General features: G+C 61.8%; 5 protein-coding genes and 1 non-coding gene across 9 annotated transcripts; 3 read left to right on the plus strand and 3 right to left on the minus strand.

The window, feature by feature from the left end:
• Positions 1-30,725: 30,725 nt before the first annotated feature.
• Positions 30,726-88,269, plus strand: PTCH2 (patched 2). The gene is made up of 24 exons (XM_048861571.2): positions 30,726-31,163; positions 32,171-32,363; positions 56,405-56,594; positions 56,870-56,939; positions 57,343-57,434; positions 62,951-63,146; positions 64,757-64,878; positions 65,235-65,382; positions 66,486-66,617; positions 66,700-66,855; positions 67,855-67,947; positions 68,202-68,327; positions 69,069-69,187; positions 71,103-71,499; positions 71,947-72,259; positions 74,436-74,578; positions 77,153-77,333; positions 77,744-78,027; positions 81,473-81,610; positions 82,046-82,188; positions 83,210-83,309; positions 83,779-84,045; positions 84,344-84,781; positions 86,211-88,269. Exons 1-23 carry the CDS (start codon positions 31,059-31,061, stop codon positions 84,779-84,781), a joined length of 4,146 nt encoding a protein of 1,381 aa, XP_048717528.2. The 5' UTR covers positions 30,726-31,058; the 3' UTR covers positions 86,211-88,269.
• A 4,225-nt stretch (positions 88,270-92,494) lies between these two features.
• LOC125642003 (U1 spliceosomal RNA) lies at positions 92,495-92,660 on the minus strand. Its single transcript, XR_007358216.2, has one exon. It is a non-coding gene; the product is annotated as a U1 spliceosomal RNA (small nuclear RNA).
• Positions 92,661-97,472: 4,812 nt separating this feature from the next.
• BTBD19 (BTB domain containing 19) lies at positions 97,473-173,301 on the minus strand. 3 transcript variants are annotated; one of them, XM_048861450.2, is made up of 8 exons: positions 172,633-173,297; positions 161,245-161,473; positions 152,314-152,367; positions 124,878-124,937; positions 100,606-100,674; positions 99,794-99,925; positions 98,907-99,032; positions 97,473-98,327 (listed from the first exon to the last, which is right to left on the minus strand). In XM_048861450.2, the coding sequence occupies exons 1-8, from the start codon at positions 172,719-172,721 to the stop codon at positions 98,205-98,207; spliced, it is 882 nt and encodes a 293-aa protein (XP_048717407.1). In that variant the 5' UTR covers positions 172,722-173,297; the 3' UTR covers positions 97,473-98,204. The 3 variants fall into 3 exon arrangements, with proteins under 3 accessions (XP_048717407.1, XP_074987988.1, XP_048717409.1); XM_075131887.1 differs by lacking the exon at positions 98,907-99,032 and having other exon boundaries at positions 172,633-173,301; XM_048861452.2 differs by lacking the exon at positions 124,878-124,937 and having other exon boundaries at positions 172,633-173,298.
• Positions 173,302-176,331: 3,030 nt separating this feature from the next.
• DYNLT4 (dynein light chain Tctex-type 4) lies at positions 176,332-182,233 on the plus strand. The gene is made up of 2 exons (XM_048861453.2): positions 176,332-176,425; positions 181,365-182,233. Exons 1-2 carry the CDS (start codon positions 176,343-176,345, stop codon positions 182,107-182,109), a joined length of 828 nt encoding a protein of 275 aa, XP_048717410.2. The 5' UTR covers positions 176,332-176,342; the 3' UTR covers positions 182,110-182,233.
• Positions 182,234-185,501: 3,268 nt separating this feature from the next.
• PLK3 (polo like kinase 3) lies at positions 185,502-197,080 on the minus strand. Of its 2 annotated transcripts, none has more exons than XM_048861664.2 (15): positions 196,795-197,080; positions 195,236-195,343; positions 194,991-195,107; positions 193,894-194,023; positions 193,700-193,787; positions 193,057-193,152; positions 191,908-192,106; positions 191,243-191,369; positions 190,616-190,725; positions 190,337-190,454; positions 189,615-189,698; positions 188,963-189,125; positions 188,183-188,312; positions 187,759-187,869; positions 185,502-187,125 (listed from the first exon to the last, which is right to left on the minus strand). In XM_048861664.2, the coding sequence occupies exons 1-15, from the start codon at positions 196,987-196,989 to the stop codon at positions 186,931-186,933; spliced, it is 1,971 nt and encodes a 656-aa protein (XP_048717621.1). In that variant the 5' UTR covers positions 196,990-197,080; the 3' UTR covers positions 185,502-186,930. The 2 variants fall into 2 exon arrangements, with proteins under 2 accessions (XP_048717621.1, XP_048717620.1); XM_048861663.2 differs by having other exon boundaries at positions 188,963-189,128.
• A 14,494-nt stretch (positions 197,081-211,574) lies between these two features.
• Positions 211,575-221,206, plus strand: LOC125641811 (uncharacterized). Its single transcript, XM_048862272.2, has 2 exons — positions 211,575-211,724; positions 219,670-221,206. Exons 1-2 carry the CDS (start codon positions 211,706-211,708, stop codon positions 220,926-220,928), a joined length of 1,278 nt encoding a protein of 425 aa, XP_048718229.2. The 5' UTR covers positions 211,575-211,705; the 3' UTR covers positions 220,929-221,206.
• The last annotated feature ends 5,997 nt before the right edge of the window (positions 221,207-227,203 follow it).

Genomic DNA, 227,203 nt, shown 5'->3' on the forward strand with positions numbered 1-227,203 from the left:
GTCTAGTCCCCTGCTTCCATTCACTTCTGTGATTGCCCCACGTTGTTCAAAACAGGCAGCCCAAGGGCATGTGATCTCCATAACTCCAGTGGCCAGGCCGTCCGGGAGACATGATGAGCTGGTAGGAAGAGAGAAGCAGCTGGTTGTCGATTGTGCCCAATGTCATTGACCTGGGGCTTCCCCTATCGGTCGGGGTAGATGGGCACGGGGATAATCGGAGCTTTCAAATCCTCTGACCTTTGGCGACTAATCGTTTGGACTTAGGAGCGTAGCCTGAGGGGCACAAAGGAAGGTAAACGGACCTCCTGCTACAGACACTCAGTGCATCCACTGAGCATCCTGGCTTCCTTCCCTCATCCATATGCCTAGCAACAGTGTGTCCTGCAGGGGTTAGAGGACAGAGAGAGCAGCTAGTATTTACTTGGGGAGATGTCGCTGCTTTGTTCACCGTGCTAACCCCAATGTGATCTAGCTCACAAAAACAGACCTGAAGCCGAAATCCTGGGTCTGAACCTTACGTTACGTTTCATGTAAGTCAGAAAACATTGCTGAGCTAGAAGCCACATGCCCTCCAATGTTCTTCACCCAAAGCCGCATCATTCCTGCCAGCTTGCTTGCTTTCGCCCCTCGTCTGCCTTTCATGCTTGGTTGCTTTGTTTTCGCTGGGCTGGCTTGGGCTCCGAGAGGAGTATTTGTCAAGATGCCCTGCTGGTCCCACCAGCTGTGCCTTCACTATCAGGCCAACTGCTGTGTGGCCCAGGGACAGAAATGTTCTAACATCTCACTTTCTGCACTGCCAGGCTGCACTGGCCAAAAGCTCCAAGGAGCAAAGGCGGGTTCGCCTGGTTCTAAAGGGGCAGCTTGGTTGTCTCCACAGGCCGGGCCCAAATGCGACACTTTTCCCAATCCCCTTGTCAGCGAGTCAAGATCCGCCAGTGCTGAGACCTGCATTCGAAATGGGGACAGCGACTCCCTCAATCCGCAGCTTCCCCAAGCACCTGGAACGCAGCCCATGCCTTTGGCAGCGGCATGCTGGATCACGAGCTTTGATTGTCCTTTGATTATGCTGAGCGCACCCACGAGTGGCTTCCCAATAGACAGACAGGGTCCCTCTCCCGCAGAGCCTCAAATCTGGACTTCGACACGACCCCCCAAGGAATGGTAACACACCGGAGGGAGCGGAGCAGGAGTCTTGCAAGGGTTGAACAGTGATGTGCTAATTGATCCCCCGTCTCGGTGTCCGTTCTGTCCAGCCCTTGTCCGTCAGGGAGAACGGAGCCTGTGCCAAGGCACAGGCCTGAGAGTGACACAGACCTGACGCAGCTCTCCGGTGCCGGCTCCAGCCAGCCGCCTCCCCTCGATCTCCTTTCTCCATCAGTAATGGGGGGGATACCACCGTGCCAGGGCTGCGGGGAGTCACTGTTCTAAGCTTGGAGATCCTCGCGCACAGGCTGCGAGGGGAAGACCAAGTCTTGTTCTCTCGCCTGCCAGGGCACAGCACTGGGCGAGGAAAGCAGGCAGGCCAGGGGTGAGATTCAACACGAACAGCGCTGAGGATAAAATCTGCCCTGGGATCTGACAGTGGGAATCCCAGCGAGTGGATCCTGGGGGATTGAGGGGTCACTGATTAGCTTTCAAGAGGGACCCCGAGCTCCCCAACTCTAGCAGGCTGAGCATCCATTGATGGCTGCAGGAGCTTGGCCTGGGTGAATGCTGCAGGATTAGGCCCATGTACGGTTTCTTTCTTGTCTCTCTCTCTGGATCCTGCAGGTTTTTGGTTTATCTCCTGGGTGCCAGGAGCCAAGATGTGCAGCCTTGCCCCTACCTCCCAGACCAGTCAGCATAGAGTAATTCCTGAAAGGCCTTCTAGTCAGCAATCTCAGATCTGTTCGGATATAAATAAGTAAGGTAAGAGATCAGCAACCGATATAAACTTGTGTGTTTACAGCTTTTAAAAGGCCAATACTGAATTATTATCTTTGTACAGGAAGCAGTAGGGTTGTTGGAGTGAATCCAAGGACAGCTGATGAGCCTGGATCGGTGCCTTTACAATTCAAGGCAAATGGTGGGCTGGTTTGGAGAGGAAAAAGGGATTTTCTTATTTTTGTTTTTCAGAGAAAATAAAAGGGCAGCTTGCCGCTTCCCCCTCCGTCCCCCGCCCGCAAAGCAGCGAGCTGCTGGTGTTGTATGCATAAGCTACTCCTTTGTGCACCGTCTAAATGGTTAATTGTGTTTGAGGAAGATGTGCGGGCGGCCTGGGAGACCACCCAGCTCGACACAGACAAGAAAGAGCAATCTCTGCGCGCTTTCACCAGAGAGAGAGCAAAGTTGTTTAAAAATATTTAATTTACTGCATTCCATTCTGCTGATTATAAATTGGCCATCCAGGGAAACGCGGCTGCGTGCGGGGAGGGATCCAGGAAGCAAGAAACAAATTCTTGGGATTGGTTTGGGGTTTGTTTTTTAAATCTTCCTCTGCTGGTTTATTGTGAGTTTTAACCCTGGGTTGCCAGCAGCATGTAGATCCAGTCAATGCCCGCCTTTTCCACGAGCTGAAATCTGATCAGTTTGCTTGCGGCCGGCTCTATGGTTGCATATTGGTCATCAAAGCCTCCTTGCAATCCAAGGGTCTGTTAGAGCCCTGTTATGTTTCACAGGCTGCTTCTCTGCTCCTCACTTACACATGGGGGGTGTTGGGCTTTTGCCCAGGGTTGGCACCACAAAAGCCTGGTGGCCTTGGCGTGCAAAGCACTGTGGTGTGCCCACCTCGGGAGGGCATTGTGGACATTTCAAACCCATTTCTCTCTGGCGCCCTCGGGCAGGAAGAGGGTTTAGGGCTTAGCTGGGGGCAGGGGAGGGTCGAATCCAATTTTGACCCTTTTTTTGGCTTCGAAGAACCCTCTTTCAAAGGACTAAAATGCTCCTTGGACTCCCCCCGCCCTGCGTGCCACTGAGGGGAAAGCCGCAGGTGCTGATCGCGAGGTGGCAAGCGCTGACGAGACGTTATCGAGCGATGCCGACTTCAGACTGTTGTCGTCTGTGCTTGGATGCGAGCCCAGCGGGAGGGGGCACGTACCAGCGAGCTGTAAGCAATCACCCGGCTGGGGGTGCCGTGATCGGGCCTGGTTCGGTGATGCGGGCACTGTGAAAACGCCACCACCTGTTTTGTGTCGAGATCCGCAATCTACAAACGTGACATCTGTTCCTCCCCACCCCTGCGCCAGCCCCAGAGCCCAGCGATCCTCCCAAAACGTTCTGGGGCACGAAGGGTGTAAGGGAGGTACAGAGAAGAACCACCTGGTGTGGGGTGCTCTCGCGCGCGCACCGCCCCCCAACCACCTCTGCAGAGGCTCGCCCTGAGCTGGTGCATCCTTCGATAGCGTTGAGGCATCTCGTGTGCCCTCGGGCTGGTCAGCCTGTCTCGGGGAAGGCCCCGAGATTACCCAGGGGTGGCACAGGCTGAAAGCCTGGATGGATGCTAGAGCGCTGTTTGTTAGGATGATTTATTCTCTGTGTTACCGTAGCGCCCAGGAGCCCAGTGTGCCAGACGCTGCATAAACCCAGACCACAGCCCCTGCCCCAAAGAGCTGGTAATCCAGGGATCTGCCAAGAGGCAGATAGATGCTGACAGACAGGCGGGAGTACAAGGAAACCAGGAGAGGGTGCTGGTTGGCAGGGCAGGCTGGGGTCTCTGCACACCCGCAGCCTCACCTCTGCCAGGCTTTTCCCAGGCATCATGGCAAAAGCGAGCGCTGAGGATAATGAGGCCGCTCCATGGGTGTTCCCATGGGCTCCTCCCAAGTGTGAGAGTCAGCACGCCGGGCCTAATGCGAGGACTGTGGTGTGATTTGGGTTGGTGACTGTTATGGGCCATTCCACTCGATCTCACATCCCTCAGAGATGCAAAGTATGAAACCGAACCACGAGCACCGCTGCGTGAAGATGATTTCTGAGTCACTTGGTAGCTTGATCCATGGCCTGGTCTGTTGATGTTGTTGTTATGGCAGATGTCAGCAGGACGCACCAATACGCACAGTCTGCTAAGCCCTATTCATAGTGTGCGAGCAAGTGTTCAGTTTTGGGAAGACGTGCTGCTCAGGGCAGAGGCAAGGGCTCCATGGAGGAGGAGCTGTGCGAGCAGCTGCAGAGGTTGCTCTCTGCTGGCGGCTCTGAACAGAGTCAATGCTTGAAGCAGTTGCTGCTTAGGAAGTGGGCACTGGTGGTGGGCAGAGAGCCCTGAAAGAAAGGATTTGCCTGTGTTCTGTCTGTGACCGCCTCTGTTCCATGCCGGGGTAAATAGCCAGGTACACTTAGAATGTCCCCTGACTCCGTATCCTGGATTTCTCCTCCACGGGGAAGCTACCAAGGCCTGGACAAAAGGCTACTGGGGGGGCAGAGGGGCAATGCTGGACCTGGGCAAAGAGGGCAGCTTTGCCCAGCATTGGTGGAGCGCTGCAATAGCTCTGTTGTTGTTCCAGATGCCGAGCTCCCATTTCCGCTGTATTTGTGGGCAGTGAACACTTCACTGTGGTCCTGCTCCTCGGGAAGCAGCGGGCTTTATCAGTGAGTCGGGGGAGCAGGACTCCTGGGTTCTTTTTCTACTCTGCCGCTCACTTGCAGTGTGACCCTGTGCAAGAGAAAGGTGCCTCTCACGTCTGCTTCACTGGGCAGAGCCTGGCCAGTCCCTTTGCCATCTCCTCCCAGCTCCCATGCTCCACATTGTCTCTCATTTCTGTGGTCCTCTTAGGGACGCTTGCCAGTTTCAGGCTGTGTTTAAAAACAACGTGGTGCCGGACTCTGCCTGCCGCGTATCCTCCGCTGAGCCCTGGCAAGAGCTGACTGGGGTCCAGCAGGCGCAATTCGAATGTTCCCAGACCCCTCCCTGCGGAGCTGAGACTCACCCCGCTCTCTCCCCTGGCCGAGGCTGTGACCGGGGTACCCGACACCACCCAGCGTGCCGGCTGGCCCACGGTCCAAGCCGTAGAGCCAGGACTGGAACCCAGGAGCCCCCCTAGCTAGCAAGCCAGCGAGAGGAGCGGCTCTGCCTTGCCGCTGGAGTGGAAGGTGGCTCTGCTCTCCAGCCCCTTTCGTGCCCAGCACTTCAGGACAGGAAGTGGAGAAAACCGTCTTCACTTCAAAGCGTAGGAGGCCCGTGGCTCAGGCCTGAATGCCGGTGGCTGCCGGTGGCTACCTGAGGCTCCAGCTTGGCCTGTACACTGGGAGGAAGGGTCCAGCTCCAGGAGCAGGGCTGAAGGGGGGGCGGGTTAGTGAGCAGGTCAGGACTCGGCCTCGCCTCCGAGCCTGGCCACGTTGTTGGTCTCAACAATAACAGTCTGAACAGTTGTAAAACGGAGCCGGTGTCAGCCCCCTGTACATGTCTGTGGGCGCTGGGCCCCGGGAAGGGTCTGTGGGTGTGCCCCCCACCCCGGGAAGGTGTGTGGGTCTCAGCCCCCCCCACCAGCAAAGCCGGTGGGTCTCAGGCCCCTGTGATGTCCGCCTGCCTTCCCGTGCGAGCGTGGGGCGGGAGCAGCTGCTTTCCGCGGTTACTCTCCTGCTGCGCCCTGCGAAGGGCCAGCTTGTGCGGCAGGCTTTGCACGGGGGGATCCTCGAGCTGCTGCCTGCACGTGGATCTCGAAGCCCGGAGCCCCTCACCGCCGGACTTGGCTCCTCACTGCACTTACCCGCTGGAGGCAGGATGCCCCAAAGCGGCACCTCCCCTCGGCCAGGGAGTGAGAGCCGCCTCTCCGTGGGGCCGTGCCACGGGCGGGCGTGGTGAGCTTCGCGGCTGGGCTGGTCCAGCCAAGGCCTGACCCTGGGAGCGTACAGCCCAAGCCGGAAGGAGGGGATCTGTACTGGGGGCGAAGGGGCCTGGTGCCCCCAGACAGAGACCTCCCTCCATACCGGCTGCTGGAGCAGCAGGGTGTTAACACCCAGCAGCAGGGCCCCCGCGGTGCAGCGCACGGCTGGAGTGAGGACTGAGCGATGGTGAAGGCCGCGGAAGAGGTCGGCTCAGCCTCCCCCTGCCCCATTTGCTGTTTCCTTCCCTTTCCCCTTCGGCATCGTGGGGTTTCCTCTCTCCTGTGCGGGTTGTGCCCACAGAGCCCTGGGGTGTGGCGGGGCCGGGCACCAGGGCGCCGTTGCTGGGTGCCAGGGGGCTCTGCCAGGTGCTCCCCACCCCTTCCCATGCAGCTCCCCTTCCCTCAGCACCTGAACCGGGGGGCTGGGCCAGCCTGGGGCAGGGCCGGCTGCCTCGGAGCGCCAGGTGCTGGGAGCTCCCCGCGGGGCGACGCCCGCCCGCATCCTTGTTCTGCACCTTCGGCCTGGAGCGGGATGGGGGGGTTGCTCTTCAAGACCCAGGCAAACCATACTTCTCCCAGGTAGCTTCTGCTTTTCCCCTGCAGGCAGGTGGGCAGCCCGGGCAGCGCCATGGGGCCTGTGAGGAGCCGAGGGCAGAACCCCGCTGGCAGGGAGGGAGCCTGGGCTGCCTTGGACCTGCGACGTCTCCAAAGGTGCCGCCGTGGCCTGGGCCATGGGGGCGCCCTCCTGAGCTGGGCTGGGGGCGAGCTCGGCCACAGGGGAGCGTAGAACAGAGCAGGGCCCAGCCCGCTCCGGTGGGCCAAGAGCGAGAGCGGAGACAAAAGGGCTTGTGTTAGTCTGCCAGTGTCACAGGCCCTGGGCGGAGTCCAGGCTGCCCGGGGCCCTGGGGCTGGGCCAGGCTCCCCAGCCCCACCCCAGAGCCAGCCCTGGGGAGGGGGGAGGCCCATGTGGATCGGAGATGATGGGCCCAGAGACACCCCACTGGGCCGTCCAGTCCGACGCCCGCCCTCCCTAACACGTCTCGGCGACCGCTCACGCCTCCACCATCGGCCAGGGGTCTGTTCCTGGGCCCAGCTGCTCTGACGGGGAAGGAGTTCTCCCTCGGCTCCAGCCTAACTCCCTCCACCCCAGCGTCAGGCTTTTGATCCTTGCCCTGGCACCACCTGCAGTAGAACCAGTCCCCTTCAAGGTGCTTCCCGACCCGGACCCTGACCCCTCGGAGCCCCCACGCTGGGGCAAGCTTCGCTCCATCAGGGCGGATGGCCAAGCAAGCTCCTGTGGGCTCAGTCCCTTCTCGGGCGTTTCCTCCGATCCTTGGCTGTGTCCTCATTTGTGCCTTCTCTAGGGCTCCCATGGCCTCTGGAAGGTGCAGGGCTCAGACCTGCCCGCAGCGATATCCCCTGGGGAACTCCCTGCCACAAGATATTCCTGAGGCCAAGAGCTTAGCAGGATTCAAACAAGCTCTGGACATTGGTGCAAGCAGGAAAAGCCACAAGCTTGGACAGGAGCCAGAGGAGATGAGGAATGCCCCAGGGCACCACCTAGCCACTGACTGATGCAGGAACAGAGCAGATTTCCCCCAAAGCCAGCTTATCCCATGACTGCCTCTGGAGTAGCTGGCCACGGCCGAGGAGGTAAGACATTGCCTTGATGTCTGTGGGCCTGATTCGGAGCAGCAGTTACGCTTGTGCTAAGCCCCCTGGAAATCAGTGCGAGTTACGTGCAGACGTAAAGTTGCACCTGTTTTAAGCGGTGTCTCGAGTAAGGCTGGGTTTAAGCCCGGGCTTCGGTGCTTTTCTCAATGGGGTCCCTGCCCTGGATCCAGGCCCTGATCCTGGCTGGTGCTGAGTGCCCTCCTGTTTGGCTTCACAGGGAGCGGAAGGGATCGGGCCCTCAACAAGGCGCAGAACCTGCCCATCTCGTCGTCCGCCCCTGCCTCCCTTGTGCGTCTAATCCCCCTGCATGGCCCTGCCTCGCCCCCAATCCAAACGCTTGCACTGATGTCACATCCACTTAGTGCCGTCAGAAAACATCTCGCCCTGACTCCTAGTTAACTCCTCGCCCGGGGTCACGGGCTCTGGTTTTCTCCTTCCTGCCGCTCCTCAAGCCCGCTGAGCTAGCCCTCCGGCAGGCGCTCCCCTGCGCTATTAAATATCTGTCGGGGAACAAGAGAGCCAGATCGCTTACAAATTAATCTGGAGTTAAACCCACAGAAAATGAGAAACGCTGCTTGGCTGGGGCTCAAGAAAAATCCATCAAACCCGCCCTGTTTGGGGAGCGCGGGGGCGCTGCTGTTTTCTTTGGGGCGGGGGAGTTGTCAGCAGCACTTGCAGTGGGCCACGGCCTGTCCTGCCAATTCAACATCCACCAAACACACCACCCGGGCAACCTGCTCCCCTGTGCCGGGGCAGCGGGCCGCAGAGCACAGCAGGACTGGGCTGCGGGCGAAGGGGGATGTGAGCTCTGGGCCGAACCAACACCTCTCCGGCCCCAGTGAGATCGTGGCCAGGGGCTGCGGGCGTGCAGTGGGCAGGGCTGGGTAGATCGGGCGATGGGATGAGAACGCACCTTGGAGAGGGTGGTCGCTGCCGGGGCATGGCCCCGGTTTAAACCAGTTGGGGGATAGTCAGCAGCGTCTCTGCCATGGCATGTCCAGGGAGCCTGTCACCCCACGCAGAGGGTGAGCTCAAAGCCTGTTCCCGTGGGGCCGGGGCTCCCTGAATTTCACCCCCCAGGAGCTACTGACCAGGCTGCGTGTTGGATGTCGGAGGGCTTTGCAGCCGGCCCCTCTGACTGGCTTTGTGGCGGTGGCCCTGAAAGGGGACTTCTCCCTGGAGCTAGGGAGGGTGCCCCAGGCGCGAAGCCGCCTCTGGGGAGGAGCATGGCTGTGGACCAGCCCGTGGCAACGCTTCGTGACATGGCAGGGCGGGAGGAGAAAACGAGGCTCCAGTCCAGTGATAAACACATGGGAGCCCCGGCTCCAGGTGAGGGCTGAGATTCCTGGGGCTGGGGACTTCCTGCCGCGGCCAGGCTGTGACCTCCACAGCCCATCTCACCAGCCCCCGGCATGTGCTGCTTTCCCAGGCTAGGGTTGCCAGGTGTCCAGTTTTCCAGTCAAAAAGGGAGCCTGGCAGTGTCCGGTCAGCTGCGCTGACTGGACACTAAAAGTCCAGTTGGTTGCAGTAACTGGACGCTGCCCCTGGGGGGCGGGAACAGCAGCAGCTGTGGCTAGAGCCACTTGCAGGAGCTGCTGACCCCTGGCAGAGAGCAGTGGCTGGCTTCCAGGTGGGCTCCTGAAGGCAGGTGCCACCGCCCCGCGGGGGAGGGCGGGATCCTGTCCACCCCCCTTCTGCCTGGCCATGCCCCAATTGCCCCTGCCCTGGCCCCTTGCTCCGGGGACAGCTCCCCCTCCGCCCCGATTGGGCACGCTCCCTGTCTGCTCCTCCCAGCCCGGCTCTGCAGGCCGCAGGTGAGTCTGGGGGGAGTAAGCGAGGGGAGGCGAAGGAGTGATGGGGGCGGGGCCTCAGGGGAAGAGGCAGGGCAGGGGCGGGGCCTCAGGGGAAGAGGCGGGGCAAGGGTATTCGGTTTTCAGCCATTAGAAAGTTGGCAACCCTACCCCAGGCACGGGGGCCCAGCTGCTGCCCAAAGGCATCTGGGCTCCAAACGCCCCACACGCCAGGGAAGCCAGGAGCCTGAATACCTTTGGGGATCTGGGGTGGCTTCCTTGGGTCGCTAACGGAGCCCCGGCAGGAATCTGCGTCCACAGCAGCATCTGAGCTGGATCTCTTCCCCCGGGCCACCGGAGCTGGCTTGTGGGACCCCCGCTGCTGGCCCGGGCACATCCCGCAGTATCAGGCTGCCTGTGGGAGCAGCCAGGGCCTTGGCTCATGGCTGTGCCCTGCTCTGCCAGGTGGCGTGGCAGGGACGCTCCTGGCGAGCCGGGGATTCCCCTGCCGTGACCGCACTGCCCACGCTGCGCCCCAGCCCGGGAGAGACAGCTGCTTCCAGGCCTTGCTCTCGCCCCTGGGCCCAGCCGTGTGCCAAGGCGGGGCAGGGCAGCGGGGTTCCCCTTGCTAAACGTCTGCCTGGCCTCTGCCGGCGACCCTGGGCCCAGGCTCCATGCCAGGCTGAGCTGTAACTCGGCTTCCGCAGGCCGGAGGGAGCAGCCAGCCCCTGCGGTGCTACCTGATCCCGGGACGGGGGAACCACGGCACGAGGCTGCTGGACTACAGCCGGGTTTCCCAGGCCTGGTTAAACCTGGCCTCGGGCAAGAGCTCGCGCTGGCCTGCGGCGAGCTGACGCCAGGCTGGGCCGTGCGGGGCTGACGGCGCGGCTGCCAGCAACCTGCCTGATTGGAAGCCAAGCTCTGATGCTCCTTTCCCAGGCCCAGCACCTCAATCCAACCCCCCGCCCCCGTGCTGCCTTCTCTGGATCCTTCTAGCCCCCAGGACCCCCATCCTGCGCAGCTCAGCTCGTCCCGTGGGCCTGGGGCAGCCACACCAGCCCCAGCCCCAGCCCTGCCCCAAGGCCCTTGCAAGCGGCCCAGCTGGCTGCTCGGGGTGACTCATTCCCGGTGGGCTGGGGGTGGGTGAGTGGGGGGTGGATCTCAGGTGCCCATGGGTCAGCCCTGGCCGTGTTCGGGTCAGGCTGCCCTGCAGTGCTGCGCCTTTCCTCTCCTTCTCCCAGCTTGGGCCTCGCTGCTCTCGGGTGGCCTCTGGTAACACCAAGGAGTCACACCCTCGGGACGCCCCGTCCCTCAGCCTCTCCTCCCGTCGAGGGGCGTGTGGACCAGCTGGTCAGTGGGATCTGTGTGCGCCCACCTGACTGGCCCCTGCTTGGCAGCCTGGGCTTCGCAGCTCCTGCTTTTAGCCCGGATCCAGGCTGGAAGTGCCAGCCCAGAGGGCAGCCGTCCTGCTTGCCCCGGCGTTCCCTTCCCAGCGTGCCTAGAGCTTTCTGCCTCCCCTCTGCCACGTCTGCTTTGCAACGCCTGGGTCTGGCCAGAGTCTGCCTTCGTGTGCCACCTTCCACTGCCGCGGGGCAGCTGCCCGCCATCGCGCTGGGCCTGGACCTGCACCCGGGTCCCTGCGCCACCCCGTGAGGCTGGGGCTCCGGGACAAGACCAGTGACTGGTGAGAGGGCGCAGGGTGGGGCGGCGAGATAAGCCAGGAAGCAAAGCGAGGATGAGACGTGAGAACAGAGGCCAGGCTGGCGCCGCTGGTCCTTTGGCTGGCGCAAGTCAGCCACCGAGGAGCCAGCCGCCATCCAGCGGTGGGACCAGCTGCCGAGAATGTGTGCGGAGCTCTGCTGGGGGGGGGGTCTCTGTCCGGCTTTCTCGAAGGGGGGGTAGCTTAGAACTTAGCCCTGTGCCAAAGCGAAGTCAAAAGCCAGGCAAACAGGCTCCTGCCTTGTTTCCTCCAGGCCAAATGGCTGGGAGCGGAGGAGGGGATCTGTGCCGGGGGGCAGAGAGCCAGAAGATAAAGGCTTGGCATTCCCAGGCGGCAGGGGAGGGGCCAGGAGTCGGCTGGCCGGTCACCCCAGCTTTCAGGGGGCTCTGCCGCTGCTCCTGACCCCGGCCCCTTCACAGGGCACTTCCGAAATTTGTCTCCTGCGCTGCTGAATCACGAGCCAGTTCCTCCCCCTAAAACCGCCACGGCCCGAACGGAGCCGCCGGGAGCCCCAGGACCGAGTTTAGCCCGGCGCTGCTGAGCTGGCCGGTGGCTGCGTCCAGCCGCAGTCTGTGCTCCCGGGCCGGCGCCTGGCACGACGAGCCACGGCCCGGTTGGAGCCCGGACACACGGGCTCTCCCTGCCACCGGCTCCTCGCTCCTGCAGGGGCCGGTGCGGCTCCGGGGGCGCTGGGGGCGTGTCGGTTGATGTCCCGTGTCGGTTGATGGCTGGAGGCTGAGCTGGGCTGCACCAGAGAGCCCTGTGGCCTCCCGGGGGCTGCGTGTCCCTGCTGCTGTCGTCTGCCTGGGGCAGGGCTGGAAGGGGGCACCCGGCTTTGGTTTTCGAGGAGCCGCAGGTGCCCCAGTGCGGGGGCGGGAGGATGAGGCCTGAAGGTGCTGGGCTGACCAGATGCCCCGAAAGCGGGGCATGGGAGCCTGGTGGCTTGGCAGGCTCTGGGGCTGGCTGGGGGGCTGGGCAGAGCCCTTGGGCCGAGCACTGTCCATGTCCTAGCAGTAGCTTTACTCAGCCGGTAGGAGATCTTTCTGGCTGCCTCTGCTGTGTTGTGGGGGGGGCTGCTCCCTGGGTGTGCCCTGAAGGGGGGATGCAGGCCTCAGAGCAGGGCATGCAGCTGGCATCCCCCTGTGCCCACTAAGGCCAATGGATGGTACCAGCTTCCAACTCCCTGCGGCCAGACTGGATGGGCTCTGGGCAGATGCAGCTCGGGCTCCACCCTGGTTCAGCTCACGGGCACGGCAGCAGTGGGAAGCCACAGGTGGCAGGGGGCTGGATATGCCTCCGGCCCCATCCTGGGATCAACAGGGGCAAGGACCAGGTGCCCGCTCACGCCAGGGCCCCCTTGTCTCAGCAGAACACTGACCAGTGCATGGCTGAACCAGCCCAGCTCAGACATTGACATGCTAAGGACGTGTTTGGCGTTTCGAGGTCACTGAATGCTTGGGAGCAGCTGCAGCATTGATCTCAGGGATACACTCCGGGATACGGCTGCTAAGGCGATGTCCGAGCCTCTGTCAGCGTGTACATCACCCGACAGGAGAGAGCCATCAACTGGCGAGAAGTGCTGGTCTCCACCAGAAGGTGTCACGTCCTGCCCGACACCAGACGGACCAATGGGGAACGCTAAAGAGGACAAAAGATGTTGTTTTTAACTCTTCGTGCCCACAGTGAAGGTGTTTTGCAAGTGGATTCCTCCCACTGGCAGAGCTCACGGCTCAGAACACCTGCGGGGAAGGGAATAAAACCCCCAATAGAAGGAACTGGATCTCTGTGCTGCTCAGACTCTGGGGGGCAAGGGTTACTAGGCATAATCAGAAACTCCCCAGTGCTTAGCCTGGCTTCGCCCTGAAGGGCAGACAGAGCTTGCTTATTACAGAAACTTCTGTTACATTTGAGACTTCAGCTTGGAACTCGTGTGTGTATCCGTGTTTATCTGCTTTATCCCTGTAAATAACTCTCCGGTTTCCTTTCCCTAGAATAACCCTGTAGATGGTTTATTACGAGCTGCTGTCTGTGGTGTGAGATCTGAGGTGCAATTGACCAGGGTAAGTGACTGGTCCTTCGGGACAGGGAGTAACCTGAATATTGCTGTGATCCTTGGTGTAAAGGGCCCTCTATCACAGAGGCCGGCTCGCCGGGGGGTGAGACAGGTCAGAGCACCCAGGGGGCTGTCAGTGACTCCATGGTCTGGCAGTTACAGCGCCTGGGTGGTGAAATCTAAGGACAGAACTCGAGCCAATGTGAGGTGCGTGCCCGGCGAGGCTGGTACCCACGCTCGTGTCACGGGACAGAGTGACCCGGGGTCACTCCCAGGCCGGGGCGGGTGTCCCTGTGCTCCTGCCTGCAGCGAGAGCAGAGGAATAGGAGGGGGGAAGTTCCCAGGGACCCAGCCCCACCTGGAGTAGCTCCGCTGGGCTCTGGGTGCATGTGACCCCCCAGCAAAGGATTAATGAACTCTCCTTTGCTGCTGCTGGCCGAGTGTCCCTCCCTTGGACCCCACTCGCCCTGTGGCCAACCGGCCCGGGTCTGGTCTGGGTTTCCCTGGGTGACTCTGCTGCCACGTGCTCTCCTGGGGCCAAGCCACGGAGCCGGTTCTTCCTCCTCATCGCTCCTGTCGTTGAATTGAGCTTCTCTGGGCTTGTGAAATTTGCTGACCCCCAGGAGCCGGGGAAGAGGGATGGCCCAGCTCTGCCCCCCCCAGTTCAGCCACTGCCCCTCACTCCCAACCCCCAGCCCCCTGCTAGCCCAGCCCTGCCCCACCCCCCAGCTCAGCCGCTGCCCCTCACTCCTGACCCGCAGCCCCCTGCTAGCCCAGCCCTGCCCCACTCCTCCTCCCAGCCGGTGCCCCTCACTCCCAACCTGCAGCCCCCTGCTAGCCCAGCCCTGCCCCACTCCTCAGCGCAGCCGCTGCCCCTCACTCCTGACCCGCAGCCCCCTGCTAGCCCAGCCCTGCCCCACTCCCGAGCTCAGCTGCTGCCCCTCACTCCCGACCCGCAGCCCCCTGCTAGCCCAGCCCTGCCCCACTCCCGAGCTCAGCTGCTGCCCCTCACTCCCAACCCGCAGCCCCCTGCTAGCCCAGCCCTGCCCCCCCCCCAGCTCAGCCGGTGCCCCTCACTCCCGACCCGCAGTTCCTCAGTCTCTGGGCTCCCCCAGCTCTGCTGATGCACTCCACCATTAACCCCCCACTATCCTAGCTCTGGGCTCTACAGCCTCCCGCCACACCCACACGGGCCTCTCCTGAGCACAAGCTGTGCCCGTCCCACGGGCCTGTGCCACCCTGCGGTGCCCTTCTGAGCTATGGGAGGCCACATGCCCTGGGGCGGGGAGGGTGGTTTCGAGCACCCGCTGCCCCCTCCAGCAGGCCCAGGCCTTCCTGCTTCACACCACGGGGGGAACCTCAGCCATGACTATCCCTGATCCTGGGCTGCATTGGGGGGAGCAGGTCTCCAGCTGGGCCCTGCTCTCGTCACCTGGGGATGCGGGGGCCTGGCTCTGCTCCGAAGCCGGCAGGGTGGCCTCGGGGCCCCTCTGGGGCCTGAGACCCACATGGGCAGGACGGGCCCTGCCCTTGGCAGCCAGCGCCCGGAGCCACCCTCATCCAAACGACTGCCAGGGCGCGAATGTCTCCGCCATGCCCCCGCCCCGCTCGGGCTGGGGAGAGCCGGCTCCGAACCCACCGCCATGGGCAGCCGAGGGGGAAGAGCCCAATCCTGGCACCAGGCGTAAATCCCCAATGCGGGCTTTGCGGGGCCCCACCCAGCCATGGAGGGCTCATGGGGGGCTCTCGGTAGGGCTCATGGGGGCTCTCGGTGGGGACAGCGTGACCAGCACTGGGGCTGTTTGCAGCACCAGGGTCAGACAGTGCTGTGAAGCCCCTGAAGGATTTTCCCGGCCTGCCCCCCCTTTGCATCCCAAACCAGCCCCCCCCCCCCCCAGCCTCCAAGGACGACAAAAGGGCCTGTTTGGGGGCCCTGCCACCTGCTCGCCCCCACCCGCCACTAGCCCTTAAAAAGGGGCCAGACAAAGGGCCTCGCCATCTTAAAGGGGCCCATTCATTAGGGTGACAAAGGAAGAAAGAAATCTATTAGCATAATTAATCCGGGGGCTGGCGGTGGGTGGCAGGGCCCGCTGGCTCCCAAGGGGGCGTGGGGACGCCCGGCCCCACCTCCACACGCTAGGGTAGCTGCTAAGGATATGTTTAGCTTTGTAAACAAAACAAGCCCCCTCCCCGGCCCGGTGCCCCCCATCTCACCCCCTTGCTTATTTGGGGTGGCCCCAATGTATCCCCCTCCTGCCCTTGCCTAGGGAGACACCCCCGCGAGCCAGGGCTGCCAGGGGAGCCCTGCTGGGAGCAGGGCGCTGAGCTGGACCCGGCTGGGCACACACGCACGGTGGTGCCCATTGCCAGCCAGCTGCCATTGGGTAATACCTGGGGCTGTGCCTGTGTGTGCCTGCCCCACGGCCTCGACCCACCAGCTGCCTGTGTGTGACAGGGTGCCCCGGGCATGGGGCTCGGCTAGGCGTGCAGGGGGGTGGATGTGACGGGTGCCCCGGCACAGGTCTCGGCGGGATCCCTGGGCGCTGTGAGGGTGGGGCTCAGCCGGGGTAGATATTCCTTTGGGGGCTATTTTACATATGAGCTCTGCCCTAGTCTGGCTGCCGGAGGTGGGATGAGGTGACTGGGAGGGTTTAGGGGGGGCTAGTCTGGGCCTCTTGCTGGGTGAGTGGGCAGTGCCGGGAGGCATCCAGATGGGCACCTTTGGTGTTTCTGCTGCAGGGCAGGATCTGGGGGTGCTGGGGGTGCCCATGTGTGCCCCAGAGCTGTGCCACGTGGCGGGCAAGTGCTGGATCCGCTGGCTACGGCACATCACCACGCCAGCTCAGTGGGACGCTCCCTTCCCCCGGAAAGACACCCCAGTACTCAGCCTGCGAGCGTGGGCTTGCCTGCCTCCTCTTCCTCACTAGACTGCTGCCCGCCCTGGGGAGGGAAGCCTGATTCATGCCACCCTCCTGGCTACTGTGCCCAGCAGCTCAGGGGTTGCAGATCTAGCTTCTCTCCCGCCCCTCCCCACCCAATGGAGTCATCAGTAGGAAGCCTCTGCTGTACTCTGTCAAGGGAGAAGCTCCTCTAGCGGGCAGCTGTAGTAGGCTCTTATCCTCTGATGTGGAGCAGCCACCAGTGGGGGGAGGAAGCCCTGCGGCATGTGCAGTGAGGGACACGGGGACGTGTCTGGCCATGCAGTGGGGGAAAGGGGGCAGCACTGACTGGCCCTCCAGCACCGTTCTTGCCCCTTGTCTCCGTGTGCTGCTCACCGTCTGGCTTGGCTCACCCCACGGCCGCCGCTCGGTCCTGTCCCTGGCTCCTCAGCACAGGCCCGGGGCACCCAGCACGAACGGGCTCCGTTCTCCCCCAGGGGAGCCTGCGGGGTGGTTGAAGGGCCTGGGCGGAGAAGGCCGGTCGGAGCCCTGGGCGGCACTCAGCCGTAGGCCCTGGGGGTGTATGTTCCCCAGGCGGGGGCCAGGGCAGAAAGTTCCCTGTGTCCCCAGTTCTCACATTTTGGCTCCTTCAGACAGGCTGGGCCCAGGCCCCTGAGACCCTGAACGTGGCTCATGCCCAGTTCTTTTGCCATCCGGCCAAGAGGGACGAAGGGAGAGTGACCCAGCCCGGGCTGGGGGCGCTGGCTGGGAGCAACCCCACGGATCTGCTGGGGCGGGGGGAGTGCGGCCTCAGCGTTTGCTCCATGGTCTGCGGGGGCCAAATGTGCTCAGCTCCCCAGCCTGCAAGAGATGGGCTTGGTCCAGCGGCCTCCTCTCAGGATCGGGACCAGAGACCTTGGCTCTGCCATGGCCGCCCCGGCTCGGCCATGGCCCGGGCCTGCCGCACCAGAGGGGCCGGGCAGTTTCACCGGCGATGCTGGCAAAGTGCTTCGCTGGGAAAGCGCTGGGTATTAGCTGCGTTTTCTCCTGCTTTCTCCTGGATTGGTAGAGTTTAAAACCAGCAGGGCCCGGCAGCTCCCCCTCCCCGGCACCTGTGTCTGGGCGCTGCCCATGGGCTCAGAGGCAAGGCTGGGCACCCGGGGAGCTGCGCAGGCCTTGGTAGGGGGCGGGGGGCGGGTGGCTGTAGAGGGCAGCAGGCGAAGGGGCTGTGATTTTGGGGGGTGGCATGAGGGGTGCCCCCAGCCCTTCCTCAGCCCCCCGGGGCAGCAGCAAATCCCAGGGAGAGCCGGGCCATGGCACGCGCCAGGGAGCCGTCTCCTCTGCAGCATCCGTGCAAAGCCGCCAGCGTGCGACTGGGTCAGGGCTGTCTGGCTCACCCCCAGCCTCAGGCAACTGGGCTGTGCCTTTGTGTTTGGGTGGCACCCCTAGGCAGGTCCCCTGTTTGCACCTTGGGCAACGGGCTTGTCTGCGGAGGGCCGAGCCAGGGAGCCGCGGGGCACCACTTCCTTCAGCAAGCACTGATAACTTTCCTCCTTCCCTGGCACTACCGGGGTGCTCCTGCCTGGCCAGGCCCCCAGTGTGCCCATATTAGCACTGGGCTGCCGAGTGTGGCTACAACACCGCTGCCCTTTGCTGGATGGAGTCAGAACTGCTCCACTGTGTGTCATATGCCCTATATGGCTCACAGCGATTCTCCCAGGGCTGAAGTGGCAAGGGCTTTGGAAGCAGGTGGATCCAAGTGCTGTCCTTGGTGCCATGCTGAAGCATATGAGCAGCGTGGCATTAGGCATGGGCTGCTCTTCCAGCACCCTGGCCTCCTCCAGGACTGGCCCCCGAGGCTGGCGCCTCGCTCGGCAGCCATTAAGGAGTCCGGTGTGGCCGAGCAGCCAGGCCTGGTTCACAGGGTGGGGTGGCTCCAGGAGTGGGACTGGGCCATGAAGGGCTGTGTCTCCTAAGGGGCAGCTACCCCATTAGAACTGGCATTAATTGGCCTTTGTGGGCAGGCCCGGGGTTGGGCTCTGCCCATTTTGCATAGACCCATCACCAGGGTGTCTGAGCACCCCACAGACGTGCAGGAGAACACTGGGTTCCTTCTAGACAGCCCTGGCCTCCTGAGACGCCCACTGGGAGCTCAGAGCCGGCCACCCGGGAGGGCTGAAATTCAGGCCAGCCACGTTCACTGGTGGCAGAAGCCCTCTGCCCAGAATGCTTCGCTCCCATCCTCCACTCTCCATGGCGCAGGGCTGAACGGGCGGTGCCCAGCCTGTGCCCTCCAATCCCTGCAGGGCTGGAAGGACCTGCTGTTGTACGGGCAGCCAAGGCAGGGCAGAGCCCGCGGAGCTGGGTGCTCACCGCTGAAGGCCGGGAGTGGACGTGGGCTAGTCTAGCCCAGCATGTGGGTCTGGGACTGGGGGGCAGAGGCCCTGGCCAACAGGACAGGGACCAGGCCCCTGGGAGAGAGAAGGCGGCGTTTCTGTGGCTGGAGTCATTTGCCTGTCTTATGGCCCTGAAGACCTGACAATCTAAGCAGGCTGAGAGTGGGAGGGGAAACTGAGGCAGGGAGCAGGGATGTGACTTGCCCGAGGTCACCCAAGGGCAGAGAATAGAATAGAGCCCAGGTCTCCTGAGTCCTGGCCCAGTGCTCTACCCTTTAGGGCACCTGGCTGCCAGGCACCGTTTGGCAGTCGGCGTGTCCAGCAGCACTGAAGTCAGGCTCCCGCCCCACCTTGGTGCACCCAGTGGAGCGTGGGTGACAGCTCCCGCCCCACCCATCCGCACCACCTCTGTCTCCCTGGGCAGCTGCCTTCCCTCCAGCCCAGGCCAGTGGGGCAGGGTCCAGCCCGGGGGCGTTAGGAGCGTGCGGCTGAGTCGGGGCTTGGTGGGGAGCTGCCCACACTGACAAGAAGCTCATTAGGGCGGCGTTTCACTTGCCCTGTCTGAGGCTGTGGGCCTGCGCGTGGCAGGTTGGCAGGACTCAGGCCCCCGCTGGGAACGGCGGTGTCCCAAAGACATGGGGGACTGGGCACTGGGAAGCCTGGCTGTAAGTCTGTGCCGACCTCCCCAACCGTCCGGCCAGCCCACCCTGCCGGAGGCTCCTGCCCGCTCCCTGCCCCGTTTTCACCCCCAGGGACCACAGGCCCCGAAGGCTGGGCCAGGCCAGCAGGGGTGGGGGGGGAGCATCAGACATGGCAGGGGATTGGATGATCTCCCACAAGATCCCCCACTCTCCAGGGGCCTCTGCAGCTGGTGAGAGGCAAACTGGCAATACCCTGAGTGAAGCTGGCATTGCCCCTACCCGCCCTCCACCCATCCCCCCGCTCTTAAATTCTCAGCAGCTCTGTGCCCTGGAACGCCCCCGCGGGCACAGTGAATGTGAACGGGCTACAACAGACAGAATGCCCAGTCCCTCCCGGCGCCCCCCAGAGGCCGTGGGAATTCTTGTCTCTCTCTTTCACAGATGGGGAAACTGAGGCCCAGGGAGGAAGGGACTTGCCCGGGGTCCCCAAGAGGGCAGCAGCCGTGCCAGGAGACGGTAGACAGAGCAGCGGGGGCAGCTTCCAGCCAGTGAGGTCCAGGGGGCAGGGGAATCATCTCCCAAAAGAAAAGAGGAGAAACCCCAGTGCCTGGCCAGAGCCTTGGAGAACGCACTGTGGGAGCAGGCCGCGCTGGACATGGAGCAGAGAGCAACTCTCTGTCTGTCCGTCCATCCCCGGAGCACCCAGCCACTCGCTCTCCTCTTGCTGCGTCTCCCTGTGTCTTCCAGGGGGACCAGCAGCTGCCTGGTGCCTCTGCCAGGCCTGACGCTGCCCCAGTCCCGGCTGAGGGCAGAGGTTCTCGCGGGGCAGGATTCGCGGCTCTTGCGGAGGCATCTGGGGCACTTTGCGGGTCTCTTTCTGTGTGGCCCTGGCCCCCGGTGCAGGAGGAGACTGTCTGCACGTGCCGCTGGCCCTGGCTCCCAGGGACGCTGGCATCGGCCCTCTCTGCGCTTTGGTTCCAGCAAAGGCTCCTTCGATTGTTCTGGTCTCTTGCCCTGTTTTGTGGCGCGAGGGACGTGCTCTGCGCAGGCCAGAAGTGCCAATCCCAGCACTGAGCCCAGCCCGGGACAAGTCACTGCCCCTACCTCAGTTTCCCCACCTGTGTCGTGCGGAGAATGGGCCTGGCATCCCGGACGGGGCAGATTCCTTAGCTGGCGGGGGGGGGGGAGGCTGGTGCTCCGGAGGGGCGTTGGCGAATCCCACCGAGGAACGCATTAAGGTCGATGGGTTACATTGAGAAACGCCAAAGATACAGGTCATGTGCAGCCCCCCTCGGCCCCTCATGCCAGGCCTAGTCTGCGGCTCAGGGCTGGGAGAACGCTTGTGCCCCATGCGACGCCGTTCGGGTGCCCAATCCCCGCTGGCGCTCGATGGAGGGATTCGGCCGCTGGCCTCGCGCCCACCTGTCAGAGAGGCGGCCCAGCTCCGCCGCGGGGCCACCCCGGCCGGAAGCACCCGCCCGCCGGTGCAACGGTGCTGTCCCTGCACCGCTCTCATGCCGAAGCCCCCGGCACCGTCTCCGATGACACGATCCCCTCGGCTTCCCTTGACGCCACAATGCAGGAGAGGGTGAATTTTCCACCTCGGCTATGGCCATTGTTCTACGGCCTGAGCCAGCGCGACCGGCGTCAGCCCAGGCGCTGCCGAGTTCTTCCGTCTCCCGTTCGCAGCAGCCACCGGCTCGGCCGGCTCTTCTCGGCAAGCACCGGACCCTTCCAGCAATTCATGGGCCGAGCTAACGCCCGCCCGTTGGCACTGCAAAGCCACCCCGGGCAGAGAGCCCAGCGGCTTTCCTCCTAAATCGCTAGCCCCTCCCACTGGAGCTGAAGGCGAATCTCTGTGAGCACCTCGCAGTGTGGGGTCTATGACCCGCAATGGCAGTTCTCACGCCATCCAGCAGAGGGCGGTGGTGCACATGCACACTACCAGTTAACCCTGGCTCTGCATGTTCACTCACTTCCTAGTCAGGGGCTAAGATATTTGCTAATTATATTGCTAGGTGCTAGTTACCTGTCTGCAGCCTTGGGACCTGCGTGTGCCGCCTTCCCTGCAGCTGTGGGGAAATCCCAAATAAACCCCTGTCCGGCCCCCGCAGTCCTCTTCCAGGCCTGGTCAGCTCCGCAGAACCTGCCTGCAGGAGGCGCAGTGCTCAGCAGCTGCCATTCTGGGCAGGGTCCACTCAGCCCCACTGAGAGCAGCCCGGCCCCGCGGGAGTCCTGCTGGTCCCACTCCGGGGACCAGAGAACTCTCAGGCCAGCCACGCGGATTTCATGACACTTTTATTGGTCTTATTAGAAGATGATTAAATCTTGGAATCAAATGGATCAAATGTTGGGAATCAGGAAGGAAGGGATAGATAATATGACAGAAAATATCATAGCGCCTCTGTAGAAATCCACGGTATGCCCACACCTTGAATACTGTGTGCTGATGTGGTCGCCCAATTGCAAAAAAGATATGTTGGCATTGGAAAGGTTCAGAAAAAGGCAACAAAAACGATGAGGGGTATGGAACGGCTGCTGTATGAGGAGAGATTAATACTGTGACGGGATCCCCCCGGGGGATGCAGCCTGGGACCGTGGGACCGCTGGGCCCCCTGAACTCTCTCCAGCCTGGGCTCTCTCTCATATTGCCTTGCTAGTGACCAGCAGCAAACCCCTCCAGGTGCTGTGATCACTCAGCATAACCATATGTGGAGCCCCACACCCACCTGGATTGCTTGAATGCTCCCAGAGCCATTCACAAATCACCCAGAGAAAGGCATCAGCCAAATCCCCCCAGCTCCCAGCACTGTACCCCAGGAATATACCGTCTTGCACTGCTCAGGGTGGGCAGTGCAAATTTATTAATTGGTTCACCACTTCATCAGTGGAAAGTGTATATAGACCAGCCTTTGCAAACCTGAGCAGATTTGCCCCGCACTTCATACAAACTCACTGGTAAAGGTAAACAATTAAACAAATGTATTGACTATAAAAGGTAGATTTTAAGTGATAGGCAAAAAGTCAGTTAGTTATCAAAAGAAATAAAATATACGCACAAAGTCTAAACGCTCAACCCTATTTGACTGGGTAACACCTAGATGAAGCAGTTTTTCTCACCCCACTGGATATTGCAGTCCTTCATACACAGGTTTGTTCCTTAAACCTGGGCCAGTTCCCTTTGTTGGAGTCTTGTCTTCGTCTCAGTGTCTTGGTTGCTTGCAGAGAAGATGGTGGCCCAGGAGAAGGGCCCGGTATGTGCCCTGTGTCTGTTTTGTACCCTCAGTCTAGGTGCTTGGGGAGCACAAGTCCAGGCATATCTGGGGGGGCATTGCTGAGTCTCTCCAAGCAAGGTTGAGCAATTCCCCTGGTGTGGCCTCATGCGGGTGAGTCATTGCATGGTAGCTCTCTTGGTGGACAATGGCTGTTGATGAGCTATTTGACACCCGCCTGGGCTTTGGTTACTTTCCTTGCTGCTGCCTCGGGGGAGCTAATATCTGGCTCATTCCCCAATTTACAGCATGTTTTAGTGACCACCATACAACACAATTCTCATAACTTCATATGCATTAATGATACACACATATGGACAGAGAAATGACTTTCAGCAGATTATGACCTTTCCCCCGATACTTTACAAGGCCTGCTTTAGATGTAAGATCACAATTATATACAGATGAGGAATATGGAGGGTTACAAGGTGCTCACCCCAAGGTACAGAATGTCACAAATACGACTGGGACTTTTCAGCTTGGAAAAGAGACGATTAAAGGAGGATATGATTGTGGTCTATAAAATCATGAGTGGTATGGAGAAAGTGAATAGGGAAGTGTTATTTACTCCTTCTCATAACACAAGAACTAGGAGTCACCCAATGAAATTAATAGGCAGCAGGTTTAAAACAAACAAAAGGAAGTATTTCTTCACACAATGCACAGACAACCTGTGGAACTCCTTGTTAGAGGATGTAGTGAAGGCCAAGACTGTAACAGGGTTTTAAAAAGAACTAAAGTTCATGGAGGATAGGTCCATCAATGGCTCCTGGCCAGGATGGGTAGGGATGGTGGCCCTAGCCTCTGTTTGCCAGAAGCTGGGAATGGGCGACGAGGGATGGATCACTTGGTGATTCCCTGTTCTGTTCATTCCCTCTGGGGCACCTGGCATGGGCCACTGTTGGAAGACAGGAGACTGGGCTAGATGGACCTTTGGTCTGACCCACTATGGCCGTTCTTATGTTCCTAAGCCCAGAAAGGAGGTTGGCGTAGCAGCCAGGCAGAGGGGGGTTCGGTGCTCGTCTTATTCTCTGCCCTGATTTCAGTGCTTTGATCTCACAGGGATGGGTGTCTGGAGACGCCGCCACGGGGTAGAATAGAGTCGCTCTTATTTAATGTAATTGTTACAACCAATGGGTCTCTCCTGGGCTCTTGCTGCCTCGCTCTGCCTTTCAAACACCAGCCATAGCAGCAAATTCCCCCGCCCCCTGCGGAACACCCCCTTCCCCTCACCGAGGCCTGGCTGCAAGCTGGGCTTGGCGCTGGGGCAGGGAGTGAATTCCAAACCAGAGGGGCCCTCACAGAGAGTGTCTGCTGGCGACAGGGATGCTCGGCGTTACAGTCATGTCACAAGGTGCCAGCCCAGATGGGAGCCCCACGGTGCTGGGCACCACCGCAAAGACTCACAGTCTAAAGAGCCAAGACAGACAAAGGGTGGGAGGGGACACTGAGGCACGGAGCAGTGAAGTGACATGCCCAAGGACCCCCAGCAGCTCAGTGGCAGAGCAGGGAACAGACCCAGCTCACCTGAGTCCCAGCCTCTGTTCCAGACTCACATGCTGCATTGGCCAGATGGGGTTTCTAGAGAGTCAGTGACTCTGCAGTCCTCTCCTGCCAGCTGGGCACGAAGGGCCATGGCTGGGATCCGAACCCGCTCCCTGCCACGGTACCACCAGGCCGACCCACACTCCAAAGTGGCTCCCCCTCCAGACCAAGAGGGGGTGCATGCATTCCCGCCCCCCCCAGCCCCCCATGTGCTGCCCAGAGCCCTAGGTTAGCACTGACTGCTGGCACTGCAGACCAGTGCCCGGTGCGGATGCCTTTAGCTGGGAGCCCCAGGACCGTGTCCGGAGTCTGTGCAGAACAACGCCGCTGGCTTTGCTGGAGCTGCTCCTGGCTGACGAGCGTGGGCTCGGGCTCAGGCCTGGGGCTGGGGAGGAGCAGGGGCCTGAGGGACAGACCGGGGCAAAGCTTCGTGCGCTCGCCAGGGCTGAGTGTGGATCCTGCTCTGCCGTTTACCTGCCGTGGGACTGAGGGGAAGCCATTCCCTCTTTTGGTTTAGTTGCCTCACTTTATTCATCACCCATGGCCTCCTGCCTGTCTCCAGCCGGCTTACCATAGCCACCCAAGCCTTGGGCTCCAAAACCACATGCCGCTCCCCCAGCAGCTAGAGGAGAATCTCTGCTGGCAGTTGTCACGGAGTGTGGGGGAGTCCAGGCCCTGCACCCCTCTTCCTGGGATTCACTGAGACTCTCAGCCAGCCAGTAAAACAGAAGGTTTATTGGACAACAGGACCACAGTCCCCAACAGAGCTTGTGGGTACAACCAGGACCCCTCAATCACGTCCTTCTGGGGGAGCAGGGAGCTTAGACCCCAGCCCTGGGGTTCCCTGTGTTCCTCCACCCAGCCCCAAACTGAAAACTAAACCCACCCAGCAGGTTCCCTGCTGCAGTCTCCGTCCACATTCCTGGGCAGAGGTGTTACCTCCCCCGCCCCCTCCTGGCTCAGGTGACAGGCTCTTAGGTCTCCCATCCCCAGGGCACATTCCCAGGTCAACACTCCCCCCTCCCTGCTGAGTCACATCGTCACAGCAGTGTAGGGCCTATGACACGCCGTTGGGCAGTTCTGATTCCGTGCAGCAGAGGGCAGCGGTGATGCACAGCAGCTAGCTCATTGCAACGGAGCTAATCCCGCTGCCTCCCAGGGGTGCCGTGGGGACAAATCCATATGTCCAGACCCGCCAGTGATGGAGCGGGCAGCGGGGCGGGGTCTAGCCAGGCTCTGGAAGGAAGACGGGCCAGGCTGTTGGCTCTCGTTGGAGCCGGGAGCACGACTGGCCTTGCAGAGAGGGGACATTTCACGTGGCACTGGCTCTATGCACAAGGGGCGCCGGGTGAACGGGCTGGCACTGGGAACCAGAGGCTGGGCCCAGCACAGCCAGCTTTCCCCAGCACCTCCGGGCTGATCCTCGCCAGGGGCAGCCGCTCGCTGGGCCCTGGGAGCCTTGGGGGCCTCCTGGGAACCCCAGTGCTCCCACCGGAGACAAAGTTACGGGGAGGGGCAGAGTCAGCCAGGAGAAGTTGCCCTGTGACCGTCCCTTCCGCTTGTCTGGCTGCCCTATGGGCCTTGCCCTGGGCGATCAGGTGCTGATTCCCCTCCCCAGACTTTACAGAGACTTTTCCCGGGACAGCCAGCCGGGCGGGACCGGAGCCGCGAGGGGCCCTCTCAGACGAAGGCTTCGTCTTTGAGAACCCCGACCGGCGGCAGGGCCGGGTTCAGGCCCAGCGGAGCTGCAGTGGGCCGTGATGGCAGCCTGTTATGTACGGCGCCAGGTATTACATGGGTGGGGGAGGAACGCTGCCCCCTGCTGGATGGACCGTCCTGCCCGCTCGAGGGCTCCCGCTCGTGGCTGTGGCCTGCAGGGGCCGTGAGCAGGAATATGCGAATGGAGAGCAAGAGTCAGCGGGTCGGGCGGCCCAGTCCCCAGGCCCCGTGTGTGCGGATTGCTGCCCCCGCAGCACTGCGAATCCGGGAGATCTCGGCCCAGGAGTTGAGCGCATGGAGCAGGGGCGGTGCGCCGGGGAGGTGACGGCCAGTGCCCTGAGCGAGCTGAGTTGCCAGGAAGGCACGTCTGGCAAACACGGCTCTGCTTTGGTGCTGCCTGGCGTTGCTGGGTCTCTTGGTGCACACGGCGCCTGCTGCCGCCGTTTAAGGTGGACGCTGATTCACTTCCTGTCCTAAACAGGTGGGCTATGTTGCAGCGTACCATTCAACAGCCTGTGGTGGGGGCCATGAGTCCTGGGTCTTGCTGGCCGGTACTTAGTGTCTTGAGTGTGCCCATTGCCATGTCGGGGTGAGCTAACCTGCCTGGGAGAGGATCGGCGTTAACCCACCGTTGCTTCCAGGAGGTGTGAGTTTAGCAAGGCTCGTGTAGATCCCCGCCGTGGCCTGGGGCACCTGTGTCCTGGTGGACGTGCTGGCAAGGCTCGCGAGTGCAGCTGCTGGTGACCCTGCGGATGCTCAGACCTCCCAGTTCTAGCTTGCCCTAGACGTCTTTACCACCCCACTGTGCAACCCCCTTTCCCGCACAGAAGAGCTGGCCTCCCTGAGTCTGCACTGGCCAGCCCAAGTCGGGGTTACCACAGCTCTGCTGGGCCCAGGGCCACTCCCAGAGGGATGGCACAAGCTTTGTCTCCCCCTTGCCCTTTTGGGTGACTTCGTTCCGCCTCTTCCCCCCCCCCCCCCCCCCCGAAGTTCCAGGAGGGAGGACAAAGGGGGAGGAATTTGCTGGTTGAATCTCTCTCCACATCCTGCAGCTTCTCTGCACATCCCCAGATCTTCTGGAGTTCTCCTTCGAGAAACCAGCTTTTCACGGCTCTCCTGGGCTTCCAGATCCTGCTCCTCCCCCTTATCAGTGCTCAGGGTTAATAACCAAGGCACCATGGAGCTCAGCAAAAAGCTGGCGAGGGACCTCGGATGGTGGAGCCCGGGAAGCGTGGAGACAGAGAGAGAGCTCTGTTTGACTAGACAGAAGTGGAGGGCTTTAAATCAGAGAGTGGCTGCTTGCCTGGGGCAGAAACCAAGGAGGAAGGATGTGTCTCTTCTTTCTCTGGATGAGACAATCCTGGAGTGGGATTGTCTCTCTGCAAAGCAGGCCCCTGACAAAGGATGGGCTGCGATTATTTTTTCTTTCCAAGATGGTTTAATAATAAAGCTCCTTAACAGATTGCTGGGGGAGAGATGGGGTGGGGGGCAGCTCTGGCCCAGACCCCATGTGCCAGGGCTATACATCCTCTTCACCTCTTAATGTCTGTATGCATCGAAGTCTCCACCCCATCCCACTTCCTGGGTCTTCTCCTCGGTCCTGGGGCTGCAGATGGAGACACAGAGGACTTTCCCCTCAGACTCCGCAGCACCGAAGAGTCAAGGTCTCTAATGTGCCCCTCCGCCGGCCCTTTCCAGCCAGGCGTTGCTGACGAGATCCCATGCAAAGTCCCAGCATCTCTGGAAGTCTGTGAGGCCACATGCTGCTGTGTAGAATTGGGGGACGCTCCTCTTCCATCCAGATCAATCATTTCGACGGGGGAGGGGGACTTCATGGAGCCCAAGGCCAGAAGGGACCATTGAGCTGATCCAGTCTGACCCTTGGATACCACAGGCCAGAGACTGTCCCCCCAGCGTGATCCCTAGCACAGATCTGTTAGAAAAACAGCCCATCTTGATTGAAAAATGGCCAGTGATGGAGAATCCGCTACACCCCCCCGGGGGGGAATGGTTCCTGAGGTTAATTGCTCTCACCATGACAAATATATGCCTTATTTCCAGTCTGAATTTGTCTAGTTTCAACTTCCAGCCACTGGCCCACCTCATACCTCCCTCTGCTAGCCTGAAGAGCCCATTATTAGATATTGGTTCCTCATGTAGGGCTGTAGGTTACAATCAGATCACACCTTAACCATCTCTTTGTGGAGCTGAATAGACTGAGCTCTCAATCTGCAGCTGTCGGGCATGTTTGCTAATCCTTTAATCCTTCTCCTGGCTCTTCTCTGAACCCTCTCCAATTTATCACCATCCTTCTTGAATTGTGGGCACCCGAACTATACACACAACCCCAGCAGCGGTCACACCAATGCCCAGTCCAGAGGTGAAACAACCTCTGCTCCTACAGGGGATCCCCACTTATACCCCCCAGGGGGGCATTAATCCTTTTGGCCAGAGTGTCCCACTGGGGGCTCATGCTCAGCGGAGTAGCCACCAGGCCCTCCAACATCTTTTTCAGGGTCGCTGCTTCCCAGGGTAGAGTCTCCCGTCCTGTATATGTGGCCGGCAGTCTTTGTTCCTGGATGGATACATTTGCATTTAGCTGTATTCAAAGCCATATTGTTTGCTTGTGCCCCTTTTGCCAAGCGAGCCTTTGGCCATGTCCCGTCGCAGTGACATCGGGGAAGCAGCCTTGAGCTGGTTCTGTCCCTTTTCTTTTTTAACAGAATAAATCATATTTCTGGATCTGAGAGCCATCTGTTCCGCTGGCCCCGGAAGGGTTCCCGGCAGAGCCGCTTCTGTGGCCGGGGTGCAGCCGCGCTTCCCATCAGGCTTCGGGCATTGCTAGCTTCGGGGGGTTAGGAAGCAACTTCTTGGGGGCAGGTTATGCCAGATTTGTCCACAAGGGGGTTCCTTGCAGCTGGTGTTTGCCACCGTCTGGTGGAGGTGCACCGTGGGTCTGAGGCTGTGGGGCCCAGCCCAGCGCTCTCGCAGGGAAGGAGGGAATTGCAGGCATTATCTACTGGTGCCCATCATTGTGGCATTGGGTTGCATTTTGCTTGGCTTGAGTTGGGTCATTGACATTCCCAGTAAGAGAAGCAAACCAGCCCCAATCCCTTGCAGGCCACCAGGGGAGCTGGGCTTTCGGCCATGGGACGCCATGGAGAGCAGGAGCAGCTCCCCAGGAATCTGTCGGGGAGCACGGGGTGATCTACACGCTGCCATGCATGCGTCCCACAGGAGATGGCTGAGGGCCAGCTTCTGCGCAGCTACCATGTCAGTCCTGGGTGGAGCCAAGGTCAAGGGGACAACTAGGTGCTGCAGACCAGCTAAACCCCACCATGCCCTGCCCCCCAGACCCTGGCTGCTTCCTGGCTGGCTGATGGACAGAGGAGGCCAAATGGCCTGGAGCAAGCCAGGTGGAGGGGGCTGCCAGCCACGAGGGATCTGACACCAGCGCTCAGGGCCCAGGTGTGGAATGGGGGGTGAGGGGGCAGAGCAGCTACCCCCACCACTGGGGGGGATTGTGTCCATCTGGCAACCTCCCCTAGCAGAATGTGGGGGGGTGATGAAATGCTCCAGTCACTGCAGGGTGGGGTGGGGTGGGGTGGCGCAGGGCGGTGAGCTGCCCCCAGGGGAGGGGCAGGGCTTGGCTTTAACTGGTTCACACTCTGGGAACAGCTGGGCCCCACGGGTGGGTTCTAACAACCCCCCTCCCTGGCATGTGGCGCTGTCCGCTGTCCAAGAGGCGATGCTGGATTCAGTGGGCCTGGGGCCTGACCCCATCCAAGTCCTGGGCCCAGCCAATGGCGCAGGACTTGCCTGCAGCCTGTGGCAGCCGCTGCCCCTCGGGTCCAAGGGCTGGGTCGCTGGGGCTCACGTCGAAAGTTCCTGGGCCCCGGCAGCTGGCTGGGAGCCCTCTGCACCGCCTGGAAGAAGTGCAACCAAGTGATCGAGCAGTAGATGGCAGGTTGGCCTCAAAACTGCTCCTTCCCGGGGGGCGGCTCTTCGGGTCGGCGAGCAGCGAGGGGGAAAGGGGCATTTCCAAGGGGGGTCCAGTGCCTTGCCTGTCCTCAGCGGGTTGGCCCTTAGTCAGATGCGGCTCCGATCACGGTGTCTCTTCTCACGCAGCCTGGCAGCTGGGCCGGGAGGGGTCTAAGCCGTCATTTGTTCGCAGTAATTAAGCTCCTTTGGGGCTCCCCCCACCCCCACACTCTTTTCTTCCTTCCTTTCTGTCTCCCTGCCTCAAGCCTTGCAGAGGGCGCTGACCACAACATCTGGCACTGGGGGGGCTCTGCTTTGTATGGTGCAGCCCCCTGCCTTTCCCACCCTAATGGCGGGGGGGGGGGGCAGGGGACTGATGTTACTCAAGTGGGCTGAGGACAAGGACTCGCTCTCCTCTTGGGTGCTGGAGGCTCCAGCTGTGTTTTGCAAAGGGTCTGTCCCTAGAAGGGGCAGCCCCCCACTTTCCCTGCACTGGGCGTGAGAGGGAGGGGGCACAGGAATCCCATAGTCCATTTTCCCACCAGAGCCACTTGCAAGAGGGGTGCTGTGTTTCCTTGAGCCAGGGGGTCTGTGCCCCTAAATTGGCTGCAAAACTCCCAAAAGAACCAGCCAGCTTTCCCTCTGGGCCTGCGGCCGCGGCTTCTCCTGTGCCACCCCCTCGCCCAGGCCTTTGGGAGGGGGAGAGTTGCTGGCTTTCTGTTTGCGCTGGTTTGTTGTAACTTTCCTAGCGTTTCTTTTTGAAATCAATTATACTCCAGTGCCAAGCCCAGGGGCTCTTTCAAACCAACCCCCCCCCCGAAATTCTCCCTGTTCCAGTTTCAGGGGGGGGAATGTTTGGTTTTTTCCCCCTTCCCCTCCTTGCAAGGGACAGTTTGCAGCTGTCTCAATGGGGCCATGTCCGCTTGCAATAATAAATAGAAGAGGCAGGCCAGGAGCTGGGGAAGGCTGGAGCATTTGAAAGGCTCTGGAGCAGAATTCCTGTGTTTAGTGAAGTTTTTTCTTCTCCAGTCTCTGCCCTCATTGATTTGCGGGAGGGAGGGAGCGAGGGGGGCTGCCTGGGTGGTCTTCCCTCGTCTCCACTTTGGTGAGCTGTTGCTTAGCAGCTAATAATAGGAGATGTTTGCAAAGTAATTTGCCTCTTCCTTAGCCAATGGGAACCAGAGCGCATTCCCATCACCCCCCCCCCCCCTTCATGATCTGGAAGGGAGCCTGCGGCGCGCTCCAAATGTTGGTGGGACAGGATCTGAGGCGCACGGGGGAGAGTTGACGATCGGCTGCTGCCGCCGCGCTTGTGGGGGGCTTTTCCCCGCGCTTGTGGGGAGCTGCGTGTGGCTCCGCTCTGGGTCTCCCCGCACCCCGGGGCGCTTCAAGACGCCGCGGTAGCGCGCAGCCCAGCCAGAGGGCGCACGGGGCCCGCTCGCATGGCCCCGGGGCTGGCCACATAATGTTGGCAGGGGCCCCCCGGAGCAGAGCGGAGCCCTCGGATGCTGCCCGCTGCCCCCTGGATTACCGCCCTCGCCGTTCCGCCGTCCCCGCCCGTCCTCGCTCGACCCCCGCTGGAGCCGGACCATGGCCTCGGAGCCCCGCTTTGGAGAGCGCGCCCCGAGCTCAGCTCCGCCGGTCCGGGGAGCCGGCTGCGCCCACGCCGCCGCGGCGCTGAAGGGGATCTCCAAGGTGAGGGGGCTGCAGAGACTGTCCCACGGAGCCCCCGGGGACACGGCAACGGGGCGGCCGCGGCCAAGGGTGGGGACCTAAAATCTCTCCCGCCCTGGTCCCGGGCAGCTTGGGGAGGGAGCAGCTTGGAGAGGTGCGTGCGCCCTGGCGGTGCCGCGGCCGGTTCCGGGAGCTCGGTTTCCCGGCCCCCCTTTCCTTGCCGGGTTGGCGCGGCGCCCGGCCGGTGCCCCCGGGATCCGGGGGTGAGTTTGCTGGAGGGGGGCCGGGGAGTTGCGCCAGGCCCATCTGGGGCGAAGTTCGCCCCTTGGTCGCATCCCCCTGGGGCCTCTTGGCGCCCCCTCCGAACGTGTGACACACTGCGGCCAGCAGGTCTCCCCCCAGCCCTTGCTGCGCGGAGCCGGAGGGGGGCGCTTCTGGGGGAGCCCGCGGAGTCTCGCACCCCCGTCACTGACCCGAGCCAGTGGCCGGGGGAGGAAGGGTCAGGCTGGATGGAGCTGACCTGGGGGGAAGCAGGGAGGGGAGCGGTGCGTGGGGACACGGGGAGCCGGCTGGGTGGGGGACGCGGGGAGCCTGGGGGGTGCAGGAGGCGGGGACTCAAGGAGCCGGCCCGGCAGGATGGGGAACGCGGGGAGCCTAGGGAGCAGTGGGGGGGGGGGCGCAGGGAGCCGGCCCGGCAAGGTGCGGGACGCGGGGAGCCTGGGGGGCCGTGGGGGGGAGGGCGCAAGGAGCCGGCTGGGGGAAGCTTGTCCCGCAGGGCAGAGGCAGCGGTGGGGGATGCTGAGCGCAGGGGGCGCCCTGCCCCCCAGGACACCCCCGGGGAGAGGGGAGCCAGGCCTCTGCGGCTGCGAGGAAAGGGGATCCTCGGGGTCCCTCCGCGGCGCTGCCCCTTGGCCCAGGCAGAGCTGGGGTGGGACGTGATGCGAGCACCTGTCAGGCCCCCCCGGGCGGCCCCACGGGGCGGGGGCCAGCCGGGCCGGGCCGCGGGTAACGCTGCCCCTCTCCCGCAGGGCGAGGCCGGGGGCCCCAGGGCCCCGCTGTGGCTGCGGGCCCGGCTCCAGGCGCTGCTCTTCGCGCTGGGCTGCCGCATCCAGCGGCACTGCGGCAAGGTGCTGCTCGCCGGGCTGCTGCTCTTCGGCGCGCTGGCCCTGGGGCTCCGGGCCGCCGCCATCGAGACCGACCTGGAGCAGCTGTGGGTGGAAGGTAAGAGCCGGGGGCCGCTCACACCGGGGGGCAGCAGCCTGCGACTGGGGCTGTCTGGGCGCTGTGGGGCGGGGGGGGCAGGGCTTTCTGAGCGCAGTGGGGCGGGAGGACGCTGGAGGGGCGGGGCAGTCTGGGCGCTGGGGGGCGGGCTGTCTGGGTACAGTAGGGCGGGATGGCGCTGGGGGGGGCAGGCTCTCTGGGCGCTGGGGGGCAGAGGGGCAGGGCAGTCTGGGCGCTGTAGCTCAGTGGTTTGAGCACTGGCCTGCTGAACCCAAGGTTGTGAGTTCAATCCTTGAGGGGGCCATTTAGGGAGCTGGGGCAAAAATTGGGGATTGGTCCTGCTTTGAGTAGGGGGTTGGACTAGATGACCTCCTGAGGTCCCTTCCAACCCTGATAGTCTATGAGTCTATGAGGGCGGGACTGTCTGGGTGCTGTGGGGGGGTGCAGTGGGGCGGGAGGGCGCTGGGGGGGGCTGGGCTGTCTGGGCGCAGTGGGGCGGGAGGGCGCTATAGGGGGGATCTCCATGCCCTGTGGGTGTAGGAGGAAATCCTGGCTGGTGTAGGCAGGGAATGTATGATCCTGGGCTGCAGAACCGGAATCCAGCCGGGCTCGGCTCTGAGCCGCTCCGGGAGCGTTACTGACGGGATCCTACACGCGCCCTCCCAAGGTGTGGGTGGGCACCTGGCACATACCAACACGTATGTGAACATGCATGTGACCCACCCTCTGCTCCGCTTCCATCTCAGCTTTGACACCTTGGCTGTGGCATAAGAGAAATGCATAAAGGGAGAGCCCAACGCTGCACGTGCGTCAGCCTGTGAACCCGTGCAAACATATATGTCCGGACACGATCGTACACGCGTACCCCGGTGTGAACACTGTTAGAGCAATGCACGGCCCCTGATGGAAATGTTTGCTGCCTTGAATCCTCTGGCATTCCCAGAGCAGCTCCCGGCGCTCGGATGACAGTTGGGTGACCGATGAAGTTATGCATCCCCCAAGGTTTCGGTAGCTTTGGGGCACCCTTGGGTGCGCGTATAAATGGGAGTGCTTTCCTGGGGCGGTGGGTGCATGGGCGTGCATGCCAGGGTGGGTGCGCTGGGTTCTGTGTGGGGTCCGGATCGCGGTCGATGCATGTCCGTGGAGGCGCGTGTAATTAAATTCGTTCCCTCTGCGAACGAGCCGCCCTCTTCCGAGATTGCATTATTGATCTGAAAATCGGGAAGATGCTGCCGGAGGAGAGAATGAAACCTCTGACAGTGCTGTCAGTTAGGGGCTGGCTTGGGGCCCGTGCGCCTGCCCCCCGAGGGAAGAGGGAGCAGGGAATCCAGTGAGAACACAAACAGCCGAGAGCAAGGGGCAGAGGAGAGCAAAGCCTCATTTCCTAGTGGAAACATCTGATAAAAACGATTCCTTTGTTATGAATAAGTCCAGCCTGGATTTCGGCACTCTTCCCGCGGCTGCCTGGCGCTCCGAGTTTCCCTTCTCCTGCTCTGGGAGGACTTTCCCTTTTTCGGGGTCTCTGGCCTCTCTTCTCGCAGCCCCTCTCCGAGGCCGCATCGGGTGGGACCTTCACACCCTCGGGTGGTGTCAGCCATCTTTGAGCTCCAGCACTCCCCGCCCCCCGGCTGCATGTGTGGTCCTCAGCTACTCCTGGATTTTGTTCAACAATAGAAGCAACTTTACTTTAAAAGAGCCGGCCCCCGCCCCCCCCCCCCCCGTGAGTGCCAGTAAAGTTTACACACCTGTTTCACACAGCGAAGAGGGGTGTCTGTGCGGCTGTTAAGACAAGGAGGCTAGGTCGTATCTCCTCCCCCCACCCTTCCTCTGCATTACACAGATCTGTGGCAAAAACAACAGATCCATCCCAAACTGCAGCTGTTCAGCATTTAAAGATGGGAAAGACCCCCCGCCTTTATCCGCCTGCAAAGCGAGGCCGTACCCTGTGGGGTTTCCTTCGCTTGGGTTCGGCAGCTTTCGGGACTGGTGTCTGTTGAACGGGGCAAGGACCCAGGAGCTCAGATGGGTTCCTGGGGGAGATGAGAGCTGGCCTGCGAGTCTCCAAGGGGGGTGGGTGGGAGGGAAGAGTGCGGCATGGGGGTAGAGATGCGTGGGGAGGGGTGCTTTGAATCAAGGTGTGCTGACATGGTTAGCTGTCCTGCTGGAAGCTCATGCTGCTCCATGTGAGATCTCAGCGCACGGGGGGAGTTTTAGGTGACATAGAAGCCCAGGATTGTGGTTGTTCTGAGATTCTCTGTGTGCCGTAGGATGTCCCAGGGGCTGGCCTGGGTGCCGTACTGTCTGGCTCAGGCCTGGCTCCTGCTCGCCCAAGAGGCCGCTTTGTGCTGCCTGGACGTTGTTTCGCGTGCTGAGCAACGGCAGTGGCTTTGTGGGCGCTTCGGGCATGCGATGGGCAGCGTGGGTGAGAGGAACGGTCGTGGATTGAGGAGGCAGGGTCCAATTCTGACTCACCTGCTGGGCTTTGGGCAGCTCCAGCGGCCCCTCTGTGCCTCAGTTTCCCCACCTGTGAAATGCAGATGATAACCTTCACCGGCTTGGTAGCGCACTGCAAGGAGGTGTCAAGTGGCATCTGCCCAGTGCTTTGAATGGGCAGATGGCAGTGCCAAGCACTGCCAGTAACTGAGTGATATTTGCCGACGCTGTGTGAACCTTCTGGCCGTGAGATGATCACCCGGCGGAGACGAGCTTGTGCGGTCAGATCTGTGCTCCCGAGATTTTGAACTCCTCTGGGCAGTGGCTCAGCATGATCTTCTGGCCAGTGCTGAGCATGCAGGTGCTCAGTGATGGGTAGATGGGGGGCCTCTGTGCAAAGGGGGGCCCAGTGTTGTGTCCTGCCCGTGGGCCGTGCAGGATGTCAGCGCTGCTGGAGAATCCGGAGCAGGCCGAGCGGTGCAGTGTCCCCTGGCTCAGGGCTGGGCCGTGTGTCGGACCCGAGGGAAGGTTCTGGTGGCAGAGGCCCTGGAGGGCCCCTTGACGTTGCCGGGCGGGGTGTTTGCATGGGCATGGCAGGTGCTTGGGCATGGATCTGGCTCTGTTCTGGTTCGGCAGGATCAAACTGGCCCGCTCACCGACATCGCCCATCAGAACCTGCCTGCCACCCCACCGACTTCACTGGGGTGCAGATGAAGGCCGCAGTAACTTTTCCAGTGCTAACGTGGGATGTGGGTCAGACTCTTGCTAGCCCCCACGGCCTGCACGTAGCCCTGCGCTTGAGAGAGCTGCTCCTCTCTGCCTCCTGCCCTGTACAGCAGCTCCTTGGCCGTCCGTGCCTGGCTCGCCCCCAGCGGTGGCTGGAGAATTGAGCCCTTGGCTAGCGGGTTTGAGAGGCTGGAATTCACATCCTACTGGAAGCCCCCAGTGCAGGGAAATCTGCTCTGCAGGGTTTTCTGGCTTTGGTGCCCTTTCTGCTTCCCAGGAGCCAGGCAGGGGCGTGTGGGATGGAGACCCAGGAGCCAGGGCATTCCAGAAGAGGAGTTTGCCAGACTCTGCTGCTGTCCCTCCTCTCTAGGGGTCATGGAGGGGCCCCCAGAGGAGGAGGCCAGGGCGAGATGTGTGCGTAGGACTGTGCCCAGGTCAGGAGCCAGGGCAGAGAAGGGGTGACTGGGCTCAGCCCCGCCATTTACGTCCTATGACTATGCTTAACAGCTGCCTCCGGGATCCTTTTGCCATCACACCTCCAAGCAGCCAAGCTCTGTGCGCTGGTCAGTGCCTGGGCAGGTCACTCTGCCCACGGGCATTGCCGTGTGCCACTCCCTAAGGGCAGCATGTGCCGATGGCTTTAGCTCCTGGTTCCCAGCAGGGCAATGACACAGCCCTTCCCACAGGGACTCGGGCCACGTCTAGCTCTTCCGTCAGCCGGCCCTACCCCCGTGCCCTAGGGTTTCCCATCAGTCTGCTGAGCCAGGGCTGACCTCTTCATCAAGTGGTCATGGGGGCTAGATCTGTGGCAGGGGCTTGGCCCAGCTCCTGCCTCTCGGGCTACATGTGCTGTTGAGCAGGGCGGAGAGGGTCACACCGAGGAGTGGGGCCGGCGTGGGTGGCAGCGAGGGGTCTCACTGTCCTGGGAAGGGCTGGGTTTGATTTTCCGGTACAAGACAGCTCAGGACAGCTGCTGCTTGTATCTCTGTGGGGCAAATGATAAATCATCTGCAGAGGAAAGGCCGGAGCAGATTAGTCCGGGTCCAAGACAGGGGTGGAGCTGGGTCAGCTGAAGTCCCTGATCCTTTCTGTCGCTGGTCAGAACCGGGGGCCTTTGCGCTCAGCCTATGAGTAGAGCTGCAGTTCCCTGTGGATCCGGGTCACTGGTGACAGAGGGGCTGGGGTCGGATGTTGGCCAGGGCATGGGGATGCCAAGGGCCCATCTCCAAAGCAGCCTCCACCACAGTGGGTACTGAGCAGACCTACAGCAGTTTCGGTAGAGAGACTGAGGACAGAATAGGCCAGGGTGGCTCAAGTCCCCTCTCTCCCCACAGCAGGGCCGAGTCCCGCGGGCCAGGGGCACTATATGGGAAGCTTACACTGGCCTGTGGAGAAGCCAAGGGCTCGCGGGTCCTGTCAGTGGGTACCTTGCACCAGCACTTGGCTCCCTGACAATGCAGCTAGCTACCTGCTGCCCTGCACGCAGGAGAGCATTGCCCAGAGCACGCCTATGGGGGGCAGAGGGGAGAGGCAGAGGGGAGCCACGGACCACAGCAGCAACTGATCAAGCCCCCAGCCTGGAAAGGGGCTCTACGCCCCAGGACGTGTTGCTGGCTGCTGTGGCCTTGGGCTTCTCCAGAAGGTGATGTCAGGGATGGGCCCATGGGGGAAGGAAGCAGGTAGGCCCCAGCATACAGCACAGACCCTGCTGCACATCCAGCTGCTGTGTGGAGCCTGCCCCAGGCTGGGACTGGTGCGAGAAGAGCTGTGAGGATGATCAGGGAACTGAGAGCCTGGCCGCTGAGCGGAGCCTAGGGAAGCTGAGAGGGGACTTGAGCTTTGCTCTCTTGCAATATGCCTGGGGTAAACGCCAGCTAGGGAGGGGACGAGCTCGTTAAGCTGAAGGGCAGTGCTGGCCCAGGAACAAATGGGTACAAACCAGCCCGGGGCCAATTCTGGCTGGGAATTAGAAGAAAGTTTCTCCCTGTCAGAGGGCCCAGATTCTGGAACAGCCTCCGGACAGGAGTTGTGGGGGGCAAACCAACATAATGAGTTTGAAGAGAGGGCAGGATACATATGAGCGTGACTCTCTGGTGGGACCGCTTGTGATGGTGGGGGCCCGGCTCAGCAGCCCTGGGGCTCACTTCCAGTTTGTGGCTTATGTTCCCAACACTCATGCTTCAGATCCCCACTGGCAAGGGTCAGGAAGGGATTTCCCCTCCCCCAGTGCATTCTGGGATTTTTGTCTGCTTCCTCAGAGCTGTCCCTGGCTGGAGATGGGACATGGGGCTGGGTGGGTCAGGGCTCTGAGGTGGCAGCGAGCTCTCTCTCCCACAGGTTCATGCCATATGTGAGGTCAGGAAGAAATTTCCCCCTGGTCAGATTGGCAGGGACCTTGGGATTTTTTTGCCTTCCTCTGCAGCGTGTGGGTGCGGGTCACTTGCCAGGTTATCTGGGTGTCTCTCACCTAATCAGCCTCGGGTACTGGGGCGCTCCCTCTCCCCCCCGCTCGCCCATTCTCTGCCTGTGGCAAGTGACCATCTAGTCTCCTGAGGGCTGTAATCCTTTGGTTGCTGCGGTGACGGTGGCCTGAGATGTCGAGGAGGTCACACGCGATGGCCTGGGGTCCCTTCTGCCCATAAGCTCTCTGCCCTCGTTCTGCTGCCCCTGCCCGATGCCTGAGCTACCGTCGGACTTGCAAGGGTGCCCGCCGTCAGCCACTTCCTCCCCAGGGCGGGCCGGCCTGTGAGGGGCCCGCTCCGTTCCCAGGGCGGAGCCTGTCCTGAGAGCTCGCCTCCTGTGCCAGGCCAGCGGGATCGGGACCGTTGCGGAGGGAGGGACTGGGGCAGGGTGTCGGATGCTGCTGGAAGCAGGAGGGGTGGCCCATGGAGAGGGGCTGAGAGATGGAAACCAGCCCAGGCCCGGGCCATACCGGCTGCGCCCATGCTGGAGAAGGGGTTATTGACCGGCCTGATCCAACGGGGGCGATGGGAAAAGAGACGGTGGCGCCCGTAAATTGGGATCGCCTGTGGAAATGTTCAATTAGGTGCCTCTAAAGCGATTAGCTTCTTGAAGGCTTTGAACCCCCCCCCACCCCACCCCCCGGCTGAGTGTTGAGTTACCTCCGGCCACCTGGCAGCTGTTCCTGGCCGTCTGAGTGTGTTTGCAGGGCCAGGAGGCTGGGCTGGGGCTGATTTATGGGGCCGAGGCTGGGTCAGGGGAAAGCTGCATTAGCCTCTAACTGGAGCAGCCACCTGGCGTGCGGGAATCTCCCCTGCTCCCTGTCCCTGGTGGAAGGACTGTGGAAAGCGAGGGGCTCGCTGCCCCCCAAACCTCCTAGTATGTGGGACCGGGGGGCAGGCGAATCAGCCTGGGGAGGGCAGGGCGGGACTTAGGGAAAGGAAGAGAGAGCAGGCGGGGGAGGGAGGCAGCCGTGGGGGGAGGGCAGAGGGAAGTTGGGGAGTAGCCGTGGGTAGCAGATGCTGGAGGGAAGCTGTCTGGCAGGTGCTCAGCGGCCCTCACCGAGATCCCACCTGCAGGTCCCCGCCCCTGCCCCCCGAGCTCCTGGGCAGCAGCGCCCCCTGGAGGCTGATGTGCGTGCTGGCCCCATTGCACCGAGGACCGGTACCATCTGCCCCGCTCAGCGGCTAGGCTGTTGGACCCTGAGTGCCAGGCCTGGCCCTGGCTGGCGCTGGTGGCCTGTTGACCAGCCTGGTGTGGCAGGAGTCGCTGGCCTCTCTGTAGCGCTTTGTTTTGGGCAGAGCCAGCCTGGCCCACGGGGCTGTCTGCTCGGGGAGACGTCCGCACCCCGCCGGCATGCAGTGGGCTGGCAGGAGGGGGGATGAGCCCCTAGGCACGTTCAGCTTGCTGGGGGGGCGGGGCTGGGCGACGGGGCCTGGGGGATCCGGCTGGAGCTGACCTGCCATCTCCACACAGTGCCACTTGAAAGAGGAAAACCAACGGACAGACGAAGCCACCTGTCAAAGGGCCAGCGTGGGGGGACTGGGGAGGCGTTTTGGGGGCCTGCGCGCATTCCGGGAGCTGCACCCTGGCCTCTGCTCCCAGCGGGGCCAGGGGCGAGGAAATCCAGTGGGAGAGGAGCGGTGGCGTCTGCAGAGCGGAGGCTGGGGGTGAAAGGTTCCTGGGTGGGCACTGGGAGTGCTGGGTGGTCTCCTGGCGAATGGCAGGCTCCAGAGAGGCGCTGGGGGTGCTAGCAGCCGAGCCAGGAGCCGGCCTGCGGGAGGAGGGGTGTAGGTGCTGCGCGAAATCAGCCGGGCTGCTGGAATCCAGGCCCGCCGGAGCCAGCTGGCAAGCAGTATGTGCATGGGGGGGAGGGGAGCGTCTGTGGATGCTGCGGCTCGCTAGCCTGGGGAGGGGGAGCAGCGCTGAGGGTGGGGGGGCTACAGACCATCAGGGCCATCGCTGGACGGTGCGGGGAGCGGAGGTCACGGGAAACCAAGCCGGGGCAGTCGCATCGGATCCCCTGGCATCCGCTTCCTGGCTGCGGCCGGAGGAGTCGGGTGGGGGTGGCAGAGCTAGCGGGGAGCCCAAGCTGGGGCACGGTGCGGCCGCGGGTCCGCTCTGTCGGGAAGTGCTGTGCAGCTGCCCTGTGAACCTCTCGCCCGCGGAGATGGCTCAAGTTGGGCGTACCCCAAAATCCTGCGGCCATTTAGAGCTGGCGAGGGGATGTCTGACTGACTGGAGCCTGTGCTTAGTAGTGTCCCACTGACTGGGCGCGTCTGCTCCCCCTGCCGTGGGCTGCCCCATGCAGAGGGGACTGGCAGGGGCGCCCACCTCTGCCTGGCATCCCAAGATCACTTTTACTCCGGACTTTTTTGTGGATGCCACTTTGCTGCTGCCCTCGGCCAGGGCATTGCCCTGGTTCCTTTGCATCGCGGTGCCGTTGCTCAGCTGACTCGGCCTCCTTCCCCCCGCCCTGCTCTTTTTTGGGGGGGAGGGGGGGAACCATAGGCTAGCCCAGACCCTTGGGGACAGACCTCGTTCTCCGCACCAGCAAAAGAGGGAGCCGGGTTTGTATTCAGGCAGCGAGCAGAAGACCCTCGCCTCGCCCGCCCCCCAGCACACCCGCAGCCTGCTCCACTCGCTGATATATCGGCTTTGTTTGCTCCCTCCGCGGTGCCGTTTGCTCCGAAGCATCTTCTCCCTGCAGCCGGGGCTGGCTGTGAAAGGCGCTTTCTTGTCTGAAGCCAGCTCAAAGTCGGAGCCCGGCTCAGTGTGCCAAAGCTGCGTTGGGGGCAGAAATCGCTTCTTTTTCTCATGGTGGGGGGAAGTCTCTTCCTGGCTCTCTTCCCTGCAACCCCTCCCGAGTGACCGGTTGATCGCTTGTGATGGACGGAAAATTTGCTGATTTGTTGTTTAAAGGCCCAGCAAGAGTTTTGTGGACAGCAGCGTTTTAGTGTCTGGGGTTTTCTATTGGGGGGGGGGGGGCAGCAGGGAGCGGGGCCGAGAAGAGTTTTATTCTCTGCTTCCTCCTCGGGCCTGGAAAAGTGGTCTGAGTTCAAACCCTTCATTTCGTGCCTGAATGAAGGCAGCAAAGTGGAAAAATTCCCCCATTCAGCGGGGGATGAATGTATGTGTCAGCCCCGCATTAGGGGACATTCGCAAGCAGTGGAGTGCCTAATGCAGCCATTTCTCACAGCGCCCGACAGAGGAGATGATTAGCATAATTAGTCCAGGCAGCCCTATACATATGGAAATAGCCAGGGCCTAAATGCCAACACCAGTGGAAATTTATGTCAGTGCTGACAGGAGTCTTAGCAGTGAATGGTTCCCAACCGACTCTTCCCCCCCCCCCATATTTTGGGGGGTCGTGCTGCCCCTCATCCCTGGCCGTGGCTCTGGGAGCTCCTTCAGGAGAGGCCTTTTCCCTCCCCCGCCACCACCCCCAGAAGCCAGCCCTTGGGATTTCGAGTGATAAAGACATTTGTTTGGCTCTGATCGACACAGGCCGGGCCTGGGGCCCGGCTTCTCCGCTGGCTTGGGAAGCTGGTCGCCCTTTGCCTTGGCTGGTTGGAAAGGCGGCTGGAGAACCTGCTTTTGCGGGGCCGGGGTTGTTAGAGAAGGGTCTGTGGGGTCACAAACCGCAGAATTTATCCCCCAGCCTGGGGTCTTCTCCGCCTGTCGGGGGGACCCCCAACTGCTGGTGGCAAGACTCCCTGTTGGGGCAGTCTGAGGGGAGGCACTGGAAGCCACCCACCCTCCCGTGCCCACCCGGGCACCCAACTGGCTGTATTTCCTCCCCCCCCCCGGGCACGGGGGCTGTGGGGCAGAGCGGGGCCCCCGCAGCCGTGTTGTGACAGGCGAGGCTGGTGGCCACAGGCGGGCCAGGTGAAAATGGCTCTTTTAGCCTGCCCTCGGCGCGACTTCCTCCGAAGCAGCACGGCTCCTTTCACCCGCTCCCTAATCCCGCTAATCCGCCCCACAACACTTTGAAGGTGGCCCCCGGCCTGCGTGCATCGCAGCCCTTGGGGCCGTGGCTAGCGAGCTGAGTCAGAGCATGCAGGCGCGTGTGTGTGTGTGTGAGTGCCATGGCTGGGGGGAGGCCACGTCTCTCGTTCGCCCCCCTGCCCTTGCGTCAGCTTTCATAGCTGAGTCCCAAAGGGAACTGGGGCCTGTCCCGGGGCAGGGAACGGCTGGGCTGCTCCATCGCTGCCGTGGGGCTGCTCCTGGCTGCAGGAGTGGGGCACGATATGCTGGGAGTTCCCTGGGGTTGGCAGTGCCATGCCAGAGACCCTGGCAGGGGCAGGGTTGCGTGCACTCAGGAGGAAATGGTCATATTTAACTCGGCCAAGCTGTTAAACCTTGTGCATGGCACCACGTGGCCTCCTGCCCACCAACGGGCATGGGAAATACCCCAGAGACCGGTGCATGCACACACGAGGGCCGTTTCTCAGTGGGGGCCTTACCAGGTGTATTAGAGTAGCACCTACCGGTCCCCGCTGAGATCAGGGCCCTGTTGTGCTAGGGTCAGACAGCCCCTGCCGGCAAGGAGCTCCCAGGCTACACAGAGAAAGGCAGGATTATTAGCCCCATTGCACGGATGGGAAACTGAGGCACAGTGCGCGTGCTCCCGCATCCTGGGACTTGCCCAGAGTTGCAGAGTGGGGAATTGAACTCAGGTTGCTGGAGCCCCAGCCCAGCATGTTGCCCCCCACCCTTTCTTGGGGGTCATGATGTCACGGTGTGTCATGGTGAGGGGCTGGACATGGGCGGTGGGTATTGTAGGCGGGGGGAGGCTGTGCCGCCCCAAACAGCCAGGTGTGGCCCCACCCATGCTCCGCCCCCAGAGCCCCCTTCCTGCTTCCCGCTCTGTGGCTCCCCCTGTGTGCTGGCCCCATCTTGGGCCGTTCCCCCGTCCTCCCGGTGCTCCGGGGCTGAGGGCACTAGCCTCGGGCAGGGGCCGGCGGCCATGGTAGTGGGGCTCTGGTGGGGGGGCGGGGTGTGTGGAAGGGGCAGGGTGGGGGGCTTTACTTGCCACCCATGGTGCTGGAGGCCCAAAGGCGTGATATCATGTGTGACACAGTGTGATGTCGCGGTTCTTATAGAATAGAAGGATGGGAGGGGATCTCGAGAGATCATCCCCTGCACTCATGGCAGGATAAGGATTATCAAAGCCAGTGGTAATCAATTATTTCTTGGCCCAGGTACAGTCAAGGTCCAGACTCCAGAGATGATAATACAGAAATGACGACAATAATGATGACAGTAAATAAAAGATTGTGTGTTCTGTTCAAAAGCGTCTGGCAGACTGGATTTGGTCCACAATCCACCTGTTGCCTACCCCTGATCTAGACCGTCCCTGGCAGGTGTTTGTCTAATCTGCTCTTACAAATCTCACTTACAATGATGGAGATTCTACAGCCTCCCTGGGCAATTTATTTCAGTGCTTCCCCACCCTGACAGGAAGTTTTTCCTGATGTCCAACCTACACCGCCCTGGCTGCTGTTTAAGCCCATGGCTTCTTGTCCTGTCCTCAGAGGTTAAGAAGAACAATTTACCTCCCTCCTCCTTGTAACAACCTTTTATGTACTTGAAAACTGGTATCATGTCCCCTCTCAGTCTTCTCTTCTCTTCTCTTCTCTTCTCTTCTCTTCTCTTCTCTTCTCTACATTAAACAAACCCAGTGTTTCCAATCTTCCCTCAGAGGTCATGTTTTCTAGACCTTTAATCATTTTTGTTGCTCTTCTCTGGACTTTCTCCAATTTGTCCACATCTTTCCTGAAATGTGGCGGCCAGAACCGAACACAATACTCCAGCTGAGGCCTAATCAGCGTGGAGTAGAGCGGAAGAATTACTTACTTACAACACTCCTGCCAATACAGCCCAGAATGATGTTTGCTTTTTTGCAACAGTGTCACACCGTTGATTCATATTTAGCTTGTGGTCCACGATGACCCACTGATCTCTTTCCACAGTACAGTCCTTCCTAGGCAGTCAGTTCCCAGTTCGTATGTGTGCAGCTGATTGTTCCTTCCCAAGTGGAGAACTTTGCATTTGTCCTTATTGAATTTCGTCCTGTTCACTTCAGACCATTTCTCCAGTTTGTCCAGATCATTTTGAATGTTAATCCTGTCCTCCAGAGCACTTGCAGCCCCCCAGCTTGGTATCGTCCGCAAACAGTATACGTGTACTCTCTGTGCCATTGCTCAGCATGCTACATCGTTATCTGAATCGTTCAGCAGGTGAGCCGGCGAGTGAGCGGAGAAAGCCTCCGGTCCCACTTGGTGTGATGCTGTGTGACGGTGTCTGACGTCGGGGGGCCTGGCCTGTGTGTGACGCCGTCGTGTGTTACGCAGGGCGTGGGGGGAGGGGAGGGCTGTATGTGACACCATTGTGGTTACGCGGGGGGCCTGGGCTATGAACGACACTGTTGTGTGTTACGCGGGGGGCCCAGCCTTCGTGTGATGCTGTTGTGTGTTATGATGGGGGGAGGGTGGTCTGTGTGTGATGCCGTTGTGTGTTACGCAGGGAGAGAGGAGGGCGGGCTGTGTGTGACACTGTTGTGTGTTATGCGGGGGTCTGGGCTATGTGTGATGCTGTTGTGTGTTACCTGGGGAGCCCCGCAGCACTTTGTACCCACGCTATGCCCCCACATTGGTGCCGCTTGGCTCCCCGTGGGTACGAGAGCAGGGCAGCCCCATTGGAACAGGCCTGACCCTAATGTTTGAGGCCCCAATGGGGGGAGCCGTGAAATCAGTGGGTGCCAGTAACTGCTACCAGAGGGCTCGTCACAGGGAGAGGAGAGGAGATTCCAGGAGCCCAGATACCAGGGCGATGGGCTCAGCTTAAGATCTCCTGCGATCGCGAGGCTGAGCAGTACAGTGGGCGGGACTGATCATGCCTCCGAGCCCATGGCAGGTTGTAGGGTGGTATTAGAGAGTGTGCCCCATAGCTGGAGGCACCCAGGTGCCAGCATGGCCCCCACGCTTCATAGTGGTGTCCAGCCCAGTGGGCCAGCTCCATGACCGGGGGCTGGGGAAGCCCCAGTGTCCAGAGGCCCCAGGTTGCTGTCTGTCTGTGTTCCTGGCCCTGGCTTTCTTCATCTGCCTGGCAGCCCCCTGGCTGTGTGGAGAGAGCTGGCTTCACACGGCGCCTCTCGTCTGGGTGAGCGAGCCATTTCCCCCTGTGTGTGTCTGGAACAGCCCTGGGATTTCTGCCCTTTGTCCCAGGATCTCCAAGCACTTTGCAGACAGTATGGCACACAGTCTCCCACCCCGCAGGATCCTTAGTCCCATTGCTGCCAGTGGGGAAACCGAGGCACAGGGGCTAGAACCCAGGTGTCCTGAGACTCTGTCCCGCCTGCTCCAGGTGCTCCTCCTCACTGTCTTGCCAGGCCCGGGGGTGGAATTGCAGTCGTCATTCCTGGGCAGCTCAGCCTCTAGGTTTCTAAGCAGGGTGACCAGATTTTATAGGGACAGTCTCAATATTCTGGGCTTTTTGTGTAGGGAGCAGTTTGGGCGCCCCTGCCCTGGAAGCCCCACTGGGTGCTCTGCGCCTCTGGGAGGTGAGGTGTGGGGCAGCCCACTGGGAGACCGGGGTTCACAGGCCCATCAGCTCGTGATGCCCCTGGATTGGCCAGGCGGGTCAATGCTGGGGTTGGGGGCGAAGGGGGTTTGTGACGGGTAGGCGGGTTTCCTGGGAGCTCTGCTCGTGTGGCAGCCGTTAGCGCGGGAGCATCTCGGGGAGAGGGGCAGGCGCCAGGGTCCAGCCTTCGCCAGCCCTGCCTCCTGGCCAAGGCTCTTGGGTGGCTCGTGTGATGAGTTGGGGGGGCTCAGCTGGGCTCCCAATAGGCCCAGAAGCCGCCGTTGCCCGTGGTTCTTGCTGCCCCCTTGTTAGCAGCCTCAGCAGGGAAGCCCAGGGCTCGGTGGGCCCCAGGTTGAGCTCCTGGCTCTGCCCCAGAGCTGGTTCCTATGGGGCACGTGGGAGGGGGCGCTGCCTGCCCGCAGCGAGATAGGCCGCTGGCCGGGGTGTGTGTGTGTGAGAGACTTCAGGACCCGCGGGGCGGGACACTGCTGGGCTGTAGGTGTGAGTGCCGAGGAGGGGGCAGGCAGCACGAAGCGGTGGGCAAGGAGCTGAGGGGTATTAGTGGTGACAGGCCCCACTGGCGGGAGCGGCTCTCCCTGCCCGGTTAGGTTGCATCTGGCTGTGCCGTGTCCCTGATGGCGTACAGAGCGGTGCTCCTGGGCTCCGAATGCAATTCCACACTGCCCGGCTCCAGCCCCGTCCTCCAGCCGACCCCTTGCCCTCTCAGCGGGGCTGTGAACGCCCTCTCGGGCGGGCTGGCTGGCTGCCCACACGGTGCGCTCTGCTCCGCAGCTTTGGGGCATGGCTCAGGGCATCCTGGGCGGCTCAGCAGCAGGTCGGGGCTGAGTCGTGGCCTGAATTCAGCTCCTGGAGGCTGAGTGTAGGGGCGCTGGCTGGTTGCGGTGACCCCCCCCTCCTGTTGCAGCGGCTGCAGAAACTGGGGTGGCCTCGGGTCCCCTTTCCTGTCCCATCCCGGGCGGCAGAGGCCTGGGTCTGATCCCAGACATGGCAGATGCAGACAGTGGAGCCGTGTGTAGGGCCCCGGCAGCCTTGGGGACGTGGGGGGCTGGGGAGATCTCTGAGGGCAGGTTGCAGCCCAGTCTGCTCAGGGAAAAGGGGGAGGCCCCCTGGCTCCTTGGTGCGGGGGTGGGAGGGGACTTTGGGGCAGGGGGCCTGAGGGACGGGATGTGGCCCATAGGCCTCTCCTTGGTGCCCGTACACCCGTCCGCTTAGCTTCATGCTGGTGCATCCCCTGGACCGTGGGAGCCCCAGGCTGAGAGGTGCAGGGGGAGCCTGCGGCGACACCCCAGCCCCCAGGAAATCCCCGCCCGCTGGGCCGCATTGCTGGGCTGCGTGCCAAGGGAGGGCGACGCCTCAGCCAGCAGGGCGCCAAGGAAGCGACTGGGCCCTGCTGTTTCAGAGATGGGCAGCGCCCACGGCAGGGCCTGCTGCAGGGGGCCTGGTCCATCCTCTGCGCAAGGCGGGGCAGGAGCTGTCCCTTTGGGCGTCAGACAGGCCCCGCGGGGGACGCTGCCGGGGGCGGCGCTGTGCACCCCAGCTCCGAGCAGGCCTGGATGATGGCCGGTGGGCGCCATGCTGTTGCTGTAGCAACCAAAGGAGCGCGACCCTCAAGAGTCTCTCGTGGGCCAGGCTGGCGCAGCATCAGCCCCGCCTCTCTGCCCATCGGTGGGCACCTGGCTCGGAGCCCCAGCACTGTCGGAGTGGCCCTACCTCCGGCAGCTGGCCTGGGCCCTCTGTTGCCGTCTCTCCCGCTCCCTGCAGGGGGAAGCTGGGGGGGGCAGCGTGGTCCAGTGGGTACAGCATGGCACTGGATGCCTGGGTTCCCTGGCTCTGCCTGCTGGAGGAGCTCGGCCCAGCACCTTCCCCATCCACCCTGGGCCTGGCATTGAGGCTGTGGTGGGGCAGGGCCTGTCTCTCGGGGGGGTGCAGCCTCTGACACGACGGGCCCCCGAGCTCGGCTGGACCCTCCAGCCCCTGCTGGCGTGCGAGTTGTAATGAGAATCCCATTGGTTTTGCGGCAGAGAAAATGCCCTGAAGAGATTTTGCTCGGGGGAGGGGCACGGGGCGGGTAGTGCCAGGCCGAGCCATGGGCAGAGGGGCAATAACTCCCCAGGCCTGGCATGCTCAGTGGGGCTCCCTGGGCAGCCTCCCAGCCGAGGGTGGCCTGGCTTGGTGGGAGGAGATGCCTGGCGCTGTCGTTGAGCTGAGGACTCTGTAATTACGAGGATCATTCGGCTGCATGGGTGGCTACTGGGGAGATGCTGCCCTGCTCCTTCTGGGGCCTGGCCAGGAGCGGGCAGCGGTGCTGTCCCAGGTGGTGCTGCTGGGAACCAGGGGAAGAGCCGCCCGGGAAGCAGGGCACCCTTAGCTTGAATGTCTCTGAAAGCACCCACTCCTGGCTGCTTTCCCCAGTGCATGTGGCTCCGTGGTGGGCACCAGAGCAGGGTGCAGCCTGTCTGCTCCTGCCCCCGTGCTGGGGATGCTCCGCCCTCGCCTGGCAGCTGCCCATGGAGTGCGCGGCCGCGAGGGCTCCCGGGTCTCTTCCCGCCGCTCTGGGTGCGGCTGCCCCGGCCCAGGAAGGATGGTCGTACTGCCCAGAGCAGCCCGGGAGCGTGAGCTGCACCCGGGCTGGGCTGGCCCGGCTCTGAACTCGCCCCGACTGGCATTGCCCCTGCTGGCAGGCCCAGATGCCAGCTCCCACCGAGCTGCCCTGGGAGGGAATAGGGCCCCCCCCCGTGCGCTGTGTTTGGAGGCCAATTGGCACCAGAACTGGCACGGCCCTGTTGGTCCTGGGGGGTCCGTCCCCTGCTGGCAGGGCCAGGCCAGGCGGTGCTCTGCCAGTGACATGAGGGGTCTCTGGTTTTAACCCAGCCCCGGGCCTGGTGCATGGTGAGGCCCAGCTTAGAGTGCAGGGCTGTGGGGAGCCGGGCTTGTTCGGGGGCATGCCGGGGGGCTCAAGCACTGCCCGAGGCTCCCCAGCCCAGGGGCCCTGGCACTCTGTGTGCAGATCCCCTCAGTGCCTGGATGCTGAAGCACAAGAGGGAGAGGGAGGGTCCGGCACCCCAAGCCCTCAGGGCTCAGGGGAGATTGGGACCCGGCTGCTCCCCCTGCAGAGCTGTGGGGGGGCTCCAAAGCCCCACTCAGAGGCAAAGGCATTAATAAGCCCAAGGGGGGCCGGGGGCTGGAACCAGAGGGGCCCTGTGCATGAGAAAGTCAAGTGCTCCATTTGTTAGTTGGAGGAAAGGAAAATTTTCATAGTGCTCCTCATTAACATGCTCGTTGTTGCTATCTTGCTGGTTCGCAGAGCCCCCTCCTCCCTCCCCCCCACGCAGCCCCCTTGCCCCTGGGACGACAGCGGCCAGCCACGGCTGACATGGTGGCACTCCCTCAGCTCAGATCTGGGGGGCCGGGGTGGGCGCGTGCCCCCCTGTGCCAGCACTGGGGCCTGGCCCGGCCAGCCAGCAACCCTCCCGTTGGAAGTGCGCTTGGCAGGCCTGGGCTTCGGCCTTGCCTTTTCATCTCGCTCCCTGGTTAATTAGGGGGTTGGAATTTGAGGCTTCCTCAGTCGCCTTTGAAGCTCTCCCGTGGCTCGGAGCGCCCTGTTCCAAATTAACACTAATTACTAGGGACGCCCTCCCCCCAGCACTTGCAGATGTGCAGTTATTCCTGCAGTGGCAATTGTCGGTAACGACATACACACCATGGAAATCCCCAGCAGCTCGGGACCTTGGGGGGCAGGCTCGCTGTGGGGTCCGTGGGGCATGCACGGCAGGAGGGGCTAGACAATAGGCCTGCGAGCTCGCTAGCTTATGCCATCCATCCTCCTAAACCCCCCGCTCACTAGTTTATGCTGTCCATCCTCCTAAACCCCCCGCCCCCCCCAAGCATCCTATCTCTCTCTTCATGCTGGGTTTCTCCTGGGTGGCTCAGCTGAGGCCAGAGCAGCTCAGTGCACCTCCCGCCTGACCTCCCAAACAGCTGGCAATGGTTTGGATGCCTCCTCCGACACCCACGCAGCACCCCCTGCATCTCACTGTCCCATTTCACAGGCACAATGGCTCTCCCCCGCCCCAGGCCACCTTCCCTGGCAAGGCATCCTTCACAACTGGCATCCAACTGTCCCCAGCTGTTCCCCCGGCCCTTCAGAGAGGGTGGGATGGAAAATAAAAGCATGAAAGAAATAATAAGTCATTAAAGGCAAAGATTCTGTTGCTTATTTGTGGTCTCGCTCTCACTGCGCCTGGCCTCCCATGCGCTGGCCGGCAGCCAGAGCTGGCAGCGTGCCGCAGTGAGCCGGCAGCGGGAGGGACAGAGAGTGGTCCCAATCCTGCTCCCTTGGCCGGGCGCTGGGGCCCACGGAGTTCCTTCCCTCCCAGCCCCATGGCCGCTGTAACCCAGGCTGCTCCCTGCTGGGATCTGTGCTTTAGGACTGGTACATCCAGCGTCTCCAGGCGCTGAGCGGCTGCAGCCTGAAGAAAGACTGACTGTAAACGGGGGTCCAGCAGCCAGCCATGTGGGGGTCTGGTGCCAGCTGGGTCACTGCCTGGCTGAGCGACAGTGGCAAGTCACCCCCTCCCTGGCGCTGCTTCCCCTCAGTGTGTCCTGTCGGGTTAGATTGTGAGCTTTTCTGGGCAGGGGCATGGGCAGCACCTGGCACAGCGGGGCACCAGGCTGCAGAGGGGCTGTAGGTGCCACTGTAATAAACAGAATGAGAGAAGGAAACCTGAGCAGGCCCAGCCCTCCGTGTGGTGCCCTGTCCTGGGCCGTTCCGTGGGGTGTCCAGGGCCTGTTCCCTGCTGGGCCTTTTCCACGGGTGCCCCGTGCTGCACAGGGTCCCATCCCCGGCCCGTTCCACGGGGTGACCCGTGCTGCACGGCGTCCCGTCCCCAGCCCGTTCCACGGGGTGCCCCGTGCTGCACGGCGTCCCGTCCCCGGCCCGTTCCACGGGGTGCCCCGTGCTGCACGGCGTCCCGTTCCCCCGCCCGTTCCACGGGGTGCCCCGTGCTGCACGGCGTCCCGTTCCCCCGCCCGTTCCACGGGGTGCCCCGTGCTGCACGGCGTCCCGTTCCCCCGCCCGTTCCACGGGATGCCCCTTGCTGCACGGCGTCCCGTCCCCGGCCCGTTCCACGGGGTGCCCCGTGCTGCACGGCGTCCCGTCCCCGGCCCGTTCCACGGGGTGCCCCGTGCTGCACGGCGTCCCGTCCCTGGCCCGTTCCACGGGGTGCCCCGTGCTGCACGGCGTCCCATTCCCCCACCCGTTCCACGGGGTGCCCCGTGCTGCACGGCGTCCCGTTCCCCCGCCCGTTCCACGGGGTGCCCCGTGCTGCACGGCATCCCATCCCCGGCCCGTTCCACGGGGTGCCCCGTGTTGCACGGCGTCCCGTCCCCGGCCTGTTCCACGGGGTGCCCCGTGCTGCACGGCGTCCCGTTCCCCCGCCCGTTCCACGGGGTGCCCCGTGTTGCACGGCATCCCGTCCCCGGCCTGTTCCACGGGGTGCCCCGTGCTGCACGGCGTCCCGTCCCCGGCCTGTTCCACGGGGTGCCCCGTGCTGCATGGTGTTCTGTCCCAGTCCCGTTCCATGGGGTGCCCTGGGCCTGTTCTGTGGGGTGCCCCATCCCATCTTGGGCCTGTTTCATGGGGTGTCCTTGTGACGAAGTGGGACTGTTTTTAATGTTTCCTCTGAATAGTGTGGGGGTGCCTCAGTTTCCCCTATGCAGTTCTTAAGTGTCTAGGGGGTGGGGTAAGGGTCTATGACCGTTCCAGAGTCCTAGAGGGCAGATGTGTGCAGGGATCTGGACACAGAGAATGGCCGACACCCTGTTTCCTGGCCACTGATGGCCTGGGCCCTTCCCCCCTGCAAAGTGAGAGCTAAAGGGTTGGAGAACAAAGGAATCCGGTGCCCTCCTGGCCCGGGAAAGGGACAAAGCCCAGAGGAGGAGGGGCTGGAGGAAGTTTCAGTTTGGGGCTGGCTGGGGACCTGGAGTGAAGGGCAGACGTGGTTGTCTGGCTCACTGCCCCCCAAAATGGACCCAGCTGAGGGGTCCTGTTCTCTGCACCTACAAGCTCTGTTTTAGACCATGTTCCTGTCGTTTAATAAACCTTCTGTGTTACTGGCTGGCTGAGAGTCTCGTCTGACTGCAGAGTTAGGGTGCAGGACCCTTTGGCTTCCCCAGGACCCCGCCTGGGCGGACTCGCTGTGGGAAGCGCACGGAGGGGCAGAGGATGCTGAATGCTCCGAGGTCAGACCCAGGAAGGTGGAGCCGGGGGAGCTGTGTGTCCTGCAGACAGGCTGCTCCCAGAGAGGAGACTTCCCCAGAGTCCTGCCTGGCTTCATAGGGAGCAGTCCCAGAGCATCGCCCAGGGACTCCATGACAGTCCTGTTCTGCAGGGTGTCCCGTCCCCTCCCAGGCCCATTCTGAGGGGCGTCCCCTCCCGTCCCAGTCCTGTTCCATGGGGTGTCCCGTTCGGCATGGCGTCCCCTCTCGTCCTGTGCCCTGAGGCGTCTTGGGCCTGTTCCATGGGGTGCCCTGCTCTTCAGGGTCTCCTGTCCCATCCCAGGCCCGTTCTGAGGGGCGTCCCCTCCCGTCCTGGGCCTGCCCTTGCTCTGGTCCGTCTCAGGTGGACGGGAATGGGAGGGCCCATGGCTGATTGGGGGGAAGAGCGATAGCACCCACTTCTTTCTCCGTTCCTCACAGCACCCCCACAACCTGCCGCCACCCCGGGGAGGGGGAGAGTTGGTGCTGGACAGAGCGGGAGCCCTGCCCAAGGTCCCGTGGCAGAGCTGGGAATGCAGCCTAGGGCTCCTGTCACCTTGTGCTCCTGCCTTGGGGAAGGGCTGCAGGATCGGGTGCTTCGGTCCTGCAGAGTCACACCCGGACGGCACCCCTAACGCCACGTTGACACGCACCTGCAGCATCGTCCTCCCCCCCACACCCCCAGGTGCCCCGTTCTGCATGGTGTCCCATCCTGGGCCTGTTCTGTGGGGTGCCCCATCCCATCCTGGGCCTGTTCCATGGGGTGTCCTGCCCCCGCCTGGTGCTGGTGCAGCTGCTTTAGAGGAAGGGGCAAGTGTCAGGTTTGCCAACCCTGCATTTTATTTCCAGAAAACAACCCCCTGCCCCCGCCGTTGCCCTTTCTCTGGAAATGATTGGCCTGGCCCTGGCTGAGACGGGAAAGGCAGCTAGAGCCTAGAGACGTCGAGCTGCGGGGCCAGCCGGGGAACGGAAATCTCAGGGCTTCTCAAGTGAAAACGGAGGCACCAGACCCCCCCAGGCTACGGGGAGGCCTGTCAGGAAAGACCCGGGATGGTCTAGAAGCGCAGCTGGGTGGAGAAACGGGTCCGGTCACTGGCAGCTGGCGAGACGGGGGTGCTTAGCGGGAGCGATCGGCCACCTTTGGATGGTGACGGGCGGGGGGCCGAGGGGCTGGGGCTGCCTGAATGTAGGAGCCGCTGGACAGTGGGCCCAGCCGGCACCTGCTGAGGTACTGCTGGACACATCTGCTTTCCCGCTTTCCGCTGTGTTGAATTCACAGGGTTGTTCTCAGGGCGGGGCTGGTCAGGACGGCAGACGGGCGAGTGAGGAGCCTGCCACACGGCGGGGTGCCTGGCGTGCCAGGGGCTGCAGGGCGTCAAGGGACAGCGCACTGCTCCTCTGACGGGAGATGGGAACGGGATGGCGACTGGCCGCTCAGCAGCGCGGTGGACTGGCCGGGGGCTCCCGTGGGAAAGGGCAGGAAATGGGTCCCTCGCGGTCAGACGCGCCAGAGAGCAAGGGTGGAAGGGGGGCGGCAAAGACGAGCTTGACAAGAAAGGTGCAGCCGCCTTGTGTGTGCGATCAAAGGAGCGGGCTGCAGAAATGAGTCCCCTGGAGAGAGGCTCTCGGCCCCGCTGCTGGGTGGGGCGGGAGCAGAGGCAAACCAAAAGGAAGGACCAAAACCTCTCCAGTGTCTGTCAGACGGGGGCCACGCGAGGAGCGCTCTGGGATGGCTACAGGGGTGCAGGCAGGAGCGCTTGGGGAGCCTGCGTCTGGGGAGGAACCAGCGCAGGCTGTGTGGGAGGGGCTGAAGACGTGTCCGTCCCCGGCTGCGGCCGCAGGGCTGATGTTGACGTGGGCCCGGACCAGTGTTTCCTCTAACTTTTTACGTCCATGTGCGGAATGAATTTTGTTCTGTGCCCCAATCTGGAGGCGATGTGTGACACGACCCTGTGACACATCACGTTCATACTGGTGCACGTAACAAAATTCATGGGGTGGGGCAGAGGGGTTCGGAGTGCGGGAGGGGGCTCATTTCTGGGGGCAGAGGGTTGGGGTGCAGGGGTGGTGAGGGCTCTGGCTGGGGGTGCAGACTCTGGGGTGGGGCCAGGGATGCAGGGCTCGGGGAGCTGGAGGGGGCTCAGGGCTGGGCCAGAGGGTTGAGGTGCAGGGGGATGCAGGCTCCGGAGTGGGGCCAGGGATGAGGGGTTTGGGGTGCAGGCTGCCCTGGGGCTGCGGTGGGGAGAGAGGACTCCCCTCAGCCCTCTCTCACCGCAGCAGCTCTGGGACGGAGGAGAGGTCTGGCGCGGCTGAGCCAGGGGGAGGGACTCCTCTCCCTCAGCCACCGCCAGTCCGGGGAAGGTCCGCGCTGGGGCCGGCGGGGAGGGACGGCTCTCCCCGCTGGGGCAGGTCCGTGCTGCGGGAGGGGCGGCTCTCCCCGCTGGGGCAGGTCCGTGCTGCGGGAGGGGCGGCTCTCCCCGCCACAGCCTTGAGCCCCTGCGCGGGGCTGAGTCGGCAGCTGGGCGGCCACGCAGCTGAGAGGGAACTTAGGGGACAGCGAATGGGAAATGAAGGCAAGGCCTGAGCAGTCCTGGGCTGCCACCCAAGCCTCTGTCTGCCTCGCTGCGGAGCAAGGGCTGCCTGATGCCATCCTGAAACACAGGCTGGAAGCTCAGAAACTCTTCCCCAGGCGCCCCGAGGCTCAGAGCTGGCAAAGGAGGTGAGGGTGCCAGGGTCCCAGCCACCCACTGGGGTGGTTGCTCTGTTTTGCATCCAGCTGCCGACAATGGATTGAAATTTGTAACGAGCCGAGGGAGATTCGGGACAAACCCACGGCGTGCCCCTTCCCCGCACCAAGGGACTGGCCCAGCCGAGGCAGATTCCTGACGTCGTGATCTCCGGGCCAGTCTGATTTATCTAATGAGCAGCAAAGCACAAGGAATTGTTGTTTGTTTCAGTGTGCAGAGGCCAGCCAGGTCCAGGCCTCACCCTAGAGAGGACAATTCCCTGCCCCAGAGAGCGTGCAGTGCGTTTTACGGACCCCACACCTGGTCCCAACGGGGCAGGAAGACGAGCCGGATGGGATGGCCCATCGCTCTGATCCTGTCCCTCTCATTTCGCTTTGAATGGCGGGTCCAACGGCTCCCCCACATCCGTGTTAGTGAAGGAAGGGTGGGTGGGGCTCGGCTTGGGGCATCCGATGAGCGGGAGGAGCGGGACGGCACAGCTGAATTGAGAATCGACTCAGTTCCCAGACGTCCTGCCCAGCCAGGGTAGTATCTGTCAAGGGGGTTTTTCAGGTGTCGGGTGGGTTTGGCCAAACCGCTGGCATGCGCTAGGTGCTGAGAAAGCAAACGAGAGTGTCCGTATTTACAGGCAGGGGCGCCTTGCTCGCAGAGCCGCAAGGGTGCGGGCAGCAAAACTGTGCTTACGAGGCAGCTCGGGCTGGACAGGCTGGGGGGGGGCGGGGGGGTTTGCTTCCTCTTCTGTTTCTCTTCTGGTGTATCCGGGCGGTACCCCATAACGTAATGCAGTCATTGTCCAGAGTTAAACAAACCCCGGGGCTTGGTGGACAGAGACTCAGCCCACTTCCTGCCCCGGCAAATGCACCCTTAAAACCCTTCTAACCTTTCATTAAAGATACAGAAAAGAAGGGAAAACGGCTAAAGCCTTTGAAACGTCAAAGATAAACTATGGCTTTTATTGGAACCCAGGCCCCATTCCCGCTCCCGTCAGCTGGAGCCCGTCCTTAGAAGGAAAGGCCCCCTTGTCTGATCGCTTTAAATGGTATCAAAGATGGTCAGAATGGTCCACCCAGCCGGCGTTTGGGATGCGGCTGGAGCCGATGGAGTGGCGACGTCGCTTGGGTCCGTCTCTCTCTGTTCTGATCAGGAAAGGTCTCCAGATCAGCGTGACGAAGGCCCAGGGCCCCCGGAGGCAGTGCGGGTGGCAGCTAGGGTGGCGGGGCTCACTGCAATAGCCTCTGTCTGGTCTTGATGTCTTTCCCCACAAAACCTCTTTCTTTCATGATTTTGTCCACCAGTGAGGCCTAATATCAGACATATCAACTTTGCACATTAACTTCCGGCTGCACCTCACCTGCTAATTTCAGCACAGTCCTTGAGTGATGTCAGCTTGGATTACGTCAGTTTTTCTGTTGCCCTTTTGGACCTTTGCTCACCAGTGTTGGTTATTGTAACATCTGATGAACTTTTTACAACTGAGCTCACAACTGGGGTAAATTTGTAGGCCCAGCCTGTCTCAAGATCCATAGAAACGTCTGATCCCCTGCTGAGCTCTGTGATATCCTGTGGCAAGGAGTTCCACGGGTTAATTTTGCATTGCGTAAAAACATGTTCTCTAATTTCTTGCCTCCTTGTTTCGTTAGATGTCCCCTTGTTCTAGTGCTCTGGGCAGAGCCGAGCTCCAGCCAGTCTCATGTACAGGTGGTGTCCGCCTTCTCCGGCGCTCTCAGCACAGTGCAGGAGGGAGCTGGCTCCAGGAGGGTCCCCAGCCACCTCGGGGGCAGTGCGTTAATTGGAGTTCTCTCATTCTCTCCCCAGCTGGCAGCCGTGTCAGCCAGGAGCTCAGGTACACGAAAGAGAAGCTGGGGGAAGAATCCATCTACACGTCCCAAATGCTGATCCAGACCCCAAAACGGGAAGGGGAGAACGTCCTCACCCAGGAGGCGCTGGAGCTGCACCTCGAGGCGGCGCTGGCAGCCAGCAAGGTGCAAGTCTCGCTGTATGGAAAGTGAGTGTGACGCAAAAGGGCCACGGATCGTGGGGGTCCCAGGTCTGGATTCCACCCTGCCCGCCCCTCCTAATGCCCCTGGCCCCCCCGCCCCGCCTGACGCCCCAAGGCCCTGCCCCTCCTAAGTCTTCCTAATGACCCTGTCTCTCTTGATGCCCTGCCCCCTCCTGATGCCCCACACCCCGTGTCCTTGCCCCGCCCCGCCCAACGCCCAGCACCGTACAGCTCCCTCTGCCAGTCTCACCTTCCTTTAATTTCTCTGCTTATTTCCCCAGATCCTGGGATTTGAACAAAATCTGCTATAAGTCCGGTGTCCCCATCATTGAGAATGGCATGATCGAGCGGGTGAGGCCCTGGGACCAGACCGGGAAATCCCCGACGTCCTGCTGCCTGGGCCCCATGCTGGCGTCGCCTGCAGAGGCAGAGAGCATGGGGCACGAGGGGCGCTCGCTCTGCATGGCCCCTTGGCTGCCAGGGCCGGTGGCGATGACAAAAGACTGGGTTGGATCCAGAGCTTGTCTGGCCCCAGCGCAGAGAGGCGGGGGGGGGTGTCTGGCTCCGCATAGCGGGGAGTCCTGCCACTTGGGTCGGTCTCAGGGAGGCTGCTGGAGTTGCAGAGGAGAAGCCAGGGGTGGGGGCTGTGGCCGGCAGGGGAAGAAGCAAGTGGAGGGTGGGATAGTGCCCCGGGGGATCCAGCGTCTCTGCCATGGTTCTGATCCCTCCCCTTGTGTCGCCCCCGCCCCCCCAGATGATCGAGAAGCTTTTCCCCTGCGTGATCCTGACCCCGCTGGACTGCTTCTGGGACGGTGCCAAGCTGCAAGGAGGCTCCGCCTACCTCCCGTGAGTGCCCTCCCCCTATCGCCCTGCGGGAGGAGCTGGGTCCCCCTTTCCCAGTGGGGTCTCCTCCGGGGTTTCGGTGGGGCGGCGCACGCAGCCAGCTCTGCCCAGTTGCCTCTTGCCAATTAGCTGCTGCGCCAGTCCCCAGCGCCCCTGGCGTGCGCGGTACCCCACTTCCGGCACCCTGCAGGAGCTAGCAATGGAAACAGCCAGGGATTCCCAGGCTGGTCAGTGCAGGACTCGTCTCTCTGCCCACGTGGCCCTGACCGCTGCTCAGCCAGGGACTCTGCAGGCTGACCTTCTCCGGCCCCCCGACTGTTTTCATGGCTCTCCTCTTGTGATGAGGCTCCTGGGCACTGGCCATTGTCACGGAGTGTGGGGGAGTCCAGGCCCTGCACCCCTCTTCCTGGGATCCACTGAGACTCTCAGCCAGCCAGTAAAACAGAAGGTTTATTGGACAACAGGAACACAGTCCACAACAGAGCTTGTGGGTACAACCAGGACCCCTCAATCACGTCCTTCTGGGGGAGCAGGGAGCTTAGACCCCAGCCCTGGGGTTCCCTGTGTTCCTCCCCCCAGCCTCCAAACTGCCCACTAAACTCACCCCGCAGGTTCCCTGCTGCAGCCTCTGTTCACATTCCTGGGCAGAGGTGTCACCTCCCCCTCCCCCTCCTGGCTCAGGTGACAGGCTCTCAGGTCTCCCATCCCCAGGGCACATTCCCAGGTCAACACTCCCCCCTCCCTGCTGAGTCACATCGTCACAGCCATGAAGTCCAGGGGGCTCACGTCCTAGCCAGCCGGCCTCTCCCATCTTGGGGGCTCCCCGGATCCAGGCTGTGGGAAGCCGTAGTGCTTGCCAGTAGCTGGGCACCCCCTGGCGATAGTCCCTCGGCGACCCCACGGGGCAGGGTTGCTGCCCACCGGGCTGTGCGGAGTCTCCGTCTGCTCCTGGACTGGACTGTGGCTCATCAGAGGGCAGCAGGCACAGCGGGGGGTCGCAGCCTGTGGGGCCAGAGCTCAGACGTGACCTCACCCCAGGGCGGGGCACGGTAGTGACCCTGTGCGCGTGTCGGGCTGGCGGGTGGCGCGGGGCCAAGTGCCTCCCGCTTACAGTGCAGGCTGCAGCCCTGGGCCAGGGGCACCACGCTGTGGAGCTGAGTTGATGCCCCTCTGTGCCCAGCCCATGTGTCAGCCTGTTGGCGCTGCCCCTGGAGGGATGGGAGGAGCAGAGGGTGTGAGACCCTCGAGTGTTTTGCTGGCACTATTCGCAAATTTGAATTAAGTCTCCCGGTGAGTGAGCAGCAGAATGCAGGACTCCTGGGTTCGTGGCTCCACAACTGACTCCCTGCATGACCCTGGGCAAGTTGCAGTGCTGCCCTGTGCCTCAGTTTCCCCACCTGTATATGGGGACACCGATACCCACCCACCTCGGAGAGGGGGCAGAATGTCAGCCGTCCGTGTCACTGTCCCTGTTATACAGACACGGAAACTGCGGTGGGGAGAGTTGGCCAAGGTCGCCTGGCGGGTCAGTACCAGAGCCAGCAGGAGAACCCAGCTTTCCCAGCTCCCAGCTGGGTGCGTTATCGGCAGGCCTCTCTCCTGGCTGGTCCTCCGGTTTCTCTGAGGGTGGGTGGGTCTGGAGGGGGAACCCTGGGCCCGGGGCGGGGAGGAGGGGGTGGGGAACAATCCATAGCGTTCTTTCTGTTTACACGGCTGTTTGTCTGCGAGGCCCTTTGTCAGCAAACGGCAGTGCCTGCATTCTCATGCTAATGCTGCCCTGAAAGCCCGAGTTGCCCAACAAATGAAAGAGTGGCGTTATTCAGCCTGCTGCCCCACGAGAGCGGGAGGGAGAGAGGGGGGTTTTCAAACCCCAGCAGATAAAGGGAGGGAAGGCTTGTAAAACACCCCCCCCCCCGCAAAATCCTGGACGACTCCCCCCACCCCCTTGACTTTGGGATGGGTGGCAAAAGGAGGGGGTGCTGGAGGCAGGGGAAAACGTGGCCAGGGGGCTGATCTGCCATGCCGGGGGTCAGAGTCAGCCGGGAGGCTGCAGCACCCCGGCTGGTAAAAGGGGATCTTGTGGCCGCACGCCGAAGCGGTGTCAGCAGAGCGGGGAGCAGGTACAGCCGGGGCGGGATGACCCCCCTTCCAGGCCCGGCTCCTCACTTCTTCCTTCCTCTCTGCCCCTGCGCCCAGCCCCTGGGCCGGAGGGAAAGGGGCTCTCTCTCTGTTTCCCAATTCTGAATGTGAACCGGTCTCAGTGCGGAGGGGCTGAAATCTCCGGCTCTTTTCCCCCGGCCCCGGCTTCCACTTCACTCCAGCGGAGGGGTTCTCCGCGAGGGGGAGGGGGTCAAAGCGCAGCGATGGCTGGAAAAACAAAAGGGGCTGACTTGGCTCAGTGAAGCACGAAGCCGCAGATAAAGGAGCTCTCTCTGGCAGTGGCCGTTCGGTATGTGGGAATCTCAAAGCGCTCGCCCAGTTCCGAGCCAGCCGCCGTGAATTATTGGAGTGAGTTTCTGCCTCATGCCCAGCTCCTCTCCGCCTCGTCTCGCTCCCTCTCTCGCTCTTCCTTTCTCCTCCTGGAGCTCGTTATTCTCTCCTTCGTTTCTTTATGAGAAAGGAGGAGAAGTCGCTCGCCGGCCTGGACCCTGCCATCCCTGCTCCCTGCTCTTGTGTGGGATCCAGAAGGCAATACAGCGGAGGGCTGCGGCATCGGGACTCAGCAGAGGGGCTGGAACTCACGGCACCGGCTCAGCAGAGCTCATGGAGCGGGAGGTGGGGCCAGGGCTGCCGACAGCATCCGAAGAGGGCGCTCTGCTTTGCTGTGCCCGGCTGGTCCCATGGGCACTGGGAAGGGGCGTTGGTGTGTCCAAGGAAAGGCCGGCTCCAGATCCTCCCTGAGGCACTGGAATCCCTTGGGCCCTGGAAGCTGGAGCAAGCAGATGCTGAGGCTGGGACCCATGGTGTGCTCCTCCTGCCAGCTGGCGTGGCTGGGCCGAGCTGCATGACCAAAGCAGCAGGAGAGTCCTTGGCACAGGAGACTCTAGCTTCTGCCAGCCTCCGAAATTAGGGCCATATGGGGCCCGCTGGGCCATACGGTGGCTGGTGCCCATTGGCCAGGGCTAGTCCCTATCTCCAGTGCTCGCCGCGATCGGCCAGTGGCTGAGCCCACCTCTAGCCACAGGGCTGTAGAAGAGGAAGCTGGTCTGGCCCCACCACGCCCATCCCCGGCTGCCAGTGCAGGGTTGTTCCCTACGGGCCGATCTCTGGGGTTGGGCCAGCGTCTCTGGTGACGGGGCTCCTGCCCTGCCCTCGGAAGCCGGCCCCGCAGTCGCAGTCGCCCCCGGCTAGATCCTTCTGGGGCTCAGCTGACGCGTTCGTTGGCTCGCTCCTCCCCAAGCTTGTAGAGACGCCCGTTGGAGTCGCCCGGGTCGCCCTTCCCTGCGCCCCTGCAGGTTCCGCACACATCAAACTCTCCGAGACGTTTCCCGTCTAGCCCCCCATGGGCGTGTTGCTTAGCCAAGCTATCCAGAGATCTCGCTTGCCATCTGCCCTGTGCCTCAGCCCCATGGCCACTGAAGGCTGGCCAAGTCCGTCGGGCGCTGACGTGTGGCTGGCGCCCCCTCTGCGGAGTGCCCCTGGCCTCCTGGGCCGTGCCCTTAGCCTGGCCCGTCTCTCTCGGGGCCTGCGGGTCAAAGCTTCGGTTCGCAGCCCCCGGTGCGGTGCTGGAGGAGGCGGCAGAAGGTGGCTGTGCTCGGGGGGGGCGTTGGGCCGGGCTCCCTCATGCCCATCCCGTGGGACCCACGTGAGCGGCAGATCCCGGGGCTGGCATGGTGTTAGTGTACGGCATGGATGGCAGCTGGCCCAGGCCTGATCCAGGGCAGAGGATGGGGTAAGCGGCCAGGTTGACAGGAGAGGGAGGGGACGGCTGTTACTCCCACCCTGGGCATTGCTCCCCCTCCTCCACTCAGACGTGCCCCACTTCCTGCCTGGACACCAGGGGGCGCAGGATTCCTGGGGTATGACCCCCTGTGGGTCTGCCTGCCTACAGCCCCTGCGCCAGCGGGTCCCCGCTGGTCCCTCTCCACCCCAGGCCCAGTCCAGAAGGACGGGGCTCTCACCCGGTCTGTGGGGGCTGCAGGGAGCAGGCTGGGACCATGCCCGGCTGCTGCCCCCCTTGTTTACGTGGTGTGCACTAGGGGTCCGGGCAGCTTCAGTGAATGGAGATTTGCTGGATCCCTGCATCTGGGGACAGTGAGGAGATGGCTCAGGAGCCAGGCTGTCCCAGCACCCACCCCCTACTCTCAGGGTGTGGCCAGCTGGGCCCCCCCCAAGGGGGCAGGGTGGGAGGCAGGGCAGTGCTGCCATGCGTTACAAGCCTGGCTGGATTGTAAAGCCTTCCCCCCCTTTGTGATTTCCCAGGGGTCTCTGGGGTCTGGCTGTGCAGCAGCCCTCGTGCCCATGGGTTGGAGCCCTGTGTGCGGGTGGTGGGGGGTTGGCATGCACTCTGGGCTGCCCTTGGCAGGGCGGGGCTGGGGGGAGATCACACACGTGGCAGCAAGCAGCCCCTGCCTCAAGCAGCCTAGGTGGAAGGGGGAACTGAGGCACGGTGGTGGGACTCGCCCAGGGTTGCCCAGCTGGTCAGCAGCAGAGCCAAGAAGCCCCTTCCCCACAGGACCCGCTGCCCCGCTTGTGAAGCAAATGCCAGCAGCAGGTGCTTGTGCCGGCTGCATCCTGCTCTGCACCATCAACAGCTGCGGGGCGAAGCACGGGGCCGGGGGAGGGGAACTCAGTACTGCGGGGGGGAGCAAGGTGTGGGGAGGAGAGGGGAAGAGATGGAGGGGGGAATGGAAGGGGGCTAGAGGGGACTGGGGGCAGTTTGCTGTCCGTTCTTGCTTTCCCCCACCTGCCCCGGGGTGCTGCCCCGTCCCCTGCTGCCTGGCCCTGTCCCGGCCGCCTGCTCCCCTCTATCAAGACGTCAGGGCGCGGGCGCTAATTGCCCTGACTGGCGGCACAAAGGAGGGGCCGGGAGCCACGCTGGGCCGGGGGCGTGTAACAGGATCAGCCATGCTATTTGACTTGGCATCTGGCGCCGGCTCTGGGGGCAGCCGCCTTGCAAAGGGGGGGGGGGGCATGGAGCCTGTCACAGCCCCACGGCGGGGAGGGGGTTGGCAAATCCTCACAGCCCCATTGCTACAGCTCCCATCCCACCCTTGCCCTAGTCCCTCCTGCATTGGGTAGGGGTGGTGTCTGGCCGGTCCCGCGGGGGAGTCCTGGGCGCAGGGAGAGGGGCGTTTGCCAGGGACCCAGGGGCTTGGGACAGAGGTTGCTGGGTGGCTGGGGAAGTGGGAGGGCACCCTCCTGCGTTACTAGCCTGGGCGTGGCCAGAGGGCAGGTGCCACTGGGAAGGGGGCCCCGATCCTGCCCGGCCACATCACCACACATCAGTCCAGGGGCAGGTGTCTGGAGGGGAGTGGCCGGGTCCCTGATTCTCTGGGCGCTTGCTCCCGTTTTGGCAGGGGGCGGCCGGACATCCAGTGGACGAACCTGGACCCCGTGCAGCTGCTGGAGGAGCTGGGCCAGTTCACCTCGCTGGACGGCTTCCGGGAGCTGCTGGACAAGGCGCAGGTGGGGCAGGCCTACGTGGAGCGGCCCTGCCTCAACCCCCGCGAGCCCGCGTGCCCCGCCAGCGCCCCCAACAGGCTGAGCCAGCAGGTGGGTGCCACCGGACGCAGGGGTGGAGGGGTCCCTGCCTGTGTGTGTCATGTGTGTGTCCCTGCTGCGTGTTTCCCTCCCTGTCTCGCTCAGTTCAGCTTGCAGGCTCTGGGAGCGGGACGCCGCATGGGGACACTGTCTGGGTGGACATGCGGGGCCAGCCGCTCCCTGGTGTCCTCCATGGCCAGCCGTGGAGGAGCTGTCCGTGTATTTTAGACAGGCCATCCCTGTGGCCCCGGCCCCGGCTCCGACCCTGCCAGGGAATTGGGGACGTCTCGAAGCTGCTCCCCGCTCCGTCTCCATCCCTGTCTCGGCACCGTGTCCACCAGCCCTTTCAGGGGCTGCCGGGGCTGCGTTGACCCCTTTGCAATGGGCCCAGTGACCCCTGAGACTGCCAGGACGCAGGAACCGGAGAGCAAAGGGAACCACCCCCCCTCACACACACACACACTGCAGGGGGGCCCCTCTGCTGACAGCTAGTGCTTTGGCAGGGTTTAGTTCTCTGCCGCCCGCCCGGCAGACAGCGCTGGGCCCCTCCATCCCCGGATCCAGAACCGATCCAGAACCAGCGGCTTTGCTCCCCTGGCAGAGTAAAGTGCAGAATCTGCAAGGTTGGTTCCTCATTTTAGCAGCGCTTGATGGCTCGAGGCAGCTGGAGAGCTGTGCCAGCAGGGCAGAGGCTCCCCCAAGCCCCAGGGCTGCCAGCGGGCCGACCAAACACAGCCTGGTGGGCAGTTCTCATTGGAAGGCCTCCCGGAGCAGGGGACAGTTTGGGAGCTGGGGCCAGGGGTAAGCGTGGGGTGGACAGCGGGCGGGAGGGTCACTTGTAACACCGCGCCCCCTGGCTTGCAGGGCCGTGTAGCCACCCCAAACAATTCCCCCCACCTGGCTGCAGCAGCCAGAGGAAGACGCTATGGGATTTTGGGGGGGGGGGGCGCCCGGGCAGGGCAGCACACAGCCTGCGGAGGGCAGGTGCTGGTGGGTATCTCACCCGTTGGCACTGCAGGGGCTCCACAGAGCCCCTCCGGGAGCGAGAGCCGTGCCTGGGGGGCTGGGGGCAGAAAGGGCTGCTTGGCAGATGGTGAGTTTCTGCTTTACCCGCTGGGCTGGTCCAAGCCCACTGGATCGTCCCTTTCCAGTCAGAGACAGAGAATAAGCCCCAGCGGGACCGCAAGCCAGGGGCCAGGGCGGTCTGACTGCACTGCCGGCTGCCCAAGGGTGACCGCCTGCCATGCTGGAGAGCATTGGGAGTTACCAGCCAAAGCCTTGCCCAGGCAGAGCGGAGGTTGGAGGTGGAGGCCCCCGTGGGCAGAGCGCCGGGGTTCAGGCAAGTGACAGCCTGGATGGTCTCGGGTCTTGTAAACAGCCTGGACCCTTCCCCAGCTCCTGCCAGCAGGGCGCGGCTCCCGGCGGCTGGAGCCGGCAGCAGGGAGGCCTTGGGCCGTGTCCCGCCAGGGTGACTCTGCTCCAGATTGGCGCCCGCGCGGCTGAGGGCACAGCTGGGCCCCTGGCACCGGCCCTCACAACATTTTGGGCCTGGGAGGTGCACGGCCTGGCTTCCCCGGCTCCTGTGCCTGTCCTCACCCACCCCACCCTCCTGCTCCCCCCAGGACCCCGACATCCCCGCCGAGCTGACGGGGGGCTGCCACGGCTTCTCCCGGAAATTCATGCACTGGCAAGAGGAGCTGATCCTGGGTGGCACCACAAAGGACCCGCAGGGCAGGCTGCTGAGGTAAGCGGGAGCACGGGGGGTGAGGCCTGGGCCTCAGGGTCCCCCGTGTGGGGCTGGTCACTTTCCCACGGACGAGCCCACGCGGCGGGGTGGGGAACAGGCATGGTTGGGAGGGCGAAGGCGCTGTGAGTTCTCTCCTGCCCAGGCTATGTCAGGGACAAACCCACGAGCCCCCTGTTTCCACCTAGGCCAGCCCAGGGCTCTGCTGCCTCGTGCCTCCAGGGTTTGGGGGCTGGCCGCCCAGCTACAGTGCTCTGGAGGGGGCACCGGGGGCAGGGCTGGCCGCCCAGCTGGGGCGCTTCGTTTGGCACTGGGGGTCCCATGGCTGGGCCCATAGGTGTGTCCTGTCCTGGCAGCGCTGAGGCCCTGCAAACCATGTTCCTGCTCATGAGCCCCCGGCAGCTCTTCGAGCACTTCAAGGACGACTACGAGATCCAAGAGATCGGCTGGAATGAGGAGAAGGCGGCTGCCATCCTGGAGGCCTGGCAGAGGGAGTTCGTGGAGGTAGGAGGGGCTGGGAGCAGGGGGCTGATCCCCACCCTATGGGGGGATACAGGGGATGGCCGCTCATCAGCAGTGCAACATGGGGGGACTTGCGGGGTCTCTACGTGCACACATCTGTGCTCGCGGCTGAGCGTGCCGAGGTGGGAGTGAGTGTGCTGAGGTGTGTGTGAGCATGCTGGGGGGTGTGAGTGTGCCAGGGTGTGTGTGAGCGTGCCAGGGTGTGTGTGAGCGTGCTGGGTTGTGTGAGAGCATGCTGGGGGGTGTGAACATGCTGGGGGGTGTGAGCGTGCTGGGGTGTGTGTGAGTGAGCTGGGGGGGTGAGCATGCCGGGGGGTGAGTGTGCCGGGGTGTGTGAGCATGCTGGGGGGTGTGAGAGCATGCTGGGGGGTGTGAACATGCTGGGGGGTGTGAACATGCTGGGGGGTGTGAGCGTGCCGGGGTGTGTGTGAGTGAGCTGGGGGGGTGAGCATGCTGGGGGGTGACGTGCTTGGTGAAGGGCAGCATGATGCTACGTTGGCCGTGGCCGTGCTCTGGGGGTTTCACCGGGGCTCTGGTGAAATGAGGGCTGGGGGGGTGGACCCCCAGTGCCCTCTCAGCGTCTGCCCTCAGCCCCCCTGTGGGAGTCGGAGCCCCACATTGGGCACAGCACGCCTGGCATCGAGGGCTGGCTGGGGCTGTGCCGGGGGCAGCTCTGGGCGGCTTGGCATGGGTTCAGGACTCCCCCTTCCCCCAGCTCTCAGTGCCAGGTTCCCACAGGGGCCCTTGGCTGCAGGGCCCAACAGGGTCTCAGCCAGATACAGCCCAGGGCCTGGGGGTTGGCTGCGGCCTCCTCCTGCTGTGCCCCATGGGGAGGTCGCAGGCTGCCCACCGGGAGGGGCGTAGCAGGGGGTCGGGTGCTGCTGGGAGGGGTGTGGGGTAGCCCGGGTGGGGTGCCCACTGCAAGGGGCGGAGGGTGGTGGGAGGGCTGCCCCCTGGGAGCAGTGTAGTGTGGCGTGGCCTGGGGCGGGGGGCCCACTGAGAGGGTGCCGGGGGGGGGCTGCCCACGGTGCTGCCCTGGGCGTGGTGCCCACCGGCTGGGTCTCTGAGGCCCCGTCTCTCCCCAGCTGGCGCAGGAGTCCCTCCCGCAGAACAGCTCCCAGGGTGTCCACGCCTTCTCCACCACCACGCTCAGCGACATCATGAAGTCCTTCTCGGACGTGAGCGCCATCCGCGTGGCCGGGGGCTACCTCCTGATGGTAGGTACCCACCCCCTCCGCCAGCCCGCCCCCCGCCCACGCTAAGCCCGCCTGCGCTCACCCGCCCCCGCTCTGCTTCCAGCTGGCGTACGCCTGCGTGACCATGCTGCGTTGGGACTGCTCCAAATCCCAGGGGGCCGTGGGCCTGGCCGGCGTCCTGCTGGTGGCCCTGTCCGTGGCGTCAGGACTCGGGCTCTGCTCGCTGCTGGGGATCTCCTTCAATGCAGCCACCACCCAGGTACCGCACGCCAGGGCCGGCAGGGCCATGGGGAGCCCCTGCCTGCCCGCCGTGCCTCGCTGCCCTCCTGCGCGGGGGCTGCTGGGGCCACAGCTGGCACCTCTGGGGCCGGGACCCCAACTTCTCACCCGCTCCGCAGCGGTGTGGGAGACCTGCGGGGAATAACGTTGGCACTCTGCCCTCACTGTCAGGGCTGGCCCCAATACCGCAGTGCGGCACTGGGGGGCGCTGTGCTGAGGAGCAGGGTGGGGGCTCCGTGGGGGTACTCTGACCTTGGTCCCAATACCGCAGTGCGGCACTGGGGGGCGCTGTGCTGAGGAGCAGGGTGGGGGCTCCGTGGGGGTACTCTGCCCTTGGTCCCAATACCGCAGTGCGGCACTGGGGGGCGCTGTGCTGAGGAGCAGGGTGGGGGCTCCGTGGGGGTACTCTGACCTTGGTCCCAATACCGCAGTGTGGCACTGGGGGGCGCTGTGCTGAGGAGCAGGGTGGGGGCTCCGTGGGGGTACTCTGCCCTTGGCCCCAATACCGCAGTGCGGCACTGGGGGGCGCTGTGCTGAGGAGCAGGGTGGGGGCTCCGTGGGGGTACTCTGCCCTTGGCCCCAATACCGCAGTGCGGCACTGGGGGGCGCTGTGCTGAGGAGCAGGGTGGGGGCTCTGTGGGAGTACTCTGCCCTTGGCCCCAATACCGCAGTGCGGCACTGGGGGGCGCTGTGCTGCAGGGCGTGGGGTGGGGGCTCAGTAGGGAGCGCTCTCCCCAGCATCTCAGCCTGATGCAGAGCACTATCTGGTCTTGCGGGGGGGAGACCGGGGGGGGCTGTGCCCCAGCCTGTGCCGGTTGCCCCTGGGGATCCCTTGCCCTGTGGCCATGGGATCCTGGGTTCTCCGGGTGGAGCTGTGGCCGGTGCTTCTCCCCCAGAGGTGGGCGCATTCTGGCGTGGGGTGGTGGCAGCTGGACCGGCTGCAGACGCTCAGTATCGAGGCGGGTTCCTGTCCCCACAGGTGCTGCCGTTCCTGGCCCTGGGCATCGGCGTGGACGATATGTTCCTCCTCGCTCACGCCTTCACCGAGACCAGCCAGCACGTCCCCTTCAAGGTGAGGCCGCCCTGGCCTGGGTGACCTGCCTGGGGGGGCAGGGGCGGGCGCGGGGCGCTGGGTGACCTGCCTGGGGGGGCAGGGGCGGGCGCGGGGCGCTGGGTGACCTCCTCGGGGGGGCAGGGGCAGGCGCGGGGCGCTGGGTGACCTGCCTGGGGGGGCAGGGGCGGGCGCGGGGCGCTGGGTGACCTGCCTGGGGGGGCAGGGGCGGGCGCGGGGCGCTGGGTGACCTGTCCTGTTTGTTTCCCGCACAGGAGCGGACAGGTGAGTGCCTGAGACGTACGGGCACCAGCGTGGCCCTCACCTCGATCAGCAACATGATCGCCTTCTTCATGGCAGCCCTGGTGCCCATCCCCGCCCTGCGCGCCTTCTCCCTGCAGGTACGGCCCCCCTGATACCCCCTCACCCCGCCCCCGCCCCGCCCGCCTTCTCCCTGCAGGTACGGCCCCCCTGATACCCCCTCACCCCATCCCCGCCCTGCGCGCCTTCTCCCTGCAGGTACGGCCCCCCCCGCCCCCCCTCACCCCGCCCCCGCCCCGCCCGCCTTCTCCCTGCAGGTACGGCCCCCCCGCCACCCCTCACCCCGCCCCCGCCCCGCCCGCCTTCTCCCTGCAGGTACTGCCCCCCTGATACCCCCTCACCCCAACCGCGCCCTGCCCCGCCTTCTCCCTGCAGGTACAGCCCCCCCTACACCCCTCACCCCACCCCCGCCCCGCCCGCCTTCCCCCTGCAGGTACGGCCCCCCCGACACCCCTCACTCCACCCCCACCCCGTCCACCTTCCCCCTGCAGGTACGGCCCCCCCGACACCCCTCACCCCACCCCCGCCCCGCGGCCCTTCTCCCTGCGGGTTCGGCCCCCCAACACCCCCTCACCCCACCCCCATGCTGCGCCCCTTCTCCCTGCAGGTTCGGCCCCCCAACACCCCCTCACCCCACCCCCATGCTGCGCCCCTTCTCCCTGCAGGTATCCCCCCCCCGCTCTTCCCCTGTAACTGACCGAGGTGTGACATGGCCCCACACGCGTGTTGGACACGCAGACCCGGGCTCCCGGGCAGGGTGGTGAGCCGGGTTTAACCCCTCGAGCCCCGTGGTCTGAGCTCTGCGCCCTGTGTCCCCGCAGGCTGCCGTGGTCGTGGTGTTTAACTTCGCCATGGTGCTGCTCATCTTCCCGGCCATCCTGAGCCTGGACCTGCACCGGCGCCAGGACCAGCGGCTCGACGTCCTCTGCTGCTTCTACAGGTGCCGGCCCCCGGGGCAGAGCCAGGCCCGTGCCGTGCTCCGGGAGAGGGTCCGGGGGGCGCCCAGGGCAGAGCCAGGCCCGTGCCGTGCTCCGGGAGAGGGTCGGGGGGGGGGGTAGGGCAGAACCAGGCCCGTGCCGTGCTCCGGGAGGAGGTCAGAGGGGGGCCCAGAGCAGAGCCGGGCCCGTGCCGTGCTCCGGGAGAGGGTCCGGGGGGCGCCCAGGGCAGAGCCAGGCCCATGCCGTGCTCCGGGAGAGGGTCCGGGGGCCGCCCAGGGCAGAGCCAGGCCCGTGCCATACTCCGGGAGAGGGTCGGAGGGGGGGGGCAGGGCAGAACCAGGCCCGTGCCGTGCTCCGGGAGAGGGTCCGGGGGGCGCCCAGGGCAGAGCCAGGCCCGTGCCGTGTTCCAGGAGAGGGTCCGGGGGGCGCCCAGGGCAGAGCCAGGCCAGTGCCATACTCCGGGAGAGGGTCGGGGGGTGGGCAGGGCAGAACCAGGCCCGTGCCGTGCTCCGGGAGGAGCTCAGAGGGGGCCCAGAGCAGAGCCGGGCCCGTGCCGTGCTCCAGGAGGGGGCCCAGGGGGCGCCTAGGGCAGAGCCGGGCCCGTGCCGTGCTCCGGGAGAGGGTCCAGAGGGGGGCCCAGGGTAGAGCCGGGCCCGTACCGTGCTCTGGGAGAGGGTCTGGGGGGCGCCCAGGGCAGAGCCAGGCCCGTGCCGTGTTCCGGGAGAGGGTCGGGGCGGGGGGGCAGGGCAGAACCAGGCCCGTGCCGTGCTCCGGGAGGAGGTCAGAGGGGGGCCCAGGGCAGAGCTGGGCCCGTGCCATGTTCCGGGAGAGGGTCTGGGGGGGGCCCAGGGCAAAGCCGGGTCCGTGCCGTGCTCTGGGAGAGGGTCCGCGGGGGGCCCAGGGCAGAGCCGGGCCCTTGCCGTGCTCCGGGAGAGGGTCCAGAGGGGGGCCCAGGGCAGAGCCGGGCCCGTACCGTGCTCTGGGAGAGGGTCCGCGGGGGGCCCAGGGCAGAGCCAGGCCCATGCCGTGCTCCGGGAGAGGGTCTGGGGGGCGCCCAGGGCAGAGCCAGGCCCGTGCCGTGCTCCGGGAGGAGGTCCGGGGGGCGCCCAGGGCAGAGCCAGGCCCGTGCCATGCTCCGGGAGAGGGTCGGGGGGGGGGCAGGGCAGAACCAGGCCCGTGCCGTGCTCTGGGAGAGGGTCCGTGGGGGGCCCAGGGCAGAGCCAGGCCCGTGCCGTGCTCCGGGAGAGGGTCTGGGGGGGGCCCAGGGCAGAACCAGGCCCGTGCCGTGCTCCGGGAGGTCAGAGGGGGGCCCAGGGCAGAGCCAGGCCCGTGCCATGTTCCGGGAGAGGGTCTGGGGGGGGCCCAGGGCAAAGCCGGGCCCGTGCCGTGCTCCGGGAGGAGGTCAGAGGGGGGCCCAGAGCAGAGCCGGGCCCTTGCCGTGCTCCGGGAGAGGGTCTGGGGGGGGCCCAGGGCAGAGCTGGGCCCATGCCGTGCTCTGGGAGGGGGGCTAGGGACACCCAGGGCAGAGCCGGGCCCACGCCGTGCTCCGGGAGGGGGGCGATAGGCAGCAGAGCCCACGTGCCCGGCACAGCTGGGCCCAAGCCTGAGCCCGCAGGCAGCCCCTGTGCGGATCGTCCTGCCGCGCCAGGATCGGGGCCCAGCTGGCAGGGCTACGCAGTGGCTCGGAGGTGCTTGGGGCCTCGCCCCCCGGCTTGAGCACAGCTGGGTGCCTTTCCTGGGGCGGCCAGGAGGGGTCGCTCCAGGGAGAATCCCACTCCCTGCTAAGCAGGGGCGGTGCTGCACCCCAGCAGCGGGCGCATGCCAGCGTGGGTGCGGTAACCACCAGGGCAGCCGTGCGTGGTCAGAGGGGCGCCTATCACAGCTCTCTGAACGCCCCCCCGGCTCCTCCTCCCCCAGCCCGTGCTCCTCCCGCGTCATCCAGATCCAGCCGCAGGAGTTCGCCGACGCCAACGAGAACCATGCCTCCCACCCCTCACCCTACGGGCACCCGCCCGTGGCCACCAGCACCCAGATCACCACCACGGTGCAGGCCTTCACCTGCTGCGACCCCTCGGGCCGGCACATTGTCACCATCCTGCCGCCCACCGCCCAGGTCTGCACCGCGCCCGCCGTGCCGCTGTCCCCCGCCGACCCGCTGGGCTCCCAGCTCTTCGCCCCGGCCAGCTCCACCCGCGACCTGCTGGACGGGGCCAAGGGGGGCCGGGAGTGCGGGCCACTGCCCCTGTGCCGCTGGAATCTGGCCGACTTCGCCAGGGAGAAGTACGCCCCCCTCCTGCTGCAAACCCAGACCAAGGTAGGGGGGCTGGGCCTGCCGCCCCCGGCTCACGTCGGCCCCTCGTCCCCCTGGGGAGCGGTGCAAGGTGGGGGGGCTGGGGGCGGACGCTGGCGGTGCTGGGGAGCTTGGGGACTGGGGCTAACTCCCAGGCTCGGCAGGGGAATGCTGGGGGGCTCCCTGCCGCTGGCGGTTTGGGGGCCCCCGGGCATGGGGGAGGTGCTGGGGTGACTCCCTGGCACTGTGGCACACTGGGAGGGCGCCCGGAGAGCTGGGATGAGACCCTGGCACTGAGGGGTTGGGAGGCTTGCTGGCACTCTGGGGGGAGCTGGGTGCCCACTGCTTGCTGTGGGCCTGTGCGGCAGGGCAGGGCCTGGTGCCCGGGCGGGGGCGGGGGGTCTGTGCCGGGGTGGCTCCGGCCTGCCCACGGGGCTGCCCGGCACAGACTGACAGGCTCCCCGTCCCCAGGGCATCGTGGTGCTGCTGTTCCTGGCGCTGCTGGGCCTCACCCTGTATGGCACCACGCTGGTGCACGACGGGCTGTACCTGACGGACATTGTGCCGCGGGGCACCAAGGAGCATGCCTTCATCGCCACCCAGGCCAAGTACTTCTCCTTCTACCACGTCTTCATCGCCACCCAGGGCGGCTTCCACTACCCCAGCTCGCAGGAGGCGTTGTACGGCCTGCACCGGGCCCTGGGCGGCCTCCCGCACGTGGTGCGCGACCGCGCCCGCCAGCCGCCCAAGATGTGGCTGCACTACTTCCAGGACTGGCTGCGAGGTGAGGGCCCGCCTGCCCGGCTGGCCCCCGCCTGCTCTGCCTGCCCCAGTGCCAGCCTCCGCCTGCCCTGCCTGCCCCTGTGCCAGCCTCCGCCTGCCCTGCCTGCCCTGCCTGACCCTGTGCCAGCCTCCGCCTGCCCTGCCTGCCCTGCCTGACCCTGTGCCAGCCTCCGTCTGCCCTGCCTGTCCCTGTGCCAGCCTCCGCCTGCCCTGCCTGCCCCCGCCTGCCCTGCTTGCCCCCGCCTGCTGCCTGCCTGCCTGCCCCCGCCTGCCCGACTGATCCCCGCCTGCCCTGCCTGCCCCTGTGCCAGCCTCCGCCTGCTCGCCTGCCCCCGCCTGCCCCTGTGCCAGCATCCGCCTGCCTGCCTGCCCCCGCCTGCCCTGCCTGCCCCTGTGCCAGCCTCCGCCTGCCCTGCCTGCCCCTGTGCCAGCCTCCACCTGCCCTGCCTGCCCTGCCTGCCCCTGTGCCAGCCTCCGCCTGCCCTGCCTGTCCCTGTGCCAGCCTCCGCCTGCCCTGCCTGTCCCCGCCTGCCCTGCTTGCCCCCGCCTGCTGCCTGCCTGCCTGCCTGCCCCCGCCTGCCCGGCTGATCCCCGCCTGCCCTGCCTGCCCCTGTGCCAGCCTCCGCCTGCCCTGCCTGCCCCTGTGCCAGCCTCCACCTGCCCTGCCTGCCCTGCCTGCCCCTGTGCCAGCCTCCGCCTGCCCTGCCTGTCCCTGTGCCAGCCTCCGCCTGCCCTGCCTGTCCCCGCCTGCCCTGCTTGCCCCCGCCTGCTGCCTGCCTGCCTGCCTGCCCCCGCCTGCCCGGCTGATCCCCGCCTGCCCTGCCTGCCCCTGTGCCAGCCTCCGCCTGCTCGCCTGCCCCCGCCTGCCCCTGTGCCAGCCTCCGCCTGCCTGCCTGCCCCCGCCTGCCCTGCCTGTCCCTGTGCCAGCCTCCGCCTGCCCTGCCTGCCCCTGTGCCAGCTTCTGCCTGCCCACCTGCCCTGCCTGCCCCTGTGCCAGCGTCCGCATGCCCACCTGCCCTGTGTGCCCCCTGCCTGCCCCTGTGCCAGCCTCTGCCTGCCCACCTGCCCTGCCTGACCCTGTGCCAGCCTCGGCCTGCCCACCTGCCCTGTGTGCCCCCTGCCTGCCCCTGTGCCAGCGTCCGCCTGCCCTGCCTGCCCCCGCCTGCCCGGCTGGCCCCCGCCTGCCCTGCCTGCCCCTGTGCCAGCCTCCGCCTGCCCACCTGCCCTGTGTGCCCCCTGCCTGCCCCTGTGCCAGCCTCTGCCTGCCCCTGCCTGCCCCGTGCCAGCCTCTGCCTGCCCGGCTGGCCCCCGCCTACCCTGCCTGCCCCTGTGCCAGCCTCCGCCTGCCTGCCTGCCCCCGCCTGCCCTGAGTGCCCGCTGCCGGCCTCCGCCTGCCCCCACCTGCCCTGTGTGCCCCCTGCTGGCCTCCGCCTGCACCCGCCTGGCCCTCTGGCTCCCGCCTACCCTGCTAGCCCCCGCCTGCCTTGTGTGCCCCTGCTGGCCTCCACTGGCCCCCGCCTGCCCTGCATGCCTCTGCCGGCCTCCATGTGCCCTCACTGGCCTCCACCTGCGCCCGTCTGCCCTGCGTGTCCCTGCCAACCTCCATCTGTCCCTGTCCGCCCCGCCATCCCCTCTCTGCATCGCTGGCCCCACCTGCAGATGAGCTGGAGACGGGAAACGAGAGCATCAGGAGGGGGCACCCAGAGCAGGGCCAGCCCCTGGGCTTGGTGCGGTCCTGCTGCCGACCTATGGGTTTGGCTGGCGTGGTTTGGATAACCTGTCCCCGCGCGTCTCTAAATCTGGGGTAGCAGCCATGGTACCTGCAGGTGGGCTGCCATGCACCCACGCCTGGGCTCTCACACCAGAGTTCTGTGCCCCGTGGCCGCAGCCTGGGGCCCGCATGTGGACAGCGCTTCTCTTGCACACCGGCCCACCCATCCCATGCCCGCTCTGCCCTGCTGCGGCCATAGCTCTGGGCAGCACTCGCTCAGGTTCCGGAGCAGTAGCAGGGGGTGGGCATGGAGGTGCCCAGGGGCCAGCTCAGCCAGACAGGACGGGCAGTCCCGCCCCGAGGGCACAGCACTGCCCTTCCGGCTTCGCTGGCCCGTGGCTGGGAAGGGCCGTGCAGCATGGGGAGGTCTCCCTCCATCCCTGTAAGCCCTGCACTCTGTCCCCAGGCCTGCAGGCCGCCTTCGACAAGGAGTGGCAGGCCGGGCGCATCACCCGTGACAGCTACCGGAATGGCTCCGAGGACGGTGCACTGGCCTACAAGCTGCTCATCCAGACGGGCAACAAAAAGGAGCCGTTCAACTACAATCAGGTGAGCCGGCCCGTGCCCGGCCCCGCCGAGAGCCTGGCGTGGCCCTGAACTCGCCTCTGAGCCGGCCTGGCCGCAGCGCACCCCGTGCCCGGCCCCGCCGAGAGTCTGGCGTGGCCCTGAACTTGCCTCTGAGCCGGCCTGGCCGCAGCTCACCCCGTGCCCGGCCCCCCCCCCCGAGCCTGGCGTGGCCCTGAACTCGCCTCTGAGCCGGCCTGGCCGCAGCTCACCCCGTGCCCGGCCCCGCCGAGAGTCTGGCGTGGCCCTGAACTCGCCTCTGAGCCGGCCTGGCCGCAGCGCACCCCGTGCCCGGCCCCGCCGAGAGCCTGGCGTGGCCCTGAACTCGCCTCTGAGCCGGCCTGGCCGCAGCGCACCCCGTGCCCGGCCCCGCCGAGAGCCTGGCGTGGCCCTGAACTCGCCTCTGAGCCGGCCTGGCCGCAGCGCACCCCGTGCCCGGCCCCCCCCAGAGCCTGGCGTGGCCCTGAACTCGTCTCTGAGCCGGCCTGGCCGCAGCTCACCCCGTGCCCGGCCCCGCCGAGAGCCTGGCGTGGCCCTGAACTCGCCTCTGAGCCGGCCTGGCCGCAGCGCACCCCGTGCCCGGCCCCGCCGAGAGCCTGGCGTGGCCCTGAACTCGCCTCTGAGCCGGCCTGGCCGCAGCGCACCCCGTGCCCGGCCCCCCCCAGAGCCTGGCGTGGCCCTGAACTCGTCTCTGAGCCGGCCTGGCCGCAGCTCACCCCGTGCCCGGCCCCGCCGAGAGCCTGGCGTGGCCCTGAACTCGCCTCTGAGCTGGCCTGGCCGCAGCTCACCCCGTGCCCGGCCCCGCCGAGAGCCTGGCGTGGCCCTGAACTCGCCTCTGAGCCGGCCTGGCCGCAGCTCACCCCGTGCCCGGCCCCCCCCAGAGCCTGGCGTGGCCCTGAACTCGCCTCTGAGCCGGCCTGGCCGCAGCGCACCCCGTGCCCGGCCCCGCCGAGAGCCTGGCGTGGCCCTGAACTCGCCTCTGAGCCGGCCTGGCCGCAGCTCACCCCGTGCCCGGCCCCCCCCAGAGCCTGGCGTGGCCCTGAACTCGTCTCTGAGCCGGCCTGGCCGCAGCTCACCCCGTGCCCGGCCCCGCCGAGAGCCTGGCGTGGCCCTGAACTCGCCTCTGAGCCGGCCTGGCCGCAGCTCACCCCGTGCCCGGCCCCGCCGAGAGCCTGGCGTGGCCCTGAACTCGCCTCTGAGCCGGCCTGGCCGCAGCTCACCCCGTGCCCGGCCCCGCCGAGAGCCTGGCGTGGCCCTGAACTCGCCTCTGAGCCGGCCTGGTCGCAGCTCACCCCGTGCCCGGCCCCACCGAGAGCCTGGCGTGGCCCTGAACTCGCCTCTGAGCCGGCCTGGCCGCAGCGCACCCCGTGCCCGGCCCCCCCCAGAGCCTGGCTTGGCCCTGAACTCGTCTCTGAGCCGGCCTGGCCGCAGCTCACCCCGTGCCCGGCCCCGCCGAGAGCCTGGCGTGGCCCTGAACTCGCCTCTGAGCCGGCCTGGCCGCAGCTCACCCCGTGCCCGGCCCCGCCGAGAGCCTGGCGTGGCCCTGAACTCGCCTCTGAGCCGGCCTGGTCGCAGCTCACCCCGTGCCCGGCCCCACCGAGAGCCTGGCGTGGCCCTGAACTCGCCTCTGAGCCGGCCTGGCCGCAGCGCACCCCATGCCCGGCCCCGCCGAGAGCCTGGCGTGGCCCTGAACTCGCCTCTGAGCCGGCCTGGCCGCAGCTCACCCCGTGCCCGGCCCCCCCCAGAGCCTGGCGTGGCCCTGAACTCGTCTCTGAGCCGGCCTGGCCGCAGCTCACCCCGTGCCTGGCCCCGCCCGAAAGCCTGGCGTGGCCCTGAACTCGCCTCTGAGCCGGCCTGGCCGCAGCTCACCCCGTGCCCGGCCCCCCCCAGAGCCTGGCGTGGCCCTGAACTCGTCTCTGAGCCGGCCTGGCCGCAGCTCACCCCGTGCCCGGCCCCGCCCGAAAGCCTGGCGTGGCCCTGAACTCGCCTCTGAGCCGGCCTGGCCGCAGCTCACCCCGTGCCCGGCCCCGCCCCAGAGCCTGGCGTGGCCCTGAACTCGCCTCTGAGCCGGCCTGGCCGCAGCGCACCCCGTGCCCGGCCCCCCCCAGAGCCTGGCGTGGCCCTGAACTCGCCTCTGAGCCGGCCTGGCCGCAGCTCACCCCGTGCCCGGCCCCCCCCAGAGCCTGGCGTGGCCCTGAACTCGCCTCTGAGCCGGCCTGGCCGCAGCTCACCCCGTGCCCGGCCCCGCCGAGAGCCTGGCGTGGCCCTGAACTCGCCTCTGAGCCGGCCTGGCCGCAGCTCACCCCGTGCCCAGCCCCGCCGAGAGCCTGGCGTGGCCCTGAACTCGCCTCTGAGCCGGCCTGGCCGCAGCTCACCCCGTGCCCGCCCCCCCCCCCCCGAGAGCCTGGCGTGGCCCTGAACTCACCTCTGAGCCGGCATGGCCGCAGCTCACCCCGTGCCCGGCGCCCCCCCCCCCTCCCCGAGAGCCTGGCGTGGCCCTGAACTCGCCTCTGAGCCGGCCTGGCCACAGCTCACCCCGTGCCCGTCTGCTCCCCGCAGCTCACTACGCGCCGGCTGGTGGACGAGAACGGCATCATCCCCCCGGAGACCTTCTACATCTGCCTGACCGTGTGGGTGAGCAACGACCCGCTGGGCGTCGCCGCCTCCCATGCCAACTTCTACCCCCCGCCGCCCGAGTGGATGCACGACAAGTACGACGCCACCGGCGAGAACCTGCGAAGTGAGTGCGGCCGCGGGCACGCCTGGGCACCCATGGGCACATGGAGGCTGGGCACGCTCCAGTGCACCACGCAAGGTCCTGCCAGGCACCCCCCCTCCGCCAGCGCCCCACACGGGGTCCTGCCGGATACCCCCCACATGCCACACAGGGTCCAGGCAGACACCCCCCACACGCCATGCAGGATCCGGCCAGGCACACCCCGCCATGCCAGCGCCCCACACGGGGTCCTGCCGGGCACGCCCTCAAGCCTCACACAGGGTGCAGCCAGGCACCTCCCCCATGCCAGCTGTGCTGAGCGACCTGTTCCAGAGTTGCCCATCTGGGCTGGCGTGGGAGGAGGAAGGAGGCAGTGTCGGGGGTCAGGGGCCGTGGCATCCCCCTGCCTGACCCGCACTGCCCCCTCCCCCCAGTCCCCGCAGCCCAGCCCCTGGAGTTCGCCCAGTTCCCCTTCTACCTGAGCGGCCTGCGCCAGACCGCGGACTTCGTGGAGGCCATCGAGAGCGTGCGGGCCGTGTGCGAGGAGGCGGCCCGGGAGCGCGGCGTGGCCAGCTACCCCAGCGGCTACCCCTTCCTCTTCTGGGAGCAGTACATCGGCCTGCGCCACTGGTTCCTGCTGGCCGTCAGCATCGTGCTGGCCTGCACCTTCCTGGTGTGTGCCCTGCTGCTGCTCAACCCCTGGACCGCCGGCATCATCGTGAGTACGCCCAGACGCCACGGGGATGGGCACGGGGTGGGGAGCACCACGGGGTGGGATCCAGACGCCGCCCAGCCCCCCGGGATCTCCAGGACCCCACAGCCAGCACGTCCCCTGCCCTCTGGCCCATCAGCCTTTCCCACTGGCCCTGCAGCTGTCACTCGAGACCTCACCTGGGGCACCTTGTTCGCGGGTGGACCCCCAGCCCCCAGGTGCCCCCGAGCGCCCACAGGGGCTGGAGCACAGTCCAGTGCCTCCCGAGTGTCTCCAGGGGGTGACCGGGAGCTCCTGACGCCAGGGTGGAGAACGGACCAGGACGGGCTGGCCTGGCCTGGCTTCCGCCCCCTGGCACCAGCGCTCTCCCAGCCTGGGGGCCCCTGGCATCGCCCCCTCCCTCCCGCCAGGGCTGGTGCTCTCAGGCCCTGACCCTGCAGTCGGTTCTGCTGCCCCGAGTGCTGACCCCTGGGCTTCAGGTGAGCGGATCCAATTGGCGGTTGGGGGGGGGGGGTTCGTTCCAAATACCCCCCGCCCAACCTGGCGCCCCAGTCCAGCCCCCCTGGTTGAGGTAGGCCCTCCCCATCGGCATGTCCCTTCACACGCCCATGGTGCCCCTTCCCAGAGCGGCTGGGCAAAGCGTCTGTAATTGGTATCATTCACGGCAATAGGGCACCCATCGCCCTGGCATCTGGGCTCTTGTGTGGGGCAGAGTGGGTGGCTGCCATGGGGCAGTGCAGTGGGGCAGACAGGAGGGTGCAGAGTGCTGCAGCAGGTGCAGTGAGGCAGGTCAGTGGATTGGATGCAGGGGGGCAGCGCCGTGGGGTGGATGCAGTGGGGCAGGGCAGTTGGGCAGCGCTGTGGGGCAGATGCAGTGGGGCAGTGCAATGGAGCGGATGCAGTGGGGCAGTGCCGTGGGGCAGCGCTGTGGGACAGGTTAGTGGAGCGGATGCAGTGGGGCAGCGCCGTGGGGCAGATGCAGTGGGGAAGTGCAATGGAACAGATGCAGTGGGGCAGGGCCGTGGGGCACTGGAGGGGATGCAGTGGGACAGTGCAATGGAGCAGTTGCAGTGGGGCAGGGCCGTGGGGCAGTGCAGTGGAGCGGATGCAGTGGGGCAGGGCCGTGGGGCAGTGGAGGGGATGCAGTGGGGCAGTGCAATGGAGCAGATGTAGTGGGGCAGGGCCATGGTGCAGCGCCATGGGGTGGATGCAGTGGGGCAGGGCCATGGGGCAGCGCCATGGGGCGGATGCAGTCTGTCCGGCAATGGAGCAGATGCAGTGGGGCAGGGCTGTGGGGCAGCGCCGTGGGCGGATGCAGTGGGGCAGTGCAATGGAGCAGATGCAGTGGGGCAGGGCAGTGGGGCAGCGCTGTGGGGAGGATGCAGTGGGGCAGGGCCGTGGGGCGGATGCAGTGGGGCAGTGCAATGGAGCGGATGCAGTGGGGCAGGGTCGTGGGGCAGTGCAGTGGGGCGGATACAGTGGGGCAGTGCAATGGAGCGGATGCAGTGGGGCAGGGCAGTGGGGCAGCGCTGTGGGGTGGATGCAGTGGGGCAGGGCAGTGGAGCGGATGCAGTGGGGCAGGGCTGTGGGGCAGCGCCGTGGGGCAGATGCAGTGGGGCAGTGCAATGGAGCGGATGCAGTGGGGCAGGGCAGTGGGGCAGCGCTGTGGGGTGGATGCAGTGGGGCAGGGCAGTGGAGCGGATGCAGTGGGGCAGGGCTGTGGGGCAGCGCCGTGGGCGGATGCAGTGGGGCAGTGCAATGGAGCGGATGCAGTGGGGCAGCGCCGTGGAGCGGATGCAGTGGGGCAGGGCCGTGGGGCGGATGCAGTGGGGCAGGGCCGTGGGGCAGCGCCGTGGGCGGATGCAGTGGGGCAGTGCAATGGAGCGGATGCAGTGGGGCAGGGCAGTGGGGCAGCGCTGTGGGGTGGATGCAGTGGGGCAGCGCCGTGGGCGGATGCAGTGGGGCAGATGCAGTGGGGCAGGGCCGTGGGGCAGCGCTCTGGGGCGGATGCAGTGGGGCAGCGCTGTGGGGTGGATGCAGTGGGGCAGGGCCGTGGAGCGGATGCAGTGGGGCAGGGCCGTGGGGCAGCGCCGTGGGGCGGATGCAGTGGGGCAGTGCAATGGAGTGGATGCAGTGGGGCAGGGTAGTGGGGCAGCGCTGTGGGGTGGATGCAGTGGGGCAGGGCAGTGTAGGGGATGCAGTGGGGCAGCGCCGTGGGGCGGATGCAGTGGGGCAGGGCAGTGGGGCAGCGCTGTGGGGTGGATGCAGTGGGGCAGGGCAGTGTAGCGGATGCAGTGGGGCAGCGCCGTGGAGCGGATGCAGTGGGGCAGGGCCGTGGGGCAGCGCCGTGGGTGGATGCAGTGGGGGAGTGCAATGGAGCGGATGCAGTGGGGCAGGGCAGTGGGGCAGCGCTGTGGGGTGGATGCAGTGGGGCAGGGCCGTGGGGCAGCGCTGTGGGGTGGATGCAGTGGGGCAGGGCAGTGTAGCGGATGCAGTGGGGCAGCGCCGTGGGGCGGATGCAGTGGGGCAGCGCCGTGGGGCAGCGCCGTGGAGCGGATGCAGTGGGGCAGGGCCGTGGGGCAGGGCAGTGTAGCGGATGCAGTGGGGCAGCGCCGTGGGGCGGATGCAGTGGGGCAGGGCCGTGGGGCAGCGCTGTGGGGTGGATGCAGTGGGGCAGCGCTGTGGGGTGGATGCAGTGGGGCAGGGCCGTGGAGCGGATGCAGTGGGGCAGGGCCGTGGGGCAGCGCCGTGGGGCGGATGCAGTGGGGCAGCGCCGTGGAGCGGATGCAGTGGGGCAGGGCCGTGGGGCAGCGCCGTGGGGCGGATGCAGTGGGGCAGGGCCGTGGGGCAGCGCTGTGGGGTGGATGCAGTGGGGCAGGGCTGTGTAGCGGATGCAGTGGGGCAGTGCCGTGGAGTGGATGCAGTGGGGCAGGGCAGTGGGGCAGCGCCGTGGAGCGGATGCAGTGGGGCAGGGCCGTGGGGCAGGGCAGTGTAGCGGATGCAGTGGGGCAGCGCCGTGGGGCGGATGCAGTGGAGCAGGGCCGTGGGGCAGCGCTGTGGGGTGGATGCAGTGGGGCAGGGCAGTGGGGCAGCGCTGTGGGGTGGATGCAGTGGGGCAGGGCAGTGGGGCAGCGCTGTGGGGTGGATGCAGTGGGGCAGGGCAGTGTAGCGGATGCAGTGGGGCAGCGCCGTGGGGCGGATGCAGTGGGGCAGGGCCGTGGGGCAGGGCAGTGTAGCGGATGCAGTGGGGCAGCGCCGTGGGGCGGATGCAGTGGGGCAGGGCCGTGGGGCAGCGCCGTGGGGCGGATGCAGTGGGGCAGGGCCGTGGGGCGGCGCCGTGGGGCGGATGCAGTGGGGCAGGGCCGTGGGGCAGCGCCGTGGGGCGGATGCAGTGGGGCAGGGCCGTGGGGCGGGCCCTGCTCTCTGACTGACTCTCCCCCGTGCCCGGCAGGTGGCCGTGCTGGCCATGATGACGGTGGAACTCTTCGGGATCATGGGGCTGATGGGCATCAAGCTGAGCGCCATCCCGGCCGTGATCCTCATCGCCTCGGTGGGCATCGGCGTCGAGTTCACCGTCCACGTGGCCCTGGTGAGTCGGTGCCGCTCGCCCACGGGTGGGCAGAGCCTGGGCCAGCAGGGCTAGGCCCCCTGGGGGGAGCTGAGCCACCACCCCCAGCTCAGCCCCACAAGGTGGGGGGAAGCCCATTTGGGCCAGGGCAGCCCCTGTTCTGGCAGCGCCCCCCCACTGAGCACCGTCCCCCTGAGCCCCCCAACCTGGGGGTGTCCAGCCAGCCCAGGCCCCAGGGGGAGGGGCAGGGGCAGTCTGTCCGTCCGGCCCCAGGGGGGAGGGGCAGGGTAAGTCTGTCCGTCCGGCCCCAGGGGGGAGGGGCAGGGTCAGTCTGTCCGTCCGGCCCCGGCGGGAGGGGCAGGGTCAGTCAGTCCGTCCGGCCCCGGCGGGAGGGGCAGGGTCAGCCCATCTCCCTGCCCGCTCCGGCCCAGAGCTGAGCCGTTTGTCCTCCCGCAGGGGTTCCTGACGGCCATGGGCAGCCGGACGCTGCGCTCGGCCCTGGCCCTGGAGCACACGCTGGCGCCCGTGCTGGACGGGGCGCTCTCCACGCTGCTGGGCCTGCTTATGCTGGCCGGCTCCGAGTTCGACTTCATCCTGAGGTGCCGGAGCGGCTCTTTACTCAGCCCTGGGTGTAGATACAGGGGGCCCGGGGGGGCCCAGGAGTGGGTGTGGGCATGGGCACGTGTGGAGGGGTGCCCAGGGATGGGTGTGCATGTGGGTGAGTGTGCAGGGGTGCGTGTGTATAGGCGAATGTGCCTCGGTGTGTTTGTGGGGGGGAGTGTGCAGGGGTGTGGGGTGTGTGCACACGGGTGAGCGTGCAGGGTGCCCGGGGGTGTGCGCGCACACGCGTGTAGGTGAGCATGCAGGAATGTGTGTGTGGGCAAGCATGCAGGCGTGGGGGCGGATGAGCATGGGGGGTGTGTGGGCCGGGTGTTGGTGAGTGTTCGGGGGGTGGGCATGGATGAGCATGTGGGGGTGGGTGGGAATGGGCAAGTGTGCAACAGTGTGTGGGGGTGTGTGAAAGCATTATGGGGTTCCTGGGGGTGTAGGTGCATGCGGGCGTGTCCGGGGGGATGTATGGGTGTGCGTGAGCGTGTAGGGGTGTGGGGGGCATGTGCAAGCGTGCAGGGGTTCCTGGGGGTGTAGGTGCATGCGGGCGTGTCCGGGGGGGATGTATGGGTGTGCGTGAGCATGCAGGGGTGTGGGGGGCATGTGCAAGCGTGCAGGGGTTCCTGGGGGTGTAGGTGCATGCGGGCGTGTCCGGGGGGGATGTATGGGTGTGCGTGAGCGTGCAGGGGTTCCTGGGGGTGTAGGTGCATGCGGGCGTGTCCGGGGGGGATGTATGGGTGTGCGTGAGCGTGCAGGGATGCATGGGGGCAGCGGTGTTAGGAGGCCAGGCAGAGAGTCCGTGCTAGGGCAGCAGGGCAGGGTGGGGTCATGGGGTGGGGGGCGCAAAGCCCCACTGTGCTGGGTGCTCTACGCCCCCCAGGCCCATTTGCCTCTGCGATGCTCCTACCCTGCCTGTCAGGGCTGAGGGGGTGGGCCCTGTTTGCAGAGCATGCTGGGATGCCCTGTGCCCATGGCGCGGCTGGGTTCCTCTCACCACGTCTCCTCTGCCAGGTATTTCTTTGCCGTGCTCACCGTCCTGACCGTCTTGGGCCTCCTGAATGGCCTGGTGCTGCTGCCCGTCCTGCTGTCGGTCATCGGGCCCCCGGCCGAGGTGAGAGCCCCCCACCCCACACTGAGCCACAGCCCCCCGGCAATGGGGCCTGGCAGGGAGTGGAGCCTAGTGCTTGAAGAGGGGCGTGGCCACCAGGATGCCTGGGTTCATTCCCAAGTCTGCCTCTGCCTTGCTGGGTGCCAGCATCAGATGGGGGGAGGGGGAAACAGTGGTCTGTGCCTCACACTGGCTCCACCCACACCCACAGGCTCCACCCACAAGCCCATGGGAACTAGAAGTTTCTTGGAGAATGATCAGTGCTGAGGTTAAAGTGACCACCATTAGGTTTCAGAGTTAATGCTTCATTGAGCTGGACCGGGGACACCTCTCCCAAAGCTGCCTCTGTGTAGGCCTGGAGCCCATTCAGAAGGGCCAATCCTGGCTCTGATGGTGCCCCCAGCCCCGTTCCCTGTACCCCCTGGGCATCCCATTGCCTTCCCGTCTCACCCTGCGCCCTCCTCTCGCCCAGGTCATCCCGGTGGATAATGGCAGCCGCCTGCCTTCACCAGAGCCCATCCCCCCGCCCATCAGCCATCACGGCTTCTACATGCGGCCGCCCCCAGCCTGGCCTGGCACCTTTGCGGACTCCTCGAACTCGGAGTACTACTCGGAGAGCACCGCGGGCTCGGGGCTGGCCCACGCCCAGCCCTACGACCCCAGCGCCTACATCCTGCCGCCCGCCCCAGCCCGGGTCCTGGTGCAGGCCGGCAAGAATCCCAGCTTCCCCACCATCACGGTGAGTGCAGGCGTGGTGCCCATCCGGCTCAGTCCCTGCCAGACAGCGCCAGCCCCACCCGCCCACGGAGCTCTGTCAGGCCGTGCCCCCGCCGGGCTCTGGAAGGGAGCGTGTGGTAGGGGTTAGAGCGGGGCGGGGGGTGGCACCCAGGGCTTGGCTGGACGGTCTGTGAGTGCCGGGGAGCGGAGGTAGCGCTTGTCCTGAGGCCCCCCCCGGGTGTGGACTCTGGCTGCCCCGTTAGCAGCCCCCCCGCCCCCTTCTTTGCCCACTGGCTCACGGGAGTCTCTGCCCTGCACAGGTGGTGAAAACCTACCCGGAGAACCAGGAGCCGCCGGGGAAGAAGGAGCCACCGAGCACCAACCAACCCCTGCCTGCCGGCAACCCCCTCCCATTGGCCGGCCCGGATCTCAGGGACTTGCCCCAGCACAGACTGCCCCGGCCCGGCCCCCCCGGAGCCAGGACAGCCCCACCCCGAGCCCCCCGGCCCCTGCGGACTGCCCTCCCCGCCTACAGCGGCAGCTACGCCACGGTGATGGCCACGGCCTCCGTGACGCTGGCCCTGCACCCTCCCCTGCCAGGCTCCTTGCAGGGTTACACCCACGAGAGCTACGAGGACAGCGAGTCGGACTGCCCGGAGGAGCCCGGCCTGCCCGCCTGCAACGCCCACGGCTGGGCCACACCCGAGAGCCGCGCACTACACCCCCCGGGACGGGCAGAGGGCTCCACGAGGCCCTAGGTGAGCCCGGGGACTGAGCCCTGTGCGAGGGGCTCCTTCGCCCCCCACCGTGCCAGGCAGGGCCAGCGCCCGGCCGCCCCGGGGGTTACTGCCCCTTGGGGTAAACTCCCTGCGCGTTAGCGCCCCCGGGCGCCGCGAGGCAATTTGATGCCAAAGCAGCGGCTGTTAAGCCCCCCCCCCACATACACAGACGGTGCCTGTCCGCACGCTCCCAGGGGGCTCGCACACTTGTGCCCGCAGACAGGGACATGGTGCACGCCCGCTCGCACACACCGACAGTGCATGTCCGCACGCTCCCAAGGGCTCGCACACTTGTGCCCGCAGACAGGGACACGGTGCACGCCCGCTCGCACACACAGACAGTGCATGTCCGCACGCTCCCAAGGGCTCGCACACTTGTGCCCGCAGACAGGGACACGGTGCACGCCCGCTCGCACACACAGTGCATGTCCGCACGCTCCCAAGGGCTCGCACACTTGTGCCCGCAGACAGGGACACGGTGCACGCCCGCTCGCACACACAGACAGTGCATGTCCGCACGCTCCCAAGGGCTCGCACACTTGTGCCCGCAGACAGGGACACGGTGCACGCCCACTCGCACACACAGACAGTGCATGTCCGCACGCTCCCAGGGGGCTCGCACACTTGTGCCCGCAGACAGGGACACGGTGCACGCCCGCTCGCACACACCGACAGTGCATGTTCGCACGTTCCCAGGGGGCTCGCACACTTGTGCCCGCAGACAGGGACACGGTGCACGCCCGCTCGCACACACCGACAGTGCATGTCCGCACGCTCCCAGGGGGCTCGCACACTTGTGCCCGCAGACAGGGACACGGTGCACGCCCGCTCGCACACACCGACAGTGCATGTTCGCACGTTCCCAGGGGGCTCGCACACTTGTGCCTGCAGACAGGGACACGGTGCACGCCCGCTCGCACACACCGACAGTGCATGTTCGCACGTTCCCAGGGGGCTCGCACACTTGTGCCCGCAGACAGGGACACGGTGCACGCCCGCTCGCACACACAGACAGTGCATGTCCGCACGCTCCCAGGGGGCTCGCACACTTGTGCCCGCAGACAGGGACACGGTGCACGCCCGCTCGCACACACAGTGCATGTCCGCACGCTCCCAGGGGGCTCGCACACTTGTGCCCGCAGACAGGGACACGGTGCATGCCCGCTCGCACACACCGGGTGGATGCACACACAGGCAGTGCACGTCCGCACCTACCTAGCGGGCTTGCACACTCGTGCCCGCAGACAGGGACGTGCGCAGGGTGCACACCTGCCCACGCACACGTGTCGACTCCACGGGTGCTCGTGGCGTGTGGGAGGCCCCTGCGGACAGGTGCCTTGGAGAAGCCAGCGGAGCTGTAGCCCTGTTGGGGATCCGGCTCACCCGGCTGTCTTGTGTCTCCGCACAGGTTGCCCCGGGAAGCGCCGTGGTTCCTAGCCGAGGCCTGCCGTGCGGCCGGATCCAGCTCCCATGCCCAGGGAGCGGGCAGAGCGGAGAGACGTGGCGAGCGCTGGTACCCGTGCGTGGATGCCAGCTGAACACTGCGCTGGAGCGAGCTGTTGGACTGGTGACCTGCGCCTGGCGCTGCCAGCAGGGGCAGTGCCCACAGACGGGGGCAGGAGCGGGGCTGCCGCCATCCCTGCATTTGCTGCTATTCCCCAGTGATTAATTATTCTTATTTTATTATTATTGCTCCGCGCTGGGACGGAGATCTGCCCTGACCTCACCTGGCAGCGCCCCAAGCCCCGCAGCAGGCGATGGCTGGGCTGGCGGGGGCTGCTGCCCCAGGCTGGGGGGCACAGCTGAGCCTTTGGGGGAATCGCTGCATCAAGGTTTCTATGCAAGGTGTGTGTGAACGGGCTGGCCCCTCAGCCATTCCCTTTCCCCACTCCCCCCAGCTGTCCCCCACTCCGGTGTTCCCAGGTCAGGTCCCTGCCCAAGTGGGTTGTCCCGGGCCTCTGCACCCCGCACTGGCAGGGGCAGGAAGCCGCCCATTTTGCGTATGCCCTGGGGCTGGGGGCGCTTAGCGGATCCCTTGGACAGGAGCCGGGGCCGTGCCCTGCTGCCCTGCCCCCAGCACTGAGTCATGGGGCTCCCCAGGAGACCGGGGCAGGGAGCAACTGTGTCTGGGGAGAGGGCCAGCAATGCCCCCAACAGGGGAATGAGATGCCAGCCCCAGTGGGGAGACCTGACCCCACCCTGGCCTGGGATGGGAGCGTCGGGGGGAGCGTCCCTTCCCCTGCTGCGGGGGGCTGAGCTCTGGCCCAGGGGGTGCCCTGGACTCAGGCGAGGGGCTGGAACAGGGGCCGTGTCCCCCCCCACCCTGGGAGATGGGAATGGCCCTGACCCTAGTTACTGAAAAGGGAAACTCTCGCTCACAGAGTAGGACATTTTCTCACTTTAATACCTAAATCCTGACACCAGCAGGGCCCAGATCCAGTGGGGCCTAATGAATAGAGAGCTGGCCTGGGCCTCAGGACACCTGGGTTCTCCTCCCCGTTCCTTGGGAAAAGTACTCCCTTCCTCCCTGCCTCAGTTTCCCCATGGGGACAACGCTACCCATCCTCCTTTGTAAATGGCTGTGAGACCGAACTGTGAGGGCTCCTCCTGTGTGTTGGATGGGCGGGGGGGCTGTCCTGGCAGGAAGCGGATCTGGGGCAAATTGGAGCGGGATGTGCTGCCCCATACAAGCCCATCCAAGGCCTAGGTACCCCATATGTCTCGCCGACGCCCTTTATGGGGTCCCTTGATGCTGCCCGATGGAAGTTGACTGGTGGGGGAGGGGTGTATTCCAAACACCCTTGTGCAATTGCACAACTCCCCTGCATGACCCCCTCCCCGCCCCCCCCCCACACCCCCCACACCTGCCTGGGCACTTGCAGCCAGATCAGGGAGCCTTTGAAAAACAGAAACCTGCCCTGCCCCCTAGGATGGGCTTTTCCCCCCTGCCTGCCGGGCCCCGATCCTGTGGCTGGGGCCACTCGCTGGAGGCAGGCAGAGATCAGCTGGGCTCCCAGGGGGTTGGCGTGGAGTTGCTGGCCCTTGCGTCTCCGTTCCCCGGCACTTTAAAGCCCCCTCCGGCCCCAGGGTCCCCATCAGCCCCGCCTGGGGCTTGCCTTTGGGTTCCTTGCCCAGGGCGGCGACCGGGGCCTGGTCCAACCGGCAGCTTCTCAGCGATTGTCCCCGCCTGGGCCAGTGGGTGTGGCTGGTGGAAGTAACTCAGCCGTCAGTACGGCGTGGAGCTGGGGTACCCACAGCCCTGAGCCGCCAAGCGGTGCGTCTGCCCCCGGCGCCCCCTGAGACCCGGGGGCAGGCGGGGCGCGCGGTGCCCCGGCCCCAGTCGGGCCATGCCATATAAATTATTTATATTACAAAGAAGAAAGGTTTATTTTTGTAGTTTGTACAGACCCTTAGCCCTGGGCTGGAAGGTTTATTTTTAAAGAGTAAAATATATATTGTCTATCCCAGATCTGCTGGTGTCCCGGCCTCGTTCTTTGTCTGGCCCGTGAGAGAGAGTGAGTGTGTGTGTGTACACATGTGCCTGGAGCCCGGGGGGGGGATGGGGGGTGAGTGTGGGGATCTCTGCAGGTTGCGGGGGGGGAGGCTGGGGGGGCAGCCTTAGTGAGTGCCCGCGTGTGTGGGGACACATTTGTGGCAGGGCAGTGTGTGCGCCCGATGTATGTTTGGGGGGGGTGTTTTGGGCAGTGTGTACATGGCTGCGTGGAGGTAGGGGAGCATTCACAAAGCTGGGGGGCTACTGTGGGGGGGGCTGTAGAGGACAGTGGGGGCAGTGTGTGTAGGGGGGGGTCTAGAGGGCACAGGCTGGGGGGCAGTGTGTGTCCGGGGGCTCTGGGGGGGGTGCGCTGCCCACTTGGCTCGCAGCTGGCCCCAGGCTCGCAGGCTGACTGGGGGCGTGGGGGCCGGATCTCCCCCCAGTGACTGATGGGGGGGTCAGGCTCCCCAGCCAGGCACGGACGGTGCTGGGGGACCTGGGCGGGCTCCTGCCAGGCGGGTGGCCGTGGCCCTGTGCCCCGATTCCACGGGCAAACACTGCCCCCTGCAGGCCCTGTGCTCACCTGCATGTGGGCCCAGGGGCCCGGCAATGCCAGGTGCGGGGGGGGGGGGTTACAGGGGCTGTTTTAAGATGTGTGATGCACCCCTGATGTGACCCACATGAGCAGGGTTTACAGCACCAGGGCCCCTGACGGGGGTGGGGGAGGTTTAACCACACCCCACCCCCACCCCCCAGCTGGGGAGGACTCGCAACCCAGGTGGCCAGGCCGAAGGGCTGCACGTGGCTCTAGGCTGGCATGTGCCCATTGATGAGCCAGCTGGAGCTGAAGGTGCTGGCAAGCTGGGCAGACACCCGGCCCGAGCGCTGGCCCGTGTGGCCCCTGAGCGCGGCGTAGGCCCTGCCGTGCCACAGGGGCACCCCGCACCGCGAGCGGCACGAGGGGACACTGGCCGGCTGCCGCGGGGCCAGCGAACGGTCGGCGCCCAGCGAGCCAATGCAGTGCCTGAAGCCGGGCCGGGCGGTGCAGCAAGGGGCCCCAGGGACCCGGCCGGCGCTGCATTGACACGGCTCCCATTCGCGAGCCCCAAAGCCGCCGGCAGCTCTGCAAAGTGCTGGGGGCACCGGGATCTGGCCAAATGAACTGGTGGGGGGGGCATGAGACCCTTTAGTCCCACTGTTGCCCTGTGCTTAGAGCCAGAGGTTCTAGCCCAGCGCTGGGAGGGGAGTGGGGCCCTGTGGTTAGAGCGGAGCAGCTGGGCGCCAGGACGCCTGGGTTCTAGCCCTCTGCCTAGTTCCAGAATCTTGTGTGGGGCAAAAGCAAGGGGCGGGGCTGAACCGCTCACCGTGTGTGTGTGTGTGGGGGGTGGCATCAGACACAGGCCACATTGTGAACAGGAATGGGGGGGGGGAGCTGGACATCAACTGTGCGAGGAAGCAGCTGTGCAAGTGCATGAAAATACCAGTAATGACTGGCTGAGCCCCCCCAAACTCATCACACGCAGGGCCCCGCCCAGCGATAGCCCGCAGGACAGAGCTGGGAGCCCCAGAAATGCGGGTCAGGCCCATAGTGTGATCAGTGAGGGGCTGGGGGTGCCAGACCCCTGTGCAGAGCTGGGCGGACCGGGGTGGGGGGAGATGTCAGGGCTCCTGTCCAGCCACTCTTTGGTGGCAGGGTCATTTCCTGCTGGTTAAAGGCACCAGCTGGCTCAACCTGGGACTGATGCCGCCTGCCTGGCTCCAGGCCCTGGCCATGCAATGAGTTTGGGGCGCTCAGCCCTGACAGTGGGGGGGGCGAGGTGGTCCCGGCACACCCAGCCCGGTCCCACGGCTGGAGGGAATGAATGGCCCCACCAGGCCCGGGAAGGGAGGCAGGTGCTGCCCTCCCCGGGCTGCATGTGCCACCAGGGAGTGCGCCCCCAGTTCGCAGAGGGGGCAGGTGTCAGCACCAGGCAGGGCAAGCGCTGGACAAGACCCCTCCAGCCCAGGGACTCTGCCCTGCCCAGCAGAGGCCAGCCCAATGCGCACCCTTGCCATGGGGCTGCTGGGCTGCGCATGGGCCCGAAGGGTAACAGATCCCCTCCCCACAGGGCCGGGGGGGGGGGCACGAGCCTTCACTGGGCAGGGGCTCCCAGCACTTGCACCTTCTCCCCACAAGGGGGCAGCAGATGCTCACTCACTGGGCTTGGGGGCCCCCACAGCCAGTGCCCCACTTGCATCCCCAGCTGCCCATGGCCCCATTCTGCCCCCCTGCCCCCCCCCCACGGGCCGGTGCTGAGTGACGGGGGCCTCCTCTGACCTTCGTGCTCCCTGCAGCTAGCACTGGGTTGCATGCACGGCTCCTAGGCTGGCTCCTGTGGCTGGGCTGGATGCCTACCATGCTGCCCCATTGCCCTGACAAGGGCGGGGCCCTCCCAGTGCTGCCATGGGGTGGCTGTACGGCCCTGCAACCAGGGGGCCCCTTGCCCAGGGGAGGACAGCAGCAGTCAGCACGCTTCCCTCCCCACCACTTCCGAGGCTGCCAGGCCTACACCGCCCGGTCCCGGCAGCCCTCCCCACCCCCGAGCAGGCAGCTCCTTGGTGCCAAACCAAGTGCGCTGAGCCCAGAAAACTCACCGCATGTGTGACTCCAGGAACTCTGGTGCAGGCAAGCAGCTGCCATGGGTGGCGCCGTCAGGGAACGGACTTTGAGAGGCCTCCGTGTGGGTTCGGGCCACCATTGTCCCCAGCCCGCTGAGCCGGCCCCACTCCTGAACTGGACTCAGCGGGGCCTCAGCAGACAGAGCAGAGATGGGGCAAAAAGGCCATGGGGGGAGCAGGAGCCACTCACAAGCCAGCCAGAAGGTGGGGTGTGGGGGGAGGAGCAGGAACCCGAAGAGAAAGCCTCGGGCTCCTGCCCCCTGCTCTCCCACCCTCACCTCGTCACTCAGGTGCTCTGGGCCTCAGTTTTCCCATCCGGAAAATGGGGCTGATGGCGCTTCCCTGCTGGCACGAGCCTTGGGAGGAGAACGACAGTGAAGATTAGGAAGACGCTTGGACAGTGGGGTAATGGCGGAGGGGGGGCATGTTAGCACCGCCGTTTGGGATGGAGTCTGTTTGGAAAGAAAACAGGTCCCTAAAGGCATCACAAACCAGCCCTGTTCAGGGAGAACGGTCTGAAATATTTCAGGGAGCCGAGTTTTTTCCTCCCTATGCAGCCAGCCCCCCGCCCCTGCGCCGGCCCCATCTCTGCCCTTGCTCCGGCCCTTCTTCCTCCCCGCCCCACAATGAAACTGCTCCTACCCGCCCCGCTCCTCTCTCAAGCACAGCCAGAGGGACGTCCAGTTTCCGCTCCAGCAGGAGGCCGCGCAGGGCCGTCCGGGCTCCGCCCTCTCCCTCGCCGGCCGACGCGGCGCGTCCCCACAGCCGCCCGGGGACACAGGTGCTCCCCGCGGACTTGACAAGCCAGCAGGGTTGTGAGCGTCCCATCCTAACTCACCGCCCTCGGTGTGCCGGGCTGGCCGTGCCCACCCCTTGGGTAGCGCCGGGAGGCGCGCTGGGCCAGGGGCCGCGGCCCCCTTCGGAGGTCGGGCTCCGGGCCCCGAAACACTCCCATCGCCCTGTGCTTCCGCCCCAGTCAGGCGTCTCCCGCCGGTGTCGGACGCCCACCGCCGCAATGCGGCCTGAACTCACCAGTCGCCCTTGCTCCGTCCGTGGGGGGGTGACAAGGAAACCCGCTCCCGAGCCCACCTAACCCCCTTCAGGGCATTGGGGGGGGGGGGCTAAAGCAATGGAAAAAACCTGCTCCCCCCCAGGGCTGTGCCAGGCTGGTTTGAAGAAAGACACTGGCCGGTGGCCGAGTAGCCGCCCTGTTAGGCTGCGTCCGCAGAGAGAACAGGGGGACTTGTGGCACCTTAGAGACACATCCGACGGGGCGAGCTGCCGCCCACGGAAGCTGAGGCTCCAGTAAAGGGGTCGGTCCCTAGGGTGCCCCAAGGGAAGGTCTCCCGGCGGCCGAGCGAAAACCAGGCTTCGTGCTGCGGGGGCGGAGGAGCCCGAGAGGGACCGGGGCGGGAGGCGGACAAGCGGCTCCGCTCGGGCGGACAGAGGGGACCGCAGCGAAGCCCCGTCGGGCAGACGCGGCGGCGGCAGGACACCCCAGGGGGCCGCTGAGAGGCGGCCCGGGACCCCCAGCGCTGCTCGCGGGGCGGCTCGTTCCGGTCTCAGACCCACCGCCCCACATTACGCAGTCGAGTTTCCCGCATTTGGGGAAATCGCAGGGGTCAGCACACCCGCAGTGCAATGGATGAGCCTCGCCCTGGGAAAACCACCTTCGTGATCATGGTGTCTCCCCTGCCAGGTAAGTATGACTTGGGCCGCCCCGGCCGCCGCCCGCCCTCGCTCGCCCCGCACTCTCAACCCACGGTGGGGCCCGCCAAGACACGCCCGCCGGCCCCGCCCGCGCCGGCCCCCGCTGCCGCCACCTGCCCCGCGTGTCCCCGGGCCCCAGCCTTCTCCCCGCCGAGCCCCGCCTGCCGAACTCGGGCCCGGCTCGGCAGCCGGCTCCCGCTCCCACAAGGCTCTGCTCGCACACACATCTGCATACGGGCTGCCGCGGCCCCGCCCCTCCGATCGGGCCCCTCCCCCTGCCGGCCCGGGCCCGGCTCTTCAGCGCTATGGGGGATTAATCCGGGGGGGCTGTGCCCACTGAGCCAGGGCGGCGGGGAGATCTCAGCGAGGCCGGGGCTCCCTGCCCCACTCCTGGCACGGTCATGGGGGGCAGCTTCTCACCCCCCAACAGCATCTGGGGGTCAGCTGGGGGCATGACCCAGACCCCAGCGCCTGTCCCCATGCCCCCCTACAGGAGCACGCCCTGCAGCTGGGGCGGGGGGCACAGGTTTGAATCCCCCCCACCCCAGGCTGCAGGGGCAGCAACCACAGAAGATCAGGGTTGGAAGGGACCTCAGGAGGTCATCTCGTCCAACCCCCTGCTCAAAGCAGGACCAATCCCCAATTTTTGGCCCAGATCCCTAAATGGCCCCCTCAAGGATTGAACTCACAACCCTGGGTTTAGCAGGCCAATGCTCAAACCACTGAGCTATCTTCCTCCCCAATTCACTATCTCCCCTCCCCTCGGACTAGGGAGAGGGTCACTCCCCAACTCAGCTCCCCCCAGCTCCCTGCACCCCAAGCCTGCCCTGCTGCCCCCCCACCCCGCCGAGGGCTGTGTGTGGACAGCCCTCCCCCCCCCCCCCCCGGCCCCCGCAGGCCTGAGCTGGTTCCTTGAGGCAGGGGCTCCAGCACGGTGAATCCCCGGCAGGCTAGCGGCTGGCTCCTCGCGGCACCCAAGGGATCCCGGCTGGTGGGGGGTGGGGGCGGGGTGGGGGCAGCTCCTCCTTTGTCCCAGGCATCACCTCCACTGGGAGCAGAACCCGGGCAGGGGGTTTGGGGGCAGGTGCCGGAGGCAGCAGGTTTCCCCCACCCCGCCCAGCTCTGTGTCAGGCTAGCCCCAGCCCCAGCCCGGTTTCCATGGTGCCGTAAAGGGACTGGCGCGTGTTTCACCCCCCACCCCTGCCAGAGATAAGGAGGCAGCTGCTGGAGTGACCTCTGTCCCCACCCTGGCCAGGCTGGGCAGTGGCGTGAACGGGGGCCCTGCACCCCACTCCTCATGGCCTTTGGACTCCGGAGTCACTGGGAGCAAAGGGCTCAGCCGGGGGGAGGGAGGGCGCTGAGGATGGGCAATACCCAGTGCCAACCCCAGAAAAAGATCAGAAAAACAGGGCCAGGGTAGCAGGGGCTGCGGGTCGGGAGTGAGGGGCACCGGCAGAGCTATGGGGGTGCCCAGGGCTGGGAAAGCGGGGGGCTGCGGGTCGGGAGTGAGGGGCACCGGCAGAGCTATGGGGGTGCCCAGGGCTGGGAAAGCGGGGGGCTGCGGGTCGGGAGTGAGGGGCACCGGCAGAGCTATGGGGGTGCCCAGGGCTGGGAAAGCGGGGGGCTGCGGGTCAGGAGTGAGGGGCACCGGTAATGCCAGCCAAAGTCAGGCCGGCAGAACAGCAGGGGTGCTGGAGGCTGGGAGTGGGGGGCGCGGGCAGAGCTGGGGGGTGCACACAGGGCCCCAGCTCTCACTCAGCAGCTGGAATAACTCGCTCATTAAAGCCAAGGAGTCCCCCCGCCCCGGCCCCACACCTGGCTCCAGAGGTCCTGCACCAGGGCAGCAAGCAGGCGCCTGGGGTGGGGCGCAGAGCCATGTGCTTGTGTCAGGGCTCCTCACAGCGTCTCAGCTCTGGGTCTACCTGGCCGGGTGAGGGGGCAGGTCCCGCAGGGGCAGGGCCAGGGAGCCCTGTGGCCTCCTGTGGGGCAGGGTGCAGGGCTGCGTCATTCAGGTGCTGATCGCTCAGCTCCAGGGGGACCTGGTCAGGGGAAAATCAAGGGCCCAATCCTGCCCTGGCCCTGCCCATTGGGCCTAATCCTGCCCCAGTCCTGCTGACCAGTTACCCCTGTGCACAGTGAGCGTAAATGACTCTCTGCGGGGCAATGTGCTGGAGGAGCAGCCCCTTCGACCCAGCATCTGGGGCTGCCACCTCTGAGGTCCCAAAACACCAAGCCCCGCGGGTGCTGCTGAGCCCACAGGCAGGGCTGCTGGCCGCGGGCACTGAACACCCTGACAGTTCCCAGGCCAGCTCCCTGACTAGCACGACACTCCTGTGACCACGTGGGCAGGTGGCAGCCCTGCTGGCATGCCAGGCTCTGGAGCCTCTGATCCCGGCGCTGCCTGGAGCCCCTTCCCCTGAGCCGTGTCCGCACTGGTTCCGCCGGCCGCCCAGCACAGCCACAACTGACACCAGTGCAGGGCGGCTGGAGCGTGAGTCATCCCAGTGCGGCTGCCTCAGGGGCTGGATCGCCTCGCTGCCAAGGCCCAGGGCTGCTCCGACCTCTCCCCGCCTCAGCCGATGAGTCAGTGCATGCCAGAGGGCTCCGGCAGGGCTTCCCTGCGGGCACCCAGCCAGGCCTCAGCTCCACGGCCACTTAGCAACCCACACCCCAAACACGCATGGCCTGCAGCCGGCCCCTCCTCGCCACAGGGCCTGCACTCAGCTGCTGTGCCCCCCCCCCGAGCCATGGCCACAGCAGGGCACGGTGCCCCCCGGTGCCATGGCCGCAGCAGGGCACGGTGCCCCCCAGTGCCGTGGCCACAGCAGGGCGTGGTGCCCCCCGGTGCCGTGGCCACAGCAGGGCGTGGTGCCCCCCGGTGCCGTGGCCACAGCAGGGCGTGGTGCCCCCGGAGCCACGGCCACAGCAGGGCATGGAATCCCCCCAGCAGATCATACTGCCCCCCCCCCCAGCTAACCCCCATACTGGGGCACTAGGGTCAAGGAAGGCTCCCCTCTACCACAGCGCCTCCTAGCTCTGCACGGCCACGGAAGGGCATCACCCCCCACTGAATCGCCATCACCACGTCATCCTGCTGTGTCCCAGCCAGGTCCTGCCCCAGCCTCACCCTTCTGAGCCTGGGCACTCGCGGCAGGCCCAGCCCCCCGGCTGCAGCCTTGGCTGAGACCCCCACCCACATCTCACCCGTGGTCTTTGCCGGCTCCCTCTCGGCTGCCAAGACCCTGGGTGTGAGCAGGAGCAAAGTCCCTGAGCTGGGCCTGCCCTGGCTGGACGCTCCAGAGGTCCCTGGCAAAGAAGCCAGAAATCCAGCAGCGGCCCTGGGCTGAGCTAAAAATCCCCTGGGCCAACCCAGGGGCTCAGCTGCCAGTTCCTAGGGCGCCAAGAATAGACTGTCATGTCCCTGGCGTGGGGCCTGGGAACGAGGAGCGGGACTGGGGCCCCCGCCCTGCCTGCAGGAGACAAGCTGGACCCCCTGGGTGGAGGCCTGCCAGGCAGCCAAGCTCCAGCAGATCCCAAGGCCTGAGCCCAGCACGTCCCGCTGGCCCCCATGGGCTGGCCTGGTCCCTTCCCCATGGAGGCCACTGAGCCCTCGTCCCCCGTCGATGCCTGGCCCAGAGCCCTTGGGCTCAGCGTGTTGGCAGTCGGGTTGTGTAGCACCCTTCTGTCGGGTCACAGGGCCGTGTCCCTGCTGCCCCGTGCCCCCTGGACAGGGTGGGCATGCAGGGTAGCACATCCCGGCATTGGCTCCCATGGGCCCCGGAGGAACTGACTGTCCTAGGCAATCCCGGCCTCAGTGTCCCCACCTGGCTGAAGAAGGGAACGCTGTACTGGCTCCCCGGGCTGGGCAGGCCCCTCACCTCTGCCTCTGGTGTCCCTGGGCAGCAGGGCAGAGCGCTGCAGGGAGTGGAAGCAGCCTGCTGCCCTGACTCTGCCCACCCCGAGGGGTAGCTGCAGGCCAGGTGGAGGTGACCGCACCGAGTGCAGACCCAGAGCCAGCGAGGCAGGGCGTGGGGCGGAAGAGGTGCCAAGGGCTCGTCGAGCTGCACCAGGCCCAGGCTAGGCTGGGCCACGAGCTGGCTGGGGTCCCTGGAGGTCAAGACCCATCAGTGCCACAGGAATGGCTCAGCGCCGGCCTCGGGATCCAGCGCCTTGCACTGACCCTGAGCGGCTGCTGCTACGTGTGATGGGCAGAGAGTGCAGGGAGCTGGGCAGCCTAGACCGACAGATGGGGGGGCCGGTCTGGCCGTGCTGCACTGTGCCCGCTGCTGTTACCCACCCAGCTGGCAGGCGCCCTTGCTACCAGCGTTGGGGGACCCCATCTCCGGTGCCACCCCTCTGTGGGCTCTGGCTGGTCTCAGCCTGGCAGCCCTGCCATAGATAGGGAAACTGAGGCACAGAGCAAGAGCACAACTTCCCTGAGGTCCCACAGGGGGCCGGTGGCCGGGCAATGAACCCAGGAGTCTGGACCCCCAGCAGGGGCTACAGTCACAAAGGGGAGCCCACTGTCCTAGGGGCTTTCCCAGGCAGAGCTAGCCCTTGCCCCCACCCTGACTCACCCAGGGATGTGGGGTGCAGGGACATGGGGTCCTGGCCATAGGCCGTCAATGGGCAACTCCCCCCCAGACCCCCTTAGTCTATCTCTGCAGCCCCCTGCTAGCTCAGCCCTGGGCTTTACCCACTGCCAGCTCTGTGGTGCCCCTCACTCCCGACCCGCAGCTCCCTGCTAGCCGAGCCCAAGGCTCCCCCCAGCTCTGAGGCGTTACTGAAATCAAGACGCTGACTCAGCAATGAGCTCCATGGAGATGTATTGATCCTGCCTGCAGTGCAGGGCAGTCCCAGGGCCCCAAGTGACCCCCTGAGGCCTTGCCCAGCATGTGCCAGGGCTGGCCCCCTCCTTCGGTGGCCCTGTGACTTGGTGAGAGGCATGGCCCTGGGGCTTGTGGGCATCTAACCCCCGCCCGGGATCATACACACGCTGGAGAGGCAGGGCCTGTGCACAAAGGGGCTGGAAAGCAGCTAGCAACCCAAGCTGGGGCTCCCTCCGGCTCAGGGGGATCCCTGGGCAGCACGCACCCCAGGGTAGACAGGAGGGGGCTTGCCCACCAGGCTGGGCCCTCTGGCTAGTCTGGGCTGCCAGCTAGCCCTTGTTACAGCCCAGGTGTACATTAGAGCAGCCCCTGGGCTGCTGTAGCTGGCCCCGGGCTGCAGGAGGTACTAACCTGACCTTCCCCAGCTCCACCCGAGATCAGGCTCAGACGTGAGGCGTTGTGGGCAGGCTGAGCTTAGCACAATGCCCCGGCGGCTGTGGGGCGCAGCACGGCTGGGACAGCCCCCGTCTCAGCCGTGCCCCCCCCCCACGCACGCAGGACAATGGCCTGCCCCCAGCTCTGGCATGTCGGGGGCACAAGACCAGCGGTGTCCTGGGAAGTTCGCTTTGCCCGTCACTCGTCCCAGAGACGCAGGAACAACCTCTCCCTGCCCCCGGGCAACGCCCGGCGCCCGCCGCTGACTGCCGCCCCCTCACTGGAGGTAGCTGTGGTGCTCCCGGGGCTGGGTGCCCCTGCGGCACTGGTACAGACGGGATGGCGCCCCTCTCCCCTTCCTCAGCGCGTGGCACTTCCAGGCCTCAGCGATGCACTCCACCTGCGGGGGTGACACCAGGTTGCTGCAATGCCGGCCGGTCCCAGCCATGCCAGGGCTGTCCCTGGGCACGCAGCTCGCAGCCGGGCCCAGCCGGACACGGGGACTGGCACCAGGGGGCTTGGGGCCGTGGGGCAGGACAGGGCTGCAAGAGGCACCAAGAAGTGACAGGGACGGAGAGGGCGATAGGGCTGGTGCCTGGCACAGGGGGATGTGGGGCAGGCGTCTGGGTCAGTGCCGCAAACGTCCCTGCTTCTCCCCAGCAGCAGCTTCCTGACCCCAGTCCCTTGGAATCTCTCACCAGCCTCTCCCCATCCTGGGGACACTGTCCAGACCGACCCCAGGGGCTGGCCCAAGGGCCTGGAGCAGGTCCCATGGGGCTCAGCCCCCGCCCCCAAATGCCTTAGGCTGGCCAGGCCTTCCCAAGGGCCTGATCTCAGCCAGGGGTGACTGAACAGACGGACACAGACACAGATGGGGTGCATGGACAGATGGACACAGACAGACAGACACCGAGATAGATGGGGCCAAAGGACAGCCGGACGGACGCAGCCGGACGGACGCAGCCAGCTGGCCCCTCACCGGGATGAGCGGGTCCCTCTGGTTGCGGCTCTCCAGGGCTGCCAGCTCGCGGGGCGAGAGCAGGGGTAGGCGGAGCTCGCTCACCGGCCCTGCTGCCACCTCGGCCACCGGCCGCTCCAGGACGGCCTGGAACAGGAGTGCAGAGTCAGGGGCCGGATCCGTGACCCAGAGAGCCGGGGCGGGGAGGAAATGGGGAGCCGGAGGGGGGGGATGCGATCTGGGGCCTTTGACCCCGGGGTGGCAGGGCCCCCCAGCTCTTTGGCAGCCGGCAGGAGATGGGCTGGGGGTCTCGGCCAGGTTCCCAGGTGATGGGGGCCCATGTCACCAGCCACCACCATCCGCCCTCCTGTGTGCCCGGCCCTGCAGCGGCCAGTCCCCCTCAGGCATCCCAAGGGACAGAGCCCTGGCATCTCGCCCCCAGGGCAGACAGGGGAGCACTGAGGGCTGGGCAGGGACTGGCATCACCTGTGCTTGTGCCCCAGAGATTGGGTCCTGGGTGGGGGACACCCCTGGGGCCCTGTGCTCTGCTTCTCCTGGGTGGGCTGGGGTGGGTGGGGGCTGGCAGCCAGGATGCCTGGGTTCTATCCCCAGCTCTGGGAGGCGAGGCGAGGGGAGGGGAGGGCAGTGGGATCTATAGGGCTGGGGCGGAGGGATCTGGCAGCCAGGACGCCTGGTTCTCCCCCGGCTCTGGGCGGGGAGTGGGGTCTATGGGTTAGAGTCGGGGGAGTTCATTCCCAGCTCTGCCATGCACTCAGTGGGTGACCGGGGACACATCCCACCCCCCGCACGCCAGGGAACAACCCCTGCCAGCCTCCCCGTGGTGGGGGCTCAGAAAGCCCCTAGCTGGGTGAGCCCCAGCTCCTGGCCCTGGGGCTGCCGGCACTCACCGAGCTGACGTGGGCCCATTCCCGCACAGCCCGGATCAGGTCCGGCTCGTCGATGGCCAGCCGGTCGCTCTGCAGGACGACCCCCAGCGCTGCGCCCGACAGCTCGTGGAAGCCCCGTGTCTGCACAACCTCCTGCGGTGCCACAAACGGGCCCGGTCACCCCTGGCAGCCTGGCAGCGGGGCTGGCCCCACCTGGCATGGGGCGGGCCCAGAACCCCGCCCCACAACTGCCGGGCATGTACCTGCTGCCCACCCCTCCCGTCGTCCCTGTCCTACTGCCCCCCTGACCCGCCCCCTCTGCCCTGCCCCTGTCCTGCCACCCCTCTGCTCCGCCCCGCCCCATCCTGCCACCCCTCTGACCCGCCCCACCCCCAGTCCCCCTCTGCCCTGTCCCATCCCGCCACCCCTCTGCTGCACCCCACCCGAGGGGAGCAGCAGCTCAGACTCATCGACCTTGAGGGCAGAAGGGGCCCTGGAACCCCCACGTGACCCAGCTCCCTTCGCCCAGCGCCCCTGCGTGACCCAGACCCATTCGCCCAGCGCCCCCGCGTGACCCAGCACCCGCTGCCCATGGCTATCTGGGGCATCCTACCCCCCCGGGGCCCTGGACTGACAGGGCCAGCCTGGCCTGTGCCCCCCTGCCTGGGGCGACGCCCCTTCTCTTGGCTGCTCAGGGCTGGTTCCACGTGGGGCCCTGGCCGCATGCCTGAGTCTGCCGGCGGGGCGTGGGGCTATTGCCAGAGCTCGGGGGGGGCCGGCCGATGCACAGCGCTGAGGCCCTGGGCCCCCCCTCGCTCCCTGAGTGCTCATACCCGCGTGTGGTCCTCCACGAACACCAGGCAGTGCTGCTGCAGGTCCATCTGTCCGTAGGTCACAGCCGCCTGCAGGGAGAGCACAGACAGACGGCTGGAGTCAGCTGGAGAAGGGGGCATGGCACACCAGGGGGCTGCGGGTCAGGAGTGAGGGGCACCGGCGGAGCCGGGGGGGAGCCCAGGGCTGGGCTAGCGGGGGGCTGCGGGTCGGGAGTGAGGGGCACCGGCGGAGCGGGGGGGGAAGCCCAGGGCTGGGCTAGCGGGGGGCTGCGGGTCGGGAGTGAGGGGCACCAGTGGAGCCGTGGGGGAGCCCAGGGCTGGGCTAGCGGGGGGCTGCGGGTCGGGAGTGAGGGGCACCGGCGGAGCGGGGGGGGAAGCCCAGGGCTGGGCTAGCGGGGGGCTGCGGGTCGGGAGTGAGGGGCACCAGTGGAGCCGTGGGGGAGCCCAGGGCTGGGCTAGCGGGGGGCTGCGGGTCGGGAGTGAGGGGCACCGGCGGAGCGGGGGGGGAAGCCCAGGGCTGGGCTAGCGGGGGGCTGCGGGTAGGGAGTGAGGGGCACCGGCGGAGCCGTGGGGGAGCCCAGGGCTGGGCTAGCGGGGGGCTGCGGGTCGGGAGTGAGGGGCACCGGCAGAGCTGGGCGGGGAGCCCAGAGCTGGGCTAGCAGGGGGCTGCAGGTCGGGAGTGAGGGGCACCGGCGGAGCCGTGGGGGAGCCCAGGGCTGGGCTAGCGGGGGGCTGCGGGTCGGGAGTGAGGGGCACCGGCGGAGCCGTGGGGGAGCCCAGGGCTGGGCTAGCGGGGGGCTGCGGGTCGGGAGTGAGGGGCACCGGCGGAGCGGGGGGGGAAGCCCAGGGCTGGGCTAGCGGGGGGCTGCGGGTAGGGAGTGAGGGGCACCGGCGGAGCCGTGGGGGAGCCCAGGGCTGGGCTAGCGGGGGGCTGCGGGTTGGGAGTGAGGGGCACCGGCAGAGCTGGGCGGGGAGCCCAGAGCTGGGCTAGCAGGGGGCTGCGGGTCGGGAGTGAGGGGCACCGGCGGAGCCGTGGGGGAGCCCAGGGCTGGGCTAGCGGGGGGCTGCGGGTCGGGAGTGAGGGGCACCGGCGGAGCCGTGGGGGAGCCCAGGGCTGGGCTAGGAGGGGGCTGCGGGTCAGGAGTGAGGGGCACCGGCAGAGCTGGGCGGGGAGCCCAGGGCTGGGCTAGCGGGGGGCTGCGGGTCGGGAGTGAGGGGCACCGGCGGAGCCGTGGGGGAGCCCAGGGCTGGGCTAGCGGGGGGCTGCGGGTCGGGAGTGAGGGGCACCGGCGGAGCCGTGGGGGAGCCCAGGGCTGGGCTAGCGGGGGGCTGCGGGTCGGGAGTGAGGGGCACCGGCGGAGCCGTGGGGGAGCCCAGGGCTGGGCTAGGAGGGGGCTGTGGGTCGGGAGTGAGGGGCACCGGCAGAGCTGGGCGGGGAGCCCAGGGCTGGGCTAGCGGGGGGCTGCGGGTCGGGAGTGAGGGGCACCGGCGGAGCCGTGGGGGAGCCCAGGGCTGGGCTAGCGGGGGGCTGCGGGTCGGGAGTGAGGGGCACCGGCGGAGCCGTGGGGGAGCCCAGGGCTGGGCTAGGAGGGGGCTGCGGGTCGGGAGTGAGGGGCACCGGCAGAGCTGGGCGGGGAGCCCAGGGCTGGGCTAGCGGGGGGCTGCGGGTCGGGAGTGAGGGGCACCGGCGGAGCCGTGGGGGAGCCCAGGGCTGGGCTAGCGGGGGGCTGCGGGTCGGGAGTGAGGGGCACCGGCGGAGCCGTGGGGGAGCCCAGGGCTGGGCTAGGAGGGGGCTGCGGGTCGGGAGTGAGGGGCACCGGCAGAGCTGGGCGGGGAGCCCAGGGCTGGGCTAGCGGGGGGCTGCAGGTCGGGACTGAGGGGCACCGGCGGAGCTGGGGGTCGGGGGTGTCTGACTAGCACCTGCTTACAATCGCTCAGTCTCACGAGCTCTAGGATTCGCCACGTCCCCCCACGCAGCCGGTGGAGCCCAGTGCTCGGTGCCCACTGGGGCATTGTCACCCTGGCGGCCTTCGCTGGGAGGGAAACGGGGCCATGAGCCTCTCGTTGGGAGCGTCACCCTGGGAGCCCCAGGCTCAGCTCGGCTCTGCTGGGGGGCCGCAGGGACATGGGCTCGGGGGTGGCGGGCAGCACCCCCTTGCGCTTCCCAGCAGGGAGGCTGCCCCGCCCCAGGGAGCCTGCGGGTCAGGGCCGCACAAGGGCCGGGCGGTTTTGCAGGGATCCCCACCCCAAAGAGCTCCCAGGATCGCTGCACCCTCAAGGCACTGGGCAAGGGTTGGGGGGGCCCAGCGAGGCTGCTGCTCCGTTGGGGGGCAGAGGGGGGCGTTGCCAGGGCCGGGACCCCCTGGCCCTGCCACTGGTGTCTCTCCGGGCACCTGCGACGCAGAGAGTGAGCTGTGGGGCGGGGGCTCCGTGACTGGGGCTGGAGCCGTCACCTGTGGGGCACTGCCAACACACACAGGTACAACATACGCCTGCCTCGCACACAGACACACACACACAGCCATGCCGTGGACACAGGGCACCCAGGCCCCGACTCACACACGGCACAGATACACAACACACAGCACCACAATTCACACGTGGCACCGAGACACCCCCCCCCAGAGCACAGACACCCAGCTCTACAAATCACACACACACACACAGCCGTGCCGTGCACACGTGGCACACACTCACACTCACACACACGCACATGCCCTGCCTCGGACGGGATCTCAGCCTGTCCTGTTCTCCAGCCTCAGCAGGGCTTTGGGCCGCCAGCCGCTCCGAGGGACGGGGCATGAGCCATGCCACCACGGCAGTCGTGCCCGCCTGGCATTCAGTGGGGCCAGATCCTTGGTTCCTGTGAAGGTCGGTCCCGAGGGATTTACACGGTTTGTAGGGGCGCCAGCAGGGGGCGCCCCACGGCCGGGCTGGAGCATGGAGCTGCTCCCCCAGCCAGCACAGTCGGGAGCAGCCCCAGCGCTCGGTTTCACAGCGCGCTTGGCCACCGCTGTGACTGCACCCTCAGCACGACCGGCTTGCTCCGGCCCACGGCCCGGGCCAGCTCTGCCCCCCCCAGCCAGGGGGGTCTCGCGGATCCCCGTCCCCAGCCAGCTCGGCTCGGCCGTGGCACCGGCTCCTCGGGGAGCGGCTCCCTTCCCAGCCCATTGTGCCCTGAGCAGTGTGTGGCGGGGCCGGGGTGACAAGATGGCTGGGCCGACGAGGGCACGTGGCCGATCGGAGCCAGCTCGCAGCGAATACCCCAACGGGCAGAGGCGGGGCAGGCAGATGGGGGGCAGGATGCGGTCCCCACGCTCGGGCTGGGGTGTAGAATCATAGACCCACAGGGTTAGACGGGACCGCCAGGATCATCTAGTCTCCTCTCGGAAACCTCCCGCGAAGGACCTGCCATCATGCCATGACCTCCCAAAGGCCTCTGCTCCATGGGCCGACTGGCCTTCTGGTTAGGACGTTTGGCCTGAGATTTAACCTGCATCTGCTCTGCTGTTGTTTGAACCCATCGCCTCTTGTCCTGCCCTCTGGGGCAAGGGAGAAGAACTTTTCTCCATCTCTTTTATGGCAGCCTTTCACGTGTTTGAAGACCGCTATCCTGTCCCCCCTTAATCTCCCCTTTTCCACACTAAACGCACCCTGTTCCCTCAGCCTCTGCTCCCACGGCTGCCTTCCACCCCGTGAGCGTCTCTGTCGCTCGCCTCTGGATCCTTTCAGTTTCTCTCCATCCCTGCTGGACACTGTCCTCCAGCGGGGGCCTGGCCAGCGCTCCCCTTCCCTCCCGGGACCTGCACACACTGCCTCTGCTAATGCAGCCCACCCGTGCACTGGCGTTTTCTGCAACAGCGTCGCGTGGCTCGCTCATGCTGAGGGCGCGATTTGCTACCACCTGGGCTGGAAGGGAAGCAACAACCGGGCTGGGGCCGAGCGCACCCTGACGCTGCCCCTGTGCGCGTGGGCGCACCCAGCCAGGTGTGTATGTACGTGTGTATCTGTGTGTGTACCCAGCCACGTGTGCCTGTAGGTCGGCGTGTGACTGGTCTGTGTGTGTACCTGGCTCTGTGTGTACGTCTGTATCTCACCCCGCGTGTGTGGGCACAAACCACATGGGTGCCTGACTGTGTGTGTACCTCGCGGTGTGCGTCTGTTGTGACACACTGTTCGCCCAGTTGTTTTGAGGACAAACAGTCCCACCCCGGGGCCCGCTTTTCCTGTCCCTGCTCCGGGGCTGGGTGACCACAGCCCGAGCAAGTATTTCAGTTCTAACACCGCCAGGCAAAGGCCTCCCGGCCGCAGGGTAAACAGGAAACGCCTGACTTGCCACAGCAGCGATGTCAGCACGGCCGCGAACACACCGGGGGAGCAGAGCGCCAGGGGCCTGGCACGGCCGCGAACACACCGGGGGAGCAGAGCGCCAGGGGCCCAGCCGCGAACACACCGGGGGAGCAGAGCGCCAGGGGCCCGGCACGGCCGCGAACACACCGGGGGAGCAGAGCGCCAGGGGCCCAGCCGCGAACACACCGGGGGAGCAGAGAGCCAGGGGCCTGGCACGGCCGCGAACACACCGGGGGAGCAGAGCGCCAGGGGCCTGGCACGGCCGCGAACACACCGGGGGAGCAGAGCGCCAGGGGCCCGGCCGCGAACACACCGGGGGGAGCAGAGCGCCAGGGGCCCGGCACGGCCGCGAACACACCGGGGGGAGCAGAGCGCCAGGGGCCCGGCACGGCCGCGAACACGCCGGGGGGAGCAGAGCGCCAGGGGCCCGGCACGGCCGCGAACACGCCGGGGGAGGAGAGCGCCAGGGGCCCGGCACGGCCGCGAACACGCCGGGGGGAGCAGAGCGCCAGGGGCCCGGCACGGCCGCGAACACACCGGGGGGAGCAGAGCGCCAGGGGCCCGGCACGGCCGCGAACACGCCGGGGGGAGCAGAGCGCCAGGGGCCCGGCACGGCCGCGAACACGCCGGGGGAGGAGAGCGCCAGGGGCCCGGCACGGCCGCGAACACGCCGGGGGGAGCAGAGCGCCAGGGGCCCGGCACGGCCGCGAACACGCCGGGGGGAGCAGAGCGCCAGGGGCCCGGCCGCGAACACGCCGGGGGGAGCAGAGCGCCAGGGGCCCGGCACGGCCGCGAACACGCCGGGGGGAGCAGAGCGCCAGGGGCCCGGCCGCGAACACGCCGGGGGGAGCAGAGCGCCAGGGGCCTGGCACGGCCGCGAACACACCAGGGGGAGCAGAGCGCCAGGGGCCCGGCCGCGAACACACCGGGGGGAGCAGAGCGCCAGGGGCCCGGCCGCGAACACACCAGGGGGAGCAGAGCGCCAGGGGCCCGGCCGCGAACACACCGGGGGGAGCAGAGCGCCAGGGGCCCGGCCGCGAACACACCGGGGGGAGCAGAGCGCCAGGGGCCTGGCCGCGAACACACCGGGGGGAGCAGAGCGCCAGGGGCCCGGCTGCGAACACACCGGGGGGAGCAGAGCGCCAGGGGCCCGGCACGGCCGCGAACACACCGGGGGAGCAGAGCGCCAGGGGCCCGGCCCGGCCGCGAACACACCGGGGGAGCAGAGCGCCAGGGGCCCGGCTGCGAACACACTGGGGGGAGCAGAGCGCCAGGGGCCCGGCACGGCCGCGAACACACCGGGGGAGCAGAGCGCCAGGGGCCCGGCTGCGAACACACTGGGGGGAGCAGAGCGCCAGGGGCCCGGCACGGCCGCGAACACACCGGGGGAGCAGAGCGCCAGGGGCCCGGCACGGCCGCGAACACACCGGGGGAGCAGAGCGCCAGGGGCCCGGCACGGCCGCGAACACACCGGGGGAGCAGAGCGCCAGGGGCCTGGCACGGCCGCGAACACACCGGGGGAGCAGAGCGCCAGGGGCCTGGCCGTGAACACACCGGGGGGAGCAGAGCGCCAGGGGCCCGGCCATGAAGACACCTGCCACAGTCCCCCAACAATGGCATGACCGTTAACCCCCTCCGTCTGGGCCCAGAACCCCCTGCCCCTCCCACCCTGGCACTCCCTGACCCACGGTGCAGCCCTAACCTCACCCCACCCGCAGCTGCCAAACCCCTCCCCTGCCCCCACCAGCCTCTCGGCGATGCCCAGTGCCCCTCAGCAAACAGCTCTGCAGCCCAGACACCCTGATGCCAAAGCCGAGGGCAGGCGCCCAGCAAGAACCATCGTGCCCAGCAGACCCCACCCGCCTCTGCCTAGCTGACAGGCTGGGGTGCCCGGCTGCCCTGTAACGGAGGGTGGGTGCTGACTGTATGGGTGGTGATGCTCCTACCCTGCCAGCCCTGCCCGGGGCAGGGAGGGGGCTCCGTGCCACTGAGGTGTGGTCAGGTGCCCTGGCACCAAGCCTGGGGTTATTTGTGTGCCGCGCCATCACAGGTAATGCCGCAGTGCCAGGGAACGTCTGCAGCCAAACCCGGGGAAATGGGCACCCGTGCCATCCATCGGGGAGGCACTGGAGTCTGGGTGAGTACCGCCAAACCCGGCCTGACACGCATGGCTGGTGAGGGCCAGCTGGCCGGGCTCTCACCTGGGTGCCCATCACCACAGCATCTGGGTGTCATGAGGTGGGCACTAGCTGAACAGTAAGGACAGCAGGTAAAGGTACCTGGGCCCACACGTTCGAGGGAGACCAGGCCCTGGGCGCTCCGGGCAGGGGCACTGTCCAGACGGATCCAGCTTCACTGAGTGAAATCCCTTCCAGCTGCAAAATCGGTCCTAGCAGCCAGCGATGCCCCAAGAGTGACTCCAGGGAGCCAGGCCTGGCTGGGGGGTGTCACGGAGTCCCCGGGCGATGCTCTGGGACTGCTCCCTACGAAGCCAGGCAGGACTCTGGGGAGGTCTCCCCGCTGGGAGCAGCCTGTCTGCAGGACACAAAGCTCACCCGGCTCCACCTTCCTGGGTCTGACCCAGGAGCATTCAGCATCCTCTGCCCCTCCGTGCGCTTCCCCCAGCGAGTCCGCCCAGGCAGGGTCCTGGGGAAGCCAGAGGGTCCTGCCCCACAACTCCGCAGTCAGACGTGACTCTCAGCCAGCCAGTAAAACAGAAAGTTTATTAGACAACAGGGACATGGTCTAAACCAGAGTTTGTAGGTGCAGAGAACAGGACCCCTCAGCTGGGTCCATTTTGGGGGGCAGTGAGCCAGACAACCACGTCTGCCCTTCACTCCACGTCCCCAGCCAGCCTCAAACTGCAATTCTCCCCAGCCCCTCCTCCTCTGGGCTTTCCCCTTTCCCGGGCCAGGAGGGCACCTGATTGCTTTGTTCTCCAACCCTTTAGCTCCCACCTTGCAGGGGGAAGGGTGCAGGCCATCAGTTGCCAGGAAACAGGGTGTCGGCCATTTATGTACCCTGGCCCTGTGCTCTGCAACAATTGCACCCCCTTATCCCACTACCTAGAGACTTAAGAACTGCCTAGGGGAAACTGAGGCACCCCTACAGTATTCAAAGGAAACATTAAGAACAGTCCCACTTCGTCACAGGGGGCACCCCACAGCAGCTGCATTAGCTGCAGTCTCAGAGAGGGTGGCTCTTCCGAGCACCCCACAGCGAAATGCCCCCCATCTGGGTGCAGACCCGATCTGGGCTCCACGGCTTGACAGGGAGACACAGCAGCCCCTGCCACAGATCACCCCACAGCTGCTGGCACTGCTGGAAAGAGGGAATTCCTGGGCGGCTGGCTCTGTCCCAGGCCAGACGATCCCTCACCCTGCTCTGTGGGGGGTATTGGGGGCCGTGCCCAGGGCAGAGGTGGCCCATAGACCTGTCTGGTCCCAGCCCCATCTCTACCCTGGGACCTTCGGGGCTGTTCTCCCCCCACGTAGCTGAGACCTTTGCAGTCCGCACACCCTCTCCCGCCAGGAGCCACCCACCCATGGGGCAGCACGGAGCTGGGGGGAGGGGCTGCTCCACAACTGAGTGACAGAGTCGAGGTCAGGGACCTCAGTGGGGTCACTAAGCCAGGCTAAGCCCTGCACCCCCAGGGACGGGAATGGGTGCCGTACAGGCTCCGTCCCCCACCCCCAGCCAGCTGCAGAGGGCGAGAGCAGCTCTCCCCTGCATTGGTGGCAAGGTCTGGCGGGAGGGGTCTGTGCACATCGCAGCTGAACCTGCCCTGGAAGGGGAGCCAGGGGAACCCCCCTGCGGGCGGCTCCTCCCCCCGCCAGACGGATTGTTCCACGCGCCAGGGCCCAACCGTCACTTTCCAGGGCACCTGATGCCGGTTTCCCCTCCTGCTTCTTTCCGCCGAGCAGCGCTTCACGTGGTGCCAGCCGCCCGCCCGCGCCAGGGAAACCCTGCTGAGACAGACCTGCCCCAGCCGCATGACAGCAACCACAGAGCCGGGTGCCGGGGGAAAGCTGCCAGCGGAGAGAACGAGTGCAAAGGCTTCCGCTAGGGCCTGTTCAGGGAGGGCTCCTATCCGGGTCTGAGAGCACCGGGACTCTGTTGGCTACCAGGCACCCAGCCCGGCTCAGACCCACTGAGGCATGCGGCACAGAAACGCCAGCTCCTCCACCGAGTGGTAACAGGCGCCCGGGGCCTGGTGGCTTCCCAGTGCAGGAGAAATCTGTGACGCAGAGTCAGGGTCTATTCGAAGTGCAATTGGCTTGTTTACCCACCTGCACCCGGCCTGGACCAGAGCAGGTCTCAACCGCACGTGGGGAAATCCCAACTCCCAGGGAGCAGCCGCCTCAAGCCTTGACTCTAATCAGAGCCCAAGGCAGAGAGCAACGCTGCCGTGGCTTGCTCAGCTGCCTCTGCACAGAACCAGGGCCTCATCCCGCAGCTTGTCTGCCCAACACTGAGCACTTGCTCGTGCGCTTGGCAGACTGTGTATCAGCGCCCCCCGGTAACGCCTGCCATGACCATACACACAACAAGAGCCCACGTGGAATGTGCTGGCCTCAGAAACTTCAGAAGGCAACGTCCTAAGGACAGGGGGCAGCTGTAGCTGAAGAGATCGATCATTGGTCCAGCCAGCCCAGGGGCAACTCCCCAACAGCGGCCAATTCTGGCCGCACAAATGCGCCTCGTTCCTAGGTGACGCTCGAGCAGGGGAGTGTTTCTCTTGGCTCAGTTCATGCCCTGAGCACCAGCAGCTCTTGGCAGGCTGAACTCTGAGCCATGCTTCAGGCAACAATCCCTTCAATTTTAATTGGCCTGAGTGAGGGGCACCCACAGAGCTGGGCTGGGGAGCCCAGGCTGGAAGAGCAGGGGGCTGCGGGTCGGGAGTGAGGGGCACCGGCAGAGCTGGGGGAGGGGAGCCCAGGCTGGAAGAGCAGGGGGGCTGAGGGTCGGGAGTGAGGGGCACCGGCAGAGCTGGGGGAGGGGAGCCCAGGCTGGAAGAGCAGGGGGGCTGAGGGTCGGGAGTGAGGGGCACCGGCAGAGCTGGGGGTGGGGAGCCCAGGCTGGAAGAGCAGGGGGCTGAGGGTCGGGAGTGAGGGGCACCGGCAGAGCTGGGGGAGGGGAGCCCAGGCTGGAAGAGCAGGGGGCTGAGGGTCGGGAGTGAGGGGCACCGGCAGAGCTGGGGGAGGGGAGCCCAGGCTGGAAGAGCAGGGGGCTGCGGGTCGGGAGTGAGGGGCACCGGCAGAGCTGGGGGTGGGGAGCCCAGGCTGGAAGAGCAGGGGGCTGAGGGTCGGGAGTGAGGGGCACCGGCAGAGCTGGGGGAGGGGAGCCCAGGCTGGAAGAGCAGGGGGCTGCGGGTCGGGAGTGAGGGGCACCGGCAGAGCTGGGGGTGGGGAGCCCAGGCTGGAAGAGCAGGGGGCTGAGGGTCGGGAGTGAGGGGCACCGGCAGAGCTGGGGGAGGGGAGCCCAGGCTGGAAGAGCAGGGGGCTGAGGGTCGGGAGTGAGGGGCACCGGCAGAGCTGGGGGAGGGGAGCCCAGGCTGGAAGAGCAGGGGGCTGCGGGTTGGGAGTGAGGGGCACCGGCAGAGCTGGGGGTGGGGAGCCCAGGCTGGAAGAGCAGGGGGCTGCGGGTCGGGAGTGAGGGGCACCGGCAGAGCTGGGGGTGGGGAGCCCAGGCTGGAAGAGCAGGGGGGCTGAGGGTCGGGAGTGAGGGGCACCGGCAGAGCTGGGGTGGGGAGCCCAGGGCTGGGATAGCGGGGGGCTGAGGGTCGGGAGTGAGGGGCACCGGCAGAGCTGGGGGTGGGGAGCCCAGGCTGGAAGAGCAGGGGGCTGCGGGTCGGGAGTGAGGGGCACCGGCAGAGCTGGGGGAGGGGAGCCCAGGGCTGGAAGAGCAGGGGGCTGCGGGTCGGGAGTGAGGGGCACCGGCAGAGCTGGGGGTGGGGAGCCCAGGCTGGAAGAGCAGGGGGGCTGAGGGTCGGGAGTGAGGGGCACCAGCAGAGCTGGGGAGACCCACGAGCCGGGTGCGGTGCGGCTCTGTGCATGGCTCTGCCGCAGCCCCGGCGCAATGGATTGAATTCAGCTCCCAGCGTCAGACAAGCGGCAAGCCAGGCTCTGTGGCCGGCGAACAGTGGGGCCTAAGGGGTGGTCCCTCGAGGCAGGCAGAGGGCTGCGCTATCAGCCTGATGCCATGCTCTGGCTACCAGCCTGAGGCCCGGGCAGGGGGCAGGCTGACGCAGACCCACAGCAGGGCGGCTCAGCTGCCGGCCTTTGCTCCAATCTGCCACGGTGCCCCCTGTGCCCAGCCAGGCGCCCGCTGCCACCATGGGGGGTGCAGCAGGGCAGCTGGTCCAGCAGGGCCAGGGCAGGACTCGGGGAAAGGAAGAAAGGAGCTGGGCAAAGCCAGTTTCCAAGGGCTCCCTAAGGAGCCGTCGGGGGAGCAGAGCCTTCTTCATGGGAGTGCAGCTCAGCCACTGGCCCTCTGGCCTGCCTGTGGTGCCCGGTGCCCAGGCCAGAGCAGGCCAGCGGGCTGCTCTGTGAGCCGACAGGGTCATTTGGGCAACACAGGGGGTCCGATCTCCAGGCCCAGAGCCAGGCCCTGGCCTATGGTACTGCCAGGCAGCTCTGGAGCACAGAGTCCTGCGTGTCTGTGTCTCGCGGGCACGCTGGTCATGTCCAGCCCTCCTCAGTCAGCGGGATGGGCGGGGGGGAATGATGCCCGCGAGGGGTAGTTCTCACCCAGGTAGAGCCGGGCAACAGAGCCCCTTCTGGGGTGGTGCAGCTCGGCTGGGAACCAATGGCTACATTATCAGGGATCCACCAGTCTGCCAGCGTCAGCGAGGGGAGAATCAGGCCCTTTGAGCGACTCCTGATTGCACCCGCACAGGCCCCGTGGCTATTGGGAGCAGCGTTTCGGTGGAACAGAAACCCCGGCGTCAGCATGTTGCCCGGGGCCTCCTCCTCGCCGCCAACCCTGCTCTGAGCCACTCTCTGAATCAATCAGCGACCGAGAGCAGCTTGCAGAGCAAGGGGGAAAATCTCCCTGCACCATGGAAAGCTGCCACCCTCCCCTCCCCAGCTCTGCCCTCACAGACCTGGTGCCCTCGCTGACTCTCCTCCGGCAAAGCCAGGGCTTCCTGCCAGCTCCCAGCTGAGAGCAGGGCCCCCTGCACCGGGTACTGTACAGAGGGACAGACAGCCCCTGCCCCAAAGAGCTCCTCAACCCAGAGTGGGAAGGGAAACTGAGACATGGGGAGGGGGAACGACGTGACCAAGTTCCCCCAGCAGGCCAGTGGGAGATCCAGGAATAGGAGGAGCGAGATAGCTCAGTGGTTTGAGCATTGGCCTGCTAAACCCAGGGTTGTGAGTTCAATCCTTAAGGGGGCCATTTAGGGATCTGGGGCAAAAAATTGAGGATTGGTCCTGCTTTGAGCAGGGGGTTAGACAAGATGATCTCTTGAGGTCCCTTCCAACCCTGATATTCTGTGATGAGATGTGACAAAGTGGGACTGTTCTTAATGTTTCCTCTGAATAGTGTGGGGGTGCCTCAGTTTCCCCTAGGCAGTTCTTAAGTATCTAGGGGGTGGAGTAAGGGTGTATGATCATTGCAGAGCCCTAGAGGGCAGGTGTGTGCAGGAGTCTGGACACAGAGAATGGCCGACACCCTGTTTCCTGGCAACTGATGGCCTGGGCCCTTCCCCCCTGCAAGGTGAGAGCTAAAGTGTTGGAGAACAAAGGAATCAGGTGACCACCTGGCCCGGGAAAGGAACAAAGCCCAGAGGAGGAGGGGCTGGAGGGGGTTTTCAGTTTGGGGCTGGCTGGGACATGGAGTGAAGTGCAGACGTGGTTGTCTGGCTCACTACCCCCCAAAATGGACCCAGCTGAGGGGTCCCGTTCTCTGCACCTGCAAGCTCTGTTTTAGACCATGTTCCTGTCGTCTAATAAACCTTCTGTTTTACTGGCTGGCTGAGAGTCACGTCTGACTGCGAAGTTGGGGTGCAGGACCCTCTGGCTTCCCCAGGACCTCGCCTGGGCGGAGTCAATGGGGAGAAGCGCACGGAGGGGCAGAGGATGCTGAATGCTCCGAGGTCAGACCCAGGAAGGTGGAAGCTGTGTGAGCTGTGTGTCCTGAAGACAGGCTGCTCACAGAAAGGCGACTGCCCCAGAGTCCTGACTGGCTTCATGGGGAGCAGTTCCAGAGCATCGCCCAGGGACTCCGTGACAGTGGGGGAGCCGGAAGCAGCCCAGGTGGAGGGGTGCATCTCCCAGGAGGCCATGGCATCGCCAGCCTGCTCCGAAGCAGGTCTCTGGAGATCGGCTGCAAGGAGCGGCTTTGTGCCTCAGTTTCCCCTCCTCGCTCAGCTGGCTCCTGTGGCCAGACAGAGCAGGGAATGCCCAGCCAAGCAGGGTGGGGAACACCCCACTGCCACCAGAGGGCTTTATTCAGGGCCTGATCCTGCCAGGTCTTGAACAGCTCCCCCCTGGTGCTCAGTGGCTCAGAGGACCTGGCCGGACATGTTGAGGTTTCTTCGGCCAAAGGGTGACACTGGTGGGTTGCTCCTGGCTCAGCCTGGATGTGATCAACCTGCCATGGGGCCTGCCAGCCCTCGGTGTCAAACATGGGGGTTGACGTGCCCCCGTTTTGACCTTGGGAAAATTCCACATCACCTGCCCGGGACTCACAGCCCCCCTGCACAGGGGTCCAGGGATGAGAGGCTCAGCTCCCTCCCCTGGGGGGCAATGACCCCCCCAAAAGGTGGGATCCCCGGCCCTGAGTCCCAGCAGCAATACAGAGGCTGGAGCAGCTCCTCCCGTCCCCCCTTGCCCAGCAGCAAGAGCCCTCTCCTCCCACACCTGCCAGCGTCTGGCACTGCTCCCTGGGACTCCCCTGGCCCTTGGCGCCACCTCTCGTGTCCCATCTGCTGCTGAGCCCCCAGGCCCTGCTGGGACACTCGCCGAGAGCGGCGCTCACCTCCCAGGACAGCCCCAGCGTCCCCAGCCAGGACACTCGCCGAGAGCGGCGCTCACCTCCCAGGACAGCCCCAGCGTCCCCAGCCAGACACTCGCCGAGAACGGCGCTCACCTCCCAGGGCAGCCCCAGCGTCCCCACCCAGACACTCGCCGAGAGCGGCGCTCACCTCCCAGGGCAGCCCCAGCGTCCCCAGCCAGGACACTCGCCGAGAACGGCGCTCACCTCCCAGGGCAGCCCCAGCGTCCCCAGCCAGGACACTCACCGAGAACGGCGCTCACTTCCCAGGGCAGCCCCAGCGTCCCCAGCCAGGACACTCGCCGAGAACGGCGCTCACCTCCCAGGGCAGCCCCAGCGGGGCCCAGCCAGGACACTCGCCGAGAACGGCGCTCACCTCCCAGGGCAGCCCCAGCGTCCCCAGCCAGACACTCGCCGAGAGCAGCTCTCACCTCCCAGGGCAGCCCCAGCGTCCCCAGCCAGACACTCACCGAGAGCAGCTCTCACCTCCCAGGGCAGCCCCAGCGTCCCCAGCCAGACACTCGCCGAGAGCGGCGCTCACCTCCCAGGGCAGGCCCAGCGTCCCCAGCCAGCCAAGGCAGGATTGTTCCCTGTCTCGTGGCGTCTAATGCTCCAGCCAGTGTCCCCTCTGACGTGAACTGGCAGCGCCCAAAAGGCCGAGGCCCAGGAGGGACTGGCTGGGGAGCTCACCCCGCTGCTAGCCACGCCGGCCCCAGGCTGGGCCATGCCCGCCGCCCGTCAGTCTCTGGCTGCCATGCCAGCCCCTTCCCGGCCACGGATGCTGCAGCTCGGCCCAGGCCCTGCTGAGCAGCCAGCGGGCATTTCCCTCAGTGGGGCCAGGCGCCACCAGAGGGGAAAGCGACTGTGAGTTTGGGGCTGAGCTGTCTGGGTGCGGCTCTGGCTGTGCTGCACGGCAGACCCGCGTCCAGGTTGTCTGGCCCGTTTGTTCTTAATGTTTCCTCTGAATATTGTGGGGATGCCTCAGTTTCCCCTATGCAGTTCTTAAGTATCTAGGGGGTGGGGTAAGGGTGTATGATCATTGCAGAGCCCTAGAGGGCAGGTGTGTGCAGGGGCCTGGACACAGAGAATGGCCGACACCCTGTTTCCTGGCAACTGATGGCCTGGGCCCTTCCCCCTTGCAAGGTGAGAGCTAAAGGGTTGGAGAACAAAGGAATCAGGTGCCCTCCTGGCCCGGGAAAGGAACAAAGCCTGGGGGGGGGGGGCCTGGAGGGAGTTTCAGTTTGTGGCTGGCTGGGACATAGAGTGAAGGGCAGATGTGGTTGTCTGGCTCACTGCCCCCCAGAATGGACCCGGCTGAGGGGTCCTGTTCTCTGCACTGACAAGCTCTGTTTTAGACCATGTTCCTGTCGTCTAATAAACCTTCTGTGTTACTGGCTGGCTGAGAATCCGGTCTGACTGTGGAGTTGGGGTGCAGGACCCTCTGGCTTCCCCAGGACCCCGCCTGAGCGGACTCGCTGTGGGAAGCGCAAGTAGGGGCAGAGGATGCTGAATGCTCCGGGGTCAGACCCAGGAAGGTGGAGCCGGGTGAGCTGTGTGTCCTGCAGACAGGCTGCTCCCAGAGAGGAGACTTCCCCAGAGTCCTGCCTGGCTTCGTAGGGAGCAGTCCCAGAGCATCGCCCAGGGACTCCGTGACATAGGTCCTCCCTGGCTCCTGCTGCCCGTGATGTGCCCGGCTCAGCCTCCCGGCAGCACATTCTGCCCTCTCAGCATCCTCACCATCGCCCCAGGGGGCTGGCGCTTGCTGCCCCCAGGGGATCCCCAAGCCAGAGCCATGGCACGATGCAGAGCCTGGTCCCGCCTCCAGCCCTCGGCACCACCGACGTGTGGGCGCAGTGGACAGACAAACGCCAGCACAGATCCCGCCGTTAGCCAGGGACCTGGAGGATTTGCCAGCCATGCCCTGCCTCACAGGGAGCAGGCCAGGTGCCCCCGGACCGGACCTACCCTGCCCCAAGCCACCTCTTGCTCTTCCACATTCCCTGTCTCCTGCTCCTGACTCTGCCATTCCTCTCCTCCACCCCCCAGCCAGCCCCCTGGCCCGCTGAAGGGTTAGGAGCCCAGCTGAGCTGGCAGCGTGGGGGAGGCCCCTATGCCCAGGGGAGCTGCTTGCCTGGAGGGTTACGTCAGCCTGGCTGGGGCTGGGGGAGGGCAGTGCACACTGCTTTGATGTGAGCCCGGGGCAGGGAGCCAGGGGGGCGTCCCAAGTGCGTCACCGGCGCACCAAGCACAAGATGTGAACTCCCCAGCAAAGGTTACCGCGCCGCCCTAGACGCACTCACCCCACCCCCACCTGCAGCCAGGGCCCCTTGCAGCAAAACAGGAAGTGCTGGGGAACGGCGCTGACCTCACCGCGCTATTATTAGCTGCCCGGCTCGCTGAGTGGGGCACACGCGGCTGTTCACACGTGTCTGCCCCACGCCGAGGCCTGCAGGGAGCTCCCACAGTTCCCAGGAGGGAGCCCAATGGTCTGCTTGTGGGGGGCGCCCAGACGCGGTGGTGAGGGGCGCAGCGGCAGGGAGCAGCTCTGTGGAAGGCGGCGTGGGGCCCGAGGGACAGGCACAGATGTGTGCCTAGCAGGAGGTGCCCTGATATGCCCAGTGGGGGCAGCTGAAGGGCATCCCATGGTCACCTGGAGTCTCCGGGCGATGCTCCCCACGGAGCCAGGCAGGACTCTGGGGAAGTCTCCTTTCTGTGAGCAGCCTGTCTGCAGGACACACAGCTCCCACCTTCCTGGGTCTGACCTCAGAGCATTCAGCATCCTCTGCCCCTCCGTGCGCTTCCCGCAGCGAGTCCGCTCAGGCGGGCTCCTGGGGAAGCCAGAGGGTCCTGCCCCACAACTCCACAGTGAGACGTGACTCTCAGCCAGCCAGTAATAGACGACAGGAACATGGTCCAAAACAGAGCTTGCAGGTGCAGAGAACAGGACCCCTCAGCTGGGTCCATTTTGGGGGCCAGTGAGCCAAACAACCACGTCTGCACTTCACTCCATGTCCCCAGCCAGCCCCCAACTGAAACTCCCCCTCCAGCCTCCCCTGCACTGGACCTGGTCTCTTTCCTGGGCCAGGTGGTCACCAGATTCCTTTCTTCTCCAACCTTTTAGCTCTCACCTTGCAGGGGGGAAGGGCCCAGGCCATCAGTTGCCAGGAAACAGGGTGTCAGCCATCCTCTGTGTCCAGACCCCTGCACACACCTGCCCTCTAGGGCTCTGCAACGATCATACACCCTTACCCCACCCCCTAGATACTTAAGAACTGCATAGGGGAAACTGAGGCACCTCCACACTATTCAGAGGAACATTAAGAACAGTCCCGCTTCGTCACACCCACCACCACCCAGCTGTGCCCAGCAGAGCTCTCCAAGAGGGGTGCAGCCGTGGCGGACAATCACTGGCTAAGAACCCCGCCCCTCTGGCTGCAGTGGGGTCACAATCCCAAGGACGTTCCTGGCTCCCGGTCTCTTGCTCAGACCACTGTGGTTGCCCCCCAAACCATGAGAACACACATGTCCAGGGCTCTTCGCCTTCTGCTTTCGGAGCCACTTGCGGCTGGTTTTCTGCAGTAACGGGGGCTAGAAACTTGTTTCTTTTTAAATGAAAACTGCCTCTGCTGTGATCATGGGAGTCCAGGAGCTGGGGCTTCAAGGAAACCACCCTGTGACGGGGTGCGACTCAGCACGCTAGCGCCTCCTGCCGGCTGTCCCGGGGATTAGCTCTGCTAGCCAAAGTGCCCCCTTCTGGTGACCTTTTGCCACCATCACTTCTCCTCCTTGACCGTGTCGTTCCAGGGACTGCAGGCCTCTCCGTTCCAGGCCTCCAGCTGTGCCCCACCCAGTGCTCCCCACTTCGGTGGGGAACTCCTGCAGTCTGACAGTCCAGCCCCTTCCTCAGTGGGGAGTGGGGGGGAACCCAGGCCCATCCACTAATCCGGGTCCCAGGCCAGGGACCCTGTAGATAGCAGCCACACGCTGCACCCCCTCCACCTTTGCAGTCTATTTCCCTGGGCCGCTTCCAGCGCCTTCTCCGCCCTTATCTCAGGGCCTCAGCGTGTCTGTCTGAGCAGCGAGCCAGGGGCTCATGCTCTCGCCCTGATCCCACGCAGCACTGCTCTGTCCAAGGTGCCACCTTTCCTCCTCCTGCCAGGCAGCCAGGTCTCCCACCTCCACGGAGCAGCTGAAGATGCTCTGCCCAGCATCTTCAGCCAGCCCTGACTGGCTGCTCCTCCCAGCCCCTCTCCTACTGGCTGCTTTCTGCACAGTCTCTTTAGGGTCCTTTAACCCCATTATAGGCCAGCGTGTGGCACATGCCACATCACACACCCGCCAGCCCAAGAGCTGGCACCAGAAGAGCAAAGCTCTTCCTAGGTGCAGATACCCACTAGCATGGGTAGTGCCCAGGGTCACTGTGACGAAGTGGGACTGTTCTTAATGTTTCCTCTGAATAGTGTGGGGGTGCCTCAGTTTCCCCTATGCAGTTCTTAAGTATCTAGGGGGTGGGGTAAGGGTGTATGATCATTGCAGAGCCCTAGAGGGCATGTGTGTGCAGGAGTCTGGACACAGAGAATGGGCGACACCCTGTTTCCTGGCAACTGATGGCCTGGGCCCTTCCCCCCCTGCAAGGTGAGAGCTGAAGGGTTGGAGAACAAAGGAATCAGGTGACCTCCTGGCCCGGGAAAGGAACAAAGCCCAGAGGAGGAGGGGCTGGAGGGGTTTTCAGTTTGGGGCTGGCTGGGACATGGAGTGAAGTGCAGACGTGGTTGTCTGGCTCACTGCCCCCCAGAATGGACCCAGCTGAGGGGTCCCGTTCTCTGCACCTGCAAGCTCTGTTTTAGACCATGTTCCTGTAGTCTAATAAACCTTCTGTTTTACTGGCTGGCTGAGAGTCACATCTGACTGCGAAGTTGGGGTGCAGGACCCTCTGGCTTCCCCAGGAGCCCCGCCTGAGCGGACTCGCTGGGGGAAAGCGCACGGAGGGGCAGAGGATGCTGAATGCTCCGAGGTCAGACCCAGGAAGGTGGAAGCTGTGTGAGCTGTGTGTCCTGAAGACAGGCTGCTCACAGAAAGGCGACTACCCCAGAGTCCTGACTGACTTCATGGGGAGCAGTTCCAGAGCATCGCCCAGGGACTCCGTGACAGTCACACACTAGGGAGTCTGTGGCAGGAACTCTGCCGAGACTTCGGCGAACACCGCATACCCGGGCCAGCTTTCCCCTTCCATACATGTGTTGCCTTGATCCATGCCCTGGCCCTTCTCATACAGCTACTCCCAGCATAGGCCTGCTCTCTCCCCTCATCCCGCACAGAGGGTTTTTCCAAGTCATAGAATATCGGGGTTGGAAGGGACCTCACCCCCTGCTCAAAACAGGACCAATCCCCAACTAAATCATCCCAGCCAGGGCTTTGTCAAGCCTGACCTTAAAGACCTTTAAGGAAGGAGATTCCACCACCTCCCCAGGTAACCCATTCCAGTGCTTCATCACCCTCCTAGTGAAATAGTGTTTCCTACTATCCAACCTAGGCCTCCCCCACTGCAACTTGAGACCATTACTCCTCGTTCCGTCATCTGCTACCACTGAGAACAGTCTAGATCTATCATCTTTGGAACCCCCTTCCAGGTAGTTGAAAGCAGCTATCAAATCCCCCTTCAGTCTTCTCTTCCGCAGACTAAACAATCCCAGTTCCCTCAGCCTCTCCTCATAAGTCATGTGTTCCAGCCCCCTAGTCATTTTTGTTGCCCGCCGCTGGATGCTTTCCAATTTTTCCCCCATCCTTCTTGTGGTGGACACAGTACTCCAGATGAGGCCTCTCCAGTGTTGAATAGAGAGGAATGATTACATCCCTCGCTCTGCTGGCAATGCCCCTACTTATACATCCCAAAATGCCATTGGCCTTTGTCACGGAGTCCCTGGGCGATGCTCTGGAACTGCTCCCCATGAAGCCAGTCAGGACTCTGGGGAAGTCTCCTTTCTGTGAGCAGCCTGTCTTCAGGACACGCAGCTCACACAGCTTCCACCTTCCTGGGTCTGACCTCAGAGCATTCAGCATCCTCTGCCCCTCCGTGTGCTTCCCCCAGTGAGTCTGCTCAGGCAGGGCTCCTGGGGAAGCCAGAGAGTCCTGCACCCCAACTTCACAGTCAGATGGGACTCTCAGCCAGCCAGTAAAACAGAGGTTTATTAGACGACAGGAACATGGTCCAAAACAGAGCTTGCAGGTGCAGAGAACAGGACCCCTCAGCTGGGTCCATTTTGGGGGCCAGTGAGCCAGACAACCACGTCTGCCCTTCACTCCATGTCCCAGCCAGCCCCCAACTGAAACTCCCTCCAGCCCCTCCTCCTCTGGGCTTTGTCCGTTTCCGGGGCCAGGAGGTCACCTGATTCCTTTGTTCTCCAACCCTTTAGCTCTCACCTTGCAAGGGGGAAGGGCCCAGGCCATCAGTTGCCAGGAAACAGGGTGTCGGCCTTTCTCTGTGTCCAGACTCCTGCACACACATGCCCTCTAGGGCTCTGCAATGATCATACACCCTTACCCCACCCCCTAGATACTTAAGAACTGCCTAGGGGAAACTGAGGCACTCCCACACTATTCAGAGGAAACATTAAGAACAGTCCCACTTCGTTACAGCCTTCTTGGCAACAAGGGCACACTGTTGACTCATATCCAACTTCTCATCCACTGTAACCCCTAGGTCATTTTCTGCAGAACTGCTGCTGAGCCATTCGGTCCCTAGTCTGTAGCCATGCATGGGATTCTTCCATCCTAAGTGCAGGACTCTGCACTTGTCCTTGTTGAACCTCATCAGATTTCTTTTGGCCCAATCCTCCAATTTGTCTAGGTCCCTCGGTATCCTATCCCTTCCCTCCAGCGTATCTACCTCTCCTCCCAGGTTAGTGTCATCTGCAAACTTGCTGAGGGTGCAATCCACACCATCCTCCAGATCATTATTCTATTAATGAAGATATTGAACAAAACTGGCCCCAGGACCGACTCTTGGGGCACTTCACTTGATACCGGCTGCCAACTAGACATGGAGCCATTGATCACTACCCGTTGAGCCCAATGATCTAGCCAGCTTTCTATCCACCTTATAGTCCATTCATCCAGCCCATACTTCTTTAACTTGCTGGCAAGAATACTGTGGGAGACGTATCAAAAGTTTTGCTAAAGTCAAGGAACAACACGTCCACTGCTTTCCCCTCATCCACAGAGCCAGTTATCTCATCATAGAAGGTGATTAGATTAGTCAGGCATGACCTTCCCTTGGTGAATCCATGCTGGCTGTTCCTGATCACTTTCCTCTCATGCAAGTGCTTCAGGATTGATTCTTTGAGGACCTGCTCCATGATTTTTCCAGGGACTGAGGTGAGGTTGACTGGCCTGTAGTTCCCCAGATTCTCCATCTTCCCTTTTTTAAAGATTGGCACTACATTAGCCTCTCTCCAGTCATCTGGGACCTCCCCCGATCGCCATGAGTTTTCAAAAGATAATGGCCAATGGCTCTGCAATCACATCCGCCAACTCCTTCAGCACTCTCGGATGCAGCGCATCCAGCCCCATGGACTTTTGCACATCCAGCTTTTCTAAATAGTCCCGACCACTTCTTTCTCCAGAGGGCTGGTCACCTCCTCCCCATGATGTGCTGCCCAGCGCAGCAGTCTGGGAGCTGACCTTGTTCTTGAAGACAGAGGCAAAAAAAGCATTGAGTACATTAGCTTTTTCCACATCCTCTGTCACTAGGTTGCCTCCCTCATTCAGTAAGGGGCCCACACTTTCCTTGACCTTCTTCTTGTTGCTAACATACCTGAAGAAACCCTTCTTGTTACTCTTAACATCCCTTGCTAGCTGCAACTCCAGGTGTGATTTGGCCTTCCTGATTTCACTCCTGCAAGCCTGAGCAATATTTTGTCGCTGGTCCTTGGTTGCATCCACCGTGCCTCTGCTCCCTGTGATCCAAGACAGGCGGCCGGAGCTGACCACCGGGCCCAGGGCAGGCTGCCCCCGCTGCTGTGCTCTGGCTTGCTCTTCCCGTGCCCTGCCAGCATGGCGGGCTGCTGCTGACTGCGCTGAGACCTGTCACTGAGCTCCCCACCACGCCACCCAGGCCAATGGAGAGCCCAGCGCGGGGTGATCGACTTGCAGGGCCTCTCCGCTGGTCCAGACACAGCTCAACACTTCTGGGGCATCTCCAGTCTGGCCAGCTCGTTGTTCTGCTCCGAGCACCGCACTGAGGTGGCGTGGGCTGCGGCTCCCAGGCATTGCGCCACACTGCACGCTTGGCTCTTGGGGAAATCTGCTCCAGTTTCGGGTGCTGAGCACTTGAAAAAATCTGGCCCTGGCTCCTGCTCAGGGTTTGCTACCTCTGTGCCGGTGCCCAGCCAGTTAGTTTAACAGCCTGGCCCGTGTGGGACTCAGCCAAGGCTGGAGCGCTCAGCACCAGAGATTATAAACTCTGTGGGCAGGGCCCCCCTCCCTGCACAAGGGAGCCCGATCTGGAGCAAGGCCTTCGGGAGCAGCTGGGATCCAATCAGTGCTGTCTGGCTATCGCAGGCGGGGTTGTACGTGAGCACTGTCTGTCTGTGCCCTGAGCCAGGCAGCGGCCTCAGGCCAGGGGCTGAATTCGAATTGCTGCGGCAATTCATCCCGGTGCCTCCTAGCTTCTGCGCGCCGGATGCTGCCACCTCAGTAGTGTTCTCCCCCCGGCATCTGGGCTGCACAAGTCTCCCCATGCGCGGCTGCGAGGTTCACAGACACCCACCCCAGGGCAGCCTCCGAGCCAATTCCCGCTGTTCTCCTGTGCCCTGAGCGAGCAGGCTGGGCAGCGGGGACGAGGTGGACAGCGGCTCAAAGAGCCAGGGAGCCCCAGGGGCCTGTGCATCACCCCGACGCGCCGTCGCCTGCCGTGGAGAGACTGCCCCCGGGCTTACGAGTGGCCAGGCTAAGCCAGGAGGGGCCCAGATTCTCCTTGGGCCTCAGGCACAACCAGCGAGGACAACGGGCTGCGGGGCGGGCACTGGCCTCTCCCGGGGAGAACAGGAGCGTGGAGAGCCACAGGCCATGCTGGGTCCGGGTGCTCAGCAGCAGAAACCCCGCCCCGACGCCTGCTCAGAGCCCCGCACCACACAAGAGCTCAGGCCCAGAGGACTGACTGTGTGGGAATGGGCCTGGTGGGGAACTTGGTCACTGTGCCAGCAAGCTCCCTCGGCCCTGCGGTCTGGGCCCTCAGCCCTGCGGTCTGGGCCAGTCCTTGCCCCCCACCCCCAGTGCCACGCTGACCTACAGGCCAGGAGTGGCAAGCCTCACACCCCCAGGGCAGGTAACATTGCATCTGCACACTGAGCCTCCAGGGCTCGGCTCTGATCCGGGGCAACTCCACTGGCTTCAAGGGCCACGCCTGACTTACCCCGGCTTTGTGAGGGCAGAATCGGGCCTAAGCCGCCCCCTGCAGTCCCCAGAGCTTCTGCCCGGGGCAGAGCTCTGCATCCGGCTATTCCGGCTGCCCAGGGCTTGTGCCTGGCATCAGAAGGCCTGGTGCAAAGGCTGTTCGACTCCAGTGAGCTCTGAATCCGGCCCCAAGCCGGTCCAGACTCGCTGTCGCCCCCATGAGGCAGGGCAGAGGCAAAAGGATGCCACAGCCACATCTGAGAGCCCAGAGCTAGGCACTGATCCACTCCCCGGGGCAGCCTGCTCCTCGGCCAGGCCTGCCCCAGGGCTGTCCGGCTGCTCCATCCTGGCACTGAGGGGCTGGGCTCTGCCTTCTCCTCCAGCCAGGTTTCCACACTGTGCTCGTCCCACAGCACCCGATCGCACAGGCAGCGTGGATCCCGGCCTTGATTTCCCCCAGAGGTCCTCCACCACCACGCCGGCGATGTATCCACAACGCTGGCTCTGTGGGGCTGGGACGTGGTCGCCAACTGGCCTGCAAAGCACCTGGCACATGGCAGGGGGAGCTACCCAAGTCCTCCTGGGATCCCTGCTGCCCACCGTGCCTGTGTCCCACCCAGAGCAATGGCTCTAGCCCCATTCCCCAGCCAGCGCTTGGGATTGTGCCAGTCAGCAGCCGCTGCCGAGGACAAATCAGGGCAAAGGAGACAAAGTCAGCCCGGGCCTTTTGTCCGATCAAAGGGGCCCAGCCCCCAGAGCCTGAGGGGAAGGAGCTGGCTGCACAGAACAATGCCCCACTCGGCATCGCATGCCGCAGGCCTGGCCGATACCAGCCCACCCCGCTAACTCCTCTGCCAGGTCCACGACCTGACCACTAGGCCACACTTCCTCCCAAGGGGGCCAGCTGCCATGGGAAACAACCAGCCAGGGCTCAAAGCCTATCCACGGGGGCACAGGCGCAGACGACCCCCCTCCACCAAAACCCCGGCGCGGCAGACAAAGGGCCAGCTGGTGCAGGGGCCGCGGGGCCTGTCTGCACGCTGCAGCTGCCTGGCTGGGCTCCTTTGTGCCAGCAGGGCTCAGTTCACTTCCTTAGGGGCAGGTGTCCAGGTACAAAGAGCCCCCCGCACAATAGGCCCCCTGGGGGGCTGAATGGGGCCTGCGCTCCCTCCTGGGACAGCGCAGGGTGGATCGAAGCCGGGGCTTGGAGAGGGGCTGCTGCACTCCAGCCCTCCCAAGATGCCTGGCCTCCCCCTCCTCTGGCAGGGCGCACACTGGGGCCAGATCCTGCTGGTGGATCCTTCAGGGGAGAGGCCAACCCACTCCTCGCCACCAACACCCGGCCCCTGGCCATGTGCCCTGTCTGTCGAGGGGCACAGCTGGCAGGGATCGGGGCACGGCACGTGGGCAGAGAGCCGCTCACGTGTCCGGGACTGTGCGTGTGAGCAGCAGAGGAGGAATCCCAGTCACGGGCCCCCGCCCCAGCCAGCTCCTGGGAACAGAGCCATCAGAAGGGGAGGGAGGGGACTCACCTGCAGCGCCTCGCAGACCAGCTCCACGCTCAGCGCGCCCGTGAGGAACTCGACGCACAGCTGCAGGAGACAGAGACAGACTGTGGGGGCAGAGCAGAGAAACCACCGTGACTCCCCCTCCCACACTGAGCGCCGCCAGGAGATCCCCACGGCTCCGATACACACTGTTCCAGTCTGACTCAGCACTGTGGGGAGGCTGGCAGAAGGGGGAGCCCCCAGCCCCTCGCCGGGGCCCCTCTGCCAGGTGGATCCGGGGGAGTGCCATGGTGTAGGCCATTGGGCGTGACATGGGGAACTGAACCTGGGGGAGGCTGCATTTTGTGGAAGACAGGGGCAGGGTGGTGAACACAGCCGCAACCTGGAAACAGTTGTGCCCACTGAGGCAGGTTAAGGGGTCAGTGAACTAAGCACCAGCCTGGATCTCGGGAACCATCACAAAGAGCCAGAGGACAACGGACAGGGAAAGAGGAGGCTGAAAGGAGTCGCGCGTGGGCTGCCCAGGGACCGGTTCCTCCCAGGCGATCAAGCCAACGGAGGAATGTGGGATGCAGTGTAGAGCAGATGCAATGTGATGGGCCAATGTAAATAAAGGGACAGAGTTTGAATCTGGGACATGCCCTGATCAGCTCAGTCTGGAGCCGACCCCAGTCCCGGGGAAGCCAAGAGCGCTCCGAGGAAATCCCAGCATGCCAAGCTGACTCCAGGTTCCACCCACCCCTGCCGTGCCCCCAGGTCCCCGCTGGAGGAAGAACTCCCCTGCCCCCCACCTTTGCTCACTGTTAATACCCTCCCCACCTGGCTGGCTGTTTCTGGGGGGTTAGTTATTGTTCTCAGGCTCGGGGCAGGCAGGGGGTGTGTCCCGTGCCCCTGGGGTTAAGAAGCCACGTGAGCACTGGGGCCTGTATTTCAGGGTGTTTAAGGTATCGATTCCAATGGGAGTTAGGCACTCGGAGGCTCTGGCCTTCGGACTTGGGGGGGTTTCGCTCCACGTCAGCATTGCAAACCGGTTAGCCATGCAGGGGGTGGGCTGCTCTGAGGCCGACATGGACCCTGGCGGGCCCAGCCGGCGGGAGCCAGCAACCAGACCCGGCGCAGCTGCACTAACATGGCTCCCACTTCCAGGCAAACCGTTCAATCCCCAGCCCCGGGCGAGGCAGTGGTCCCTGGCCCTGCTTGCGAGGGTGCTGCTGCCTTTGGGCCTCATAGAATCATAGAATATAAGGGTTGGAAGGGACCCCAGAAGGTCATCTAGTCCAACCCCCTGCTCGAAGCAGGACCAATTCCCAGTTAAATCCCTCCCACCGGGGCCCCTGGGCAGAGGATCCAGTGGTGTAAACTACACCAGGGAACCAGCCAGCAGTGCTGAGGGGACCCGGAGCTGCCACCCAGTGCAGCCTCCAGGCAGGGCTCTCAAAGCACCTTACAAACCCCAGCCACTCACTTTAACCACTAGGCCTTGCCGCTGCTCCCAGATGCAGCCACGAGCCCCGTGCACTGGACTGGGTGGTTGGCAGAGCGGGAGGCCAGGCAGCACCAGCAGGGATGGGTGCACTGTGACTGGGGGAAATGAGGGGTTTCAAAGCTCCCCCACCCCAAGATGTACTAAAGGGGGTGGGGCAGGGGGCTCTCGCTGTGCCGTTCCAGTGGGGTGGCCTGGTGCGGTTCCTGACCTCTGACCCTTGCTAATGGAGAGGGGGGTGACTGAAGAGGAACAGCTTGGCCGACCCCGCTGTGACGAAGTGGAACTTTTCATAATATTTTGTGGGACTTGTGTGTGGGCCTCAGTTTCCCCGATGCCCTGCCTGGGTAACTAGGTGTGTGGTGGGGTGTTGGCAGAAAGAACCCCGAGATGGTTCCCAGGTGGAGGTGACACCTAGCTGGCTTGGGCCTGGCCCAGACAGTGGCCCGGCCACTGGGGACCTAGCAAGTGAGGCCCATGGCCCTCTGCCGGACTCCAGCCAGTTCTGGCTCCTCTCCCAGAACGTCCAGGACGCCCCTGTGCAGCCAGCTGGGAAATCCCACGGCCTCCACCCAGAGTGCTTACAAACCCCAGCCCTACCAAAACAACCCACCCCATTGCACGCCCACTTCAGCCCCTGGGGAGAGATCGAACCCCCGGGCAGCCACACCCTCAGCGCATGACCGGAAGGTGCCCGGGGAGCAGCGTGAGGAGGGTGGGCTGAGAACGACATGGCCCAGAACAGGACGAGTCTGCTCCTGTCTGCGGGCGCCTGGCTCCGGAGCTCCCGGGCTCACCCCCCATGGGCAGCTCGTGGGGGGGCATTGGCCCATTCACCCGAGCGATTGCCCCAGCCCTTTGCGCCACGGTTCTGCCCTGGCTGAGCCATTGTCCAAACACTGGTCAACACCAGTCTATGGTGCTGGGTCCTAAAGGCCACGGACTGAACCGCCACTCGCCGGAACCCCGGGCACCCCGGCGGGAGTGGGGGGGCTTAGGAACACAGGCCAGGGCATGTTTGCGGCTATGTAGCCGGCGGCCCTGACTCCCACTCCTGGCTGGGAGTCACAGCCAGCCTCCTTGCCCAATTCCTTGGGTGCCATCACAATGCCCGCTCCACGTGCCGCCTGGCGCCCTGATTCGGGCGCAGGGCACCGACCCCCTTCCCTTGAGAGAGGCACCAGCCCCGGCGGTCGCTGGGGTGCCATCGCTAGCACTTGGCTGTGAGGGAAGAGGTTGAAGGATGGGTCCGGAGGCCTCAGCTCCGGCCCCAGCTCTGCCCCGGCTGGCGGTGACCTGCCCCCAGGCTGTGATTCAGTCCCGCCCCCACCCCGCTGACCTAAGACTCCCTGGAGAGGTTCCGGGTTCTCGGGCGGGGAGGCATGGCAGAGCGAGACCATGGCCCATGAGGGCAAGGGGAGGAAGCTGGTGCCTTTGCCTGAGGGTTCAAGGGAAGCCACAAAGCCAGGACTCTGCACCAGGAGGTGACATGGTGCAGCAGAGGGGGAGCAGGCCGGGCAGCCGCTCAATCCAGGAGCCCCAGGACTGCTCGGACTGGACAGGTCAGCCCTGCTATGGACTGGCCACCCTGGTCCCCTTCCCTGGCTTAACCCAGGGGCTGTGAGCAGAGGAAGGAAAAGCTGTGCCCTTCCCAGGACCCCTTGGCGTGTCCAGCAAGCGCAGCCCCGGAAAGCAAACCACAAGCATAGGAAATTGCAGCAGAGGGTGATGTTGGCACTAGAAGCCCCGGCTAGGGAAGCTGGTGACTTCCTGCTGCAGCCATGGGTGGCTCATCTAGCCCGCTGGCAAGGAGCGCCAGGAGGCACCGAGCTGAGCCCACCACATGGCACGCGGGTGAGATGGCTCTCACCCCATCAGAGCCCACCCAGCCACACCCTGCTCTGGCATAGCCCCGCCCGGCCCCCCAAGGCTCCACCAGCCCAGCCACGCTCCCCTCAGCCACACGCTGCTCTGCCACAGCCCCACCTGCCCCATCACGGCCCCGCCCACCCCACCACGTGCCCCATGGCCCCACCCTCCAGCCACATGCCCCTTGGTCCCGCTGGCTCCACCACGGTCCCACGCACCCCACCCCAGCCACACTGCCTGCGCCTCTCCCCACATCTCCAGCTCTGCGCTGCCTTCCCCTTTGCCGTTCAGTTTGAAATGTTCCATCGACACCCCCATGTGAGAGCCCCATTCCCCCCCACCCCGAGCAGCATGAGCCATTCTGTTAGCGATCATATTTCACAGGACTGGAAGGGACCTCGAGAGGTCATCTACGCCAGTCCCCTGCACTCAGGCAGGACGAAGTATTGTCTAGACCATCCTTGATAGGTGTTTGTCCAGCCTGCTCTTAACAATCCCCAATGACGGGGATTCCACAACCTCTCTAGGCAATTTATTCCAGTGCTTAACCACCCTGACAGAAAGTTTTTCCTAATGTCCCTTGCAATTTAAGCCCATTGCTTCTTGTCCTATCCTCAGAGGTTCATGAGAACAATTTATCTCCCTCCTCCTTATAACCTTTTACATACTTGAAAACTGGTATCCTGTCCCCTCTCAGTCTTCTCTTCTCCAGAAGATACAAACCCAATGTTTTCAGTCTTCCCTCATAGCTCATGTTTTCTAGACCTTTAATCATTTTTGTTGCTCTGTTCTAGACTTTCTCCAGTGTGTCCCCATCTTTCCTGAAATGTGGCACCCAGAACTGGACACTGTGACAAGATAGCCAATGTTAGTCTGGGCAATCCTGCGCTTTTCTTGGCAGAGAGCTAAGATGCCACCCCTTGCCCCTGTTCTTGGGCCATCAATGGCCTCACTAGTGGCCCAGGAAGGTGGTAAAGGAGGGAAACAGGGGAGGGGTCTGGGTTTGCGCCTCACTCTGAGAGGCAACCCCTCTTAACCCCTGCAGGTTCTTACCCTCTTCCCCCTTGGGTGGGGTACCTGCAGTCCTTAGATGCTGGGGCAGGGTCTCCCTTGCTTCAGTTCTTTGATCCCCCCCCCCCCAAGTCTCACAGCATACATTCAAGTTCTCCTCCCCTGCCTGCCTGGAGCAGGGGGTTTTATTAAGTTCCTAACAGGGCCTTAATTGACTGCAGGTGCTCCAATTAACCTGCAGCCACCTTCCCTAGTCTACAGGGAAGCACACCTTAATTAGCCTTCCCCTCTAGCACTCTCCCACTGCTCCCTGGCTCTCCTGTATTGTAATGTAATACTCTAGTTTAGGTCTAATTGGAGCAGAGCGGAGATTACTTCTTGGGTCTTGCTTACAACACTCCTGCTAATACAGCCCAGAATGATGTTTGGGTTTTTTACACTGTTGACTCATATTTAGCTTGTGGTCTACCATGACCCTCAGATCCCTTTCCGCAGTGCTCCTTCCTAGGCAGTCAGTTCCCATTTTGTGTTTGTGCAACTGAATGTTCCTTCCTAAGTGGTGTACTTGGTATTTGTCCTTATTGAGCAATGGGGCGTTGTCAGCCCCAGACACTGGGCCACAGGCAGCCCGGGGAAAGGAGGAGGCTGGTGCAGCGGGGCCCCAAGCCTGTAGCATATACAGGGGCCAAGGGATAAGTGTATTTGTGCAGCTGCTACCCCACTCACCCCAGCCTGGGCCATGGAGCAGAGCTCTGCAGTGCCTGGGGCAGGGCCCCCATCCAGCCGAGCTGGGACACTGGGGAGGCGCAGGGCTGGTCTGGCTGGATCAGCAGCCTTAGTGCCAGATGCTGCGTGGGAAAAGCCAGCTCAGGCTTTGGGGCCATTGCATCAGGGGCTGGGCCCGTCAGCGCTGGGAAGGGAGCCTAAACTTCGCATCTGCGTCTCAGCCAAGCCAGGCCGCCCGGCTGGGGATTTCCCACTGCTTCCTGCTTACCCCTCCACCTGCATCCCAGAGGACAACCCTCCCCGCCTGCCGTGGCCACATCGCCTCGCTGGGCGTTAGGAAAGGAGGCAGCTGGCTGGCTGGTGGAGGTCTTTGGTCTAATCACATGGGCTGGGACTTGTTAGCCACCCTCCCACCCCCTGATCATTATGCCCCTGGGTGATGAGAAAATAGCACAGAAATGCTCTCTCTTCCAGGTCCCTTCCTGACACACACGCCCTGGCCCGCAGTCCCATTGTAGAGGCCAGCGTTTTGCGTTTCCAACTCTGGCTCTCCCAGCCACATCCGCCCGGCTAGCCACCCACCCAGGGGGAGGAATCCCTTCAGCACTGGAAGGGAAAGGGCTGGACTGATGAGCCACAGAGGGAACCAGCCTCCAGCTTCCCCAAACACCCGCTCGAGCAGATGGGCTGGCTCGAGGGGGTGGGGCTGGAACACACGCCTGGCTGATGGCCCCCACATGCAATGAGCTGGGTGGGTCTCAGACCAGTCCCACCAGGCAGGTACCCCCATCACTGACGGGCAGTGGCTGGCCCCCTCGGTGGCAGAGAGAGGCTGAGAGGGACTGGCCCCCTCACCTCTCCGGCTCAGACATGGGGCTGCTTGCATGGATCAAGAGAGGCTCCGGGGCTACCGAGCTGGCTCCTTTTCCCGACACAGAGAGTTAAAGGGAAATCTCTGTGGGATGCAGGAGAGCCCCGCGACACACACACAGAGGCCGGGGTCACCGCCAGGACAATGCCGCATTCTTACACCCCTTGTGTCCGCCGTGCCGTGCAGGGGCGGGGAGGGTGGCCGCTGGTGAATTCAAGGCTGAACAAAGTGTGCTGAGAGCACACCAGGCCCCCGCCAGAGCTCACCCATGGCACGAATGCCTGTTCCCACCCCGGGAGTGCTGGGACAGCCCCAGCGGGTGGATGGCGCCCTGCCCTGTCAGCATTGGGCGAGGTGCCTAGCTCCTGTGCGTGGGCCTCGGAGCTCGCAGGCGAGGCTGCTGGCTGTGTAAGAACGCTGCTGCGCACCGGGCTGACGCCACACCCTCAGGTAGGTGTCAGCGTGGCAAGGATGTGGAAAGTGAGAGCGCGCCGGCTGCCAGAGGAGCAGCATTGCCGCAGAGCCCCTGGCTGGAAGGTCACCTTTGCTGTTGCATCAACTCCAGGGCCACCCACAGCTTCCTGGTTCTCACTCTGCTGCATGCCAGAGTTACAGACAACTTCACAGTGACAGCAACAGTGACTCAGAGCCAGCTCCCAAAGCAGCAGCCCCTGCTCCTGGAGCAAAGGGAGACTCCCCATTAGTGGAGAGCGGTACAGGGCCTATGACAGAGAGTAGAGCAGGTCTGATTCCAGCCTGCAGGGGGCGTTAGTGCACAGACACACAGTCCAGTTCTTTCCAGTGCTGGCAAACTTTCCCCTCCCCCTGGGAGGTGAGGGGCCTTAGCCATGCACCCCAGGCCTGGGCCAACAAAACTCACGGAGCCAAGATGCGACAACCTCCCAGCCAGGGGCTCGGGAGCAGGTCAGCAGAGGCGGCTGCTGTCCTATTGGCCCCGGGGGGAGGAAAGCAAGCCCAGCTTTTCCCAGCCACAGGCCGTGCAGAGGCAAACCTGGACTCAAAGCAAGCAGCCAGCCTTGTGCCTGGGGGCTGGCAGACGGGCCCCTCGTCAAACCCAGCATGCCCGCAGCGCGTGCCAGATGCTGTCACGGAGTCCCTGGGCGATGCTCTGGAACTGCTCCCCATGAAGCCAGGCAGGACTCTGGAGAAGTCTCCTCTCTGGGAGCAGCCTGTCTGCAGGACACAAAGCTCACACAGCTTCCACCTTCCTGGGTCTGACCTCGGAGCATTCAGCATCCTCTGCCCCTCCATGTGCTTCCCACAGCGAGTCTGCCCAGGCGGGGTCCTGGGGAAGCCAGAGGGTCCTGCCCCCCAACTTCGCAGTCAGACGTGACTCTCAGCCAGCCAGAAAAACAGAAGGTTTATTAAACGACAGGAACATGGTCTAAAACAGAGCTTTCAGGTGCAGAGAACAGGACCCCTCAGCTGGGTCCATTTTGGGGGGCAGTGAGCCAGACAACCACGTCTGCCCTTCACTCCATGTCCCGGCCAGCCCCAAACTGAAACTCTCTCCAGCCCCTCCTCCTCTGGGCTTTGTCCCTTTCCCGGGCCAGGAGGGCACCGGATTCCTTTGTTCTCCAACACTTTAGCTCTCACCTTGCAGGGGGGAAGGGCCCAGGCCATCAATTGCCAGGAAACAGGATGTCAGCCATTCTCTGTGTCCAGACCCCTGCACACACCTGCCCTCTAGGGCTCTGCAGTGATCATACACCCTAACCCCACCCCCTAGATACTTAAGAACTGCCTAGGGGAAACTGAGGCACCCCCACAATATTCAGAGGAAACATTAAGAACAGTCCCACTTCGTCACAGGTGCCCCGTGCTCCCACCTTTCTGCCAGGCCCATCTGCAGCAGGGCCATTCACTGGCATCTTCCTAGCTGGGTGCCGGGCACCAGCAGGGCAGAGCTGGCCGCAGACACCCTGATCCGTGGCTCCGCAGGGTGACCCAGTGACCACCCCCCCCGGAACCAAACCCCAGAGCACAGAGAAAGGTGCCAGGGACAGAGAGAACTGGACTCGGCAGTGCTGCGGAGAACATCCCGCCGGCTCCGAGGTGCTGCCAGGCCCCTGCGGGGCACGGACCGATTCCCGTTATCAGCAGAGCCCGCATCCAGCCGCAGGCAGCGCATGGACAGGGCCCCCCAGCAGCACCCCACCCGCTGCGCCACGGCACTCAGGAGAGCCAGGTGCTGGCAGCACACAGGACAGGCAGGTGCAGCCGGGACCCAGCTCTGCCGGTGCCCCTCACTCCCGACCCGCAGCCCCTGCTACCCCAGCCCTGGGCTCCCTCCCCCCCCCCCCCGTGCCCCTCACTCCCAACCCGCAGCCCCTACTACCCCAGCCTTGGGCTCCCCACCCCGTCCCTCACTCCCAACCCCGCAGCCCCTACTACCCCAGCCTTGGGCTCCCCACCCCGTCCCTCACTCCCAACCCCGCAGCCCCTGCTACCCCAGCCTTGGGCTCCCCACCCCGTCCCTCACTCCTAACCCCGCAGCCCCTGCTACCCCAGCCCTGGGCTCCCCCCCCCCCGTCCCTCACTCCCAACTCCGCAGCCCCTGCTACCCCAGCCCTGGGCTCCCCCCCCCCCCGTCACTCACTCCCAACCCCGCAGCCCCTGCTACCCCAGCCCTGGGCTCCCCACCCCGTCCCTCACTCCCAACCCCGCAGCCCCTGCTACCCCAGCCTTGGGCTCCCCACCCTGTCCCTCACTCCTAACCCTGCAGCCCCTGCTACCCCAGCCCTGGGCTCCCCCCCCCCCCCCGTCCCTCACTCCCAACCCGCAGCCCCTGCTACCCCAGCCTTGGGCTCCCCACCCCGTCCCTCACTCCTAACCCCGCAGCCCCTGCTACCCCAGCCCTGGGCTCCCCCCCGCCCCCCGTCACTCACTCCCAACCCCGCAGCCCCTGCTACCCCAGCCCTGGGCTCCCCACCCCGTCCCTCACTCCCAACCCCGCAGCCCCTGCTACCCCAGCCTTGGGCTCCCCACCCTGTCCCTCACTCCTAACCCTGCAGCCCCTGCTACCCCAGCCCTGGGCTCCCCCCCCCCCGTCCCTCACTCCCAACCCCACAGCCCCTGCTACCCCAGCCTTGGGCTCCCCCCCCCGTCCCTCACTCCCAACCCTGCAGCCCCTGCTACCCCAGCCTTGGGCTCCCCACCCCGTCCCTCACTCCCAACCCCGCAGCCCCTGCTACCCCAGCCCTGGGCTCCCCCCCCCCCCGTCCCTCACTCCCAACCCCACAGCCCCTGCTACCCCAGCCTTGGGCTCCCCACCCCGTCCCTCACTCCTAACCCCGCAGCCCCTGCTACCCCAGCCCTGGGCTCCCCCCCCCCCGTCCCTCACTCCCAACTCCGCAGCCCCTGCTACCCCAGCCTTGGGCTCCCCACCCCGTCCCTCACTCCTAACCCCGCAGCCCCTGCTACCCCAGCCCTGGGCTCCCCCCCGCCCCCCGTCACTCACTCCCAACCCCGCAGCCCCTGCTACCCCAGCCTTGGGCTCCCCACCCTGTCCCTCACTCCTAACCCTGCAGCCCCTGCTACCCCAGCCCTGGGCTCCCCCCCCCCCCGTCCCTCACTCCCAACCCCACAGCCCCTGCTACCCCAGCCTTGGGCTCCCCCCCCCGTCCCTCACTCCCAACCCCGCAGCCCCTGCTACCCCAGCCTTGGGCTCCCCACCCCGTCCCTCACTCCCAACCCCGCAGCCCCTGCTACCCCAGCCTTGGGCTCCCCACCCCGTCCCTCACTCCTAACCCCGCAGCCCCTGCTACCCCAGCCTTGGGCTCCCCCCCCCGTCCCTCACTCCCAACCCCGCAGCCCCTGCTACCCCAGCCTTGGGCTCCCCACCCCGTCCCTCACTCCTAACCCCGCAGCCCCTGCTACCCCAGCCCTGGGCTCCCCCCCGCCCCCCGTCACTCACTCCCGACCCGCAGCCCCTGTTACCCCAGCCCTGGGCTCCCCCGCCTCTGTGCCCCTCACTCCCAACCCCGCAGCCCCTGCTACCCCAGCCTTGGGCTCCCCCGCCTCTGTGCCCCTCACTCCCAACCCACAGCCCCTGCTACCCCAGCCCTGGGCTCCCCGCCCCATGCCCCTCACTCCCGACCCGCAGCCCCTGCTACCCCAGCCCTGGGCTCCCCGTCCCATGCCCCTCACTCCCGACCCGCAGCCCCTGCTACCCCAGCCTTGGGCTCCCCACCCGTCCCTCACTCCCAACCCCGCAGCCCCTGCTACCCCAGCCCTGGGCTCCCCCCTGTGCCCCTCACTCCCAACCCGCAGCCCCTGTTACCCCAGCCCTGGGCTCCCCGCCCCATGCCCCTCACTCCCAACTCCGCAGCCCCTGCTACCCCGGCCCTGGGCTCCCCCCCGCCCCCCGTCCCTCACTCCCGACCTGCAGCCCCTGCTACCCCAGCCCTGGGCTCCCCCCTGTGCCCCTCACTCCTGACCTGCAGCCCCTGCTACCCCAGCCCTGGGCTCCCCCCCAGCTCTGCCACTGCCCTTCAATCCTGACCCGCTGCCCTGGGCTTCCCCCCCACACACACACAGCTCCTCCAAGGCCCCTGAATCCCACACTACCCCTCTTACTCCAGCCCTGGCCCTCTCCCAAGCAGGGGCCGCCTGCCATGACAAACTGCGCCCCTGCAGAGGCTGGGTCGGGCGGCACCCGCATTGGCAGGCAGCCTGCCGGTGACTTGTCTGCCTTTGCCAATCAACCGGCGAGGCCTGCGAGCCTTTCCCAGAGGGCGGCTGCAGCTGTAAGGGAGCCCCGGAGGCTTCTGGGGGAGGCCTGACCTGGGGCAGAGGAAACGGGATTAACTGTCACCTGAGCATCGGCAAACAGGCCTCTTCTCTCAGCGCTTTCCCATGAGCCAGGGCCCGGGGCCAGCTGGCAGGTCGCCACCGCCCCATCCCGCAGCCCGGAGGTAACACCAGGAGGTGTCAACAGTATCACAGCAGGCTGCCGACTGCAGCTGCTTCCCACCATCCAGAGCAACAGGAAAACCCTAATCCTCTTTCCAGCTGGGCCACAGCAACCCCCCCCCTCCCCGCCCCAATTCCCGGCCCCACTGGCTGCCATGTGCCAGGCCATTTCTCCTGGAGTGGGGAGAGGAGGCATTTTCTCAGCTGCGTCTCTCAGACCCACCCCCCCACAGCCAGGGGGACGGGACTGTCCATCCCATCAGAGTACCCGACTCTCCATCCCCGCCCATCACCCAGTGCCCCCAGCCTCTCCAGGCAAAGCCGGGCTCGGGAGGCACCGTGGAGAGCCGGGGCGCTGGACTCGCACCCAGTTTTAACATTAGCTGCCTGCTCTGACCAGTGCGTCGCCAGGCAGGAGGAGGGTCACAGCGTGAACTGGAACAAGCATCAAGCGCTGGCTATTGTCAGACCAGGCACTGGATCAGAGCGCACTGGTCTGGACTGGGATGAGCCTGGATCCCAGCCTAGATGGGCCGTTGGGCTGAACTGAGCCACGATCCTGGACTAGCCAGAGATCTCCTGGCCAGCAGGGACTGCTCTGAGCATCTGGTCTGAGCTTCCCCGGAGAACGTCACCTCGGGAAGCCAGCAGCGCGCCCGGTTTCTGCTGGCTGAGCTGGCCTGGTGTTTAGTGGGAGACTCCCCGGGATGGAGAATGCACCACTCCCCTTTGATGGCAGATGGCGGCCCCCTGTCTGCCTTGATCTTCACCTTGGGTGCGCTTTAACCCGCCAGGGGGCTGCTTCTCGCCTGGCCTGCAGCACGTGGGGGTGGAAATGCCGCGCGCCCGGGAGAACTATCAGCCACAGGAACCACTTCCCAGCGAGCGAGTTCAGCAAACGTCTCGCTAACCGACAACGAGCAACAGCGCAGGGCGCGAGCCAGCCAGGCAGGGCTGGTCCCACCAGAGACAGCTCCAGGGCTGCGTCCCGCGCTGGGGGACATGGAAATGCAGGGGCCAAACCTGCTGCTGCAGACACGAGGCCAAATTGGTGCCCAGAATAATGAGGGGATGGGCTGTCCCCTGCGGGGGACATGTTGGCACAGCAAAGGGAAGAGCAGCACAGGCTGGCTGAAGGACGAGATGGGGAAGGAGCAAACATCACGACGCTGGCTGGCCCCGCCTGGGACCCCGGCCTTCGCCAGGCTGATCCTGACGGGGGTTCTGGGGCCAGGCCAGGGAGAGCGAGAGCCAACCGCCCGCGCCACCTCCGCTGTCTGACCCCAAATATCACCCAGGATGTGAGACTTTGTCATCCTCCCCCACCCGGCGTGAGCTCTTCCTTCCCCCGCCGACTGCTCTCCTTTGCCTTCCGTCTAACCAGAGTCTGGCTGAGCCAGCCAGGACGGTGTACGGCTGGGAGCCTGTGACAAAGAAAGAGGCTGCTAAATGCAATGCCCTAAATGGTATGAGTTAGCCAGGCCTCGGAGGGGCTCGTAAAACCCTGCCCTGCCCTCTAAAGTGCTTGCAACCCCTCCCGGCTTGGGGTCATCCCCCCACTGCTCCATCCTCCTTCTAAACAGTCTGTGACTTCCAGCAGGGCGCGGCTTTTCCCCTCACTTCCCTGCTCTGCGCTTTCCCTGCCGTTTGCTTTATCCTTCACGGGCAGCCGCCCCCAGGCACCCGAGCCCGCTCCGGGAAGGAAGCAGAGCTGCTTGGCTGCATGTCCGTGTCCCTGCATTGCTCCCAGTTAATGGAGAGTTGCTCCCAGTGCCAGCGGCAGGGCCTGAGCTTGAGCCCTGCTGTGGCTGTGAGTCCCCCAGGCGCGCAGCACCATCACCGCCCCGGCAGGCGACCGCAGCTGTGTCACAAACAGCCTCTGCTTTTTGTTTTGGCTTCCTGCTTTCTGGGAACTTCACAAATAAATCACTGCCCCCGGCCCCTCCCCCGCAGGGTGGGCTGCATCGTTGGAACCGACAGCGGGGCCGAGAGGAGCCTGGCTCTGGATTCCATGTGCCAGCTGCTCACCGAGACCATGGGTGCGGCCTTCTACCGCCCGCCACCAGTAACTACCCCGCCCCCCGAACTCACCCTGTGGGCAGGTGGGGGAGGGAAGGATGGTCGTGGGAAAGAGTCGGTTGCTAGGGCTCAGAAGCCCAGGATTCTGTTCTGAGCTCTGGCAGACTTCGGCCAGGCCCCTTCCCCACTCCCTGCCTCAGTTTCTCCAACAGGGCTGTGACGAAGTGGGACTGTTCTTAATGTTTCCTCTGAATAGTGTGGGGGTGCCTCAGTTTCCCCTAGGCAGTTCTTAAGTATCTAGGGGGTGGGGTAAGGGTGTATGATCATTGCAGAGCCCTAGAGGGCAGGTGTGTGCAGGGGTCTGGACACAGAGAATGGCCGACACCCTGTTTCCTGGCAACTGATGGCCTGGGCCCTTCCCCCCTGCAAGGTGAGAGCTGAAGGGTCGGAGAACAAAGGAATCAGGTGACCTCCTGGCCCCGGAAAGGGACAAAGCCCAGAGGAGGAGGGGCTGGAGGGGGTTTTCAGTTTGGGGCTGGCTGGGACATGGAGTGAAGGGCAGACGTGGTTGTCTGGCTCACTGCCCCCCAGAATGGACCCAGCTGAGGGGTCCCGTTCTCTGCACCTGCAAGCTCTGGTTTAGACCATGTTCCTGTCGTCTAATAAACCTTCTGTTTTACTGGCTGGCTGAGAGTCCCGTCTGACTGCGAAGTTGGGGTGCAGGACCCTCTGGCTTCCCCAGGAGCCCCACCTGAGCGGACTCGCTGGGGGAAAGCGCACGGAGGGGCAGAGGATGCTGAATGCTCTGAGGTCAGACCCAGGAAGGTGGAAGCTGTGTGAGCTGTGTGTCCTGAAGACAGGCTGCTCACAGAAAGGCGAGTACCCCAGAGTCCTACTGGCTTCATGGGGAGCAGTTCCAGAGCATCGCCCAGGGACTCCGTGACAAGGGCAAGCAGACAATGGCACTCGCCCATCCGGCGGGAGGGAGGGAGGCTTAGGGGGTCTCCACGCTGAGTTTTATCAGCATCACCACCAAGGCAGCCGGCGGGGGCGGGTTTCAGCTCGAACGTGCAGATGCAGATACGGGGGGAGGAGGCGTTTTACACCAGTACCGATTATCTGGCTTCACCAGAGGAGCAGGAGCTACCCTGGCCTGCGTGCTTTTATCCCAGTCAAAGCACCAAAGTGGGCCAGGGCGGGAGCCGGCTGCCTGTGAAGCACCTGGAGATGTGGGCATGGGAGGGCCTAGAAAATGGCGAGGCGTGGAGTATTCGGGTGGGAGCGAGGAGCAGGCTGGACGGACCCCCCGGCACCATTCAGAGAAGCCAGCCAGGTGGCCAGGAACGCCAGGGGCAGGGGGCCACCCGAGGGCATCGCCCGTCCATGTGCTGCCAAGGTGGCAGGTGACTGAGGAGCCGGGCCCGATTCCTCACTGACACAGAAGTTAATGGGAGTTCAGGGCCTTTGAGGATCGGGGCCCCGCCTTGACCACCTCCGGGAGGCCCCTCAGCATCTCCAGAGCCTGCGCTGCTCTAGAGCAGAGTTTGTCACATCACCGCCCGCCCCCACGCTGGGATGGTGCAAAACTCCCCTCCCCCCAACCCCGCCCCCCCCCCGCTCAGCGGAGCACACCTCGGCCCAGGAGCAGTGAGAAGAAGGAAACTTCGGGGAGCGCAGACCCTCCCCCACTTCGCCAGCAGGGATGGGCGCTCGCAGGCTGGCTACGCCCGAGCTCTGCCCCACGCCAGCTGGCACACAGAGCATTCAGTACATCCCACCCCTGCCACCAGTTGTCACGGAGTCCCCGGGCGATGCTCTGGGACTGCTCCCCATGAAGCCAGGCAGGACTCTGGGGAAGTCTCCTCTCCGGGAGCAGCCTGTCTGCAGGACACAAAGCTCACCCGGCTTCCACCTTCCTGGGTCTGACCTCGGAGCATTCAGCATCCTCTGCCCCTCCGTGCGCTTCCCACAGCGAGTCCGCCCAGGCGGGGTCCTAGGGAAGCCAGAGGGTCCTGCCCCACAACTCCGCAGTCAGACGTAACTCTCAGCCAGCCAGTAAAACAGAGGTTCATTAGACGACAGGGACATGGTCTAAACCAGAGTTTGTAGGTGCAGAGAACAGGACCCCTCAGCTGGGTCCATTTTGGGGGGCAGTGAGCCAGACAACCACGTCTGCCCTTCACTCCATGTCCCCAGCCAGCCCCAAACTAAAACTCCCTCCAGCCCCCCCTCCTCTGGGCTTTGTCCCTTTCCCGGGCCAGGAGGGCACCGGATTGCTTTGTTCTCCAACCCTTTAGTTCTCACCTTGCAGGGGGGGAAGGGCCCAGGCCACCAGTGGCCAGGAAACAGGGCGTCGGCCATTCTCTGTGTCCAGACCCCTGCACACACCTGCCCTCTAGGGCTCTGCAACCATCATACACCCTCACCCCACCCCCTAGATACTTGAGAACTGCCTAGGGGAAACTGAGGCACCCCCACACTATTCAGAGGAAACATTAAGAACAGTCCGGCTTCGTCACAGGGGAGAGCAGCCCCCCCCACTGAGCCAGCAGGGACGGGCGCTCGCAGGCTGGCTACGCTCGAGCGCGGCCCCCACGCCACCTGGCTCACAGACCATTCCCCATGGGAACATGGTGAACTTCACGCAGGGCTGGGCGGCCGCTGCCAGCCATGTATCCAGGGGGGCAGAGATTCCTTTCCGCCTGGTCTGCAGGTGGGGCTCAGCACTGCATGCCCCTGGCCCCTCCCCGACACCACTAGGCCCTGCTGCAGGCATGTCCAGACCTGCTCTTTGTTCCTTAGCCTGCTGGCTGCTTGGCTCTGGGGCAGCAGGAACGGCATGGGAGACTGGCCCTCTGCCAGGTGGGTAGGGCTGTAAAATGCTTTACCTGGCCCCAGAGGGTGAGAGTGGTGGGGGAACGGGGTAGCCACTGGCTGGGCCTGCCCCACCACCACTCCAAGGCACCTCAAAGCCATGCAGGGATTTAGTCTCACAGCCCCCTGCTCCACCCCAGGAGGGACGTACTGGGGTCTCCATTTGGCACAGACAGCAAAGTGACTTGCCTAAAATCCCAGTGAGTCAGGACAGAACCATCAAAACCAGAACCCAGGCGTCCGGTTCTCTGCTCTAGACCAGCGCTTCTCAAGCTATCTGATGTGGGGGACCGGCAATTTTATTTTCCAATGTGTGCGCAGACCGGCAGCTGCTGGCTCGTGGACTGGCACTGGTCTGCGGACCACCACTCTGACTAACACTGCTCTAGACCAAACTCCCCTCCCGGAGCTCAGAAAGGAACCCAGGCGTCCTGGCACCCAGTCTGCCAGTCAACCCACTTTGGGGCCTAGCGCAGTGAGATTGCACAATCCCTGCTCGCAGCCCATGTGCACAGAGAGCTGTGTCTGTCTGTCAGGGCTCTCCTAACACTGCATTCAGAGCTGTGAGCGTGCATGGCCCTGTACAGACAGGAGATTGGGCTGCGTAGGATGCCAGGCGGAGAGGCCGGGAACAGGAGGGCGGCAGGGTGAGGAGCTATGGCTGGCAGGGACAAGGAGCCCAGGGAGGACCCAGGGGTTCCCAGCTTTTTCTGCACTGTGACCCCAGGTTTGAGAGGCCACCCCCCATGTGGCTATTAAGGGGGTGGTGCCCTGAGCCCAGGTTGAGAACCCCGATGGAGACATGCTGGCCTGCGGGGGGCAGCCCTTAGACAAGCCAGACAGGGAGTTCTCACCACAGCCCAGGAGACGGGGGGCTGCTTACCCCAGTCAGGGGAAGAAGGGGGGGAATGGGGAGGCTGTTACCACAGCCAAAGGGAGGAGTGGGGCTGTGGGGGGTGTTGAAGGGGTAGCTACCCCAGCCAGGGGGAAGAGGGGGGGCTGTGGAGGTGTTGAGGGAGAGTTACCTCAGCCAGGGGAGAAGGAGGGAATTGGAGAGCTGTTGCCCCAGCCAGGGGGAAAAGGGGGGCTGTGGGGGTGTTGAGGGGGAGTTACCCCAGCCAGGAGGAGAAGGGGGGAACTGGGGGGGCTGTTACCCCAGCCAGGGGAGAAGGGAGGAATTCGAGGGCTGTTACCCCAGCCAGGGGGACAAGGGGAGCTGTTAGCTGTGCTCCCCCTAACTCGAGCTCCCCTCCCTCTCCCTCCCAGGATGCCCCTTGCTGCGTGTGCAGCAGCCAGGCCCCACGGCGCCTGCCTGTTGAGGGCAGAACCAGCATCAAAGCCAAGCCGCGCCCACCCTGCCGCCACGGCCCAGTGCTGCGGCTCTTCCCCCGGGAGAAGGGAAGAATTGGGGGGCTCTTCCCCCAGCCAGGAGCAGCGGGGAGCAGCTCGATGACCGGCCGCCTGGCGCAGCAGCAAAGCCTTGGTTGGCCTGGCCCAGGACTGCTCTGAACGAATTCTTGGATCCCCCCCGGCCCTGTTCCCCGGGCCTGAGCCCCTCTTTGTCTGTGGGACGGCAGCTGTGCACGGCTGGCCGCAGCCCAGCGCTGCGGTCATTTCCTGACCCCCCCCCCCCCCCCCCGCCTCCCAGCCCACCTGCCTGGCTTTCATGAGCCCAGCTCCAAGCCCGGGGGCCGGATGGGGCAGGCACCGGGGCTGGGGGTGGGAGCAGCCAGATATTCTTAGGAGAGGAGATCAATGAAAAACGAGGCAACCTCACAATCAAAACAAAGCACGTGCCTGGGCATGCCAGCCCCACAGCTCCTCACTGCCGGCCCCACACCCCCCCCAACTCCACCCCCACAGCTCCCTCACTGCTGGCCCCACACCCCCCACTCCACCCCCACAGCTCCCTCATTGCCGGCTCCACACCCCCCCCACTCCACCCCCACAGTTCCCTCACTGCCGCCACCCCCCCCCCCACTCCAGCCCCGCAGCTCCCTCACTGCCGGCCCCACACCCCCCACTCCACCCTGCAGCTTCCTCACTGCCGGCCCCACCCCCCCACTCCACCCCCACAGTTCCCTCACTGCCGGCCCCACCCCCCCAGCTTCCTCACTGCTGGCCCCACCCCCCCCCACTCCACCCCGCAGCTCCCTCACTGCCAGCCCCACACCCTCCACTCTACCCCCACAGTTCCCTCACTGCCGGCCCCACACCCCCCACTCCAGCCCCGCAGCTCCCTCACTGCCGGCCCCACAGCTCCTTCACTCCACCCCCACAGCTTCCTCACTGCCGGACCCACACCCCCACTCCAGCCCCACAGCTCCCTCACTGTCAGCCCTACACCCCCTGCGCCGGCCCCCGGCCTGGGCCTACCAGCCCCATGTCTCCCTCACTGCCAGCCCCGTGCCCCCCATGCCAGCCCAGCATCTCCCTCACTGCCAGCCCCGCACCTGCCTGTGCGAGCCCCGCAGCTCCCTCACTGCCAGTCCCGTGCCACCCACACCGGCCCCATGGCTCCCAGTCCCTGGCCACACCCCCTGCATCAGCCCTGCAGCTCCCCCACTGCCAGCCCCATGCCCCCTGTGCCAACCCCACAGCCAATCCCGTGCCCCCTGCACCAACCCCACTGCTCCCTGGCCTGGGTCTGCCAGCCCCATGCCCCACGTGCTGGCCTTTAGCCGGTGCTTCAGGCCCAGTGTTTAGAACATACTCGGCTGGGAATTAGCACGGGTGAGACACACATATCCCCTGCACACACACACACCACCACCCCCACATTCTTCACACTCGGCTAAGAGGAAGCTTGGGCGCCCTCAGCCAGCCCTTGCTGCCCCACGCGGACGGCTCCTCCTGATCACACAGGATGGGATCAATGCAACAGCAAGGCCCCTTCTCTCCACTAAGGAAGGAGACTCTGGTCTCCCTGTCCAGCCAGGTCCTGCCCCATCCAGCTCTGCCTATGGCCAGGGAGCCACTGGCCTGTTAGTTACAGGGGCAGCCCCACATCAGTGGGCACAAGGGAAGAAAACTAGCCTTCAAAGCCCCTTCCCGCAGCTGCTTGGGCTGGAGAAGGCCTGGGAGACGAGACCTCCCCAGACCCAGGGGATGGTTCCCTCAGTATTCTGGCTGGGCTGGTTTTCAATTACCCAAGAAAGTAGCTTCCACACGTTGCCCTGCCTGCCAGCCCTCACTGCCTGGCAGCTTCCCCTCTGCCCTACGTTGGCCTGGGCTCGAAATGAAACGTTCCCTCAGCTCTCGGGCCAGCCACACAGCCATGGGCTCCCGGGGAGCAGGCCCAGGCCCTTGTGCTTTGGGTGGGCAATTCCTTACCACTGCTCAGGACTGGCTTGGTCACTTTCCACCCCAGGTGGGTCCAACACCCCACACTGGTCCTGGCTAATGCAGGGTAAGTCACGAGGAAATCTCCGGACCCTTGGGAGGCCCCCGCAGAAACCGCCCAGCTCCCAGAACACAACACACAGCCTCCAGCCCGTCCTGCAGCGATGCCGGCGTGGCTCAAGGTGGAGTACTGCATCCTGGGAATTACACTCTCCATTGTAATTCCCGTTCTCATCTGCTCTATTTATGTGCCCATCCCATGTGGCCGTTGGGCTGTTGGCAAGTTTCCAGCCTGGCTTTGGTTGGCCCTGCAGAAGACACTTTGCTGGGCTCCTCCGTCCCAAGCCCAACCGCTAAGAGACGCAGCTGCAGTACGGGCCGTAGAAGAGCCCTGACGGCAGGTTCCCCTGACACTGTGGCTGGGAGAACGAGCAGCAGGTGTGGGTTCCCTCGCTGACCAGCATCGCCAGCCAGGAGAGCTCCGGGAAAGGAGAGGCACTAGGCTGAAGCGGAAAGGACACGTGCAGAGAGTGCTAGTGACACGTGCTCCCTGGGCAGGTTATGGGAAAGCAGTGCGGGCCTCTGTGGGAAGGAAGGGGTGAATTCCCTGCTGCTGACACCACCCGCACCCGGAGAGGGATTCCTGAAAAACTGAAAGTGCCTTGAGATCCAAATGGCATGCAGGTGTGGAAAGAGCCAGGAGCAGTTAGCCAGAGGCTGCTGGCTTCATCCCAGCACCTCTCTGAATCACACCATACAGGCATGAGGAAGACCCATGAGATCACCATGCCCAGGCCCTGCTGCCATGTGCAGAACGGGCGTGGGAATCTGCATCACACCACATCCCGGGGAAGCTGTTCCACCGCCACGGGGAACCCTGCCGCCAGGACGTTCAGCCTGATATTCAGCCTAAATGTTCCCCCTTTCTAAATCTCGTCCTACTGCTCCTCATTGTGACGAAGTGGGACTGTTCTTAATGTTTCCTCTGAATACAGTAGGGGTGCCTCAGTTTCCCCTAGGCATTTCGTAAGTCTCTAGGTGGTGGGATAAGGGGGTGTAATGGTTGCAGAGCAAAGGGCCAGTGTACACAAATGGCCGACACTCTGTCTCCTGGCAACTGATGGCCTGGGCCCTTCCCCCTGCAAGGTGAGAGCTAAAGGGTTGGAGAACAAAGGCATCCGGTGACCTCCTGGCCCGGGAAAGGGACAAAGCCCAGAGGAGGAGGGGCTGGAGGGAGTTTCAGTTTGGGGCTGGCTGGGGACATGGAGTGAAGGGCAGACGTGGTTGTCTGGCTCACTGTCCCCCAAAATGGACTCGGCTGAGGGGTCCTGTTCTCTGTACCTTACAAGCTCTGTTTTACCGGCTTTATTTACTCGTCTAATAAACCTCTGTTTTACTGGCTGGCTTAGAGTCACGTCTGACTGCGGAGTTGGGGGGCAGGACCCGCTGGCTTTCCCAGAAGCCCCGCCTGGGTGGGCTCTCTGTGGGAAGTGCATGGAGGGGCAGAGGATGCTGAATTCTCTGAGGTCAGACCCAGGAAGGTGGAAGCTGTGTGAGCTTCCTGCCCTGAAGACGGTCTACTCCCAGAGAAAAAAGAAAAGGAGGACTTGTGGCACCTTAGAGACTAACCAATGTATTAGAGCATAAGCTTTCGTGAGCTACAGCTCACCTCATCGGATGCATACAGTGGAAAATATAGTGGGGAGATGTTATATACACAGAGAACATGAAACAATGGGTGTTACCATACAGACTGTAACAAGAGTGATCAGGAAAGGTGAGCTATTACCAGCAGGAGAGCGGGGGTTGGGGGGGTGGGGGGGGACCTTTTGTAGTGATAATCAAGGTGGGCCATTTCCAGCAGTTTACAAGAACAGTAGGAGGGGAAATAAACAAAGGGGAAATAGTTTTACTTTGTGTAATGACACATCCACGTTCAAGCCTAAGTTAATTGTATCCAGTTTGCAAATTAATTCCAATTCAGCAGTCTCTCGTTGGAGTCTGTTTTTGAAGTCTTTTTGTTGTAATATTGCGACCTTTAGGTCTGTAATCGAGTGACCAAAGAGATTGAAGTGTTCTCTGACTGGTTTTTGAATGTTATAATTCTTGATGTCTGATTTGTGCCCATTTATTCTTTTACGTAGAGACTGTCCAGCTGGTAATAGCTCACCTTTCCTGATCACTCTTGTTACAGTCTGTATGGTAACACCAATTGTTTCATGTTCTCTGTGTATATAAAATCTCCCCACTATATTTTCCACTGTATGCATCCGATGAAGTGAGCTGTAGCTCATGAAAGCTTATGCTTTAATAAATTTGTTAATCTTTAAGGTGCCACAAGTACTCCTTTTCTTTTTACGGATACAGACTAACACGGCTGCTACTCTGCTCCCAGAGAGGAGACTTCCCCAGACTCCTGACTGGCTTCGTAGGGAGCATTCCAGAGCATCGCCTGGGGACTCCGTGACAGTTGTTCCTCAGAGCATGCCTCTAAATAATTCCCCTCCGTCAGCGGCCTTGACCCGTTCAGATCAATGCAGGGTTCCTATGGCTCCCCTTCCACCCCCCTGGTCTTGTCTACACTAGAGAAGTTGACCATGCTGAGAACTGTTGTCACCTTGTAGTTTGCTCGTAATGCACACACGCCCACGCACACAGGTTCCAACCAGTTCACAAATGTGCAAAAGGGACCAGTGTATTTTCAGGGCTAGATCCCAGGTTAGTGCCAGTGTGGCTGAAGATCCATCAAACCAGTTCAACTAGACACCCCACTGCGATCCCACAGGGCACCAGCCACCTTGGGACGTCTCCCACAATGTACTGTTTCTGGAAGCTTGGCAAGGAACTGTGGGTTAAGTACCCAGAAGGCATTGCAACTGAAATGACTTAGGAAAATACCTACGGCCTGACTAGTGCGGATACACGGAACTATCAATGCTTAAACCAATTCAATACAGACTCAGCAAAGCCAAGGACTTTGTCCTTATTTAGCCAAAGAAATGAGGTTAGTTCTTTGAAGCATTCCTCAGAAACCACTCCCAGCCCTTGATCTTTTTTATGGCTCTTCTCTGAACTCCCTCCTGTTTGTCAATATTGTCCTGGTAACAAAATAACTGAGAAGAGGACACACAATCCTAAAAGAGATTGCAGAGTCAAACGGCGCCTTCCCTCCCCGCTCCGTGACCTGCTGATTCTGTGTACTCAGCTCACAACTGGACTGGACTGGCTTTCATGCAATGTGACACTGCAGCTTTCTGCCCTGGATCTCCTCCAGACATTGCTCCTTCTCTGCTTTCTCGCTGCATATCTGGTTTGAATTACTTTGCCTTAGATTTACTAGCTGGATCGTTTCTGCTCAGATTTCTAGCTCCTCTTGATCATTAACTGGCTCACAATGCCTCAGTTTAGGACCAGCTGCACTGTTTTTTCCCCTCTTCCAGGTCATTAATGAAGATATTCAATGTGAGACCAGATGACAGACCCGCGCTACCCCTGGACGTTTCCTTCCTGATTAAATACCGTGCAGTGAATCCTTAGCCCTTATTTACATCCAGTCTGCAGTCCATGGAACAGTGCATACCAAAGCACATTTGAATTCGTTTCATGCGAGATTGCAAACACTTAGATAAAATTCCAGCACACACTTCACATCCAGCATTCCCTGCGTCCACTCATTGCGTCCACCTAGCCAAACAAGCAGTCAGCTTTGCCTGATGAGGTCTGATCTGGGTAAGTACATGCTGCTTACAGCACTTGGTTCTGTTAGGTAGGAGTTGGGCATCATTTCCTGCGTAAGATCTGTTCCATGATTTTACTGGGGGACTGAATTTCATCCCCCAAAGGGCAACTGCCTGGAGGACCCTCCTTTCCCATTCAAAGATCAGTACCATGTTGTATTAATTTATAATTTTCTAGTACCTCCCCTATTTTCCCTCTGTTTCCTCGTTTCCCCATCTGTAAAACGGGGATAACAATACCAACCTCCTTTAGAATGTGCTTTGAGATCTACAGATGAAAAGCGCGGTATAAAACCTGGGTGTTATTTTAGGAATAATTATCAGCTGTTCCAAGTGTTTGGAAGCTACCACTCTAAGATGCCTGTCACCTGGGCATGCTAAGGCGCAGAATTCCTTTCCCTGTTCTTCATAAATAGCTAGTTTCTCTTAGACCCCTTGGCTGTCCTTCACTTGGTCTGCACTCCCCTCGCACTATAACTGCCTATTCTGGTTTGCTTCCTTCTCCTCTTCCACCCGTTTTAAACTGCAGGGTTTTGAGCAGTCAGTCCCCCATGAACCCCATATCAGCCATATCTCATACTCCTCTTTCCCAGTCTGGGATGTCCGAACCCTTGGAACTCCCCGCTGGTTTGAGTTACCCTTTCCTCCCTTCTCCCCTTGCTCGCTAGATACTTGAATTCTCCCTGAGCTCTCTTGCTGCGTTCACCAGGAACCCAAGTGGTTCATGGTTACTCTCACATCCTTGTTAGCATCTCCCTTTTGGTGAGGAGTACAAAGGGAGGGGAAACCCTGGTGTGAGTCTCTGGATCATAAGGCCGATTCCCACCCTAACTTAGGAATCTCTTTGATTGTGCATATTTGGCTGTGTGTAAACCCAGCAGAGAGATACCAGTGGTTAAAAATCCCCCATGACTGCAACTTCCCATGCTCTCAAGTCCATTGGCAGCTGGCCTGGGAAGTTTTCGCTCTCCCCACTCCCCCCACCCCCCCAGTCCTGGGAGTGGGCAGGAGATTCTGTCTGTCACTTCCCTTTTGTTTTTCCATTCCTCGCCCCCTCTTCCTCCTAACCCAAAGGATTTCACTAATTCGCTCAGACAAGCACAGCCCTGGCTTCCCTGCCCCAAGCCCCGTATTTCTCTCCCAGCTTCATGAGCCTTCACTTCACTCCCGGCTCTGAGAGGGACGGATCAGCCTGGGAGGGATAGATCAGCCCATCTCAGATCCTCCCACGCTGCCTCAGACACAGCTGAGCAGGGGAAGTCTCTTGCTTCATGCAGGATCAGCCATTCGGCTGTACAAATAAGAAACCGGAGCCACTCCACAGTTAGGCCCCTGTAAATGAAAGGAGACTGCAGCAGCTCATGGCTGCGCCTTGTATGGAAGGTTTCAGAGTAACAGCCGTGTTAGTCTGTATTCGCAAAAAGAAAAGGAGGACTTGTGGCACCTTAGAGACTAACCAATTTATTTGAGCATGAGCTTTCGTGAGCTACAGCTCACTTCATCGGCCATTACATGGTGTGTCAGCAGGTCCCATGCGGAGAGCTCCTGCTGAGTCAAGGCAGTTTGCTGCACTTAGCCAAGTCACTATGGGTTGTCTCTTTAGCATGCCTGGAATGACCCTGACACATCCCGAGTGCATGTGGCTAGGAGGGGCCTGAGTCATCCGCAGTTTAAGGATCTTACTTAGAAAGCAAGGAACTGCCTTGGAGTGGATGAGCTCATGGGGTTTTCCCACCTCGGACTGCGATGGTCCTGTGACGCCATGGCCAGGGAAAGCCAGCCGTGTCCACACACTGGAATGGAGGGAAACGGCTGAAGAACAAGTGGCTTAGCTACCCCTCCTCCCGAAGACGGGTGCCGAAGAGCTGAGATACACTCACAGGGCGAGCCACACGGGGCTGTGGATCTACACAGCTGGCAGGTGGTGACCCCATCAGCTCTGGACACAAAGGATAGTGCTGTGGGTAAGGCACTGGACGGTCAGTCAGGAGAGCTGGGTTCAACTCCTGGCTCTGCTATGGAGGACAGGCATGTCATTATCCCTCCATGCCTCAGTTTCCCAATCTGTAAAACAGGGATAATCATCCCTGCTTCATCTATACAGACTCTTCAGGTGAGTGACCAACTGTTACTGTGTGTAAATATGGTGCCCAGCAGAAGAGGGCCCTGATCTGCTTGGGCCTCCAGGTGCTACTGTCATCAAATAAATACAATAGAACTGACCAGTCAACCACACACCTCATCTGGAACCGGAAGTACACAATCAGGCAGCAGCAGAGTCAAAATAAATAAATAAAGCAAATACAGAACAGTACTTCATGAAATGTAAAGTATAAAAAAAATAAAGGAAAAGTTTAAAAAAAGATTTGACAAGCTGAGGAAACTGTTTCCTTATACTGGAAACCTACTGACCGCTATACTTACCTACATGCCTCCAGCTTTCATCCAGACCACACCACATGATCCACTGTCTACGGCCAAGCTCTACGATACAACCGCATTTGCTCCAACCCCTCAGACAGAGACAAACACCTACAAGATCTCTGTCAAGCATTCTTACATTCTTACAACTACAAAAAGAAAAGGAGTACTTGTGGCACCTTAGAGACTAACCAATTTATTTGAGCATAAGCTGTAGCTCACGAAAGCTTATGCTCAAATTGGTTAGTCTCTAAGGTGCCACAAGTACGCCTTTTCTTTTTGCGAATACAGACTAACACGGCTGTTACTCTGAAACCTGTCTTACAACTACAATACCCACCTGCTGAAGAGAAGAAACAGATTGACAGAGCCAGAAGAGTTCCCAGAAGTCACCTACTCCAGGACAGGCCCAACAAAGAAAATAACAGAACGCCACTAGCCATCACCTTCAGCCCCCAACTAAAAACTCTCCAACGCATCATCAAGGATCTACAACCTATCCTGAAGGATGACCTATCACTCTCACAGATCTTGTGAGACAGGCCAGTCCTTGCCTACAGACAGCCCCCAACCTGAAGCAAATACTCACCAGCAACCACACACCACACAGAACCACTAACCCAGGAACCTATCCTTGCAACAAAACCTGTTGCCAACTGTGTCCACATATCTATTCAGGGGACACCATCATAGGGCCTAATCACATCAGCCACACTATCAGAGGCTCGTTCACCTGCACATCTACCAATGTGACAGATGCCATCATGTGCCAGCAATGCCCCTCTGCCATGTACCTTGGCCAAACCGGACAGTCTCTACGTAAAAGAATAAATAGACACAAATCAGACGTCAAGAATTGCAATATTCCAAAACCAGTCAGAGAACACTTCAATCTCTCTGGTCACTCGATTACAGATCTAAAAGTGGCAATTCTTCAATAAAAAAACTTCAAAAACAGACTCCAACGAGAGACTGCTGAATTGGAATTAATTTGCAAACTGGACTGGCCAGGGACGAGGAGTGAAGTGCAGACGTGGTTGTCTGGTTCACTGCCCCCCAGAATGGACTCGGCTGAGGGGTCCTGTACCAACAAGCTCTGTTTTAGACCATGTTCCTGTCATCTAATAAACCTTCTGTTTTACTGGCTGGCACGTCTGACTGTGGAGACGTGGGGCAGGACCCTCTGGCTTCCCTAGGACCCCGCCTGGGTGGACTCGCTGTGGAAAGCGCACGGAGGGGCAGAGGATGCTGAATGCTCCGAGGTCAGACCCAGGAAGGTGGAAGCTGTGTGAGCTGTGAGTCCTGAAGACAGGCTGCTCACAGAGAGGAAACTTCACCAGAGTCCTGCTCGGCTCCATAGGGAGCAGTCCCAGAGCACTGCCCGGGGATGCCGTGGCACCCCCATCCCCGAGGTGTCCATAAGGCTGAGGTTCGATGGTAACTTTTCATAACCTCTCCACTTTCTGAGCTGCCCAGAAGCGCCGACAGGCTCAGCTGAGATCACATTGGGGAACTCAGCTCAGTTTGCTGGACTGAGCACAGAGAATGAGCCTCCCATTGCCAAGTTTTCCCAGAAACAGTGTCACCCAAAATCTACTCATGCAGCCTTGGCCCTTGACTACAAACTCCCACAATGCAATGCACCCACAAGGCCAGGTATTGAGCAGCCCATTCCCATTGGCCTGGCTGCTTTCTCTGCAGTGATTCCAGACAATCTCCGGCAGGGTGGAAGCAGCTGGCAACAAACAACCCTGGTTTGCTCCCCCGAGATGTTACCTCCCTGCACCCTTAACCATCTCCAGTGACCTGCTGAAAGAAGCTACTGGCACCATTCCCCTGCACCCAGCTCCCTGAGGTGTAAGAACAAGCCTGAGACCAAGGGACACAATCACTCGCTCCTGCCCCCTCTGGGCGCTCCTGCCGGGTCCCTCATGGGGCGGTACCAGCCCAGCCCTCTGAAGGTGCAAATCCGCATTGCTGGGGTGACGTGCCCCCCTAACGTTAGCAGCCCTATGTCAATCTACTCACTCCCTTCCTCCCCCCAGGGACAGACAGGGCTAAATGTGCAGTCCCTGGCCCGCCGGACATCACCACCCATCACCTGCCGTCCCGTCCCCCTAGCACCCATGTATTTAACAAGAGGCAGCCCAGGCCGTGAGGCGAGGGCCTTACCTTCCTCAGGTCGACCAGCCCATACTCCACAGCCGAGGTGAACACCTCCAGGGCCTGCGGAGTGAAGAAACACATTGGTGAGCAAGAGAGCGCAGGTGCCATGCTGGCAGGGCCAGAGGCCTCAGGTCTGTTCTGTGCATCTGTCCTCTCCAGCCGCTCTCAGCCGGTCGCACTGGGGTTATTCTACAGCCGCCCCCCCCCCCCACACACACCCCACATGCATGGGCAAGGGACTGGCATTGGTTGGGGGGGACAGAGCGTCTTGGGGGCTCCACCCGGGGGCCCCCACCTGACAAATGTGTTTGAAAAGAGACCGAGAGCTTTGGAAACGTTACAAAGGAAGCTGGCACCTGCAGGAAGCAGCCTGGCCTGTGCCAGGAGACACACACATTCGTAGGCTCTCCCCGACGCGCTCTCCTCCAAGCAGGCACGTGGCCCGGCCACAGCAGATCTCAGCCGCCAACGTGGCAAAGCACCAGGGCCCATTCTGACCGTTCGGCATTTCACAAAGCTGTGGGCAGCAGAGGCTCATTGCCACAGACATTCTCCCGTTGCCCAGGGGAGGCGCTAGCCCGGGGTCTGAGCAACGCTTGGGGCACTGTACCCACTCACAGCTGGCAGAACTGCTGCCAAGCGCCAGGTGGCACAGATCTGACCCTCAGGCACTCCTGGGACGGCCTGGAGATGGGAGGCCTCTGCTCAGCCCCAGAACTGGCTTGTGGTCTTCTTGTACAACTCCCCATCCATGTGACCCAGCTGGGATCTAGAAGGCCCCCCGTCGCATTGAAGGCAGGGCAGTTCAGTTTCCACAGTACCATTCACACAAGTCAGGATGGCTGCTCTCCCGTCAGCCTAGAGTGAAGGGGACCTGGCCACCCAGGGTGGATGGATCCCAGCCCCTGGAGCCATCCCATCTGCCCCACATTACTGAGTGTTGCTAGCCTGACAATCCCCAGCCCGAAGCTCCATGAGTGAGCAGAGCCTTAAAAGACTTCCTGAGCCGCATGGGAAGGAGGAGGGAGATGGGCCGGAGTCAGAGGTGCTCCGAGGGAAAGCCACCGTGTTGCCTCAACAAGCCCCAGGAACGCCAGGAAAACTGGAAGAGCCTGATTCATAACTTCCCAGCAGCGGGACGCAACCCAGCCTCACCCTCTCCCAGAATTGCTGGGCACAGCGGGTAACACCAGGAGCCTGTGTCACTGGTTTGACATGCACAACTCACGACACCTGGGGCCCAAGGTCAGCTGCCTAGTGGCCCAACAGACACGTATGGTGGGCTCGAGTCAGGAGAGGTCTGCTCAGAGCTGGGATCAGCGCAAGGGACAGAAGTCGACGGGAGGAGCTATGGAGACAGCCGCTGAAAGGGGCAGGCCGCTGGGAACCCGTGAGCCCTGGCAGGGCTGTTATCCAGCCCCCAGCTGGTTTGCAGTTTCCCACCATCCTCCCCAGCCTAAAAAGTGCAAAGGGAGGGACCTATGTAGCAGGGACAATGGGTAGGAGAAGAGGTGAGACATCCCCTCCCGGGTGACACCCCAAGCCTTGTTGCTCACTCTCCTAGTGGGGTTATTTTCTCACCACTGCCTGGAGCTGGGCTGCCACCTTCTTCTGAGCATGTCAGACAAGTGCTGGGACATCTGTGTCGTTATGGTGCGATGCGGTACCAGAGTGAGGATGCTGGGTCCCCAGGACGCAACTCATGGCGGGGCAGGACCAGGCACTGGGTGGGACAGTGCAGGAGGTGGACTAGCTGGGACATAGTAGACCAAACCATCCCTCCTCCCTAGGATCTTACCTATGTTGAGCGTTTTGCTTTTGCTCCTGGCAATGGTATTTCACTCAGCCAGTGGATACTGACAGCTGCAGTGATGGATGGCACAGGTATCATTTCTTCCCTTGGCCGGAGATCCCCAGCTTAGACACGTCCTGCTCCCTAAACCTGGGCCTCTCATAACAAGCCCCAGTGCGTCCAAGGAGAAGCAGCCAGGGCTTTCTTGGAGAAAGGGCTACGCCCCAGTTAAAGTTAATTGCAAATGCACATGCCAGACGGCTCCTTTGAACGCAGTGATCCTTGCCATTAGTTTTACTATTGACTTTTCCTGATTAATTAATTACGGGCAGGGGCTCTCCAACTTGTAAACCACATGAACCAAACTCTACCAGAGAGACGGTCCCTCCCTCCACCACTTGCCCTCCCAGTCACGGCAACTACTACAGCAGCTGCTTCCAGGGGAAGAAGGAAAGGAGGACTTGTGGCACCTTAGAAACTAACCAATTTATTTGAGCATGAGCTTTCGTGAGCCACAGCTCACTTCATCGGATGCATGCTGTGGAAAGTGTAGAAGATCTTTTTATATACACACAAAGCATGAAACAATACCTCCTCCCACCCCACTCTCCTGCTGCTAATAGCTTATCTAAAGTGATCACTCTCCTTACAATGTGTATGATAATCAAGTTGGGCCATTTCCAGCACAAATCCAGGTTTTCTCACCCCCCCCCCCCCCCCCCACACACACACACAAACCCACTCTCCTGCTGGGAATAGCTTATCTAAAGTGACCACTCTCCTTACAATGTGTATGATAATCAAGGTGGGCCATTTCCAGCACAAATCCAGGGTTTAACAAGAAGGTCTGAGGAGGGGTGGGGGTAGGAAAAAACAAGGGGAAATAGGTTACCTTGCATAATGACTTAGCCATTCCCAGTCTCTATTCAAGCCTAAGTTAATTGTATCCAATTTGCAAATGAATTCCAATTCAACAGTTTCTCGCTGGAATCTGGATTTGAAGTTTTTTGTTGTAATATAGCAACTTTCATGTCTGTAATCGCGTGACCAGAGAGATTGAAGTGTTCTCCGACTGGTTTATGAATGTTATAATTCTTGACATCTGATTTGTGTCCATTTATTCTTTTACGTAGAGACTGTCCAGTTTGACCAATGTACATGGCAGAGGGGCATTGCTGGCACATGATGGCATATATCACATTAGTGGATGTGCAGGTAAACGAGCCTCTGATAGTGTGGCTGATGTTATTAGGCCCTGTGATGGTGTCCCCTGAATAGATATGTGGGCACAGTTGGCAACGGGCTTTGTTGCAAGGATAGGTTCCTGGGTTAGTGGTTCTGTTGTGTGGTATGTGGTTGCTGGTGAGTATTTGCTTCAGGCTGGGGGGCTGTCTGTAGGCAAGGACTGGCCTGTCTCCCAAGATGTGTGAGAGTGTTGGGTCATCCTTCAGGATAGGTTGTAGATCCTTAATAATGCGTTGGAGGGGTTTTAGTTGGGGGCTGAAGGTGACGGCTAGTGGCATTCTGTTATTTTCTTTGTTAGGCCTGTCCTGTAGTAGGTGACTTCTGGGAACTCTTCTGGCTCTATCAATCTGTTTCTTCACTTCACAGGTGGGTATTGTAGTTGTAAGAATGCTTGATAGACGCTTGTAGGTGTTTGTCTCTGTCTGAGGGGTTGGAGCAAATGCGGTTGTATCACAGAGCTTGGCTGTAGACAGTGGATCGTGTGGTGTGGTCAGGGTGAAAGCTGGAGGCATGTAGGTAGGAATAGCGGTCAGTAGGTTTCCGGTATAGGGTGGTGTTTATGTGACCATCGTTTATTAGCACTGTAGTGTCCAGGAAGTGGCTCTCTTGTGTGGACTGGACCAGGCTGAGGTTGACGGTGGGATGGAAATTGTTGAAATCATGGTGGAATTCCTCAAGGGCTTCTTTTCCATGGGTCCAGATGATGAAGATGTCATCAATATAGTGCAAGTAGAGTAGGGGCATTAGGGGACAAGACCTGAGGAAGCGTTGTTCTAAGTCAGCCATAAAAATGTTGGCATACTGTGGGGCCATGCGGGTACCCATAGCAGTGCCGGTGATCTGAAGGTATACATTGTCCCCAAATGTAAAATAGTTATGGGTGAGGACAAAGTCACAAAGTTCAGCCACCAGGTTAGCCGTGACATTATCGGGGATAGTGTTCTTGACGGCTTGTAGTCCATCTTTGTGTGGAATGTTAGTGTAGAGGGCTTCTACATCCATGGTGGCCAGGAGGGTGTTATCAGGAAGATCACTGATGGACTGTAGTTTCCTCAGGAAGTCAATGGTGTCTCAAAGGTAGCTGGGAGTGCTGGTAGTGTAGGGCCTGAGGAGGGAGTCTACATAGCCAGACAATCCTGCTGTCAGGGTGCCAATGCCTGAGATGATGGGGCGCCCAGGATTTCCAGGTTTATGGATCTTGGGTAGTAGATAGAATATCCCAGGTCGGGGTTCCAGGGATGTGTCTGTGCGGATTTGATCTTGAGCTTTTTCAGGGAGTTTCTTGAGCAAATGCTGTAGTTTCTTTTGGTAACTCTCTGTGGGATTAGAGGATAATGGCTTGTAGAATGTGGTGTTGGAGAACTGCCGAGCAGCCTCTTGTTCATATTCCAACCTATTCATGATGACAACAGCACCTCCTTTGTCAGCCTTTTTGATTATGGTGTCAGAGTTGTTTCTGAGGCTGTGGATGGCATTGTGTTCCGCACGGCTGAGGTTATGGGGCAAGTGATGCTGCTTTTCCACAATTTCAGCCCGTGCACTTCAAATCCAGACTCCAGCGAGAAACCCTTGAATTGGAATTCATTTGCAAATTGGATACAATTAACTTAGGCTTGCATAGAGACTGGGAATGGCTAAGTCATTATGCAAGGTAACCTATTTCCCCTTGTTTTTTCCTACCCCCCCCCCCCCCCCCCCCCCCCCCGACCTTCTTGTTAAAATCTGGACTTGTGCTGGAAATGGCCCACCTTGATTATCATACACATTGTAAGGAGAGCGGTCACTTTAGATAAGCTATTATCAGCAGGAGAGTGGGTTTGTGTGGGGGGGGGGGTGAGAAAACCTGGATTTGTGCTGGAAATGGCCCAACTTGATTATCATACACATTGTAAGGAGAGTGATCACTTTAGATAAGCTATTAGCAGCAGGAGAGTGGGGTGGGAGGAGGTATTGTTTCATGCTTTGTGTGTATATAAAAAGATCTTCTACACTTTCCACAATATGCATTCGATGAAGTGAGCTGTAGCTCACGAAAGCTTATGCTCAAATAAATTGGTTAGTCTCTAAGGTGCCACAAGTACTCCTTTTCTTTTTGCAAATACAGACTAACACGGCTGTTACTCTGAAACCTTCCAGGGGAAGGTAAAGGAGTTGGCATATTTTTAGTTCTCTAACAGCTGGAAGCCAGGAGGAAGAGCCGGACCCAAGTCACCAGCCAGCTCTCTGCAGGCCACCAGCGAGTGTCCTGCAGACCCCAAGCTGGGAACCACCATCTCCCTGCCGGGATCACTGCAGGATAACATGCCCCAGCTCCTAGTCCAGAAGGCTGCAGGCTGGCAATAGGCATTGGGGCCTGCTGGCTAGAGCAGGGGATGCAAAGCGGGGCTCTTCAGTGCTATTCCTAGCTCAACCCTCTCTGTGCCTCAGTTTCTTCACTGATTCACGGGTGTGCTGAGAGGCTTCACCAGGTCCCATTTGCCCACTGTTTGGCTATGGATCACCTCAGAGGAAATCCCAAATACCATTCTCATTAGAACGCCAGCTGGGATTCCACACGGTGTATTCTACGCAGCAGCCACACCAGCTACAGCCCGTCCATCCCCTGCGAGATGCCGGGTCTCCCATGCTCAGCTAGACCCTGAGAGAGGAGCATTTCACACTTGGTCCCCATCCGCTGACCCTGACCACAGAGCTGGTCCGGGCTGGGCTCTGATCCTGCACGGAGCTTACTCAGAGTCCAGGTCACGTGTCAGGCTCGGGAGCTGAATTTCTCCCTGGCTTCAGGCAGCTAACAAGGGGCCACCTCCTCTTACACTGGAACAGTCACACCAGAGGGAACACAACCAGAGCCGTGATGAACAGGAGCGGGCATTCGCCCACACAGCCACAGGCACTGGCCGCCAGCTGGGCAGAGAGACAGTTTCTGTCCCACGACAGCCTGTGTGGCCAGGTCTCTCCTCCGTCTGTGCTCCTCAGGCCACAAGGGCCTCGGAGGGGCAAGAGGGCAGCTCAACGGGCCAGACGGCTGCTCAGTGCAACTGGCTCTCTGCAGTAAGGGCCATGAGGAGGCCGCCCTGGGAAGCAACCCTTGAGCCAGCCCTCAGCAGGGAAGGGAACACAGCCTGGCCTTTCAAGCAGACCCCTTGTGGCAGTCTGGACCCCTGGCGTCACCCCTTGGACAAAGTATAAAACTCCTATTTGCTGGTCATTATTGTCCTGGTAAAATACCTGTGGCAACCTTGTGTGTGAATGTATAAGCTTGGAGTTACTCCACATGTAAAGAACAGCCACACTGGGTCAGACCAAAAGCCCAGTTTGATCCTGTCTGCTGACAGTGACCAGTGCCAGGTGCCCCAGAGGGAAAGAACAGAACAGGGAATCATCAAGTGATGCAGCCCCTGTCACCCCGTCCATCCCGTCACCATTCCCAGCTTCTCGCAAACAGAGGCTAGGGACACCATCCCTGCCCATCCTGGCTAATAGCCCTTGATGTTCCGAGTCTGGGGAGCGGCCAGACCCGTTCTTCAGACAGAGGGCAAGCTGGTGCCTCAGCCAGGTGTGGACAAGGTCACATGGGCCATCACCTGCTAAGTGGCCATTCATTGGCAGGGCAAAAAATCTCCATCCCAGCAAAGAAACAGCCTGGGGTTCCCAGGCCTGCAGCCTGCCTGTTGCCACACTCCCAGCTGGAGCTGCTTCTCAGAGCTGGAGTGGGGGGGACTATAAAAAGGGGGGGGCAGACGCCCCAGAGTTTCCCTGCCATTCTCTCAGCCTCTGGCAGTCCAGGCACCCGAAGAACAAAAGCAGCAGCGTTGGACTGGGGCAGGGACCTGGACCGAAAGAACTTCAGCCAGCAAAGCTCCTGAAAGGTGGGGCGAGCTTTGAGTGTCACCTGGGTCCGTGTGTCAGGCGTCAGTTGCGTTTTATCTGTATTGCTCTTGCAGCCACTTCTGACAGTCATGCCTCATGCTGTGTATTCACGTCAACTCTCCCTCTTCGTTAATCTACTTGTTTGATCTCATCCAGCGTGGAAGGGGTTGGGAAAGTCCGTTTGAGGTCACCGAGTCTGTGCATTATTTCCCTTGATGAGATCACTGACTTGTGTGAATTGGTATTGGCCAGGGGACGGCTGCCCAGTGCAGGACACTTGTTTCTGGGGGGGAATCCCAGACCGAGGGCGTGTGGGTGTCCCCAGCTGCAGTTCACACCCCGACGTGACTGTGGGCGACTTGCCTGCAGGCGGCTGTTGGTGAGCAGTTTGGGACTGGAGGCGACAGCAGCAGAGTGGGGTAAAGGGCACCCCAGGTCCGAGGGCAGGGGAACACAGCTCCTCATTAGTCCAGCTTGGACTCTGGGGATGTCACACCAGGCTCTGGGCTGCAACAACCTCCACCTCTGCCTCACCACGACACCCCCAGATGCCCCCAGCGCCGCTGCTGAATCAGCTGGAGGGGGAACCACGAGGCTCTGCTGGGGGGCTGCCAGGCCGTCCCACCCGCCCTGCAGTTGCTTAGATCCAGGGGCCGGGAGTGGGGGTGGGGGATGAGGATGGCCATGCAATGGCCGTGCGAATGGCTGAGTGATGTTAATACTGAGGGGCACTTCCCGTCCCCACAGCTGGCTTTGGACTTGCCTCATGCTTTGCCATGGGAGCGGGGTAAAGGACAGGGAACCTCCGGAGAAGCCTGATTCTTCCATAGCCCAGGAGCCACCTTGCAGGGCTGTCGGGGGCTGGGGAAAGGCCGTGGCTGTGCCCACGGTCTCCCCCCCACCCCCCCGAGTTCTGGGGCCCTTTCTCTGTGCCGTGGGCTCTCAATTTGGGGCTGGCGGGGAGGTTAAAATCCAGCCCTGGCCCATTTCACTGCAGGAATGTAAGGTGATGGCCGGGGCTGACCTGCGCTCCTGGGCCTCTCCACGGCTGCCGGGGGGCTGGGATGCCCCCAGCCAAGGCTCAGCAGGTCAGTGCATGGGGCCAGGAGGTGAGGGGGGGTGTCTGAGCAAGGATCGTGGTGCGGAGAGCGTAGGAGAGAAAGGGCTGAATCCCCCGGGTGACTCTGCCCCCAGGCAGGGCGATGCCCAGGATGGCCCCGGCTGGCAGTGTTTTCCCGGGGGTGGTTCCTGTTTCCTTGGGCTGAGTTTATCTTAGTTCTCTGAGCTGGGTGATTCGCACCCTGTTCCGGTGCTGCATGGGCGGGGCGAGGGGCATTGCTCTAAAAATAGCCTAGAGCAAGCAGCCTCCAGTGCCGCCCCCCTCCCACTGGCACCCCCGCCCTTTCCCCCACTGCCCCCATAATGAGGAGTATCGAGGATTACAAAGCTGGCAGAGCAGGGGCTGGGACAAGCCAGCACTCCAGCCCACGCTGGCCTCTTCCTGCAGCCCCCAAGCTAACCATGCCTGGGCCAGGGACTTCTCCCTCTCTCCTCGGCCAGGCCAGGCTGGAAGGAGAGCCATGGTTCAGGGACTGGAGCAAAGACCATGCGGGTATCGCAAGCCACTCCCAGCCAGGAGGCTTGGGGAGATGAGTGGGGCAGCTGCAGCCTAGCTCCCATCAGGCGGTGGCGCTGTCTGGATCCGGCACTGCAGACTCTCACTACACTCTACGTGCCCTACAAGCCACAGCACATGTACCTTCCCCTGTGTGGGCTGGGCTTGAACCCACGACTTGTGGCACAGCCCTCTACCACTTGAGCTAAAGAAATAGATCCCTTAGAGGGCAACAGTAGTAGGCTGTAATCCTCTCTGTGGCCTAGCTGCTAGAGGGGGATGTGACATGAGCCATCTCCACGTATTATCCTGCCATGCCCTCCCTGCAGCCCAGTTTGGGGTCCCTTGTCATTGTGTCTGACCCACCCCTGCCCTTCCCAGGGCGCCCGGCCCCGGGGCAGCATGCGGCACTCACGATGAGGCTGTTGAGGGTCACACTGTTGGTGTACAGGAACTCGATGACGGCCAGGAAGACCTCGGGCTGCACATGGCTGAGGACCAATGGGGTCTGGGGGGGCCACGGCTCCTGGGCACCTGGCTGGGGCTGGCAGAGCATCCCCTGGAAGGTCTGGCAGCGGCAGGCAAGGATGCAGCGATGGGCAAACACCTCCTGCCTCTCCCTGCCCACCACAAACGTCACGTCACTGCGGAGATGGAGACAGGCCAAGCCACGCCATGAGGAGCGGGGATTGCAACAGGGTGGCCACTGCCTGAGTGCCCCATGCAGAGTACCCCTGACCCCCATCCCTCATTCAGAGTACCCCCTATCCCCCATGCAAAGTACCCCGACCCCCATCCCCCATTCAGAGTACCCCTACCCTCATACAGAGGACCCCCGACCCCCATCCCCCATGCAGAGTACCCCTGACCCCATGTGATGTTATTGACTTGAACTGGGACCGTTTAGAACGTTGTTGCAACCAAGGTCCTGTAGTGGCACCAAATCTTGTATAAAGGGGGTCAAATAAGGTGTCTAAAACGAGGTGATGGTTGGCTGGTTATGATTTTGCTGTCTGTTTGCATGTATCATTTTTGTATTGAAAGATATAAGTATTGGCTCTAGACTGTATTTCAAACTTCTGCTCTGCTTCTGGGGGACACCCCAGACAAGTTGGTGTCAGCTCTGCCTAGCCTGCTGGGTGGCCCATTAAGGACCCTCAGCAACACAGCTGACCCAGTGAGAGAAGGCAGGGGACTCAGCCAGGTGTGCAGGGACCTGCCTAGGGACAGAACTCTGAGGTGTTTCCAGGCCATGGGATGGGCAGCGTGTCCTTGGGACAAAGAAAGAGACCACATGGCAAGAGACTATAAAACGCTGCTGCAGCTCCTCCATCTTGTCTTCAATCCTGCTTCGTACCTCTGGAGGGACTTTGCTACACTGAAGCTTTGACCCAAGGACTGAAGGACCCCTCCCAGCTGGGGATGTTCTCCAGAGACTTGATTTGAACCTGCCGTTTATTCCATCACTGCTACGAGCCTGAACCAAGAACTTTGCCATCACTGTATGTCATTGATTCCATTGAACCCATTCTAGCTCTCGTCTATATTTCTTTCCTTTTATGAATAAACCTTTAGATTTTCGATTCGAAAGGATTGGCAACGGCGTCATTTGTGGGTGAGATCTGATTTGTATATTGACCTGGGTCTGGGGCTTGGTCCTTTGGGATTGAGAGAAACTTTTTTCTTTTACTGGGGTATTGGTTTTCATCACCATTTGTCCCCATAACGAGTGGCACTGGTGGGGATACTGGGAAACAGGAGTGTCTATGGGAATTGCTTGTGTGACTTGTGGTTAGCCAGTGGGGTAAAACTGAAGTCCTCTGTCTGGCTGGTTTGGTTTGCCTTGGTGTGCATAGAAACCCCAGCCTTGGGTTGTAACTGCCCTGCTTTAAGCAATTTGTCCTGAATTGGCACTCTCAGTTGGGTCCCGCCAGAACCAGCATCATTACACCCCATTCCCCATGCAGAGTACCCCCATCCCCCATGCAGAGTACCCCTGACCCCTACCCCCATGCAGAGTACCCCCATCCCCCATGCAGAGTACTCCCTAATATCCCATGAAGAGTACCCCGACTCCCCCATCCCGCAGGCAGAGTACCCCCTGATTCCCCCATCCCGCAGGAAGAGTACCCCCCTAATCCCCCATCCCCCATGCAGAGTACTCCCTAATACCCCATGTAGCGTACCCCTGCCCCCCCATGCAGAGTATCCCCTGACTCCCCCATCCCCCAGGCAGAGTACCTCTGCCCCCTCATGCAGAGTACCCCCTAATCCCCCATCTGTAAGGATAAGGCCTTTGTCAGCAGCCATATCCTAAGGCCTTCATCTGCAGTCAGATTAAAAGAGCAGCAGCCATTAGCTGAGAAGCAGGAAGTCACATCCTCACATTGCCTCTAATTACATTAAAACAATGTCCTATCCGGCTGGTAAGAAGGAGACCCCATCCTAATGGCACCCAGTATCGCCAGATAAAGAAACAGAGCTTAAGATGGTTAAGGAAAACTTAGTCTGATAGCATCCTGTCTGGCAAGAACTGACCGTGAAATCCTCATTTCTTTATTGTTTTGGCATTATGGTCCCCACTTCCCTATTGTTTACCTGTATGGTCTCCGTCTGGTTCTTTAATTGTTTCTGTCTGCTGTATAATTAATTTTGCTAGGTGTCAGTTAATTAGGGTAGTGGGATATAATTGGTTAGAGAATTATGTTACTCTATGTTAGGATTGGTTAAGGTCTAGCTAAACCGGACTCAAGTTTCACTATATAAACTGGGGTCCAAGAAGGAGACCAATTGGGAAGAGAAGCATAAGAAGAAGGAAAGACCTGGAAGAAGAAGAACTCACCCCCAAGACTCAGCCTAAGATCAGAGCTGTTCAGATGTGTCATGCAGCAACTGGGACCCAGACGAGACCGACCTTGCCTGGCCAACAGGGAAAGTCCGCCTGCCTGATCAGGGTTGGTGAGCATGGCACTGTCTGCTTAGTGTGTATTCTGCTTGGTGATTGTTAATGACTAGAGGGTCCAGATATTACTGTGTAAGGCTCTTTCACTGGTAAAAGATCCTGCACACCTGCAGAAGTAGTATATATCCAGAGCCCTACAGATTGGGAAAGGGCGTGGGTCCTTACATTGACCAGGTTAGTTACACCCTGAGCCCTACGGATTGGGAAAGGGCGTGGGTCCTTACATTGACCAGGTTAGTTACACCCTGAGCCCTACGGATTGGGAAAGGGCATGGGTCCTTACACTGACCAGGTTAGTTACACCCTGAGCCCTACGGATTGGGAAAGGGCATGGGTCCTTACATTGACCAGGTTAGTTACACCCTGAACCCTATGGATTGGGAAAGGGCGTGGGTCCTTACATTGACCAGGTTAGTTACACCCTGAGCCCTACGGATTGGGAAAAGGTGGGGTGCCCTAATGTGTGCAGGTAACACATCCCCCATGCAGAGTACCCCCTTCCCCCATGCAGAGTATCCCGACTCCCATCCCCCATGCAGAGTACCCTGACCCTCCATGCAGAGTACCCCTGACCCCCATCCCCCAGGCAGAATACCCCTGCCCACCATACAATGTACCCCCTAAACCCTCATCCTCCATGCAGAGTACCCCTGACCCCCACCCTATCCCCCAGGCAGAGTACCCTGCCCACCATGCAATGTAACCCCTAAACCCCCATCCTCCATTCAGAGTATCCTCCCGTGCAGAGCCTAATGGAGGCAGAAGAGCCCAGCACGTGGCCCCTCATGGCTGCTCCTTCCCACTAATCCCCCCCCCCTCACCCCCACCCGGCTCAGCCATCTGTGTGCTGCCTCCCTGCAAGTGACTGAACAAATCTACTCCAGCAGGAGGCCAGGACATGCAGCCTTCACCCCTCCACCTCACCTCCCTACCACATTATGCCAGTCACACCATGGGGCTGAGGTTACATCTCATTGGGCGGGGGTGGTGGTGTGGGTATTTCCCTGAATACATACGCACAGTGCCTGCTACTGGCTGGACTGAACTGCCCAACCGAGTATCATGGGCCCTGTACTGCTAACAGCTAATGGAGGTTCTCCTTGCGTACCCCACAGGGCTTTGTGCAGCGGTTCGGGAAGTGCTGAGGGTTCTCATTGTTTGCATGGCTGCTATTGTTTGTTTGTTTGGTTCAAAACTCCATGTAGGGCAGGTAAACCACTTCCTCTGGAAGATTCATAAAACTACAGGCCGCACACCCGTGTGGAGTCAGAACTGAAAAGGAAAGTGCCGTGGGCCCAGCGCTTACATGGAGGGGTTTTCACTCCGTGCAGCAGGGAGTGGAAAGTCCAGCTGCTGAGAATCAGAAATCTGCTTTTCACCTCCTTTGACTCATGACCCTTGAGTCAGGCAGCTGGGCTAGAACCAGAAATGCTGACAAATAATTCCACCGCGGGTAAACGCCTCCAACCTCCCGGTTCTCCCGGGACGCCAGCGTGTGGGCGCTGCTGCCAACACCCGCCTGGTGGCACAGTGGGGCCAGCCTGGTCGGGGGCTGCCGCTGCTCACAATGCACAGGAGGAGTCAATCCTACCACCCGCTGATTGCCTGTGCCCACCACACCATGGCATCTGGGCGGCTCACCCCCAGCCAACGGGCCGATCCGCCCAGTCTCTCTGTGAGCTAAGGCAGGATTCTGATGGTCCCCATTTTGCAGGGAAGGCATGGAGGGGCAGCTCCTCAAGGGACTGAGGATTTACATGCAAGTGAGGGGCCTAAAGTCTGGGCCTAGTCTATGGTAGAGCCAAGCCCAGAACCCAAATCTCCCAAGCGCATTGGGCACCGGGATGTGGCACCAAGCTGCCTGTGTAGGCTGCAGCCTGAAAGAGCTGGTGAGTCTACTGACCTGGCTTTTGGGTTGAGCCCTTTAAGTGACATTGGGCCTGTTCTGTGTTTAGTGACTTTTGCCATCTCCAAGCGTTATCACTGGGGCCTTCTCTCTGCCAGTGTACCACAAGCACACCTGCCATTCCCCAAGCACTCTCCATCTCAAAGCACTTCAGGATCTATACACCCACAATGAAATGCAGCCACCTCTGGTGTGGAAGACATCAACCACCCAGCACATATCACGCTGCACCAGCAGAAGGGCGGTGAGCATGGCATTTTGGCCAAGAGCAGAAAGGCAAAGCTACCCTCTGATGAAGTATGGGCTCTTTAGTACCTGTGTAGAGCAGACAGGACCTTGGCTTCAAGGACTCAGCCAAAATGCCATAGGGAGTGAGTGGCAGGGACTCAGTGTGCCTATGCTGGAAGGCTGAGTCAACCCTGTGTGGGGGGGTGGAGGGTGAGAAAACCTGGATTTGTGCTGGAAATGGCCCACCTGTTGATCACTTTAGATAAGCTATTACCAGCAGGACAGTGGGGTGGGAGGAGGTATTGCTTCATATTCTCTGTGTATATATAAAGTCTGCTGCAGTTTCCACGGTATGCATCCGATGAAGTGAGCTGTAGCTCACGAAAGCTCATGCTCAAATAAATTGGTTAGTCTCTAAGGTGCCACAAGTACTCCTTTTCTTTTTGCGAATACAGACTAACACGGCTGTTCCTCTGAAACCTGTGGGATACAGGCTGGAGCCCTGGGAATTCAGAGATGATGCTCAGACAATAAACCACCCCGTTAGCACTAAGGGTCAGTGCGTGCTACATTCCTTGACGGAGACTGGGATATTCTCTCCATTGCATCACCGAGTCCAGGTCTAAATGAGCCCAGGAATGGGGCTCGTCCGCCCTCCCCCCAAACACTCTCTGACAGCTCCAGCCCAAGTGGCCAGGCCTCTCCCAGCAAAGGCCACTGCCGCGTGGTCCCTGTCTCCCACTGCAGACTGCAAATCCTGGACTTGTCTCACTCAACCCAGCCTGTTCCTCTCCCAGAGCTAGCCCAGGCTCTGCCTGGTGGGCAGTGGGAGCCAGAGGCTGCCCCAAGCAGCTGGGAAAAGCTGCCTGACTCATTGAAATGGGCCCCCCCCCGGCCCAGTGTTTGGCCTTAAGAACATTGGAACTCTGTCCTTCAAGGCCACTTGAGACAAGCCAGTGGCTTGAGCGGAGTCCTTCTCCGGCCCCGGCACCTCTGAGCACCTCACTACCTTCAGCGTAGCTTTAATATTATAATCCCCCCATCATGCTGCTGGCGAGCTCAGCCACAGAGAGACTAAGGGACTTTCCCAAGGTCACACGGGGACTCTGTGGCAGAGCAGGGAATCAAGCCCAGGTCTCTCAAGTGCCCGACGCACGAGGCCATCCTTCCTCTGCACCGATGCTGTCCCGCACTGTACCCCGTGCACTGCAGCCATCGAAGGGAACGCGGGCTGACAGCAGCCGGCTGGGCCCCTGGGTGTATTTCATGAGCCTGCCCCAGGGAGGAAGGCCCAGGAAGCAACTAGCATTAGGAGCCTAGATGCCCTTCAGGATCTAGGCCAAACTGTTTAAATCCATCCGTACCCAGCACAACCCCTTAGCAAGGGGAGAGCAGCCTTAGTAGGGCTTAGAGTGTCGAGTGGATTTGAATGAGTGACCGACACGGGCCAAGCTCCGTATCCCAGCGCCTGAGCCATCCCATTCCCCCCCACGCGAGACGCTCGCACATTGTAGCATCAAACTGGCCCTCACGGCAGAGAACCCCTGGGAATCAAAAGGGCACTTCCCAGCCCCCACTCAGGGCAGAGCCTCACAAGGCAGGGAAAGGGATCACTGCCTGTTACATTTCATCCCCAGCTGCTTCCCAAGCCAGCCTCACATCATGGAGCCCAAAACTCCAGCCACCTCTGGGGTGAAACGCAGCAGCTGTTTAACAGCGCACATCAACACGGCACAACAGCTATGGCCAGGCAGTGGAGAACATGGGGCCACCGGACAATGCCAGCTGAGTTTGTAATGCCTGGGGTTGGACCACAGCCAGGACACTGGCCCGGCAGCCCCACATCATCTGCCAGTTTCTAGCTATTGCATGGCTGATGGCTGCTCCAGCTGCCTCCTTCCACTACGTGCCACTGGCATTTAGGCCTGAGCTTCCCCATCCGAGTGGGAATAGGAGCTGGGGGAAGCGAGCGCTCAGGCCTGGGCGTTTAGAAACCTGCCCCTTGGGCCACAGATGAAAGTGCTGATGAAGTACTAGAAAATCTGTTAACCACATTTTTCCACCAGCTCAGCAGGTTTGCCTTTGTGCTTTCGGCAGCCGCCTGAAGCCCTGCACGGAGAGGAAACCCGGCTTCTACTCACACCACTCGGCCTCCATGAGCAATGGTGCCAAAGTCCGAGCTCTGGTGCGAGATGCATGGGCCTGGGGAATTGCTTTTCCCCAGCACGCCTTGCTAGCTGCTCTCCCTTAGCAGCCTCAACAAAGCTCGCTCCTGAGCATCTCCTCCGTCCATTGGCTCCAGCTTCCTCCTCCACCACCGGCTCCACTCTGCTTCTAGAAGCGAGAGGCTCTTCTCCATCCCTAGAGCAGGCAGGGCCTGGGCCAGTGGCCGCGCCACGCCACACACTGCCCGCCCGGGGGCCCAGAGGGAGCAGATTGCTCACGCCCAGCAGCCTGTTCAGCTCTTGGGCTTCTCCACCACGGCTGCCACCAAGGGAGACAACGATGGCCAATTGTGCTGGGAGGCTCAGCCCCACCCGGCTCCTCTCTCTGGGTCCACCCCCTAGTGAGGCTGGACTGGCACCTGGCACCTAGCTGTGCAAGACTCCGCAGGTAGGCCTAAAGGAAAGGGGTGACTTCGCACGCTCCCCATGTCGGGCCTGACCAAAGCCAGTGGAAAGGTTTGGGTCAAGCCCTTAAGCACAAACCCAGGGCTCTCTCCCCTACTGGAGCACGTGGCCAGTGCACAAGGCTGCGCAAATCCCGCTGGGAGGCGCTGGGTTTCTTTTAGTGACGTGTGGCTGCACCGACTGGTGAAACCCACCACCAGGAGCAAAGGCTGCTGCTTAGCTTGTCCTCAGCCAGTCCTGTCCGGGGAGGAGCAGTGTGTGGACCGTGCCGTATACATCGCTCCTCAGCCCAGTGCATCGCTGGGCCTTGTGACAGGTCCTTCCCTGCTCAGCTTTCGAGCGCTGAAAACCTGCCTGATTTGTTAGTCACCCTTCCCTGGAACTGCAGATTTCCCTGGATCGGGGCAATCCACTGGGATTCTAGTTGCTGAACAAAGCAGCTGCAACGGCTCTGGGGTGGAGAGGTTCTCTGGCTAACTGCACGTGGGGAACGAGGTGCCCTCCTTGTGTGCCCGGGGTGGGGGGTGTTTGCGGGTTACCGCATCATACCAGCCATGCTGGGACTGTCCAAGCCCCCTGCTGCCTCACAAATCTGTTGTCCAGCTACCAACTCTGGTGTGCCACAGTCCCCAGAGCCAGCTGGCCCAGAAGGAAGGACCCGGTGGGGCAGGAGCTGTGTGCCCAGGCAGCACCAGCCGCGCCCGCCACCCTTCACAAATAGATAATGGCCGGGAGGCAGGCCGATGCTGAGCTGAGGCGTGAGCTATCCAGTGGTGAGAGGGTGCAACTGTACCTATGGGTTTGACTCCGCTCAGGGCCTCCGGGGTCTAGTACAGAGACCGATGCTCGGCCTCTGCCCCACGGCAGGAGAGAGGAGCCAGGGACCCCACACAGAGCAGTGACCGAGTATGGGGTTGGCAAAGCCTGCCGACGAGGGGGTGGCTGGTCAGACTCCAGGCGGCCAGGTTAGTCAGCATGGCGTCACCGGGGCGCGTGAACCAGGGTGCTGAACGCAGAAGTGGGAAGAGCCCCTTTGTGGAAGAATCCTATCTTCGATGGGGGCTTGTGTCACACCCCTAGAGGGCTCTGCACCCCAACTCTGCAGTGACTCTTGGCCAGCGTGTAAAACAGATTTGTGCTGGAAATGGCCCAACTTGATGATCACTTTAGATAACCTATTACCAGCAGGACAGTGGGGTGGGAGGGGGTATTGTTTCATGGTCTCTGTGTGTATATAATGTCTACTGCAGTTTCCACGGTATGCATCCGATGAAGTGAGCTGTAGCTCACGAAAGCTCATGCTCAAATAAATTGGTTAGTCTCTAAGGTGCCACAAGTACTCCTTTTCTTTTTGCTAAAACAGAAGGGTTATTAGTCATCTGGAACGCAGCGTAGAACAGTTCTTGCTAGCACAGAAATCAGGAAGGTTCAGCAAAGCCTATGTTAGGGGGGTCCAGAGCCCCAGGCTCTCCCCCCGAGTCCCAGTCCAGGAGACTGACTCACTTCCAGCAACCCAACCTCAGTTGTGCCCAGTTGCCCCTCCATCCTTTGTCTCTTTTTCAGGCAAACTTGTCACCTGGCCTCCATGTCTGTTTGTTCTCCAACTCCTTCGGCTGGCTCCTTGAAGAGGATGTGCCCCAGCCATCAGTTGCCAGGGTGCAGAGTGTCTGGCCATTGTCTGGGCGCTGGCAGCTACCCGGTAGAGTTTCTGCAACGATCACGCACCTTTGTCCCACCAGCTAGATACTTGTGCAACACATTGGGGAAACTGAGGCACACACAGTACTCCTACAAAACATGACAACAGTTCCCACTTCATCACAGCTACTCCTGGCTCCTCTTGCCAGCAGAGGCAGTAGCTAGGTCAACAGAAGGATTCTTCTGTCAACCCAGTACTGTCTACACGGGGACTTAGGTCAGCGTGACGGCACCACTCAGGGGTGTGGATTTTTCATCCCCCTAACTGACGTCGTTAAACTGGCCTAATTGTCTGGTGCAGACCAGGCCTGAGTAAAGGTGACGTGGGTGGAGTTCATGGGGGCGTTAAGTTCCTCAAAAGAAACCGTCACGGGCATGCGACTGGCTTCCCACGCTCACCAGCTAGCCACGGCCTCAGCCCCGCGTCAAGCTGGTGGTTTCCATTTCGCAGGAAGAGAACCCAAGGAGCAGTGGGGGTGCACACCTTCCTCCTGCCAGGTTCTCTCGCCGGCCGCCCACGAACTCTCCCCATCACGGCCAGCAGACAGCAAGGGCCCGAAAACAGTCCCGTAGCGGCTGCACTGTGCTCCAGGGATGAGCAGGGCCGGATTAACATTTTGTGGGCCTGGCACCAAACATATTTGTGGGCCCCGATGGGGGCAATGGAACCGGCGCGGGGAGGTCGGTCCCCAGAGTGAGGCATGGCAGGGGCGGCCCCGCTCTGCCAGCCCAGTGCGAGGGCACTATTCACAAACCGGCAGACGCACAGTGGCCCACCCAGCCCAGTGCTGCCAGCGTGCCCCTCCCCCTCGGGGGCAGGCCCAGGCCGTGCCACACAGCCCCCCACGCCCAACACCCCATAGGCGCCAACTCCATGGGTGCTCCGGGGCTGCTCAGGACCCACCGGCAGCCCCGCTGATCAGCTTCGCCCCAGCGCCTCCCACGTGCCGCTGATCAGCTGTTCAGCAGGGGGCAGGAGGCGCTGGGGGGGGGGAGGAGCAGGGGCAGGAAGAGGTGGGGGCGCTCGGGGGTAGGGTGCGGGATGGGCAGGAAGAGGTGGGGTGGGGGTGGAGTGGGGGCAGGAAGAGGTGGGTGGCAGGGCCTTGGGGGAAAGGGTGGAGTGGGGGTGGGGCTTGGGACAGAGCTGGGTCAAGCACCCATGGGGAAATCAGAAATTTCCTCTGCACCTCTGCAACACCCGCCCCCCCCAACTCCCTATGGCCAGGGCTCCCCAAAGTCCCCCACAAATGCAGAGCACCCTGCACAACCCTGCAGGCCGAGAGGAGCAAGTGGAAGGGGGGGAAGCCAGCAAGCGGAGCAGGCCAGGGCCCCTTCTGAGCATGGGCCCAGCTCCATGGTGCCACTGGCCCATTGTAAACCCAGCACTGCCCACAGGGACTTCCACCCTCCCTGGGTTTCAGTGCTCAGACGGGCCCCGCAAGCCGCCCCCAGAATAAAGAACTGCCGGTGACGCAGCGAACAGACCAGACCCACGGCCCCCCTGGAATGGATTCCAGTGGGCGACGTGCTCCCATCAGAGCGCAGGGCTGGCCCTAGGTTGGCGAAATCAGCCCTGAGGTGCCAGCCGGTTCCGCACGCGGGCTTGTCAAATGGTTTGCAAGAAGTGAGTTGAAACCACAGAAGTTTGCATAAAATTCTTAGCGTGGGGAGCCAACGTAAGGCCAGCGACCCTGTCCCACGGACTTGCTGTCGGCCACGGCGGGGCCCACTCCTCGCCAGAGTGCTAGGGGGTCACCCACCTGGGCTGCGTGCACAGGGCGCTGTTCTTCCGACGCAGCCCCGCGAGCTTTGCAAACTTCCATGGACAGAGGCTGAGATTTTCAAAGCAGGCTAGGGGACCTCGACACACGTTTAGATACGCGTCTAAACCCTCTCGGCTGCTCTGAAATTCTCAACCCCCTCTCCACACGCACAGCACTTTGTCCAGCACGGGAATGCAGCCGTCTCTGGGATGAGCCGCGGCGACTGCTTCACGGCCCCCAGCAGCGCTGCACGCAGGGAGCAAAGGGAGTAGCTCACAGCACACAGGCCCTCAGGAGTGATGCTGGCTACGGGCAGAGGGGCTGGGCAGGGGGCCGCGCCCGCACACGCTCTGGCAGGGGGCGCAGCGGGAGGGTGGCTGAGTTTCCACAAAAAGGAAAGGAGGACTTGTGGCACCTTAGAGACTAACCAATTTATTTGAGCATGAGCTTTCGTGAGCTACAGCTCACTTCATCGGATGCATCCACAGTTTCCACAGGGTGGAGTCGAGGGACAGGGAAGGGCCCATCCTCAGTACGGCTCTGGCGGGCGTACGGCCCCGCCAGCTGTACCAGGCATATCCCCGGCCTGGCCCAGCCGCTCCCCGGCCCAGCTCACCTGAACCGCGGGTTGTTGACGAGGCTCCTGATGGCTGCGGCGAAGGCGGCCGCGTCCCCCTCCAGGACAGCCGAGCCGGCGTAGGCCATGGCCTGGGGCGGCGACCGAGGCAGGCGGGAGGGAGCGGGGCTGGGCGTGCGGCCGAGAGAGCCGGCCAGGTTCAGCGGCTCAGCCAGGCCTGCGGGCCGCGATCTCGCCCAGCGCCTTGCAGAGAGCCGGCAGGAGCGGGCGGGAGCAGGCCAGAGCCGGGGAGGCAGGTCTAGGCCACGGGAAGGAGGCCCCTGCTGCAAGCAACAGAGCTCATCACTAAGGAAACCGGCCGCTGCCCAGCTCCAGAAATCCAGCGGCTGCCAGACGGGGTGTGTGGGAAACCCGTGGGCCTGAACCGAGAGGAGCAGGGTCAGAGTCTAGAGCGAGGCAGCCAGCCGGCCCGGGGGCCAGGCCGAGGAAAGGCAGCAAACCAGAGGGGAGCGGGAGCAGCGGGACAGGAGTTCTGCAGGGACCGAGACTCACGGCTGGGGCCGGCAGGAGGGCGGCGGGAAAGCAGCTGGAAAATCACACCCCACACAGCATCTGCTTTCCAGAGCCAGCCAGAGCCAGCCACCATCTGGGAGCTCAGCCTGGCTCAGCCTTGGAACTGAAGGGCTGGTCCGTGGCCAGCCCCTGGGGCGAAGCTATTGAGCGGATCTCAGCCCCTGAAAGAAAGCAAACGGCTCCCGGCAGCTGAGCACTTTCCGGTGCCCCCCCAGCCCCACCCGTCGTTCAGGCCGGCTGAATAGCTGCTGCCACTTCCGGGGGGCCCGCAGGCTCTCTTAGTTCCCAAACGTAGGGCAAAGTCACAATTGTGGGGTCACAAAGAGCATGCGTGTGCGGTGGGCTCGCACCTTTGCTATGGGGCTGTCTGGGCCAGCGCTCAGAGGGGGGCCAGGCCTCCAGGGGAGATCCTGGTGCTTGCGGGAAGTGGTGGGGTGTTCTCCTGGGAGTCCTCGAAAGCCCAGGGGAAGTCTACACCCACCAGCCATGGGGCTGGGCGCCGTGCCCCTCTTGGCTAGCGATAGCCCGCAGTGCTGCAGCAGAGGGGCCAGCGCTCAACACTAAAGATCTGTCTCCAGCCTCCCCTGCCTGGGCTCTGTCCCCGAGAAGCCGGCACTGAGGCAAGCCCTGCAGCCGGTGACCCTTGCCAGCACGCCAGTTGCCTTGCGGCCAGGCCTCCGAGCCAGCTGGACGGTGGAGGGAGGGCAGCGGCGCGGCTGCTCGGACCAAGGGTCTCTTTGTGGCATCTCACGGATGAGCTGTAAGGAGCCAGGACCCACGCGCGGCAGAGACAGCAGCCTTGCAACGCCCGGCCTCGAGCACTAGCACGAAAGGCACCTCAGCTGCCGTCCCGCACCCAAGCCCCCATCGCGCACGCCCTCGGACGCCCGACCCTGGAAACGGGGCCACGCTGCCGGGCGCTTCCTCGGGCCGCTCCGAGGGCTGTGGCCACCCCCTGTAGCAACGCAGCTCCCCGGCCCCTGGCGCTGCTTCGGCACGTCAGCGATGCGTCCCGGTGGTGGCTGGCACAGCAAAGGAGCATTGCAGCCACCCCTCGTCCTCACCAGCCTTCCCATGGGGCGTCCCACAGGGGTCACAGCTGTTCCCCCCTCCCTTTCAGCAAACGCCTGGCACGCTGGCAGAGGCCCCGAGGTGCAGCACTCCTTTGCAGGGGACAGGACCGACCCAGGTGGCAAGCGCCAACGCTGATGGGAAGTGGGACCGGCTGGGAGGAGCTGGCTGGGGCCTCAATGAGCTGTGAACCTGCCCCGCCCCTGCCACCTGCCCTCAGACCTGTGCCCACAGGAACGAGCAGTGCCCGGGGTGTGGCCCTCAGGAGCAGGGGTCTGGTCCGTTGAACACCTGGAGGGAAGAGATCAGACCGGTCCGGGTGCAGAACTCTCCTGTTCGCAGAAGTCTGTCCACACGAACAGACACCAAAGCAGGGCTGGACCAAGGCAAAGGCACTACAGGCTTGTGCCAACTCCTGGTGCCTCGTGTCCAGATCAGAATCGCAGCCTTCATTAGAAAAAACGATGTTCCTCGCCCGCATAGCTGCAAAGAAACGCTTGACAACGTGACCTGACTGTAACTGACACCTGCCTGAGTCTGCAGACAGCCTGAAACAATCACTCCAAGTAGGTGTGAACCACCCCATTCATCTTACCCTTGAAACTTGCTGCCACCCTAGCGAGACACAGGGACATGATTATGGGGGGTACCCCCTTTGGATGTCCATAGGAACCCAGATTGCCTGAAATTTGGATTTGTTCCTTTTCCCTCTCTCTCCCTCATCTCCAGTCTTTGGTTCAGGGCTGAATTAAGTGACCCACGGCTGGTGAGAGCAGAGTCCACCTTGAACCTCCTGGCAGCTACAGTGAGCAGGGCCCTATAAAAAAGTGAGGCGAGAGAGAGAGACCTGCAAGGCCGTTCACTCCTCTCCTCACTAGTTTAGTGCATTGAACAACTAAATCATCACCAATGCAAGCTAGGATGGAAGCATGAGGGCTATCAATTTTCATGCTTCAGGGCAGAAGATAATCACCAGCAAGGTGAATCATGACATGAGAGACGGCCCTGTCTTTCTTCAACCCGTCCAGCTCTGACCCGTGTTGAAGACAGGACAGCGGGCTGGATGGAGTATTCGTCTGTTCTGCAACTGCAGGAAGCAGAACGCTTGACTGAATCAACTGTGCTGGGGCAGGAGCTCCTGCCGCATGGTCCTGGATTTGCCCTCACGCAGCGGCTGTGAAGGGCCTATTGGCCACATGGCGAAATGTAAGACACCCTGACTGAAGCTGCCGCTATTCAAGAGGAACCACTTGTGTTCTGGGCTAGTGTAAACAGCACCTAGCGCAGTGGGGTTCTGGTCTGTGACAAGAGCCCCTATGTGCTAGGGGGATAGAAATTATAAATAATAATTAAAGGGACACACTTCGCTTAAAAGCACACCTCGGTAATATGTGTCCTTCTCTGGGTCACAAACAACACTTCAGATTATTAAAGAGGAAAGAATTTTAGAAACCCATTGAGCTTTTCTCTAGTTCTGCTGTTTGGTCACTCTGCGTGTCTCTTTTTTTGGCCAATAAAAGAGAATGAAATCCTGGTCACTACTGTCAGGGTTCTGGGAGGGCACTGTTGGGTTGCAAACACTTCTGAGAGCAGTTATACGGTTAAAAATAACTACTCTGCTCGGATTTTTCTTTTAACTAATAGAAACATTTCTACAGGCCTTTAGGTTTTGTACAAAGTTTGTTTGTACAAAGTCTAAATCAGAGGGCAAAGCGGAGGTGACAGCTTCCCTCTCAAATGCTGGTCGGGATCCAGCTACCTAGATACAGGCCACAAAACAATTATACGCCATAAGAGTTGGTTCTTTTAGCGTTTACACATGCAGTCACACACGCAGTGTTCAGGGCAGTTTGTTTACACACTCGATGCCACAGGGATGGGGGAGAGCTAAGTAGCTAGATTAGGTAGCTAGACAGCTATAGATTTTGTGTTGGAGTTTATCACTTTCTTAAATATCTCCCCAAAGAGAGAACATGTGTGTTCGGCAGAATGCAGAGGAGAGCTCCTGGGACCGGGCAGCGAAGAGTTAAAGCTATTCTGCCTGATGGCCAAAGGATTTCAGTGTCACATAGCAACACCTAATGTTTCACTACAAAATAAACACAATGCCTTTCATTTTTGGGCAGAGTCCCTACTACACAATGTCCCGGCCCCTCCTGGAAAGTCACACAGGAGCTGAGGGGGAAAGGTAGGTCTGGCGGTGAAGGCCATGGCTCCAGTTCAGGAGCGTACTGGTGGGACGAGAGGAGGGGGCTGAGACTGGACTGAGTGGGTGGGAGCAGTGGCATGGATGTGACCAGGTAGATGGGTGGATGTGACCAGGCAGGTTGGAGGAGGCCAGGAGCATGCAGCATTGGAGAGGAACAAGGTCAGGGGATGCAGTGAGGGAGGGCAGGGGGGCAGCAGGACAAGGCAGCGTGGAGATTCGAAGGGCAGTGTGATCAAGCGGGAAGGATGTGTGGGGTGATGTCTGGGAGGGTCCATGGCACTAGTCCTGGCAAGCTCTGTAAACCAGGCCGGGCAATTCTGAATTGGAGTCTGACGGAGGCTGGGGTGAGAGAGTCCAGGTCCTCAGAGTCAGAGATCAGTGGGGCCGCGGCATCCCGAAGCCTCTGAAGTGCAGAGAGTGGAGATAGAGGAGACTATGGAAGGTGCTGTGATAGCCAGGGCAGGACATGATGAAGAGAGGAATACGGCTCTGATTAGAAGCAGGGTCGAGGCAAGGATCCATTCCCGAGAGGGGTAGGGGACAGGGGACTTAGAGACCAGGGACAAGATCTACCAAAAGTGAGCCCTGGTTTTGGGTGCCTGGCTTGAGAGCCCCTTAAAGCCGAATTTCCAGAAGGGTCAGGAAATCAAGGCCTTTGTATCCACTCGCCCCTTCTGACACTGTTGGCCAAAGCAACGAGGGAGGAAAGAGGCATCTGGGGTGAAGTGGGACTCCCAGGTTCCTGCCCTCCACTAGGGCTGGTCAAGGAGAGCGGCCAGGGACATGCCAGCACTAGTGGATATTTATGTCTATGGCAGAGAGGTGAGGGAACATCTTGATGGGGGGGCGGGGGCAGGGCCAAAGTGGTGAGTGAGGAGGGGGCCTGTAACAACACCCCAGAGTGCTGGGAAGAGATGATGGGACTTCCTTGGTGTCACGGAGTCCCTGGGCGATGCTCTGGAACTGCTCCCCATGAAGCCAGTCAGGACTCTGGGGCAGTCGCCTTTCTGTGAGCAGCCTGTCTGCGGGACACACAGCTCACAAAGCTTCCACCTTCCTGGGTCTGACCTCGGAGCATTCAGCATCCTCTGCCCCTCTGTGCGCTTCCCCCCAGCGAGTCCGCTCAGGCGGGGCTCCTAGGGAAGCCAGAGGGTCCTGCACCCCAACTTCGCAGTCAGACGTGACTCTCAGCCAGCCAGTAAAACAGAAGGTTTATTAGACGACAGGAACATGGTCTAAAACAGAGCTTGCAGGTGCAGAGAACGGGACCCCTCAGCTGGGTCCATTTTGGGGGGTAGTGAGCCAGACAACCATGTCTGCACTTCACTCCATGTCCCAGTCAGCCCCAAACTGAAACCCCCCTCCAGCCCCTCCTCCTCTGGGCTTTGTTCCTTTCCCAGGCCAGGTGGTCACCGGATTCCTTTGTTCTCCAACCCTTCAGCTCTCACCTTGCAGGGGGGGAAGGGCCCAGGCCATCAGTTGCCAGGAAACAGGGTGTCGGCCCTTCTCTGTGTCCAGACCCCTGCACACACCTGCCCTCTAGGGCTCTGCAATGATCATACACCCTTACTCCACCCCCTAGATACTTAAGAACTGCCTAGGGGAAACTGAGGCACACCCACACTATTCAGAGGAAACATTAAGAACAGTCCCACTTCGTCACACTTGGCTGCCATCCCCTGACACGTGACATGGGTTGGGGTACAAGACAGCGGTACCCCCGGCACATGGCAAGGGCTGGTATTGGCTCCCTCCGGGAGCTGCTGCCCCTTTAAAAAGAAAAAATTGCAAATAAACCCTCAACTCAGCCCCAACCGAGGCCCCAATCCTGCCATTAGATCTCCGCGGGTCAGGTCTAGCCCCGGGGGTGCCACGTGGGCGCAGGGGGGTGCCTGCGGGGATCTGATCCCAGGAGTCAGGGCTGGAGGTCTGGGTAGGTGACCCGTCGGCCCCTGCCGGAGGAGGGGATAGGGCAGCCTGGCCTTGCTTCTAGCAAGCAAACCCTGCTACTCAAAACGCCACGAAATTCAGAAGAGGGAAAGAAGAAGAAAAAAACCAGGGCTTCACAGAACTTGTACAGGCAACAGAGTCACGGACCTGAGCCTGCCCAGCCCTGCCCCCACCCTTTTGAAGGCTCTTGCATTGAACTGTCACATCAAAGAGGCCAATGATTTACCGCGGGGGGGGGGGGTATTAAGCCAGCAGGCAGGGAGCTCCAGGGGAGCACACAGCAAGCCAGTGCAAGCGCTGGTGAGATGACCGGCATTCGCTCTCTTCCCTGCGATATCTCCACTCCCAGATCCGGGGGGCGGTGACCCTGCCAGCAATCCCGCAGCCCCCCGTCGGAGCGGGTGGCACTGCCAGGTGCGATCGCGCCCGAGGCTTGCCTGCTGAAGTGACACCACAAATTCCTTTCGCCCCACTCCAGCCCACTGCATTTGGGCTGTTTCCAAGGGAAGGATCAATTATTAATTGCAGGCTCGTTTATTTTCTAGTCATTGCATGGAAAAAGCAAATGACAGTGAAGCTCAGAAATAATATTGCCCTGGCTTCCCCTGTCCCTCTCCTGCATGCACAGGGATCCTCGTTTCTGTGAAGACACCCCAGTGCAGATGGGATGCAGGCAACAAGGTGCCCTGCGACTGTATTTGTTCCCACGGCATTGCTTATAGTAGCATTGCTTATAGTACAATGGACCCTTACGGGCCCGTGAACACCCACGCACCCACCCACCCACAATGCACAAGGGATGTGAGCTGGCACCTGTTGGATTCCACAGTAAAGCTCCCACTGAATTCACTGGCAGAGGATCAGGGACTGGGAGATCCCGCCTAGGTGTTGGCGGAGGCTGGGTCCCAGCCTACGTCCACACTCAGCGCTGGGGGTGTGACACCCAGCTCAAGTAGACGCGCTCATGCGAGCTCGGTGAGAGCCAGCAGGCTAAGATCAATAGGAAGCTGCGGCAGGATGGGCAGTGGTGAGCCGTGGGAGGGGCTAGCCGCCCCAAGTACAAACCCACTGACACCCCATGGATAGCTCTAGGACAGCTAGCACGAGTATGTCGACTGGGGCTGGGAATCGCACCACCAGCGCCAGTGTAGACGTGGCCTGCTGTGGTGTACTCACCTGCTCACACTCCCTAAGAACCAGGCGCACTGCAAGGCTGGATTCTCTGCCATTATACCCAGGGCATTTGCAACTGACTCAAAGAGCAGGGAGATGCCTACCCCTTGACAAGATGAAGCAGGGGCTCTTTGGTGGCCACATATTCTCTCAGTGGTGCCCCCAGAAACAAGGAGGCTCTTTGCATGGGCCAGCTGGACAAAGCACTAGAGAACGTGTGCGCATTGACCCAGAGGAAGGTGCTGAGGGGTCATGTCCATCCTGGCTCCTGTCTGTCTCTGGCTGGAATTTGTTTCCTATTAGTCCATTTAAAGGGGGTAAAACCCTGAGCGTGCCCATCTCTGCTCGACATCCCGTGTCAGTAACAGTGAATGGCACTGAAAACCAGGGGAGACATGTTAACATCAACCCCATACTCGCAAGGGGGTGATGGGTGAATTTCAGTGAAGTTCTTAGGTGTGGTCCAGCTCAGCCCCCAGAGGATCCAATCCTTAGTCCGACTCTCTCCTGACACCCGGCGTAGGGGTGAGAGACTTCCTGTATCCAGCGAGGCTGGAAACAGCCCAGAAAGTCAACCTCCCACCTTGGCACTTCTGCTTCTTGACTCCGGGCACAAGTTGGGAAGTGCAGCAGTAGCCGTGACCATGAAACGCCAGGGGCAAGTTAGCCAGACTCCCTCACCGCTCCCAGTAAAGGAGAGTGAACTTTGGGTCAGGGCTTGTTCCATCCAACCCAGTTTTCCGGCTTCCATTTCACAGGTTCCCAACCGCAAAGGCACCAGATACCATGGTGATGGGCCTGAGGAGACTAAAATAGGAAATCTCATATCAAAGCCAAGGGAGCTGGTGCTCCGTTTAAAATGCTCTAGTCACATGCAACAGGACCATCCTCCAGGCCTTGTTTACATCCCTTTGATTGAGTAATTGTCCTTTCTTGGAGGTCCTTGTCTTTGCTGCCCTTGGCACAGCTGCTCGTTACACATCTCGCAAAGCGAAAGGGGTTTGGCTTGTGGCCATCGGCCCCCCGAACGGCCTGTCAAACAGACCAGCCGCTGGGAGCTCTCACACCAGCTCCTCTTGCCCGGGTCTCTGCGGAGAGTCTGGCTCCCCATGGAATGCAGGGACTTGGGGGCAGAGTAAATACTAGTGAACCAGAATAGAAACAGCCTTGAGATAACAAGCTAAAGCTACAGCCGGGGGAGTTCAGAGCGGGGTTAGGGACAGGCAGAGTCTGGCTAGACACAAAAGGGGGAGTGTGAGGAAGCAGCAGGAAGGAGTTGGAAGATGCCTGATGTGTCTGTGAATTAACTCAGACCTTCCTGGCTTTTGTGGGCGTTATCCCCAGAGCGCCACCGCAGCCCAATGGGAGAGCGATTCCCAGGGACCTCACTTAGCGGAGGCCAGGGCACTTTGCAGGAGGCAGCTCCGGCGCTGGGGTTCCTGCGCTATGCGGGTTGGAAGCAGGAGCCGCTCGCTCAGGCTCGCTGACGGTCCCAGACACTTTGCTAAGAGCATCCAGGGCTGTGGAACGTGCCTCGAGGTCTCGCTGCACCAGGGAGATGGCCCCTTGTTCCAATGGTTGTCAGTACCAGGTCCCCATCCCCATTTGGTGGTGGAAGCTCCTTGAGCATAGCAGAACAAGTCCATTTCCAGCACCGCTCTGGGAAGGCTTTAGTCGCCATAACCCTGACCAGGCTGAGCCCAGGCATCCTGCCTGCCAGCGCCCAGGCAGGCCATGAGCTGGGTGGGTGGTGGAAGCAGAGTAACTTGCCGGCACTGCTCTTCTTTTTGCCCAGACCCAGGTGTCACGCCGGGGGCATGGCAGGCAAGCCGCTAGCACTGTTCCAGGAGGCTCTGGCCCAGTTCAACCAGGCAGTAGCGTCAGAGAACCCGGAGGCTGCACGCCTGAGGGCGGGCTTGCTGTCCACCCGCCGCAGCTCTCACTCAGTGGACAACCCGCCCAGGCCCCTGATGCGGCTGAAGAGCATAGAGGAGGGGAAGCCGCCCTCCCTGCACTCGCGGAGGAGCTCCGTCATGAGCATCGCCAACGCCCCCTTCACCAGCCGAAGAAACTCTGTCTCCATGGCAATGGGAGGGAGGCGCCTCTCCATCGGCCCCTGGATGCACAGCGGGCGGGTGAGCTTCTCAGGGCTCCCCCTCTTCCAGCCCATCCGGGAGACGCAGTATGAGAACACCTACAAGACCCAGCCAGACGAAGGCTGTAAGTTTGACCCCTGCCGGGCCCAGCGGGCTCTGGAGTCCACCCTCACCAGTTACCTGGGGGATGCCAAGTACAACCCGGTGACGAGCGGGCAGCTGGCCCAGAGCCTGTCTGAGCTCATCCGCAGCCGCCTAAAGGACCTCACCCCGCCCCGCTACAAGCTGGTCTGTAACGTCTTCCTGGGCCAGCAGGGCCAACAGAGCCTGCAGGTGGCCAGCCGCTGCCTCTGGGACCCGGAGAACGACAGCATGGCCTCCGCCACCTTCATCAACGCCTCCCTCTTTGCCGTGGCCACGGTGCACGGGCTGTACTTCGAGTAGCGCCTGGGCCAGCTCCTGCCGGGCTCCGAATGCCACACTCGGCCACCGACGGCACGGCAGGAGAGACCCAGCCAGAAATAAAGAGAAGCCCGCCCTGACCTCCGGGGCTTCTGTTAACTCACAACCAGTAATTTCTTAACCAGATGTGGGGCTGGCCGGCGGCATGGGGAAGCCTGGCCTTTGTGCTTTGCTGCCGTGGGGGCCTGGGTCAGGAGAGAATGGGCTGTTCCCTGGGTTCTACTCGCTGTCGGGGGGTTGCGATGGGGACTGCTGTACCAGCTAAAGGGCCCAGCTGAGCTCGGGGCCCCGCTGTGCCAGGCGCTGCACGACCCAGAGGGCGAGCTCAGTGTGTGCACTGACAGGGCAGGCAAAGGGGAGGCGTGGGGGCATTCTGCCCCTTTTGCAGAGAGGAAAGCTCAGATTGTTAAGCCTGCCTACAAGGTTTCGACGTCTGGCAATCTCGGCCTAAAGCACTTTCCCCAGGGCACACAGGGAGGCTGTAACAGAGCTGGGACTTGAAGCCACAACGCCCGCATCCCCTGCTGGCCTGAATCGTGGCCTGTCCTGTTGGGAAAGCAAGGGAGGAGAGCAAGCTCGGGCCCCTCTGAGCACGGAGCTCTGGCTGGTCTGAGCAAGTCCCTGGAACCCTCCCAGCCCTGGCTTTCTGGCTACTCCCGTGTTAGGAGAGGCCACTGCTAAGCCCTGAGGACACGGGTGCATTGGAGGCCCTCCAGCTGCTCCACCTCCACCCAGCCACCCCCAGCTGGTCCAGCCTGCCATGAGCCACAAGGGACTGGTCTGAGCCAGTGGTCCCAACTCATGTTCCTTGGGCCAGAGGGTGACTAGCCCCTAAGGGCAGGCCAAGAAGCAGCAAAACCCGCAAAGAAGGGTGCTCACAGGCAGACATTAACACCCTCCCACCCAAGCCCAGGCCTTGGGAGCCTTCCAAAGGGCTTGAGTGGCAAGGTATTGAGCGCCACCCTGTCCCCACGAGACACGGCAGGACACAGGGCACCAGAGAGGTGAGGAGCTTTGCTCCACGACCCAGCGGGTCTGAGCTCACCAGGAGCCCTGCCTCCAACTCCCACAGCCGGAGCACAGGGGCCCGGCTCCTCCTTCGCCATGTCAGGGCCACAGCAGGGCCCTGCAGCTCCGTCGTCACTTGCCCCCATTGGCAGTAGCCCCCACAGGGGCCCAGACAGAGAGAGTAGCTGTCACAGCCAGCAGCCTCCCACCCACAGAACAGCCCCTTTGTTGGGACGCTGACAATGCCAGCTCAGTCTGTGCAGGCGCCCACCCAGGAGGAGGCAGGTGCAGCTCTCGCCGGCAGTACTAGTGGGGTCTGCAGGAGCCAGCTCCAGCAAGGAGGCAACAGGAACGGGGCAAGAGGTGGCTAAGAAAAGGAGAATTCTGGGGGTGCTGACGGCAGCTGCTAGAAATGACTGGAAAGCTGCAGCCTGGGGAGGAAGGATGGGCTGGTACTTGGGGATCGGGGCCAGAGGGAGCTGGGTTCTCAGCCTAGTTCAGCCCCACCTTCGAGGGCTCTCAAAGCCCCAGCTCCTGGAGGCACGGGGTTATGGGGGCGTCGCTACTTCCCATTCGAAAAGGCAGAGGTAGTTCCCGGCCCTCGAGAGCATGGAGAGAAGCTCCAAGACAGGAGCTGAGGGGAGCCCCCGGCTCAGCTGGCAGAAGGCCAGGTTCAGGTCTGAAATCTCAGGATGTGAAGCCAATCTCAGGGTTTTTGAATGTACATGGTTGATGATCTGCTCTCAGCTGGTAGCACCCCAGCTCCCCATCCATGCAATGGGGCTAGTTCTTCCCTGCCTTGCGGGGTGAAGCTGTTAACCAACGGCCGGTGCTCATGTTTTAGTGGTGAGGAGCCCCTTGCTAGCCAGCTGCCCAAAGCTCACTGCCCTGCAAGCACCAGGCAAAGGAAACTGCACCTTGGGGGGAGCATCTAGCACCTCCTGGAGTCAGCCCTTCAGTCAGGTTCCACACCCTAGGGAGGAAGCCCAGCAGCTGAGGGATTTAATGCAAGGCCAGCTGTTCAGGCCTCTTGTGTTCAGAGCTCAGGGCCTAGGAGTGGAGGCTCAGCGGGGTCTCTCTGCTCTGCAGCCCAGCACAGGATTAAAGGACTGCACATTCTTGGCTCCTCTCCCAGCTGCTTTCACAAAGGGCAACCCCAGGCCCAGGGGCCCCATTGTGTGCTACCAGCCCTATTTGAGTCATGGAGGGGGCTGGCTGGACCTCCCGCTCCTCCCTAGAGCTGCAGAAGCCAGCCTGTTGAGCTCTCAGCAGTGTCACAGCCTAGCTCCTCCATCAAGGCAGAGCTCAGGCTGACAAGCAGCACCCGCTGCCCTGCCAAAGCACCAAGCACCCTTTCGGCTCACGAGGCAGCCCCCCCTCGCCCCATCTACACCAGCCCCATGTCATCCAGCTCATCTCGCTGCTGCGGATTGAGAGTGTTCTGAAAACAAAGCAGCTCGTAAGGGCAGAGAACACCGATCCAACCCTCTGACCCAGCAGACCAGATCCGAGACAATCTTCCCCAGCCCCTGCTTTGGAGAGCGCTTTAAGGGCCGCTCCTCAGCAGGCAATAGCTGAGAAGCCTCCTGACCAGATCTCCCTCCAAGCCCCTTTTGTACCTGGCCTTACCCGCATAGGGGACACTAGCGCTGTTAAGGACCCCTTGTTCAGCAGCCAAGCAGCGTTTTGGATAGCCAGGGACTGATGTTGCTCCAGCAGGTTGGAGGGACAGGATTTGAGCTTTACTTGGTCACGATTAAAGCAAGATGGGCCTAAAACCAGTTTCTCATCTCTGCCAGCCCCTTGCGGCATGGAGTTGATGGCAGGGTCGAAGACGAGCAGCGATCCATCCCGCACAGGTGAGAGCAAGGCAGGGCGTGTAAGAAAGCATTGAGAATAAGCACTGGGATGGCCCTGATTTTAGGGTGCTGTCTCTCCAGCACCCCTTACTCACCCCCCCCTGACATGGGAGCACTAACCCTACCCCAGGCTCTGAGGACCCCATCACTCAGACAAGCCGAGTACGATGCAGATGTAGGAGCATGTACAGATCAGCTGCTAAACAGCGCACTGGGGTGCTGCCCCTCTGTAATAATACACCCCTGCACCCATCTTTGTGAGGGGCAGCCTGAGGCCTGCTTCCCAGGAGAGTCAATTGCTCAAGAGCCAGGAGCAGTAGCCCTAGGTCCTGGAGGATACATGGGAGTCATTTGCATAGGGCAGGTTAATGTCCCCAGTGCACAGGGAATGCCCATACAGGCAGGCAACCATCGTTGAGCCAGGGGCTGCAGCGAGAGACATGGCACTGCCCCAGCAAGGGCCCAGCTCCCTAAGAAGGTACAGAGAAGGGTGGCAGCAGGCCCATGTGTTTTATAAAAGGAACACTTTTATTAGTGAGCAAGGCACAGAGCAAACAGGGCCCTGCACAGACAGGAGACCACGGAAGGGGTGAAATAAATACTTCAATATAAATACAAATACATAAATAATTTCATCAGGCCAAAAAACCTGCATTTGGAAACCAGAAAAAAAATCAACCTTGTTTAGGTCCCAGCTGGCTGAGGGCTCATCGGGTCCCTTTTTAAAGCATTTCGAGTCTGTACCGTGGCAATTCACATTCCCTGGCGCAAGCTGCAAGACAAGCAGGGGATGTGCCCGCACCAAGCTTCAGCACGAGAGGGACCCTGCCCCCTCTTTAGTGTAACAATTCTGCAGTTCTCCTGTTCCCCACCCAGGGCTGGAATAGGGGCCAGCCTGGGCTGACACAAAGGCTCTGCCTTAGAGCTCTTGGCATTGGCAACACCGTACCTCCTCCCTCAGAGACGGTATCCTTATTCTCATCCCCTCCTGACACAGCGATTGGGCTCCTGCTGTAGAGATATTTTCAAGTTCAATAAAGTATTTCCTGGTGTGTCTGTGCCTAGGCTGGTCTGCCCCACAGCAGGCTCTCCCACCCCTGCTGAGTGGCCCTGGCCCCCATCCAGCTCTCAGGCCTCTAGGCAAGATGCTCTGTGTTAGCTAAGATCCCACCCCCAGGGCCAGAGAGTGACATGGAGACACCCCCCTCTGCAGAAGAGAGTCCCTAGGGGTAGCAGCTCAGCGTAAAGTCAGCAGCGCTGCCAGAAGAGCTAAAAGCAGCTTCCCCTTCACCCCAGCCTGGTGAAGACTGGGCAGGTTTCACTAGGAGCCTTCCCCATGTGGGCCAGACAGGGCGGGAGCAGGGAGGTTCTAACCAAGCCCAGATGGAGCATGGTTCTCAGCTCCTCCCTGCCCCAGCTCAGAGGCCAGGACAGGACACTGACCTGGACAGACATTGGGCTCTTAACATTTAGGCATTTAGACACTGGACAAAGATTTTTCTCCCCCTTAAAAATCAGGTTTGTTCCTTCTCTCCTCAGCTTGCTTGGCATGGGAGGAGAAGGAACAGCTGTTCCCTGGAGATTCCCCTACCCAACCACGTGCACGACTTAAGCTGTGTAAAGATTACACAGGAGTAAACTTGACGTGTAACTTCACCCCACACACCTCCCCGTCTCCTCCATGGATTGAAGCAGTCAGCTGACAAACGCCAGGGCAAGGATTTCAGTATCAGCCAGCAGCCATCAGGAGATGAAGGATGCTGAGGCCAGCTGCTGCTAAGTCAAAATATCCAGATGCCCTTATCTAAGTTCCTTCAGCCTGGTCATATTTAGCTGGGTAGGAAAGTTCTGGTGGGCAGCCGGAGCGGTCACTCACTCCATTGACATGACAGGGGAAGGCTTTCGAATCCAAGGAGGCTTCTCCCAAGGCCCCAGCCTAGGCATTGGCCCTCTCCTGGAGGAGCTTGAGGACATACTTGAGCCGAAACTGGAGCTCTGGAGAGCAGCCCAGCTCCCTGATGCTGCTCGTCTTGTACGTGTAGGAGCTGCGGTCTTTGGTGACGTAGGTCAGGAGACAGGAATGGTCTGGCTTGCTGAGGATCACCTTGGTGTGATCGTTGTAGAAGTTCACCTAGGAGAGCCATGTTACAGAGGAGTTACTTCTCCAGCCTCGGGCTGGGTGTGTCTCATGGTTCCCAGGCTGATGCTTTGGGCCTCAGCCAGCCCCTTCTCCCCGACCTGTGATGGAGCTTTGGCCACGGTCGGGAGGGCAGCCCCCGTGCCATGGCTAGGCCAAGCAGAAGGGGAGCCTCAGGGCTAACAAAAGCTGGGAGGGACACATGCGGCTAAGGGTCCCATGCTGGGAAGCCACAGGTTGGCTACTCAGCCAAGGAGCCCCCTTCCCCTTGCAAAGGTTTCCAATCAAGAGGTTAGCTGAGCAAGAGACCAAGTGAGGAGGTTGCTCTGCCCCTGTTGTCTCCCCCTAGGAGCCCCAGAGCTCTGGGGGAAGACTAAGAAATCCCCTGTAACTAGAACTGTTTCCTAAGCCCTGGTGTGAAAACTCCAGCCCTGAAACAGATTATCTGGGAGAAGTGGAGAAGCACTGAAAGCAGCTGCTCCCTGCAGGTGAGGGAAGCAGCCATCTACAGAGGGGTGGGGGCTAGCTCTGTAGAGCCAGCCTTGGGAAACCTACGCAGAGGTCTAGGGACTGGCAAGCCGGGCAGATGCCATCTTCCCCCCTCCATCCCCAGGGCCCCACACATACCTGGAGCGTTCCGTTGCTGAAGAGCATCAACAAGGCCTGGTCAGTTTTCACCCACTGCAAGAGCAGCAGTGCAGGATGCTCAGTCTCATCTGTGCTGGGCAGGTCTCCCCCCTAGGAGAAGCATCCGCATTAGCCACCGATTCCTGCCCGAGCAGCAGCCTCAAGGACAAAACCCAGCAAGCATCTCAGCTACCCACTGGTTCACAGGCTTCTACTGCTGCGAGACTAGACAGCGCCTGGGCCAGGCACAAGCCACCAGCTGAGCTCCCCAGAGTGCATTCCCCGAGGAGCACGCCCGGCCGTTCCCCCCAGTATTTATGCCACACGCCTGCTGAGCCACAGGCTCCCCCTTCAGCAAGTGAGCTTGCTCTGCCAGGAGACCACCCCCCAGCACTGGCTTCTGGACAGCCAGGAGGCCACTCACCTTCATGAGATGCTGCTCCATGTAGGAGGCAAAGTACCGCAGGACGCTCGTCTGGCTCTGCAGCTGCTCTGGGATGGCCGACATGGGAAAGGCGAAGTGTTTGCTGTTTGTCAGGTTGTAATGGACCATCCTGGAAAGGGGAGGAGACCAGGTGAGCTTCCATCTCCAGCAGCAAGTCCCTGCACTGCCAGGAGTGCAATGCACATGGGCTCCACCATCAGGTTCCAGACCGTGGGGAGCCTAGGTCACCCGCAGCTGGATGGGGGGTTCTAGTGTAAGCGGCAGAACCTGCTCAGAGCCAGCAATAGTCTGAGGGTCTTGTCTTGTGACTGAGGTGTAACCATAGGACATGGGCCCTGCTGAGGAGAGGAGCTGGCAGCCTCGTTAGAGTCTGATCTTAGACCTGGGGAGAAGGGCATTGGCTTCCCTCGCCCAGCCCAAGGCTTGGAGTCTAGGAACAGGGCTTGTACCCCTGGGACCTGAACACGCTCCTTGGAGTTCACCGCCTTCGGCGTGTACAGTTACTGCCTCCCAGTCCCCATTGGCCTGTAGCCATGCTAGTCTTTGCTCGGCCCAGCCCCTGGGGAGGGGGAACGCTGCTGTTCTGCAGGGAAGCCCTCACAGGGTCCCCCCAACCCCACACCTTCTCCTCCTCTTCTTGCTTTGAGTTCTAAGTGCCACGCAGCTGCCCAGAGGCCAACACAGGAAGAAAGCCAGGAGACCCCCCGTCCCCCCACACACAGAGCAGAGACATCCAGGTGGCCCATGGCCTCCACTTACTTCCGATCGGCCGACAGAGCCATGTGCGTCCCGTCGTTGAAGAGGACCCCGATGCGGCGGTCGGACAGCTGGTAGCCAAAGCCGTATTTGTTGGAGTAGTCTACCCACTTGCTCACCCAGGCAAAGTGCTCGTGGCAAGCCAGAGAGGCAGGGTTCCGCTCGGCTGCTGGGGGCAAGAAGGGATTGTGAGCAGGGCGACACCCAGGATGTGCCTCATGAAGGAGGATGCTAGCAAGCACCGGGGGGCCTGCACCTCTGCTGGCCCCAGCAGGCAGATTGGGAGGCAGCCAGGTCTCCAGAGGTCCAGCCCTCTGCTCCAGCCACATTACCCACCCCAGCCAGCTTCCTCCCTAAGCCTATTCAATACCACTGGAAGTAGCCAGTTCCCTACAGGAGGCACCAGTCTCCATTCAGAGAATCTTACAGATGCTGGAGTCCCACAAGTGCCACCGGGCAGCCATGGGGACACATCCCCCTCCCTACCTTCGGTTTCACACTCCGGGACCATGGAAGTCTTTTCTGACCAAGCCAACACCAGCCTCGAGGAGAAGCTGCTACACCTGGCCCTCCTGTGTTGTCCCCCTCCATCCCCCTGCGAACCCTGTGTGTGATGCAACTTGAGAATCGGCAAGAGGCCGAGAATCCACGTTACCTGGAGGCATGGAGGACAGGCAGCTCTTCAGGAGTCCGATGGCAGATTCAGTGACCGCAGAGGCCGTAATGCACTCTTCAAACACTGCAGGGGAAGAAAGATCCGTCAGCCATACTGGAGGCAGAGAGCTGCTGATCAGCTCAGAAATTGCAAGACAGGTAGTCTGATCAGCTGCTGCTGAGGAGCATGCTGTGTCTGATGCCAAAGAAGATTCCAAGACACAAGACGATGTTCCCTCCCCACAAGGCAAGGGCAGGGATTTTGTGGAGCTGCCATGAAGAGCTACTGTTCTTTTTGAATTCACAGCTCTGAGGTCACTGAGAAATAGAGGGATTCAAGTTTAGGCCCCCATCTTCACAACAGGAAACCACATCAGCCAGAACCAGGGAGTCACAAGCATGGGAGGAAGAGATCTGGGGTCTACAGTAACTGGTCATTCAAACCCCCACCCTCAGCTGGGTACAAAGAATTGTCTCTGGACATGGTCCTCTCCTTGCTGGGAAGTGTGATGTCAGCACCAACCCCTGTGGGGCGGCTGGGGATCTCACAGGGTTTCCAGTGCCCCTCCCCCAGCCCAGTGCAACACTTCGCTAGCAGCTCCTTGGCCTCCCTGCCACTCCCACCCGGCAGGCCAGGGGCAAAGCTGCAAGGAACTCGAGAATCTCAGGGCAGGACAGCTCTACATACAGGAGCTGCTCGAAGCAGGCTTCTGCCTCACTCACCTTCACAGCTGCTGGCTGCTGTCCCCCTAATGGACCTGGAGACAGACCTCCGCGAACCCTCTTCTGCCAGCGTCTCCACGGGGCTGCAGCTGGTGCTCCGACATGTCGAGGGGATCACCTGGAGAGAGGTTGTGCATATTGGCACTGTCCCACCTGGGGCTCCATTCCAGGAGCAGCCCCACCTCATCCCTGCTCCCCTGCCAGGATACCGACACTCAGGGAAGAGGATCCTCGCCCAAGGAGCCAGCAAGGCTCCCCTTTCCCAGCCTTCAATCTTACCTCATTCCCTTCCACAGTTTTGTAGCTCATCTGCCTGCAGATGGAGGTCTTCATGAGGCCGACAACCAACTTGGAGATGTCCTCCTTCTCTTCAGAGGGGCCCTTCTTAACTAGAAGAGAAGGAGACGTTTAGTGGGCAGACCCAGCAGATGGTCAGGGAGGCCAGCAGAGTTGGTGGGTCAGAGGATCGATATTTCCACTGGCCCCAGCCGAGAGCAGAAGCAGTTTGAGATCTTGTTTACATTCTCCCACCCCCTGATTCTGTTCCAGTTTTGCACTTCACTCAGCTTGGCCAGCGAAACCAGGCTGGGCAGTTTCAGTCAGTTTCATTTCCTGGTTCTCATGCACCCCGTGAACTTGCTAAGTTGCAAGGAAACATTTCCATCCCAAGGGAGAGGGATTGGAATGGCATTTCAGCTCCAAGCATGTTCTGCAGAACCTAGGCAATGAGGACTCGCCTGCTTGGAGCAGTGCTCTGTGCAACAGAGCATCAGAATAAAAGCTTCCGCGGAAGATCAGACCGAGCTCTAGAGGTCAGGCGTGCCATCCTCCATCAGGTTTAACTGGCTTCATGCTACCTGCTGGCCAACAACAAAAGCCAAGACAGACATGAGGGAGAGAACTTACTTTTGGGTTTCTTTTTCCCAAACAGCGTCTTGGTGACTTTTGCAAACAGACTCTTTGCCGGGTTGGGGGGACTCAGCTCTGGCATCATCACACAGCTGCTGGGGGGGAGCTTATCAGGTGTGTAACCCTGGGGAGAGAGCAAGCGTGTCATTGTCTGGTTTACCTTCCTCCACGGACCACACGTCACACAGCAAGACAGACAACAGCTGCCCTTGGTTTGTTGGCGGTGGCCACTTTCTCTCCTCTGACAGCCAGTGGCGGCTCACATTTCCTGGGAGCTGCCCTGAAAGGGCTACACTTGAGAATCGGCCTCCCTGAGACGCAGGCTCCGCTCACGTGTAACAGCCACATGGCCCCGGAGTGCAGATGCAGCTCAAATGTATACAAGGGTATTTAGGAGGCACGCTAAGGCTAAAGACCCAGTGATGTTAATGGCCAATAAGCCAGGCTCAGGGAGAGCGGCCACTTGCAGGTTGGGGTCTCCAGCTGTCTGGTGTCCTTTGCAGCCTGCAGGGGCACTGGGACATGGGAGGAGCGCAGTGTAGTGAGACAGACACCCTGGGAGGTTTGCCACCCGAGCGGAGATCAGGCCCACCCTGCTTTCATTCTCCTCAGACTGGTCCAGGGGTGGGGGGGCGTTCGCTGCCTGCAGGAGAGCCACTCACTTTGGTGAAGAATTCATGGTCCAGGATCCCCTCCAGCGTGAGGCGGTCACGCGGGTTGCGTTTCAAGATGCCTGTGATCAGCTGCTTTGCTGGCGTGGAGAGGAAGGCTGGGAGGGTGTATTCCACCTGCTTGATACACCTGTACGTCTCCTTGAGGTCTGAGGTCTCAAAGGGAGGGTTCCCACACAACAAGGTATACCTGGAAAGAGAGGTGATCGGAGTGAGGGCTGGGCACACGTCCCGTCCACCTGAGCAAACCCTGGCCTGACTCACCCCCAGCCAAGCAATTACAAGGCACGTAAGTTATTCACAGGCTGACGAGAGGTTGCACCTGGCTCTAAGTGCCACCTATAACAAGCCTCTGAGCAACCACCATCCTCTAAGTAGCGAGAGGCTGCAGTCACATCCGGAATGCGCCTCCCTGCAATTGTTTACAGCACGAGATAAGGAAGCCTTGGGAACCAGGAATGTCAGTTGAGCCACTTCTATATTTAGCAGGGGTGGAGCTAAACTCTGCCCCAGTCCCACCCCTGGCGGCTGAGCTCACCGCTGTGCGAGCCCACCTTCCGCCTCCATCTGTCCAGGCCTGAGTGAATGGAAAGTTCAACAGGAAGCCTGTGGCTTACCAGGGCAAACAGCCACACGAGCGATGTTTACAATTCACACTGTGGGGAGCGATAGCCGCCCATATTAATAGATTGGTGACCACCCCTTGTGTCTGACATTTTCCATTGTTTTGAAAGCACTCTGCAGAGCAGTGTCGTCTGCAACGACATGGGACTCCGGAGCAGCAGGGGTCTGTCTCAATGGGCTCACTGGATGACACCAAGCGCCAGCCATTTACAAGCACGGCGGGGTTCCCCCCTTAACTGCCAGCACTGCAGGTGCCCCAGGATCAGTCCAGCTGGGCTTTGCTTCTAATCCAGGAGCAGTAATAAAATCTCTGCAAGCTAAGCTTGGCCCTCGGCAAGGCCCATTGCTTTCAGTGGCATCTGACTGGTACTCGTGCAAACCAGAGACCAGCTCACTCATCTGTGCTGGGGAGCGGATCTGGCTGATTTCCCAGGAAGCTGCCCAGGACAGTGTCATTCTTCCAGTCTCTTTTCCCACCAGCCCTGCCCTGCTTTGCAACAAGAGCTGGGAACTTACACGACACAGCCCAGAGACCACACGTCTGACTCCGGCCCATGGCCCTGCCGGTGGAGCACTTCAGGAGCTAGGTAGTTGGGGGTGCCGCATATCGTCCTATGGGGAGAGAGCAGAGCAGAGCATAGTCAGCGGCGCAGTAACAAACCAGAGCACAAGTCTTCCTCCATGCAGCTCCCTGGCTGACGGGGTAGACGCACGAGCCCTGGGCTCCAGCATGTATGTTCTGCATCCAGAGCACCAGGACTCCATCACCCCCATTCTCCAGGGAATGCACCAAGCACCCTGCCCCCATCCCTTTAGGATCCAATTTAACACCTTCCCTAGATTAGAACCCCCCACGATCCCTCCCCCTGCATCCACAGACCATCTCTCCCCCCACTACTGACCCAGCACCAAGCTCCCTCCAGCCTCTGATCCCCACACAGCTGCCCTCACCACCTGAGTGTGGGGCCGGGACAAGGAGGCACCTTCTTCCCTGTGCATTCCCCTCCCCCCGGCCAGGCAGGGCCAGCAGTTGATTACAGCAAGGTAAGAGATGGGAGGGCGGTGGTGGATTTCCCAGGCAGGGTATGGGGCTGAGGGGAAGAATGAAGTATCAGGGTGCAGGCAAGCAGGAAAGCCTGGCACATTAGGAGTCTCTTACTTTTTCTTCTGGTCCATAGACTCGCGCCGGGCGGCGAGGCCAAAGTCTCCAACTTTCAGCTCCATGTTGTCATTGACAAAAACGTTGCCTACAACAGAAGGGAGGCGTTAGGACACCAGCGCAGGGATGGATGCTACCCAGGGGTCTGCTCCCCACCCTGCCCCCCGAACAGGCGCTCAGGTCATGGTACACACCCAGTTTGAGGTCCCGGTGAAGGATGCCTTTGAGATGGAGGTACTTCAAGGCTGATATGATCTGTTTGAGGTAATACCGCACCTCCGGCTCCAGCAGCGTCTGCCGGGCTTTCCAGATGTGCGCCAGGGACTGGAAGAGGAAAAGCAAAGCAGTTAGCGAAAACCTCCTTAGTCAGGGACGTGCCTCACCAGAGGCCTGAGACACTAGTGCGCTGTGGTTTGCAGCATGCAGACCCCTGATCTTAATCTGGCAAGCCCCACCCTGACCAGGGGAGCTGGCTCTGGTACCAGGAAAAACAGGGGCTCGATTCCCCATGTGTGAGCGGCTCTGCTTTGTTCTCTGGCCCACGTTATATCGTCAGTCAGACTAGATCACCCTAGCCATTTCTTCCGGCCTCAGGCTCTAGGACTAAGAGGTGCAGCCTGCTCCTGGAGCAGGATATTTGGTCAGGCCAAAGGACTCGAAATACCACTTCTGGTGAAGCCGTGGCAGTGAGCCACTCATTTTACACAGGGGCTGTTCTGAGAAGTTGCCAGCGTGACTGGCTGGCGAAAGCCTGAATTGGTCCAGGCAGGCCCAAAGATGCCACCTTAGCAGCTTTGGGTCACTGAAGGATTTTGGGTCAGCCCCACTGCTATTTACAAGGGAGTGAACTGCTCGCAAGAGAGCCAGACTAGAACGGCCCAAGCAACGTGTAGGATCTAGGAACAGCCCCACCAAGAGAAGCCCGGTCACAGGGTTAGTGTGGTTACGCAAGACCAGCACGTGGTGTTTAGCTAACCCGGTTACCCGGCCAATGACACACAATGAGGCAAGGACTGGAAAATGAAAGGGGCACATCTGACAAGCAGCTGAGTGTGAATTCAAGCATCCGTTAGAAAACGAGATCTGCATCCATGCATAAGCGGTGAGTGATGAGGGGCCTGCGGGGACTTGGGAACGAAAACACAGCTACGGCCTTGCCTACACTAGGCAAATCGAGTGTGTTTGCTGCACGGTCCCCCCTTAACACGACTGACACCTCGAATCCATGCACCAGCGCTCCCAACAGCGCCACACCAGCCCATGGGCCATATGGGGCGAGCCCACCACTTACTTTCCTGCTGCAGTGTTCCAGGAAGATATAGATGTTCTCCGAATCATCAAAGTGATGCGAGAACTTGACAATGTGTTTGTGATGCAGGTCTCTGTGCAGCTCGATCTCATTCATAATCTGAAAAGGAGGAAGGAGCCCATCAACTAGCAGCCCCATCACTATGCAAAGACCTTGCTCCGGGCAAGCTTGAAATCTCTCTGCTCTCCCCCCAGGGCTGAGCACTCAGCCATCACTTCCACACATACCTTCTCCCGCTGGTGTGGTTTAGCCACTCGGCTATGAGGAATAACTTTCACCGCATAGGTTTTGTTGCTGTTGACGTCAGTCATTTCATAGCATCTTGCAAACCCTCCCTGCAAAGGAAGAGGCAGTCATTACCCATGGGTCACCGTTTCCCATTCCTCCCCCTGCTCTTGGAAGTCACCAGAGCATTCAACACATGGCAGTGACCCACTTATTCACAACTCCACCTGCTCAGGATAGAACAATCGCCATTTGACTTCCTGGAGGTTTCCCTGGGACACACACGGGCTTTGAAGAAAACCAAAATATCTGGTTTCCTGTCATGCTAGGAGCCCCATTATCAAAATCTGGAGTGACAGCCCTGAGTCAGGCCACTTTCTAAAATCAGTTCCTGTAAGTCTGTATCATGCCCGGCCTCCCACCACACCACTATTGAGTCTTCTCCCCAAGAGCAACTGGAAAGTCCTGCACATGGGAGGGAAGCGAGAACAGGCCAAGATTTTGGACCACGGGGGGAGAACCGTACAGGCAGGTTTTTCTGCAGTGATGCAAGGCACACAGCCACAGAATCACGCCCTGCGCCTTGCCCTAGGCGGAACAATGCTCTGAAGGGTAAGGAGAAGGCGAGCGGCTCTTTCATGGGGGATCAGCCTCTGCCCTATAGCCCCAGCAGCCAATGGGGCCAACCATGAGGCCCCGGCCCGGAGTGAACAAAGAACTCAGCCCTGTTCAGTACTTCCCCCTCCCTCCGGCTGGGAGGTCGCTGGCAGGGCTTTGAAACCGAGGTGCTAAGAGGAGGTTGCTGAAGGCAGCAGGTCACCAGAAGCCTCCGATTGCTCCGTCCAGGGCGAAAGCCGCTTTTCGGGGGCGTGGGAGGGGGGGTGTCGCTAAAGATAACGAGTTATCGAGGCACAAGGGGGAGAGTATCGAGTCGCCTCCCTCCACTGCGGCGGCCACAGGCAGCGGAGGCTGGGTGTGCCGCAGCCAAACACCTGCTCCGGGGGCAGCTCCTGCCGGAGCGAGGACACCGGAGGCTGTCTCAGAAGGAGAAGCGGGCCCCGCAGGGGCTCCCCGGGGGCGGGGGAGAGAGGGCAGGCCCCGGGGAGATTTGCTGGATCGCACCCCAGAGCAAGTCCCTAAAGCTCCCAGCGGAGCCGGGGGAGAGCCCGGGGCACTTCCGAACGGACTCCGAGTCTGCCGCTGCCCAGTGCCGGGGATGGGGGAGGGAAGGAAGGGGTGACCCACCAGCTCACAGCCGCATCGCCCCCCGCAGAGCTGCGCCCCCCGAGCACGCAGATACCGGAGCCAGGCTGCCCACGGGGGGACCCACCGGCCGGCAGCCCGCGAGCAGCTCCTACCTGCGCGGGGCGGGATCGGAGAGCAGCGCCCCAGCCAGGCCTCGGGGGTCCAAAGCTTCGCACGGAGCGGCCAGGGACAGAGCCTTCTGCCCCCATGGGCGCCGCCCCGGCCCCAGGGCCCCCGCCCCGGCCGGCCGCCCCCCGCCGCCCCGGGACCCCCTCCGCGAACGCCCCGCGCCGAGCGCCCCCGGGACGGGCGGTACCTTGCCCAGCAGACGTCCCTTGCAGTAAAGCCTGCCCTTGACCGGGTCGGCGATCATCCGGGTGGGCTCGGCCGCTCGGGGCTCGGCTCGGGCCGGGCTCGGCTCGGGCCCGGCGGCGGGGCCAGGCTTGTACGGATCCGAGCCCACGAGGCTGCAGTGGAAGGGGTGACGCCGCGCGTAGCAGGCGAGCTCCATGGGGGGCGCCGGCCGCTCCGCTCCGCCTCCGGCCCCGGCCCCTCACACGTGGCGAGCCGCCCTGGAACCGCCACACCCGGGAGCCGCGCCGCCGGGAACCCCGGAGCCTTTAAGCCACGCAGGGGCCCGACGTCACCCCCGGAACCCCGCCCTCCGGGTGCGGGCGGGGCGAGCTCTTAAAGAGACCGCGGCGCCGGCAGGCGGGGGCCGGGGGCAGCGGCGGGCTCGCCTGGGGCCCGCCTGGGGCTCGCCTGGGGCCGCGGTTCCGTCGGCGTCCGACCGAGCGAATTAGTAACGGGACGTTACCCTCTGCGTTTGGGTGGCCGTCGGCTGCGCTGCCCCCCGGGCTGAAACCAGGGCCGCCCGCTCCCGGGGTGCTGCGCTGTTCGCAGCAGGGTAAAGAAATAACCTCCGGGGGGGGGGCTGCGTCTGCCCTGCCACCCTCCCTGGAAACCCAGAGAAGGACAATTCAGTTCACAAGGGCGGGCCTGGGAACGGCTGAACCGTCAAAGGAACCGGCCCCCAGAAGGCTGCGGGTTCGGTCCCTGGGGTGTGTTTGGTTTGTTTTCCTCCTTTGGGGCCACACTCTGGCTGCCGGGTGTTTGCTTCCCCTGGTGTAACAGCCGCACCTGGTTGCAGGGAAGAGTTGGGGTCTGCACAGCCCCTCAGAGCCCTCCTTGTCCCCAGCCTGTTTCGGAGATGAACAAGAAATGGGGGTTTCTTTCCCAAAGTATTTTATAACCAAATCACTCCACTATCCTGCAGCAATGGCCCCAAATACTGCGGCAACGTTCCTGCAATCTGTTGTGTTTGGCTCTGTTTGGGTAAGATAATGGCCAGATGCTCAAACGTATTTAGGCACCTAACGACTGGGATCCAGGCCAATGTCTTATCTGACAGGAGAGCACTTTAATCAGGGGGATGGGACCAGTCAGGCTCTTCCTGCAAGGAGTTTCTCTCCTCATTCATTTTTGTAGAAGGGGCAGGGCAGGTTATAGGAAGGGGTGGCTGGTTACCACCATGATGGACTCTTAGGGTCACCGTCTGCCTTGATTCATACTTCACTTCCCATTGTGTCATCTTACCCTGCTCAGAGTTGAGCGGCAGGAGCTCAGCACCCTGCAGGAGTGGGCCCTTGGTGGGCTCTGCCTACCAGGGCCGGAGCTCGGGCTGGAATCAGTGAGAAGGGCACTGGCATGTTAAAGCTATTTAGGTTTCCCGATCCCTAGTCCTCCAAGTCTGAAGAGATGCCAAGGCGGGGCTTGGGGGAAGCCTCAGCTGGTAAGATGGACAGAGAGGGTCAGGAGGACAGGCCTAGCCAGGCTTTACTAGAGAATCACAGGCAGAGATGGAAAACAAAATAAACCCTAAAATGTCACGGAGTCTCTCGCCCCTGCCAGGGCAGGATATGAGCCCCTCACCCAGCAGGCATGTGTCAGACACTAATCTGATTGGAGCTGAAAGGCTGTATGGCTTTTAGGGTGAGCGGATGAAGCCGAGCGAGAGACTTGCATTACGTACAGAAGCATGGCAAGGCGGTCTGGTGGGGAGCTCGACGCCAGCCCCCAGGTGTTTGTTATGGGACAGGCAGCGCAGAGGGCTCTCAGGCAAGGCAATTGCATGGCTCCTCTGGGTCAGGTCCACAGGCTGTCCCTGTTCATCTCATCATCATGGTGTATTATACTGTTACCCTGATCCAATGCTACAGAACATGTATATACTACTAGCCACTGACATGGTGCTTGGGAGACTCAGATCAGCTCCACCCCCTGCCACACTGAGCTCCCACTCTGTCTCTGACCGTATTAGCGTGTTGCCAGACAGTGAGGCATGAAGCTGTTCAAGGAGCATGTCCAGGAAAGACAACAAAGCTCAAACGACATCCTGTCAGAATCCTGCCTTTCTTCCCAATGACGCAGGGCCCAGCCTGCATCTCCTAAGAGCCTCAGAGGGCTCACTGCCAGCCAGACCCCCGGCCCCCTCCCTCCCTGTATCATATCAGCCAGCAGGCCTAGTTTGGGGGAAATGCCAGACATCGCCCAGGAGGGCACAAGGGGAAACCTGAGCATTCCCTAGTGGATCCCTATTTACTGACGGGCCCCAGTCTTAGCTGCCATCCTGTGTTGATGGCTCAGTAACAGAATTACACGTCTCTTGGTGGCATGAGCATTGGTGTCATGGTGGCAGAGGATTCCTCGCCTCCTTCTCCACCCAGGGAGTTGCTCCCAATGTACAAGATCTCCAGTGCGGTTCTTACTCTGCCTGTCCCAAGATTTTGTCACAAGCAAAGCTGGAGTCCCAAGTATCAACTCTTCCCATGCACTGAGCTGACGATGGTATGCAGATGCTGCCCTCCACTAGTGAATCAGCGTATTGCCCTCCCTGCTCTCAGGGGCTGCTGATAATCCTTTCCCAGGCAGGCTGGTTTTCCAGTATTGCGGCTGCAATTTGCACCCTGGCAGGACTTCTAATTGCCACAACTGGCTTCTAGATTAATTACCCTTCAGAAGGAATCAGAGTGGGGGAAAGGGGGGGGCAGGATGTAGAGGAGACCAAAGGGGCTTAATTGGATTCCCAGTCACGTATCAGCATGGGGAGCAGGCTGATGGGGTCCCAGGAATCTCTCTTCTAGGGTTCAAAGAAACAAGACTTCTCAAGGGAGCATCACTTACTTCACCCCCATCTCCCCTCCCCAGCTGTTCTCCTCACCTTCCTGGACCACCCCAAGTTTCCATTCAAGGATCCTCTTCAAAGAGAAACGGACCCAATGTTGTGGCCTTCACAGCTCACCAGGCAACGGAGAAAGTGTCAATGGCCCTTAATGCAAGCGAATGTGAAGAACCAATTCCTTTGTCTTTCCCAGGCTCTGTCCCTGACTCGCTGTGTGATTCTGGGCAAGTCTCTTCCCTGCTCTGTGCCTCTGTTTCCCCACCTATCCACTAAGGGACGTGTTAGCCGCCTACCTCCCAGAGGACAGGAAAGCTTCATTAACTTAAAGTGTAGAGTGCTCTCTGAGGCTGCAGAGAGCTACGTACTAGAATGACCTTCAGCCTAGCTCCAGCATCCAAGGAGCTCAGCCCTTTGCAAGCACAGACGGATTTAGCCTCATGACCCACCCATTTAGCCTCACGCCCATTTTAGAGATGGAGAAAATGAGGCACTGAGCATAAGCAATGATTCCTCTTTGTCTCTCCCCCTTGCTCTGTTTCTCTCACATTTCCAGCTATCACACAGGAAACAAACATACCAGCCACCACCACAACAAACACAAGGGAGCCCCGCCCCCAGTGAGAACAGATGCCGAGGAGACCTTCACCACTTCACAGAAACTAACCCTCTCCACCCAGCCGTAACCACCCCCCAGCCCCTGTTTCCAGGCTCGGGAGGGAGCAGGAGGCGTCACGGGGCAACCCTGCGCTTTCCGATGGAGGCCCCAGCCCCGTGGAACCTTCTCCACAAGGAGCTGACTTGACAGAACAACAGGGCCCCGGTGCTGGAGGAGCCCTGGTAGAGTTTGATTGGCAGTGAGGGGGCTGGAGCCTTTCACCCTTAAGTTCAGGTTGCTGCCGCAGTGGCCTGTGGGGGATGGGAGTCCGAGGGTGTCACAGGCCAGCACCTAGGGGCAGCAGAGGGGATGGTCTAGTGCTTAGGGCGCTAACCTAGGACTTGGAAGACCTGAGCTGAAATCCCTGCTCTGCTGCAGCCCCCCTGCGTGACCTTGGCCAAGTCACTTAAGCCCAGATCCTCCAAGGTAACTAGGTGCCCAGCTTCCATTGGGGTTTAGCCTCAGTTCCCCATCTGTTCCCTGGCAATGATAGCAGTGCCCTGCCTCACAGGGGCATGAGAGGGTTAACAGCTGTAAGCATGACGCCCCAGTAACGGGGGTACACGGATAAGTACCTAAGCTGGAAGCTTGATCGCCAGTGTCCCCAGCAGAGAGTTCAAGGACTGAATGGGCCGTGGAGACTGAGTTTCCCGCTCCCTTTTGTGGGGATCCCTCTGGGGCAGGGGTGCAGCTCAGCAGAGCATTGGGCTCAGGTCAGAGCCTTGCAGGCCTAGGAAGGAGGCAGGAGGAGGGAGCCCAGCCAGCCTCGCATGTAGAATCCATCGCAGCATTTGGGAAATGCAAAAGGTGCCGCTGGATCTCCCTGGGTTGCCCAGCCCAGGAACCGCCCCCCAAACAAGCTGGCCAGCCAGGTGCCTGCAGCCCCTAACACCCCTCTGCTCTGCTCATCAATCGGCCACTGGGCAGGAGGGGGTGCCCCTGATACCATCCCACTGTTTGTTTCCTGGCCATGGCACAACTGGGCTGGGTTCTGAGTCACAGGCCTTGGGTGCCCTCTACCGGCTGCTCAGAGCCCAGCAGCTGTGCTCTGGGTTTGCCTCCCCTTCTCCTAGTCACACACAGCTTCCAGAGACCACCCGGGGGGCTAGGCCTCCTTCCTCCTGGGTGCGTGGACCCCAGAAACACCCCGCTCTGCTCTTTGCCCCACTTGTGTAGCCTCTGGCAGTGACCGGATGAGAGGGAGCCCGAGCCGGTGCTGATCCTGGCTTGCAATCGGGACGCTCCCCTTCTCCTCCCGGCCGCGGCTGGGGAAGCAGTCTCTTAGCCCAGGGGACGGCAGAATTTCACACACCCCAGTCACCCCTGCAAACCACAAGCCTCAGCCAGAGGTGAGTGTCCAACCCTGGGGCCCAATCCTTTACGTCAATGGCAGCAGGACCGGGCTCCAGAACAGCATCTGTGACCGCACGGGCTCCAGAACAGCATCTGTGATCTGGCTGGTGTCAGCATTTTGCCGTTGGCTCTGGACTCCTGCCCTTGGGGGTTTAAAGCTGGAGTTGATACGTGACTCTCACTGGGCCCCTGGCATGCGATTCCCCTGGGGGCACCCTGGACAGTGCTAGGATAGGAGAGTAGGTCTGGGGCCGCCTCCCAGGGCTGAGAAGTTCCATCCCCCCAAGCAATGTGGCCTCCCCAGTTAAAAGACGCCAGCTGAGGCCAGAGCTGGATTCATTTAGGGTGGGCCGGTTCTTGACTGAAGAGGCCAGACTAGGACTTAGAGAGGCTGTGAGGTGCCACCACGCAGCACAAGATGGGCTACTCAGAAAGCGCCACGGGGTCAGCCCGTGTCCAGCAGCCTCAGGAAAGAACCTCTCGCATGCGCTCCACCTGCACCCTGTTGCTTTTCCACCACGAGGGATGCTGCAGTCACTAGCCAATGGATCACCTTGGCCTGGGCACCTGGCTGAATTACAAGGGGGGGTTCGGGTGAGGAGCCCACTCCAGAGAGCAGGAGGCCAGAGCTTGGCTGGGAGCCCTAGGCCAATGGAGCTGTCCCTGCACTGATCCCTGCCGGGATAGGACTGCACTGGCTGGACCAGGAGACAGGCAGCAAGCTCTGTGGAGTGGGAAGCAGCCCTGAGATCCGTGGCGCCTTTAAACATTTGGCTTCTAGTTTATTCAATAGGTTTTTTTTCTGTCCTAAGAGCCATTTTTCATTCATTTTTAAGCTACATTGCAGCCTCCCCTTCTACTGATCCAATCCGGTCCCATCAGCAGGAGTTAAGGGGCTGTGTTGTTACCCACCCCACCAGCAGGGGGCATGGCACAGCTTGCAGGGCACATGGCAGTGCTCATGTGTCAATGACACACCGTGGACAGCAGTTTCATTCCTGACGTGGGTTTCCCTTGGGTTCTGGTGAACTCTCTCATTCAGCACCTTCATTGATTACATGCCAGGGTGCATTAAGGCTGCGAGGGAGGGTGGCCCAGCAGCTAGAACAGTAGCCTATGACTATAGCGATCTTGGTTCAAGTCCTTGCTAGCCACAGGCTCCCTCGGCCAAGTCCCCTACCTGTGCAAAGGGGATAACAGCGCTGCCCTTCCTCCCTGGGGTGGTGGTAGGATAAACACATTAGAAATTATGAGGCATTTGGATACTCTGGTGATGGGACCAGAGAGACTTTAATTAAATGCTCACTGATTGAATCACCCCTCCTCAGAGGGATCCAAGCTAATGAAAGCAGAGGATGGAGCTTGTATGATTATTGATGCAAATGCTCAGTTCCTGAGGTTTTGATCAAACTGGATGGAGGCTCAGCTAAACCAGGGGCTGCGTTAAACTCCGCCTGACAAAACATGGCTGACAGAGGTGTCCTGCAAAACAATAGACAAGGGGCTATAAAATCCATGCACCAGCACAGGGCCTAGTACCTGCAAAGCACTTTCCATCTTCCCAGCACTGAACAAGTGGGACATAATTAAACCCCACAGCCGCCTATGAGGTAAGTATCAGTGTCTCCATTTTACAGAAGGGGAAAATGAGGCATGACTCGATGAAGTGATTTGCCCAAAGACAAAGCGGGAGCCAGTGCCAGGCCTGGGCTCCCATCACTAGGACTCACCTCCCCATACAGCTCAAGAGCAGAAGGTGTAAAGATCTGATGATGTTTTAAGTGAACCTGGAACACAGAACCGAGAGGTGACATCTGAGTGTTTGAAGGGTCACACGCAAATCCCACCAAGGTCAGAGGTCACGCCATGCCTTCGGAGCAAGGTCTTTCCCCCAGATTCACAGTAAGGATTTGGATTTGACCCATGGCCTGAGTGTCGGGTAACTATAAAATTCCACATTAGGAGGAAAGAAGGAATAATTTCTTTGGTGGGCTGACTTGGGGTGAGGGCATTTGGTTCTTTAAGGCTGCTCAGAGGCTTGGGGTGTTAGAGTAAGTCCCAGGGGAAATGGAATGGTGGGCAGAGCAATGCAGGGGAGCTGGTCAAAACACATAACTGCAATCTCCATTGCTATAGGGGTTTGCAATTTATCATATGGAGAACACCATGTAGGTGAGTGCATGTGTGAGACAACACATCGGCATAACGCTGCCTGGTGCGGGGAGGAATCTGCTCCTGCGTCCGCAGGGGTGCGTTCGCTACTGGCACCGGCTGGGAGGAATTAAACCAGATCGTGTGCATGGCATTATTGCCCTCTGTTGGAAAGAATCCGACCTGCTTGTGCAGGCCTCCCCTGGCTGTGCCGGGGTACAAGAATCGAACCTCCTGCCGGATGGAGTCCTTCCGGCTCGCTTACGTTTTATATTTGTGGGTACTACTGCCCTCTGGTGGAGGAACATAGATCTGACAACGTACCTGTGTGTGCCTTGCTCTGTCTGTGTGTGGGCCTGACAACGTACCTGTGTGTGCCTTGCTCTGTGTGTGTGTGGGCCTGACAACGTACCTGTGTGTGGGCCTGACAACGTACCTGTGTGTGCTTTGCTCTGTGTGTGTGTGGGCCTGACAACGTATGTGTGTGGGCCTTGCTCTGTGTGTGTGTGGGCCTGACAACGTATGTGTGTGGGCCTTGCTCTGTGTGTGTGTGGGCCTGACAACGTACCCGTGTGTGCTTTGCTCTGTGTGTGTGTGGGCCTGACAACGTATGTGTGTGGGCCTTGCTCTGTGTGTGTGTGGGCCTGACAACGTACCTGTGTGTGCTTTGCTCTGTGTGTGTGTGGGCCTGACAACGTACCTGTGTGTGCTTTGCTCTGTGTGTGTGTGGGCCTGACAACGTACCTGTGTGTGCTTTGCTCTGTGTGTGTGTGGGCCTGACAACGTATGTGTGTGGGCCTTGCTCTGTGTGTGTGTGGGCCTGACAACGTACCTGTGTGTGCTTTGCTCTGTGTGTGTGTGGGCCTGACAACGTATGTGTGTGGGCCTTGCTCTGTGTGTGTATGGGCCTGACAACGTACCTGTGTGTGCCTTGCTCTGTGTGTGTGTGGGCCTGACAACGTACGTGTGTGTGCTTTGCTCTGTGTGTGTGTGGGCCTGACAACGTACCTGTGTGTGCTTTGCTCTGTGTGTGTGTGGGCCTGACAACGTACCTGTGTGTGCTTTGCTCTGTGTGTGTGTGGGCCTGACAACGTACCTGTGTGTGCTTTGCTCTGTGTGTGTGTGGGCCTGACAACGTATGTGTGTGGGCCTTGCTCTGTGTGTGTGTGGGCCTGACAACGTACCTGTGTGTGCTTTGCTCTGTGTGTGTGTGGGCCTGACAACATATGTGTGTGGGCCTTGCTCTGTGTGTGTGTGGGCCTGACAACGTACCTGTGTGTGCTTTGCTCTGTGTGTGTGTGGGCCTGACAACGTACCTGTGTGTGCTTTGCTCTGTGTGTGTGTGGGCCTGACAACGTACCTGTGTGTGCTTTGCTCTGTGTCTGTGTGGGCCTGACAACGTATGTGTGTGGGCCTTGCTCTGTGTGTGTGTGGGCCTGACAACGTATGTGTGTGGGCCTTGCTCTGTGTGTGTGTGGGCCTGACAACGTACCTGTGTGTGCTTTGCTCTGTGTGTGTGTGGGCCTGACAACGTACCTGTGTGTGCCTTGCTCTGTGTGTGTGTGGGCCTGACAACGTACCTGTGTGTGCTTTGCTCTGTGTGTGTGTGGGCCTGACAACGTACCTGTGTGTGCTTTGCTCTGTGTGTGTGTGGGCCTGACAACGTATGTGTGTGGGCCTTGCTCTGTGTGTGTGTGGGCCTGACAACGTACCTGTGTGTGCTTTGCTCTGTGTGTGTGTGGGCCTGACAACGTATGTGTGTGGGCCTTGCTCTGTGTGTGTGTGGGCCTGACAACGTACCTGTGTGTGCTTTGCTCTGTGTGTGTGTGGGCCTGACAACGTACCTGTGTGTGCTTTGCTCTGTGTGTGTGTGGGCCTGACAACGTACCTGTGTGTGCTTTGCTCTGTGTGTGTGTGGGCCTGACAACGTATGTGTGTGGGCCTTGCTCTGTATGTGTGTGGGCCTTGCTCTGTGTGTGTGTGGGCCTGACAACGTACCTGTGTGTGCTTTGCTCTGTGTGTGTGTGGGCCTGACAACGTACCTGTGTGTGCTTTGCTCTGTGTGTGTATGGGCCTGACAACGTACCTGTGTGTGCTTTGCTCTGTGTGTACATTGCTACCTGTGCTGGATGGAAACTGACCTGCTTGGGTGTATATATGTTTGCAGTGTTGGTGTAGCTGGGTTGGACCCAGGAAACGAAAGAAACCAGGTGGGTGAGGTCATATCTTTAATTGGCCCACCTTCTGGTGGGGGGGGAGACAAGCCTGCGAGCTCCACAGGGCTCTTTTCCCAGAAAGTCCTGCTCCTGTCTTGGTATGGAGGTGCCTCAGCAGCTGGGAGGTTAAGGCTGGGTTTCGTTTCCCACCCCCTAGCATCACAGTGGGGCAGCGAGGTCTGTATTGATTCAGGGGGGATAGCACCTCGTATTGCGTCACCCGCCCTCTTCCCATCAGCAGCCTGAATATTCTCCTGGTCATCTCCCATCCAAGGACTGCCCCTGCCCAGGCCGGCTTAGCTTGTGAGAGCGGATGAGGCCCCAGCGTGAGGTGGAGGGGGTGCAGAATACATCAGCGGGCCATGTCTATTCAGACGTAGCAACAACCGGCTGGACGGTGCCCTGGGGAGCAGGGGGCTGGAACAATTTGTATCGTGGGGGTGCTGAGAGCCATTGAACTAAGCTGTAAACCCTGGATATGACAGAAACCACTTCCAGCCAGGGGGTGCAGCAGCCGCTTAGTTCCAGCACCTAGGCCTGGGAGGGGCGTTCACAGAGTCGTATGCTGGACCTGGACACTGCCCTGGTCAGAATGTCCCCCATTTCATAACCCACCGTTGCTCTTGCTTCACCAGTTTGTTTCCACACATCAGTGCATTGGCCCCAGGGTCAGTGACCATTGGCTCCCTCTGCTGGACACGGTCCACCCCAACCCATGCAGGGCCCTTGCAGTTCATCGGCCCCCCGGGGCGCTAGGGCAGCACCGTGTTACAATCAGCTTGTGGCTGGAGAGCTGGGACTTAACAGATGGGGAAGGGGGGGCCTCGACTGAGCCACAAGCATCACCAGACCATTGGACTGGAGCAAAGCCAGCAACAGAAACAAGGGGGAGGGAGAAAGGAGGAGCAAGACAGAGAGAGATGAGCCATTAGATCCAGCTCCCCCCGTCAGCTTCTAGCAGGGCCCATGCAGGGGGCAGTTAAATATCCCAGGTCACAGGTTGAAAGAAGGCAGGGACCAGCTTTTATTTTAGAGTCAGGGGAGATCAAGAAAACAAGAAAGGTAAAGTGTCCATGAGAGCAAGGGAGTGGGTAAGGCATGTCCGGGATCCCGCACCAGAATGGTGGTCAGGGGCCATCGACCAGGGAGACAGGATGTGGTTTCAGCCGCTGAGTCCCCCGCCAGCCACCTGATTTCCTGGGGAGGACACGGGGCATTACAGACCAAGGCTGAGGTTTTCAGGAGGGAGTGCCCCTGACCCAGTGCACAGCTCTTGGGAAAGCAGACCGGAAACCCCTCTGGGTGGGAAGGCAGACTATAGAAGGAGGGTGGTACCCTGATTCATGCAGTGCTTCTCATTCCCGGAGCTCAGCATCCCTTGCAAAGTTGGGGCTGGATCACTATCCCCATTTCAAAGCTGGGGTGTGATTTCTCCTGGGTCACCCAGTGACAGAGCTGGGAATGGCTGATCAGGTAGAGTAGAAGGGTGGGCATCACCTCTGGATACAGAATCAGAGAGGCCATTACTGGCTGCTGCATCCAGCTCTGGTGTCCACACTTCAGAAAGGATGGTAACCAATTGGAAAGGGTTCAGGAAAGAGCTACAAGAATGATCTGAGGTCTGGAAAACCTGCCTTCCAATGAGGGTCTGAAGAAAGTCAATCTATTGAGTTTATCCAAAAAAAATTAAGAGGGGACTTGCTCATGGCCTACAAGTACCTCAGAGGGGAGGAGATTTCTGAGTCAGCCAAGGGCTCTTTAACCTAGCAGGAAAAGACAGAACGAGATCCAGTGGCTGGAGGCTGAAGCTAGACAAATTCAGACTTGAAATAAGGCCTGATTTCTAAGTGATGGTAATTAGCCATCAAACAGCTGACCTAGGGATGGGGAGGATTCTCCGTCATTTTAATTCTTTAAATCAGGCCCGGATATCATTCTAAAAGATCCATGATAGCTCAACCACATGTCATGCACTCGATGCAGGGATCGCTAGGAGAGGCTCTAAGCTCTCTGCTGGCAAGGAGGTCAGACGGGATGATCCGAATGGTCCCTTCTGGCCTTAAACTCTAGGAATACCCAGGGTCTGGAGTCCCAGTGAGACTCTCACCACTAGACCACATTTGCAGGACTGTGAGGAAGGCCTCTCTGCTTCCAGCACTGAGTATTGCATAGCAAAAGCCATCCATCGGCAGTCCTTGTCTGGTCCCTTTCTCCAGAGTATCTGAGACCTCACAATCTACTGTTCTTATCCTCGCAACAGCCCTGGGAGGGAAGGCAGGGCTATGACCCCATTGTACAGATGGAGAACGGAGACAAAGGGACATGCCCTGGTCACACAGGGAGACTGTAGCAGAGCAGGGACTTGAAACCCGGTTTCCCAGGCTAGCACCCTACCCAATGCACCATCCTTCCTCTCTACACCCTCACTTCCTGTAACCTTCAAACACTCGTTCCCTGCATCACACCCAAAAGGGAACTGTCTGTTTCTGTTTCACCCGCTCTGCTTCGTGTCTGAAATCCCCAGCCAGGAGAACGCGCGGCCTTGTGTTGCTAGGGAGTTTGTTTTGTTTGCTGCCTGCTGCAGACGGAGCCCAGCTGCCTGCTCATAAGGCCGTTGCTCATCTGCTACCATCAGCTCTTGCTGGTGACCCACCTGAGCTCAGGAGGTGACAGATCCGGATGTGTGGGCAGTGTCTCTTGGGGACGTGCCGCGGACACACTCATAGGGTCAGTCAGGCAACGGGAAGAGAAGTAACACTGGAAAGGCAGGCGGGGTCCACTCCAGTGGACTTCTTACAGCGATGAAATCTAGTCACTTTTCAAACATGAGTTAAAAGCCGTTCCAAGACCATCAGCTGCCCCAGGGTCTCCCTGCCTATTTCTGCGGCTTGACAACCACATTTTCCTGTTTTTAAAACGTGTTTTTCTCTCTCTGGCTGCTGTGAGAAAGAACCATACAGACAAGACACGGAAACTGACAAACCACCTGCCTCTGCAAAGGAAACCGTGAAACTGACTAGACCAATGCACAAAGCTAACACTCTGGAAAACTGAGAAAGTCTTTCCTCCCCTCTAACCTCTTTCAGGTAGAGTGAGCTTAGCTGTCACTTGTAACAGGAGTAAGGGGGGAGCCATGGACCAGGGCCCCACTGCGTTAGGTGCTGCACACACAGAACAAAATTTCCAGGTACTGCACCTTTTAAAATTGGTTCCATTCCTTTAATTGTAGAAAGCTCAAAAGACGAATAAAACAGTGTAAGCCCTAACTACTATCACAGCTTGCAGGGGTACCTCACCTATGTCAGCTGATAAAAGCAAATCAATAAACCCTTTAAACTATTGGCCCCTACCTACTTGTGTCTTAAATGATGAGCCATAACAACCTCTTAGCATGTATCAGGGCACCGTTTATTCCAGGCATGTACTGTGATCTCTGGAATGCTTAATAGGTGCTTAGGAGGCAGAGTGGCTGGAGAAAAGGCCAAATACATTTATTATTAGCCATAGGAGCACTCAGCTCACACCAAGCCTCCCCAGGCTTCTGGAAACATTTAGTTTGCACTGAGCATGCTCAGACACAGATCTCATGCTAGGCCAGTCTACACTTAAACGTTTTGCCAGCATGCAATGCTGGTTGGGTTACGATTGTTTTGATGATGTAGCTGGGCCGGCAAAAGCCCTGTTGTAGATGCAGTTATACTGGCAAAAACCTGCTTCTGTCCGATTTCAAACTGGCATGAGCTGTGCCGACAAAAGCTCCTTTTTGCTGGTATAACTGTGTCTACACCAGCAGGATTTTGAAGGTGTAGGGACAGCAGCAGTGTTTTTAAGTACAGACAAGGCCTGTGAGTACAGTCAGACCCACACCGGTATTATCCATCACACACACACACTCCCCTGCTAGTCAACTGTGGGCTGATTCTCTCCAGTCTTGCGTAGTCACTTACATATGTGCAAAGTGGGTGTCAAACGCTACTGGTTTGATGCACAAGGTTTGCACAGGTTTAAAGGATGGTTGAAAGGTTCAGGGCGCTGGGGCATCCTGCCTCTACCTGAGCCTCAGTTTACCTAGCTGAACAGCCATTTTGATCTGCCTCCGAGAGTCATGGTGGGAATCAACATTTTATGATTTCCCCACCCTGCAGAGCTGGAGCAAGGATTTATCCCTTAGCATGGTTGGTGTTTCAAAGATGTTAGTTACCAAGCCTTAGTATTATGTATTAATAATTTTCCTTTTTGTTTAGCTTTGTTTCCTCAGCCTGGGGCTCTTTTCCCTCTCCAGTTCCAAGTGCCCCTGGGCTTTTGCTTGTACTGGGGAAAAGAAAATTCACAATAGACACAATGGGAGGGGAGAATCTTTGATCTATTTGGCCCCAATCCTGCAAGCGTTTACATTCACTTTTAACTTTACGCACAGGAGTTAGGCCCAGATCCTCAAAAGCATTTAGATGCCTAACTAGTCGCTCAGCACCTAACCACCGAGATCTGAGTCCCACTGAACTCAACAGAAATACTCGTGTGCATCAAGGTAAGCAAGTGGGTGTTTGCAGGATAAAGGCCACAGAGAGGAGGACACACCTTGGGTCAGCAGCCAGTCAGATCCCATCCCCCTGCATTTCCTAGAATCAGGAATGGAGGGAACTAGAGATGGATAAACCCTCTCAGACCTCCTCCTGGCCCTACAGCGCAATTCCAAGTGCTTTGTCCAGTTGGTCTATCCCAAGTGATGGGGTCCCAGCCAGGCCCTCCCCCACGGCCACTATTGCACACCCAAAAGCCCCAGCATAAGCGTTCCCCTGTCAATTCCATCCCGATCGTTCCTAGCTACGGCCCTTTGCACAGGAACACCGGTGTACACAGGGATGGCAGCAGGGCCCCAGGGCTCCGTAGTTTACACACACTCTCAGTCACGGGGTTGTGCACCTTGCCTGGGCTGGTGTCCCCCGGCTCTGGGTGGGTTTCCACTGATGGTGAAATAGACACACAGAGACACACAGGCAGCTGCTTCCCACCACCCACAGGGGATGGGGAACCTCAGCCAGGGGCCTGGGGGCTGGAGGGGGAGAGGCTGGAGTTGAGGAATTCCGGGGGCTGGAGGTTGGGAGCTGGAAGAGGAGAATGCTGGGGGCTGGGAAGAAAGAAGAGTGCAGGATATGGGGGGGGACACTGAAAAAGGGGGGGCTGGGGAGAAGGGAGGGGGCTGGATATGGAGGGGCTGGGGAACCAGAGGAAGACTGCATACTGGGGGGTGGCTGAAAAGGGGGTGCTGGGGAATGAGGGGGTGGATATGGGGTGGCTGGATGGGAGAAGGGTTAGGGAGAAGAAGGGGGCTGGATAGCAGGGAACTGGGAAGGAGAAGGGGGTGGGGGCCGGATACTGGGGGGCTGGAGAGAAGGGGACTGCGGAGAAGGGGGCTGGAGGTGGGAGGCTGGAGAGAAGGGGGCTAGCTCTGGGGCAGGGGACCGGGCGGCGGGGAAATGGGAAATCCCGGAGGGCGGGGAGCGACTTGCCTCTGCTCCGCAGGCGGCCCAAGCCGAGGCGGAGCCGCTGCTGGGCGCCGGGCGGGCCACACCCCGGGAGGGCCGGCCCGAGAGAGCGCGGAGCGCAGCCCGGCATGGACACCTGAGACGGGGCCCCGCCGCTCGGCTCCCCGGAGAGCCCCCGCGGGAGGATGGGACCCGCCGCGGGAGGTGAGTGAGAGTTGCCCGGCGGCGCTGTCCCGGGACCGGGGTCAACTTCCAGCTGGCGGCAGCGGGGTCCGCCTCCCTCCAGCCCCGGGCGCCCCCCGCCCCAAATCCCCCGCCCCGGCTGCCCGTCCACTCCGCGCCCCCTTGGGCTCCGCGGGCGCATTCCCACGCACCCCCCGGGCGCGGAGCGACTGACCCGGCCCTGGCCCGCTCCGGCTCGGGCGGAGCAGCGAGGCCAGGCTGCCGGGGAGCGGGTGCGCTCGGGCTTGGCTGGGTCCCGCCGCCCACGGGTCTGTTTGGCTGGGTTTCCCCAGTGCCCGTCCTGCTGCCCGGCTTTCCGGGAACGGGGGCCTGCGCGTCCCCTGGGCTCCATTCACAAGGGACGGCGAGGGCAGGGGCCACCTGGTCCCTCCAGCTGCCCGGCGCGGAGACCCCTCTCCCCGCTGGGCCACCAGGGCCGGGAGTCCGTGCGCCCTTCCCCAGCCGAGCACCGCCTGGGTTCTCCCAAGTTTGGTGCCCCAGCGTTGGGGCAGGTGACTCAATAGGGGGCGCTCTTCCCCCGGCGTCAATCCCGACTTCAGTGCCCCAGTCTAGCCCGGGGGGGGCAAGGGTGACCAGATGTCCCTATGTTCGTGGCGTTGCCTTATATAGGCGCCTATTACCCCCCACCCCCACTTTTCACACTTGCTGACTGGCCACCCTACTGGGGGCGCCTGTTGCTGCGAGGGAAGAGACGGACAAAAATAGTTCCTGATCATCAACACTGTTTAATTTGTGCCAGGGCCTGGCAGGTCTGAGCCCCGGCCCCTCCCGGTCTGGCAGGTCTGAGCCCCGGCAGCCTCCGGGCCTGGCAGTTCAGAGCCCCGGCCCCTCCAGGCTCGCCACATCAGTTATGAAAATTAAAAAATTGCTTGTGCCCCAGCACCTCTCCCCGTCGGAATTAAGCGCCATTCCCACTTCTGCTGCTGACTCATTTTGTAACTTGGAGCAAGTCTCTGTGAGGTGGAAAGGCTGTTAATTTCCTACCTCACAGGGGAATGTTTGTAAAGGGCCTTGAGACCCTTGGGTGGAAGGTGCTGGCAACCTGCAAAATGCATCCTTGCTGAAAAGGGATGTAGGTCTTTTGGGCTCCAAGAATGTAGCTGTCAGAAGCCAAGATTTTCAAAAGTGGCTAGTGATTTTGGGGGCCCCATCTGAAACACCTCAGAGGGGCCTATTTCTCAGGAAGTGCTGAGCACTCCCCTTTGAAAAACTAGCCCCTTTAAAAGAAATTGCAAGTTAGGCTGCCCAAGTCCAGCAGTTCCCAAAGTGGGAAACCAGCAGATGAGGTGGCGGTGGCCCCTCGTGTGTGGAGGATGCCATTTTGGGACCTCGGACGCACCGTCCATGTGAGACCACAGTGCACGGAGACCACTCTGCTCTACAAAATGGCGCCCTCCATGCTCTCTGCAGGGTCTCGGGAGGAAATAATGAATTACAGTGGGTTTCGAGCTGGCAAAAAGTTTGGGAACCCCTGCAGGGCTAGCCTTAGGGGTAGGCGACTGCCCAGGGTGCTGTGGTCAAGAGGCAAGAAATAGGGCAGGCCTGGGGTTCGAGGCTGCAGAAAGTGTGTGGGGGGAGCAGCAGGGGCCAGAGGTGACGGGGCGGGGAGCCCTGGAGCCAGGGGCTTCATTTTCCCTAAGGCCGGCTCTGAACCCCTGGCCTAATCACCGTTGAAAATCTTGCCCAGAGTCTGTGAAATCTGACTCTAACCGGGTGACAGCCTTCATGATTTTTCATGTATACCCAGGTAGGAGTAGGGGGTGTAAACCCAGGATCCATGTATTCTCTAGAGCCCCTGTAACAATGGGGGGGGGGGTGCGTGGGGTGGAAGGGGATGCAGTGAAAAGTAAGTGCAAAAGTGCTTTCCTCAGCTCAGAGCCCAGGCCCCGGGACACGAGAGAGGAGCAGCCGCGCAGCGTGCTGTGACCAGCCACGGGGAACGGGGGCGTTTCCTTGCCGCTGCGCAATGGTCCAGTTCTGCGGTTGCACACAGTGGGTGGGAGTTCCCCTTGGTGCTTCAGAGGCAGGGGGGAAGATACCGTGAGCCGGCTCCACTCCCCCTGCCCCGGCCATGCTGGCTGGCTGTGCTGGGGAGCAGTGGCATACAGCCACGTACAGGGCCTACAGAGACAGAAGGGAACGTGAACAGAGCGGGAGTGGTGCTGATCGCCATGAGCTGGGTACCCCGTTGCTGCTGGACTCTCTTTCCTGCTGTGTCAGCGAGCTGCTTGTAGCTGCTGCCATCCACGACCCTGCTGGGTGTATGTGCCACTCTGTGCCCGTTCCCCCTGGCCAGGGGGTTGCAGTTCCCGGCTTCTCATGGGCAGTGCTCAGAGAGGAACCAGAACGAGGTGCAGGGGCTCGGTGAAAGCTGCCACTCGGCATCACAGAAGATCGGGTGAGGGCTGCCCAGATGGTCTGACTAGACCCTCAGTAACAAGCACCTTTCTCCCGTCCACTTCCCTGCAGTTCGTCCTAAAGCCTTCCTTCAGAAGGTCTGCTTTCTATCACTGGCTGAGCGATTCATGGGGGGGAACGTTTCTGCTGCCGTGAAACGCGGTCTCCCTGGAGTAAATTGGAGATGGGGGGGATACGAGTTAAGGCTGAAGTTTGTTGGCGGTAACTGCTTGGAAAGCCGCAGTGCCAACCTCTGCCATTGCCAGGTCCCAGCCGCACAGAGCTCGTGTTTGGGACAGTCACAGAAGACAAATGTTTCCAGGCGGGGCCGGTACGCAGTTGGCATCCCAGGGGCCAGGCTTAGCTCTGTCGGCTGAGCTGGGCCATCAAGGCCATAGGCGTCCATCGGGGCTGGGAGGGCTTTTGCTCCACGCTGAGAGCAGTGTCCGTGGGTGACCAGTCTGCTGCTGGCATGGCGCCCCGCTCAGGTGATCAAGCTCTTGGCCCTGGGCCGTTGCCAGGGGACAGGCCTGGCCCTAGCAAACAGGAAGGCAGTGCAATGAAAGGGACATGCCTTCGTGGCTGAGAGGGCTTCCAGTGTTGCCGCTGGCTCTCCTTTCCCGTCCCAGGAAAGCTCCTCGCCTTGAAAAGCTGTGGTCAAGCTGCCCTGGGCCCCACATTTCCTGGGAGAGCCTCAGGTTTCACAGATTTGTATCACAGCCTGCTGGGTCCGGCCCAGAGGGGACGAGAGCAGCACTGGGCCATGGTGCCTGGTTCTCTTATGGGGCAGGACAGGGTGGGGAAAGCACACCAGGAAGGCAGCTCATGGTCCCCTTCGGAGCCCATCCCCACGGCTGCTTTCAGGGTGAATTTCCTGCAGGTGGAAGGTGCTTGGCAGGCAGCCCGGGGGTCTGGGTGTATCCATGGCCAGGTACAGCCAGGGCTTTGGCAAGTGGGCTCCCGCCAGCCGTGACAGCATCGGTCGCTCTCCTTGGCCTTTTGCTGGGGCTACCAGTGAGGGGTGGGGGGCATTATTGCTGATTGGCCTGTGCTGGATTGGAACAAGCCACCTAGTGGTGGAAGACCCCCGGAGCCCCCAGCCTAAGTCCCATGTCCCCCAGCCTCAGGCTGGACTGGAGTTGGAGGTGAAGGTCTCTGCATCCCATCCTGGTCCCCTGAGCCATCCAACCCCCACAGCACACAACAAACGCACACACCCCGTGCACACTGCCTCTTAATTAGCAGAGGGGAAAGTTGCTGAGCAATACACGGTCCCTCGTGAGACACCGCCCCCCCTCCCAAGAGTCCTTCCCACAGCTGGGACCTGAGCCCCGTTTTCCCACGTCGAAAGACCGAGCATTGGCCACCCTGGCGTCCAGAACAGGCCTGCTCAGGGTTTAAGCCGTAAGAGGCTCTTGGTTAAAAACCAGGCCTGGGCCTTTAAGGAGAGCAGGGCGGGGAGGTAAAGCCGACGTCAGGGGCAGTGGCCAGGAAGTGGCCAGGGAGTGCCTGGCTAAGCAGGAGTTCCTCTGGGGATGGCGGGGCTGATAAGCAGAGATTGTTCATTGTTCCACCCCTGCTCAGACCAACGGACTGTAACCGGAACATGGGCCAAAGTGCTGGAGTTTCCTGTCCCGCACAATGGCAGGGAACCGAGCCCGGGGCCCTGTAATGTCTCCAGCATACAGTATTATTCCTATGTATATTACCGTAGCACCTAGGACTGGGTCTCCATGGTGCTAGGCTCTGTGCAGACAGAGCAAAGGGACGGCCCCTGCCCCAGAGAGCTCACAATGTAAGACGAGACGTCAGGTGGGGTACAGGTGAACTAAGGAGTCCCAGGAAACAATGGCCAATGTGACAGGCAGGGCTCCCTGCACACCAGCGATTTAGCTGTCATCCGTAGGCATCATGGCAGTGGAGAGCTGGGAGGGATTTAAAGGAGGACAAGGAGTTCCTTTTGCAGATGTTTCCAGGGAGCTCCTCCCAAGCATGGGGGGGCAGCCTGGGGGAAATCCCCAGGTCCTCATTTGAACGCTAGCTTGTCTGGGCAGCCCCTCTGCTGAGGGCCTGGAGACACAGGCCAGTGCCTGTATCAGAGACGTTCTACGTGGACGTGCCCTCAAAATTCCCTCAGCCTGTCGTGTCTTGGGGCTGCACAAGGGCATCCAAGCCTTGCCATAAGGAGGCATCATGGCAGAGAGTCAAGGGGAGGGAATGGGAACTGAGAGAGGGGAAAGGGAGAAGGGAAGCACTGGGAGCCGAAGGAGAGAAAGAAGGGGTGAGAAATGACTGCAGGGTCGGGGGGAGAGGCAGGTGTGGAACCAGGACCACCAGGTAGAATCACCGTCCCACCAGCCTAGGGAGTCACGGATTTGGGGGTGACACAGTGGGGTCTCTGGTAACCCCACTGCTGAGGGCCATCCCCGTGTGGCCTGGCAGAGAGAGAGCTGGGAGAGAGGAAACAGCGTCCGTGGCCTGGGGCTCGTGTTACCGTCAGCACCGCAGCTGCGGCCGGTCTTTGTCTCCAGCGCTCGGACTGGCAGCCTGGCCCCAGCTGGGCTGATGGCTCCGGAGAATGAGCGGATGCACCGCAGGTCCTGCTGCCTGGGGCTTTGATTCCCAAGGATCTCCCTCCTCGCCCTCCAGCGGTTCAGCTCCTGAGCCTTTCCTGCATCTCGGGCATTGTAAAGCATTCGGACGCCTCCCTCGGCACGGGCTCCCCTGGGGCCCAGCCTGACCGCCCAGGGAACTGAACCCCCTGCTTCTCCCCGGGACATGGGTAGCGACAGGTCGAGCTTTCCACACACACCCCTCTGCCAGCCAACCTCGACCCTGACCCGAGGGGGGAGCTCAGGCTCCTGGCACTGGACTAACACCCACCAACCTGCTGTGCCCAAGCTGCTGACCAGGTCCCGATGCCCAGGTGCTGGTGTCTGGGCAGGATTGGAGCTAGAGGTGGAAGCCTGAGTCACCCAAGCCCCGTGAATGCTTCCTGTCAGTAAACATCTGACCCTTAAATGGGGAAACTGGCAGGGCCTCCCTAGCCCCACAGCCATCGCAATGCACCAGAGGACCCACTAGGTGTCGCCGATTACTCCAGACGAGGGGAACCAAGCCGAGCGCGCATAACTCCGAACCCTGCCTACAGCTGCCTCATGGGTGGATCGAACCCGCTCTCCGGCAGAGACCTGTGTGGCTGACTTTTTCTTACCTTGCAGCAACACTGGCATAGCTTGTCATGCCAGGAAAGCTTCACTGAATTGATCTGTCCTACATAACGCCTGGCATCTAGATTTCAACCCCTCCCATGCCCCGCTGCCCTGCTGTGGCCCATCAGTACAAAGTTATGCCCGCAGCTTGTCCATAGCAGGGCATTCTGGGGTAGCTGGGGTAGCTACACACGGTCCTAACAGGCCCTGGGGTGGACGAGAAGGTAGGGTCAGACCCGTCTGCAGCGGTGTCGGTCCCAGGATATTGGAGATTCAAGAGGGGTGAGGTCGTATCTTTCAAGGGACCAACTGCCTGGTGAGAAAGACATACTTTCGAGCTTACCCAGAGCTCTTCTCTGGGCCACTGGGGTCAGACCTGTCAGACTGGAGTTCTGGGTGGCCTTTTGTTATACGGGCTTTGTTAATTTCTCTGGTTCTGGTGTTGCACATGCAGACAGCATGACGTCGCCTCCGGAGGAGAGCTCACCTGTTCCAGATCCCTGCCCCTACGCCCTAACTCCTGCGCGCTGGGGTGCAGGGAGCCCCAATCCATGATACTCTTGGGGTGCAGATCCCTTTATGCAGTTCCCCATATCGTGCTGCTGGCTCTAAGCAGCAGGATCACACTGATTCCACTGTATTGAAGGCCCTCTGCATCAAAGAAAGGGGAGCAGGATTTGCCCCTATAGGCTGGGTGGGGAAGCCCTGGCTGGCTGACCCTCAGAGAAGTGGCTGTGCTGTATGGAAGTATCCTGGAGAGATGCCTCCAACCACCAGTGTGAACGGAAGGGTCTCAGACCAGCTGAAAGAATGGCCATAGCCATGGGAAGGAGTTTATGTGGCTGCTACAAGAGGAACAGGCAGATAGCTGCGGCTCTGGACCTGCTGGAGGGGGTGATGGAGGGCATCGAGTCTGAAATCCTACACTCCTCGGAACCAAAGGTTTCACTCCCATCAGGATCTAACTCAGCCTGCATATTTCTGCAGTTTACTCTGTGTGTGGATGATCCCTTTGAGTCCATGGTCCTGTCTGTGCAGCATAGATGCCGACGACCCCAGGGCACTGGTCCTAGGAATCTGGATCACTCATTGGCCAAGTATTGCAGGGTCATGGGTATCCAGTCAATCTCTGTGCCCTAGGGAGCGTCATTCCCACACACCACCTTTCTGGTTTGAACAACACATGCCCATTTTCAGTACAAGAGCTCACGTTTGCCCAGCCGTTGCCTGGGGAACTGCTCTCCTCTGGAGTGGGTGTAATCAGGGTGTTCCCCAGTGCTCCAGGGCACTGAGCTGAGTACCTGGTGCAGGTAACTCTTTGCAGAGCAGCAGGATCTGACCAGGTGAGAGGCAGGGCTCCTGCCCATGTTTGTTTGTGCCAGGGCTGGGTTGCTTCAGAAACTGCGTTAGCAGCTTGACATCAGCTGCCTGCCAGAATCAGCCTGGGTTTCATGCTCAGACAGAGGAAAGTCCTAGATGGCCACCACGTACTGGGGGCAGGCGGTTCCATTCTTGGGAAGGAGCTAGAGCGGCTGGGTGAATTTAGTTAGTGGCTGAAAAAGAAAAGTCCCTCCCAATCAGCCAGTTCCCCCTCACCTCTTCCCTCCTTTCATGCCAGATGCAACTGGGAGATGCTAGTGGGTCACAGATATTTAGGGCTCAAAAGAAGGACAGGGGGTCACCCCAACCCTTTCCTCTCCCCTGCTGCAGGGTGTTTTAATGTGAGATGCTAAATGTGGCAGATTTTGGAAGATGTGACCAATAGTATATCCCTCTAATTACCTATAAGTAATAATAGTGGTTAAACATGCATTGCCAATAGGGGGCGGTGTGCTGCTGGGGGGTGCCATCTTTCCGACGACACGTACAATGGAGGCTCTGAACATTCATTGTTGTTAAAGATCCCATGGCACGTTTAATAAAAGCAGCAGGGTCGGCCTTTGTGAAGTTCTCATCTGGGTACCTGCACGCTGTTTCCCTGTATTTCAGTTAGGATAGGATTCTTTTTCACTTCCTATCTTAAGCTGCTTTGCAGAATTACTGTACGCTGCGGGGTTCCCCCCCAGAGACAGCTACATTTCAGGCCTGGGTGAAGTGAACCTTGTACAGATAAAGTTTGGAAAGTTTTTGAAGAGAGAAACTGCTCTCCAAGAGTTAAATTGATCCATTAAATGGATCGAACTGCAGGCTTACTCAACAATTGGTGTTTGTTGTACAAGAACTGTTGTGAGTTAGTTACAAACCTCTTTTTACTCAGAAGAAATCACGAATCTATTTTCCTCTCCTTTTTGCTTTAGGTCATGAGCTGTGGACCTTCATACTGTGGGGTGGGCTGCTGCTGGCCACGCGACTTGCTCTAGGAACTGTGGAAAAAACCTGCAACTGCAGTACAGTTGTGGCCTTCTCTGATTTTCAGGCCGCTCCAGCCCTCCAGACATGCTGTTTGAACTTCACCAGGACTGAAATTCTCTCCCTGGACTGGAGCCTCTTTGGTGGAGTAACAGGCCTGAGAGAGCTATACCTCTCGCATTGCAGCGTATTGGACATTGTCAATGCACCAGGGGTGCCCGTCATGCTGGAGATTTTGCACTTGGATCACAATCAGTTGGAAAAGCTTCCAGAAAGTTTCCTAGAAGATGCCCCCCGATTGAGGATCCTTCGATTGGACGGCAACAAGCTTCACAAGCTGCCCAAATCCTTCCTGAGAGCTTCCACCCAAATCCAAGAGGTTAACCTTGGCTTCAATGACTTGGCCTCCCTTCCCTCCAGTGTCTTTAAGCCATCTCTCACCAGGCTCGGCCTCTCCAACAATAGCTGGGATTGCACCTGCACCTTGTTCAGTGACCTGGAGAAGTATCCCCGAGAGCCACCCAGCGGGGACATGCAGGGCTCTGTCGTGGTGTGCAGCACCCCTGAGCGTTACCGCAGCATGGACATCCGAGACATCGGTAAGAAGGAGCTCTGCCGGGCACACAGCTTGACCGCCCTCTTCATCTGCCTGCCCCTTGTGGTCATTTTAGCCCTGGTCGCCTGGTGCTTTTGCAGGCAGAAGAGAAAGACGGGCTCTGCCCTCAGCCGCAGTCCGGAGTGCCACCTGGCCACAGCGGAGAGGAACGGTGCCAAGGGGCTGGCAGACCATCACCACTATATCCAGTGTGAGCTGCCCACTGCCCCCACCGAGAGCGAGAAGAACATGCTGCTGAGGAACCAGATCCTGCTGAAGCCTTCCACTGCCCTGCTGGGGAGCAACCGGGACCTCTACGAAGAGGTGGAAATCAAGCTGGGGGCCTTGGATGATTCCTTGGTGCTGGTCAACGATGGGAGCCTCGACCAGGAGACGGGCCCCGAGGGGGTCCCCCCAGTGGCGGCAGCAGCAGACGAACTGGCGGGCAGCGAGCTGGAAGCGGAGACGGTGAGCGTGACGGACGTCCTGAAGGACTCGGTGGACCGAGAGAAGCTCTACATGAGCCAGGCGGTGGATTATTACAACCTGGTGCCTGCCATCGAGCTGGAGGACTCCGACCACCAGGAGTACGAGAACATTGACCTGCACTGAGGCTTGGCCACTGAGGTGTCCTGGGAACCTGGGGCCGTGTCCTGGGAACCTGGGGCCGTGTCCTGGGAACCTGGGGCCGTGTCCTGGGAACCTGGGGCCGTATCCTGCCCTTGCTGACATCCAGCGCACTCCCGGGGGTGAGAGGGGATGGGAGCTAGCGCAGGATGCACCTGGAAGGCAGTGAATGGATATCTTGTCAGTCAAACGACCGTTGTCATGTCGATCCATTGGACTGGAGCGAGAGCAATTGTACATGAGGTATAAATGTCTGGAAATGACTCCGGCTGGCTCATTGCAGAGTGGGACGTGCTGCCTTCCGAATTCCCACCCCCTCCACCCTCAAACCCCCTTTGCCTCTCACGGTCCGGTCTTCCCGCACATGTCCCGCATCATAGGCTCCCGTGGCCGCCCACGACTGGCGGTCAGGGGCCAGTCGTCCTTAGCAGGGCTTCATGCTGCTCCCTGAATGCCCTGGAAAACAACAGGGGTTCAGGTCAGGAACCTATCCGACCCTCTCCGGCGCGGCGTGATTCCCCTCCTTCTGCCGAGGGGGTCGGCACCGCAGCGGCTGCGTGTCACCGCAGGGGCACGGAGCCGTCGGGGCACAGAGCCGTCAGCGCGACCCCGCAGGCAGGAGGCAGCTGGAGACGGGTCGTGGGCATGGGGAGCGGGAAGCCCCAAGAACGAGGTGGTGGTACTGACACGGGTTGGGTCTGAAAAAGGCTCGGGTTGGGTTTTGGTCTCCCTCAGGCTTGAATTAGACCCAAGCAGGCCTCTGCCACGCTCCCACCCCTGGCCTGGTTCTGCTCCTGCCTTCGGGGTGCAGGTCGGGACTATCTCCATCAAAGTCACTGGGGTGACCCGGGTGCAAAACCAGCATGAGTGGGAGGAGGCTCAGGCCCTGGAAATCCAAGGCTGCTCTGCTGGGGACAGGGCAGGGTCGCTGCGGGAAGAGGAGGGACCCAACGGTGAGGTGTCCTCGCGGCCCTTGCTGTCCAGAGATGGGCTGTGCCTCTTTAGAGAGTCCCTGCATTTCCCTGCAGGGCAGAGAGGGGACCGGCCACAGCTCCTGGTACCCCAAACCCCACAGCGTTAACAACGACCAGTGCCCTGGGGCACGAGGGCAGCAGCAGAGCTGAGCTCCCAGCTCCTGGCCCTTTAACATCTGGGAGGAAAGTCATTTATTGCTGCGGGGACGTACAACACTGGGACGACGCAAAGCAGAACAGGCCAGCTCCCCTCTCCCCTTGGCTCGGGCTAAGGAGCTCAGGATCTGGCCCTGCGTGTGTTGCTTATGAGGCAGCCAGTCACCACGCCTGCCCTGCTGCCGCAAGAGTCACTGACATCAGCCCCTCGTCCTGTGGCTCCAGGGCTCCCTAGGCCTGAGCGTGGCAGGGGTGTGGGCTGGTGGCTGGAGCACAGGAGTGGGAGGCAGGAACGCCACATTCTAATTCCTCTTCTGCCACTTCCTGTCTCGGCGGCTGTGGGCACATCTGCTCCTCTCTGTGCCCCTAGCTGCCCTGTGGGGTAAAGCTGACCTGGCCCCCGGAGCTGGGAGGCTTCATTCAGCGTGCAGAGCACAGCAGGAAGCTGAGAAGTGCTGAACTAAGCAGGCTTTGCAGCTGGCCGGCCCTACTGCTGGGCCATGCGGGTGTTGGCCTCGGACAAGGGCCAGATCCAGCCACAACCACCCAGTCCCCAAACCCTTGTCTGGCCTCTCTGGCTCATGCTCCCAGGGGCCCCAGTGCAGAGCTGTGTCAGGCTATGGGGGGAGGCAGGCAGCTGGTGAGGGGCATTTTATCCTTGTTGGAGTAATGAGGATCTCCTGGTTTTCCCCTTTGAACCCCAGCCTCGTGCCCACCCCCTCCTCGCTGTCTCTTCCTTCCCGCCAGCTGTGGGGGCTCAATGGGATGGGATTCCCGCTGCCCTGGAGCCAGCCAGAGACACGCCCAGAGCTCCCGCCCTGCCCCAGGCACTGAGCGTGGGCGCAGGGTGCAGTCCTTGCCCGCCGGGACAGCCATGAACCGACCCTGCCTGCAGCCAGCTGGCATGCTGCTGGAGCCCGGGCAAGCCAGCAAAGGGGACCCCTCCCCACGGGCCACAGGCAAAGCAGCTGAGGCTGAAGGATGGTTTTATGAGCAGTCATAATAGCTTCAACCCGAGGCCGACTTCTCCTGGAGATCGACTCCGCAGCTTATCTTTATGAGGCCCGTGATGCTGCAACAGCCATGGCCCCTGCCGTGGCGCTGCTGGGATCCCGCCGCCTTTCCCGGGCGGGTATGTGGAGGATCCCTGTTTCCACTCGGACCAGCCCACGGCGCTCTGTGCAGGGCAGCGTCTAGAGCCAGGCCGAGGCTTTCACAGTGGGTTCGGCCTCGCAGGGGACACAGGATCAGCAGTGTCGGTGTATCCCTCCCACCGCTGCGGACTTCTCCTGGGCTGCCCAGCCCAGCCCCACCCTGCCGTGGGTGATGTGTACCCTTTGCACAGGGAAGCTGTCACCAGAGCAGGCCGGCTGTAAATAAGGGCTATTTACTGCCCTCTCCTCTGAGCTGGGCTCCAGTGGGAAAGAGGAGAAGGGAGCGGAGGGGTTGTAAATCATCCCCTACCCGGGGCAGGGCCAAGGCAGAGCTCAACGGATACATCCACTGAACCCTGCAGGGAGCATAGGCTGCTGCCACTCCTACCTCAGCCCCTCACCAGGGCCCTGCCCTCTGCCCGTGGAGTTTCTGCCCAGACAGCCCAACCCCCTGCTGCCCTCGTATGGCCTACGGGCAGCACTGGGGTCCCCCTGAACCCCAGGGTCCTTCACTCCAGCTGCCACAGCTCCTCCTTGGAAGAGTCGCTGCGTCCAGTGCAAAGAATCCTGGCACACAAAGGCTCAAGGAGGCAGAGGACGAAAGGAGACGAGAGGGAGCGAGGGCTGTGTGGGGGACGGAGCAGTGGGCGGCAAGGAATTAATTCCTTCCTTTCTCCGAGGCCACCAGGCTCTGGGAACTGAGACTTTCCTGGATGCCAGGGAAAGGAGCAGTCTAGGCTGGGGTTAACCCTCCATGGAGAGACGTACTGGCCCCAGGAAGGAACGGCAGAGTTTCGGGGAACGTTTCATTAACAGTCACTCAGCCTCAGTGCCGGAAGGACAAGCAGGTTCACCAGACACACCCCGAACCTGCAGCCCTCTCCTGGTGAACCGACTAGCTCCCAAAGTGACCTGCTCCTGCATGGCCTGGATCTCTCATAACCTTCAGGCTGGATTCTCCCCTAGCTACCACAGCTTCAGCGGGTGCAAAGATCTGACTGGGGATAGGGGGAAGAAAGGGGTGCAAGATGCTGACTATAGCTGGCCTTACCAGACATACCAGCACTAGACATAAGGCAGGGCTGTGAGATGAAAGAGCTCCAAGAAGGGGAGGGACAGAACATGTTGATATCTCCGTTAGAGGAAGCTGCATTTCCTGCAAAGAATATCGCTCAGCAATCTCTGCTTGGCAAGGAGCCCCTGCCCCATATGTTGGTGCTTTGTTTTGATTTGAGTATTTATTTATATCCCACCAATGCTTTCTTCCAGGGGTTTACTTCAGGGTAAGTCCAAAACGCACAGCAGCAAACTAGTTATGACTCAACACCAAGGCGGGATCAATATCCACCGGGGTCTGGAAGTGAGGGTGCTTAGTACCGTGGAGACGCTCAGGGAATACAGTTTCCTTCCAGAGGGGTTGGAGGAAAGGCAGAGTCTTTTAAACAATAGCACGTGGACAGCTCCGCCCCTTCCCCGCCTCGTGGAAATAAAAAAATGGTTAACAAAAGATAATGCATTTAGTTTTCTCAATGCCAGTTAAATATATAAGACCCAGAGGGGCTACAGAAAAATATACTTAATCTGCATATGTAAATTAAACAAAGAAATTGCACATCAGGCTTTAATGGGATCTAACATGTTTCACAATATCTTCATTAACATGCACTGACGAGCAGGTCAGTACCCCAAGGGCGATCCCTGAGGATTCCAGCAGGAAATGCAGCTGGAGGACACATCCAGGCAGGAAGGTGAGAGCATTACTGGGACACGCATGCCATGCTAGAAAGCAAGCCCCAGAAAGCTCCTGGGCTGGCCTGCCGTTCTTTGTGTATCTGCCTGCAGCTGTGGTGCTGGTCATCCCAGCGAGCTATGTTAGACTGCCACCACGCCTGCTTCGTTACTTTGTGTTTAGTTATTTCCCCCCCCAGAGACAGAGCAGTGTGGTGTCCTCGCTCAAGAGACTGGAAACTATTTTACGTTCCATTGCAGCTTTCCTTTTTAATCTCAAGGGGAGCTAGTTCAAGTCCATCACGCGGTGAGAAACTGGCTCCTTTCTAGCCTTGAACAAACTTGGTCACCAAAGGGCACTCAACTCGGTAATTCAATAAAGATGTGCTTGAGGGATGCCAAACTGCTCAGAGTCTCAAAGCCGGATTGGGTGCCTGTGAACAGAGTGGCTGCCTCCTGGGCACTCCCTCCTGGGCTGAGGTCACTCTGCTGGCACCCTGCCTCAGTTTCCCCACTTTCAGGGCTCACTCACTCAAGCTACCCAACAAACTCTGGTTCTGCTACTGCCCCACCCCCCAGGCTGGGTTTATTAAAAGAACAAAACCATTCCCAAAACAGGTTTCAGAATAACAATAGGTTTCTTTCCTATGCAGATGGGGGGGGAGTCATCCAGGCTATCCCAGCCTGCGGCCTCTTTCTGGAGACTCAGGACTCCCTATGGGGAACCTACTCACTGCCCCCTCCCCAATTCTCCCTGGGCATCACCCTCCCTGCTGTTCTTTATCGGGGAACCAGCCCCTCCGGACTCAACTGGTTCTGCTGATTAATCTTCACCCCCCATCCCAGGTGTGACAGGCAGGGCTCATTAGATGGGTCACACAAGCCTGGTCCAGCTCTTAAAGGGTCAGGCTGCCCCAGGTCAGCGCAGAAGACTTCAGTGCCTGCGGGGTCCCCCGTCCGCTGTGCTGGGGCAGAGAAGTGGAGAGGTTGGCTGGAGTTTTTCTCCTGTGTTCAATGAAGTGAAGGGAGGTGAGAGCTCAGCAGCGTCGCCAACCCCAAATGTTCAAAAATCATGACTCAGGCTCACCAAAAATCATGAGATTATGTACAAATAATCGATCTGGAGTTTGTTTTATTTGCCTTTTGCTTGTTGAGCCTTTAGGGTGCACAGGGGTCACATTTGGAAGCTTTCGCCTCAGCCACGAGGGCTAGAAACTTACTTTTTCTTAAAGAACGAAGGCTGAAACCATCACAGATCCCCTTGACTCCAGGCACTGGTGCTTTAAGGAAAACAAGAATTGTCAGGAGACTTGGCAACACTGAGGAAGAATACGCCCTAGTGCTTTAGAGCTCATGCAGTGGATGCTGCTAGGGTGTGTTCACTCTCTAAGGCCTTGTTGACAGGGGAACATTACACTGCTTTAGCTTATCTCATTTTTAAACCAATGCAACCCCATGTGTGGACACTCTTACTTCAGTAGAAGAGGGATTTATTTTGCTTTCGCTTATTCCTGTTCCCACTTGAATTAAACTAATACAGCGGTTCTCAAACTGTGGGTTGGGACCCCAAAAGTGGGTCACGACCCCATTTTAATGGGGGAGCCAGGGCTGACGTTAGACTTGTTGGGGCTCAGGGCCAAAACACAAGCCCCACTGCCCGGGGCCAAAGGCCAGCCCGAGCACTTCAGCCCTTGGTGGCAGGGCTCAGAGTTACAGGCCCCCTCCCTGGGGCTGAAGCCCACGGGCTGCGGCTTTGGTCTCTCTCACCCCCCAACCCCCCCGACCTGGGGTGGTAGGGCTTGGGCTTTGGCTCCGACCCCAACCTGCCCAGAGTGGGCTCAGGCTTCACTCCCTCCACCCCACACCCCACCTTCCAGTGTCATGTAGTAATTTTTGTTGTCAGAGGGGGGTGCGGTGCAATGACGTTTGAGACCCCCTGAGCTAATACAAAAAGCAAACAACATACCTGTTGGTCTGGAATCAGAGGTTTGTACTAGTTGAACAAAATCAATTGAAATTCTCACTTTAGGCTACACTGGCTCAATTTTAAACCATTGCTGAAACCAGGGCTCAGAGTAGGGGGGAAACTGGGATGGTCACCTACTCCAGCTCTGCTCCTAACCCCAAAATCCACCACAGCCCAAGAGGAGCTGGATGCTTCTGCTACAATAGTCAGCAATGAAAGAGTTAATGTTCCAATGTTCACTGTTGTCATTAGGCTCCAGAATAAACCCACATTCACTCCCTT

This window comes from Caretta caretta, chromosome 8 (assembly GCF_965140235.1).
Source record: "Caretta caretta isolate rCarCar2 chromosome 8, rCarCar1.hap1, whole genome shotgun sequence".
NCBI classification, from domain to species: Eukaryota; Metazoa; Chordata; order Testudines; family Cheloniidae; genus Caretta; species Caretta caretta.

Coding starts and splice junctions, on each gene's coding strand:
- PTCH2 (XM_048861571.2), top strand. CDS start 31,059: ATGGCCTCGGAGCCCCGCTTTGGAGAGCGCGCCCCGAGCTCAGCTCCG. Junction 63,147..64,756: donor CCAACAGGCTGAGCCAGCAG/GTGGGTGCCACC, acceptor TGCTCCCCCCAG/GACCCCGACATCCCCGCCGA. Junction 74,579..77,152: donor AGCCGTTCAACTACAATCAG/GTGAGCCGGCCC, acceptor TGCTCCCCGCAG/CTCACTACGCGCCGGCTGGT.
- BTBD19 (XM_048861450.2), bottom strand. CDS start 172,721: ATGGCCTACGCCGGCTCGGCTGTCCTGGAGGGGGACGCGGCCGCCTTC. Junction 152,368..161,244: donor TGACCCTCAACAGCCTCATC/GTGAGTGCCGCA, acceptor TTCACTCCGCAG/GCCCTGGAGGTGTTCACCTC. Junction 98,328..98,906: donor AGAGGGACCCGCTCATCCCG/GTGAGGGGCCAG, acceptor TCACCCCCGCAG/GTGGAGTGCATCGCTGAGGC.
- DYNLT4 (XM_048861453.2), top strand. CDS start 176,343: ATGCCTTTCATTTTTGGGCAGAGTCCCTACTACACAATGTCCCGGCCC. Junction 176,426..181,364: donor ACAGGAGCTGAGGGGGAAAG/GTAGGTCTGGCG, acceptor CTTTTTGCCCAG/ACCCAGGTGTCACGCCGGGG.
- PLK3 (XM_048861663.2), bottom strand. CDS start 196,989: ATGGAGCTCGCCTGCTACGCGCGGCGTCACCCCTTCCACTGCAGCCTC. Junction 195,108..195,235: donor AACCACACCAGCGGGAGAAG/GTATGTGTGGAA, acceptor CCTCCTTTTCAG/ATTATGAATGAGATCGAGCT. Junction 190,726..191,242: donor TGGGAAAAAGAAACCCAAAA/GTAAGTTCTCTC, acceptor CTTCTCTTCTAG/TTAAGAAGGGCCCCTCTGAA.